The sequence below is a fragment of the Aotus nancymaae genome, unplaced genomic scaffold, assembly GCF_030222135.1.
Source record: "Aotus nancymaae isolate 86718 unplaced genomic scaffold, 86718_ANA_hifiasm-v0.15.2.pri h1tg000033l, whole genome shotgun sequence".
Lineage (NCBI taxonomy): Eukaryota > Metazoa > Chordata > Mammalia > Primates > Aotidae > Aotus > Aotus nancymaae.
In genome coordinates this window covers 65,329,160-65,617,517 of record NW_026988447.1, presented here as the reverse complement: position 1 = coordinate 65,617,517, position 288,358 = coordinate 65,329,160, and the positions used below count along the sequence as shown (strand labels likewise).

The 288,358-nt window shown below is 39.6% G+C and overlaps 1 protein-coding gene, 1 long non-coding RNA gene, 1 other non-coding gene and 2 pseudogenes across 3 annotated transcripts; 2 read left to right on the top strand and 3 right to left on the bottom strand.

Moving 5' to 3' along the window:
- Positions 1 to 85,883: 85,883 nt before the first annotated feature.
- On the top strand, positions 85,884 to 89,783 carry LOC135277758 (nucleolar protein 8-like; annotated as a pseudogene).
- A 16,666-nt stretch (positions 89,784 to 106,449) lies between these two features.
- LOC135277913 (U6 spliceosomal RNA) lies at positions 106,450 to 106,556 on the bottom strand. The gene has a single exon (XR_010345474.1). It is a non-coding gene; the product is annotated as a U6 spliceosomal RNA (small nuclear RNA).
- A 12,356-nt stretch (positions 106,557 to 118,912) lies between these two features.
- LOC135277807 (uncharacterized) lies at positions 118,913 to 123,878 on the bottom strand. Its single transcript, XR_010345409.1, has 2 exons — positions 123,363 to 123,878; positions 118,913 to 122,178 (listed from the first exon to the last, which is right to left on the bottom strand). It is a non-coding gene; the product is annotated as an uncharacterized LOC135277807 (long non-coding RNA).
- Positions 123,879 to 131,262: 7,384 nt separating this feature from the next.
- On the bottom strand, positions 131,263 to 268,104 carry LOC105732468 (carboxypeptidase E). Its single transcript, XM_021674243.2, has 9 exons — positions 267,594 to 268,104; positions 171,871 to 172,067; positions 168,597 to 168,764; positions 146,916 to 147,033; positions 144,680 to 144,862; positions 141,021 to 141,160; positions 136,590 to 136,689; positions 134,221 to 134,339; positions 131,263 to 132,062 (listed from the first exon to the last, which is right to left on the bottom strand). Exons 1-9 carry the CDS (start codon positions 267,898 to 267,900, stop codon positions 131,964 to 131,966), a joined length of 1,431 nt encoding a protein of 476 aa, XP_021529918.2. The 5' UTR covers positions 267,901 to 268,104; the 3' UTR covers positions 131,263 to 131,963.
- LOC105732469 (trifunctional enzyme subunit alpha, mitochondrial-like) lies at positions 235,601 to 240,519 on the top strand (annotated as a pseudogene).
- Positions 268,105 to 288,358: the final 20,254 nt, after the last annotated feature.

Below are 288,358 nucleotides of genomic sequence, written 5' to 3'. Positions count from 1 at the left end.
GAGATTTGCCAATTATTCTCTATTCTCTTACCCATCTTTATTTTTCCTTATAAAACTATTACCTGATGTTATACTCCAGGTCTACTAATTATTATCATGTTAATTATACTATATCATGTCACATCATATCATATTTTTGCCAATCACCTGATACCACAGAGAATATAAACTCAAGCTCTAAGAGCGCAGGAACTGAGTTCTGTCATCATTGTATCTTCAGCCCTCAGAAATGCCTGGTAAATAGGGAATACCAGGAAGATTTGCTGACTGATGGAATGTTGAGCTGAAAGGAGAATCCCTACAACTTTAATCCACTGATCCAAGTTTTGCTTTTTTAGAATCATATAAGAGTGAACATTCTTCCACATAACAACCAACACCCAAATTTTTGCAAACAGCTTTCAAACCCTTTTCTTTCAGAACTATCAATCATACATCAGGCAGTAGAGAACATTTTTCAGGTGTATGATAGTAAAATACAGTTTTTACACATCAAAGCAAACAACCAGAGAAGTGAATGTAGGGATCAAGAGCAGGGACTTACGGATATCAGAAAAAGTACTATGATTTGGGGCTAGAAGATGGAACTGGGCAACAGAGAAGGAATCCAGACTGTTGCTGTTTCTCCTATTTAAAGAATGTTATACAGTGAAAATGAATTGCTAACCCGATACTACAGTTCTTTGAAAAAGTAATATAAATTTCAGCATATTGAAAGAAGAGCCTCAATATTACTTTTTTCTTGACAGTATTTTCCATTTTACATGGGGAATTCCCTAGTTTCTTTATCTGTAAATTGAGGAGATAGACAAGATTATCTTCCAATTTTCTTACAGCTTTCAAATTATCTTTATAACCAACTTCCATCTAGTGAATAAGTGACCCTATAAGGAACATAGTATTCTGCTGAGATTCGAGAAGAGGAGATGGCTGATGACCTGAGGGGCATAAAAGCTCTGGAACTGCATGAGAAACTTGAAAGATAATTTTAAAGAAGAAGAAGATATTAAGCATCCATGGAGAACCTATTTACAGGTACAGAATTAGAGTGCACCAACATTTCAAAGATTGAGATGTTTCTCTACTGACACTATCTGGATCAGGAGGAGGGCAGAGAGTGTATTGTACAAGCGACTCAAATCTGAGGCTGGGCAAAGCAAAGGCCATGAGATACGAATGTAACCATGAGAGTGGTATTCTAGTCAATGGGTACATCTAGAGAGAGAAAGTACAGCCAGAAAGAGATTAATGAATTGGTCAGATTGAGAAAAATGAGACAGGGAGAGTAAATGAACATTTTCTTTCAACAATAAAAGACATGGCAGGAAGCTGGAATATGCCCTGCAACTATTTACACTGCTGGATGCCTGTGATGCATGTCTGTTCTTTACCTCTTTCCTCTTTATAATCAGTGCTGACTCTCAAAGTATCTTAAATACTTGTGTATTATAATTATTTCTAATTTCTCATTCTTCTTTGAGGCATCTTAACTCTTATTCTGTTTTAGAATAATTCTATATTTGGAAAATTTTCTCTATTTTTTATTCAGGTTTCAATAAATGTCATGAAAATGTCTAAAATTGGGTTGTTGCATATTATCCTATATGCTTGGCATGTATTACTCAGCTTTTTAAGTGTTTTTGTATAGCATTTTTTACTAAAGAAGTAAAGCATATTTTCAATAATCAATAGCAATGGAAGAAGAGATTAGTATGAATAAATTAGATACACAAACCTCATTTTTTTTTTTTTTTTTTTTTTTTTGAGACGGAGTTTCGTTCTTGTTACCCAGGCTGGAGTGCAATGGCGCGATCTAGGCTCACCACAACCTCTGCCTCCTGGGTTCAGGCAATTCTCCTGCCTCAGCCTCCTCAGTAGCTGGGATTACAGGCACACACCACCATGCCCACCTAATTTTTTGTATTTTTAGTAGAGACGGGGTTTCACCATGTTGACGAGGATGGTCTCGATCTCTTGACCTCGTGATCCACCCGCCTCGGCCTCCCAAAGTGCTGGGATTACAGGCATGAGCCACCACACCCGGCCACAAACCTCATTTTAGTCAATAGTTTTGAAGGTTCTCTTTGACAGATATTTTTCAGAGTTCCCAGCCGGAGCAAAATTATTGGGTTTTCAGTCTCATTTGGTTCCCGGAAAAGCAGGCAATCAGGGCAAGGTAAGGGCTAAGTGTGGATATTCTGCCACAGAATCTATCCTATGTTCAGTGACGACGTCCCCTGGGCTTTCCTGTGTGCCTCTTTTTTTTCTCCTGAAAAAGCTCCATTCACTTTCTTTTCCTTCAGAATGTCAGCTGGCACTATTAATCAAGCAGCCTTCAGCACACTGATCAAGTTATTTTCATTTACATTCTTAATTTTCTCCTTAAATTAACTCCATCTTCTCTTTGTTTTTTGTTTTGTTTTGTTTGTTGAGATGGGGTTTTGTTCTTTTTGTCCAGGCTGAAGTGAATGGTGCGATCTTGGCTCACTGCAACGTCTGCCTCCCTGTTCTAGTGATACTCTGCCTCAGCCTCCCAAGTAGCTGGGATTACACATTTGCCACCATGCCTGGCTAATGTTGTATTTTTAGTAGAGACTGAGTTTCACCGTGTTGGCCAGGCTGGTATCAAACTCTTGACTGCAGGTAATCTGCCCACTTTGGCCTCCCAAAGTGCAAGGATTACAGGTGTGAGCCACTGCACCCAGCCTCCATCTTCTCTTTGGAAAACTGGTCTGGCACTGGGGTCTCAAATTTATCACAGCACGTTTTTTGCCTGTTTCTAATCCTCGAATACTCTTTGCAGATCTCTATTTGTCATTCTCATTTTTCTTTTTCTAAAACAATGAGCACTTCTCTAATGACGAGGCTGTGGCCCAGACTTAGTTACCTTTCCTTACGAACACCCACAAGAGGCCCCTGTCATCCAAATATTTATGGATGGCAGCCGCAATTTCTTCCTCTTCAAGTTCCCAGTGAGACTTCCTCCCCACTGCCAACACTATGTTCCAACAGATAAAGTCATTGTTACCTGGAGGAAGCTGGTTTCCTGTCTGCAGCTTGCTGAGTCACATCTAGCCATTACTCTGCTATGATCATCCAACTCTTTTTTTCCTTTTTGCCCCACATACAACATATGGTGTGTCTCCTCATGCAGTTCCTTAAGGCTTCCTTAGTCAAAACTGAATCTCGCCTTTTATATCATGGGTCTTTCTTTCAAATTCCCACTGGCCATTTATCTCATCCACATTCTTTCTCCACCTACTCACTCACTCCTTTCCTATTTTCTTCAGGTATCTGGGAGCTACACAAGGAAGCATGATATCCCACACTTGCCAGTTAAAAGGTAGATGCCCTGGGCCAGGCATGATGGCTCGCACCTGTAATCCCAGCACTTTGGGAGACCGAAGTGGGCCTATTACCTGAGTTTAGGAGTTTGAGACCAGCTTGGCCAACATGGTGAAACCCTGTCTCTACTAAAAATACAAAAATTAGCTGGGCATGGTGACAGGTGCCTGTAATTCCAGCTACTTGGGAGGCTGAGGCAGGAGAATTGCTTGAACCTGAGAGGTGGATGTTGCGGTGAACCAAGATTACACCACTGCACTCCAGCTTGGGTGGCAGAGGGAGACTCCACCTAAAAAAAAAAATAGACACTCTGACAAAATAGTTAAATTAACCTAAAATTGTAGACCAGACAAGTGTTAATATACTCCAAGTGGTAGTGACTCTCTGCAGTCAGGTAAGTAACATTGATGTTTTGAAACAAAAACTGCCAATCTCTTGTAAACATGTTTTATTAAGACTTTAGGTGAACAGTGAACACTTGGCTGATTCTCTACTACTTCCGCCCCACCTGAGTTCAGAAGTATGTACAGCATTAGTCCCATTCCAGAAAGTGACCAGAGCATGATAAAAGCACATTTGCTTGGCTCCCTCAGGCCTTCGTCCCTAGAACTCAAACATCCAGCCTGTCCCAAGGTCTTGATGAGTGAGAAGAATCATATTTCTTAGAGCTGCTTGACAGATGCATCTTCCTCATTATTTCATCCTCAACAGGTTTCCTCATCTCAATGTCCAGTTCTCTCTTTTCCAATAAAACAACTTGTAGCAAAGTCAGGAATGAAGCCTAGTATTTCACTTAGAGATATCTCAAATACAGGCATACCTCAGAGATACTGTGTGTTTTGTTCCAGACCTCTGCAATAAAGTATCACAATAAAGTGAGTCATACAAATTTTTTGGTTTCCCAGTGCATATAAAAGCAATGATTACACTATATTGTATTCTATTAAGTGTGCAATAGCATTAGGTCTTAAAAAGTGTGTATGACAATTAAAAATTACATCATTGCTAAAAAATGCTAAGGATGATCTGAGCCTTCAGAGAGTCATAATCTTTTTGCTGGTGGAAGGTCTTGCCTCAATGTCGATGGCTGCTGACTGATGGAGTGGTGGTGGCTGAGGGTCAAGATGGCTGTGGCAATTTCTTAAATTAAGGCAATAATAAAGTTTGCCACATTGATGGACTTTTCCTTTCAGGAAAGACTTATCTTGTAGCAAGTAATGCTGTTTGATAGCATTTTACCTACAGTAGAACTTCTTTCTTTTTTTTTTAATTTAATTTTATTTAATTTTAAGCTCCAGGGTACATGTGCAGGATGTGCAGGTTTGTTACATAGGTAAACATGTGCCATGGTGGTTTGCTGCACCCATCAACCCATCACCTAGGCATTAAGCCCCACATGCCATAGCTATTTATTCTGGTGCTTTCCTTCCTCCATCCCCCCAAAAGGCCCTAGTGTGTGTTGTGCCCCTCCCTGTCTCCATGTGTTCTCATTGTTCAGCTCCCACTTATGAGTGAGAATATTTGGTGTTTGGTTTTCTGTTCCTGTGTTAGATTGCTAAGGATAGTGACTCCCAGCTCCATCCATATCCCAGCAAAGAACATGATCTTGTTCTTTTTTATGGCTGCATAGTATTCCATTGCATATACATACCACATTTTCTTTATCCAGTCTATCACTGATGGACATTTGGGTTGATTCCATGTCTTTGCTATTGTGAATAGTGCTGTAATGAAAATATGTGTGCATGTGTGCATATATTTCTTTGGGTATAACACCAATAATGGGATTGCTGGATCAAATAGTATTTCTGCCAGTAGGTCTTTGAAGAATCACCACCCTGTCTTCTACAATGGTTGAACTAATTTACACTCCCACAAAACTGTAAAAGTGTGCCTTTTTCTCCACAGCCTTGCCAGCATCTGCTGTTTCGTGACTTTTTAATAATGGCCATTTTGACTGGTTCAAGATGGTATTCATTGTTTTGATTTACATTTCTCTAATGATCAGTGATGTTGAGTTTTTTTTTCATACGTTTCTTGGCCACATGAATGTCTTCTTTTGAGAAGTGTCATTCTTGTCCTTTGCCCACTTTTTAATGGGGTTGCTTTTTTTCATGTGAATTTGTTTAAGTTCCTTGTAGATTCTGGATATTAGACCCTTTGTCAAATGGATAGATTGCAAAAATTTTCTCCCATTCTGTACACTGTTTGTTTACTCTGCTGATAGTTCTTTTTGCTGTACAGAAGTTCTTTAGTTTAATTTGATCCCATTGGTCAATTTTCACTTTTGTTACAACTGAATTTGATGTTTTTTTATGAAATCTTTGCCTATGCATATGTGCTGAATGGTATTGCCTAGATTTTCTTCTAGGGTATTTATAGTTTTGGAATTTATACTTAAGTCTTTAATCCGTCTTAATTCTTGTATAAGGTATAAGGAAGAGGTCTGGTTTCAGTTTTCTACATATGGCTAGCCAGTTTTCCCAGCGCCATTTATTAAATAGGGAATCCTTTCCCCATTGCTTGTTTTTGTCGGATTTGTTGGAGATCACATGATTATATATGTGTGGTCCTGTTTCTGAGATCTCTGTTCTGTTCCATCAGTCTACGTGTCTGTTTTTGTCAGATTTGTTGGAGATCAGATGATTATATATGTGTGGTCTTGTTTCTGAGATCTCTGTTCTGTTCCATCAGTCTATGTGCCTGTTTTTGTACTAGTACTATACTGTTTTGGTTGTTGTGTCTTGTGGTATGGTTTGAAGTCAGGTAGCATGATGCTTCCAGCTTTGTTCTTTTTGCTTAGGATTGTCTTGGCTATATGGGCTCTTTTTTGGTTGCATTTGAATTTTGAAGTAGTTTTTTTCTAAGTTTGTGAAGAAGGTCCATGGTAGTTTAGTGGGAATAGCGTTGAATCTGTAAATTACTTTGGGCAGTATGGCCATTTTCATGATATTGATTCTTCCTTTCCACTAGCATGGAATGATTTTCCATTTGTTTGTGTCCTCTCTTATTTCCTTGAGAAGTGGTTTGTAGTTCTCCTTGAAGAGGTCCTTCACTGCTCTTGTTAGCTGAATTCCTATGTATTTTATTCTCTTTGTAGCAATTGTGAGTGAGAGAACAATAGAACTTCTTTCACACTTGAAATCAGTCTTCTCAAACCCTGTCATTGCGCTATTGACTACTTTATATGATATTCTAAGCTTTTTGTTGTCATTTCAGCAATGTTGGCAGCATCTTCAAGAGTGTAGATTCTATCTCAAAAATATACTTTCTTTGTTCACCCATAAAAAGCAACTCTCCCTTCATTTCCTCCACTTCTAATTCTAGCTCTTTTGCTATTAAAACCGCATCCACAGTGACTTCATTTATCAGTCTTGAACTCCAGAAAGTCATCGATAGAGGATGAGATCAACTTCTCCAAATTCCTGTTAATGCTCATATTTTGATCTCCTCTCATGAATCTCAAATGTTTTTAAAGGCATCTAAAATGGTGAATTTTTTCCAGAAGGTCATCAATTTACTTTGCCCAGAGTCAACAAAGGAATCACTATCTATGGCAGCTATAGACTTATAAAATGTATTTCTTAACTAATAAGACATGAAATTTGAAATTACTCCTTGAACTGTGGGCTGCAGAATGGACATCATGTTAGCAAATGTGAAAACAGCATTAATCTTTTTTTATATACCCATAAAAGCTCTTGGGTGGCCAGGTGTATTGTCAATGAGCAGTAATATTTTGAAGATTCTTTTCTTCTAAGCAGTAGGCTTCAACAGTGGGCTTAAAATATTCAGTAACTATGCTGTAAACAGAAGTGCTTTCATCCAGGCTTCGTTATTTACTTTGCAGAGCACAAAGTAGTTTAACATAATTCATTTAACTTGAAGTTATCTGCTGCATTAGCCCCTAACAAGAGAGTTAACCTGTCCTTTGAAGCTTTGAAGCCAGGTTTTGATTTTTTCTCTCTAGCTATGGAAATCCTAGATTGTATCTTCTTCCAATAAAAGGCCATTTTATCTACACTGAAAATCTGTTGTTTAGTGTAGACACCTTCTTCAGTGATCTTCGCTAGATCTTCTAGATAGCTTTCTTCAGCTTCACCATCAGCACATGCTGCTTTACTTCGTACTTTTATGTTATGGAGACAGCTTCTTTCCTTAAAATGCATGAACCAACTTCTGCTAGCTTTTAACTTTACTTCTGCAACTTCCTAACTTCTGTCAGCTTTTATGAAATTGAAAAGTTAGGGACTTGCTCTGGATAAGCTTTAGCTTAACAGAATGTTGTGGCTGGCTTGATCTTTGATGCAGACTCCTAAACTTTTTCCATACCAACAAGAAGCCTGTTTTACTTTCTTACTATTTGTGTGTTCTCTAGAGGTGCACTCTTAATTTCCTTCAAGAACATTTTCTTTGCAATCACAGTTTGGCTAACTATTGGCATAGGAGGTCCAGCTTTCGGTCTATTTCAGCTTTTGACCTTCCTTTCTGATTAATCATTTCTAGCTTTTGATTTAAAGTGGGAAACATGAGACTCTCCCTTTCACTTGAACACAGCGGCCATTGCAGAATTACTATTTGGTGTATTTTACTAATGCTGTGTCTCAGGCAATAGGGAGGCCTGAGTACAGAGAAAGAGATGTCAGAAGGGCTACTTGGTGGAGCAGTGAGAACACACACATTTATCAGTTAGGTTTGCCATCTTACATGGGTATGGTTCATGGTGTCCCAGAACAATTAAATAGTAACTGCAAAGATCACTGATAGTAGATCACCATAACATAAATAATAGTGATAAAAAAGTTTGAAATATTGTGATAATTACCCAAACATGATGCAGACATGAAGTGAGTAACATGCTGATGGAAAAATGGGGCAGCTAGACTTGCTTGACACAGGGTTGCCACAAACCTTCAACCTGTAAAAAACATAGTATCTGTGAAGCACAATAAAGTGAGATGAGCCTGCAGGTAGAGAGAGTTTCAGTGTCCTGCTTTGCAAAGTTATGGGCCATGCCTCTCATTGCTCTGCTTTAGATATTCAACTTCACACTCCTTCAGATAAAATGATGAGTGGCAGCCAATGGCTTGTTTCTTAAACAAGTCTCAGAAATTCTATCTGAAAACGCCCTGTGATGGCCAAATACAACTTGGGCAAGTTTTAGGACCCAGGATAGAAAACAAATTCCTAGGTAAAGAACATGTTGATTAGTTTTCTATTTCTGCCCAACAAATTATCACAAACCTAGCAGCTTAAAACAAGACAAATGTACTGTATTATCACAGATTCTGTGGGTCAGGATTCCAGCACATTTCTGCTGCTTCCTCTACTCACAGTCTCACAAAGCTGCAAAGTGTCAGCCAAGACTGCACTTTTATCTAAGGCTTAAGTTCTTCCAGGCTCTTCAGTTGTTGGTAGAATTTGCTTCCTTTGGTTAAAGGACTTAGGTACTCTCTTTCTTGCTGGCATCACCTGGGACCTGCTTTTGGTTCCCTGGAGGCCACTCATGGTTTCCTGCATGGCCTCTACAGCATGGCTCATTGCCTTTCAAGGCCAGAGGGCAGCAATTCTCTTGCTGTCTCTCCCTCCATCCTGCTAAGACAAGATCTTCTATGCCATAAAGTAATCATAGGACTGACAAGTTCATCAGGTACACAGGTCCCATCAATAATCAAGCAAAGGGGATGGTACAAGACAGGTACACTTAGTAGGAATAGGTAATGCCTCAGAGACCATCTCAGAATTCTACCTACCTCAGTGGTTCGGGCAGAAGTTTCTTCCAGAAGAGACACAAGTCATCCATTTTTCTAAGGTTATCATAGTGGACAATTAATTAAATTAAGCAAATCACAAATGTAGCAATCGCTTTCGTCATTTTTCCAACATGGTGAACTTCATGGGATGTTCAATTGGCTGTGATAGGTCTATGGGAACTGTTGTTCATAAATTGAATGCTATTTTGGAAGTCTACAAGAGAAAGAAAATTCAATAACATATGCATGAGCACTAAGTATTTTTATTTTTAGACTAAACTTGATGAGGATTCAAAAAGCAATGGCCTTAAAGTTTTCTGGGCAAGGGGGATTCTTTGTGCTGTTAGTTCTAGCTAAGCTGTGAGGAGAAAATTCAAAAAATTATCCTTTAAATAGTCTATTACTTTTTTTTTTATTATTGCATTTTAGGTTTTGGGGTACATGTGAAAAACATGCAAGATTGATGCATAGATGCATACGTGGCAGTGTGATTTGCTGCCTTCCTCCCCTTCACCTATATCTGGCATTTCTCCCCATGCTATCTCTCCCCAACTCCCCACCCCCAGCGGTACCCCCACTCCCCCCCAACAGACCCCAGTGTATAGTGCTCCCCTCCCGGTGTCCGTGTGTTCTCATTGTTCAACACCTGTCTATGAGTGCGAACATGCGGTGTTTGATTTTGTGTTCTTGTGTCAGTTTGCTGAGAATGATGGTTTCCAGGTTCATCCATGTCCCTACAAAGGATGTGAACTCATCGTTTTTGATGGCTGCATAATATTCCATGGTGCATATGTGCCACATTTTTCCTATCCAGTCTATCATCGATGGACATTTGGGTTGGTTCCAGGTCTTTGCTATTGTAAACTGTGCTGCAATGAACATTCGTGTGCATGTGTCCTTGTAGTAGAACGATTTATAATCCTTTGGATATATACCCAGTAATGGGACTGCTGGGTCAAACGGAATTTCTATTTCTAGGTCCTTGAGGAATCGCCACACTGTCTTCCACAATGGTTGAACTAATTTACACTCCCACCAACAGTGTCAAAGTGTTCCTATTTCTCTGCATCCTCTCCAGCATCTGTTGTCTCCAGATTTTTTAATGATCACCGTTCTAACAGGCATGAGATTGTATCTCAATGTAGTTTTGATTTGCATTTCTCTAATGACCAGTGATGATGAGCATTTTTTCATATGTTTGTTGGTCTCATGTATGTCTTCTTTTGTAAAGTATCTGTTCATATCCTTCACCCACTTTTGAATGGGCTTGTTTGTTTTTTTCTTGTAAATCTGTTTTAGTTCATTGTAAATTCTGGGTATCAGCCCTTTGTCAGATGGGTAAGCTGCAAAAATTTTTTCCCATTCTGTTGGTTGCTGATTCACTCTAATGACTGTTTCTTTTGCCGTGCAGAAGCTGTGGAGTTTGATTAGGTCCCATTTGTCTATTTTTGGCTTTTGTTGCCAATGCTTTTGGTGTTTTGGTCATGAAGTCCTTGCCTACACCTATGTCCTGAATGGCTTTGCCTAGGTTTTCTTCTAGGGTTTTTATGGTTTTAGGTCTTATGTTTAAGTCTTTAATCCATCTGGAGTTAATTTTAGTGTAAGGTGTCAGGAAGGGGTCGAGTTTCTGCTTTCTGCATATGGCTAGTCAGTTTTCCCAACACCACTTATTAAACAGGGAATCCTTTCCCCATTGCTTGTTTTTATCAAGTTTGTCAAAGATCGGGTGGTTGTAGATATGTTGTGTTGCCTCCGAGGCCTCTGTTCTGTTCCATTGGTCTATATCTCTGTTTTGGTACCAGTACCATGCTGTTTTGATTACTGTAGCCTTGTAGTATAGTTTGATGTCCGGTAGTGTGATGCCTCCCACTTTGTTCTTTTTGCTTAGAATTGACTTGGCTATGTGGGCTCTCTTTTGCTTCCATATGAAGTTTAAGGTGGTTTTTTCCAGTTCTGTGAAGAAGGTCATTGGTAGCTTGATGGGGATAGCGTTGAATCTGTAAATTACTTTGGGCAGTATGGCCATTTTCACGATATTGATTCTTCCTAACCATGAACATGGAATGTTTCTCCATCTGTTTATGTCCTCTCTTATTTCACTGAGCAGTGGTTTGTAGTTCTCCTTGAAGAGGTCCTCTGCATTCCTTGTTAGTTGTATTCCTAGGTATTTTATTCTCTTTGTAGCAGTTGTGAATGGCAGTTCGTTCTTGATTTGGCTCTCTTTAAGTCTGTTATTGGTGTACAGGAATGCTTGTGATTTTTGCACATTGATTTTGTATCCTGAGACTTTGCTGAAGTTGCTTATCAGTTTCAGGAGATTTTGGGCTGAGATGATGGGGTCTTCTAGATATACAATCATGTCATCTGCAAATACAGACAATTTGACTTCCTCCTTTCCTAATTGAATACCCTTTATTTCTTTTTCTTGCCTGATTGCTCTGGCTAGAGCTTCCAGTACTATACTGAATAGGAGTGGTGAGAGAGGGCATCCTTGTCTAGTGCCAGATTTCAAAGGGAATGCTTCCAGTTTTTGCCCATTCAGTATGATATTGGCTGTTGGCTTGCCGTAAATAGAAGGGCTGTTGAATTTTGTCAAAGGCCTTCTCTGCATCAATTGAGATAATCATGTGCTTTTTGTCCTTGGTTCTGTTTATGTGGTGAATTACATTTATAGACTTGCGTATGTTGAACCAGCCTTGCATCCCAAGGATGAAACCTACTTGATCATGGTGGATAAGCTTTTTGATGTGCTGTTGCAATCAGCTTGCCAGTATTTTATTGAAGATTTTCACATCTATGTTCATCATGGATATTGGCCTGTAGTTTTCTTTTCTTGTTGAGTCTCTGCTGGGTTTTGGTATGAGGATGATGTTGGTCTCATAAAATGATTTGGGAAGGATTCCCTCTTTTTGGATTATTTGAATAGTTTCAGTAGGAATGGTACCAGTTCCTCTTTGTATGTCTGGTAGAATTTGGCTCGGAACCCCTCTGGACTTGGGCTTTTTTTGGGTGGTAGGCTCTTAATTGTTGCCTCAACTTCAGACCTTGTTATTGGTCTATTCAGGGTTTCGACTTCTTCCTGGTTTAGGCTTGGGAGGAGGCAACTGTCCAGGAATTTATCCATTTCTTCCAGGTTTTCTAGTTTATGTGCATGAGTTGTTTGTAATTATCTCTGATGATTGTTTGAATTTCTGTGGAATCTGTGGTGATATCCCCTTTATTGTTTTTTATTGCATCTATTTGGTTATTCTCTCTTTTCTTTTTTATTAATCTGGCTAGTAGTCTGTCTATGTTGTTGATCTCTTCAAAAAACTAGCTCCTGGATTTATTGATTTTTTGAAGGGTTTTTCGTGTCTCTATCTCCTTCAGTTCTGCTCTTATCTTAGTTATTTCTTGTCTTCTGCTAGGTTTTGAGTTTTTTTGATCTTGCTCCTCTAGCTCTTTCAGTTTTGATGATAGGGTGTCAACTTTAGATCTCTCCTTGCTTCTCATGTGGGCACTTATTGCTATATATTTTCCTCTAGAGACTGCTTTAAATGTGTCCCAGAGATTCTGGTATGTGGTGTCTTCGTTCTCATTGGTTTTGAAGAACATCTTTATTTCTGCCTTCATTTCATAGTTTATCCAGTCAACATTCAAGAGAAAGTTGTTCAGTTTCCATGAAGTTGGTCGGTTCTGGGTTGGTTTCTGAATTCTGAGTTCTAACTTGATTGCACTGTGGTCTGAGAGACTGTTATGGTTTCCATTCTTTTGCATTTGCTGAGGAGTGATTTACTTCCAATTATGTTGTCAGTTTTAGAGTAGGTGTGATGTGGTGCTGAGAAGAATGTATATTCTGTGGATTTGGGGTGGAGAATTCTGTAAATGTCTATTAGGTTTGCTTGTTCCAGGTCTGAGTTCAAGTCCTGGATATCCTTGTTAATTTTCTGTCTGATTGATCTGTCTAATATTGACAACGGTGTGTTGAAGTCTCCCACTATTATTGTGTGGGACTCTAAGTCTCTTTGTAAGTCTTTAAGAACTTGCCTTATGTATCTGGGTGCTCCTGTATTAGGTGTATATATATTTAGGATTGTTAGCTCTTCTTGTTGCATTGATCCTTTACTATTATGTAATGTCCTTCTTTGTCTTTTTTGATCTTTGTTGCTTTAAAGTCTATTTTATCAGAGATGAGAATTGCAACTCTCGTTTTCTTTTGCTCTCCATTTGCTTGGTAAATCTTCCTCCATCCCTTTATTTTGAGCCTTTGTGTATCCTTGCATGTGAGATGGGTTTCCTGGATACAGCACACTGATGGGTTTTGGCTTTTTATCCAATTTGCCAGTCTGTGTCTTTTGATTGCAGCATTTAGTCCATTTATGTTTAGGGTTAATATTGTTATGTGTGAATTTGATCCTGCCATTTTGATGCTAGCTGGCTGTTTTGCCCGTTGGTTGATGCCGATTCTTCATTGTGTTGATGATCTTTACCATTTGGTATGTTTTCGGAGTGGCTGGTACTGGTTGTTCTTTTCTATGTGTAGTGCCTCTTTCAGGAGCTCTTGTAAAGCAGGCCAGGTGGTGATGAAATCTCTGAGTACTTGCTTGTTCACAAAGGATTTTATTTTTCCTTCACTTATGAAGCTTAGTTTGGCTGAATATGAAATTCTGGGTTGAAAGTTCTTTTCTTTAAGGATGTTGAATATTGGCTCCCACTCTCTTCTGGCTTGTAGGGTTTCTGCTGAGAAATCTGCTGTGAGTCTGATGGGCCTCCCTTTCTGGGTAACCTGACCTTTCTCTCTGGCTGCCCTTAGCATTTTCTCCTTCATTTCATCCCTGGTGAATCTGACGATTATGTGCCTTGGGGTTGCTCTTCTTCAGGAATATTTTTGTGGTGTTTCTGTATTTCCTGGACTTGAATATTGGCCTGCCTTGCTAGGTTGGGGAAGTTTTCCTGGATAATATTCTGAAGAGTATTTTCTAGCTTGGATTCACTCTCTTCGTCACATTCAGGTACACCTATCAAATGTAGATTAGGTCTTTTCACATAGTCCCATATTTCTTGTTGACTTTGTTCATTCCTTTTTACCCTGTTTTCTCTAATCTTGCCTTCTCATTTTATTTCATTGAGTTGATCTTCGACCTCTGATATCCTTTCTTCTGCTTGGTCTATTCAGCAGTTGAAAATGGTGCATGCTTCGCAAAGTTCTCGTGTTGTTCGCAAAGTTCTCATGTTGCATTTTTCAACTCCATCAATTCACTTATATTCCTGTCTAAGTTGTTTATTCTAGTTAGCATTTCAATAAATCTTTTTTTCAAGGTTCTTAATTTCTTTGCATTGGGTTAGAACATGTTCTTTTAGCTCACAGAAGTTTCTTATTACCCACTTTCTGAAGGCTGATTCTGTCATTTCATGACACTCATTCTCCATCCAGTCTTGTTCCCTTGCTGGTAAGGAGTTGTGATCCCTTGTAGGAGGAGAGGTGTTCTGGTTTTGGGTGTTTTCATCCTTTTTGCGCTGGTTTCTTCCCATCTTTGTGGATTTATCCACCTGTCGGCTTTGTAGTTGTTGACTTTCTGATTGGGTCTCTGAGTGGACTTCGTGTTTGTTGTTGATGAAGTTATTTCTGTTTCTTAGTTTTCCTTTTAACTGTCTGGCCTCTCTGCTGTAGGACTGCTGAGGTCCACTCCAGGCCCTGCTTGCCTGGGGATCACTTGCAGCAGCTGCCGAACAGTAAAGGTTGCTACCAGTTTCTTCTTCTGCTTTGTCCCAGAAAGATAGCTGCCAAATGTCAGTCTGAGCTCTCCTTTATGAGGTGACTCTTTGGATATATGGGGGTCAGGGAGCTGCTTGAGGAAACAGTCTGTCCTTTATATTATTTCAGGTGCTGAGCTGTGAGCCCCATTGTTCATTCAGAGCTGCTGGGCTCATAAATTTAAGTCTGCAGCAGCAAAACTCATAAACCCCTTTTTTTCCCCAAGTGTTCTGTCCCAGGGAGTTAGGGCTTTATGAGTTTCCACTGTGCTGCTGCCTTTCTTTTTTCTTCAGGGCTGCCCTGCCCACAAGGAGGCAGCCTAGTCACTCTCAGCCTGCAGAGGCTTTGCTGAGCTGCTGTGGGCTCCGCCCAGCTGCCGTGTGAACTTCCCTGAAGTCCTGTTTATATGGGTGTAGTTAGTACTGCCTCCGCAATGTTGGCCCGCCTCTGTAATGATGGACTCTCTCTGTAATGGTGGATTGCCTTGGCAACTGCAGGCTGCCCCAGGAATGACAGACTGTCTCTTCAGTGGTAGAGTGCCTCTGTAATGGTGGACGCCCCTCTCCCACAGAGCTGGACCATCCCGGGTTCAGCTATGCTTGCTGTGAAACTCTCAACCCAGAGCATTTCCAATTGCTGTTTTTCTGTTTTTGTTTTTGATTTTGTGGGGGTGGGACCAGCTGGGCCTGATCTCCTGGCTCCCTGCCTCAGAGCCTTTTGTTTTCTCATTGAACAGTCGGCTCTTTCCCAGGTGTCCTGGTCACCTGTTGAATAGGCACCGGGATCTGTGTGATTTCCCATGCGGCGACCCACTGCGCAGGCTGAAACCATGGCTCTGAGATTCGTGGTGCTTTTTTGCCTGGGAATCTCCTGGCCTGGCCCCCTGTTTCAGCTCCCCTTGTTGGCTAAATGGGAACACAGTCCCGTTTACTCTGCATCGGGAGCTGCTGCACCGGGGCGCAGGCAAAACAGCCGCGCCGGCCAAAACAACCACCCTGGCGACCCATGGGGCTCCTCCGCCTGGGAATCTCCTGGTCTGTGGGCAATAAAAATCCATCTGGAAATGCGGCATCCACTCACCCTCTGCACTTTCACTTGGAGCTGCAATCCTGAGCTGCACCTAACCGGCCATCTTGGAACTTCCGCCAGTCTATTACTTTTAAGGCTTTGAGTCATGAATTATCAATAGTCTACCATAAATTTTTCTCCACTAAAATTTTAGGCTAAGCCTGAAAAATGGTGTTTGAAAGAGAGCAAAATCCTAATAATCTTCCTCATTGGTATTCTAAAAGTTCAGGCCAGCAAAGCTTACAACTACTCTATGTATGTGTTGCATACATAAAGAAAAGTTGATTAAAATATGTCAGAGAGGCTGGGCGCAGTGTCTCTGGGGTATAGTGGCTCATGCCTGTAATTCCAGCACTTTGGGAGGCCAAGGCAGGTGGATCGCCTGAGGCCAGGAGTTCGAGACCAGCCTGACCAACATGGTGAAATGCTGTCTATACTAAAAATACAAAAATTAGTTGAGTGTGGTGGCGTGCGCCTGTAATTCCAGCTACTTAGGAGGCTGAGGCATAAGAACAGCTTGAACCTGGAAGACGGAGGTTGCAATGGGACAAGATGGTGCCAGTACACTCCATCCTGGGTGACAAAGCAAGACTCTGTCTAAAAAAAAATGCAGAGAAATATATCCGATTTGCAGTGCTAGGGTCACATTAAGTAAAATGCAACCTTTTTTTCTGTTTAATTTTTTTTATGTTATTGGATAAAACTTTCCACAAACTGTACTAGATTAAAAGACATTTTCTTCTTACAGTATACACGTTTTGAGGTTTCAATATCTGTGATTTAAATAGTGCCAGCTAAATCAATTAAGGCAACAAGCTAATACCTCCCTAGGTTATGAGATTGTATACTGTTAAATGGTCATCAGCCTTCCCCAGAGTACTGATGTGAATTATCTTTCTACCAGCTGCCAATCCACGCCTACCATTATTTGCTCAGGGAACTCAGTAGGAATATGACGATTAAACAAAAACCCACAAAGTACTACCAAGAAATGACTCAATACATCTAATCAATAGATACTGCAGCAGTAGCGTTATCTTTGAAAATAAAGGCATCACATTCGTATTTCAACCTTAAGTAAAATGCTGCAGGTTTTTATTAGTATTTTCTAGTTTGTGCAGTTTGTACCAATTCAGTTATAGCTGAGAATTCTGGAAGTTTTTCTCTTTGTCTGCTTAGGTTTGGGAGGCTTTTTTGTACCATGGAATCTTTCACCATCAAGCATCTCATTCCATGTAGTTTGTAGGGACTTGTGAGCCAGAGATGTTGATGGCCACAGCTCCAAGAATGGCTTGGCTTGCTGGCATTGTTCTTGGCTCTTCAGGAACTTCTCAATAGTGTCCGGGCGTCTGCAGCAGCATCCAGCTCTATCCAGGCCTCCTGAGGGTTTATGCAGACAGTTTGACTGCTCTCACTCTCTTCTCAGCATTCTTTAGTATCTGTAGCTCTTTGTGGGGTGGCAGCTCCCAAAATTGTGTTTAGATTGCTACTGCTATTTGGTTCTATGGCAATCCTAAGTACATGTCTTTTATTCTACACCCATACAAATAACAGATTCTGAATCTTTGTCTTGGGATGTGCAATTCATATCCAATGTCAGAGGACATAAAAAATAATGTAAGCATATTTTCCTATGCACAAAACTATTCTGGAAAAATATATAAGAAACTGCAAATAATTGTTGCCTTTGGAGAGGAAGGCCAGATAATTAAAGATGGAAAAATTAATCTTTTTTATATACTCATTCTATTTGAACATGTTCTATTCATTCATTTAATAAACATTTGGACATTCAATTTTTTTACATTAAAATGAAAATGAAACTTAAAAATATTGAATAATCAAAAGGAGTCCAGCGCTGTTTGATTTAAGAGCTAGACAAGTTTGTTGATGTCTATCTATGTCAATTAGGGCTAAAGTGGCAAACAGCCTCTTCTTCAGCAAGGAGTATTTCTTCTTCATTCAAATCAACCCTGCCAAATACTCTTCTGAGTGCTATGAAGATTCAGATGAAATACTATGTTTCCATTTTTGTCCTCCAGGAAGCAGAGATGTGACAGGCACATGAACTAATGAGTTGAACTCAAAGCAGTTAATGGTTAAATGCCAGAGTCTCACTTTGGCGCTGAGTGCAGAATTGTGAGAATCACACTGTTATGGGTTGAATCGTATCTACTCCCTCAAAAGAGGATATGTGAAGTCATAACCCCTGGGACCTCAGATTGTGACTTTAATTGGTGATCGTGGGTCTTTGCAGAGCAATCAAGTTAAAGTGAGGTGATGGAGAAGGGGTCCCTTATCCAAAGTAATTCATGTCTTTATAAAAAGGAAAATGTGGGCACAAGACAGACACACATAGAGAGAAGATGATACGAAGATACGGGAAGAACGTAGTTTACAAGCCCAGGGATGCCTGAAGCCACCGGAAGCTAGGAAAGAAAGCTGGAGCAGATTCTCCCTCGCAGCCTTCAAAGGAACCAACGCTACAAACACCCAGAACTATAAGTCAATAAATTTCTGTTCCTTAAGCCATCCAAATTGTGATATTAACGCATTATTCCAGCAGCCCTAGGAAACTAATACACATACATTTATTTACTACAGTTTAAATGAAAGTGAACCCATCCTTCTCATTCAATCCCTAAACTAGACTAGAAAACAGAAAGTTATGTAGGCAAAACTCAATTATGCTAATTGTAGCTTCCTTTCTCATCAGCGTTTCTCAACCAGAGGAGATACGCCACCCGGGGGATATTGGCAACATCTAAAGACATTATTGTTGTCACAGCAGGGGGAGTTGCTACTAGTAACTTGTGGGTCTAGAGGCCAAGACTGCCGTTACACAACTTACAAGGCACAACTCAGCCCCTCACAGCAAAGTACTCATTGATAAACTTAGTTCCTGATGATTTCAGACTAAATTTTTCTCTGTACATAATGAATTGCTGTTTTCATTCAGCAAGTAGTTGAGTGCCTACTCTATTTCATGTGCACATAAACGGACATTTATTAAAATATATATTCATTTAAATGTCATGAACAAGTGCAGTGTGAGACACCATATGCTACAAAAAGTGATTCTTCCATCAGTGTCATGCCCATTCGCTTACAGTGCCCTGTTTATTTAACTAACGTGAGGGTCATTACTCTGTTTCAGTTTTGCAATTTAAAGTAACATATCACTCCTTCCCTGAAATACCTTCTAAATCCCTTGTAATAAATTAGCATGTGTCTGAAGAAAGTAACTGTTCAGAAGCTGGTTTTAGATTCCTGTTATTGTAAACCTTGTGGGAGGTGACCCAGGCTCAGAGAAAAGAAATTAACACAAGAGCTGCTGCTACGTAATATTGGACTGTATGGAGACTACATATTTGGTGGTTTCTCTCCTGGTCTCCTGTGCAGTCTTCCTAGTGTAGTGTGTCTGCCTTACTAGTTCATAAAGGGATTAAAGCTTTGGGTTTTTCCTTTTGAAATACTCCAAATCCATCTGATATATAATTAAATGTTTTTGTTCTACTGTCAGAGAACGTTAAATACTGAATCTTTCTTTAGATAATGTGCAAAGTGTTAACAGGGTTTTTCTTCTTTCTTTGATGAGTTTGGATTCAAATTTCAAATTGAGATGACTGGTGAAAAGATGTCATGTGGTTTCGTATAAATGCCTGGTGGTCTTTTATCCACATTAGCCATTGTATATTTGAATTTGATGGACAGTTTTTCTTAAAAAGAAAAAAGATCGGGTCCTAAATAACCCACAGATCAGAATAAAATGCACTGGCAGGTTTGCTCCATGCTGTTAGCATTTACTCATTTATTTACCATACAGTTTTATAATATATTTGACTAGGAGGAATCTGTCAACAGCTCCTGCTGCCAATGAAAGGAGACCGTTTTCTTCCACATAAATGTTTTAGAGCTATTGACCTGATTAACAATGACTCTAAGTTGAAGAGTTTAAATATTAAACTCTTCAAGTTTACAGGTTAATGATTTATTGCAGACAGAAGAAGCTGGGTACTTTTTTAAATTAAAGAATAAACACCTATGTTATATACAACAAAACCATTGCATTAACTCAAGATATTACGACCTCGTGACACATTTTTAGTTGAATATTATGCCGTTGGAAGAATGTTATGCGACAAGCCTAAATGGAATCAAGAAAGCTTTCAACTCCCAGAGGTAGGAGGTCCAAGTCTTTTTGTTGTATATGTTTTTATAGTAATTTTTCTGCAGCTTTGAAATGCTGTAAATAAAGGAAAAGGAGAAATGTTAAATCCCACCTAGAAAAAAGTTTGTATGTGTCTGCTGTTTACTAACTTGTTTGCTTGTCTCTTGGGAGCATGAGCTCCTCATGACTCCTGTCAAATACCAGACTTGTTTCCAAAAAACAGTGTTTCCTCAGGGAAAATAAGTAAGTCCTTTCACCATCAGAGTCAGAAGTAAACTGAAGGATGACAGAGCTGCATGGAGTGTGTAAGCTTTCATATAAATGCTGTCAGCACACATTAGGTGTGGTTAGGAATAGAGAAATAGCAGTAGCGCCAGAAACAGTTATGTGCAGGCTTAGAACTGAAAAGGGAATGAGAGAATAAAAAGACAGCAGTACATAGTGTAAAGCTTGGAAAAGGCAGCCTGCAGAGAAAAGAAATGTGCAAAGACTTCATCGTCGTGCAGGACAGAGCATGAACGGACTGCAAGAAAAGGAAAGGTCCAAAGAAGAAAGTCAATCAGAAATAAAAAGTACAGGACAAAGGGCTCGTGAATGTCTGAGGATTCACAGCAAAGGCAGCAAAGCCTCGTTAGAGGAACTGGAATTGAATAGAGATTGAATGAACCTGAAAAGGGGTCTCTCTAACACAGAAAAGACAACAACAATAGGTAAAGATACACAGGTCACAAAAGCAGCTTTGAAATGCTGGCATCAACCACAGGGTTATTCCCTTAATAATAGTAAATAGAGAACTACTATAAACTCCCTGATGTGAAGGGATCAATGATGTAAAACGAAATTGAAACCTCTATAATATACTTCTAATGTATTCTTCTATTTAAGTGATGTTCTTATCAGTTTCATTATTGCAATCAATTTGACTATTGTCAAATTACCCCTTTTCATTAAACTTGCGATCTAAATCTCTAATTCATTTAGCATCTAAAGTAGATGTACTTGAGTGGACTCCTTTGAATGAGTGATACCAGTGATGACAGATAACCGTGCTACTTTGATTAATTCTGTTTACACTCTTAGCTATCAAAAAGGACAGATTAAATATATAACACCCCAAAATGGTTACATGAAATTTTTTTAACTTGATAGCCTCCCTTCTATAGAAGGTGATAGATCCTCAAGCAGTCAGATAAATTAAACTGATTTGCTTATCCCCATATTATCATGCTCCAGATTTTCCTTATCTTGTTGATTAGAGTCAGAAATTGCTTAGGGGTGGCTGACAACGTGTATATTATTTCTGGCACAACACTCAGAACAACATGGAAAAGTTCCACTGAGTTCTTTATGGCCAATGAAAGTATTCTTGGGCAAATACTTTAAACTCATGCAGGGCTGGTTTTACAACAGATATTTATTCAGTCACTCATCTCATATGTATTGAGTTAAAACCTATGATCTGGCAGATACTGAGCAGTTTTTTCTGCCCACCCAGGATCTGGGCTCATATTCTAAGTTTCCTAAAACTACAGATTAACGTAATCTAAATGCTATTGATATGTAGAGGGAGATGTAATCACTACTAAATGGGAAGTCCAGGAAGGCATCATGGAAGAAATAGAGGTGGAATTGGTTGGAAGTGTCGCAAGAGGCATGGGAAGGTAACTAATGTTTGTGTATTACATGCAGAAAGAATGTAATCATTCTTTCTGCATGAGTGTAGAAAGTAAGTGTTTAGGTAGGAGCCATTCAAGGTTGCCTAGAAAGCAGGATACTGTGCGGAATGCATGGAGGTGGAAAGCGGGGAGTGGTTAATAAAAGAGGCCAAGCCTTCCCCAACTGTTTGCATTACATTTAGCAGGCCATGAAGAGCCAGTGAAAGCTCCTGAGCAAAGGAATGACTTTAGTAGGATACTTTTCTAACAGTATTTTGAATGGACTGGTAAGGACCTCTGTAGGTACAAAAGTCAGTTATTGAACTATTCTAACAATTCAGATATCAAGTTTTATTGGACACACGAGAGGCACACAACTAGTTTAAAAGTTGCTGATGGCAAGAGCATTACTCTTTGTATCCAAGGTGCCTGGCATGTTCTGTGAAGACACAGTGTTTTGCTAATTGGTAATCAGAGAGTTAGGAGGTGGATCAGGAGTGCCCACAGGAAAATGAAAGCCAGAGGATAATCAGCGCCAGGTGCTGTGGCATAGCTGAGAAGAACCAAGCTGGTAGATGGCCAGCGGACTTTACAAGAGGATCACTAGAGATGATGAAGAGAAAAGTAAGGAGTTAGTGAGTGGCTAGAAGAAAGAGGACAGACAGTCTTGAGTGCTATTTTAAGAAACTTGAAGGAGAACGGCAAAAAAAAAAAAAAAAAAAAATGACACTCTTAGGTAAAAGGTAAATAATAAATTTTTTAAAAGAGCTTTGAATTTCAAAAGAGAGGTGTACCTGAGAAAGATTTAGATGATGGGAGAAAACCTAGTGTTCAGGGACAATGAAGGATCCAGCAAGAAAGCAATTAACTAGATGAAATTAAGTATAAACAATCCAGTAATGAACGTTTGTTAAGCACTATTATAAACTGGAAAGTATGCTAAGCAATGGAAATATAAAGATGAAAATAAATGGTTTCTGCCCTCACAGAATTTATAATCATAGGGAGAATCAGATAAGATGAACACACAAATATAATGCAATACTGGCTTTATTTAAGGCATGTACCAACTGTAGTAAGAGCAAAGGAAAAGCCAAAGAGTGCCTGGGGGAGTTACAGAAGGTACCCAGAATTCTTTTCTTCCTGTTAATTGAATTATTATATTGTTTTTGGAGAATCATCCCCACTCTACCAAGTCTGCATGGTTTGGTTCAATTGACCATGATCTCCAGCATCAGGATAGGCACCTGGCCCTGGGTCAGCCAATCAAAGTAACATATCCCTCAAGGATGTCCAAGGATGGACATGAGACCCAGACTAGGCCAACTGAAATCCTCCCCGAAACTTGTAACTCTCAACTATCAGGAAAGAGCCACTCTCTCTTTTAAAGATGATATACCGGAGCAAAGCAAGCCTTGGCTGCTGGAGTCCGTTTGCCAACGTAAGGACAGAGCCTGCCTGATAATGAAGTCAAGCAAGAGGAATAAAGAGTAGATAAAAGAAGAAGAAGAAATATAACAAAAAGGACAGACTTCCAATGGCATTTTTAATATTTTTAAGGCCTCCTAAGACTTTGTTCTGCATAATCAGATGCAACCAGCCCATGTCATTATAGTCATTAGTTTGATAAAAATGTGCTAAAGTAGCAAACGTGGTCCCTCAGAACCTTGCCTCTTGTAAATACTTGATTAGCAGTATCCAATGGTATTATTTATGTGGTACTATTGCCACATTATGTCATAGACAATTAGTGCTCTCTTTGCTACTGGAAATAGAGTCATTGGCACCTTTAGATCTAATAAAATTAAAGAACCAATTCCAGAAACCGCAGAACGAATCAAGAAAACTTATCCTTAAGATTCTGTTCTGAATAGAGAACCCAAAAATAAGACTACACACTTGCAGCCATCTGATCTTAGACAAACCTGACAGAAACAAGCAATGGAGAAAGGATTCTCTATTTAACAAATGGTGCAAGAGAACTGGCTAGCCACATGCAGAAAAAGTGAAACTATACCCCTTCCTTATACCATATACAAAAATTAACTCAAGATAGATTAAAGGCATATTTTAAGAAACTTGAAGGAGAAAAGCAAAAAAAAAAAAAAAAAAGACACTCTTAGGTAAAAGGTAAATAATAAATTTTTACAAACAGCTTTGCATTTCAAAAGGAAAAACCAAATCTATAAAACCCTAGAAGAAAATCTAGGCGTTATCATTCAGGACATAGGCATGGGCAAAGATTTCATTACAAAAACACCAAAAGCAATTTCAGCAAAAGCAAAAATTGACCAATGGTATCTAATCAAACTAAAGAGTTTCTACACAGAAAAAAAAAAAAAAAAAAAACAGCTACCATCAGAGTGAACAGACAACCTACAAAATGGGAGAAAATTTTTGCAATCTATCCATCTAACAAAGGTCTAATATCCAGAGTCTACAAGGAACTTGAACAAGTTTACAGGAGAAAAACAACCCCATTAAAAAGTGGGCAACCCCACTTTTTAAGCAAGTGGGGTTCAAGTCCTTAAAAAAGGACTTGAACAAACACTTCACAAAAGAAGATATTCATGCAGCCAATGAACATATGAGAAAAAGCTCAACATCACTGATGATTACAAAAATGTAAATCAAAACCACGATGACATACTTTCTCACACCAATCAGAATGGCTATTATTATAAAGTCCAAAACCAGCAGATGCTGATGAGGTTGTGGAGAAAAAGGAACACTTTTACTCTGTTGGTAGGAATGTAAATTAGTCCAATCATTGTGGAAGACAGTGTGGCCATTCCTCAAAGATCTAGAACCAGAAATACCATTTGACCCAGCAATCCCATCACTGGATATACATCCAAATGATTATAAATTATTCTATTACAAAGATACATGCACATGTGTGTTCATTTCAGCACTATTCAGGATAGCAGAAATATGGAATCAACCCAAATGCCCATCAATGATAGACCAGATAAAGAAAATAGGTACATGCTACCATGGAATACTATGCAGCCATATAAAGGAATGAAATCATGTCTTTGCAAGGACACAGATGAAGTTAGAGCCATTATTCTTAGGAAACTAACACAGGAACAGAAAAACAAACACTGCATGTTCTCAATTATAAGTGGGAGCTGATTGACGAGAACATATGGACACACGGCGGGAAACAACACATCCTGGGCACCTGTTGTGGGGAGAGGATGAACCAGGGGAGAGCATCAGGAAGAATAGCTAACGGGTGCTGGGCTTAATACCTGGGTGATGGGATGACCTGTGCAGTAAACCACCATGGCACGTGTATTTAACAAATCTGCACGTCCTGTATATAAACCCCTGAACTTAAAAGTTAAAAGAAAAAAAAACCAGATTCCATTCCTCTAGAACCACTCTCAGTGCCAAAATCTGTATCAGTCAAGGCTCTCCAGAAAAACAGAACAAACAGAAAAGGAGAGAGAGATGTATTTTAAGAAATTGTCTCACGCAACTGTAGAAGCTGGCAAATCTGCAATCTGCATGGCAGTCTGGCGGGCTGGAAATGCAGGCAAGAGTTGACATTGCAGTCTTCAGTCTGAACTGGGGCAATCTGCTTACACAAAGTCTACTGATTTAAATGGTAATTACATCTAAAGAATACCTTCATGGCAACATCTAGGCTGCTGTTCAAACATAAACTAGCCAGGTTGACACATAAAACTAACCATCACCTCCACACACAGACTTGAACGCAAATGTTTATATCAGCCTTATTCATAATAATGCTAAACTGGAAACATCTCAAATGTCCATCAGCAGGTAAATGGATAAACAAATTATGATAGATCCATACAATGAAATATGTCTCAGTAATAACAAAGACAAGCTATTGATACAAGCAACATAGATGGATCTCAAAATCATTATGCTCAGCGAAAAGCCAAACCGAAAAAAATATGTATTGTATTCTTCTATTTAAATTAAATTTGAGAATATTCAAACACATCTATGGTGACAGAAGTAAGTAGAGTAGTGCTTACCAGGGAGAGGAGGTGGAAGGAGGAATGAATTCTAAAGGAGCATGAGAAATTTTCAGAAAATGATGGTTAATGTCAATTACCTTGATTGTGGCGATGGTGTCATGTACACACGTGTCATAATTCATTGTGGTAGGCAGCCTGTAAAATGACCTCCAGTGATCCTCACCTCTTGGTATTCATGCCCTTGTAGAATGCCCTTTTTTTAATTATTGGCTGCATTTAGTGTCTTGCTTATAGTGACAAGAATGTGGTAGAAGTAATGCTGTCACTTCCAAGATCAGGTTACAGAAATGATGTATGCTTTGACCTTGAATTCATTCTTCTTTTCTCTCTCTTTCTGCCTCCTTCTCTCCTGGACTCTCTTCCTCCTTCTCCCTATTCTCGCTCGCTTTCATGAAAATCTTGGTCTAGGGAAAGCAGACTGTCCTGGAGAGGTTCATATGGCAAGGAGGACCCTCGAGAGTGACCTTGGAAGTGGATCTCAGAAGCCTGCCAACAGCCACGTGAGTGAGTTTTAATGTGGATCCACTTTCGGCTGCACACTGAAATACTGTGATTCTGGCCAGTGCTTTGGTGTCAGTCTTATGAGAGGCCATGAGCCACAGTACTCAGCTAAGCCCAGATTCCCAATTCACAGACATGGTGAGATAGAAAAATGTTTGTTGTTTTAAGCCACCAAATTCCGGACTATTTTTTAAGTGAAGCAATAGATCATATACTTACAAAATTTTCTTTCACATCACTTAAGCATCAATCAGTAAAGCTGTAAAGAAAGAAAGAAAAAATAAAGAAGGGAGGTCAGAAGGAGGAAAAGAGAGAGGGAAGGAGGTGTGAGGGAGAGAGAGAGACGGATAGAGGGAAACAGGGAGACAGAAAAGGAGAATAAAAGAAAGAAGAAACTTTAAGGCTAGTTGTAAGAACAATTATTTATGATGATGAAGTCCCCAAGATCATGGAAAGAATAAGGATGGAAAGGAAGAATATGATATGCTTGCTAATGTTCTTGATAAATTTGTCATTGTCTAGGTTTTGGAAGGGAAGTTAGAAGGTTACCTACTTGGAGACTTAAGTCTTGAAGAGGAGTGGTTTGGAACAAGAGTCAAGCATAATTGCTTAGAAATAGCACCAAGAAAATGCCAGCTCCCACTCCTGACCCATGATGTACTGGAAATGGAGTAGGAGCATCTTCTGTGAAAGTCGGCTTCATACGGAAGCCAGGGGTAGGCATCAGTTAATGCACAGACCTAGACAGAGTGTTGTGAAAAGCATATGAACACGTGTAGGAGCATGAATTCCCACAGACACAGAGGGAAGTGTTAGGTGGAAGAATACCAGCGGAAGATGCATTTAGAGAGACAATTGCATGGCAGTGTTTGAATTCCATTACAGGAAGAACTGTTAACTAGAAAGGCTCACATTTGGAATACAGACAAGGAATGACAGGATAAAATATCCAAATCAAACACAGGCAAAAGCTGTTATGATTAAGAGTAACATGGAGGATTTAGTACTAGGAACACAGGAGAGCTGCATTTTCCTCTAACACAGGAATGGATTGTATATACAACATGGTTTATACGAAAGATGTTATGAATCACTGAGAAGAGACTGAAGACAAGTAGGAATTCTTTTTTTTTTTTTTAAAGAAAGAAAGAAAGAAAAAGAATAAAGAAGAGGAGGAAAAAGGAAGAGAAAGAGAGAGAGAGAATGGGAGTATTGCTTTCTTGCCCAGGCTAGAATGCAGTTTAGTAATGGGTATTGAAAACCTCTTTTATACCAATAATTATACTTGATGTAAACAGGAAGGAATAAGGGAAGAAAATAACAAATGAACAGCCAACCAATATTTCATTTAAACCTATGAAATGCTATGCAATTACTGAGTAGTGATTTACTTCCAATTATGTAGTCACTTATGGAATAGGTGTGAGGTGGTAATGTATGTTTTATGTATTTGAAGTGGAGAGTTCTATAAATGTTTATTAAGTTTACTTGTTCCGGGTCTGAGTTCAAGTCCTGGATGTCCTTGTTAATTTTCTGTCTCGTTGATCTATAAAATTGTTAGCTCTTCTTGTTACATTGATCCTTTTGCCATTATGTAATGTCCTTCTTTGCCTCTTTTGTTCTTTGTTACTTTAAAGTGTACTTTATCAGAGGAGAGAATTGCATCTCCTGCTTTTTATTTGCTTATTTTTACTCTCTGATTGGTTGATAAATCTTCCTCCTTCTCTTTGTTTTGAGTCTTTGTGTATCGTTGCATGTGAGATGGGTCTGGATGCAGCATACCAATGGGTTTTGGCTTTTTATCCGATTAGAATATATATAACTTTAATACTGGCATTTGATGCTGGCTGGCTGTTTTGCCCATTAGTTAGTGTAAATTTTTCGTTGTGTTAATGTTCTTTTCTTTTTGATATATTTTTGGAAAGGCTGATATTGGTTGTTCCTTTATATGTATAGTGCTTCTTTCAGAAGCTCTTGTAAAGCAGGCCTGGTGGTGGTGAACTCTCTAAGTACTTGTTTGTTAGCAAAGGATTTAATTTTTCCTTCGATTATAAAGCTTAGTTTGGCTGGATAGGAAATTCTGGGTTGAAAGTTCTTTTCTTTAAGGATGTTAAATATTGGTCCCCACTCTTTTCTGGCTTGTAGGGTTTCTGCTGAGAGATCTGCTGTAAGTCTGATAGGTTTCCCTGACCTTTCTCTCTGGCTGTCCTTAGTATTTTCTCCTTCATTTCAACCCTAATAAATCTGGCAATTATGTGCCTTGGGGTTGGTCTTCTTGAAGAATATCTTTGTGGTGTTCTCTGTATTACCTGGAGTTGAATATTACCCTGCCTTGCCAGGTTGGGAAAATTTTCCTGAATGATATCCTGAAGAGTATTTTCCAACTTGGATTCATTCTCTTCATCACATTCAGGTACACCTATCAAACGTAAATTAGGTCTTTTCACATAGTCCCATATTTCCTGGAGACTTTGCTCATGCCTTTTCATCCTTTTTTCTCCAATCTTGTCTTCTCGTTTCATTTCACTGAGCTGGTTCTCGACTTCTGATGTCCTTTCTTCTGCTTGATCAATTCGACTGTTTAAACTTGTGCATGCTTCGCGAAGTTCTCGTGTTGTGTTTTTCAGCTCCATCAATTCACTTATATTCCTCTCTAAATTGTCCATTCTCGTTAACATTTCGTCAAACCTTTTTCCAAGGTTCTTAGTTTCTTTGCATTGGGTTAGAACAAGTTCTTTTAATTCACAGAAGTTTCTTATCACCCACGTTTTGAAGCCTGCTTCTGTTATTGGAACACACTCGTAATCTATTAAGCCTTGTTCCGTTACTGATGAGGAATTGCGATCCCCTGTAGAGGGAGAGGCATTCTGATTTTGAGTATTCTCTGCCTTTTTACGCTGATTTCTTCCCTTCATTATATATTTATCCGTCTGTTGTCTTTGTAATTACCTACTTTCTAACTAGGTCTCTGAGCAGACGCCCAACTTGTTAATTCCCAGCGCCGAAATCTGGGCAGTCCACTGCGCCGGCCAAAACCGCGGTGTTAAGATTGATGGTGCTTTTCTGCCCGGGAATATCTGGACTCTGCACCAAAAACTGGCGCGCTAAGGCACCAGCAAAACCGCCGCGCCGGCCACAAGAGTCGCCCTGGCGACACGTGGGGCTTCTCTGCTGGGAATCTCCTGGTCCGTGAGCAACAAATATTCGTCTGAAAGTGTGGCGTCCTCTCGTTCTCTGCGCTTTCACTGGGAGCTAGGAGCCCGAGCAGCTAGTGATCAGCCATCTTGGATCTCTCTCGACAAGTAGGAATTCAAAAGCTGGAATCTGAGTAACTTAATCTTCTACATGATTTTACCCAGTGTCTTCCATGGTCTGGTAGATTCTTTTAATTACCCTCTCAACACCTGTTCTCCCCTTCTTCCTTACAACCAGAACACCCATTTTATTCAGGTTTCCAGCCTCCAGGGAAAGAAACCCTATCCACAAACCACAGGTTAATCCTGGTGAATCTCCACCAATTGTGGTTGTCTTATTATCTTGACAATGGGTGGCTTAGCAACAACGTGCATGTAATCCAGTTTGGGGCAACGAGACGGATGTAAGTGGAATCTCAGGAGTAGGAGAAAGCCTGAGAGACATTTTCTTATTCTTAAACTAGCACTCAAGAATATAGCATTACCTCTTTCTGTTCAGCCTTGTGGTGTCCGGGTGCAATGCCTAGAATGGGGACATCTTATGACTTTGAGAGAGGCTACTCTAAGGACCCAGTTAACTAGGGATGGCAGAATGGAAAACTAGAAATAGCATCTAATTAACCGAACCTATCGACACTTAGCCCACAATATTTCATTATTCAGTTTGTTTGTCTTTTAATTTGTAGCTAGTGACATACTCATTGACTTATTAAAAGTACCAGCTACAAAGCATGTTAAAAAGTGTGACATTAAAAATAGTTCATGGTCAAAAAGTGTGGAATATCATGTGTAATCTATCCTTATACCGTTTGGAATTCTGTTATTGGCAAATAACAGAAATTTAAAAAGGAAATTTACTTACTTTTGTATTACATTTAAGAGAGAGTTCTGGTTTCAGACATGGCTTCATATATAGTCTTTATGTTTCAGCTCTTCTCCATGTTAGCCTCCACCTCAGACTCCATCCACATGGTGTCAAGACAGCTACCAGCAGTTCCAAGTTGACATGTTGAGGAGTTGTTTTCCTTAGTAGCTCTGACATAAATCCCTGAATTCACTTTAAGTGCACATACTTGTGCTTGTTCATTTTTGAACTGTGGCCAGAGGAATGGAATTATAATACAGCTCGCTTATGTCAGGGGTTCCCAGTCCCCAAGCCAGGAACCAGTACCAGTCCATGACCTGTTAGGAACTTGGCCTTACAGCAGGAGGAGGAGAGCAGCGGGTGAGTCAGCATCACCGCCTGAGTTTCAGCTTCCGTCAGATCAGCTGCCGCATTAGATTCTCATAGGAGCGCGAACCTTATTGTCAACTGTGCATGTGAGGGATATAGCTTGCATGCTCGTTATGTGAATCTAATGTCTGATGATCTGAGGTGGAACCATGCTCCCATACCCAAGCCCACAAAGGAAAAATTGTCCTCCACAAAACCAGTCCTTGATGCCAAAAAGGTTGGGGACCACTGTTTTATGTGACCACCGCTGGAGTCAGGACTGGAACCACACCAGAATATAAGGACTAAGATGGAACAGATGGAGGGGCTGCAGGAGTAACTACCTAGAAGAAATGCATGGAACTGTTTACTGAAGAAGGAGAAATGGGTGTCAGGCAGGCAAAAAGATGAAATTTCCCTTTTGGCTACCTAGAAACCCACATGTGCTTCCCAGGAGAAGAGAACCCAAAGGTCATCAAGCCATTACATTCATGGTAACGCCAGGATCTCTGGGTGACAAGCATCTTTCCAAGTTTAGTCTGGACATGGACATGAATCCTTGTGGTCTAGCAACCCATACAACAAGCACAATCACACCGTTTGTTGGATAGTAAGTGTAGGACAGGAAGCTCTTAGGAGGAACAATGAGATAAAGCTATGCTGTCTTCTATTGTATTTCCTGTGTCCTCACCAATACTTGAACTAATCTTTCATTGAAAAGAGAATTCAACTTTTCCAACTCTATGACTCCATGTTGTTGGGCTATCGACTTATTGGATTACAAAAAGCAGAAAGAAATTTGTCTTTCAGTAAAAATACATTATTTTGCAATTTTTATTTTAGCCATGGATTCAGACTATCTTGCCTTTTATAGGGGCTTACTGAGGTATATATGAAATATTTATATAGTAACATAATGTATGTTTTACCTTACATGAGATATAACAAAGATTTCTAATGTCAACCTTGAGTAGAGCAGTCCTCAGGGAGAGTTCACTCAACCCTGGAACTCTACCAATCTCACTATTACTTACTTGTCATCTCTACTCTTGTATTAATTTCTAGATCAATTGGGACTCTTTCTGTTGTGTCAGAAAACCCTACCTAAACTGACCTAGCAAAACCAGAATATATTGACTCAAATAACAGAAAAGTCAAAAGATGTATGGCTTCAGAGGAGTTGACCCAGGAGTTCAAGCAATGATACCAATATTCAGGCCCTCCTCTGCTCTGATTCCCTCCATAATAGCTTCCTTGCTCACTTCCACATGGCTTCAGGATATCAACCAGACACTGAAGCCTAGAGCCTTCTAGATTAAATGTGGAGGAAAAGAGTGGATTCACTCTCCAACCTAGAATTAGATGCCCATGTTTGAACAAAACATTGTCCAGGAGAATGAAATTACAGTACCTGGTCACACTTACATCATGTGACTACCTTGAATCCATCCCTGTGGCTAGGAATATTCACTAAAATTATGTTAAACAGACAAGACAGGAAGTGGTTTACTCAAAGGAAATTTGAGTACTATTACAAAAGGGAGTCACGATTATGGAGAAAAAAATTAAAGATGGCCACTATGATCTCCTTCCTGGATATTTTGATTGCGTTTCAATACATTTATGGCAAAGACATTTGCTTGCCTTTGTTTAGTCCAGCATTTCCCAGTCATATTTGACACCATATTCTATTTACTCTGGGAAACTCAGGGGACTAGTATTTAGTAAACACTCTATCAAATTAAATAGGAGGCAAAGTGATCTCTTGGGAAAAATAGGAGAACGAGTATGACTGAGATTTCAGGCGTATATAAAAGGTGTTAATTTGTTGTCACAGAAAGTATAACATGAGTGACAGGCCCTTTGAAATTAGGCCATCTTACTCAATTATGAGGTTTTTATGACTCATCTATAAATGTTTCACAGCTAGGAGTGACAGAATTGAAGATTGGTATAAAAGGCTGAGAGAGAATTTAAGGGTCTAAACGATTCAGGAGGCTAGAAAGAGGAACATAAAGGTAACTTGTCAGGAAGCCTACATGAATAAAGAGGCAAGTGAAGAAAGCAGACAAAGTGATCTGGTTTAATGGAGACAGTAAAAGCTCTGGACTGTCAATGTGAGAAAATATGGGAGAAACAAAGGCATGGACACATAAGGCAAGCCACAAGCAGAGTAACTGGAGGAGTGACGGTGCAGATGTTCAAAGCGATAATGGACTAAATTGTGGCTGTTCCATGCAGATTACATTTGTAGAAGAAGCTCCAAGATTGAGGTATAACATTGTTTATCAATGTAGACATGAAACCCATCAGTTCAATGAAGAAAAAAATCAATGTGTTAAGAGAATATCTTGAAGGTCAGAAGAAAGGAGTGGAATGACTCACAAAGTATAGACTGTGCAAAAGAGACTTAGTCAAGAAAATATTTGTTGAGTTCTTAATTAGTGTATCAGTTTGCTAGGACGGCCATAACAAAATACCAGATTGGGCGGCTTAAAAAGCAAATTTATTTTCTTACAGTTCTGGAAGCTGGAAGTTCAACATCAAGGTGTTGGCAAGGTTGGTTTATTTTGAAGACTCTCCTTAACTTGCAGATGGGCATCTTCTTCTGGTGCTTACACAGGGTTTTCCCTCTTTGTGCCACATGTTGCTCTTACAAGGAAAATAGTCATGTTGGATTAGTGCTGACCTGTGTGACCTCATTCTACTCAATTACCTTTTTAAAGGCACAAGTCCAGATAGTCACATTTTAAGGTAATAGAGTTTAGGACTGCAAGGTATGGATTTCAGGGGATACATTTCAGTCCATAACGCTTAGTACCTGGCACTGTAAGAGTCACCAGGGATGGATCCCCACTACCATAACACATTCTAGCAGGCAAACAGCAATCGCACCTGAATAGTTACAAGCACAACTTGAAGAATAAAAAGCATGAAGATCATGTAACAGGGGCGCTTAACTCAGTCCAGCGGTTCTCGAGGCTGGAAGTATGTTGCTACAGAAGACAAATGGCAATGACTAAAGACATTTTTTATTGGCACAAATTAAAAGTACTGCCAGCATCCACTAAACATCCTACAATGCACAGGACAGCGATCCACAACAAACAACTCCCTGGTCCAAAATGCCGTAGTGCCACTGTTGAGAACCCTGACCTGCAGAAACTCCGATCTGTGGGGTCATGGAAAGATCCCTTAAACTGACTTCTGAAGCATTCGTACTAATTTACTGGGTGAGGCAGAGCAGAAATGGAATTCTATACAGAGATAACAGCCAGTGTGGAAACCTTGAGTTAGTAAGGAACGTGGCTCACACGAAGGGAAAGAAGGCAGAGTGTGAACCACTGCAAGTGAGGGGGCCAAGCTGAAATACATTCAGGTGCATGAGCCCAGCTCACGCGCACCCTAGAGGCCACATCTACGATGTCAGTCTTTTTTTTTTTTTGATGGTAAAACAAGGGGCAAGGAGGGCCGGGCACCATGGCTCACGCCTGTAATCCCAGCACTTTGGGAGGCTAAGGTGGGCAGATCACGAGGTCAAGAGATCGAGACCATCCTGGCCAACGTGGTGAAACTCCGTTTCTACTAAAACAATACAAAAATTAGCTGGGCATGGTGGCATGCGCCTGCAGTCCCAGCTACTCGGGAGGCTGAGGCAGGAGAATTGCTTGAACCCGGGAGGCAGAGGTTGCAGTGAGCCGAGATCGTGCCACTGCACTCCAGCCTGGAGCCTGGTGACAGAGCAAGAGTCTGTCTCAAAAAAAAAAGAGGAAGAAGAAGCAAGGAGAAGATTAAACCTCCCCCTTTTGTGATTTAGTGATGTTTTTCTAATAAATCTCCAGGAACTGGTGAGAAAAGAGATGTTATTTGTGATTTGCCAAGTTAGTTATAGAAAAGAGAAAAAGAATAATCATGGAAATTTTTGAAGTATAGAAGATCAAGAAATTAGGAAATACTATTTTGCATTTGGAGAATCCAATAATTCTATGGGCCTAGAACAAAGATTGCAAAGAAGGTGCAGTAAAGGATGAAGAAGGCTCATGAAAGGATAAGTGTTAATTCATGCCATGGGCCAACGCTTCTCAAACTCTAGTTTGGATAAGATCGACTAAAGGGCTTTTAAAAGTATAAATTTCTGGGCTTTATGTGAATGTCAATTCTCTTATGAGAATTCTAATTCTCAAATCTGAGTTTAGCTCCAGAAATTTTCACTTAAAAAAAGTCCCAAGTGAGTTTAGTGAAAGTATCAATGCTATACTTGTAGAAACTCAGCAGAAAAGAAACATGACCTAATTTTCACTATAGAAAGTGTCTGGTGGCAATGTAAAGGTTGATCTTAATGGAGAGATGCTGAAATTGGAAGCAGGTAGACCAGGTAAGAGACTGTTATTATAGGTCAGGTGACTGAGAAGAAAATCTGAATTCAACAACAGCAGCAAAGGTAGACAAGCGATGGAAGGAGTCAAGAGAAATTTAAGAGGTATAACTGACAGAGCTGATTATATGGTTGAATGTGGTCATAGGTGACTTACAGGTTTCCAATGTGGATTATGGTATAACAGTGGTACCTTTAATTAGAATGGAAATTCAAGGCAGGAATCAGATTGGAGTGTAGGCAGACAGTGATAAGAAATGCTCTAAGCATGTTGCTTTTAGAGTTGCTTAGTCCACCAGATATTTCTCTAGTCCCATAGATAGAAATAGGGACTAGTGCTTACAGCAGACATCTATACTTTAGATGTAGAATTGCAGTCATTTGTGGGCAGAAGATTATATAAGCCCCAGGAGTGGCAAGATTGCTCAGGGAGAGTATGTAGAATGAGAAAAAGAGAAAGCCAAAATGGAGTACACCAACAATTAGACACTGAGCACAGAAGACATTGGTTGAGGAGACATTGGCCAATGGGAAGGGACAATCAGACAGAGAACAAATGAAGGAAGACAGGGAAACTGGGAGAGGAGGGATTTTCGTGACTGTTGCCATTTCCGATATGCTGATAAATGAGAAGAGGGTAGAAAGTAACCTAGGAAATATTACAATTATAATTTTGTAAATTTTTATATTTACATAATTATAAACAATAGTTATACCTATATAATGCCTGCTATATGCCAGGTACAGTTCTTACATATATCTAATTTAAACTTTACTAAACCCCTATGAAATAAATACTACTAGTATTACTTTTTTATCAGTGAGTACACTGAGACAACAGAGGTTCAACGTCATACACTTGTACCATACAGTCTGACTCCAAAGTCCATGCTCTTAACCTTTATACTATAATCCCTTTCTTTCTCTGTTACAGAACTTACCATACTAAGAAGGATTTGCATTTCTATTTGTTTCCTTCTGTAACAGCACATACACAATACTTAACATATACAGTAAGTGCAAAGCAGTTATTTGTTGAATTGAATTCTCTGTATAGCTAAAATGATGAAATAAAAGCGAACTTCTTATAAAAGAACAGACGAGACAACTTCTATTGAATCCACAAGTAGACGATGTTTCTGGGCAAGTAAGATTTTGGCAAAAACAAAACAAACAAACAAAAAAAAAACGGAGGAAAAAAGGAAGGAAGGAGGGAGGGAGGGACGGGAGGGGAGGGGAAGAGAGAGACGGAGGGAAAAGGAAGGAAGGGAGGAAGGAATAATTTCTCAAAGCAAATAGCTACCATAAATTGCTATTTCTTTTCTATTCCCACGTTTTTAGAAACTACCATTTTTCACTGTCTTTAGCTCTAATTTGGTGTCCTGCAGTGCTTAGTCTCTGTGATTCAGGAGCCCTGAGACTTTTTTTCTTTGTTCTGCATTTAATTTACTTTGGAATATTGCAAAATCCACCTGTTCTCTCAGTATCTCTCTGTTTTACACCAAATAGGGGATCAAATGCTGATTGATTGCTAAAATACTTAGAGATCCTTGGGGTAAAAATATTATCTAACCACAAAAGCATATTTGATTGCTATACTTGCAGGCTATTGCTAAAGAAAGATTAAAAAAATATTTTAAGCTGTAAACTCGCCGTGTAGAAAAGAAGCAACACATTTAAATTAAAAAAATTTAAGTCAAGAAAATATTCTAGACAAGCTGAAGTCTTCATTAATAAAGATTCTTCAATCCTAAATAAAAATTCAAAATTGCGTTAGCATCCTACAGCACTACTTATACATTATTTATATATTATTTACCTCTTTTGATCATCTAACACTTTGACCTTTGTCTTCATGGTTTGACATAGTTGGCCTAAATATTAAACACACCAATATGAGAACTAATGTCTACAGACTCATCAAGTATTAGAATATGTTGGGAGCATTCACTGACGATTCTATTATTAAAACTATGGGGAAAAAACAGGTTCCTTAGTGACTTTGATCAGGGCTTGAGCTGGCTAAGGAGGGTATTACATACAGGGCTCAAGAAGTGTGTAGAAGTAGAAAGGATAGTTTTTTTTCCAGCTGCCCCACATCCAGAAAGGCAGTTTTGTTTTCTCTTCCTGTGGGAATTAAAGGAGAAATCGGCTGTCTTCTCTGAAGAGTCCACTTCAGTGCTTGTTAACTGTGCTTTTTATGTGTTCAGAGGTATTCATTCTTCTTCTTTATGTTCATTCCTGTACTCACTAATGAACATGTGGCATTTTTTCCCTCTTTCTAATCTAACTCCCCAAGTGAGCCCATGCAGACCCACTAACATAAACACCATCCTTTTGCTCAGCCTCGGACGATAGCTCTGCCCTTTCTCTTATGCTCTATGCTTGAATACACAGCATTTGATATTTCCTTTTGGCCATCTAATATGCATCTCAAGCTTACTATCTTCAAAAGAGGTCTCTTGTTTTTCTCCTAAAGGAAATCACAGCTCCTGTTCTGTCACCCAGTGCCTTGACCAAATAATGTAGTAACAATATTCGATTCTCCATTTTTGCTTTTTCCTTACATCCAATTCGTTAGCCAGTTCTGTCAACTTCATTCTAAAATATACCCCAAATCTCTGCAGTTTTCATTACTTCCCACTGTTGCTCTTGCTCCCCAACTCCACTGAAACTCATTCTCCACAGAGAAGAACTCTGTGGAGAATTTTAGAATCTATGTTCTAAAAATACATTCCAAAAATCAGATCTTGCCATTCCCCTCTTTAAAACTTCCAAAAGCCTTCCATCCAATTAAGTATAAAATCTAAACTCCTTATTCTGACCTTCCTAGCAGACACTAAGATCACTTTCACCTCTATTTCTAATTAACCTCTACTTTCCAGCTGGTAATTTTTTGACCCACTGTGGTCTACAATCCATAGATCCTACCATCTCTTACCATCCATCACCTCCTCATTCACTTCCTTGGAGAGTTTGAAATACATATCAATCAGTATAATCAGTTCTATGCATGTATCTTTAAATCTCTTGCTCCTCCCTTACGACTTCATACTTACTTGGCGAACTTCTCATCTTGGTTAAATCCAATTCAACTGTGTAGCATGCCTGCATCTGCATACATGAAAGCAGCCAGAAAAAGACACACACTGATACTGAGAGTTCCTCAGTATTAAGGGTGCCTTAGCGCTGTCTGGGAGGCCTTCTGTGTTTCTCTGGCCCATTCCCTTTCCCGCTATTCTAATCTCTCAACAAAGAGCCAGGCTTCATATTTCTCTGAGAACATAGAAGCAATTAGAAGAGAATCTTCATAAACTTCCACTGTATCTACCAAGCAACCTACCTCTGTGCCCATATGCCCTGCCTTCTCTGGAAACTGAATAAGCTGTCCATTATCCTAGCAAAACCCAAACACTCCATTTTATGCATTAGTTCCTATTTTCCCTCTTCTACTTGAAAGCATTTCTTCATCATTCTTCTATTTCTTCTCTGTATCGTTAATTTTTTCTTCTGTACTAGCTCTTTTCCTATTGCACGTAAATAATATATTATCACTTTTCTCATTTTAAACAGAAAATTTTGCTTGACTTCACATACTACTCTGACTACTGCTCCACTTCTCTCCTTTACTTTTTTTTATTATACTTTTATTTCTGGGGTACATGTGCAAACCTTGCAGGATTGTTACATAGGCATACACATGCCATGGTGGCTTTCTATCTCCATCTTGCCATCACCTACACTAGGCATTTCCCTCAATGTTATCCCTCCCCAATCTCCCCACACCCACTATTTCTCCCCTAGTCCCCATCCCCCAACAGACCCCAGTGTGTGATGTTCCCCTCCCTGTGTCCATGTGTTCTCATTGTTCAACACCCGTTTATGAGTGAGAACATGCGGTGTTTGATTTTCTGTTCTTGTGTGACTTTGCTGAGAATGATGGTTTCCAGATTCACCCATGTCCCTGCAAAGGACATGAACTCATCCTTTTTTATGGCTGTATGGTATTCCATGGTGTATATGTGCCACATTTTCTTTATCCAGTCTATCATTGATGGGCATGTGTTGGTTCCAGGTCTTTGCTATTGCAAACAGTGCCATAATGACCATACATGTGCATGTGTCTTTATAATAGAATGATTTATAATCCTTTGGGTATATAACCAGTAATGTAATTGATGGGTCAAATGGTATTTCTATTTCTAGATCCTTGAGGAATCATCACACTGTCTTCCAAAATCGCTGAACTAATTTACACTCCCACCAACAGTGTAAAAATGTTCCTATTTCTCCACATCCTTTCCAGTATCTATTGTCTCCAGATTTTTTAATGATTGCCATTCTAACTGGCATGAGATCGTATCTCAATGTAGTTTTGACTTGCATTTCTCTAATGACCAGTGATGATGAGCATTCTTTTAATTTTTATTGGCTGCATTAATATCTTCTTTTGAAAAGTGTCTGTTCATATCTTTTGCCCACTTTTTGATGGGGTTGTTTGTTTTTTTCTTGTAAATTTGTTTTAGTTCTTTGTAGATTCTGGATATTAGCCCTTTGTCAGATGAGTAGATTGCAAAAATTTTTCCCATTCTGTTGGTTGGTGGTTCACTCTAATGATTGTTTCTTTTGCTGTACAGAAGCTCTGAGGTTTAATTAGATCCCATTTGTCTATTTTGGCTTTTGTTGCCAATGGTTTTGGTGTTTTGGTCATGAAGTCCTTGCCTATGCCTATGTCCTGAATGGTTTTGCCTAGGGTTTCTTCTAGGGTTTTTATGGTGTTAGGTCTTATGTTTAAATCTTTAATCTATCTGGAGTTAATTTTTGTATAAGGTGTAAGGAATGGGTCCACATTCAGCTTTCTGCACTTGACTAACTGGTTTTCCCAACACCATTTATTAAACATGGAGTCCTTTCCCCATTGCTTGTTTTTGCCAGGTTTGTCAAAGGTCAGATGGTTGTAGATGTGTGCCATTACTTCTGAGGCCTCTGTTCTGTTCCATTGGTCTATGTCTCTGTTTTGGTAACAGTACCATGCTGTTTTGATTACTGTAGCCTAGTAGTATAGCTTGAAGTCAAGTAGCATGATGCCTCTAGCTTTGTTCTTTTTGCTTAGGATTATCTTGGCTATGCGGGCTCTTTTTTGGTTCCACATGAAGTGTAAGGTGTTTTTTTCCAGTTCTGTGAAGAAGGTCAATGGTAGCTTAATGGGGATAGCATTAAATCTATTAATTACTTTGGGCAGTATGGCCATTTTCACAATATTGATTCTTCCTATCCATGAGCATGGAATATTTTTCCATCTGTTTGTGTCTTCTCTTACTTCCTTGAGCAGTACTTTGTAATTCTCCTTTAAGAGGTCCTTCACATCCTTTGTTAGTTGTATTCCTAGGTTCTCTCCTTTTTACAATGACATGACTAAAAAGCATTTATTGTCTTAATATTCCTTTTCATTTCCTTGAGCCCACTTTATCATGCTTTATAACTATCCTTAACACAAAACTACCCCTTCCTAGGTCACAGATTACCTCTACATTATTAAAACAAATGCTCCATTCTCAGCTGTCTTTTACTTGACATCCAGTAGTAGCTGAAACATTTCTTACTCCTTCCTCATTAACATTTTATTCACTTAATGTTCAGCAAACTACACTCTCCTGCTTTTCCTCTTATTTCAGTGGCCGCTCATTTTCAGTCTCCATTACTGGTTCCTCCTCTTCTCTCAACTTACTAATATTGATGTACTCTGGGCTTGAGTCTTCAGACAGTTTCTTTTCTCTTTCTACACTTGTTCCCTTGATGATCTCATTCAGCATTGCAGTTTTATGTATCATCTATATGCTGATAATTCCCAAATGAATGACCCTAGCCTGGACATCTCCCCTGAACTACAAGTTCATGCACCCAAACACCTACTCTATAACTTCATTGGATATCTAATAGGCAATTAAAACTTAACATGTCCAAAACTGAGCTCTTGATTTTCCCTCTCAATCCTTTTTCTCCAAGTCTTCCCTATTTCAGTACATATCAACTCCATCTTTCCAGAGACCTGAGCTGAAATTGCTCTTATCATACCACACATCCAATCTGTCAGCATACCACACTGCTACCTCCCTAGTACAAACTAGGCTTCCTGTTTCTCTACAAATCACCATCACCTGTGGTATTGATTGCTGTAATAGCCTCTTAACAGATCTCCCTATCTTTATATTTGTCTCTTTACAGTCTTTTCTCAATGCAGCAGTCAAAGTAACCCTGTTGAAACATAAATTATCCTATTAAAACCCTCTAATAGTATCACATTTGAGTAATAGAAATAAAAAGCAAAGTCCTTAGAATGACCTGCAAGTCCTTAAATGATCTGGCATCCTCTACTGACCTCATATTCTACTACACCCAATGTCCACCTTGTCCACCCCATTCCAATACGTGGGTCTTATTGATCCTGGAACACGTCAAGCATACACGTATTGTGGGACTTCTATACTTGCAATTCCTCTTCCTACGTCACATTTACCCCAACTATTCATGTGGCTCAATCCTTTGTCTCTTTCAGGAATGTTCTTAAATGCCACTATTTAAAATGATAAACTCTGCCCCACCAAGACTTCCTAATCCTTTTTTCTGCACTGTTTTTCTCCATAGCACTTATCAACTTTGGTCATTTCAAAATTTACTTCTCTCTTCAGCCCGTGTGTGTGTGTGTGTGTGTGTGTGTGTGTGTGTGTGTGTGTTTAAGGGAGCAGATCATATGAGACCTGGGTCTCTAATCTAAATCCAGACAGACTAGAGTAGATCTTCTATGGTTTCCTAGTCAATGTCATAAATTACAATCTGAGATTCTAAGCAATGCCTTGAAAATAATAATTGCTATCACAATTTTTTGCAGATGAGAATGTCTCATAGAGACTTCAGGTGACTTGCCTAAGGTTATGCAATCAGTAAAAAACCCTGAGCCAGAATTTACATCCAGGACTTAATGGCCCCAAAGCTCCTACACATGGTCACTTTTCTAGACTGCGCTACCCTAAAGCCATGTTAAGTGTGTGATAGAGAGTCCACAGAAAGGCACTTTCTTTTGTAATATAGTAATTGCTCAAAAGTAACTTTACCTAACACTTCTTAAATGCAGGTTATGATCTCTTTGTCCTTTTTTCATAATTTGTAATTCTTTGTGATCATAACCTGGAAATTTTATCCATTCTAGAGAGAAAAACTGTTTATATATTCAGTACAACAGATATGTATTTATCTTAACATCCCACATTACTGTTTCTGTTGTTTATTATACAGAGGACTAAGCTCTGATTTTTTTTTAATCTTGCCCAAATTCCTATTTAAGAGGTCAAGGGAGTCACACTCTACAAACCATAAATTCTCATCAGATGGGTTTTATTTAACCCTGTATATAATGACTTACTTTCCAAACTGTCTCTGGCATAACATTATGGGACAAGGAAGAAAATCAAAATATTTTACCCTGAAACATATTTCTTTGCCGTATCTTAAAATGGCCCTGCAAAGCTGTCCTTAGTGGGGGAAAATTTGTATCTGTAAAGAATCTCTATTAGCACAGCTAGATCTTTTTCCTCCAGGTCCTCCCAATCCTAAAGAAATTAAAACCAAACACTGCATGCTGTCACTCACAAGTAGGTTTGAACAATGAGAACACAGGACACAAGGAGGGGAATATCACACACCTAGGTTTGGAGGCTGGGAGCCAGGGGAGGAAGAGCAGCAGGTTGGAGGATTGGGGAGGGATAGCATTAGGAGAAATACCTATTGTGGATGATGGGAGGATGAATGCAGCAAACCACCACCATGGCACATGTATACCTATGTAACAAATCTGCACAATCTGTACATGTATACCAGAACTTAAAGTATAATAAATAATTTTTTTAAAAAATCTTTTATATATAAAAAAGAAATTAACTAAAAGTCCTTTTAAAGATCTGAATACTAAACATTCGTTATCTATTGTCTGTAAGGGCAGCCACTATAAGACTTCAAAAGAATCTTGGTCTCCACAATCTTTTATCTTAACCTGAACATATTTTTTTTCTTTCTATCCATCCCAGAGCTTTAGACAAACTCAACCAATTGTCAACCAGAAAAAGTTTAAATTTATCTATAGCCTGGAAGCCCCCTTCTCCACCTCGCCGCCACTTGGAGTTGTCTTGCCTTTCTGGACCAAACCAATGTATTTCTTAAATGTATTTGATTGATGTCTCATGTCTCCCTAAATTACATAAAATCAAGCTGGACCCTGACCACCTTGAGCACATGTTCTCAAGACCTCCTGAGGGCTGTATCATGGGCCATGGTCACTCATATTTGGCTCAGAATAAGTCTCTTCAAATATTTTAGAGTTTGACTCTTTTCATTGATAATACTCATAATTTCATTATATTAATTTAGGCTTGAATTTATCTTAGACACAGATTTGCACACTATGAGAAATAACTGTGATTCATACCCTCATAAATTTCTCCAGACTTTATCTGGGCAATAGCTAGCAACATCTAAAGATGTGTCCTCAAAATATTTCAATCCTTTCACCTCCCTTTACTCACTGCCAGATTGATGACATTGATGTTTGCTTCTCAGCAGGGAGGCAGCAATAGACAATCTCGCTGACGCCCCATCTGGGATGTACTGCAAACCACCATGGTGAAGATCAGAGCCAGTTCTGTCCCTTCTGATCAGATCCTTTTCTTCCCTGCTTCACATTTGGCACCTGTTCCTTGACAGTTGGCTAACACTGATATACTCCTGAATGCAATTACCCAGACAAATACCTTCCATTTTCTGGAAAGAGAAAACTTTTCAAATAATGGGGATTCCTGTGGTCTGGCATAGATAACAGTAATTTTGTGAGTACTACATTCCCTATCCCAGCAAATGCATATGTGCTGAACTTTGAGAGAAAAACCGCTTCCTAAATTATTTGCTCTATTGACTGGAGAAGCCTGAAAGTCTGCTATTGCCTCCCTTTCTTTGATTTTAGCATTGACCCCTTCCTGGGTTTATGCTAAATGTAAATATATCTGAGGGAAGTAAAATATTGTGAATAACATATTAATGCTGGTTTATCAGTCATTTACATGGGCAGAAGCTATAGAGGCTGTATTAGGATGCCTCAGGGGAAAGGAACTTTATGACTGAAAAGGGAGGGTAATAGTGCTGGCCCAGAAAGGGGAAAAAAGAAATGCAAAAAATAAACCCAGTCTTCCTCCAAAGCCCCCACAATCGGTTAGTTCAAGGAAGAGAGGGAGGAGAGGAGGAATGGAGGGATGGAGGGAACGAACAAAGAGAAGAGAAAGGAAAGAAGGGAAAAAGAGCCAATATAATTTCAACTAAATTCAACCAAATAATTTTATTAGACCTTTTGGTACTTTTCATTGTCTCTTGGGAAAACACACACATTTCTCTCTCTCTCTCTCTCTCACACACACACACACACACACACAAGTAACCAGTATCCTTCAGAGTCTTTGAACACTAGTATCCTCTGGTTTCTCTAGTCTCCACAGCAATATTCTCTGGCACTGTGCCGGCTTTCGGTCACAGCAATCGTGAGAGTCACTCTTTTTGCTGGTGAGATGCTCCGGAAGAGCTGCTACACTAACACTCATCTTGGCTTTCACTGATTTATGAGAGTCTTGCATTCAGACTAGGCAAGCACAGTCTGCTTTACAGCCCTAATTTGGAACTACTTCACCCAAGTAGAGCAACCCCCCTGGAAGGCTCTGTGTCCACACCTTCAGCTACTTCTAAGGACCATATATGTCACTCAGGAATCACAATGTAGGTAGATGGATATCCCACAGGAAGCAGTCTCTTCTTCAGAGTCCTCATGTAAGATGACCACAGCTCTGTGTCCTCACCCAAATCTCATCTTGAATTGTACTCCTATAATTTCCATGTGTTATGGGAGGGACCCGACGGGGGATCATTTGAATCGTGAGGGCAGTTTCCCCATACTGTCTTCATGGTAGTGAACAAGTCTCACAAGATCTAACGGTTTTATCAGGGCTTTTCACTTTTGCCTCTTCCTCATTCTCTCTTTGCCTGTTGCTACCCGTATGAGATGGGACTTGCTCCTCCTTGCCTTCTGCCTTGATCATGAGGCTTCCCAGCCATGTGGAACTCTAAGTCCAGTTAAACCTCTTTCTTTGTAAATTGCCCAATCTTGGGCATGTCTGTATCAGCAGTGTGAAAATGGACTAATACAATACTGTAAACCAAAAATAAAATCTAAGCCCCACAACCAACAGAATGGACCTGCTCTTGGCCAAGAGGGGCCCAAAGAAACCTGAAAACCTGAATTCCCAGCCGTGACGGGAGGGGAGGTTAGGCACACCTCATTATACCCCAGCCTTTTGGAGTTTAGGTACAACTGGTCAGCATTGATGTTAAAATAGAGACTCTAAGACTGACAAAACAGACTCTTTGTGGCAATGAAATACCAAATTACAAACAAGATCTAAAGCTATGCAAGGCAAGGGTTAAGTCACACTCTATGAACCACAAAATCTGGTTAAACAAGTTTTTTTTTTTAACCCAGTATAATGTGTCTTACTTTCTAACCTGACTCTGGTTTAGCATCACATGATAGACAGAAGACCCTGAAAGAAATAAAAATATTTTACCCTACAATATATTTCCCTGACATATTTTGAAATAGTTGCTGCAGGTCAAGGATTGAAATGGCTCTACAAAATCATCTCTTGTGAGGGAAATTTACATCTGTAGAAAACCTCTATCAATGTCACCCAAACCCACCCTATGGGAGAGGTTAATTGAGAGCCTGACATCGTTAAGGTCTTAAGAGACGTTTACCATCTATTATCTCAAAGGACTGCTACCTATAAGGCTTCCTCTTATGTAGTAAGACCTTTGGCTTCCACAACTTCCTTACCTTAACCGAAGCGTTCCTTTCTACTGCCTTCAAGTCTTAAGACAGTAGATAGAAGCTTAACTCTCTCAACCGGTTGGCAACTAAATAATCCCTAAAACTTACCTATGACTCGTAAGCCCCCACTTAGATATGTGGCATGTTTCTGGGTCAATCCAATGTGTACCTTCCATGTATTGGTTTATGTCTTTGCCTGTAACTCCTGTGTCCCTAAGGTATAAAACTAAACCATAACCTCACCAAGTGGGGCGCACTTTCTCAGGACCTCTTGAGACTGTTCCCTGAGCCATGGTCACTCATACTGGCTCAGAATAAACCTTTTAAAAATATTTTCCAGAGTGACTTCTCTATTAATATTGATAAGCATGGGTAGAAAAGTCAAGGAACACAAATCTTAAAACTATATATTGTTCCTTCCTTCCTACCCTCCTAGTTTTATCATGCCTGTGGCCTGGAAGAGATGAACTTTCCCCTTGTTACGTTCTCCTCTTCTTGTTCAACATTTCTTTTTTTCTAATTATAGCTTGAATTCAAAATTTCATTTTAAATTTTTCCTGGCCCTTTCTTACCCATCATGCCAACTTAACAATTATTCTCCCACCTCTAAGAACTACCCAAGCCACCCCATTTCAGATACCTATGACCTGTAAAATATCAGTTGTCAGTTTCATCCCCATCTTAACATTCCCAGAACTAAGCTCTACAGAACTACTGGCTCCTTGCCCGAAGACCTAGGGGGTAGTCTGCATGCTTTCTACTTCTCCACTGTGCAAAGGACACAGCAATGCCTTGAATTCTAGAAACTTAATCTGATTCCCTGACATCGAGGGAATTAACTCAAACGGCTTTGTGGAGGTCACACAAGCCTGATCACTCCTTGTGGAATATTGGAAAGACTTCAACCCATTTTAACCTCTGTTTACCCAGCTCCTATCAACTCTTTTAGTCTTCTTGAAATTGTCTAAGAATTCACAAGCAGTTGGCTGTAAAAAGAAAAGATCCTGTATAAATACTCACGTTGTTTTTTCTATTTCCTTCTTCCAAGTACATTGAAAAGGACAGGATTTTACACAGGAAACACTTAATGATAATATTTGGAGGAAACCTGCTGACTTGGTAAGACACAGTTGGCCAAAATTCAGGTCAGAAATACCCAGGGAAGTCGAAGCCTCCTAGAATTACCGAGATGAGGTTTCTGCAAGCAATGAAGCCCTCTGTAAAGGACAAGGAATACTATTGCTTACAAAGGGAAAAATGGAAACATTAGCAGGGCTGCAAGCAGCCCACGGGTGCTGTGCACAGGTGTGCCAAGAAGTAACTGAAGTGTGACTTTGCAATGAATGGAGGAAATACGGGCTCTCGTATTTAATGATAATAAGAGACAGGAGGGAAAATGGAGATGGAAAAGGGAAAGGAGAAAAAGATGAAGATAATGCCAAGAAGGGATACCTATCTGGGAAGGAATTCAGCAAAATAAGCTTAACACTCCACAGTTACGTGGATAATTCTCTGAGACACCAGTTGAGAGATTTCTAGATGAAAACCCTTTACTAAAGGACTTTTAAAAGCATTCTTTCAGTAGTCATTGGTATCCTTAATAATTATAAACCGTTAATCCCACAGAGTAAAACTATCACTTCCTTTGTGTTCTAAGGGTATAAGTCTTAGCGAGAATGTTCATTTATGTCTTCCTAAAGGATTATGGGGAGTGGTGTATTTTTTGCCTATTCAACCAACTGGAGAACAAGTTCCAACTGGCTGATACCAAAAAATATGAAAGGATGTATTAGAAGCTTAGACTATGAAACCTTTAAAGCCAGATGGTATCTTAAATATTATTGTAGGTTAATAAACGAAGGATAGATGGCAATCCAAGGTCATAGCTAGTTAGGGAGAAAGGGGAAATTTTAATGTCCAGTTGTGAGTTGTGACAGTAGGCCATTTCCAAGGGTGTTAGGGAACGTAAACAGAAGAAAGCCTGTTAACTCCTCGGCCCCATCTGCAAATGGTGCCAAACACTAGGCTGAGGACTGGCGAGCTTGAGCTGGTGGAGAAGACACACTTGAAACAAGCACTTATCAGGAACCAAAATCTATGAAGGCACAGACATGATGCTGTGTGAGCACATAGCTGGGGTCTGTATTCTAGGGATTTCGGAGAATGATTATGAAGGAATGAGATTCTCAAAGGCAAAAAGGGACATGAGGAATAGAAATGCAATATTAAAAGATCAAAACTTTCCTTCAACTAAACAGAAATAGCTTTTGTCTCCTCAGCTCTTCAGGGAAGGCTGAATAGGAGAACCAGAGGGTGGCCTTTGGATCCAGAATGGCCCTGTCTGGGCCCCGCAGATCTGTGATGCAGCATTTTAAACTGGCGCAGAGCCCAGGCTTACAGCTGACAGGTGTGTGTTCAGAAGGGCGAGAGGAAGTCCTGTTCTGCATGAGATTCACACTTCACTCCTGAAATTCATTTCCTAATGCAGCTTTCAGGTGCACAATCACCGTCTCCACTAACTCCTATTGATCACATAGCCAGCATGTGATCGCAGAAGTTTCTGAAAATCAAAGAGAGTCCCTAAAGTCCTCCTTGAACAATTAAAGAGTTTAATTTTTAATAATTTTACTAGTGGGCTTTTGGGCTTTGCCAAGCGATCAGGTCTTGGGCCTATTCTATTTAGTCCCAATAGGCACTGAAGGAGATAAGCCTAAATAAAGAATATTCCTTTATCTTTCCGAAGATGTGTCGAGAGTCTTATGGTTGAGATAGAGGAACTAGAACAGAAATTACCCGTAGACATGAGGCTACTGGACTTCCTTTAGTTTTGTACAGTAGTCCCCACTTGTTTTTGGTTTTGCTTTCTGTGGCGTCAGTTACCCACAGTTAACCAGTCAGCTGTAAGTAGAAAACCATTGCAGTGTTTGGGGAGGGAGAGAGAGCAAGAGATCACATTCACATAACTTTTATTATAATATGTTGTTATAGTTATTTTTATTTTATTAATTATTGTTGCTAATCTTTTATTCTGCCTAATTTATAAATTAAGCTTTATCATATGTATGTATGTATAGGAAAAAACATAGTATTAATATATTGTAGGGTTCGGTACTATCTGTGTTTTCAGGCGTCCACTGGGGATCTTTGGATGTATCCCCTGCAGAGGTATCCCCTTGTCCTACTGTGGACAAGGAAGTCTACTCTTCCAGCAGCTCCATAGTTCTATATATATATGTATTACCAAGCACTATGTATTACATACTGAGTGGGGACTAGAGTAGGGACTAGAATTTGGAGAAAGCAATGATGCAATGATGTGATCAGGAAGTAAAAGTCAATGTTTTCTATGTAGGGGATGGAAAGAAGGCGACAATGTTTTTCACACAGTTCTATCAGTCATACACTGTGAAATATCACCTGATGATTTCACACCTGGTAATTCTTGCTAATACCTATTCTCTCAATAGGGTTGGGTCATCCATCCTATAGGAAGAGGACAGAACCCAGAACCAAAAGAGAAATGTTCATCTTTAGAGTTGCAAGCTCTAAAAGACCAACTGAGAAACTTGGGAGAGTCCGTCTTTGTTCCAAAATGAAAGAATTGATGTAGCCTAAGGAGCCAAGGTGAAGAACTAGAACATAGAGACTATAAAATAGAGCATAACATAGAGCACATGGTATGGTGCCGGATAAGACAAAATGGCATTTCACTACCCAACTGGGAGGAGAAAAGCCCTTCTGGATTGGGGAAAGATGCTGGGGAGGAGCTAGAAAGGATCGAGACATTAGTACAGAGCCTGTTCCCTTCCTTCAATTCAGGATTAAAATTTCAGAGAGTAGACGGAGACTCCCAAATAGGTTTATGAATTTCATGTCAGAAGATTTGAGAGAAAACTGCCCTACATCAACTACCAAGATAGGGGTAGGCCCAGAAAGGAGAGGATGGAGATACTAAGAAAAAGTCCTGGTTGCACCTCCATTTGGACAGAGTTACCTACAGAACACGTATCATCATCACCATCGTCATCATTATCATCATCATCATCATCATCATCATCATCTTGTTCTGTCTTGTCTTCCTCTGACCTGCTCTGAAACGTTGGCCATTTCGGGGGAACATTTGTTCTGGTCTCACTTTTCTGTGAAAAGATACTTCACCTAGAGTAATTGTTCCAGTTTCTCTCCATCTCTTCCTTATTCTTTTCCATGGTAGGAAGTGTGGCTTATTTCACTGATGAGCTTACATTGAATCATTTAAGATTTGATGTTGCTATTTCTTAAAGGGTCTTCATATTCAGAAACAACAGAGTTTCAAAAATGTACATATGGTCAAACACTATTGCTTGTTCATGAGGGCTATTGCATTTGGATTGTATTGACTAGTGAGTGAATGCTTAATGATACCATACACTTAATGGCAAACCAAATGTATCTAATAAAAGCTGAGTGCTCTGTTGTGTTTACTTGGGAGGACAGAGTGGCAGAGATCACATAAAACAAGTGAGCAAGCAGTTTTTAACCTTGGTTTTGTTACCAGATTTTATTACCATCAGCACTTTTTCCAAATACATTTCTGAAAACCTAGATTGTATACTATTGCTAGTTTTCTATGCAGGCAGAAGCATCCACTGTCTGTGAATTAAAATCTTGAAGGTAAAAAATTTCAAAATTTACAGATATTTGTACCAAAGATCTTCAGAGACACAGAATGCTGAAAATTACAAATGCTTGCAAAACTGTTTTTGCTTGTTCTGGGAGACAACAGCCTGCTGTGGTATTCTTCACTTGTCTGTCAAGACATAATTAAGGAGATATATACCACCTTGATATTTCCAACTGAGAATAGCCAAGGCAACTGCAGACAGATGGCCCAGGTGCAGTGCCCTAAAGAGCTGTTTATGCTGCTTTGCAATTGAGGAAAATATTACCTCATGGAGTACCTTTAGGAGCCGTGTTTTTTAATAAGTCAAAAGGTTTAAATATGTTTTCTCTAGCACCCAGTTCAATGTGAAGATTCTCTGTCTTGCACTGAAGTCATGTAATTTAAGCTGCAGGGTTCCTTGAAACAGATATTTCACAAAAGCAATAGGGATGTCTGACTGATTTCCCAATTTTCACAGCAGAAAGATTCTAGAAACCTGATTTCTGTAATGGTGTTTTTCCTGGCATCCACAGCTGACAATGACAGTAAAAATGAAACTCAGAGAGCCTCCGATCCAAGTTCAAAGATTCATGATTGATAGCGTTTTCTAACTATCTCTGTGGGATACTATATGTAGAATATATATGTTTTAGCCCCATTTTGGAAGGAGTGGAATTAGAAAGGTTAATTTTTTAAGGCAAAGGCAATACTCAAATTCCAATCTCTTGATAGCTAAGGCTCAACTCACATTGGTTGTGCAAAGTGCAATGGAAATATTAAGGTTATATCATTAATTTGATCTTTGTAGGCAACTAATACTTTGGTTTTTGCTCATTCAATCTATTTAACGTACCTTATGTTAAATTAATTGAGTGTTAAAGCCTATATCTACAAAACAAAAATCACGGTACTTAAACCCTAATAATAAAAAAACTAAAACATAGAAATTTGATTTATTCATTATCTTAAGATGTTTACCTTAATTTTCCATGAATTAATTTCCATCAACTATTAATTAATTAAAATAATTTCCATTAATTTTGTCTCCATGTTAAAACGTTGGGGTAAACAACTATTTTTTTTTCCTTTATACTTTGTGACTCATAGTGTCAACAGTATAGTAAGTCACGGCGTGGAGCTGGAGATCTGTAGTTACATCTTCATTTGTGCTTCGTGTTGACCGGGTGACTCCTTCCTTTCTCAGTCTCATGCCACCATGCCCTTCTATTTGTTATGCTTCTCCTGCTTCTCTGAATATTATTTCTCAAGAGACCAGTTTCTGAACCACAGCACTTGTATTCAAATCCTGCTTCTGCCACTTTGTTGTGTTACCATTTCCCTACCTATAGCTCCTGCTTGCTGTGAGGATGAAAGAGGTCCATGATTGTCAAGAGCTGGGAAGCACACCTGGCACATGGTAAGTGTTCAGTATGTTAGCAATTTTCATGATAGTCTATATCATCATCGTGTTGCTGCTCTGCATTCTTTTCCTTTGCCCTCCTTTCAAATGTAGGCTATTGGAAAACGATTGATTCTGGCCTCATGTTTCCACGCAAAGGCACTCCACTTAGAGCAACACTCCTAGTTTCTCTTCCCCAGGGAGGGAAGAGTGCTTTATTTCACAGTGAGCTTGGAAGAGAGAACCTCTTTTTTCTAAACTGCATATATGCTAACAGCTTATGCTCTGATTCACTCTCCCTCTAAGCCAGGGGCAAATAAATATGTCTAATTACTGGGTAAAAGGCTAACATTATCTTTTAGCCTCAGAAATAGAGCCATTATCAAGTCATTGTAGAAATCCAAAAAGGAAAAAAAAAAATACAGCCATGATTTCCAATTAGCTTTACCAATAGGAAAAGTTATGTTTTCAATTTGTCTGACTCTTGTGTCTAGTTCCACATTGCTTACAAACTTTGCAGGGGAAGAGGACTGTTTTACACTGAAGTTCTAGGACCTCAGCGTTAACATGCACCCCGATACTACCCTTGCTTCTACATGAGCAATCTGCTTCCTCAAATTCCCTCTCATATTCAATGACACACCTGCATATCCACTCGTGGGACACATCTGTCCTAGTATCTCAAACACTGTTTGAAACTGATCACATATCTTTGTTCCAGCTCTGATCCTCTTTATCTCCAGCCTTAGTGACTCTGCTGTTCATCCTGTCACCAAAGCCAAAACCCAGGAGTTTTTCTTGACATATTTCTTTTGCTCAACCCACATGTTCTGTTATATCTCCCTTATATGCCCTGCATTCTTCCTGTTCTTCCCCGTTTACTTTTCTGTGTCTTTATTTGTGGTCTCTCCTAAGAGCTCAGGCATAGCAACCGCCTATATTTTTGCCCTACCACCAACCTTTCTCCATCTTCTCCATTCTCCAACTGTTATTGGGGTTCTTTTAAAACAACAACATCGAAAACCAATGTCATATTCCTCATGGGTCAAGTCTGAACTCCTAGGACAGCAGCTTCCATTATTTGGCCCTGTCTAACTCTCCAGCCTGAGGGCTATGACCAGTTTCCTCTATCATTAGCCCTACGTCTTGGCCATGCTACACTCTTACGAGAGTGCTGAGATTCATTCACAGGGCTTATTTGGAGGTTGAAGCAAAAGAAATAATTTATGTGATCAAGTAACTTTACCATGACTAAAAAATCCATCTTACCTAATATGAATAAAGACCTTTGAATACTTCAAATACACATTCAAATAATTTGAATAATTTAAAAGGAACCATGGCTAAATCAAATGAGCCTGTTGAGTGATAGTTTCCTTTATAACACATCAATATTAACTTCTCTATTGTCTGTGAAAAGAAGTCCAACAGATCACCTCTCCAGGCTCATGTCACACAATCCTCAGTGTGGGGCTCGCCAGGCTCAAAACAGTGTCTTGGGCCTCTGCTGTTGTATGGCTACTCTTGTCCCATGAAAGCTTCACTCTCATTGTCCTCTTAACCTTCTGGTCTCAAGTTACGCATCACTTCCTTCAAAGAGACTTTTCTCACTCATCCATCCCCCAACACATCTCCCCGCACAGTCTTTATTGGGCTCTTTGAAGACACTTCCTGCACCTTCTCTCCATTGCCTCTTTACCTCACCTGGATGCTCCTTCCAGACTCAGTCAGGCACCGTGCCATGTTGACCAGTAAATACCTATTACTTATCATTAGGCTGGCATGTAGTAGGCATTTAATAACTGCTTATTAAGTAATGGATGAAGTGCTTATGTTTTACCACACATCATTATATAAAAAAGAAAAGAGTGAGATAGGATAGAGAAACACAAAACAAATTAATGGTACTGGCTTTTAGAAGCTTACAATGTACACTGAAGAACAAAATTAAGTGGGAAAGATCAGTTATTTTAATGGTGTTTTTCTTATTCTTAGAATAATAAATGTCAACAATCATTTTTCGAAATACATCTTAATGCAGCAAAAAAATTGAATAGTTACATTTATCTATTATAGAGAATTCAAAGGAAAGTCAATTCTGGTGTTTGCAACAGTTTGCTCTAAAATTGTTTATTGCGTTTAAGACTCCCAAGCAAGAGAAACCGACCACCCCCATTCACAGATGTATTTCTCATTTCTTTAATTAAATGTGAGCTGCACAAGCTTGTTAAAGCTAGTTTATATTCATTGGATTTACATTACATTAACTTGGACAATAACTGTTAATAATTTTTCCTGTGCTCTTAAAATTTCACTGTTACAAATACTCATAAATAATGTCACCTTGTTTTGGAACAGGAGTTTGTGAGACAAGTCATCTTGAAGCTAATCATAGACTATGCTGCTGTCACTGATTCCAGGCCTCGCTTCTTAACAGCTTGATAAAGCCGTGGCTGTGTGTCTACCTCTGGTTCAGTACATTATTAGGGCAATGTCATTGATTTGTTAACACCAAAACGTCAGCTTTGAGTCATTTCACTTTTTTAACAGAACATCGTGAGCATTTTCCACCAAACCTTAATTAATCATATTTTTAATCATTGCCTTGTTTCAACATGCACAGCAGACTATTCTAGGAAAAACAGTAGGTTAGTCAGATGGCTAATAAAACTCAGCTGATATGTTGCTGCATTTACTTGCTGCGTGGGCATTACAGTCAGGCGTTTCTGTGTCTTCAGACATGACTCAGAGGCTGCAAATGTCCAGGCACATTCATAGACAACTCACCAAGGACCATTGAGATGTTTGAAACACAACGAAACAAAACAAAACAAAACTCGTGGGCTCTAAATGAGTTGTAAGAATTGGAGGAAATAGTTGCAAGGCTGTTTTACCTGATGTCAGCATGATCGCCTTGTGCTGGTGGTGAGTCAGGGAAGAGAAGAGCTGCCATATCTACCAAATGTGTGGCCCCTTGAGGTTTATGCCTGGACTCGCAACCAACCCATTACATTAATTCATCATGTCTATTTAAGAGTACTAAACATAACCAACTCAGAAAGTGGAAGTCCAAACAACACCTAAATGTTGCTGACCAATAATTTTTTCTTCATAAGCATGTCTCCAGCTTGTTAGGGTTGACAGCTGATTTTCTGTCTTCTCACAGCTTCGCTTTAGTCAAGGCAGCATATCTTTTACAAAGACAAGACTAACATATAACGTACCATTGTGCTGTGATGCAATAGTAAAGAAAGAAGAGAATAGGAAGATTCTGAATAGTTATTAAACTAACACAATCTATAAACTGAAAAGGTATCTACAGAGCTTATGACAATTAATTCCTTCAAGAACATTATCATAGCGCCTAGAAGGCAAACTATTGTATGACAAACAGGTCCTTTGTTATTTAGTAATAATAGTGTTTCTCAAATGTCTCCAAATGTCTGACTTAAACGGTATCTGTCTTAAATGAGCCTTACAAGCAGTAACTAAAAAAGAACGTATCATGCCCTAACAGAGATAAATAAAGGATGCTATGGGAATTATGGTTAGGAGATGGATAAGTTAGTAAAGGCTATTTAAAGGAAGTGATGTCTAACTCAAGACTAGAAGGTAAAGAGGACTGTCAGGGTGAAAATGTCTGGAAAAAGGCCTATGCCATGCCTAGAGGCCTAAAAGACTGTGTTTTGAGGCTGATATGTCCCAAATTTCTCAAGTAGGGTTGAAAAAGTCCACTAATTATAATGGTCAATTATAGAAGGGACAGGGATGACATGTGTAACTGTTATAATTTGGGTAAAATCAACTGCCGGACAGCTGCAGTTGCTCATGCCTGTAATCCCAGCACTTTGGGAGGCCAAGGTGGGCGGATAATTTGAGGTCAGGAGTTCGAGACCAGCCTGGTCAACATGGTGAAACCCAGAAGAATCATTGCACCTGGGAGGCAGAGGTTGCAGTGAGCCAAGATGACATCACCACACTCCAGCCTGGGTGACAGAGTGAAACTGTGTCTCAAAAAAATAAATAAAATGAAGTCAACTGCCATACACACCCACTCTGGAGCCTTGTTTTGACATTATCCTGATGCACATCCCCTAGGGCTCCATTGAAGAAATGCATCTTTTTAATTATTTCGTGTGTTACATTCCACTGGACAGCAAATAAGGAAACCTTGGTTAAATTGAAATTAAGTTTCTAAAGCAAGGCAGTATTGGCAGACTCCAGGATATTGCCTTCCTCTACCCAAATGCATAACATTTTCCAATATTAAAAAAATTGTTAATCTAGAGCCAAAATCCAGTCATCCTAAAGTTTGACAAAATACTGAACATTTTTTAAAATCCTCCCCCTTAAGATATTATCTTTTATACTGAGTGCTTTTTTCTTTGACATAACTATAAATTGGCATTACAGAACTAGACATCTATCTCATTTTTGTCTAACTTTTCAATTAATATTGATGCACACTCCTTCTATGGCAGATCTATAATTGCTTATAATTTGATGCATTTGTCTCTCTCTGTTAGACCATCAGCTAAGTCTTTACATTTTTCATGTGCATAATAAAATTGCTTAAAAACAAGTAATAAATGAATTATTGTTGATTGAAAAGACATAGGAGATAACCATAATCGGTTTTATTCAGAGCCTAAAGTTGGAAACCAGCTTTCTAGCCAGAAAGGACAGAAAAGCACTGAGAATGACAGATATTTTGCACCTTCATTTTGAATCTTGGCATAAAAAGAAAATGGTTTTTAAACCAGAAGGATGTCGGACTATTTCAAATATTTTAACACTAGACCCCAAGGCAAAACTAAGAAGATTTGTAATGGGTCATAAAGAATTTTGCCTGTGATACAAACACTTAGATCGTAAAAGTAAAAAGTTTGGACATCTGTATTACCTAAGCAAAGATTATTTAAGCCAAGAAAATTACATTATGTTCCTAATAAATACATTCCAGAGTTGTGTGTATGTTTGTGTGAGTACGTGTGATTAGTATTGCTACTTTAAGTATATGCCTATGTTCCGTGTTTTATGAGAGAGCTTACAACATGCCTGGTAGTACTCTAAAACTTTAGATTTATTAACTCAATGTGCTATAAAAACCTTATGAATTAAGTGCCTTTCAAATCTTTACCAATGAAGAAACAAAGGTATAGGAGATAAGGTAGCTTTTCCAAGTCACACAGCTAACGTGTAGCTGTGTGAGAACCTACCTTGCCGGTCTGAGTCCAGTGTTCCCACTGAACCACTATGTTATAATACCCTAAAAGAGAAAGAAGTGATTTTTGGGAAGAGGAATTAATCTCTTTGTCCATTTTTTTATGTAATAATTTTGCAGCATTTCAATAAATGGTTGGATGGATGATGTAATGTTTGATTAATAAGGAGATATATGGGAGAAAGTATTTTAAATGGATCCATTTATTTCATTTAAAATAGTTTAAATTGAAATTTAATTTTAAAATTAAACTTAGGAAGATATTTATTAAAAAGAAACCAATTTGGAAAGAAATTTTTCTTTTCTAATATTTTGATGTTTAGCAAAGTAATAGATAACTATAATTTGAACAATGTTATAAGAAAACAAGATAATTCTCAGAGTTGCCTTCTTCTTTCTCACCTCTGAGACCATCCTCAGGTGACCACTTGAAAATCATTTAATTGCTCTGTTTTTGCACTATTTCTGTGTTTCTAATGCTATTTTACGAATTTTTTTCTATTCCTGACGTTATCTACTGACTTTCTACCATGTGAAACACATCTCATGATTTGTGAGCTTCCAGTGTTGCTGTTGAGAAGTTTAATACCATTCTGACTTCTGAAGTTTCATATTTGACTTTTCTCTCTGTCTCTTTTTTTCTCTCTCTCAATATATCTCTCTCTCTTTCTCTCTCTCTCCCTCTCTTTTGTTCCATGAAAGATTTTTTTGTGATATTCTGTTTTAGCCCAGGATTTTAAAACTTAACAAAGATGTCACCCTGTGTGGGTCTTTTTGAAATGGCACTCCACAGACCATTAAAATGAAAAACGTGTCTGTCCTTCAGTTCTAAGAAGTTTTCTTATAGTATTTCTTTGATTATTTCCTCCTTTCCATCATCTCCATTCTCTCATTTGAAAGTGTTCCCATTTAAACATTCAGGCTTATAGGCATTTTCTAATATTCTTCTCTTCCTCCTCCTGTTTTTCAACACTTTACCTTTATAATCTACATTATAGAAGATTTTCTCAAGTTTTCTTTCAAACTTTCTACTCATTGTTCTGATTCATGAGTGCAATATCTTCTTTTATTACTTTAGAAATCACTTTTTTTGCTTTCACTTTTAGTTTCATTCTGCTACTTGCATTATCTCTCTTTTTCTTAAGTCTCATCTTTCCAATTGTTTTGATTCCCAGTTCTCTAATAAGAGCCTCTCTTCAGATTCCTGGTAGCACTGACTATTCACAATTTAAATTTCATAGTGAGATGCTAAAACTCAACTGGAAGCTCTTTGTCAATAAGTAGATTTCACTAAAGTGTTATCAGATTAAAATCTCACTCTTGGTAGGAGCCCCCAAATATCAGTATCATCAAGTCTTTTTCCTTAGCTTAATCTAACTCTCCAGGGAAATATTACCCTATTTCCTGCCTAAGGGATGGGATTGGAATGGGTAAAGGGTTGGCAGACAGCTCTGTGTATTGTTTCTCTAATTCTTTTTTTTTTTTTCTGCTGGCCCTTTCCACACTTTTGTCCTCAGCTATGCCCAGTGTCTTCACATTTTAGATCCCGTTTTACTCATTAGCTTTCTGGAAAATAAATCTCCATTCTCCTGCCAGAAAAATAAATGTATGTGGAAAGGTCAGGGGGCAAGTGGAGGTTACTTGGGAGCGATAATTGCTGGTTGTGCCAGATATTGGGGAAAATTTTCAGGTTTAGAGCTCATGTACCCCATAGATATATGTACCTACTATGTACCCACAAAATTTAAAAATTAAAAAGTATTTTTAAAAACCCAGATTTACATGTTCTTTATATAGACTCTTAATCTTCTCATTTTCCTTCTTACCTATTAAACCCATGCTTTCAGAGGAATCTGGTTCCTGAAATTCCAGAGCATTTTCTGGGGTCCTGATATGTAAATCATGCAAATGTAATGCAACTGTCCTGATATGTAAATCTTGTTGGCTTCCCCAAGCCATTTACCACATAACTTTCTTGCAGGAGGCAGGGCGAATACAGCACACACACAGAAAATTACGCAGGTAGTAACTGTTATTTTTAAAAAATAAACATGTACCTGCCTTTCAGCCTAATAAACAGAGCATTCCTGATGCTTTTCAAAGTTTTCCTTGGAGCATCCCTTCCCAGTCACATCCTTCTCTTATGCTCTGAGGATAACCATCATTTCAATGGTTTGTGCTTATCATGACATTGCTTCTTCATATACTGTCTCTGCATACATTATATATGTTACTGCTAAATAACACATTTTTTAATTGTACTTGATTTCTAAGTATATATTATATATGAATATATATTATTTATAAACATCACATAGTGTTTATATATATTATTGTGTTTATATATATTATATATATATATATATATTGTGTTTATATATATGTATAGTGTTGGCCAGGCACAGTTGCTCATGCCTGTAATCCCAGCACTTTGGGAGGCTGAGGCGGTAAGATCACTTGACGTGAAGAGTTCGAGACCAGCCTGGCCAACATGGTGAAACCCCACCTCTACTAAAAATACAAACATTAGCCAGATGTGGTGGGGAATGCCTTAATCCCAGCTACTGGGGGTGCTGAGGTGGGAGAATCTCTTGAGCTTAGGAGGCGAAGATTGCAGTGAGCCAAGATGGCACCATTGCGCTCCAGCCTGGATGACAAGAGCAAAACTTCGTCTCCAAAAAAAAAAAAGTATGTTATTTATATATATATATAAATGGAATTATGTTATTTACATATATAAATATGTATAGCTAAATGGAATTAATGTTATTTATATATATAAATGGAATTTTATATTTTTAATATTTTCATTTTGTCGCTTTTAGATCTAGGGTATTCATTTTTTATACTGCTATATAATTTTCCTTATGTAACTATCCCACAATTTTATTTGTTCTTTTGACTGTTGATGCACAATTGAGTTGATCCAGTTTTTGCTGGCATGTCTTCTGGTGCACACTTGCAAGAATTTTTCCAAAGAATTAGACATATTACTGGACCTAGTGACTATGCACCTTCGGCTTTACTAGACAGTTCCAAATTGTCTCCCATGGGTTGTACCAATTTACATTCCCCCAATATACATTCAGTTCACTTCCAGTGTTCTTCATCCTCTCCAATCTTAATGTTGCTGCATCTGCTTTGCAACTTCCCACATTTGGTTGACATCTCCCGTGTGTTGTGTGTGGCTCTTTTTTTCCTCTGACAAATTTCTACTTCACTTATCTTGCTCTGCTGTCATTTTAATGAGATTTCAGAAGGAAGCAAAGGTAAGCGAATACAAATAGCCCATCATATTTAACTGGAAGATCCACATAGGAGTCTTTATTCTTTATTTCAGGCAAGTAAAATAACTTACAGGAAAGGGAAAATAACTTTTTATTTACTTGTTTCTCTCAGACAAAGATAATTTACAACATCAAGCCTTCATGGGAACTATCCAAATTAATAGTTTTTAAGTTATAAACTGATAAAGCCTATCAGGAGTGTTGGTTAGGGATGATAACCGCAAGAAGATAAGAATTACAAAGACTTCTCAGCAGCCCCTTGGAATTGCTGCTGTCCCAAAAATATTGGAAGAAAACCATATGGGTGGGGGGGTTAAGTGAATAAGTAAATAACAGTTCACTTTCCTTATATTTGTGCTGTATTGCTTTCTCCTATTCAGAGTAAGATGTCTCTACAGCTTTTTGCACATTCCTTCCAAATGTTTGAACCACAGTTCTGTATCTTCTCTTTTATTACTAACCAAGCTTTTCCTAATTAACATCTATCTCTCTTTTACATCTAGGCTACTCAATTTTACTGCCATATAATTTTCTTTGTATAAATATCCCACAATTTTATTTGTTCTTTCAACTGTTGATAGACGATTGAGATGGTCCAGTTTTTGCTGGCAAACAACTGAAACAGTAAGCTAGACTGTAGATTTAGGGCCATGATGTTCAAATAATAAGGAAGATTTATTAACTCAAGGAACTAAATACTCCAGATGTAGCTCTGTGTTCAGGTGAGTCCTAATTCAGTAGCAAATCACATCAGTGGGAACACAGATTTTTCTCTCCATTCTTTTTCTGCCACGTTGGTGTCAACCTCAGGTTTATTCAATTGCTTTTTCTTACAGTCACACCTGGCCTGGTTCTTGAGGTAGCACAATAGCTTCCACTTCCAGAGCCTGCATCCTGAAATCAGACAATCCAGGAGAAAATTGGTCTTTTCGGCAAACATCTCCTAGTATCTCTATAGCTTTGAATGTATTACAGGTTTATCTCTAAACCAATAAAATGCTGTGGGCTGAGAATGATGGTTTCCAGGTTCATCCATGTCCCTACAAAGGACACAAACTCATTGTTTTTGATGGCTGCATAGTATTCCATGGTGTATATGTGCCACATTTTCCCTGTCCAGTCTATCATCGATGGGCATTTGTGTTGGTTCCAGGTCTTTGCTATTGTAAACAGTTCTCACTCATAGGTGGGAGTTGAACAATGAGAACACATGGACACGGGGAGGGGAGCATCGCACACTGAAGTCTGTAGGGGGGAAATAGGGTAGGGACAGCAGCGGGTGGGGAGTTGGGGAAAGATAGCATGGGGAGAAATACCAGATATAGGTGATGGGGAGGAAGGCAGCACATCACACTGCCATGTGTGTACCTATGCAACAATCTTGCATGTTCTTCACATGTACCCCAAAACCTAAAATGCAATTTAAAAAAAAAAGAAAAATCACTAACTATACAGCAATTAAAAAAAAATGCTGTGGGCAGGGCTATAGGAAATGCTGATTGAATAAAGCTGGTAAGAACCCATTTGAGCTGGGAATGGGTGTCACCCAAACCACAGGACTGAGAATGAGAAAGGTAATTTTCCCAGAGGATATTCAAAATTCTATTAGGAAGAGAAATTCTGGACCTGAAAAAAGCAACAAATGTCTATTGACTTTAAATCTTCTCATGTGGATACTTGATATGTCAAAATGATGGACCTTTCCTGGATATTTCCTAAATATTATCTTCCGTAAATATGAATATCAGTGGAACCCTAGAAAGCGAGGGCAATGGAAAATTTGAACTCACATAGCTAATTTTGAATGCCATCTGACTGCTTCTTCTTTGAGTATCAAGAGTCAATTTTATAGCCTTATACTCAAATCTCTCTCATCTTTCCAAATAGCATTCATAATCTTCCTTCACACATTTCTAAGATATATGCCAGGGGAGACATTTTTATTAAATAGTTACCCCAATTGGGATATCTTGTCATATTAATTAAATCAATTTTCCCTTCTAGTTTAGTTCACTCCATTAACAGTTTCATTTAAAAAGATATTAGTTATTATTTGTCCTTATAAAGGACATTATGGGCAGGGCACAGTGGCTCACACCTGTAATCCCAGCACTTTGGGAGGCCGAAGAGGGCAGATCACAAGGTCAGGAGTTCAAGACCAGCCTAGCCAATATGGTGAAACCCCATCTCTACTAAAAATACAAAAATTAGCCAGGCATGGTGGCGTGTGCCTGTAGTCCTAGCTACTCATGAGGCTAAGGCGGGAGAATCACTTGAATCTGGGAGGCAGAGATTGCAGTGAGCCAAGATCACGCCATGGCACTCCAGCCTGGGTGACAAGAGCAAAACTCCATCTCAAAAAAAAAAAGGACATTATAATATTATGCTCAGTGAAATAAGCCAGTCATAAAACACAAAAATTGTATGATTCCCTTTATATGAAGTATCTAGAGCAGACAACCATAAAAACAGAAAGTTGAATGGTGGTTGCCAGGAATTTGGGGGAGGGAAACTGCTGAGGTATTTTTTAATGGACGGAGTTTCACTTTTACAAAATGGAAAAGTTCTGGTCATTTATTTCACAACAATGTGAATATACTTAACACTACTCTACTGTACATTTAAGAATGGTTATGTTGGTAAACTTTGTTATGTGTATTTTACTATAATTTATTTTTAAAAAGATTGTTTCATTGTAAAAAAATTTAAGCATTGAGAAATTGTGTCCCAAATTAGATAATAACTATATTCTTAAGAAAGTAAAACAATGATAATTCCTGTCTTTGAGCCACTAGAGCAGTGCGACAGACAAAAAAAAAAACGGACAAGATAGAAGCATCTTTTTTTTTAATATGTGCAGAAAGTGCAGGTTTGTTACATGGGTATACATGTGCCATTGTGGTTTGCTGCATCTATTGACCCATCCTCTAAGTTCCCTCCCCTCACCCCTACTCCCCAGTAGGCCCTGGTGTGTGATGTTCCCCTCTCTGTGTCCGTGTGTTCTCAATGTTCAACTCCCACCTACAAGTGAGAATATACAGTGTTTGGTTCTCTGTTCCTGTGTTAGTTTGCTGAGAATGATGGCTTCCAGCTTCATCCATGTCCCTGCAAAGCACATGAACCCATTCTTTTTTATGGCTGCATAGTATTCCATGGACTATATGTACCACATTTTCTTTATGCAGTCTATCATTGGTGGGCATTTGGGTTGGTTCCAGGTCTTCGCTATTGTAAATAGTGCTGCAATGAACATACGCATGAATGTGTCTTTATAGTAGAATGATTTAGATTCCTTTGGGTATATACCTAGTAATGGGATTGCTGGGTCAAATGGTATTTCTGATTCTAGATCCTTGAGGAATGGCCACACTGTCTCTCACAATGGTTGAACTAATTTACACTCCCACCAACAGTGTAAAAGCATCCCTATTTCTCCACAGCCTTGCCAGCACCTATCATTTCCTGACTTTTCAATAATCGCCATTCTGGCTGGCATGAGATGGGTCTCATTGTGGTTTTGATTTGCATTTCTCTGATGATAAGTGATGTTGAGATTTTTTCCATATGTTTGTTGGCTGCATAAATGTCTTCTTTTGAGAAGTGTCTGTTCATATCCTTGGCCCACTTTTTGATTGGGTTATTTGATGTTGTTTTTTTGTTTTTTTTTTTTTTTTTTTGTAAATATATTTAAGTTCCTTGTAAATTCCCGATAGTAGACCTTTGTCAGATAGTAGATTGCAAAAATTTTCTCCCATTCTGTAGGTTGCCTGTTCAATCTGATGATAGTTTCTTTTGCTGTGCAGAAGCTCTTTAGTTTAATTAGATCCCATTTGTCAGTTTTGGCTTCTGTTGCAATTGTTTTTGGAGTTTTTGTCATGAAGTCTTTGCCCATGCCTGTATTCTGAATGGTATTGCCTGAGTTTTTTTCTAGGGTTTTTGTGGTTTAGGGTTTTACATTTAAGTCTTTAATCCATCTTGAGTTAATTGTTGTATAAGGTGTAAGGAAGGGGTCCAGTTTCAGTTTTCCCAGCACCATTTACTGAATAGGAGATCTTTTCCCCATCGTTTGTTTTTGTCAGGTTTGTTGAAGATCAGATGGTTGTAGATGTGTAGTGGTATTTCTGAGGTCTTTTTTCTGCTCCATCGGTCTATGTATCTGTTTTGGTACCAGTACCATGCTGTTTAGATTACTGTAGCCTTGTAAGATAGCTTGAAGTCAGGTAGCGTGATGCCTCCAGCTTTGTTCTTTTCACTTAGGATTGTCATGGCTATATGGGGTCTTCTCTGATTCCATATGAAATTTAAAATAGTTTTTTTCTAATTCTGTAAAGAATGTTAATGGTAGTTTTATGGGAATAGCATTGAATCTATAAATTACTTTGGGCAATATGGCGATTTGCATTATATTGATTCTTCTTATCCATGAGGATGGAATGTTTTTCTGTTTATATGTGTCCTCTCTTATTTCCTTGAACAGTGGTTTGTAGTTATTTTTGAAGAGGTAGCTGTATTCCTAGGTATTTTATTCTTTTGGTAGCAATTGTGAATGGGAGTTCATTCATGATTTGGCTCTCTGTTTGCCTATTGTTGGTATAAAGGAATGCTTGTGATTTTAATCAACTTCAGCAAAATCTCAGGATACAAAATCAATGTGAAAAGAATCTTGATTTAAAATATCTCAAAATTGCAAATATTGATTTTCAGGCTCTAAGTCTTAGGTGAAGTTAGATTCAGACCAGAATCATATACAGTTTCATTTGTCATTTGTTCATATTTCAGACCTGTTCAGAGAGAACCATGAAGGCCAGTGTGGAGATTTAGCAGCTGATTGCACCCAGCCGAGTGCTGTGCTCCTATTAAGAACAAAGTAGCACCTTTTGAAGAGGTGGGAAAAACGGTGAAGCCAGAATCCAAACACTTTTCACTACTTTCACTGCCACCACCGTGATCCAAGCCCCATCAGGTCTCACCTGGATTATTATAATAATGTGATTGGTCTCCCTGCTTCAGCCTTTGACCCACTAAAGTATACTCTGTACAAGGAACCCACGAAAATCCTGGAAAATGTGAATCAGATCATATCACTCCTCCACACAAAATCCTGCACAGCCTTGCATCTTAGAGTAAAAGCCAGTATCTTATCATGATCTGCAGATTCCTATGGCATTTAGCCCTTACTGCCTCCTCAACATCACCTCCTCCTACAGTTCTCCCCCTTGTTCATCCCATCCAACCACCCTGGCTTTCTCACTATTTCTTGAATATAACACATGGCTCATTCTATAACTTTACCATATATATCATGGTGCCTTGGTTTATAGTTGATTTCAAGACTGCAGTATAATCAGTTAAGGATATTACTAATCTGTGAGATAAGGCATCTATACAGATAACAATTAATTCGTGAAAATGTAATGCTTTATGTTAGAATAATAATGATTTTTAAAATTTACCTTTGTTTTACAAACTAAATAAACAACATAGAGTTATATCTAAAAATGTAAAAATATACCTAGGTTTTCCTTAACAGTTTTAAGTTTTAAACTTCACATCTTGAAAAGTACTGGAGGTAGGGATTGGGAAGGAGGCCTTAATATTTTAGAGGTATACTTCTGTATGGCATGAAGAAGGGAAACTATTAAAGAAATTTTATAACACAATTGAAATGAATTTGACAGGCTGACCTACACACACACTCCTGTATATGCATGCACCCACACATAAACTAAAGTCGCTTACTGAATAAACACAATGCAGATTAGGACAAAAATGGAAAGTCAATTTGAAGTTATCAGAAAAAAACAGACATTTGCAAGGACTTTCCATGGTTAGAGACTGCATGGAAAATTATTTTGATAAAGGTAAAATTGGAGAAATGGTCATTATTTCCATTTTTGGAGATTTACAATGACTCACTCTAAACCACAGCTATTCTCAATCATTGCTTAACTTTCCTCGGCCTAGTTCACCAATCTAAGAAATACTGTGTCTTTCTTCTTAAGGTCAGAAAGGACTATAATCTCTGGCTCAGGAAAACTGCATTTTAGCTTGGTGATGAAAATGTACTGTATCAGCAGGCTTTTCTGCTTCAGCTTATTAGACACCCAAGCAGTATCAAAAGCAATTCTATTTATTTGACCTAACTAAAAATAGACATTTGCTCTTGGCTCTAATTTTTAATTTGCTTTTACCAGGAGGATTAGAGCCTCTATTCTATTGCCCCCTACTGCATGGTTTGAATCATCAATATGAAGTCTACCTGCTCTTCTTTCCAGAAAATTCCACCAATCAAAGTCAGTGCTGTATTTCTTTTCTCTACGGTCTTTCGTCCCAAATCATGGGCATTAGTTTCAGGAATTGTGATTGCCCAGCTCTCCTTCCCTTTTACAGGAAACTGATGTTAAATTATTTTCACAAAGATACAAATGGTATTTGTGTTAGCCATAGAGATCCTCTGCTCTGATCTCCCTACCTGCTATGATGGAGGCACTTGGGCAGGCAGCTTCCAGTCTGCAGGAATGTTCACCTGAGGCCCTGCTCATCACAGGTGGCTGCCAGTCAATGATTGAGCACTGGGGCACCACTCAATTCAAGACTCCTCTGACAAGTTTTGCTCCTCAACAGCCTAGTCAAGACTTTCTCAGAGTCTCACTGCAGTCTGAAACTCCACTCCCCAAGCCTGTTTCCTTCCTTCTCTTCTGCCACAGGTATTGCAGACCAGGCAGCATCATGGTCTGAGGCTTCCTCTCCTCCTCCTCCTCCTCCTCTCTCCTTCATCCTATAGCACTGACGGGCTCATAAGCATTTGGTAAATTGGGAAATGAGGTTGGTTACTTGGACATCATTTCTATGCCATGATTTATACGCCATTTTTTCTGGTAGATTGGATAACCTTCAGTTGAATCCCTCTGCTCTGCTAGTGCTCAAAACCTTTTTCAGTTCTACTTTAAGAAAACTAAAAACAACACAACTATATGCAAAGTTCCTTCTCCAAAGAGGTTCACCCCATCTTTGCCCTCCTCACTTGATACAGGTTCATTCTTCCTCCCGGGTCCACGTGTACAGAAAATCTACTCCCTTGAACCTCACTTCCATCTCTAATATGTTGGCACCCACAGTTCACATTTACACTCCACTGTTTTTTTTGCATTTTGAATATCCCTAAAGCAGTTTCCAACCACACTGAATTGACCCGCTCTGTTCAGGTTATGTTTGAGATACCAAATTTTTTTGTTGTTGTTCTAATGGTGACAAATAGAATAGGTGTGCAGGTTTATTAAGCTATTGTCTTTCAACTTCAAACTGGCCTGTATTGATTTCCTAATGCTACGTAACAAATGACCACAAAATCTGTGGCATGAAATGTCATCCTTTGATTATTTCACATTTTCCATGGCACAGGAGTCTGGACAGAGCTTAGGTGAATTCTCTGCTCAGGGTCTCGCAAGGCTGCAATCTTGGTGTAAGAACACTGTGGTTCTTATTTGGAGCTCAAGAGTCTTCAAAGTTTATTCAGGTTGTTGGCAGGTTGCGGCTGTAGAACTGAGGTCTCTAATTTTTTGCTGGCTGTAGGCAGGGACCACTGGGCTCCTGCAGGCTGCCTGCAGTTCCTTGTTATGTGGCCCCTTTAGGCAGTTCGCAACACGGATGCTCGCTTTCTTCCGGTCCCCTCTCCTGTTGGCTGTGACTGAGTCTTATATAATTGTGACATAACCACTAGAGTGACTATCCCAGCACCATTTGCTGTATCACATAACCTAATCAAGGAAGTGCCTGTCCCATCATACTCACAGGTTCCACCCACACTCAAGGGTAGTAGTTGTCTACAAGGCAGGGAGTGAAAATCTCTAAGGTCGTCTTAGAATTCTATGTACCACACTGCCCTCTTGACTCTGCTTTATGATGTTGGAGCTCAAACTCTCCTAACCATGTTTCTTCTTGACCAGGTGGCTTCCTTGGAGGTTTTGCCAGTGATAGGCATAAAGGAAGATGGAAAGACGGGAGAAGAGAAGGGTCATTCCTTCCTGGTTATGCTGCTCCTATCAGCACTGCCTCAGCAACAGACCTTCTCTCTGGTAACCGTGGTTGGTTTCAATCTTTAGTTCTTCAGCAATCCCAGAAACAACCTTGTTATGTCCCGCCAAAGGTCTGAAACCGTATTGTATGAGATTTTTCCTCCAAGCACTTCATTTGGTCCCTTCTAGTTTCTAAGAACCTCATTTTTGTTCCTTTTTCCCCCAAATCTAGGTTGGGAACAATGTTTTTCTATTACTCCATTTGGATTATCTGTGTTTCTTTTATACTCTTCACTAAAACGTACAAGTACTCTAATGCTTGTTTAATCAATTGCTTATACTAATTTCTTTCTGAAAAATAGCTGACGTATTTTCCATATTCATGACTTGACTCTGGCCACTGCAATACATTTTAAATAGTCTGCCCTACTGCCATTTTTTTCTAAGGTCTCTTATTTTAGTGAAAGATATTGTTGAACATGGGTTCTTTAGAAATGCCTATATTGGGTTATAGCAAAAATGTTTGTAATCATCTAAATTTTTAATGACTAAAGCTTCTTCTATCATATCTATGCACCATAATTTATTTATTCAGTCCCCCATCCTGGTTAGGCTATTTCAAACATTTTGCTATTATATATAATCCCATGATAAATACCCATAGGTGCAAATGTTTGCCCACATCTCAGCTTCTTCCTTAGAATTAATTCTTAGAAGAGAAATTATGAGGCTAAAAGATAAAAGATTTTTTTTAAGTTTTGGATTTCAAATTTTCTTTCTGAAGAGTTATAACAATTTAGACTCCAATAGCCATGAATGAGCGTGTCTACTCCTCTATCCTCTATGTTCTCACCAACACATTACTTTCTTTATCTATTAAAATAATCGACATTTTGATAGATGAAAAATGGCATCTCATTTTAACTCATTTATAATGGTCAAAAATCTTTCCATATGTGTGTTTGACATGTTCATTTCTTCTTTTGTGAATTGACTGTCATTGTGCCTTTTCTAGTCACTCCTACAAAAAGTGATATTATGTTCCTTTCAGGGTCAATAATACTTTATTTGCATTTGGCATTTACTATACTCTGCCACTACTCCACTGCTGGTATGGGAACATTTTTGTCTGCCTTTCTTTCTTTCTTTCTTTCCTTCTTTCTTTCTTTTTCTTTGTTTCTTTCTTTCTGTTTTTTCAGACAGAGTCTCACCCAGGCTGGAGTACAGTGATGCAATCTTGACTCACTGCAACCTTTGCCTCCGGGATTCAAGTAATTCTCCCAAGTAGCTGGGACTACAACACTGTACCACCATGCCTGGCTAACTTTTTGTATTTTTAGTAGAGATGGGGTTTCACCATGTTGGCCAGGCTGGTCTCGAACTCCTGACCTCAAGTGATCCACCTGCCTCTGTTTTTCTGTTTCTCTTAATTATTAACACAATCTATTACTTTTCCCAAAAGCTTATTCTTCACAGTGTTCACTCCATTTTACAACCTGCATAGAAATACAACCTCCTAGCAGAATTTATGCTGTACCAGTAAACCCTTCCTATGTCAGGACAAACTTGAAAACTTACAATAGGAATTAGACTGGAAGATCCCTTGGACTTTTTCCAGCTGTTATATTTTATGTTTCTCTGGTCATATCTCAGGTCCTTCTCTGGTAAGCCATATTCTTCAACCCATTTGATAGTTTCTGAATATAAACTATGCATAACTTTTAGAGATCTTCCCATTCCAATGAACTTGAGTGAGTACCTGTAAAGCTGAGACACTCAGTCTTATAAATTAACTGTTACAAAAGTTTGTTATTTCCGTTAGATGACAATATAAGTCAAATATTTATTAATAACTCTGATATAAGATATATTTAAATATAGTATTCTAGTTTATTGACTTCAGATAAATTATTTAATATCTTCAACGCTCAAGTTTTCTGTATGAGATGGGTATAAAAATAAATAATTTTAATTGAATAAACAAAGCATATTTAAGAAAATTAAGTGATAAAATACATGTCAAGTCTTTAGGACAGTGTCTGACAGAATTCAACAAATATTTAGGTAGTTCCTATTATGTTTCAGGTACTCTTCTAGGTTAGGGGAACATAAAACTCAGTAAATCAGACTTTCTGCTTGACTACTGCCCTCACTGAGCTTAAATTCTAATGAAAGAAATGAGCAATTAACAAACAAATAATAAAATATAGAATGTATTCAATGGGGTAAATAAAACAGAGAAAAGCAAAGGAGGAATAGGGAGTGCAGGCCAATGCAGTAGGGGAGGAGGGGTGATAATTTTACAAGGGATCATCTGGAAAATCCTAATCTAAAGGACACATATGAATAGAAATCTGCAGATATTAGATAGAAAAACAGAGAAATTGGCAAGTACAGTGTCTAGGCAGGGGAGGGGAGAGAAGGGCATGCTAATCATCTGATACAAATGACAGAGACCACAGCAAGTAAGCAAATAAACAATGAAACAGAAAAAGGCAATTAAGACAAATAGAGACCATACAAGGAGAAGAAAATTTCAAAGACAGAAACCTACTATGAATATTCTCTGAGTGCTAACAAAAGAGATATTATAAAAAGCGTCATTCAGAGGTTAAAAAGAGAGCTCTTGGGTAATGTAACATGGTAGACATTTTTAAAAACCAGTAGAAGGTTTGGAAGCTAAAACTGAAGCAATCTTCCAGAAACTAGATGAGGATGAGAGGTATAGGAGATTGCCGGGATAAAAATATGCATGACTCCAGAGGTGATCTGTCCTCATTGACTTCAAAAGACAGAAATGTTGAGGGCTACCATCAACAAGACAAACCTCTTGTTAAACCTTCTTTAAATGGACAATAATCAGGTGAGCTTACCCTATTGTTACCTGCCTATGACTTGCCCGATCCATGTCCTGATGAAAGTATTATGCTCCTCTTTATAGTGAGATGCTGATTCAGCTGACCACACTTATTTTATCCCATAGAAATATTCTACTTTGAGCTGCTTCTGAGAGCAGAAGGTTAACCAAGATGAACTTAAAAGAGAAACTTCAGAGCAGCCCAATTCCTTAACTATGTTCTTGCTAGATGAACAACACCTGACTCATACCACATCCCTACCAAATGCCCCAATTTTGGTGAGCCCTATTCCCAAAGCCTTGTTCACTAATTTCCCCAGGAGACATTTTTACAAGCTCTCCAGGAAACTAAAGTCAATAAATAGTGCAGGAATTTTGTTCCATTAAATCTCTTTGGGGAGTTTTCAATTCACACTAACAGTGTTGACTTTTTCCATAGCTTGGTTGATGCTTACTACTTAATTTTTTATTATTCATTCTTCATATTTGATTATATTTAAAGTCATTGATAAATTATAAAATATTTTAAACAAAATTTTTTGCAAATAATAAAATTGAAGCTTAAAATATATTATCAAGGAGAAACCAGATTCAAAAAATGAACCAATTAGAATTTCTAGAAATGAAGAAGAGAGTAATTATAATTAAAATTGGCAGCTACATTGATTAACTAGCAGAATAGCCACAACCAAAAAAAAAGAACTTTAGGGAGTTCTGCCTCTAGTATAACTGAGTAAACTATTAACAAATTAACCTCCTGCAGATAGCACTTATCACTTACATATCCTGAACAAAATATAATACCCAATGACCCGTCTGGACATGGTGACTCACTTCTGCAATCCCAGCACTTTGGGAGACCGAGGTGGGCAGATCATGTGATACCAGCAGTTGAGACCAGCCTGGCCAACATGGTGAAACCCTGTCTGTACTAAAAATACAAAAATTAGCCCGGTGTGGTGGCACACACCTGTAGTCTCAGCTACTGGGGAGGCTGAGGCACTAGAATTGCTTGAACCCAACAGGCGGAGGCTTCAGTGAGCTGAGATTGCACCACTGCACTATAGCCTGGGCCACAGAGCGACACTGTCAAAAAAACAAAACAAAACAAAACAAAAACCTGTTTTGTTCTCTGTATTTGGAGAACAAACAGAAGCAACAATACTCTGGAGGAGAGAAGGGCTTCATTTAAGTTGCTTCAAAAGACTTTATTTTATTCCTTTTTATTGTTGAGTAGTATTCCATAGTGTATATGTACCACATTTTCCTTATTCACTTGGTTGATGGGCACTTAGGTGGGTTCCATAGTTTTGCAATTGTGAATTGTGCTGCTATAAACATGTGTTTGGGCATCTGTTTTTTTCATATAATAAATTCTCTTCTTCTGCATGGATACCCAGTAGTGAGATTGGGAGACTGAGGCGGGCAGATCATGTGAGGCCAGCAGTTGAGACCACCCTGGCCAACATGGTGAAACTCCGTCTCTACTAAAAATACAAAAAATTAGCTGGGTGTGGTGGCACACACCTGTAGTCCCAGCTACTTGGGAGGCTAAAACACTAGAATTGCTTGAACACAACAGACGGAGGCTTCAGTGAGCTGAGATTGGACCACTGCACTTCAGCCTGGGCTACATTGAGATTGCTGATGATTCTTCTTTCAGCCTGTGGACAGCTGTACTCATTTGGCAGCTAAAATGATGAAATCCTGCATAATATACGACAAGAAGATCCAGGAGAAAGAGTGGAGGGAAACAAAGTCACTGAAAAAATAAGGCAGAAAGACAGAAAAGATGATAGCTAAGGATTAGGAATTCCAAATTCTGTGTATAAACTGTTCTGTTCCAGGATCTGGCTACCCCTTGCACAATGTTATGTGTAGAGAAGACTGTGAACATTCCAGCTAAGAGGAGAAAAAATTAAAATGATATTTTAGCTGCTACCAAAGAACACAGTATGCAATTTTAGTATGAACAAATTAATTGCCTACCAAAAAAGTATATATCAACTCTCTCTTTAATGGAACATGACAAAAGAAAATCAACAATCTTCACTTCATAATATTCAAAATTTCCAGGATATAATCCAATTTTATTCAAAATATTATTTTTAAAACTGTAAAATGCGACTCAGTATCAAGGCAAAAGGCAATCAATGGAGACCAATTCTGAGACATAAGATCCAAGATATAAGATTTAATAAACAAGTGCTTTAAGTAAGTACCATAACTATCTCAATGAGGCAAAAGAAAATGTACTCATAATTACCCAGTTAAACTAAAAAGCTTCTGCACAGCAAATAATAATAATCAGCAAAGTAAACAGACAACCCAAGGATGGGACAAAATATTCACAAACTATTCAACCAACAAAGGACTAATAGCCAGAATCTATAAGAAACTCAAACAAATCAGTAAGAAAAAAGCAAACAAACAAAAAGTGGGTTAAGGACATGAATAGATAATTATCAAAAAAAGATATACAAACAAACAACCAACGTATGGAAAAATGCTGAACATGCTAATGATCAGGGAAATGCAAATCAAAACCACAATGAGATACCACCTTATTCCTGCAGGATAGCCATAATTAAATTCAAAAAACAATAGATGTTAGCGTGGATGTGGTGAAAAGGGAACACTCTCACACTGCTGGTGGGAAGGCAAACTAGTAAAACCGCTATGGAAAGCAGTGTGGAGATTCCTTAAAGAACTAAAAGAAGATCTGACATTCAATCCAGCAGTCTCACTACTGGGTGTCCACCCAGAAGAAGAGAAGTCATTACATGAATAAAGCACATTCACACACATGTTTATAGCACCACAATTCACAATTGCAAAAGTGTGGAACCAACCTAAGTGCCTATCAACCAACAAGTGAATAAAGAAAATGTGGTACATATACACTATGGAACACTACTCAGCCATAAAAAAGGAATGAAATAAAATCTTTTGAAGCAGTTTGAATGGAGCTAGAGGCCATTATTCTAAGTGAAGTTAATTCAGGAATGGAAAACAAAATACAGCATGTTCTTACTTATAAGTGGAAACTAAGCTATAAGGATGCAAAGGCATAAGAGTGATATAAGGGACTTTGGGGACTTGGGGGAGAAAGGTGGGGGTAAGAGATAAAAGACTACATATTTGGGTACAGTGTACACTGCTATGGTGTTGGGTGCCCCAAATGCCAGAAATCACCACTAAAACACTTTCCATGTAACCAACATCACCTATAACCCAAAAACTTTTGAAATAAAAATTTAAAAAATTACTCACAATGAAATAAAATAAAGGAAATCTCAATAAAAAACGAGAAAATATAAAAAGGAAACAAATGGGAATAATACAGCTAAATTAAATTTAAAATATCTAAATTAAAGCATTCACAAAGTTATCCAAACAAAACAATGAAGATGATAAACAGCCAAAGAGAAACAGAGACAAAAAAAATGGAACAAACAAATAGGAATAAATAACAAAATGATCGAGCTAAATCAATAGATGAGGCTTCTTCAGTACATTTTCTCAACATGTAGAGAAGACATTTTCTCAAGTACTTTTTCTCAAGTATAGTTCCTCTGGACCTAAAGACCTGCAAACTACAGGGACCAGTTACTCACCATTCCCATCAACCCTTCTCCTTCAGATTGTTTGTCTTGGCTCTGTCTTCTGAGCTAAGTGCTGGGTTCTGCTATCTGAGTCATCCTTTCTTTTCCGTAAGAAATGGCCTGAGTTTGCAACTGAATAGCCTCTCAGCCTGCTTCCTGCGCATAAAAAGTTGTGGAGCCAAAGGCCTATTTTTACTTTGTAGTATCTCTGTCTCTTCTCTTCTTCTTTGTTAGTTCCATCAATGTAGTCTCCATTAAAAACTTTGTGGATTTTCTATGAGTTTCATTGGGATTCCCTTATTAGATAAAAGAGTACTGATGATCTTTTTGAGACATGCTACTCTCTATCTTGGGTCAATGCTGTCAAGACAATTAACAGAGAGTCTATGAGACACGCCCAAAAAACTTTAGAATATAAACAGTTCATTCTTTGGTTTATCCCCTTTTTCTCCTACTTTGTCAGTGGCAAATAAAAACCAAAGTTGGCACTTTTGATATTTTTCATGCAAACCTCCCCAGAAAGATCTAGGAGTTCTTTGGGAAATCCTTCTACTTCCATCCTGCGGCAGGTAACGTTACCCAACTTTCCACCATTATAAAATAAGATTCCTAGCTTCTCATATTTTTCTCATTGTCCTTCAAGCCCTCACAATAAGCTCTTGATGACTTTCCAGTTTTACCGTTTCATGGAGACTTTTTCCTGCTTTTACTTACCACCTAGATGCAAAAGCCATGTTTTAACTTCTTTTTATGCAGATGCCCCCTTTCCCATTACCAAATTCTCTGCCAGCTTTTTATTGCTGTATAAACTCCCCCAAAAACTGATGGCTTAATAAACAACCACTTTATTACATCTCACATTTTTGTATGTCAGGAATTCAGACAGAACTCAGCTGTACGGTCCTTCTACTCCATGTGCCATTGACTGGAGTCACTCAGTGTTTTCCAGCTGGTGATGCCAGTGAGCAGAGCCAGAGGATACAGGACAGTTTCACTGACTTGGCAGGAATGACATGGAGCCTCTACTCAGCCGGACCTCTCTTCACCCCCATGTGGTCTTTCAAGCAGGATGTTTGTATCTACATGATAGGTCAAAACTCCAAGGGATTTGGGGGAAGTTTCCAGCCCTTTTAAAGGCAAAACCCGGAACCAGCTCTGGGTCACATTTGCTGTGCTCTGTTGATCAAACAGTCACAGACCAACCCAGATACTAGGGTAGGAGAAACAGACCCTGCCTTTTTGTGGGAGGACTGTCAAAGAACTTTCAGCCCTTTTGAATCTGCTATACCAGGATAGAAGAATATTTTCCTAATAAAAACAGCTACAAAAATCCTAAAATCCATGGTGAAAAGCTGAAAACATTTCTTTTAAGGTTAGGTAAAGATAAGGATGCCAGCTCTCACCGTTCCTATTCATCATTTTACTGGAGCATTAACCAGTACAGTAAGGCAAGAAGAAGTAATTAAAAATCTGAACAAAATACTGCCATTATTTGGAGATGGTATAGAAGCAGCCAAAATAATATTTAATAGAGTATTAGAATTTTTGTTTGTTTTTAAAGTGTATCTTACTTTTATTTAATAGTATTCAGCAAACAGAAATGGGAGCCGCAATGAATGCACTTTAAAAATGTAAGCCTATTTCTTTTTTTATAATTATGTTCATAATGTAATGAGTGTTTTATAGAAAGAAAATGAGGAAGGAGAAAAATGGTAAGTACTGATAAAATGTGATCTTTTTTCTTCATAATTATTCTTCACATAGAGGATATAGTAGAATGTGAGACATTCCAAAATGGGCTTATATTTAAAAATAAAAGTATTCCTGAGTGCTTTTTTTTAATTGTACTTTAAGTTCTGGGGTACATGTGCAGATCTTGCAGGATTGTTGCATAGGGACACAAATGCCATGGTGGTTTGCTGTCTCCATCCCCTTATCACCTACATCAGGCATTTCTCCCTCTCTACCCACCACTGTCCCTCCCCTAGCTCCCCACCCCGCTAACAGACCCCAGTGTGTGATGTTCCCCTCCATAGATCCATGTGTTTTCAGTGCCTATGAATGAGAACATGCGGTGTTTGTTTTTCTGTTCTTGTGTCAGTTTCCTGAGAATGATGGTTTCCAGATTCATCCGTGTCCCTACAAAGGACATGAACTCAACGTTTTTCGTGGCTGCATAGTATTCCATGGTGTATATGTGCCACATTTTCTTTGTCCAGTCTATCACTGATGGGCATTTGGGTTGGTTCCAGGTCTTTGCTATTGTAAACAGTGCCACAACGAACATATGTGTGCATGTGTCTTTATAACAGAACAATTTATAATCCTTTGGGTATACACCCAGTAATGGAATTCCTGGGTCAGATGGAATTTCTATTTCTCGGTCCTTGAGGAATCACCACAATGGTTGAACTAATTTACACTCCTACCCACAGTGTAAAAGCATTCCTATTTCTCCACATCCTCTCCAGCATCTGTTATTTCCAGATTTTTTAATGATTGCCATTCTAACTGGAGTGAGATGGTATCTCAATGTGGTTTTGATTTGCATTTCTCTAATGACCAGTGATGATGAGCATTTTTTTATATGTTAGTTGGCCTCATAAATGTCTTCTTTTGAAAAGTGTTTATATCCTTTGCCCTAGAATTTTTTTAAGTTTACCAAGATTTTAAGATAGACAATTGTATTAAAAATATAACTGGTTTTAATATGCTAGCAAAAATTGATTAGAAATATAATTTTAATGATATAATTTACCACTACAAGAAAAAGTATTAAGTACCTGAGAACAAACCTAACAAAGCACGTATATGCCCTTTATAAAGAAAATTAGAAAATGTTGTTGAAAGATATTAAAGAAAACCTAAATACATAGGGAGCAATACAACACTTTTGAATAAGGAGATTCACTATTCTAATAAAGTAAACTTTACCTAAATTTATTTGTAGATTTCATGTGATACTGATCAAAACCTCAAGAGAGTTTTCCAGGGAGTTAAGCAAGCTGATTCTAAAATTTATCTCAAACAGTAAATGAACAGGAGGAGCCAAAACACTTGTTAAATAACAAGAAGGTAGGTGGACTTGACCTGCTAGAGATCAAGTTCTGTTATAAAACTGTAATAATTAAAATAGTCCGAGGATAGGCAAACTGACACGTTAAAGGAATATGGAAAGCAGAAACAGCCCTAAAAAGAGAAATATGCTTAATTTATGGAAGATCATACACTGGAGATTAATGTAGAGAGGATGGAAGTTTCAATGAAGGTTTTATATTAATTGGTTATCACAGAGAAAAGAATATAATTTAGTCTATACTTCCCAACATGTACAAAAGTTATTTTATGGTAGATTAAAATTTTTTATTTGAAAGGTAAAACTGTAAAACTTTTAGAAGGTAATATAGAAAACTGTCTGTAGGACCCTAGGAGAGTAAATGATTTCCTAAAGAAGACCAAACAAAGGCTAACTGTATCAGGATTCTCCAGAGAAACAGAAGTAATAGAATGTATGTATATATGGAAGATGATAAAATATAAGGAATTGGCTTACACAGTTATGGAACTGAAATATCCCAATATCTGCACTCTACACACTGAAGTCTCAGAAGAGCTAATAATGTACTTTCAGTCCAAATTCCACCAGGCTTAAAGACTCAGAAGAGCTCATGTTTCAGTTCAAGTCCAGGGAAGGAAAGAATCAATGTCCCAGCTCAAGGCAGGCAGGGTGGAGTTCTCTCTTATTCAAGGGAGGATTAGACTTTTAGTTCTATTGAGGCTGTCAGCTGACTGGATGAGGCCCATCCACATGAGGGAGGATAATTGTTTTGCTGAGCCCACCAGTTCAAATGCTAACCTCATCCAGAAACATCCTCACAGACACACCCAGAATAATACTTAACCAAATATCTGGGCACTTCATGCCCCTCACGCTGACACGTAAAATTAACCGTGGCATTTGCCATAAATGAAACATTTGATAAGTTCAACCACACTGAAATTAAGAACTTCTGTTCATCCTAAGTTACCACTGCCAATTTAAAAACAAGCCACAAGCAGGAAAGAACAACTGCAACATAAGTTAACTGTCTTAGTCAGTGTGGGCCGCTACAGTAGAATACCACAGAATGAGTGGCCTCACCAGCGACCATTGATTTCACACAGTCCCAGATGCTGAGACGCCCACCAGCAAGTTGCCAGCAGATCCCGTCTCCAGTAAGGGCCCCCATCTTGGTTTCATACGGGCACCTTATTCTTACTCTTGTATTTGCACATGATGAAGAGAATGTGCCCTAGTCCTTTTTTCTTCCTGTAAGGACACTAATCCATCACGCCAGCTTGACTCTCAAGGTCTCACCTAAAGCTAATCACCTCCCAATGGCCCCACTTCCTGATACCATCCCACTGGCAGTTAGGGCTTCAACACATACATTTTAGGGAGACACAAACATGTAGTTTGTAACAGTAACTAAGAAATGATTAATATCTAGATTACATAAACAGTTCCTATAAATCAACTTCGCTTATAATCAAAGAAATACGACTAAAATAAGAAAGAGATCACATTTCACACCCAAAATGATATATGAGTTAAGAAGAAATCACTTAGGCATATAGTAAGGATAAGTCCTTACTTATGAGAGTCTATGGCAATGTTTTTCTCTTTAGTGAAAAACAGCCCCAGATCATTTTCTAACAAAGAGCATCCTATAAAAAGCTGCAGACATAGATAAGCAAGCTGGGAGCCTGCACAGGTGAATGACAACAGGATCTAGGGACTAGACATGTGCAAGATGGCGGCTCCATCTTCCCTTGTCTTTGTCAGCCACGTGTAAAGAGCAGACAAGATGGCCTAATCAACTGGAAAACTCATTTGCATGTAAGTTTAGGGTGGGGCAACCAGCCTTCCCCACGTGCCTTGTAAATGTCATACCTGATTGACATAAATCAGACACTGCCTTCAGCTTGCGTATAAAATCTGCTGTAGTCTGCCACCTCCCCTGTTTTTCCAACGTCTCTCTCTCTCTCTCTCTCTCTCTCTCTCTCTCTCTCACAAGGAGTTGTTCTCCTCTCTCCTTTCTTCTGTCTATTAAACTTTCCACTCTTTAACCCACTCACGTGTCCTTTCTCAACGCAAGACAGTGAACCCCAGGGTATATACCCCAAACAAGGTAGCCATTTCAAAAAGATTAGTAAGACAACACCAAGTGTCGGTAAGACTATGGAGAAACTTTTCTATGTGCCAGTAGGGAAATAAATTCGTATAATTCCTTTAGAAAATTATTTGGCACTACCTAGTAAAGATGAATGTGAACACATGACCCAGAAGGTCTACTCTTGGGAATATAACCTGAAACCTTAGAGCAACTCATCCTTGTGCAACAAGATCTGTACAAAAAATTCTTACGAGTAATATTTATAATAGCCAAATTCTAGAAAGAGTCCAAATGCCCATCAGCATTAAAATGAATACATCAATTGTGGCAAATACGTGTAGTGAAATACCATATGGCAGTGACAAACCATAGCCACATACATCACCATAATATGAGGCAGGAGTCATTGAAGAATGTAATCATAATAGTAATAATAATGATAATAGCAAACATGTAAATTGTTTACTATTACCAAGCTCTAGGCTGAGTGTCACATATATAATTTAATTCCACAAGAATGCTATGAGGTGTATACAGTTACTGTTAGCATTTTATGGCTGAGGAAATTATGATTGAACAGATGAAATAACTTTTCCAAGTTGATACAGCTTCCCACTGAGGTGATGAAGTGGGATCTCAAGTCCAGGAAATTTAAATACAGAGTCCACTGGGTGAAATGAGGCATATTGAAAAACGGGCATAACCAAGCATTGTATTTGAGAATACACACGTACACGTTCATTATGATATGAAGAAAACTATGGGAAAGATTTACATAATATTATTCCTCTGAGTGCAATTGAGGGGGAAGGCAATTTGATAATATTCAAATTACCAGAATTATTGTATTTCTTAGACTGAGTGATGGGCATATGGTTGTTCATTTCATTATAATTATTTAATCTTTATCTATACACTGTGTGTGTGTGTGTATATATATATGGAGTATGTGAACATACTTTATGCTACTGTCACATATGCTTTTCTCTTTATCATCTACTTTGCTCTCAGATTTAAGCAAGATTTGTCCTTAACACAAACGTGTGGTAAAAATAGTAACTAAGAAAGAATTAATAAAATATCTTGACTATGTAAGCAACTCCTGTGAATCAACTTCACTTATAATCAAATAAATAAATTTAAAATTTAAAATATCACATTTCACACCCAAAAGATTGGTAAAACACACCAAATGCTGGTAAGGGTATGCAGCAACTCTTCTGCTCTTTGAACTTCAAAGTCAGAAGGAGACTTCTTTCTTATCACACCCCTCCCTATAGAAGTGATTTGGTGTGATCTTATCCCTAAATTAAGATAGGAAAAAACAAAACAAAACAAAATATGGAGGAAAGATTAGTGAACACTTTATTTTTAATTGACAAATAATAATTGTATATATTTATAGGGTACAATGTGACGTGTTGGTACATGCACACACTGTAGAATGATCACATTCTACATGACCTCACATACTTATAATTTCTTTGTGGTGAGAACATTTAAAATCCACTCTTTTTGAAACACATTATACAATGACAGAGGAAGGAAATATGAGTAAGGAGAAAAAACTGATAAGAGGAAAAGAGTAGAAGTGAAAGAGCTGGAGATAAAGTGACACAGGAAAGAGGTAATGGAAATAAAGAAGGAAAGAAAGATTAGCTTGTGTTTTTCTGAGTACACTACATGGTTTATCTATGAAATGCTGAAAGAACTTCACTTTATGGCCCTAGACTCTTGGGTGCGGTCCACCATCACTGCCTGCTAGGAGAGGTCTAGTATACATCCAACTATCCAGTGGACCCCATAAACACTAAATGATGGATTTCTACCTTAACTTTAGCCATCCCAGTCACTATTTGTAAATAATCAAAGAATATTCATTGGACATCAAATGCAAAAAGAAATTCAAAGACGTTATGGGATGGGTTTAAATAGATGCATTTACATTGGTATTAACTTCAGCATATCAATCAATCTCACCCTGGGAGGGAGATAGGAATCAGTGTACTCCTAGAAAGCATTTACTTGAATGTTCTTAAACTCTACGCACTGAGAAAAGCTATTCCTTGGACACCAGCAAGCAAGCTTATAAATTCTGATACTTCAGGTCCTGATTTATCACTGCATTGGGTATTTTTCAAGATAGAGCAGTAGAAACCTAAAAACCTATTAATAATTCCAAACTTACAATAATCAAATAAATATGAATATAAGCAATGAGATTTCATTTTAATACATCATATTCAAGCAGATTTTTTATCATATTTAATTTTGTAGAGAATGAGAAGAAATATGCATTCTCACATCATAATGCTTCATAACACGTATAACAAGATTTAATGATGTGCCTACTTTTGACATAATAATTCTATATTCAAGATTTTGACCTAAGGAAATTATTATGAATATCTTGAAAGTTTTCACTACAGGAATAGAAGTGAACAATGTAAAGTAATGTCCAACCACACGGGATTAAATAAGGGCACATTTATTGAATGAAATAAAGCTATTTAAATGATAGGGAAAACCAGAAAGTAACATCAAAAAATTAAAATATGTTAAATGGAAAAATAAAGACTTTTTTTAAATCCATACATATAACTCTATTCTTGAATAGTTGGCTTGAAATAAGGGTTTCAAAGGAGGGAGTGAGAAGGAAAAATGGATGTGAAACTTGCTGGCAAAGAAGAGTGAAAGCCTCTACAATTGCCTAAGTCCATCCTTGTCCAAATATCTCAGAATAAAGCCTTACTTCTTGTTCTAAATAATTTTTCATGAAAGATAAACCATATTTCTCTAAAAGGCATACTATTCAGAAAGCAGAAAGAAATGATTAAGAATATTCAAATGACCTTGGGTTACTGATAACAGAAAGAGAACAAATGTAATGAGAATGCATTTTGCATACTGTCCCTGTAAGACTTTCTGTGCATGGCTGATGCAGGAAACTAAAATGATCAATGGTGTCAAATTTCACAAGACAGCAAAATCTTGGGCTAGCCAGAGCACTGTAATCACAGGTGATCGTTCACGAGAATGCCACTAGCCCATCGCTTCAAGTGATGTATTAGCCCTGAATGACTGATCTAGAAGTTTGCAAGGGCAATTCTAAACACTTACACATTTTTATTTAAAGGAAAGTTTTTTTCACATACTTCCTAATGAAAGTTTACAGACTTTTCTCCATGGAAAACAGGGTTAGGGTAAATCCTAATAGTACTCAGGATTGTCCACCCCTCTCACATAAGTTTAAAGAGAAAATGATGATGAAGTAAGAAGGCAAAGATTTTTACATCTGAAAGACAGAATAGTTGAAGAGGTGTGTTTTAAAGGAGACATAAAAATGATGAAGATCATGCATTTGTTGACCATAAACACAGCCACCAAATCCCAAAATACTAAAAATGAGCCAGAAAGGAGATAGTTCTGGAACAACTTTACTAAACATGTGGAACTCATTTTCCCCAATAAATTATGTGAGACAAAATTGGAATAGTCCAGGAAAGGGTTGATCAGGGCTTTCTTGTCTATGGATTCAAAATAGAAAGAGAATAGTAACGTCCATCCAAGAAGACCATCCCAGCAAAAACAGCCAAGCGCCTCCAAACACGTGTTCTTGTGTCATTGATGGTCAACAAATAGATCTGTGAAATGGCCTCTCTTGCATTTCTATCCGCAGTGGCACAACAGCTGGTACATGGCAGATACTCAGGACACATTTCTTCAATGACATTGAATACAATCTGCACATCCCAGCTCCCTCTAGACCATCATTAATCTTCAATCTGCTGTGTCATTCCTCTTAGGAGAAGGAAAACTGGAAGTCAAAGACCCTTACGAGAATTATAGTCCCCTAAATACTTCTTAAACTCAGTAAAAACATAAAAGTCAGATATCTCCCTTTATGGAAACATTAAAAATATTAAGATAGAGTCACTAACGTATTCTTGAGTTTCTTCTTTTTTTTTTTTTTTTTTGCTCTTGTTACCCAGGCTGGAGTGCAATGGCCCGATCTCGGCTCACGGCAACCTCCGTCTCCTGGGTTCAGGCTTGAGTTTCTTAAGGGAAGAAGTTTCTTAATGTCAGGTTATTATATTAAAAGGAAGCACATAGCAGGGATTCAACTAATAAAATCACCTAACATTTGTATCTGTAATTTTAACATAAAATGCTACTTAGCAAAGAATCTTACAGCACCACAACTTTTCCTCTTCATTCAACAACTGTTTAATAAAATTGTTACTTACCAGTCAGTTTTTCGAAATGCATACAGCTACACAGTTATGATTTGAGTTTTATCTTATCTTTGGATAAATACAATTTATGAGAAAAAGATCTCCGCTCCCCCATTTTTTTCTCTCTGACTTTTTTCCTATGTGGAACTTAAGATATCCCATGCAGGTAGTTCAAAATGCATGACTCCCATGCCAAGACTGCCAAAATCTGTCATTGAAAGGAGGCAGACAAAAATGCTATAAAATGCACTGACATGATGGCTTTAACAGACATGCATGTAAAAAGTCTCAAGGTATTTCTCTCCTGCTCATTCCAGGGATCTTTCAAGCCTTCCGCTGAACCATAAGGAATGTACCACGTATTTACCGCATTTCTTCACTGGCCTTCTGAAACCCACTCTTGCAGCTGCAGGGAATAACAAGAACCAAGACTTTCGCAAGGTCCCTTGCTGTCACTTCACATATTAATCAAAGAAGAGTCCCAAAAGAAAATGTGTCCGAGAAATTTAACCTCACTGTCTCTACAACATCCTGATCACCTGCAGAGAAATAGGGTGAGTCCTCAGAACTCAACTCCATACACCAGACAAAACTAACAAATCAAAGCACAGCTTTCATGTCACGAAATAATTACTAGGTGTAGGAGAACAACAGGCATAAAAAGTGGAGGGAAAAATATTTTCTCTCGGTGATTCCCATATATACTATTTTTCTTATTTGGAAAAATTTCAAATCTACGCAAAAATTAAAGAAACATAATGAGTGTTGGTATACCCTTGTCTATACACACCTACTATTATGGTCTTGTTGCCCCTGCTTCATCTCTCTATACAGGTATTGCTGTGGTCCGAATGTTTGTGTCCCCTCAGAATTCATATGTTGAAATCCTAACCCCCAACATGATGACATTAGTAGTTAGGACTTTGGGGAGGTAGAACCCACATCAGTGAAATTATTGCCCTTATAAAAGATGTCTGAAAAAGGCCCCTCATCTCTTTTACCACACAGGGACACAGTAAAAAGGTGGCATCTATAAACTAGAAATTAGGTTCTCACCAGACACTAAATCTCTGGTCTTCCCAGACTCTTGATCTTGGACTTTTGAACTGTGAGAAATAGATTTCTGCTGTTTATAAGCAGTCCAGTCCGTGGTATTTTGTTATAACATCCCAAAAGGACTAAAACAGGAAGCTACACACTTCTTTCTGTCAAGCCAGCCTAAAGTACCCTGGAGACAACATGACAATTTGTCCCTAAATATTTTAGCATATAGCTCTCACAAACAAGGACATTCTCTCACACAACCAAACACCATTACCAGGCCTTTTAAAAAGTGAATTTAGGGGCTGCAGCAGCACTGCGTTAGGTGACAGTGTGGTGAGGAGTGGGTTCGGGGCATAAGAAGTCCAAGGGTCGTTTCCTAACCTCTGTCTTCACTTCTCTGGGTCTTCTCAGAGAAAGAAGGCTGAGAAAATTGTTTTTCCTGTTAAAACTCACCAAGTATATGCCCAGCCTTCATGAAAGTGAACAGAGAAATGAAGTGCCTTTATGTGGGTGGCCTTAGCCAGGACATTTCTGTGGCAGACGTACAAAATCAGTTCAGCGGATTTGGAGAAGTTTCGGATGTGAAGATCATCACACAGAAAGACGACCAAGGAAACCCACAGAAAGTCTTTGCATATATCAACATTAGTGTAGCAGAAGCAGATATGAAAAAATGTATGCCTGCTTTAAATAAAACAACACGGAAAGGTGGAACGTGACAAATTCAACTAGCAAAAGAAAGCTTTTTGCACAGATTGGCCCAAGAGAGAGAAGAAGCAAAAGCTAAGAAAGAAAAATCAACAACTGGTAACACCAACTTGTTAGAAAAGATGGGACGAGTGGACTTCCGTATGAAAGTTGTGCTGGAGATAGAAGTGCCAAGCCATGAGAATTGGACTGTGAGCAAATTTGGAAGAGTCCTACCTGTTCTTCACCTTAAAAATCAACATAAAATGTGATCTCTCAAAATACTGCCACAACCTAAAGAAGACAGGGGAGCATTTCACAAACACCATTGCTATATCCAGCCTGACTTGGGAACTGGAAGGAGGAAATGACCCTGTGAGTAAGAAACGGCGAGGAGAGTTCTCTGACTTTCACGGCCCTCGCAAGAAGATGATAAAAGTGCAGAAGGATGAGAGTTCCACTGGGTCTCTGGCCATGAGTCCAAGGCCCAGGTGGGTAATAGAGAGACCACCCTTGACACCCACAACAGACTGCACAAAAAAGAACCTGTGATCCCATTACTCCTTCTGAACCATCTCCTACCTGTTTCTGATACTAAGAAACTTAAAAATCTACCTTGTAAGACTTGTGGCTTGGAAACTGCCAGGAAGAGAAATACCATTTCTGATGATGATACTGATTCTGAAGATGAATTAAGAATGATGACTACAAAAGAGGAAAACTTACAGAGAACTACACAGCCCCCAATAAATGAATCTGAAAATAATCCCTTTGAAGTTATAAGCGATGATTTCAAATCAGGCATTCACAAACTGCATTCCTTTTTTTTTTTTTAATTGCATTTTAGGTTTTGCGGTACATGTGGAAAAACATGCAAGATTGCTGCATAGGTGCATACATGGCAGTGTGATTTGCTGCCTTCCTCCCCTTCACCTATATGTGGCATTTCTCCCCATGCTATCTCTCCCCAACTCCCCACCCCCCACTGTCCCCCCCACTCCCCCCCAACAGACCCCAGTGTATAGTGCTCCCCTCCCTGTGTCCATGTGTTCCCATTGTTCAACACCCGTCTATGAGTGAGAACATGCGGTGTTTGATTTTGTGTTCTTGACAAACTGCATTCTTTAATAGATTTAGGTATCAAAAATAATGTCTCTTGCCATGATGGTGATGATGATATCATGAGAAATGATTCTGAGTATGACTCAGGAGATACAGATAAAATCATTGCGATAAAAAAAAAATGTTGCTAAGGTCAAAACAGTACAGAATTTTCACAAATGAAAAAATCAACAGACAAGAAAACTTCTTTCAAAAATAGAGAAAACTGTGAGCTTTCTGATCACTGTATTAAAGTAAAAAAAAAGAAAAAGCAATGTAGAGTCAGCCTTTGGTCATAGATTAAAGCCTCTTCATTGAAAATCTTCCTCTCACTCCAGTAGCAGTGAAGATGCTGATTCTGCATGAGGATTAGCTGACTCTGAAGGAGACAAGGAGTATAATGCCGTGATGAAAAACTGTCTTCGTGTGAATCTCGCTTTAACTGATTTGGAACAATTGGCTGGCAGTGATCTGAAGATTCCGAATAAAGATACTGAGAGAGATGGAATAGAAACCACCACCCAATACAAGTTTGACAGAGGCTCCAAGAGCCCCAAGACTCCCACTGGCCTCCACAGAGGCTGACAGTGTATTTGTCCTGAGGAGATTGTAGCTTCCCTGTTAGAAGGAAAGGAGAACACCCCTCACAAACAGAAACCAAAGGAAAACAACTTAAAGCCAAAACTCCAGGCTTTCAAGGGAGTAGGCTGTCTAAATGAAAAGGAGTCAATGAAAAGATCCTTGAAAGACAATGTTGCCTCTAACAATCTTAATAAAGACCAGAATTCCATGAAACATGAGCATCCCAGTATCATATCCATGGAAGATGGGTCCCCATAAGTTAATGGCTCATCAGGTAAACTGACTCCTTGCCAACATGCAAAGAAGGCAAATGGCACCAAAGTATGTTCAGTCTCAAAAAGGACCACTTTTGAGAGTCAGGATCGCAAGGCACTATCCCCTAGCAGTTCTGGAAAGAGAAGTAAGAATCCTATTTATAGTTTATTGCCATTAAAAGATAAGAAGTCCTTAAGTCTTAGTGCAAAGACTCACAACATAGGCTTTGACAAAGGCAGCTGCCATGGCACCACAAAGACAGAAGCTTCAGAGGAAGAGAGGTCTGATTCAGGCAGCCTCACGTCTTTTAAGAAATCACCAAAGGTCTCATCCAGTGGCGCTCAGGAAATCAAACCTGATTTCTCACTCGGTTAGTAATTCGTCAGACCTGCATGCCAAGGATAAGCATGCTGAAGACAAGGAGAAGCATTTGGCAGCCTTGGAAGCCAGGCAAAAAGCAAAAGAAGTGCAGAAGAAGCTGGTGTGTAACACTGGCAAATTTGGATGGCCATCCAGAGGATAAGCTAACGCACATCATCTTTGGTTCTGACAGTGAATGTGAAACAGAGAAGACATCAACTCAGGAGCAGAGCCATCCAGAAGAGGAATGGGTGAAGGAGTCTATGAGTGAAACACCGGGGAAGCTGTTTGATAGCAGTGATGATGAGGAATCTGATTCTGAAGATGACAGTAACAGGTTCGAAATTCAACCTCAGTTTAAGGGCAGAGCTGGACAGAAACTCATGGCTTTACGGTCACACTTTGGCACTGATGACAGATTCCACATGGACTCTCAGTTTCTAGAAAGTTACAGTGAAGAGGAACAAGAAAAGGTAAATGAAAAGCAAACTGCTGAGGAAGAAGAGCTTGCTGAAGAACAAAAGAAAGTCCTGAATGCTGCACAAAGCGTTTTGCAAATCACCATAAACAATTCTACAAACAAAGGATCAGTAGCTGCTAAGAAATTTAAGGACATCATACGTTATTATCCAACAAAGCAAGACCATGCCACTTACAAAAGAAAAAAAGAGAGAGATAATAATCCAAAAGAGAGTAAAGCAAAACAAAAAAGAAAAGCGAGGACGCTGAGAAGCTACCTGAGGTGTCTAAAGAAACATACTATCACATTGCTATGGGTCTGAAAGAAACATTCCAAACTACAAAATATACCAGTGAAAAGGAAGAGACACACCCTGGAATGAGGACTGTGGTAAAGAGAAACCTGAGGAAATCCAGGACCATACGACTCTGACCAGTGAGGCTGAGCAGCCCATCGGGTTCATTTTCTCCTCTTTTGATTCAGACACTAAAGACATAAAGGAAAAGATGTCTAGAGTTGAAACAGAGAAACCTGGAAAGACTGTCTGGCAGGAAGACCCTCATTTCCAAGACAGCAGTTTAGAAGAGGAAGATGTTACTGAAGAAACAGATTACGGAAAGTCCAGTCCTGGAGAAGCGTCATTATCTGAGAAAGAGACCACTAGATTTTTCTTTTTCTGTAAGAATGATGAAAGACTTCAAGTAGGTTCTGACTTAATTCTGGAGAGGAGTAGGAAGTAATATTAGCAGGAACTCTTGGGAGGCCAGAACAGACAACCTGCTTATAGATTGTCAGAAGAAACATAAAGATGCACAAAGGAAAATGAAACCAAAATAATAAATGTCAGCATTGGTTTTGATACTGAATGTGAAGAACAAATTTCTGAGGAAAATGACCCAGAAAATAGTTTTAGCTGACAAAAAAGAAATTTCGGAGTGAAGGAATTTTTAAAATCTGGCTGACAGAATATCATTCTTATTGCCATCTTTTTCTATGGAACTCCTCTGCATTTCTTCCTAAGTAATTACTTCAAAAAATTAAATTCGACTTCTTAAAAAGGAAAAAAAAAATGTGAATTCAATAACATCATTCAGCATCTTAGCCAAACTCAAATTGCCCCACTTGTCCCCAAAATATCTTTTATAGCTGTTTAAATTCAGGATCCAGCCAAGCTCACACATTACGTTTGGATATTGTATTTCTTTAGTCTTCCATTGTGACCCTCTGATCTTCCTGACACTGAATCCCTTGACAAATGCAAGCGGATTTTTTAAAGAATATTCCATCTTCTGAATTTGTTTGACAGTTTCCTCATGATTGGATTTAGACAAGACATTTCTGCCAAGAACTCCACTTAGGTTATGCTGTGTACCTCCCACTCCATCACATCCGGAGGCACCTCACAGCCCAATCCATCGTTGCAATGGAGAGTTTGACGATTTGAGAAATGGTGACTGCCAGGTCTTGCCATTGCAAAGGCATACTTTATCACATCGTAATTAATAAATAATGCAAACTGTATGAATACCCGCTCCCTCAACCGTCTTGCGCCCAACTGTTTTTAGCATTCGGAGATGTTCCTCGCCTAAATAAATTATTATACAGGGAAGTTTGCAAAACAGAGATTTTCTAATTCTATAATTCTTTCTGCACTTATTAGCCAGCATTCTGCTTTAAGGAAAAGTTTTTTTTTTCTCCTTTTCTCTCTCTTCCTCCCTGTCTTTCTTTCTTCCTTATACCACTTTGGAATCAAAAAATGCTTATATTTGTTATATTTCAGTATAATTACTGTTGTTTTTGAAGTTCAAATTGTCCCTAATTAGGCTAATAGGAGTCGTTTTCAGTCAGCTCCTTGGTTTTTGATGATTTCATCATTATTTGAACATTTTCGTAGTTTCCTAGCCAATAAAATATTTCCGGTTAAACTGAGACTTTTCTTCCTCAAAACCTGGAATCAGCCATTTCTCCAAACAAGCCTAATCCATTTGGGTGGTGATGGGCACTTGATGTGTTCACACTTAGGAGGCGTCTAATTTGAATGGAAAACACAAAAGATGATTCTCTCTACCGGCAGGTCATACAATGTCGAAATTCAAAAGAAGGTGATGACTGGTCCAGAGTACTGAAGCAATAAAATTAACAATGAATCCTCCCTTTATTTCCACCATTGATGTATATAATGTGTCCACAACAATGCTCAAGACATGGTATGTGTCCAATAATTGAAAACTCTACATTATTCTTGTTAATAAAGAGAAGCATCCATATCAGTGTAAGTTTTATCAGACAATTCCATAGAGCATGTGGCTTATATTTTGCCACGAACTTTACATCCAAGTTATATTTTGCTTAAGCCCATTATAAGTTAAGCTCCTCCTTGGGATTCACATTGACCAGTAAGAGGCAAATTGTGCCAGGCCCTTATCATGATGTAAGAAAAAACACCTTACTATCTTCTGAAAGTAGTTTACAAATGAGTAATCCACACTTCTCTTGCTTCACCCCCTTCTTCGAATTGCTGCAGCCCTAACTGAGAAACTCATTACCTCTCACCTGGGTGTTGGCATAACGTCCTACACTGTTCTATGTTTAAGATACACATACTGAAGTAAATGGCAGTGACGAATCATGAAGCCTGAACTTTACTCTCAACTGGCTCAGAAGTGGAAAGAAAAATATAAAATAAATATGGCAAAATGTTAACAATCGAATCTAGGTACTGAGTATATAGGTATTGTATTGTTCTTTCAACTATTCTGTGTGTTTGAAATTTTTCACAGTAAAACAAGGCAAAAGAACTGTCTGATGGAGTCAACCAGTTCATCCTCGAAGTTTTTGCAAAGCCATCAACGTTGTCTTTCTTAAGCCTAATGATGGTCACATTACTATTCTGTTCAGAAATAGCATTTAGAGAGCTGTGTATTATATGGATTAAAAAATAGACCTTGCAGTCAGATCACTTGGGTTCAAACCCCAAAGTTATGACTTACTAGCTTGTAACCCTGTACTCAGGGAATTTCTTAGCCCCCTTGCACCTCAGCTTCCACATATGTGAATGAGGATAATAACGGTACCTACTTCTCAAAGTTTGGTAGGGATTAAATAGTCAAATAGGCCAGGCATGGTGGCTCATGCCTGTAATCACAGCAGTTTGGAGGCTTAGGCAGGTGGATCATGAGGTTGGGAGATCAAGACCATCCTGGCTAGCATGGTGAAACACCGTCTCTACTAAAAATACAAAAAATTAGCTGGGCATGGTGGTGCATGCCTGTAATCTCAGCTACTCAGGAGGCTGAGGCAGAAAAATCACTCAAACCCAGGAACGGAGATTGCAGTGAGCTGAGACTGCACCACTGCACTCCAGCCTGGGCGACAGAGTGAGACTCCATCTCAAAATAAATAAATAAATGAGTAAATACACGTAACACACATAAAACTGTGTCTAACACAGTTATGCTACGTAAGCGTTAACTCTATATAGACTCAAAGTACTTTCTTCCACAGGATTATTTTTAAAGAATCCTGTAGTCAGAAGCCTTTAGGAAACGTTGGGTTAAATAAAAGAAGGCAAGAATCTTTACTGTAGGACTGATCAGAGCTTTTAATATTCCAATGTCCGCGATGAATCTTCAAATATGTAGATCTCACATTCAGGTTCTCTCATGGGGCCAGTATTTTGAAGATCAGTCTTAGGGAAATACTGAGCTAGAGAATAAAATCTAAACTCCTTCACTTGGTTTCAAGGGGCTTCTGCTACCCACCCAACAGTCCACAGTCTCCTGCTTTAATTCACTGAAATTTCTCCAGACAAACTCCAAACTCTGCTACCTCCCAGTTTAACCCAAATATTTCCATGAGCTCTGTGCTGTAGCCCCTGCAGGGACTTTCCTCCCCTCCCCGCCCATCAAAACCAGTTCACATGGCACTGCCTCTGTAAAGGCCACCCAGATTCTCCCAGGTATAATTAATTTCCCCATCCTTGCTCCCCTGAGTGCTTTGTTTAAAGTTCTGTGGAAACACACGACATTCTCTCTTGTTATGAGTGTTTACTTCCAGGTTTCAAAAACAATTTACTTGGATTATTTGTAGCTACCTAAGATGAAAAGTACATTCAAATTATAGAGAGAGTCTCTTGTCCACCATTGATCTTAATCTCTTCCCTAAAAGCATTGTTTAATTCCTGTGACACAGAACATCTTTAACATATCTATTTTTCCACAAGACCCGAAATTCCTAGAAGGCGGAATAAAATCTTATCCATTTTTACATCTCTCATCTAACAGAGTTTGATAAACATAGTACATGCTAAATGAATGTGGGGGAAGTAATTAACTATACAAGATCTATGCCCACAGCTACTTTGATTCAAATAAGAGAAAAGAAGAAGAAGAAATTTAAAAATAATAGATATTTTAAAGCTCCAACTGTTTTCTCTTTATTTAAAGATTCCTCCATTTTGAACAGTTTAAATTAAAAGAACTTTGCTACTTCTCTTTTTGAATTACATAAACTAAATGAAGACAAGGATTTATAAACAAACTGAACATTTTTATTTCATTTTTGTAATTGGCAATAGGCAAGATGCAAGAATCAGAAGTAACTAAGGAGGAAGTAGATGTCATTGGGACAGAAGCTCAGCCCCTAGTTGGCATTAATTCCAGTGGGAAATGGTAATTAGATATCTTCAGATTCTGACCATCTGGAACTATAGAGCTTCTAAATTTGATTTGTGTTGGAGGAATTGTGGTCAAGAAAGGAACATGCACACAGTGATTTGGATATATTCCAAAATACGGCCTTTTGGGGCCCCCAAAACCTGTAATTCTACTTGAAAACTGTGAACAGCTAAATAGCATACAGACCACGCTTCACTTCTACGTGGTGGTGACATCAGCAGAGCCCAGCTTAAGGCAGTTTCCAGCCATGCCTGGAAGATGTGGCTTTAGGTGAGTTTCAGATTGGATGCTAAGCCAATTTTTCTGGAACATAAAGGCATTAAAGGGATCTTATTGCCGTTACGCAGTGCCTCGTAGCCTAAAGGTGACTGAGCTGATTGGATACGTGAAGCAGAGAAGGAACAACCAGACTTGGCTTCTCTAGTCGTCGGTGGGATAATCAATGGCTACAGCCAAATTGTTTGTTGTCAGCTAAGCTCACATGTCTTAGAGGTTTGGCCATATTTAGAAGTCCAGGTGGATATTGCCCAAGCTTCAGAATCTTTATAGGATCCAATAGTTATATGAAAATATATCTATGGCATATATATACATATGCCACCAAGGTTCAAGCTGCTACTCTCTTTCTCCTGGCATCTTGGTCTCCTGTTTTCTCTCTTTGGCCCCTAAAATACTTCTTTTTTAATCCCAAGAGTCAGAGTGATTCTGCCATAAATAAAACAGTGTCACATCTCTGCTTAAAACCTTCCATGCTCTGGCTCGGTCTAAGCAGATATTTCAAAGTCCATAAAGTCATATATGATTTGCCTTCCATTACCTTGTGGCCAAGTCCCCTAGACCTGTATTCATTCCCTTCCAATTATGTTAACCTCCTTGTAGTTCCTTGAACTCACCAGACATGTTCCTGCTCTAGGGTCTTTGCATTTGCTACTCTCTGACCAGAGTAGCTCTTCCTCTGATATCCGAATGGCTCTTTCCCTCATTTATTTAAAGCTTTCAGCCATATAACAGTGAGATCTTCTGTGACTACACTAGTCAAAGTCACAGGCTCCTCCTCAATGCCACTTCTCTCACATCTCTTCATTTGTTTCCATAGCACTTACTTTATGGGTGGTCTGCGCCCCCCAACTCAAATATATTTCCACATGGACAGGGATCATTATCAGTTTAGCTCACTGATGAATCCCTAGCAACTAGAATAGTACCCAGCACAGAGTAGACAGTCAATAAGTATTTGTTGAGTGAATCAAATCAGACCACCCATTATAAAATCACTTAACGTACCTCTTTGTAGCCTTTCTCGTCATTGTAATTGATCATTTTTGTTAATTATGAGATTATTTACGTAATGTCTCTCTTCTGCTAAATTATAAGTAACACAAGAACTGAGACTGAGTCTTCATGCCACTGATTCTCTAGCAACTTGCATGGTGCCTGTATTAGTCTGTTTTCACACTGCTATAAAGACATACCCAAGGCTAGGTAATCTATGAAGGAAAAAGGTTTAATTGACTTACAGTTCCACATGGCCTGGGAGGCCTCAGGAAACTTCTAATCATGACAGAAAAGGAAGAGGTACATCTTACACGGCAGCAGGCTGGAAAGACTGTGTGTCAAGAGAATGGGGAAGAGCCCCTTATAAAACCATCAGATCTCGTGAGAACTCACGCTCACAAGAACAGCGTGGGGGAAACTGCCTGCATAATTCAATCCCCTCCCACCAGGTCTCTCCCACAACACCTGGGGATCACAACTCAATAGGAGATTTGGATACACAAAGCCTAACCATATCAGTGCGATTACTTAGAAGATGCTTACCAATATTTGTTGAATGAATAAAGTGCATCAGGAAGTAGTTAGCATTGGATTCTAGTGCAAGCTCCATATTTCTGACAGTATTATAAAGAGATCACCTTCTGGAAGAAGTGCCCTGATAAGACAATAAAAAGTTACTAGATACATTAGACAGAGACAGGAAACCTAAATAAGAACCACATGGGTGACAAGGTACTTAAGACAAATATAGAGATGGTTATGCCTGAGTACAGTTGAGCAGAGTTGTTTATGCGTAGGCGTGAGTTGTTTGGGTTTCGAGGTGTGTTTTTTCTTTTCTTTTTTTTGTTCGTGTGACTACAGTAGTATCATCTTTCTTCACTTACTTGTTTGCATCTGGGAGATATCAAAACTTCTTCAAGGAATAAGAAAGAAAAATGTTGCAAGATTATTTCAGAATGTTCCAAATACATAAACCAAGTTACAAATCTGAATTGTCTGAAGGCTAAAAAAAAAAAAAGACAATTTTTCACTCTTAAGAATAATTTGTTTTTATACTTTTAAAAAATAGGTTTATGTATTTTTTACTCCTAGCATATTCTGGAGATTTCTTTTTAAACTGCCTTAGCATAAAAATACATTAAACTTGCTTTGAAGGTGGGGAAAAATGGGTTTCCTACATTTTTCATTGGTGTTATCCTGCCATCTAGTGACACAAAATGTTTGACTTAACTTGCACAGCTTAAAGACAAACACAGGCTCTCCAAGGCAAAATTCCCAAGTAGCCTATCTAGGCTGTCCAGGTCCCTTTCCATTAGTTGAGAGGGGTACCCTGATAGACGAATGTTTGTTCTTGACATATTTCAGCATGAAAACCTGAATTTTTATGTTTGTCTATCAAACACGCAACTTTTATGCTCAAGTTTTTGCCGATAAATCACTTTAATCAGACTTATGAAGGAAATGCCCTATTGGGGGTTGTAAACCGGTAATCTCTCCACTACTTCTGACTTCACAGCAATCAGGGGATATTTCAGGTCTGATGGACCTCAAAAACTTTCCCATTTACTTCAATCCAGAGGAGCTGTGAGGACATTGTAGTAAAAGGGAGGCATAAAGCAACTTCTTTACATTTAGATGTATGCGAACGCAAATACTTCTGCTTATTTTCTGACACTGACTATAATCATAAAATGCCTGAGTTTCATAAAGTTATTTATCTTCTAATAAATATATATTATTACACTCAACTGAACCTTAAGTCCCTGGAAATGGCTGTTTACCTTTTGTGGATAAGAAAAAGAAATGTCTTCAGGATTACAATATACTCTAGCACACCCAACAAGCCACAGCTTGTTTGCCTCCATTTCTCATCACACTTCATTTGTGTTAAAAAAAAAAAACAAAAAGTGACTTGACTATTAGGCTGGTTTTATCTTTTCCACAATAATTTCCCTATTTATTTCTAAGGATAACAGAGAAAGACAAACACCATATGATACAGAAATTGAAATACATCCCCTTATTTGCCTCTTATATCAACAAAGAGAAATCGGTGGTGTGCACTTGTAAGATCGCCCCGTTTGGCTAACAGCTAAATGGACAGATCTGGAATGTAAGAAGGTCTCCAACTGCCAAAGGAAACCTCTTCAGAAAAACGGATGCACATTTACAAGAGGAAACAGAATGGGCGGGCCTTATCATCTGGAAATCTGTTCCCATGAAAGAAGCAAGCACTTCTCTTCTTCTTTTATTCTAGGGAATAAATAAAATAAGTGCTTGCTTCTCATGAGTAGGATAACCAGAATTATGAGTAGAGCATGTTCATCATATAGTCGTCAAAGAAGGAACAGTAGGCAGGGTGTGCATAGAAATTCCAAAAGCAGAGACTGAACCTTCTCTACTTACATAATTCTTTAGTAAGTAATAAGTAATTAACTAATTTTAATTTACTTTGTAGCAAAATTTTAGAATAAAGTTGATCTTAAATGCTTATTAAGGCGATCATCATTAAATGTATAATTACATACCAATATTTTTTTTTACAGTGTTTGAGGGAAAGATTGTTTTAAAATAGTTTCCTTTGTGTTTCACCCCATTCTATGAATAAAGCAGTAAGGAGATTTCTGAATACCTACAGTAGTTGTGTGCATTTCAGAGCATATTTTCTCCATCCGTTGTGTGTCCTCTAACCATAGATTACCTCCTAAAAGTCATCCTAAGCAGATGGACCTAACACGAGTCTTTTTTTTCCATTTCTGTGTGTAACTTTAAATATTTTACAATAAAGGAGTAGAAGTTCAAAAGCACAAAATGTCAAAAATACATCCTCAAAATAATAAAAAAAAAAAAAGTGGACTGGAATGGAAGACTTGTATTAAGAAGGAAAGACTGATGGAGATTGTGGTGGATTTTGCAAGCCAGGCTGAACAGCTGAGACTTGATGCCCTAAGTGAGTGAAATTCAATCTAACAGCTTAATTGGAGAGAAATATCGTTATTTGTATTTATTTTTCTTATGTCATTTATTTTGAAATTTCAATTTGTAGTAAGGAAGAGATGCAATTTGTATATTCGTCAAAGGGTACATGGTTTTTTAAGTTGGAAAACAGTGCAGACTCAGGAAGAGCCACTTAAATGTTGTAAGGAGGAAGATCTTAGGGAAATTCCTTTGGCAGCGATAGGAAAGACAAGGCTGGAGGCAGGGACTCTAATTAGGGGCCACTGACAAAGTTCAGATACAAAAAGCAGAAGGGCCAGGCCCGAGTGGCGGTAAATAGGAAGAAATAGAAGATGTTTTGGAAGAATTTATTTTTTTAAAGGTGCATTTTCTTGATGAACCCTATGCCATATGAGACATTTACAGAAGCCAGGACATAGGAAGTATCTGTAGTATGTAGATTCCAGAATGACCTCCAGTGACCCCCACCTCCTGGTCATCATGCCTTGTGTAATCCCGTGTGTGTGTGTGTGTGTGTGTGTGTGTGTTAGGATTGGACCTAGTAACTTGCTTCTCATGAACAGAATGCAGAAAGAGTGATGGGGTCTCACCAATAGCCTATCACTGAGACTCTCAACTCAGCTCCTGAGCTGAGAAACTAAATCCTGCTAAGAATTACCTGTGCAAGCTCAGAAGCAGATCCTTCCAACTGTGCATTCAGGAAGACTACAGTCCTGCTGATGCCTTGACTGCAGCCTTGAAACAGTTCCTGAAGCAGAAGACACAGGTAAACCGTGGCAAATTCCTGACCCATAAAGACTATGAGATAGTAAATGTGTGTTGTTTTAAGCCACTAAGTTTGGGGATAGTTTATTATGTCGCAATAGATAACTACTGTAGTATTCAATAATATCTGTTGCTGAATTAAATGCATAATACACAAAAACTAACCATACTCAGTGTGGAAAAATGCACAAATACCTCTTAAAAGAAATAACTTTAGGAACTGGTAAATCTTCAGAGATAAATTTTTTAACCCGAAACTTACCAATAATTTATTAGCTATTTCCATGAATCTTGAATTGAACTGTTTCTCAGGAAGAAGTTTTTCATTTCATAGGAAAATGGAGTCTTCAAGGCTCATTTATCAAAGTGCATATTTAGTTCCTATCACATGTTGGTTCCTGGAATCTTTGGTAAACATGCTGTGGTTTTGCAAAAATGGCCACATGTACATGCCACATGCACATGTGCATACACACAATCACCAGCGTGAATGAGCATGTGTGTACATGTGTATACACACAATCACTACTGTGAATGAGCATGTGTGTCTTGACATGTTTGCACACCTAAATATATAGCCTCTAGCGATAAAAGATTGATGCTTATACCCACATGCACATATCCACTAAAGCAAAGAAGCACACACTAAATCATTTCTCAGTATGTGCGCCTGGATACACATAGACATAGACACACAAAAGAAAGTGTCCCGATCCCAAAGGGAAACGTCAGTTTATTACTCCAGATCAGCACTCCTCAAAAGATCCTGTGGATGTTAACCAGTTAGGCAAAAAATGGGTACAAGACCAAATAAGTTTGGGAAACATTGTCTTAAAGTGTTAAATGTCTGTTTTCAATATGCATCTCCAAAACACTGCTCTACAACTGTTTCCACAGAAAGAAGAGAGGGTTGTAAAAAACAAAAATAGAATCGAAGATTAGGCATTTTACTTTGTTTCTGCAGGTTCACATACAAGGAAGGATTAATCCCATTATTGCACCGAGCACAATATGGTATAGAGCTTTTTTCTTACCATATCTTTATAATAGTGTTAAAGTTCCCATGGGTATAAAAAGCTAGGATAGATGGGAAGAAAGCAGGTGACTAGGTTCCCCACCCATAGAAATGTAATCATTCACCTGATGATGGAGAACTTAATAGGTCTGTCTCCACTTTCAAAACAGCAGTGGAGCCGGAGCATAATTACTTCCTTTAGGGCTCCTGCTATTCCCCAACCTGGTTAACAACGCACTCCTCTGGGCTCCCATAGCACTTTGCACAAATCTAGTCACAGAAACCACTATCTTGTATTGTTTGGGACTAGAGTTTGGAGTCTGTGTGCTCCATAATCTTCTAGAGAGTCTCTCGACTAGCACTGTACCCAGAACTGGGTGAACAGCTAATAAATGTTTCTTGTATAAACTACACAGAAGCAGGAAATCAAATATCTCATGTCCTCACTCACAAGCGGGAGCTAAATAAATGGTACACATGGACAAAAAGATGGAAAAAACAGACTCTGGGAACTCCGCACGGAGGAGAGTGGAAGGGGAGTGAGGGTTGGAAACTTACCTACTCGGTACAATATCCAATATTTGGGGGATGGATGCACTATTATTCATTACTCATGTAATACCCATGTAACAAACAAGCACATATATCCCCGAATCTAAAATTTGAAACAAAAAAGAGAGAGAGACTAAAATCAGCTAAAGTGACTTAGTTTTTACCTAAAGAGGATCATTCCAAAAAAGAAGACTGTTAAAACAGAAATAACGCCAGCCTAGAGAGACTGTGATGCAGGAAGCCTGAATCGTGTACCTGGAAAAGAAACTGATGAAAGACTTCGCAGAATGAACCTGCGAATCAGTGAGCGTTCAAAATAGAATGCATCAGGCCGGGCACAGGGGCTCACGCCTGTAATCCCAGCACTTTGGGAGGCCGAGGCAGGCAGATCACCTGAGGTCAGGAGTTCGAGACAAGCCTAGCCAAAAATGGTGAAACCCCATCTCTGCAAAAAATACAGAAATTAGCCAGGTGTGGTGGCGCATGCTTGTAATGCCAGCTACTCGGGAGGCGGAGATGGGAGAATAGCTTGAACCTGGGAGGCGGAGGTTGCAGTGAACAGAGATCGCGCCACTGCACTCCAGCATGGAGACAGAGTGAGACTCTGTCTCAAAAAAAAAAAAAAAGAAAAGAAAAGTAATAGAATACATCAGAAAGTGTGTATGTAATGTTTCATTTCTTCAGAAGTGACTTCTCTATGTGTATCAAAAATAACAAAAAAGACCTGAGATGCTGTTATTGTGAGACCTTAGAAATAAGGCTTATAGACGCATGATTTAACTTGTAAGTGAGCAATGAGTAATTGTTGGGTCTTTTGCCAGCTGCTAAATGGTAGGATGTGGTAAGGATTCAAGATAACCAGAAGGACACTGGAAATATATATTAAGGATGGAATATTAGATAAAATCAGAGCCATCACTTCCGCCCGCAGCTCAGATCACACCCCTCCCTAGCTCCAAACTCTACCCTCATCTCCTTCTATATCCTTATTCTGCATTATTTTCTTCATATCACCTATCACTACGTGAGAAAGTATATTATATGTTCATTTTTAATTTTTCATTCTGCTCCCTCCAGTATATGGCCTCAAGAGCTTAGAATAGTGTCTGACATACAATAAGCTTGTAATAAATAATAATTGAGCCACTAAATGATGTTGAGGTATAGCTTTGAGCTGTTAAACATTGAGTTACAACTAGCAGCTACCATTGCCAATATAGAATAGATGTATATATGTGTACAGTATAAAGAACCAGCAGTCATTTCAGCCCACACCTATTACCATTGCTACTACTGCTGCAGCTACTACCACCTATACTATTACTACTACTGTCACTAACTAGTGCCCGTAATAATAGCAAACCTTTAAGCACTTCATATGTGCCAGGTATTGTACTAAGTACTTGATATGCATGAAATCAGTCAATCCTCACAAGAATTCCGCTAAGTAGTGAGCGGATACGAAAGGTCCTATTATTGAATCAGAATCATGTGACTCAAAGAACTTACCCAACGTCAAACTTGGTTGATAATTTCAAAGATACAAGCAATCAAGGGGCACAAGCAGCTCAGTGACAGGTCTGAGACATCCCACATGTCCCAGCTCTTTCTTTTTATATGGTGGTCTACACTTTCAGGTCCAGATAATAAGTGAGTTCTCTAATGAAGTCTGCAGGTCACCTCACATAGTGGGGAGAATTTAAGCTATGAAACATCTTCATTTAACCCAGAGTGTTTTTGCAACTTGTGCAACATTATTCAGGAAGCTATGCCTCATAAATTTATAAATCATATGTAAGATTGTCTATCCCAAACCAGAGACTTTCTGCTCAATACGTTTCATAGACAAAAGATCTCCCTCTTAAGAGTATCACTAGTCTATTCGCCTGGTGGTCTGGAGTTACTGAATAAATGTTTGTGGGTTCCCCGAATCGATACATTGAACATCTAAATTTCAATTCGATAGCATTAGGAAGTAGAGTCTTTGGGACAAGGTGTCTAGATGTTTCAGTCAGTCTGGACTGCTGTTAATTGAGAATAATTAAGTCATTAAGGTGGAACCCACATGAATAGGATTAGTGCTTTTATAAAAGACACCCCAGAGAGCTGTCTAGCCCTCTTTCTGCCATGTAAAGACACAGCAGAAAGATAGCCATCTATGAGGCAGAAAATGGGCCCTCACAGACACTGAATCTTCCTATGCCTAAATTGTGGACTTCCTAGCTTCCAAAACTGAAAGATAAAGTCTGTTGCTTAAGCTACCCAGTCTGTGGTAATCTATGACTGAGACATCTAAATACCTTGTTTCTAAGGAGCTGGAACTGGGTGGCCTGCCTTCTCTTGTTTCTTTGGGTGTGTTTCTGTCATAATCGGGAGTAGAAATGGGTCATATGACAACTGCCCTAACTCTGTACTCTGCAGATAACAAATTAGTATTTTACCTATCAGGTTTAGAAAAGTAAACACAGTGAACGAAAGATCTGGAACTGATAGTAGAGTTCCCAAGAAATCTGTGATTTCTGAACTCCTGCACCACTGCCTTCAATAGATAATGCCATCTATATTTGCTTAAGTAAAGCAAACATTTCTCGAGAAACCACTATGCTAGGCTTTGTCAGTAAAAATTCATAGGGCATGGTCTCTGCCATGGAGCTTAGACTAGAGATACAAAAATATACAGAAGTGCGATGCATTCAATGAGACAGTTACAACGTGTGAGAGTACAGAAAATTGGAGTAATTCAGGAAGTAAAGAGGAGGAGAGCAGAGATGGCTTAGAGGTGTGCCATGGCTGTTGGCTACTCATGTGTGTGCCTACCCTTGGAAAATGCACATCCATATAAAGACAAATGATGCAGAGCGAGAAAGAACAACAGAATGCAAGTGCACCATAGGACTCAGTTTGCCTTTCAGAAGGAAATGAAATCCTCCTGACACCAACTGAAAGGCCAAGTTGGACAGCAGTTCCTCTGAAAGCTAGGGGAATTCCACAGTGAAGCTCAAGGCAGTGGACATCTAATGACCATAACTGCATCTATATTAACTTTGAACATTTTCTGAGCATACTCATTTTACTTTTTTACTAAAAAAGCAGGCTGCCTTTTGTTTTTATCATTTCTAGGTCACATTTTGTTAAATGAAGTGTGAAAAAGGTAAATAAAAGCAGCTTGAAATATGATAATCATTTTAAACATTTTTACCATGGATTTACACTGTGTGCAGGGCAGTGCATTTCCAAAAATGTAGACGTGTGTCTTAGTTTGCTCAGGATGCAATTCCATAGACGAGGTGGCCTATAACCAACAGAAATTTACTTCTCTGAGTTCTGAAGGTGGGGAAGTTCAAGATCAAGGTGCCAAAAGATTCAGTGTCTGGAGAGGGCCCACTTTCTGGTTCGTATATGGCCATATTTTTGCTGTATCCTTGCATGGCAGAAGAGGAAAATGACCTCTCTGTAGTCTCTTTCAGGACACTAATCCCATGCATAAAGACTCTGCCCCCATATCCTAACCACGTACCCAAAACTTCATCTCCAAGGGCCATCATATTGGGGGTTAGGAGTTCAGCATATGAATTTGATGGGTAGGGAGGACACAAACGTTCAGTCTATAGCAGCATGAAACTTATAGAAGCCAAATCATGAGTTATGAAGAGATCTCTACTTTAGAAACAGGTTCAACTGGTAAGGGACTCATTATTCATTATTTCTTTAAATTGATACATCCTTATTTCTCACAAAAAAAAAGGAGCGCTATGTTTTTTATTACAAAACCTATATACCCAGAGATGTTATTGAGGAGACACATGACACCATTTCATTAAATCTGAGATTGTGCATCAGCTTTTCATGGCTGCAAACCTGGAACCTAGAAGTATAATCCAGGTTGCAGAAGTAGGTATCTCAGAGGAAAGGTAGGAAACATAGCTGAGGATCATTGTGGAAAAAAAAAAAAAGTTATAACCCACAAGAGATAAAGCACAGACCAGAAGTCAATCTTCTAAGAAATCAGTTAAAAACAGTAGACTGGATAAAGAAAATTTGGTACATATACACCATGGAGTATTATGCAGCCATGAAAAAGAACGAGATTGTGTCCTTTGCAGCAACATGGATGGAGCTGGAGGCCGTTATCCTAAGCACATTCACACAGGAACAGAAAACCAAATACCACATGTTCTCACTTGTAAGTGGGAGCAGAACACTGAGTACACATGGACACAAAGAAGGGAGCAACAGACACCAGGGCCAACTTGAGGGTAGAGGATGGGAGGAGGGTGACGATCAAAAAACTATCTATTGGCTACTATGCTTATTACCTGGGTGATGAAATAATCTGTACACCAAACCCCTGTGACACGCAGTTTACCTAAGTAACAAGCCTGCACGTGTAGTCCTGAACCTAAAACTTTAAAAAGTAAAAATAAAAAAAGAAATTATTTAAAATCTTAAATGATCTTAAAAATCTTAACCTTGATTTCCCCAGAAATCTGCAAACGTGAATCTGTCTGAATCATGTGCAGTTAGGCCTGTGGTGAAGCAACTTTTCATACGTCTTCCTTCATGACCGAAGAACTGCCTTGCCCTTCAAAGGAGCACGGAAGAATATTTTATCCTTATATACCTGACTTCTCCAGAACAACCAAGTACTAAGAAAAATCTCCCATCTTTTCCTATTCCACAAGTCTAATTTTAAAATTACAAAAACTTTAAATCAATTTTTTATAGTAACTTAAATGTACCCAATATATAATCCGACTTTCAGAAGTCCATAAATGAAGAATAATGCCATCCATCCATTCAGATGTCTTTGAGTAATTTTCACCCCTTTTCATTGAAAAGTTGGTTTAGACTCTTTGCACCCAGCAGCATAGGGCAAGATTAAGATAAACCAGGACCGTGAGAACTAGAAATGAAATGAAATAAACTATAACTATTCTACAAAGACAATCTAGTTGTTAAGAACTGTGGGGAAGATTTGGGTGACTTGTTTGCTTTTCAAAAAGTTTAGTCAGCCCCCAAATCTTAGTATTTACTTTGAGGAACTCTTGGGAGGGTACACACAAATTTAACTCCCTTACCCTACATAGGTTACAGGTTAAGGGAGTTAAAGAAGGGGGTAGAGAAGTTAAAGTAGGCAGAGAAGGGGGCAGGAAATACTGTTAAGTATTTTAAGCATTAATGAATACTCCCAAGTACTAGACACCAAATAAATGAGATGTCTTTGCAGCCCTGAGTGTTCTGATATATGAGCCTTCACTCTGATACTTTTCTTACCCTTCCCGACTCCTCGGGCCTTGACTTTAGCCTCCCAGCTAAATTAACTCAACTGGATGTCTATTTGTGCTTTTAGTGGGCTGCCCATACTGCAGCCTACACTGTGAAATCTCATGAATTGATTTCCCATGAGAACCTAGAAATTTGATTCTAGTTCTGGCTTTACTGAATTTTGCACTCTATTCAGGAGATATTCATGTGTGCAAACGGTGGTAGGCATGTGTTTCAGCCGGGACGGGACTTGACTCTCATTTACCCTGCTGTAGCAGCTTGGCAGGTGGGACCCAGGGCCCTGTCCTAAAGTCGCCTGTCACAGAGATTCTTCCTTCACAATGGCTCTTTTTAATTTTTCTTTTTTTTAAGATCGTGTCTCACTCTGTTTCCCAGGCTGGAGTGCAGTGGCACGATGATCTCAGCGCACTACAACCTACACCTCCCATGTTCAAATAACTCTCCTGGCTCAGCCTCGCAAGTAGCTGTGATTACAGGTGCCTGCCACCTTGCCCTGCTAATTTTTTTATTTTTTGTACTTTTAATAGAGATGGGGTTTCACCATGTTGGCCAGGCTGGTCTGGGACTCCTGACCTCAAGTGATCTATCCACCTTGACCTCCCAAAGTGCTGGGATTACAGGCGTGAGCCACCACACTCAGCCCACAATGGCTCTTGATTTTTATTCTCACGGCTATCACCCCAGTACAAATGGTAATCACATTGCACATAACTTTCCATAGAGTCCTAACAAGTCTGCCTGTTTGTGATGTTTCCCTCTTCTTACTTCTCGCTTCCATAAAATCGTTTATCGGCTGGGCATGGTGGCTCACTGCTGTAATCCTAGCACTTGAGGAGGCCAAGGCAGGCAGATAGCTTAAACTCAGGAGTTTGAAATCAGCCTGGGCAACATAGAGAAACCCTGTCTCTACAAAAAATACAAAAATTAGCCAGGCTTGGTGGCACACACCTGTAGTTCCAGCTACTCAGGAGGCTGAGGCAGGAGGATCATCCAGCCTAGACAACTGAGTGAGACTCTGTCTCAAAAAAGAAAATCCTTTTATAAGTCTTTCTTTTTTTTTTAATAGAAAAAATATGGAACACTTCATAAATTTGTGTGTCATCCTTATGCAGGGGCCATGCTAATCTTTTCTGTATCTTTCCAATTTTAGTGTATGTGCTGCCGAAATGAGCACTGTTAAGTCTTTCTTAAACACTGCTTTTTGCACGCCACCTCTTATGCAAGAATCTTTGACAGCTCCAGAAGTTCTACATTCTGATATTTAAGGCATAAATGAAGATAGGCTGATCTGTGCACAGTACCTTAAGACCTAGCAAGATAACTAGCAAGATGGGAAATCAATGCTCAAAACCTCCTCAAGTTTCAAAAAACAGGAAAGAATTGCAAGATTGAGGCCCATGGAGTGACATTCGGAAAGCATTGTGAGATAGAATTCCATCAGCCAGGAGCCAGTCAGAAAGCAGGAAAACTATACTGCATGTTGAAACAGAGATAATTTAACATAAAAAATAGATAGTTAGATATAAAGTTGTTAAATAGATAATGAAAAAAGAAAAAGGAACACCGTGGAAGAAGCAACCGCAGGAAACAGTTACTCCCCCTAAGACTGAGGGAACACAGGGAAGAGCTGAAATTATTCAAACTTAAAGGAGGAGCCCTATGGGTGATGGCCACAATTTCTGTCAGGTCTCCATGTGCAAGCCTGGACCCAGAAAGTCTGAAGTCCTGCCTGCCTCGGCTGATCACCCCCCACACTCCGCCTGCATTCACCATTATCCCTGATGGCCCAGCGAACTTCCCTTAGACATTAAGCTTCTCACCCCACCTGCCACCTTAACTGTTCTTGTTCTGTGAACATCCCTCCGCCCCACCCTATCATCTTAACAACTCTTATGCCTTACCCTACTGTTACAGTTGTAACTGAACTTATGGTAATGTATACTCCCGGCGCCTCCCCCACCACTGTAACTGATCTTACTCCATAACACCCCTGCCCTCTCCCAAAAAAATTTGCCCCAACCTATAAAACCAACTCCTATCCCACCGCCCTTTGCTAACGCCCTTTTCGGCCTTAGCCCACCTGTACCCAGGTGAATAAACAGCCATGTTGCTCACACAAAGCCTGTAGAGGGGGTCTCTTCATTCAAAACGTGCATTTTAACAATTTCCTTCTTCCATTTCTCATTCCATGATTTTTTTGTCTTGACCAGGACCTCGGTTGGTTTGTATCTTCATCCATTTAGGAAGCTATAACAAAATCTCACAGAGTAGCTTATAAACAACAGAAATTTATTTCTCACAGTTCTGGAGGCTGGGGACTCCAAGATCAAGGTGCTGGCAGATTCAGTGTCTGCAGAGGGTCTGTGTATTAGTACATCCCCAACTACTATAAATAGCTGAGACTGGCCAGGTGCAGTGGCTCGCGCCTGTAATCCTAACACTTTGGGAAGTCTCTTTTATAAGATCACGAATCCCATTTATAAGGGTTCCACCCTCATGACCTAATCACCTCCCAAAGGTCCCACATCCTGATACCCTTACCTTTGGAGTTCAAATATCAGCATATGAATTTAGGGGTGACATAAACATTCAACCCTTATCTCTTACACCAAAAGTTTGAGGTAACTGACAGAGTGACCAGACGTCCACGCCTGGAGGATCACAATCTCAGTATTCTGCTGTAGGGGCTGTAGTGATCCATTCACTTTCACAAATGGATATGGACCTACTAAGGGGCACCACAGAGAATCCTTACTGCCCCCACCACATAACATCAACCAATTTCTCCTGCCTTTCCACATATAAAATTCAAAATGTCTTTCTTTTCATACGTATGTTAGCTACGTGTTTTGAGGATGATGAAAACTGTGATTAAGAATCACATGTTGCAAAATATTACCAATCAGACCAAATAGAAACTATGACAGTAATTATAAATACAGTGAATCTTAAAAAATGAGTAAAGAGTGGAAATGAAGTTTGTCTCAGTAAATTAACACAAATTACATTATTTCTAAAAATTGGTAACTAGTAATAATTATTACACAGCTTAATTATATATCACAAACATATTTTAATCATAGGTTTTATTTGATTTTCACACTAAAAGATATAACTGTGTTCAGATCTAATAGCAATGGGTTTATCCAATAAAACCATTAGTTTATGGCACTAAAAAAAAGTAGGGAAGCATGTTGTCAACCCACATGTTACTCAGTGGAAAAGCAGTAATGTGAGTTGCAAATCCTAGTCTGCAGTTGAAATTCTGCCTTGTTTCACCCACAGCCATTTGAAAACCGAGCCAAATTTTCTTCCTCTGAACACCTGTATGAGTAATTCCTGCCTAAGAAATACAGCGTATTTTTCCAAGCTTCTTTTTTCAATTTATAATTGTTTAGGCAAGTTGATTCAGAGTGATCCTCCAACTAAAATACTTAGAAACAGATCATATGATTGATCACGATCTGCTAAAAACATCTGAACTCAGTAAAGGAACAATGAAAGAGTCTAATACCACTTCAGCAAGAGGAAAAATACCTATGCTCACTTAACATGTTCCATTGATTGTGCAAATTTGCCAACAGTAATTTTACAGAGTTTATTTCACTTTTTACTAAGATTAAAGATCAGATACTTACAGAGACAAATAGATAGTAATTTATTGTTGTCCCAAAGGCTTTAACTTTTCTTTGAAATCTTAGAGCTATGCAAAGATTTGTATCTGGAATCATAAGATCTGCATGCCAAGCTATCTGTGGATATCCAAATCAGTAAAAGTAGCAGAGATGGTTTTTATGCGAAATCCTGACAACCAGAAACCAGTCGTTTTCAAAGGGAGCCTTGTCCTGTTCTAAGCAACAACATCAGTCCTGTCTGACTTGCTCTTTGACTTGTGAACTGTTGATACCTAACTGGCAACAAGTATAGAAGGTCTTAATGTCAACCACAGGGATACATTTTAATGTATGTAAACCCCATCAGGTTGTCCCTATTTTAGGCTGACAGTGATATTGAAATCTATCTTTTGTATTCTCCTCTCTTGCCGTTTCAAGTTTCAAGAAAAATAGAACTACATTTCAGGTTTTTATATAAATAGTAATTGCATGCAGAGTTGTGTGGAAAGGCAGCGAGAGTTTAGAGAATTGAATTTAGTTTAAGAATTAAATTAGGTTGGATTTGCATTTCTATTCTCTCACTTGTTGGCTATGAGAACTCGCGCAATTATCTTTATCCCCGTGGTATCCACATGAAACATACACAAATTTTAAAAAGGAAAATGAAAAACATTCTTGAAAATGATCTTTTATTTTAGAATGTACAATATGATCATTTAGCTTTTAATATTCCTATAAAAACTTTCCCCAGAATTCATTATTTATTTATTTTTTATTTTTTTTATTTTTTTTGAGGCGGAGTTTCGCTCTTGTTACCCAGGCTGGAGTGCAATGGCGCGATCTCAGCTCACCGCAACCTCCGCCTCCTGGGTTCAGGCAATTCTCCTGCCTCAGCCTCCTGAGTAGCTGGAATTACAGGCACGCACCACCATGCCCCGCTAACTTTTTGTATTTTTAGTAGAGACGGGGTTTCACCATGTTGACCAGGATGGTCTCGATCTCTTCACCTCGTGATCCACCCGCCTCGGCCTCCCAAAGTGCTGGGATTACAGGCGTGAGCCACCGCGCCCAGCCCCATTATTTATAAGTTAAAAGAATACATCTCACAAGAGGAGATGTGAAATGGATTCTTCCATATCACATCTCAATCAGAAGGATATATAAATTAATGTTTGTTCAAAACAAAAAAACAAAGAGTCCTTATAAATCACTCACATCCAGCCCTGACATACTGTAACGTGATCATCAAATTGCCTCATACCCAGCTAAGATGCTCAAGGGTTGGAATTTTGATAACGAAGGGTGTTGCTAGAACAGAAACTCTCCAAAGACAGGACTTGGGACTGTGTATTCGCTGTTGTATCTTCAGGGCCTGGAGCCCTTGCTGGGGCATGCAATAGTTGGGTGACTGAAGTCTCAATCACTTGAGGGCAGGGCAAAGGATGGCATGAAGGTATTAGGCATTAGGTGCCAATTAGGCAAGAGACAGGATTAGATGAGGTTCAGAAACAGAGATTAAAAGCTAAAATCCAACTTGAGGTCTAAGTCATAGAATTAATTGGTGCCAAATCTAGCATGCCACTGTAGTTGACAATTAATAATACACAACAGCAATATCATATAGCAGAGACCATTTCAAAGTAAAATCTTGAGCATATTATAATATAATGTGTATATATTCCAGAGATAGTACAACACAATTCTGGGTGTAACTATATGAGAGATAAGGGAAATGTGAGTGAACTAATTGATGACTTTCATTGCAGTTTATAAATTGGAATCTTTCCTACAAACAGAAAAATATATTGATTACAAAAACATTGGTTATAAAATCAGTCTTTCCAGGGCAGGTTCAGAGGCTAATACCTGTAATCTCAGTGCTTTGCTCCCAAGGTGAGAGGATGCCTTGAAGCCAAGAGTTTGAGACAAGGCTGGGCACCAGAGTAAGACTCCATCTCCAAAAAAAGTAAATAATAATCACCTTGGCATGGTGGTGTGTGCCTGTAGTTCTGGCTACTCAAGAAGCTGAGGTGAAAGGAGTCCGTAAGCCCAGGAGTAGAAGGGTGCAGTGCGTTGTGACCAGATCATTATACTCCATCCTGGGGGACAGGGTAAGATCCTGTCACATACACACACACACACACACAAATCAATCTTTTCCCATGAAAAGGAGAATGGTTAGACAAACTATGTTTCATGAATATTTGTTAAACCTATTTGAGTCCTAGACGTTTCAACAAGATCAGGGAAAAATTAACTGATCAAATAGAAAAACATATACACACTCCTCACCGTAAATCAGAGCTAAACTGTAGGTCATATCTCAGAATTTTGTACTTAGATTCTTAGGCTAACATTCTCCTAGGATAATGTGATGGTGTGAAGTATTTCTGAATTATATTTCTTTTTTTTTGAAACAGAGTCTCGCTCTGCCACCTAGGCTGGAGTGCGGTGGCACGATCTCAGCTCACTACAACCTCCGTATCCTGGGTTAAAGCAATTCTCCCACCTCAGCCTCCTGTGTAGCTGGGATTATAGGTGCTCGCCACCATGCCCAGCTAATTTTTGCATTTTTAGTAGAGACTGGGTTTCACCATATTGGCCAGGGTGGTGTCAAACTCCAGACCTCAGGTGATCTGCCCACCTTGGCTTCCCAAAGTGCTGGGATTACAGGCATGAGCCGCTGCGCCCAACCTCTGAATTACATTTCTAACAAGGATATAGTGTGGAATACCGGGAAGATCAAGGCTTGGTAGCAGACAAAGCAAAATAAGACAGCACGAGGCTGTCAGTGTGCCTCCTGCTACTCACTCTGGCCTTTTGCTGCTAGGAGGCCAATGCTATGCTCTGTCCAGCCCTTGCTACTGAAATCACAAGCTTCTTAATCACTTAAGATCCTCTGTTCAAGTTACAACTCGCCAATCTTAATGCACCTCTGGAAGCTATTGCTGCCAAGATGGCAGTGAAGAAATGCACAAACAAGATGTTCCTTGGGAACAGACTCTTAATTTTTAAAACTTGGGGAAAATAATGGTGAAATTTAATCTCTGAGGTGTAAAATCTCTTTTATTCTGGTTTCTACTGTCTCTCAGTGATACCCTGATCTTCGCTGCAGAACATAAAGTTTTCCACTTCTTGCTTTAATAAATTATTGCCCTGCAAAAAAGAGACACAGAGAGACTTGGTTGCAGAAAGGTCTGCGTTTCACTGCTGTCTCTGCCATTTTTACCTTGAGAGAATTACTTAATTGCCCTGAGCCTCAGTTTCATTATCTATAAAATGAGGATTATAATATATACTTCAGTATGTTGTGAGATTAACTGAAGTAGAAAAATACCTGGTATATAGTGGGCACCTAATCATCCACTTTCCTCCATGCTTTCCCCAAGCCCCCTAACTACATACACAGCCACTTTGATAGTTTTGAGATGCCCTTGACCTGATAATGTACCCAAATAACTAATTTCAATTGCTTTTCATAGACCCAGTCTGCTGGACTAAATTGACTCTTCGAGTTAGTTGAAACAAACTGACAGTTTTATTTTTAAAGAGTCTTAAAGTCAAACAGAACATTATAGCAGATTTTATGGAAGATTAAGATTGCTTCTGTTGTTATCTTTGAACAGAATGGATGGCGTGACTGAACACAAACCCTCTCGGTGCTCCTGGGCACTTTGCAATATGAAGCGTTCTGGGTGATTGTTTCACTGTGCTATAATACATCTGCCATCCACTTCAAGGTAAGTGCTCTATTATTTTTACAGCTGTACTTCTTTTCCTGGAATTTTGAAATTTCAAGAGGAAAACAACAATTTCGGATCTGTGGAGCAAAGGTAGGTGTGATCCTGTAATCTCCTAGCTCATCCTACTGGGTTGGCATAGGCCAGAAACCTACGGAAATGGGACGGAATCCAAAGCTGAAGTCTCAGACGGCCATACTTCAGCCCAAGAGCTTTTGGATGAAATGCTAGTGAAAGCCTTGGCGCCTGTGTTTTTTTTTTTTTTTTTTGAGACAGAGTTTTGCTCTTGTTACCCAGGCTGGAGTGCAATGGCGTGATCTCGGCTCACCACTACCTCCTCCTCCTGGGTTCAAGCAATTCTCCCTCCTCAGCCTCCCAAGTAGCTGGGACTGCAGGTGTGTGCCACCATGCCCAGCTAATTTTTGTATTTTTAGTAGAGACAGGGTTTCACCATGTTGACCAGGATGGTCTTGATCTCTTGACCTCGTGATCCACCCGCCTCGGCCTCCCAAAGTGCTGGGATTATAGGTGTGAGCCACCGCGCCCGACCGTCACCTATGCTTTTGATGGATGGAAGCGCTACCTCAGTACAGCTGAGGGCTTTCCTGCAGATGTATAAAGGTTACAGATCTCCCTCCTGCCACATACCAACTGATCCAATCCCAAGACCTCCCAATTCTCCCATTTGGTCCTGCTGCTTCATCCAACTGCCAGTCCCCTCCTTATGTCCTCCCACTGAGGACACTCCACTTTCTAGATGCTCTGATTACCACTGTTTCCACTGAGAGATGCTCCAACAGGTTGGAGCACTGGCTGGGACATTCCTGGTGAGAGCATTTTGTGTTACAAATGTACTTGCATGTATTTGTGTTACAGTCATATGAGTTCTATTACTGGCTCAGGCTCTGGTGATTGTGACCACTTGATTGCTTAGAGTTAGCCAAACTGCAAAATTGGACGACATGTTTCTCCAGACTGCCAAGTCGGCTCAAGACTTTCTGACACCAACTGCAAAAAGTTACAGCCCAACTACAAAGCTGAAGAGGAAAGTCAACAGAAGATCTCCCTCACTTCTGACCCCAACTGCAAGGTCAGGGGGTTCCCCCAAATCACCTCACATTTGAAAACTCACTACAAGGATGCTCACTGAAGGCTGCTTGTCATACTCATGGGGTTATGGTTTATTATAAGGCAAGCATACAAAGGGCTGCACGTGTAAAGCTTCTACTGTCCCCAGAACACGTTACCTTCTCAGCATTGGTGTAGGAAAATATACATGGCTTGCTGCCAATCAGAGAAGCTGACCCAAGTCTCCATGGGAAGAGTTTTTACTGGGGCTTCATTAGGTAGGCATGATTAATTGCTTCATGAACTGACTGCTTACATAGTTGACATAGTTGACACTCAGCCTCCAGGTTAACTGCGCCAAAGGCTCAACTCAAAATCACATGGTTGCTCCTTCTGGTATGGCCAGCATCAGACTGTCAGGTATGGCCAGACCCCTCCCCAAAGACTCTCCTTCCTATTAGGTATGACATAATTACATTCCAGACTGAGGGCCAAGTCCAGCCCTCTCTTTGGACAGTGCCAAATTCTTCACTACACATTATTTAATATCTCTGAGCCTCAGGTTTTTCATTGATAAAATAAGGATACTCATACCTGCCCTATGACTCTCAAGCTCATAAAGAGATGCAACCATTCTCTAGATTCAGAAAAGTTCAACTAATAAGAGACACTTGAAGATTTCTGCTAAAATAGGTAATTTCTGTCATTTCTGTGTCAGACTCAAATATTGCCTCAAATATTGTTTGGAGGCTCCTGCCTCCAAACCCCACTTTTCAAAGATAATTCTGATTACATAATGTCCTTAGAAACAGACATGTTTTCAGGGGAAATGGTACACAATGGGGGGAAGTGCGCAGGTCCAACCACTGGCAGAGGAGCTGGCTTCTAGCACTTATTAGTGTGATTCAGAGCAAGTCATTAACTTCCCTAAGCACCAATTTCCTATGGAGATAACATACCTGCCATATACATTATCATAAGGTTGTTGTAAATTCAAATGAATTGTAATGAATCTTACCAAAATGAATATATATATATATTTTTATACTTATATGAAAATGCACATTAATCAAACATTATTGAAGATAATGAAATGGTTAAGCCCCCAGTGCTGGAACTTCTTTTTTTTTTTTTTTTTTTAAGATAGAGTCTCTCTCTGTCACCCAGACTGGGGTACACTGGCTCACTGCGACCTCCACCTCCTGGGTTCAAGTTATTCTTGTGCCTCAGCCTCCTGAGTAGCTGGGATTATAGGTGCATGCCACCACACCCAGCTAATTTTTGTGTATTTTTTTGTATAAAAGGGGTTTCGCCATGTTGGCCAGGCTGGTCTCAAACTCCCGACCTCAAGTAATTCACTGCCTCGACCTCTCAAAGTGCTGGGATTACAGGCATGAGCCACAGCACCTGGCCAGGTGCTGGAACTTCTGTACCCCAGGAGAGTGGATTTCTGTACAGTGCTGAAGAAGGTGGCTGACTTGTCATATGAAGTGTCCTATAGGTCACATTTAAGTAAATGAAACAGTTTCTAAATGAATCCTATGGTCTAAATGTTTTTGTCTTTCTAAAATTCAGGTTTTGAAATCCTAACCCCCAAAGTGATTCTATTAAGAGATGGGGCCTTTGGGCTGGTGATTAGATCATAAAGACAGAGCCCTCACCATTGGGATTAGTGACCTCATAAAAGAGGCCCCAGAAAGATCCTCACCTCTCCACTAAGCGAGGACATAGCAAAGAAGCACTGGCTGTGGGAACACAGGCAGTCACCAGACATTGAGTCCACTGGTGCTTTCATCTTGGGCTTTCAGTGCCTAGAATTCTCAGAAATAAATACCTGCTGTTTATAAACCACCCGGTCCATTGTATTTTGTTTTAGAAACCCAAAAGGACTAAGAGAGTGGATTATTAAATTCTCTCCTTCATCTCCCCACATACTTTCAAGCGTTTTCCATTTTTTGGTTAAGTAGCATTTAAGATATTTTAGTCCTATGATCTTTTTTTTTTTTTTGAGACGGAGTTTCGCTCTTGTTACCCAGGCTGGAGTGCAATGGCACGATCTCGGCTCACCGCAACCTCCGCCTCCTGGGTTCAGGCAATTCTCCTGCCTCAGCCTCCTGAGTAGCTGGGATTACAGGCATGCACCACCATGTCCAGCTAATTTTTTGTATTTTTAGTAGAGACGGGGTTTCACCATGTTGACCAGGATGGTCTCGATCTCTTGACCTCGTGATCCACCCGCCTCAGCCTCCCAAAGTGCTGGGATTACAGGCGTGAGCCACCGCGCCCAGCCATGATCTTTCTTTAGCATTTATTCAGTCATCAACACGTCCAGTTGGGAGGTGGGGGTATCAAGGATATTTTTAGAATACGCAATACCTTGCTAAAGTTGAGGCTCCATCCTCCCATGTGCCCCTCGTACTTTCAGGAACTCAGACACTGTTGTTGATTAAGCCTGATGCTGGCCTCCCCTGCCTTTCCTCACCCACTGAGAGGGACAGCACAGCTCCAGCCAGTGGGCAGCACCTTTGGGTGCAGCTTCCCTTCCTGCACTCATGATCTGGCTTAGCAGAAAAGAAGAAATGATTTTCCCTGAGCCTCACGGCAGCTTCTGCTGCTTTTCCACCAGGCACTAATCACACCTCACTACCTCTACACAGCCAAACAGACATGAGAAGCGAGAGAGAGGGGAAGGGAACACTCAAAGGCACCCAGAACCCAAACACCACCATCAAACCAAAAGATGTCAAAAGTCTACAGCCAAAGGGTCCACGAGCCTTGGCATTTTTTCATGCTTCCCAGTACCTCTCCCTGAGAGGCTCCGGTGAGTGATGCCGGGTGTAGCCTGGCCCTGGTACTCAAGGAGTCCTTTACATTCTCAGAGGGACAGAGGGCGCCTCAGAGCTCCGGCATTAACCTCCAAGACAGCTGCTTCACGGCAACCTAATTTGCTTCAAACTGCTATGGGCCAATCAAGAGATGTAAACGATTTCCATTTTAATGAATGATTTATACGTTCTAAATGGTATGGCTCCAAATTACAAAGAGGTCAATTTTCCTCACCTGTGCTCTGCTACAGAGGAGGGCACATGAGATTTCATAAGCAAGAAAGAGGGGACAGATGCAAACATGAATACTTCCTGAACAGGAAGGCTGTTCTTCCCAAAGGGCAGCGCTGTTTTACCACGATCAATCCAGAAGACTAAACAGGAGGGGACTGCATGTCTTCATCTGATGTGGCCCAGAGCCAACCTGTCGGAAACTTCATCTGCTCATTTAAGAGGTAGGAAAAATACGGCTTTGGAACAGAGCTTGGGTCTGTAATTTAAAGAGGCAGGCACAGACATTATTTCTAAACAAACTATTGCTGTGTTTAGTATTGTAATCAGTCAGGGCTTGGCAGAGAGCAGAGGGCACCCTCCATCTAGCTAATGAGGAGAGGGCCACGAAGGGATGGATAGGCCTGGGGACACCAACAAGCAAGGAGTGGGGCTGAGGCTGGTAACAGCAGAGCCTGGACCTAGGCAATGCAATACAGCCACACAACAAGAACTGATCCATCCCAAACTGTCGATTGGGTCAAGGATAAAAAAATCCTAATCTAAAAGAATACGCCAGCAATGTGGGTTGGGAAAATAATTTGCAACAGTAGAAATAATTAGTAAATTCATATTAATTCTGATAAAGATTGTTCGTAGTAGGCTTACACAGGCACATCTCAGAGACACTAGGTGCCTGCTTCTCACAAGGGACTGCAAACTTAGGCCTCGTGATCTGCCTCTCACTAGTTAATTACCAGCACTTTTAAGCAAGCTTTGGTTTCCCCAACTTTGAAACACGGATTAAAAATGGTACATAGATTTGTTAGGGAGAATAAATGCAAAAATACAGGAAATGGGCCAGGCGTGGTGGCTCATGCCTGTAATCCCAGCACTTTGGGAGGCCGAGGTGGGCAGATCAGTTGAGGTCAGGAGTTCAAGACCAGCCTGGCCAACATGGCAAGATCCCGTCTCTACTAAAAATAGAAAAATTTGTCAGATGTGGTGGCAGGTGCCTGTAATCCCAGCTACTCGGGAGGCTGAGGCAGGAGAATCACTTGAACCTGGATGGTGGAGGATGCAGTGAGCCAAGATTGTGCCAGTATGCTCCATCCTGGGCGACAGAGCAAGACTCAGTCTCAAAAAACAAACGAAGGAAGGAAGGAAGGAGGGAAGGAAGGGGAGAAAGAGAGAGGGAGAGACAGAGAGAGAGAGAGAGAAAAAAAGAAAGAAAGAAAGAAAGAAAGAAAAGAAAAGAGAGGGGGGGGGGAGAGAAAGAGAGAAAGGGAAAGAAAGAGAGAGAGAGAAAGAAAAAGAAAGAGAGAAAGAAAGGAGAGAAAGAGAGAAAGAAAGAAAAACAGAAAGAAGAAATACAGGAAATGTGCTTAACACATTCCCTCTTGCACAGTCACTTCTCCAGTAATGTTAATGTTATTATCCTCACCATTATCATCATAATTACTACTATGATTACTACCAGCTGGGTCTCAGGAGTTGGGGGATGGATTCATCCCACCACTAATTTGCCTCAAAATATTCTTCTCATCTCATTTCTGAGTTTTCTCTGTTTTAACATTACCTGATTCCATGAAATCACTGAAAAAACTAATTGCTGGTCTTGGACAACAATTCTAAATCCTGCCCAAAATCTACTGCTACAAAAATGTGTCAAACTGGAACTAAATGCAAAATGGTAGTGTTATTTTTCTTGAATTACCAAACATTATTACTAGGACGGACAGGCTTCTGTTCTCCATTTCCTAATTTTGTGATGAAAAAGAAAAGAAAAATAACCCTGCCCTATATTTTGTTTTGTCTGGGTTTGGCCAGGACAATTCTGAAGTTTTCAGTATCCAGCTATGTATCTGAGAGATGTTTCTATGCTATGTAAATTAAGCTGGTTACATGGCTCTGTAAACATATTTAAGTCTGTTTAGCTTATCGTAGGTCTTTTTAAAAGGCAAAAGACTGTTTTTCCTAACTCGTGTATTTGTCCAGGAAAAAGGCACTGATTGGTGTCTATCTCTAGAGGTTTTGTGTACCTTATGTCAAAGAATTCTCATAACAACCAGCCAAGGAAGGTGCTTTTATTTTTTGGCTTGGGGCTATAAAACTGAGTTTCTGAGTCATTAACTTGTCAAACACGACACAGATCGTAAGTGGATTTGAAGTCAGTTATGTCCCACCCCAAAGCCCATGACCTTCCATGACCCCTTGCGCCACCAGCCAGCGATCTGCCCTCTGGCACCTCACTCTCAGTGTGGAGAGGAGCATCGAGAAGCCGCTTTAGTGCTCTCTGAAAGGTAACTGTAGTACACCGCGCTGTTCTTGTGCGGGTGATTCTGTCCAGCACTTCTGTAGCTAAAATCCAATGAAGAGCAGTTGCTCCTCTCACACAAAAGTCTCTAACAGCTTTAAAAACAAATTCTGTGATACCCCAATCCTTGCCCTGGTACCAAATCTAAAACTCTTTCGCCCTTGTCTTTCAAACATCATGTGCTTTAATCTTATTACTGTGTCTTAGGACTCAGAGGGGTTAAATGCCTGCTGGGAAAAATGGAGATTCCAAAGAAAAGCAAGCCAACCAAACCGAAGCAGGATGGGGAAGAATAGGAGAATGTTCCTCTTCTTTCTCTCCTCCTCTCAGCTGGCAGCAACCTGAGTTTCTTCTGTCCCGTCTTAATTTCCTCTAACCCTTGGCTATACAGCCACAGTTTATTTTCCTAACGTTCTGTAATACTTTCACAGACAAAGTACTTCACTGCTCAAAGGATGCCAGTGCCTGTAATAAATAAGAGACAGACTTTAACAGGTAGCTTTTGTTGAGCATTTACCGTGACTCAGGCCCTGTGCTAAGTCCTTTCTGTCCATCGGTAAGAGGGACCCAAGGAAGAAAAAGAAGAGTGACAGGAATTCCTTTTGAAATCTGACTCTCAGTAAATGTAAAGAGCCAAAAGCTGCCTAACATCAGCAGAGGCCTGCTGTTGGCTGAGGTCTGTGTTGGCAACCTGGAGTATTTAGTCACTGGCTAGCAAGCACCCCTAGACTGAGTTCTTGTCTCCTAAATGATGATCTTTAAAGAAAAGGGAGAGAAAAGATTTGCAAGGCCAGGACAAAGTCTGACGCTGAAAAGATTATCAGAAGTTCACATAACTGTCAATATTTCAAAACCAAAAGGTTACATGATCTGATTTCTACAAAGGGTGTTTACAATATGAGAAATGTTTGTGGCTACATGTCAGGACACAACAGCCTGAGGCAGGGTGGCTTGTCCTGCTGGGACACTGTTACATACTCACTTTTGGCATTGGGCAAAGCAACCCACTGCAAGAAAATAAAATTCAGGAAAACTTTTTTCCCAAGAAGTAAAGCACAATTTATCCCCAATAGTCTCTGTTTTGTTTTTTGTTGTTTTTTTTTTTTTTTTTTTTGAGACGGAGTTTCACTCTTGTTACCCAGGCTGGAGTGCAATGGCGCGATCTCGGCTCACTGCAACCTCCGCCTCCTGGGTTCAGGCAATTCTCCTGCCTCAGCCTCCTGAATAGCTGGGATTACAGGCACGCGCCACCATGCCCAGCTAATTTTTTGTATTTTTAGTAGAGACGGGGTTTCACCATGTTGACCAGGATGGTCTCGATCTCTTGACGTCGTGATCCACCCTCCTCGGCCTCCCAAAGTGCTGAGATTACACCCAATAGTCTCTTAACTGTGTTGCTATTACTTGTCACACGTAAATATACAAAAATATGCACCCTCATAATCTCATAGATGTCAATGGTGCAGTCGCATTTTCACATACTCTTATTTGTTCTTTGACACTATTCTGACCAGGAAGCAGAAAAACTATTTCAAAATGCCTCCTAAACGGCAGGAAGTTGTTTTAAAGATAGCTTATTTCCACTTACTCTAAGAATCAGACACTCTTAACATGAGGTTCTTAAAAATGAAAAGCAAGTCTGTTCAACATAGATAATTTTAAAAGCAGAGCGGCACCATCTGCCTACCTATCCTCATCTCTCACTCCTCTGATTCCAGAACAGGGTCCCCTCAGAGTTCCAGTATACCCTAGCCCCCAGTCGACATGGCTGCTAATGAGTAATGTGTTGACAGGTCCTGGGTATAGCTGGATAGATGGAGGTGGGGAGGGGGAGAGAGAGAGAGAGAGAGAGAGAGATGGATGTAGATTTCAATTTAGGGCTAGACACAGATGCAGACACAGACATAGACATGATTGATAGATAATGGATGGATGGATGGATGAATAGATAGATAGATAGATAGATAGATAGATAGATAGATAGATAGATAAATTTTGATTTAGGGGCTACACACAGACACAGAAACAGATATAGATATAGATAGATATACATATAGATGTAGATACAGATATAGATATACCTCCTATATCGAAAGGACTCAGTGTGTCACCCCACAGTTTGGATTTGACACCAAGGGCAGCCTGTTTGTCACCTCCTTGCCCCTACTACCTTGCTCCCACCCTCCAATATCAGTGCCAGTTTTCACTGATTCCTCTGTCCATGGCTGTTGTGTCAAACGCAGCAGCTTCTTTGCGTTTCTAAGATCCACTCTACAGGTATGTGGCAGTGGAGGGGACATGTCCAAGGACTTGATTGCTTGTCTTGCTCAAGGAGTCAGCATCACTAATATTTAGGAGTCACAGCTCTTTTATGGGTAGGTTTTGCTGAACAGTACAAAGCTGTTTCTGAGTCATGACACATTTTAACCAAGACATACTCAATATCACAACATAAAGATTTTAGTGTGCCTCCACTTTCGACTGTTTCTTACATTCCATAGGAAATTTCCTTTGTAGACTTATGAGGTTATCAGGAAAACAACTTTAATCAATATCTGAATAGCAGCTTGACTGTCTTCTAGTTAAGGAGACTGAGATTCCAACAGGTGCCAAACTCCTTTGTTAGAGAAACCACAGCCACTGCTCAGATCTTCGGAGCCCAGTTCCAGGTTCTTCAATCCTACGAAGCTTGGAACAGACAAAACGTACCCAAGAGACAGGTGATTAGGAAAACAGAAAGTAGAAATGCAAGCGAAAGGGGCGCCATGCTTTACATCGCGAAAACTCATGAATAATGATACTGGGTTTGAAAGTGAATCCTGGATGGAAAAAAAAATGACTTTCTCCTTTTCCATCTTTTCTTTTAGGAACAATCCTCAGGTATCTGGATGTCAATATTTGGCACGCGATCCATTCACTCAAGTAAGCCATATCCAGCTTGTGCAGATGGGCGGCTCCCTGCTGCCCCAGTTAAGGAGAGCCTTGTGCTGAAATTACCAGGAGCTGTATCCTCACTCTGTGTCTGTGAATAAAAGGAAGGAGATAACATAACCAAGTTTGTGCGGGCACGAGCCTGCAGGACTGTTCACTGCCAAAGGATTCAACTGGAACTCCAGCATCTAACGCTTCTTTTCCCATCTGCCTGGCAGCTCAGCGTATTTGTTGGCCCTCCCAAGGCTGGACAAAGAGCACATGTGGTGATCTGAAGCTCGAGGTGCACACAAAAAGCCGGCACTTTCTTACTTTAATTACATACATACTTGGCTTTGAAATACCTCTGTGTTTTTAATGCACAAGGACGTGTATTTTAGGTTTTAAGCGAAGAATGCTGCACCACCCACCGCTTTAATCTTCCCTAACCAGACCCCAAATCCCACAGCGGTGGTTCCTGTAGCGAGATAAGCCATGGCAACACATTTATGAAGCCCTGGTTAGACTCAATGCTATTTTTCTCCTCATCTTGCTCTTCAATTTTCAGGTCTAAAATAAACACAAGGGAAGCTGCAGTGAAGTTTCTGGAGCAAAGGGTAGGTGAATGACTATGGCCAGCTGCTTTTAGATAGCTCCATTACAAGGCAGAGAACGGAATTGGGCCTGATAGTGGAAGGGCTGATTTTTCAGGAATTTCTAGAATAAATATCAGTGTAAATATGGGTAAGAAGAAAGAGCAGTTTAAGCCAGAGGGTTCACTGGAAAATCGTAAGTCGTGTAATCAGGACTATGCGGACACTGCATTGTGATGACATTCAAATGCAACTTGACAAATTCAGCCACTGATTCAGCTATTCAAAAAAAGCGGGGGTGGATTGGATCATTTTCCCATTGACATACTTTGTACATGTGTTGAGTTTTGGTTTATGATAATCAACCAGTGATTTCTCAATCATTCATTAAATATCCTATTCCTAAGTTTCCCTAAGTTCATGAAAAGGATTTCAGCCATATCAGTTTCAAGACAAAGTGCTAGTAATTCTTTAATTCTGAAAAACGACGTAAAAAAGAAATATGAGGAAAAGACCACATTTCTCCCAGTTTTGTAGCAATTGCAGCAGCGATATTGAAGTGTCTCTAAAGTAAAACGTTATGGCTATTTCATCAGCAAGGGTGTTTTGCCCAGTAAGTGTCCAATTGCACGCTGCTAATGCGGCTCTGATTTTATTTACAGGTGAATGTTGGGCCATCTTTGTTCAGGCATGTGCTGCTCACCTTCTGCTGTGCTCCTTCTCTCAGCGTGCATTCATTCTTTCAGTAAATATCTGTGGATATTCACATTCCAGTTACCCAGAACATCGGGACAGAATTTCTTCATCTTCTATCACTGTCATCTCCACGTGGACCCTTAGGTGATAACATTTCAGAAAGGCCAACTCTTCCAAGCAGCTTCTAACAATGCAGAGTGGACACTAAGCTCACAATTCTGGAAATATAAATGCATTGTGGTTTTATCTCTCTTTTCTCATCGTATCATTCTGGCCTTAATATTAAATAGTTGTCAATTACACAGCAATGAGGAGACTAAATATAAATAATTATTTAAATGATTTTAACTTATTCAAATACTGCTTTGACATTCAAACTATTACTAAACATTAGCTTTGGCCAGGCTCAGTGGCTCACACCTGCAATCCTAGCACTTTGGGAGGCCAAAGCAGGCAGATCACTTGAAGTCAGGAGTTCAAAACCAGTCTGGCCAACATGGTGAAACCCTGTCTCTACTAAAAATACAAAAAAATTACCTGGGTGCGGTGGCGGGTGCCTGTAATCCCAGCTACTTGAGAGGCTGAGGCAGGAAAATTGCTTGAACTCGGGAGGCGGAAGTTACAGTGAGCTGAGATAGTGCCAATGCACTTCAGACTGGGTGACAGAGTGAGACTCCATCTCCAAAAAAAAAAAAAAAAATAGCTTTTCATATAACAGGCAGCCAGTTTTCTTACCTATTTGCTTCTCACTGAATCCCACCAGGAGGCTCCAGCCAACCGCAGGTCCCTAGACCCATCTTGATGTGTAACACAGGGGTGTATAACAGCTCTAGGATTCTTATCTATAACCCAGTATTACACTATCACTCTTCTGATAACTAGACTTTCACCTCTTGTCCAAGCACTGGCCCCACCGCTGGGTCTTTAACCTGGGTTTCTTCCATGATTCTAGTTTTTAAGGACCAAATCTCACAACTTACCTTGTAATAAAAGCAGTAGCACTAAAAGTAAAAACACATTTTGAGCAACAGTAGTGACACATCTTTGAGTAATAATAATAGTAATTGCATTTATTGAGCACTTGCTACATGCCAGGCAGTTTTCTAAGTGCTTTATATATATTAGTTCATTCAGTATGTGCACCACAGGACCCTCCTTGCAGCCTTCCTTCCACACTGTACACTGACAGGAAACCTTTGCCCAGGAGAGGAAGCCCCACTATGCATGCTAAAGGTCTATGTCCCTGTATTTTCAAGCGTTGTCTACATTAATTTTTTCCTGACTTCAGGACTCTTCAAACTAGATGTACACTCCAACTTCACCTCGGCTGCTGCCTGCCTGACTATAACTTCAAAACAGACAGAAAGTCAGCAACCAAAACTTGCGGGTGAGGGGGCATTCCAGGAAACCCCTTCCCTCTCAGGGGAGGTGTGAGACTAGGAGGCAGTAGTGATGCCAGGCGTGTCTCTCCTCAGCTGCCCTGTTCTTCCCCCCACCCTGGCAAATCCTGAAACGTGTCTCTACTGCAGAATGTCAGCACCAAACATATCATCTGTGCCAAACAACACGTCTACGGGGAACTTGACCAAACTAATTGGATTTACAGTAATTCCACATGGCAGGAAGCAATAAACAAGAGCTATTGCATTTACTCGAAAAATGTTTTAAAATCATCTTTAAAGGGCCTTCTTTCAAAATAGGTAATAAATACTTCCCCGAAGCCCAAAGTACAGCAATCAGCATATGTGAAGAGTCAAAAGGATATGAAACAAAGATACGTTTAATGAAGAAGTACACGATTCTTTCCCGGCCGTGCTATAAGAAGTGAGGTAAGGTGGAAACAGGATGGACCAGAAGTAAGGCAGACGTGTGCTGTAATCTTGCTCTGCCACATTCCAGCTGTGTGAAGTAGGGAGTTTAACTTAAATTCTGAATCTCTTTCTTCATCTGCTGAGTAGGAATGCTGCACCACCTCTCAGCTTACAACACTGTAGTCAGGTTTCAAAGCACTGCACTTCAAGTGCCTAGCGCAGAGTGCAGCATACGACACACACTCGGTCATGGTGAGGATGGCAGTGATGGTAATGATGATTACAGCGATGGTGGTGATGATCATAGACCATAGCAAAGTACTACTGGAATTCCTGGTAGAGAACACAGGGTGAGCATTTAGTAATTGCTGAATTAATCTTCAAAAGAAAAGAATGGAGAAAGGAAAAGGAAGGAGGTAGAATACTAAAAGAGCTAAGATCGGATAATCTGTGTAAGAGGTCAAAGAAGCTATGGCAGCCTCCAACAGCTTACAGCCTTGTGGCCCCTGGCATCGTGAAAATTTCCAGTAAGCTTCATCAAGGGGATTTTTCTTTTCTGAGTCATCGTTGCAAACCATAGTCAATATCAGCTTGGGTAACACTGATAACCCAGCTAAGCGAAATCTTTGACCTGTTTTGAAAAACAGTGATCCTCAGGGAATTTTGCAGTGATTTAAATTAAAACTAGAATTACGTACTACCTTAGAAGTTCAAGTCATAACTGAGTTGATTCACAGGCTGATAGTTTAGGAGAAAAAATGAAAAAGTAAAGAATCAGACCATTTATAAATGCCTAGAAAGATGTTTACTTAAGGACAGCAAAACCAGGATGCGGTGTATTTACAAGGTGAGACGTAAAAGCTTAGGTATATTCTATCTTGACATTTTTGAGGTATTTGTCTCAAGTGCCATCTAGTCCTAACCACAGAAGACAGTCATCATGCGAATTTTTAAAAGACAAGTTGAGCAATATGTTGGAACAAATGATGGTTTTTCAGCCTCCCACAACACCAAATCATGGAAAGATTTCAGAAGTTGTCTGTATAAATAAAACATGAATGTCAACGTTCATGCCTCCCTTTCTGCAAGTAATGTTTACCTTTGTTTATGTGAAAAACTGGAAATCAAAATATGAGTTCAGATTAGCTATTTTTCCATAGTAATGTGTCTGATTTTCATTCTCGGTGAGGGGAAAAAAAAACAAAGGTCAAAATAATGTTCATTATTTGTTAAAATCAACTGCTCAGTCCCCTTCTCTTCTTATTTTTCTTACCTAAAGCAATTTCACTTTTTTTTGCAGGTGGGGATGGATTCTTGCTCTATCGCCCAGGCTGTAGTGCAGTGGTGAAATTTTGGCTCACTGAAACCTTCGCTTCCTGGGTTCAAGCAATTCTCCTGCCTCAGCCTCCCAAGTAGCTGGCACTACAGGTGTGCACCACCACATCTGGCTCATTTTTGTATATTTTTTTAGTAGAGACAGGATTTCACCATGTTGCCCAGGGTGGTCTTGAACTCCTAAACTCAGGCAATCCACCCGCCTTGGCCTCCCAAAGTGCTGGGATTACAGGTATGCGCCACCGCACCCAGCCCCACTTTATAAAAAAAAAAAAAAAAAGAGTCACAAATCTAAAATACTACATATTTAATGCCTCTTTAAAAAAATTAGGCATTCAGCATAAGTTGCCCATTTCTTCTACTCCTAAGTTCAGAAGCAATTGAAAAATAAAACACAGGAGATCAATAGACAGACAGAGGTTAAACTGTCAGCTTTATTACTGAAAAACTGATTGGAGAAAATGACATTAGATTTGTGAACCAAAGATCCTGTTAATACTCTGTGACTGCCAACTCTCTCCTCTATCCCAATACACACCCAAAGTCTACCTCTGCACCCAAAAGAAAGTTTGGAACTGCTTCTAGGCAGGAAAATGGAAAGTTGACAGTCCTTTGGTTGAGTTGTTCTACCCAATTAGCACCCCTGTCATCACCTAGCAATCGGGTAACTGATTTCTCTGCTGGAAGAAGTGTGTGAGGGGTGGGGCTACAGGCCATGAGTTTTATTTCAATGGAGGTCCTTCAACACAGAAACATGAGCCCAGGGAAAGAAATTTCCTTCCCAACAGTGTTCAATTCTATGTCCCTCACTCCATTAGATAAAAGCAGAGCATGTTAACAGCATGACCAGGACAGGGAGTTTTGAAGCCCTGTGTCAAGATAAACGGGTAAAGGACAAGACTACATGGAACTAACACCTTCCTTCTAACGTTCAAATGGGTGGTCCATCTGGCCTATGTGGCCCTGTGGTGGAGACATATCCTGCATCCTCCCGTACATTTCCCGCATTCTGTTCAGTTAGGCAAAGCCATGTGACTAGTCCTGGACAACAAAATGTGAGCAGAAGTGACATGTGTCACCTCCAGACTAAGGCAATGAGAAGGTCCACTCCTTAGATCCAGCCTCTCCTCTCTTCTGCAGTGAGTGGGGAGGTCCCGCATTCCAGATGGTACAACTATGCAGGTCAGGATCTCCACCAATCTAGGTCCCAAGGGAACAGAGGGAAGTTGAAGAGAGCAAAGTCAAGGCCACGGAGAACAGTAAAAACAGAAAGCTCTTGCCAAAGTATAGAATGCATTCTGAAACCAGAAACATTTTCCACCCCCAAAATAGGAGGCCCATAAAGTATTTGCTTGGCAAGATTTCTGAGTTGCTGCAGACCTGAATACTGGGCCCCTCTCGTTCCTCACCGCATCGGGTGGACGTGTTTACTCAGATTGTCTTGATCCTGTTCTACCACTGAACACTGGGGGTGAGGGATGCATTTTACCTGTTTTCTGATTTTACTCATCCCTGAAACAGACTGGCCACATACAGACCTGACACAGAGACTGTTGTGAGATCACTCAGAGATCCTGAAATTGACACTCAAAGCCATGATCTGATGTGAGTTTAAGCTGTCTCCCTTGTAAAGCGAGTCCTATATTTGGGAAAAGGAGAGCAAAGTTGTGTTGGCAGCAGAGAGAGGACTACAGGAGTGACAGTGCTTACCAAACACTGTGGTTAGACAAGGCCATGTAACCAGCTCTGACTTGTGAGCTGTGGGCAGATGTGGCCCGTTATCTTCTTCTGCTACCCACACAAGAGACTGAGGAAACCTTTGGCTGAGATGGCAGAGCCACAGGTGGAAGCATTCTACGTAACTGAGTCACAGCAGGCAGCACAAAGTTCCTGGAGAGTTACTCGGACCTACAGACTTTGCATGGAAAATAAATTCCTGTTAAGTTAGAACACTAAGATTTGGAGTTGCTTCTTACAGTAGCATACTGTCTCATCTAAAGCTTGAGAAGCAAAATTTTGAAGCTCTTCAGAGCTCAGTTTCAATCTCATTTTTCTTTTTTTTTTTTTTTTTTTTTTTTTTTTTGAGACGGAGTCTCGCTCTTGTTACCCAGGCTGGAGTGCAATGGCGCGATCTCGGCTCACCGCAACCTCCGCCTCCTGGGTTCAGGCAATTCTCCTGCCTCAGCCTCCTGAGTAGCTGGGATTACAGGCACGCGCCACCGTGCCCAGCTAATTTTTTTGTATTAATAGAGACGGGGTTTCACAATGTTGACCAGGATGGTCTCGATCTCTCGACCTCGTGATCCACCCGCCTCGGCCTCCCAAAGTGCTGGGATTACAGGCTTGAGCCACCGCGCCCGGCCTCAATCTCATTTTTCTTCTCACTCTGTGGGCTTCTCTTAGGCAATTTTATATCTTCTCGTGGCTTTAAAGTTCATCTGTGTGGGGAGTACTCTCTTCCCAAGTTTGCCCCAGATGACTCTGGATCATATCTGCTGTCCTGGCATGATCAATCATGCCCCTTTCATTTTCAAAACTGCCCTGGTTTGGAGGATTAAATTATTTGGCCACCATATGTAAATGGCAATCACAGAGAGTCCTTATTTTATGATGGGATTATGGCACAATAAACCCATTGTAAGTTAAAAATATTATAAGTCAAAAATATATTTAATGCTGGCAACACAGCAGATGGTTCCCAATTTATAATGGTTAGACTTATGATTTTTTAAAATCTATAATGGTGCTAAAGTGATACACATTCAATAGAAGCCAAAACTTTATCATAAGCACAAGAAGTTCAACTTATGATGTGTTTAGGTTTGGATAAACACATTGTAAAGTTCAAAACAATCATAAGTCAATCCATTTTAGGTCTGAAACCATCTGTACACTCAAATCTCCATCTCTAATTCTAGGCCCCTATTTATTTATTTATTTATAGTCTCACTCCGTCTACCAGGCTGGAATGCAGTGGAGCAATCTAGGCTCAATGCAACCTCCGCCTCCCGGGTTCAAACGATTCTCCTGCCTCAGCCTCCCAAGTAACTAGGCTTACAGGCACCACCACATCTGGCTAATTTTTGTATTTTAAGTAGAGATGGGGTTTCATCACGTTGGCCAGGCTGGTCTCCAACTTCTGACCTCAGGTGATCTACCCGCCTCGGCCTCCCAAAGTCCGGGGATTACATGCGTGAGCCACTGCACCCAGCCTAGACCTCTTTTTAGACCTTCATACATAGAATATCCAATCACATACCCAGCTCCTCCACTTGTATCTCTTAAAATTTTCTATATCAAAATCTTTTTCTTCTCACCTTCCCAATTTGCTGCTTCTCCAATAGGCCACATGTTGTGCACCCATTGCTCAACTAGAAACACAGTGCCATCATTGACAGCTCCCTCTCCGTCAAGGCCTGTCAATTCTACCTGTGTAGACACATGTCACAAACCCACCCGCTTCTCATCTCTTGCCACAATCTGATCCAAGTCACCCTTTCTTTAAGCCCCTGCAACACCTTCCACACTGGTCTCTATTCTTGCTTCTAGTCTCTACACAGCAGCCAGATAATCTTTAAAACATAAGTTAGGTCACATCCCTTCCGAGTGTAAGAACATGTAATGATTCTAAGAACAAAAATACTAACTCCTCAATTCTAATCCATAAGGTCCTGCTTGATTTTGTCTCTGTCAAGCTCCTAGGATTTACTTCCCACCTCTCCCATCTTTCTGCTCCTTCATTCTGTCCTTCTTCAGTCTCATTCAAGCCACGTTTTCTACCCCAATGCCTTTGCACCTGCTATTCTGTCTATCCGGCAAAGACTGTTAGATGTTCCCCAAAGTCCACTTCTCCTCACCTACCTGGGCGCCATTCTAGACTACCTTTCCCAGACTCCCTTGCAGTTACTGTGGCCAAAGAATGTACAATCCCAGGCAATATGATGTGAAGAGAAGTAATGCATACCACCCCCAGGCCTGCCACAAGAACCCCTCTACATTCTTCCCATTGCTCTTTCTCCCTTTCCGTTGGCTGCAAGGGAGATGACTGCCGATGCAGCTTTGGTGGACATGTGCAGAAGATGGACGATCTTCTGTCAGAATGAATCCCAGAACGTGGTCTCAGACTGTGTGAAGAAAAATGACCCCATCTTTCTTTCTTCCATTCAGCACAGGTACCTGAGCAAAAAATACACTTCCACTGTGTTTAACCCATGATCTATTTGGGGGCCTATTATGATACCAGCACGATTTTAACCAAAACTTGTACTTGCAGCATTGATCAACCACACCACCCCCACCATGCACACACACACACACACACATACTCCTACCTCAGGCACTCTGCATTGCTCATACCCAGTCAATATTCCAGGGTGTTATATTAAGATGCAATCCCTAGCTCCCCTCATCCAGTCTAACTGAAGTTGCTCTGTCATTCTTTCTCTCTGTACCCTACTCTTTTTTGTCATTTTACTTATCACAATGCATAACTACAAATTAACTTGCGTGTTACTTAGAGTTTGCGTCCAAACATTAATTTGTGTGTCATTTATTTAAAGGTTGTGTCCAAAATCAGAACCTTTTGCCTGCCACAGTAATATACATAGACTTTGCAGTACTCGGCTTACAGCAGTCACTTAACAAATTTTAAAATGTACGGGAGGAATACAGGAGAAGCCACTATGAAGAGGATACATTTTTGTATCACAAGACCACAATGCTAGACCAAACATCTCAGAGAATTAAAATACACACCCTGGGGATTTTTTTAAACCTTTATTCATTCAGAATGCAATTCCGGGCCACTCTACAACCAAGAGAAAACCCTAAGCTTTTAGGCGGTGTTAACAGACTAAATAATATAATAGTGTTGACCCTATATGTACAAGCGAGAAGTCGATTTTTATTCTTTTCATAAAACCTCTTTGTAAATATGTATCTTTTCCTCCCACCAAAAATGCATTAACAAGATCATGCTTATAGTTAGTCAGCACAAGAAAAAAATGACAATTTCTACTGAACTATTTAAGCCTTGCAGTAGAGTGCTCACAACTCCGAGCTGTATCTGTTAACCTTTTCAATAGCCTCCATTATGTGACACTGTCACCAATGTAAAATAACTTCACTAATTTTTAAAAGCTAGAATTACTTAAAAAGTTCTGCATTGTAAATAATACCAGGAATATTGCATTTAAGCCTAGGATGGCAAATTACTTAAATCTTTTCTATACTTTTTGTGTAATATATATATATAGGAAAATGAATACTATGTAAGAGAATGAAATAGATGAAGTTCTTATATTTTTACCTAAGAGCCTATTTAAGTAATGTTGATTAATATTTAAATGATTAAAAAATAAATCAATGTTAAGTATTAACTGCACAAAATCTAAAAAAAATTGACCACATTACATCATACTACATTATATAGGTAGACTTAAAGCAGCTAACTAGAAGCCTTTTTAAAAATTCAAAGTTTCTGACATCATTTTCCACCATTCCATCAGTTCTTCCTTCTCCTCTTCTTTCCTTTCAGAAAATGACTCCAGTTCAAAATCAACCTAAACGAGAAAATCAGGAGCATATTATTTTATCAAACTGCATGTGTTTATTTAAATTGAAATTTTAAAAAATGTAAAAGCAGTTTACACTCAATCTAGTCACCTGAATTAAAGTAAATAATCCAAAAAAAAAAAAAAAAAAGCTCTTGTGATAAACAAAAGATACTTTCAGGGGGAAAAAAATTCAAAAGCCTTATGTTTGAAATGTGCTTTGATTTAATAGCTTTGAAGACAGATATAATTCAACAAAATTCCAGCTCCAGTCTCTTCTTTTCATAAAAAGGTATAACTGGCCAGGTGCAGTGGCTCACGCCTGTAATCCCAGCACTTTAGGAGGCTGATGCAGGCAGATAACCTGAGGCCAGGAGTTTGAGACCAGCCCAACCAACATGGTGAAATCCTGTCTCTACTAAAAATATAAAAATTAGCCAGGCATGGTGGAGCGTGCCTATAATCCGAGCTACTTAGGAGACTGAGGCAGGAGAATCCCTTGAACCCAGGAGGCAGAGGTTGCAGTGAGCCGAGATCGTGCCACTGCACTCCAACCTGGGCAACAGAGTGAGACTCCATCTGAAAAAAGAAAAACCAAAAAGATGTAACTTATAGTTAATTTTCTGCCTTTGGCTATTTAGTGAGCACCTCCTGTCAGCCTTGAATCTTCTCCTAATAGCTGAGGGAATGTGGAAGGATACAATTCAGCGTGCTGGTATCCCAAACTACAAGGTTCTGCTTTACAAAATCTTGAATTTATTAAAGAAACTGACAAAAGCACATATGGGTCCAAGCCACTCCCTTTGTGAATAGTAGTCTTCATCAGGTCTATGGAGAAGCCACACACTCCGTGTAAAAGGCTATTCAAAGTAGGCAATCCCCAACTCCAATCCCCCTCAGGCCCCATTCCAGATGGAACCAAGAGTTTCTTGATTTGGCCACTTAAACGCCTGGTTATCTTGGAACGTGATTACCTTCACTACATCCTTACATAATACATGCCAAAAAGACAAAGGATCAAAATAGTTGATCCTTTACGACTTGCTCCTGGGGCAATTTTTCTAGGTTTCCGTTACCCGAACATACTTCTTGATTTTAATACATATACGGCCCAATGTAGACATGCACAGAATCAAAGCCATATACCAGTCAAAAACTCAAGATATTTTGTTTGCAAAAACCGAGCATTTATACTCCAGGTTTTCGGTGCATAAACAAAAAAATAATAAATTCTTTTCAAGTAAGCCTTGTAGACTTTCAAGAAATCCTACAAGTATTCCCATGGTCCCAGGAATATAATACAAAGACTGTAGTAAATATAATACAAAGATAGTAGTACATTTTGCTCTAAGAGAAATTTTGGTCTTATCACCATCACCTTCCTAACAAACAAATGAGATCTACTTAAATAAGATATGGTTTTTGATAGTACTTAGCACAGAGAGCCTTGCACATAGAATATTCCAAATAAATGTTTGGTTAGCATCTAAAATTTTCTTTTATGGCATCTTTTTTTGGTCAAATATTTATTGAGAAAGGCACTGTGCTAGGTTTTAAAGATAAAAAGATAAATGGAACAGAATCCCATGTAGATTGAAATCAAGGTTAGCAAACAAAAATTTAATTTTTTAAAGTTTTATTTCATTTTCTTGTAAATCTCTTCAAAAACTGAGAAGTAGTAATAAAGCTTGATATTGCCGGGCGCGGTGGCTCACGCCTGTAATCCCAGCACTTTGGGAGGCCGAGACGGGTGGATCACGAGGTCACGAGATCGAGACCATCCTGATCAACATGGTGAAACCCCATCTCTACTAACAATACACAAAATTAGCTGGGCATGGTGGCGCGTGCCTGTAATCCCAGCTACTCAGGAGGCTGAGGCAGGAGAATTGTCTGAACCCAGGAGGCGGAGGTTGCGGTGAGCAGAGATCGCGCCATTGCACTCCAGCCTGGGTAACAAGAGCGAAACTTCGTCTCAAAAAAATAAATAAATAAATAAAGCTTGATATTGACTTTGCTCAGTTTTCTAATCTGTTTAATGGCGATAACAATGTTACCCACCTCATAGGGCTAGTATGAAGATTAAATACAAGTCACTTCAGTATGCCTGACAATGATAAATGCTTAATTCTTGTTATAATGCTTGGCTATTATTCTGATAACTTACCCCAACAGCAGGGCTATAAGGAACTGCCACTTTCTTTGTTATTGCTAGATAACCTGGAGCTGAGGCTGTCAGTTTATAGTTTCCAGGTATAAGCAGTCTCCAGTAATCACCATCCTTTGCTGTAGGAAAGCAGAATATCAAATCACAAAGCACATGAAATAGGCAGAATTATAAAATGCATAATTATATCATCTAAGGAATACCCAGTCTAGCTCAGTTCAACTTTTTTGATTCTCTAATTTTGAAGTAAATATATGGGGAATTTAATGAAATTTTATTGAATAGGGTGTGAAACTCTCTTTGCAGGCTTCATTTCTTATAGCTACTTCACAGATATCAATGTAAAAATGTCTAATAAACCTCAGAAGATCATAGACCTTCTAATCACTTCAGGAGCCACACAGGTGAAAAGACAGATGAAGTCCGCAGGCAGCAGGATCAGAACATACAACCATCATGTTTTGACTCTTGCCAGATGAAGACTTGACGGTCAGAGATTCTTTCACGGTGTGTGGCCCAAAGGTAGTGCCCTCAGGATCTCTGAGGCCACAGTTAGAAATTTAGATTTCTAAAGACTTAGAATACATTGGGTACTCTAGTCCATTGAAATTACCATTTTCTTAAGTCAGTGATTCTCAAACTTGAGCGCAAACCTGGGAAACTTGGTAAAATGCAGTATCTGATTCCAGCTCCTGGGTTCTGCATTCCTGACCAGTCCGAGGGCAATGATAAGGCTGCGAGCAGAGGCCACACTTTGAGGTCCAAGGTCTTCATAGACACTTCACACCTCCTCCTTTTTCCTAACACCACTACACATCCTGTTCATCCTCACTGCCGGTTCATACTTTACATCTTATTTCATTGCAAAAATAGGTACAGTCAGAAAAAATTAAGCCCCATTACCATATCGTCAAATCTACCTCTAAACCCACATCTCCTTCAGCTAGTGCTCAATTGTCTTCTTTGCTTTATAGCAAAATTTCTGGAAAGGTTTGTCCACGTTCTCAATCTCAGAATGGCTCTTCTCTTATTCTTTCTTGAACCCAGTCCAATCAAGCTCCCACCACTCACACCACTGAATAGATTTTGTCAAGATTCTCTGAACTGCTGAATCCAAGGATTCATTCACAAGGTTCATCTTAGTTGGTGCTTTTTCACTCACAACTTCCTGAAGCACTTTAAGGCCTCCAGGACAACACACTTCATTTTCTTTCTACCTTCACTTCTGTTGCTGGTTCCTTCTTATCATCACCTTGCCACTGAAAACCTGGAGTATCCTAGAGCCCCTCTTCTGAGTTCATTTCTTTCCACCCATTTATTCCCTAGGTTAGATTTTCCTAAACGTTTCATATCATGGAATGCAGAGAAAATAAATTATTTGTATGATACTTTAGGACTAACAGATAGGTTTCTTGTGGCAGGGATACTACCGCCGGATTTCACCCTCCCAGCTAAGGGGGTAAGATCTTGGCACAGATTCTGGCATACTGGCTGGCACCTAGTGGGCTGTTGATACATAAAGAATGGAGTTTTAGAGGACAAACTTTTTAAAGACTTTTTTTAAAAACCCAAGCTGTAAATGTGAAGGTTAAGAAAGAGGTGATGATACAGAGTGGTTTGGGACATAAGTTAAAGGTTAATCATCATAAGGTCTAAAAAAAGTCGTAAAGAGTTTATAGCTAAAAAGAAAAAGCTGTCGTTATTGAAAAGATCTCAACAAATGTCAAACTAAAATGACCTGGATCAGTGTTTATGAATGGCAGTGGGTAGATCTGCCAGAAAAATACATCATTTTTCCCACACTGGGAAAACGGAAATGGAGCTCAAAACCTAGAAGTAACTAACATCACACTTCAATCCTATAAATTATTGTTTAACCTTGAATCCCTGCGGATTTATTATATGGATTAAATGTAAAAATGTGTGAGAATTTTTAGGCACACAACCCACAGCAGTTTTCTTCCTTCCCCTTCCCGCTCCTTCCTTCAGTCTCCCCTTTCGCAGCTCATTAGCACTTTTTAACAGAGACGAGAAAGTCACTGGTATTTTAACTCCAGCAGCTCCTTTTCCTTTGCCTGAAGAGCCGCGGAGAATCAGCATGAGTGGCACCACCTCCCTGCTCTGGGACGAGGTAGCTGAGGAGAGGGCGCCATCTGCTGCACTTAGATTTCTAACGCAGCAGCCGTCCTGGGCTCCACTCGGCCTGATTCCACAAGTAAAACTCCACCAGGTCAAAGTTGAGAGATGCCTGTAGTGGTGACTCGGGCTATTTGTTTATCTTAGGAGAATATAAGACTTATAAGTACGATAATTAGTAATTATGCTCGTGTACTTAACGCTAGAGCCTCCAGATTGTGGCAAAGACCCACCGGATGTAACATCGTGGTCTATTCCTTCCACGGAGATGGTGGCATTGGCAATTGGATTACCTTGAAGGTCTCGGACAAATCCTTTAACTCCTCGGTGTATCTGTAAATGTCAAGAACAACCAAAAAATTCATATGACCTGTAAATTTATAGAAATGACCTTAAATATGTTTCATATCAAGAGTTCCTTATTTTCCAGCAAATATTGTAAATCCCCATTGTTTAACAATCAAGACACGCACAAAAGGCCACTAAATTTTTTGTGCATTTTATTCTGCCTTTCCTTAGAGAAATGAAAATTAATATCTTGTCTGAGTCCAAAAAAAAAAAAAAAGACTTTAGTACCTTCCAAATCATAAAAAAAAAGTGTCATATTTGTAAAGTTCTAGTCCTGGCGCATTTCAAAACTCACTCTCTTTTAAATTTGGTCATCTTTGTATCCCTTATAAGGCTACTGTTAATTAACAAGGATATCATAATAAAAGTCCTTTAGACCAGGAGTGGTGGCTCACACCTGTAATCCCAGCACTTTGGGAGGCTGAGGCGCGTGGATCACGAGGTCAAGAGATCGAGACCATTCTGGTCAACATGGTGAAACCCTGTCTCTACTAAAAATACAAAAAATTAGCTGGGCATGGTGGTGCGTGCCTGTAATCCCAGCTACCCAGGAGGCGGAGGTTGCGGTAAGCCAAGATCGCGCCATTGCACTCCAGCCTGGGTAACAAGAGCGAAACTCCATCTCAAAAAAAAAAAAAAAAAGAAAGAAAGTTTCTAATTTCTACCTCACTGTAAAGTAAGTCAGTTATCACTACAAGAACATATTATTTGCCTGTATTAGACACAAATATATTCGGTTAATATTAATGGCTTTGCTTTTTTCTGCCTCTGCAATCCAATGCTTAAATTGCAGTATGCAGTTTAACAAATAGTAAAAGAAGTAAATGTCTGTGATATGTCAACTTTTCTGTTTGAAAAATTCCAGTGTAGAAATAAATCTCAGTAGATGTGTATGGGCTGTGTCAACTCCCCATGAATTCAGACTGGAAAACTCGGATTGTATGGCTTTTGCAAAAGAAATCACAAAAGTCCAAATTTCACTCATGCCTGGAGAAGCCATTTTACTACACTAGTGCTACCTGCAATGATCACTCCCCAGATTCGCAGACATCCCAGTTTCAGTGAAAGCTGAAAAAGCATCCAGAAGATTACCCACTGTTGCTAGAACTGTTTACATCAGTAGTCCCTAAACCCTCGTGTACTTAATGTCACCCAGAGAGCTTGCTGCAAATGAAGATTCTTGGGTTCTGCACTGCAGAGAGTGTGATTTAACGGTAGGAGAGGAAATTCATTTTTAATAAGAACTCTCGATCAGTCTGATGCAGGTGCCCATCAACCATTCTTTAAGAAATTCTTTGAGAATTTTGTGAACTAGACTGTTCCAAAGCTATTGAGTGGAAGGGAGGCTCTTCTCCTTAGCAAACTCTTTAATGAGATTTACAGTTCTAGCACCTGCAAACATCTCTTTAAAACTCTGCAAGGGATTTCCTCTCAAACAATTACAGAAGTAGATCTCCTAATCACCTATTTTCCATGAGTTGTAAACTAGTCCAAGCTTAGATTGTAGGCCCAGGTGTTTAATGACTAATCACCACCATTGTCAAGACAACAATTACAACACAGAACTTCTGGCAGCCCTCACTGATTTTTCATCAGCCTTTGTTTCCCTAAACTGGAGCGTTCTATGATGCAAGCTGGATTAGCTGATTATAAATACCACTCACTGATCCGACACAGCTTGCATCATAATGGCAATGCCATATCAAGGTATAGATCACGTGGATCTGTGGACAGAGCAAATTCTTATTCCAAGTGGCAGAAAACAGGACTGTATAAGTTTATCCCTTTTCTTTTTAGCTTATTTATACATAAATTGATATCACTGTTAGAGGAATTGGATGCATGCCCACCTGCCACCATAAATATGACAAATCTCCTTTTCCTTGATGGTAATAAGATGTGTTTTATTTGTTTTGTATTATATTTTTTCTCAAGAACTAAGAGATGATTTCAACAGCAGCTAAGCCTGTTTCTTTTTTTTTTTTTTTTTTTGAGACGGAGTTTCGCTCTTGTTACCCAGGCTGGAGTGCAGTGGCGCGATCTCGGCTCACCGCAACCTCCGTCTCCCGGGTTCAGGCAATTCTCCTGCCTCAGCCTCTTGAGTAGCTGGGATTACAGGCACGCGCCACCATGCCCAGCTAATTTTTTGTATTTTTAGTAGGGACGGGGTTTCACCATGTTGACCAGGATGGTCTCGATCTCTTGACCTCGTGATCCACCCGCCTCGGCCTCCCAAGGTGCTGGGATTACAGGCTTGAGCCACCGCGCCCGGCTAAGCCTGTTTTTAAATTGTTGATCAGAATGATGATTTTATTGGCATCAACGTTAGTAAGTCTTATGGTACAGCTCCAAGGGGCCTTTTCCAAACTCCCATGATTGGGTTAGGTCCCCTTCTGTGTACTGCCATTGCTCCTTGTAGCTAAGCCTTTTTTTTTTTTTTTTCTGCCAGTTATCCTCCTGTCTTGTGATTAGGTAATCATGTTTCTGACAGCACTAGTGTGAAACCTTCCTGAGGGCGGTCACTAGCCCCAGTGCCTCACAGAATGCCTGGGATGCGAAACTGGTCAATAAATTTTTGTTGCAAAAATATATACATAAAATTAAAAGCACTTTATTAAGGAGGCATTCTTTGATATCTAAGTGGAGAACACCCCAGTCAGTCCCATCTTACTTGCTCTATCTAGAAACGTATTTTTCCATCAACTTCGCTCTTGGAAGATCCATCCAAATACAGCTCTCCTCAAAGGAGACATTCTGTAGGGATTCCCATCAAAGTTGTTCTAGGGTCATTGTGGACTACTTATCCTTAGTTTTAGTTATTGGAAAATATCTTTTTAAGCTAACATGCAGCAGTAATCTATTGATTGTTTACAAATCCTGTGGAATGAGTGTTTTAATCACGGTCTGTCATCAGTGGGTCTATTCCATGATAGTCCCCGGTAAGGTATTACAATATACAAATATTTGGCATGTGTAAAAGAAATCCTATGCTGATTTTGCTTTTGCTTTTCTTTTTTTTTTTTTTCTATTTTTTTGGTAGAGCAGCCTTTCTTCAAGGGAGGCTACAGAAAGACATAGGGACCACTGCAACAGGGCCTTGCAACAGTGGAGAAAGAAACTGGATTCAACTCCTGGTTTTACTTTTAAAAAAGTGTTGATCTTATATGTATATGTTTATAAGTACATATATACATATAAATACATAAGTGTTTCTTTAACGGCATTTGTTTATGCCAAATTAGCTTAACACATTGGTCTGGACTATTCATTGGCACATGAAACTAACATCAGTCTACTTGACTTTGGGTGTAAATGGCCACATTCAGAATAAAATTTGAAGGCTGTCAAAGCCCTGCAGGAATGAACAGACTCTTTTAGGTGCTTCCCCCGCCACTGCCACTGGTGCCAATGTCTACACACTATACAGGGGGTGTAGTTGGCAGGGGACTGGCCAGAGTAGGTGAAGGATTTTATTCTGGCAGATGGTGAGATTCCCCACAATTCTATGTGGATCCCATTGGAATGGCTACATAAATGACTCTCTGGTAAAGATCCAAGCTTCTGTTCCGAAAGGCAGTATAGTATGGTGATTCTGGAAACAGATGCCCTGGATTCAGATTCTAGCTAAGCAATTTCAGGTGAGCTGTCTAACTTCTCTGTATCCCTGATTCCTTATCTTTAATTTAGTGATGATTTGATGACGATGATGATAACTTCCCTTATAAGGTTGTTGTGGCGATTAAATGCACTTATTATTACATAAAAGGCGTTTAGAATAATGCCTGGGAAATAGTAAATAACCAGTAAACATAACTCATTATTATTATTATTGCCCGGGATGCAGCTGAGTCTAGGGTGAGAAAGATGAGGCCTGTAAAGCTCAAAACTTATGGAGACATTCACTCTCAAGTGCTAATCCTGTACTCGCAGGCCCCTGAGAAGAAAATCCTCCTGAAAATTTGCATTCTAGGTGCCTCGCTTGCCTCACTTTGTCCTGGCTCTGCCTGGGATGCCTCAAGTGATCAGGGTGGGAGAGAGTCCTAGGATTGCCCTTGCTTAGAATAATACAAACGAAAACAAGATTCTACATCTTTTCTCTACACCTCTCCAGTTTAGTCAGTTCTTGGTGAATAGTCACGAGCCACAAAACCTACGACAAATAAAAGCCTAACTGAAACACTGCTGACCCCTGCCTTTCAAATGCGGTGTTCTCATTCTGCACCAGATGGATTCCCCTGGACTCTTCTTACAAGACCATTGTGTGGCAGGTTTAAATGCTTCTAACTCTTGCATTTTATGCTAGGGACTGTGTTTACCTGCTCGAGGTAGCTAATAAGGGAGTTTTTGTTATCCTCCCAGTAGGTCTTCAGAGTCTCTTCAGGTGGGAACTTCTCACAGCTAAGCTCCACGGTGATCTCAAAACAGTTGCTGCTAAGGTAATTGAAGTCTTGCATCCCTGCCAAAATGCCAAATGGAAAGTCGAAATATGCATGAGGAGCCTAAAACTCTACATATACGAGTCTTCTGAATCAAGAACCAAGTAAAAAATATGCAAACCAAGACATTTGGGAAGCCTGTGGGAAACCGTAAGGGAAATCATCTGCTGTAAGGGAATGAACAGCATAGGTGGGGGATTGTTTTACCTGAAAAGCACAATCTCTCAAGTTCCTAAGCAAAAGAGTTTGCTGCAACAGAGTGCTATTGCAAACATCACCCAACTTCCACATTGCTGGAATGGGCTTTGAAGAAGACAGCAGGGTAAAAGACGCCATACCTACTGATCTGTTAAAGAAATGCACATCCCTCTAAGTGTACCTTTCTACTGGAGAAGATCGTGGAGCTTCATGTGAGATGATCTGACATATTATATTTCTCCTTAAGCCCAATCAATATCATAGTGTATTCCTGAGGAGTCTTGAAATATACTACTGTCCATCAAGGAAAATGATGAGACAAGTCTCAATTGTTTTAGATTCTTTGCCAAAGCTAAGGATGTACTGTGGAGACAGGTCTATGCCTTTCTCCAAAGATGATTTTGAGGGCTCCAAATTTAAAGGGGAGAAGGTGGGATATTGAGAAGCACACCGTTTTCACATAAGCAAAAGGGGGCAGAGGAAAAATGTGGGGAGTTATGGGGATCACTCCACCAGCATAGAGACCCCTCCGTGTCTCCGCCATTACGGAGTTAGAGCCCGGACATATTCTTCCCCCGCTGAGGGCAGTCGAGCTGAGGAAAAAAGAAGGAAGTGATAGAGGCCTGAGTTTGCAGAAGCCTATTCTTGATCCACTGAGCTAATGGCATGTCTGGGTGAGGCCTGCGTGACTATTTACGAGACTATTGTCTCTTGAAGTTCCCGTTCTGGGCTGGTTTTATGACTCTGTTTACCTGCATTCACTAAATCCCGTGATCGCTCACATGTTACTAGAAAAATGCTACCCCTCAAATTATCACTCGCCTTGATGTTATTTACCGTAACTGTAGTCATTGATAAGAGGATAAGAATCTTTATAGGATAAGAATCTTTTGTTTGTTTTGGGTTCAGCGATCTTTAGATAAACCTGTATGCTACCCCCTCCCCTGCTTACTTTGTAATTTTCTCTTCCCTCCTGATAAAACTATTGTAATGGGACCTACATCTGTCACTGTACGAAAAAACATATATAAGCTCCTGTGCACAAAGAATAAATCGCTGATCTGAGCACAGCTCATTTCAGACCTCCAGACCCATTTTTCTCTATCTCTCTTTTCTTCTGTGCACTCTCTCTTCCAGGTATTGGGACCCTCTTGCTGGTCAAGAGACCCCCAGCAGACATGCCGATCTCACGGACCCCAACAGGGAGTCTGCATTTTACATAAGATAACACAGACAAAAATGGGGCAGGGGAGCAATCAGATATGCATTTGTATCAGGCCTGCTGGGATGACTGTATTTATAAAGATAAGATATCCATTTACATGGCCATGGTGAAGTTTTAACAGCTCACCAGGAATTTCCTTGTGGGCAAAATATGGGGGAGGCATGTAGTCTTTCGTCTTACAGTCATCTTATTTAGGAACCAAAAGGGGAAGGTGGGTGTGCATGACCCAGTTCCCAGCTTGACTTTTCCCTTTAGTTAAATGAGTTTGGGGTCCCAAAATTTAATTTCCTGTCACACTTTATATTAATTCAACCATCACTGAGTATCTACTACATATAAGATATAATGATAACAATACTTCAAATTGCACCAGAGAGAATGTTCTGCATCCAGAACAATTTTAATTTAAATCTGACTCAAATTAGTAGTGGATGCCATTAGTGCCCCTCAGATTGCTTTTATGGAGCCAGGACATCCAGCCTCAAACTGCTACAGGTGTTGGCTGCTAAGAGCTCACAGCTACCCCATCCCCACTCCTTTTCCAGAGAATTGCTGGTGGGAGCCAGAATCTCCCACACGGCTTGGGAGTTACATCCTCTTATCTCTCACTCCCAATTCCTTCTAGCAGCCCACAACCAATGGTTGACCGATATGGAGCCACCAAAGGCTGGTCCCCATCCCTCAAGGGGAGACAAATCTGCCCTGATTTATGCTCCAGGCTTTTTCCAATGGCTTAGACCAAGGCTGGGCTTTACCTGAGACCATACCCCTGTTTAGCTCTATCCTCTTCCTTGACCCACTTCCCTCACTTCCCCACAGGATTTTTCCTAGAAAGTGCTCCCTTAATAAATTACAGCATCCAAATCCCTATCTCAGCCTCTGCTTCTAGAAAATCTGACCTAAGACATGGATGCAATTCACTATATACAGAACTGAAGACTATCAAAGCTTCCTTTAATTACTTAGTTAAGTGAGACATAATCATTGACTAATACTAATTTTATTGTTAATAATGTTTTTATCAGTATTTTACTGATATAGATCACTTTATATTTTGCAGACAATACACTATTTGTTCAAAAAGGTGTTCCAAGAAATCATTAAAGTTTTTATAAAAATTAAAATATAAAATTACTTTCCATCCGATGTACTAGACATGCTCTAAATCCTAAATTTGATATAGATCATATTTCTCAAGCTATTGGGGGAAAGTCTGATCTGGTTAAAATGCAAAATATGAACAAAAACAGAATTAACATGTATCAGAAAGAAAAAATCAGAAAGAATATTTTTCTCAGTACATAATTCAACACAATTAAACATATTAAACAAACCAATACCCTACCCTACAATTAGCTAATGCTGCTACTACCCTAACCAATTTTCCTTTTCCAGGTAACCCATAGAAAATTTTTCTTAAGCAAAGAGAAAAGAAAAAAATATAGAAATATCTTTGCATTTCACTCTTCATCCTCGAGTGTTAGTGAAAATAAGAGCTCTGTAAAGTCCGCCCTGGGACAAGGAAGCCAAGAGAGCTGCCTTTGCTGACTAGGAAGGGCTCCCCAGCTGCCGTCCCACATGGCAACCGCTTCTATTTCAGACTCCATAAAAGGCGGAAAGCTACCTGATCTAATATGGATTATTAGAGTAGTGAACATAAACTAAATATTCCATGTCAAACAGTCCCCATTAGCCCATCATTTAGTAAAAAAGTAGTGTGCACCAGGTTATGCTATAAGCCAAAGCAAGCCCTCTAAAATGTATATTTACCTATAGTGAAAGCATGACTGGCATATACTAAGGATGCCATCTTATTCCTTAAGGCTGGAATTTAAAAGTAGGTAGTTAACAATACTCAATTTATTATTTTCCCAATGAATGTCTTCAGTTCATTTCCTGAATCTCTTTAATTAGCATCTCAATTTTTAAAATCCACAAAAACAAAATTATACACAATAATTATTCATGCAAAAAATTGACTTGAATGGAAGAACCATAGATTCCGTTTACTTTTTAATGATGGAGGACGATTGAAGATTCTCTAAATCTAAATCACTCTCTAATCTACATGGTCATTGTAAAGAAGCTACTATCGGACAGCTCACTGAAAACTCACCTCCAGGTACACTGTACCAAGCACCACCATTGGTGGTTCCGTCTACAAAGCTGCTGTCATCATCATTCTTGCGACATGGTGGCCGACTGGGGTCAGACATGGCTGGGTTGAAAGAAGAGTATGCCCGGGCCAAGCTTTGGAAAATGGCATCATCTGGGGAGGAGCTGTATTCATGAGCACTACCTAGAAGACAAATCCATAATGTTAAAGAAACAAGCACAGACCAAGCAGCACTGCATGTTTTCTAAAGAGCGATTCAGTGTTGAGTAATTGTATTGTTGATGTATTTTTTTACTTATGTAACTATGAGAAAGAGGCAAAAGCTTAAATACTAAATAATTACACTTAGTTTTTAAGTTATAAAATTTCCATTCCCAATACTACAAAGTAGAAAGTGGGTAGAATGTACACTCCACTTATTAATTGAAAGCTTCACAAGAAAAGGTAATAAAGTCATGGTAAACTAGGCCTGAGAGAATAGCAGGGAGATTTTTATCAAAATGCTTAATTTTAAAAAGTACCTATATCAACCTCATACCCACTATCAATCATTCTCATATATACCATTCAATATCTGGTTTTAGATTTTTTAAATCTACTGTATGTATTATAGAAATAAGTAACATTTTGATACACTGTATTCTTATTCAGGCATTATAAATTACGGAGGCCTATAAGTTTCCCAATTATCAGCAAACCACAAAATCTCTAAATTTACTTAACAATATTATTTCACTAAAGATGTTCTTCACCACTCAGTTTTCAATATCTAAAATTATCAACCCAACACCACCATTAAAAAGTGGGCAAAGGACAAGAACAGACATTTCTCAAAAGAAGACATACAAGCAGCCAAAATAATTGGGAAAAAATGCTCAACATCACTAATCATCAGAGAAATGCAAACTAAAACCACAATATCATATTACATCACTCAGAATGGCTATTATTAAAAAGTCGAAAAGCAACAGATATTGTCATGGATTTCCACCACTGTTGGTGGAAACATAAATTAGTACAACTTCTATGGGAGACAGTATGGAGATTTCTCAAAGAACTAAAATCAGAACTATCATTCAACCCAGTAATCCCACTACTATCTATCCAAAGGAAAATAATCATTATATAAAGAAGACACGGGCACTCATATGTTTATGGCAGCACTATTCACAAAAGCAGAGTCACAGAATCAACCTAATTGTCCATCAATGGTTGACTAGATAAAGAAAATGTGGTACATATACACTATGCAATACTATGCAGCCATATAAAAGAATGAAATCATATATTTTGCAACAACATGCATGGAGCTGGAGGCCATTATCCAAAGTGAAATAATTCAGAAACATAAATCAAATGCCACATATTCTTATTTATAAGTGGAAGCTAAACAATGGTGTACATGGACATAAAGCTGGAAATAATAGACCCTGGGGACTCCAAAACGGGTGAGGATGGGAGGAGGTGAGGGGTGAATAATTACCTATTGGGTTCACTCTTCTGGTGATGGGTACACTGGAAACACAAACCTCATTATGTAATATATCCATGTAACAAACCTATACATGTACCCCTGAATCTAAATTTTTAAAAAGAAAATAATCATCCTATGTTTACAAAGAGCTAACTTTCCAAAGGCCTCTGAGAATGGATGCAAAGCAGGAAATTCCCTGGAGCAACAAATATCAAGTTGAAAATATCTATCTGACTGAAGCTTGCTTTGTCTGAAGCTTAACTAAAACTAGTTAGAGAAAGCCAAAGCACCACTTCCCGTCCCTGAACCAACAGAAACAGTTCCAAATGCAAAACTGTGTGAACACAATAAGACACGTGTAGAGATCCACGTGGGCCCTGATCAAGCACCAAGAGGCTGCCGCCATGTTTAAGCCATCTTCTACATGAACCTACACAACTTCTGTAATCTCTCCACTTTATCAGTGTCCAGGAGTGACCCAAGTTTATGCCTTGTATTTTCTCCCTTTCTGTCGGCTAGGTACTCCGTCAAGATCATGTTTCCCTTCACCTAAACTTTGAAAAAGTGAGTCCTTTTCTGCCAAATAGATATGCCAACAACATATGAAATGATGAGGAGAGGTTTCTGTTAAACATATTTATTTCAATAGGCAAAAACATGTAATGACCAGTTTCTTAAAAGAATATTACAGAAATCATCCTATAAACCCTTGTACAGTATTATAAACTTTGAGCCAATTAAAGCAGCAGGAAGAATACCTACCACTCCGCGTCTCATCATATGGATAATTGGCCACAAGGTCTCCTCCATGGAGATTGGCAGAGAGTACAAAAGGGATATCCATAATCCAGTGAATGACAGCCTTGGTCTCAGGAGCAAGCTGTACAGATGAGAGATTAAAAGGATTATAAATTTAACAATCATTGGTATGGTCACGTGACAGAAAAGACACAGGAAATGTAAGGGAATAAACTGAAAGTTGGTCATATTTTAACTACTTTGCGGTTGTCTTCATAGAAAAAATAAAGGTTCCTATAAGAGCAGCATTCCTCATGTCTAACTTTCTCAGATTTATAATGAAAAATATTTCAATAATGTTTAAATTTCTTTCAAAGTTTTATTTTTGTGATCTGCCAGTTTTCCTCCCTTTGTAACTTGAAAACCAGCATGCAACTCACAAATTTTGGGATATGTCTGTCTGATCTGTAGTGGCTCAAACATTATTATTATGAATAGTTATGGATAAGACAAGGAGAAAAGAAAATAGTTGAACCGCAGAACAAGATTTGTCCTCTGTAGTGGTTCAAAAATGTGGTAAAGTTTATTTCCAAATTTTGCTTACTGTTTTCCCAACTCCCCTCAACTACTTCAAAGATTGTTCCTATAAAAGAATATTAGTTTAAGTCTCTTTCTGAGTGGATTGTAAAATATGTTTACTTTGGAATGGTCATCTTAAATTTTAAAATAAAGGCAAGTTTCAAGAATTCATGTTAAGTCTTTAGAATGATTCACTGCCCCTCATATCTTGGAACCAAAACAAAGGAAAATAGAAATGTACACCAAAGAAATAATGTGGACCCAAAAGCTGGATACTTTCATGCAATGAGTTTTTAATAGCAACTAGGAAGACTCTTAAACCCTAAGTAACTCTTTGATGAAAAGAAAAGGTTTTACTGACTATGTAATCCATGCTGTTCTTTGGGACTAAAAGTCTAATGGCATCAGTAGAGTTTGATGGTTATAATAAGATATTGTATTTGTATAGCTCCTCTCAGTTTATGAATAGCTCTCACACGAACTATTTTGTTGCACTTCAAAACATTCGCATTGGCTATGCAAAGATATTCATACTCATTTCACAAAGAGGAATCTGAGAGTTGAGTGTGTTAAATAGCATATCTAAGTTCACACAGCTAAGAGTTCATATCCAGTCTGTGAAGCCATAAGGCTCAAGCTGTTTTTAGTGTATCAGCTTTAGTCTATTAAAATTATCCTATTTTCGAAGATGGCCGCTTAGGAGGAACTCGGGAATGCAGCTCCGAGAGAAAGCACAGAGGGTGAGTGGACGCCGTATTTCCAGACCGATTTTTACTGCCCACAAACCAGGAGATTCACACGCAGAGGAGCCACACGGGTCGCCAGCGCCGCTGGTTTGAACGGCGCAGCCGCTGGGCCGGCACCCTGAGGCAACGCTCACTGTACAGAGTGAGAGAGTCTGAGTCCCCTATAAGCCAGCAAGGGGATCTGAAATGGGGAGCCAGGCCAGCGCCACGAATCTCAGAGCCGCGGCTTTAGCCAACGCAGCGGCTCCGGAGGCAGATCAGATGAGACGGTGTCCCCTCTTACCCAGCAATAAGACCTGAAACAGGGAGTGAAGACAGGAGATTCCCGAGCAAAAAAAAAAAAAAAAAAAAAAAAAAGCGCCACTGCAAACACAACAGAACCCGGGACGGTCCAGCTCTGTGGAGGAGGGGCGTTCTCCATAGGCACCCTGCTGTTCCCAGGGCAATCTACCAAGGCAACCCGCCACTACAGAGACTCCGTCGTCACTACAGGGGCGGGCCAACATAGCGGAAGCAGTTCTAACTACACCCAGAAGTTCACACGGAAGCTGGGTGGAGCCCACAGCAGCTTAGCGAAGCCTCTGCAGCCTGAGTGTGACTAGGCTGCCACCTTGTGGGCAGGGAAAACAGCAACCGCACAGGGGAACATCATAAAACCATAACTCCCTGGGACAGAACACCTGGGGAGAAGAGCAGGGGGGTTATGAGTTCTGCCACAGCAGACTTAAAATTACCAAAATCAGAAAGACAACAACTACAAAGTCAACAGGTGGATAAATCCACAAGATGGGAAGAAACCAGCGCAAAAAGGATGAAAACACCCAAAACCAGAACACTTCTCCTCCTACAAGGGATCACAACTCCTCACCAGCAAGGGAACAAGACTGGATGGAGAATGAGTGTGATGAAATGACAGAATCAGCTTTCAGAAAGTGGATAATAAGAAACTTCCGTGAGCTAAAAGAACATGTTCTAACCCAATGCAAAGAAACTAAGAACCTTGAAAAAAGACTTGACGAAATGCTAACAAGAATGGACAACTTAGAGAGGAATATGAGCGAATTGATGGAGCTGAAAAACACAACACGAGAACGTCGTGAAGCATGCACAAGTTTCAACAGCCGAATTGACCAAGCAGAAGAAAGGATATCAGAGGTCAAAGATCAACTCAATGAAATAAAACGAGAAGGCAAGATTAGAGAAAACAGGGTAAAAAGGAATGAACAAAGTCAACAAGAAATATGGGACTATGTGAAAAGACCTAATCTACGTTTGATAGGTGTACCTGAATGTGACGAAGAGAATGAATCCAAGCTGGAAAATACTCTTCAGGATATTATCCAGGAAAACTTCCCCAACCTAACAAGGCAGGCCAAGATTCAAGTCCAGGAAATACAGAGAACACCACAAAGATATTCCTCTAGAAGAGCAACCCCAAGACACATAATCATCAGATTCACCAGGGTTGAAATAAAGGAGAAAATACTAAGGGCAGCCAGAGAGAAAGGTCGGGTTACCCACAAAGGGAAGCCCATCAGACTCACTGCAGATCTCTCAGCAGAAACCCTACAGGCCAGAAGAGAGTGGGGGCCGATATTCAACATCCTTAAGGAAAAGAACTTTCAACCCAGAATTTCGTATCCAGCCAAACTAAGCTTCATAAGTGAAGGAAAAATAAAATCCTTTGTGAACAAGCAAGAACTCAGAGAGTTCATCACCACCAGACCAGCTCTACAAGAGCTCCTGAAGGAGACACTGCACATAGAAAAGAACAACCAGTACCAGCCACTCCAAAAACACACGAAAAGGTAAAGAGCATCAACACAATGAAGAATCTGCATCAACCAAAGGGCAAAACAGCCACCTAGCACCAAAATGACAGGATCGAATTCACACATAACAATATTAACCCTAAATGTAAACGGACTAAATGCCCCAATCAAAAGACACAGATTGGCAAATTGGATAAAAAGGCAAAACCCATCAGTGTGCTGTATCGAGGATACCCATCTCACATGCAAGGATACACAAAGGCTCAAAATAAAGGGATGGAGGAAGATTTACCAAGCAAATGGAGAGCAAAAAAAAAGCAGGAGTTGCAATTCCCATCTCTGATAAAATAGACTTTAAAGCAACAAAGATCAAAAGAGACAAAGGACATTACATAATGGTAAAAGGATCAATGCAACAAGAAGAGCTAACAATCCTAAATGTATATGCACCTAATACAGGAGCACCCAGATACATAAGGCAAGTTCTTAAAGACTTACAAAGAGACTTAGACTCCCACACAATAATAGTGGGAGACTTCAACACACCATTGTCAATATTAGACAGATCAACGAGACAGAAAATTAACAAGGATATCCAGGACTTAAACTCAGACCTGGAACAAGCAAACCTAATAGACATTTACAGAACTCTCCACCCCAAATCCACAGAATATACATTCTTCTCAGCACCACATCACACCTACTCTAAAATTGACCACATAATTGGAAGTAAATCACTCCTCAGCAAATGCAAAAGAACGGAAACCATAACAAACAGTCTCTCAGACCACAGTGCAATCAAGTTAGAACTCAGAATTCAGAAACCAACCCAGAACCGCACAGCCTCATGGAAAATGAACAACTTTCTCCTGAATGTTGACTGGATAAACAATGAAATGAAGGCAGAAATAAAGACGTTCTTCGAAACCAACGAGAATGAAGACACCACACACCAGAATCTCTGGGACACATTTAAAGCAGTCTCTAGAGGAAAATATATAGCAATAAGTGCCCACATGAGAAGAAAGGAGAGATCTAAAATTGACACCCTATCGTCAAAATTGAAAGAGCTAGAGGAGCAAGATCAAAAAAACTCAAAACCTAGCAGAAGACAAGAAATAACTAAGATCAAAGCAGAATTGAAGGAGATAGAGACACGAAAAACCCTTCAAATAATCAATAAATCCAGGAGCTGGTTTTTTGAAAAGATCAACAAAATAGACAGACCACTAGCCAGACTAATAAAAAAGAAAAGAGAGAATAACCAAATAGATGCAATAAAAAATGACAAAGGGGATATCACCACAGATGCCACAGAAATTCAAACCATCATCAGAGATTATTACAAACAACTCTATGCACATAAACTAGAAAACCTGGAGGAAATGGATAAATTCCTGGACAGCTGCTTCCTCCCAAGCCTAAACCAGGAAGAAGTCAAAACCCTGAATAGACCAATAATGAGGTCTGAAGTCGAGGCAGCAATTAAGAGCCTACCACCCAAAAAAAGCCCAGGTCCAGATGGGTTCACAGCAGAATTCTACCAGACATACAAAGAGGAACTGATACCATTCCTACTGAAACTATTCCAAATAATCCAAAAAGAGGGAATCCTTCCCAAATCATTTTATGAGACCAACATCATCCTAATACCAAAACCTGGCAGAGACTCAACAAGAAAAGAAAACTACAGGCCAATATCCATGATGAACATAGATGCAAAAATCTTCAATAAAATACTGGCAAGCCGATTACAACAGCACATCAAAAAGCTTATCCACCATGATCAAGTAGGATTCATCCCGGGGATGCAAGGCTGGTTCAATATATGCAAGTCTATAAATGTAATTCACCACATAAACAGAACCAAAGACAAAAACCACATGATTATCTCAATTGATGCAGAGAAGGCCTTCGACAAAATTCAACAGCCCTTTATACTAAAAACCCTCAATAAACTAGGTATCGACAGAACGTATCTCAAAATAATAAAAGCTATTTACGACAAACCGACAGCCAATATCATACTGAACGGGCAAAAACTGGAAGCATTTCCTTTGAAATCTGGCACTAGACAAGGATGCCCTCTCTCACCACTCCTATTCAATACAGTACTGGAAGTTCTAGCCAGAGCAATCAGGCAAGAAAAAGAAATAAAGGGTATTCAATTAGGAAAGGAGGAAGTCAAATTGTCTCTATTTGCAGACGACATGATTGTATATCTAGAAGACCCCATCATCTCAGCCCAAAATCTCCTGAAACTGATAAGCAACTTCAGCAAAGTCTCAGGATACAAAATCAACGTGCAAAAATCACAAGCATTCCTATACACCAATAACAGACTTAAAGAGAGCCAAATCAAGAACGAACTGCCATTCACAATTGCTACAAAGAGAATAAAATACCTAGGAATACAACTAACAGGGAATGTAAAGGACCTCTTCAAGGAGAACTACAAACCACTACTCAACGAAATAAGAGAGGACACAAACAGATGGAGAAACATTCCATGTTCATGGTTAGGAAGAATTAATATCGTGAAAATGGCCATACTGCCCAAAGTAATATACAGATTCAATGCTATCCCCATCAAGCTACCAATGACCTTCTTCACAGAACTGGAAAAAACCACCTTAAACTTCATATGGAACCAAAAGAGAGCCCGCATAGCCAAGTCAATTCTAAGCAAAAAGAACAAAGCGGGAGGCATCACACTACCAGACATCAAACTCTACTACAAGGCTACAGTAATCAAAACAGCATGGTACTGATACCAAAACAGAGATATAGACCAATGGAACAGAACAGAGGCGTCGGAGGCGACACAACATATCTACAACCATCCAATCTTTGACAAACCTGATAAAAACAAGCAATGGGGAAAGGATTCCCTGTTCAATAAGTGGTGTTGGGAAAACTGGCTAGCCATATGCAGAAAGCAGAAACTCAACCCCTTCCTGACACCTTACACTAAAATTGACTCCAGATGGATTAAAGACTTAAACATAAGACCTAACACCATAAAATCACTAGAAGGAAACCTAGGCAAAACCATTCAGGACATAGGCGTAGGCAAGGACTTCATGACCAAAACACCAAAAGCATTGGCAATAAAAGCCAAAATAGACAAATGGGACCTAATCAAACTCCACAGCTTCTGCACAGCAGAAGAAACAGTCAATAGAGTGAATCGGCAACCAACAGAATGGGAAAAAATTTTTGCAGCCTACCCATCTGACAAAGGGCTGATATCCAGAATTTACAACGAGCTAAAAAAGATTTACAAGAAAAAAACAAACAAGCCCATTCAAAAGTGGGCGAAGGATATGAACAGATACTTTACAAAAGAAGACATACATGAGGCCAACAAGCATATGAAAAAATGCTTATCATCACTGGCCATTAGAGAAATACAAATCAAAACTACATTGAGATACCATCTCACACCAGTTAGAATGGCGATCATTAAAAAATCTGGAGACAACAGATGCTGGAGAGGATGTGGAGAAATAGGAACACTTTGACACTGTTGGTGGGAGTGTAAATTAGTTCAACCATTGTGGAAAACAGTGTGGCGATTCCTCAAGGACCTAGAAATAGAAATTCCATTTGACCCAGCAATCCCATTACTCGGCATATATCCAAAGGATTATAAATCGTTCTACTATAAGGACACATGCACACGAATGTTCATAGCAGCACAGTTTACAATAGCAAAGACCTGGAACCAACCTAAATGCCCATCGATGATAGACTGGACAGGAAAAATGTGGCACATATACACCATGGAATATTATGCAGCCATTAAAAACGAGGAGTTCACGTCCTTTGTAGGGACATGGATGAACCTGGAAACCATCATTCTCAGCAAACTGACACAAGAACACAAAATCAAACACCACATGTTCTCACTCATAGGCGGGTGTTGAGCAAGGAGAACACATGGACACAGGGAGGGGAGCACTATACACGGGGGTCTGTTGTGGGGGAGTGGGGGGGACAGCGGGGGGGTGGGGAGTTGGGGAGGGATAGCATGGGGAGAAATGCCAGATATGGGTGAAGGGGAGGAAGGCAGCAAATCACACTGCCACGTATGCACCTATGCAACAACCTTGCATGTTTTTCACATGTACCCCAAAACCTAAAATGCAATTAAAAAAAAAAAAATTATCCTATTTTCACATAAGCTACTCTTAACTGTGGAAAAGCGTGATTTAGAGTAGGAAGTTGTTTTTGTTATTTTTCATTTGGTTGGTATATCTTATTTTTGCTAAAAAAAAAAAAAGTTCATTGTAGAAAATGTAGAGCAGATGGACAAGAACAAAGAAGAAAATTTAAATTACCCATAATTTTACCACCTAAAGATACCCACTACTAACATTTGTATAGATCTCTTTTTCAGTCTTTTCACAATGTATTCATATAATTTTTAAATGTGATCATTTATATACCATTTTAGATACTGCTTTTTTTGCTTGACAACAGATAATGAACACCTTTTCATGTTATTAAATACCCTTCTAAAATAATAGTATAATGGTTGAGTGCTAGCAATGTTCGGATACACCATTCTTAAATACTAATAAAATGATAGCTAATACTTATTAAACACCTTCTGTGCGAGGCATTGAATTCTCCCATTCACTCTGTGAAATAGGGACTACATTTTCCCCCATCTTACAGATGAGTAAACTGAGATATAGAGAAGTTAGGGAACAGCATGAAGCCCTTCAGTTGGGAGTGGCAGAGCCTGGACTCAAGCCCAGCCAGTCTGGCTCCACAGCCACTACACTAGGACTAGTAATCTCCAAGTGGTGATACTGTGTTATTTATATTTTAAAAAATAAGGCCGGGCGTGGTGGCTCACGCCTATAATCCCAGCACTTTGGGATGCCAAGGCGGGTGGATCATGAGGTCAAGAGATCGAGACCATCCTGGTCAACATGGTGAAACTCCGTCTCTACTAAAAATACAAAAAAATTAGCTGGGCATGGTGGCGCGCGCCTGTAGTCCCAGCTACTCAGGATGCTGATGCAGGAGAATCGCTTGAACCCAGGAGGCGGAGGTTGCGGTGAGCCGAGATCGCGCCATTGCACTCCAGCCTGGGTAACAAGAGCAAAACTCCATCTCAAAATAAATAAATAAATAAATAAAAATACTGTGAACGCCTTTGTAGCTACCATTTGTGCAAATTCCTTAGAGAAATCCCCAGAAATTGAATGACTTAACCAAAAGCTAAACACATTTTTAGCTAAAAAATGTTTAGGTTAAAATTTATATTATCTAAAGTTGTTTACATTTAAAAATGTATTCCAAACTGTATTCCTATAAGGTACAGAAATATAACCAGCAACAGTACAATAAACCTTCTTTGGCTAATCTTTTTAAAAACAATGGAATTATTATGTGTTTTAAAGTGTGTCACTTTGACTAATGACAAATAGAATTTTTAAAGTTTGCATTATTTTAATTAACTAATAAAACTAGAACAGTTTTTTAATATTTAGTGATCTCTTATATTTATTCTTTTGTGACATATTTATACAGTTTAATTTTTCTATTGAAATGCATAACTTTTCCTACTGACTTGCAAAAGTTGTTTAGTTAAAAAAAATTAGCTCTCTACTACACACTATAAATATTTTCCAAGTGTGTCATGTGCCTTTCAAATTTCGTAATTAAAACACAGAAAATTAAAACATTTACGTTAAGCACATAATGTCAAACCTATTGATCTTTTATGGTCTCTTTGCTTTTCCATTTCGTGCCTTTGTTCAATAAATATTAAGTGACCCCCATGTGCTAGTGTCTATACAAGAAATTTAGAAAGTTCTATCCCCCTCTAGATATTATATACTTAACAAATTTTCTAGTTTCATGCTATTTAAACTTAAATTGTAGTGTCTAGAATTTATTTTGATCTATGCTGATATTTATGAGATGGATTTGTCTCAATTCCATGTATTCAATAATGCATTCTTTCCACAAGGATCTGAAATACACTTTTACTATATTTTGATTTCAGTCAACCTAAAATAACTAACATGGAAGATGAAATCAAAATATTCTTTAATGCACATGCTTTTTTAAGTGAATTTATGTTTTTATGCCCAATTGCTAACATGACATTGAGATGAGTTTAACACACTCTTCTATAATATTCTGTTCAAAAGTTTTTCTTTTACTACTAAATTTATTTTCAGTCCTTCCCTTTCTTGTACATCTCTCATTCCCTTTATTTTCTCTAACCCAATGACAGATATTGACGGATATTAATATTTCAATAAGTTTAGAAGAGGTAAAAATCACCACGGTTTGGAGAATCATTGAGAACTTAAGGAGGTGGAATTCACCAAGTCTAGGGATGAATTGGGACAGGAGAAGAAGAGAGAAAAGAGTAGTAAAAATAGAGAAGTTGGGAGTACCTGTGGTCCATCTGTTGCGGGTAAGGAAAATACTCTCTGGGAGAAAGGACTGGTTTTAGTGGAAGTTAGGAGGCAAAACCTTACCAAGGCAGACTGTGTCCCTGTGTTTATTATCCACCTAAGAGTGCTCAAATGGCTTGCACAGTATGCACCATATATTTATAACTTGATACAGCCATAAAAAGTAATTCTGAAAGATACCTACCAAAATGTGAATGGTGCTCACTGAAGCTTGTAAGGTAATGGATAATTCTTTCTCCTTGCTTGTATTTGTTTTAATTTTTATAGTAAAATATTAATTTTGCCATAAGAAAACTTTTAAAATAAACTGTTTTTGAAACAAATTGAAAGATGCAGTCCTAAATACACAAAGTGGTGTGAAGCTATCAGGTTTAGCCTACTGCTAGTTCTTATCTCATACACTATTGCTTATATGCATGTTACCAGTATGTTGAAAAGCAAGCAAGTAACTTCTAAAATTTGATAAATTAAACTGTTTCCTTTTGACTATTAATAGAATCTTTTAGGCTGACTAAATGCTGAACCCCCGTGTATTGTAATTATATATTTAACTGACCCACAGAGAAGACTTTGGAGTACCCCTAAAATTGAGCCTTTAACAGAAACTAGAAAAAACCGTGGCCTTTCTTTAAACTCTCCTTTTAAAGATTACAAATACAGCTCAAATATGATGCTCTATAATTAGATGTCTTTGGTTCTTCAATTATGTTGAAGCGGTATTTATTCAGTTTTCTTCACAACTCTAGCTATTAAAGGCAGGGTAAACTTAATAAATGACAGGGTACATTTTAATTGACTCTGCTTTCAGGCCAAGACTCATGTACTGAGCCCAGATAACAGTGGAGGTGACTTCTTGAGGAAGAGCTGAAGAGCAGATGACAAACGACTTAGAGAAAGAACCCTGGGAGAGCAAGAGAGAACTTTTATTCAGAGACGTTCAGAAGAACGAGGAGAGCATGGATCTCAAGCCAGTGGATGTGTCTCAGGTACCTCCAGCAACTGGAGGGCTTTGTAAAAACGAAGTTCCTTCCCACCACCCGCTCCTGCAGCACACACACCCCAGGCCTCTTGGATCAGCTTACATGGGAATATGAATTTTTTTTTCACCACTATACCAAGGAGGAATCTGCATTTCTAAGCCCTGATTCTCCAGTCCACGAAACAGAAGAACAAACCTTGACATTTAAGAATATCTGTAAGGGATATACATACAGATATTAGGCTGAGAAGGGGGAGAGGGAAGAGGAATGTATAATAACATTAATGAAATGCCTACTTTACCTTTTGTACCAGGCTGGGTCAAAACACTGTCTCACACTTACTGACAAAAATGGAAAAAGGTGACGAACCAGACCCAGGCAATATCACCCCGTGATTATGAAGTAGGTTTATTAAAGATTTAGTGTAAAGTAAACAAATCTTGCTTATGTTCCAAAAAGGAACCAGTCTTTAATTTTCATGTATTTTTCTTTAATTTACCTTTATGAAGTCACATTGAGTTTTTTAAATAAAAGCTCTTATTTAAAAATAGTACCATGAACATACCTCTTTTAAATAAGTGTTGCCTAAGCTAGAAATACAAAAACATCTAATACAGAAATTATGCAAATATTCAGGTTCCGCTGGGGAAGGAGAAGGGAGTGCTGCTGGCTAGTAATAATGGCACTTGCACAAAGTTGACAGTCCAATACCTGTCAGTGCGAGTTTATTTCACCATTTTTCTAGGATAGGTGGAAGGAATTATTTTCTTCATTTCTCAGATTTAACAAAGACAGCACAGGCAAGTCAATGCCAGCAATGGGGAAAGCTTGTAGGTTAATCTGAAGACTCAGCTTCCAGAAGTTTTCCATTTCTGTCTCATCCGTCACAGTTCATCACACAGGACTGCCTTCTTTCACCTGGGGTTACCCAGCCTGCCGCCTTCCGTCTCTCCCTCTCCCATGAAAGATAATTTTCAGGCTGAGACAGTGACGTGTATCCATGACTCAGAAGCAGGAAAGCTTAAGTCACTCGCTTATCAGATTCTGCCAGTATCCTCAGCCTTTGGTAGCCTTTGTCTCAGACTGTTGCAGTAGGTGGATAGTCAGCCATGAGCAGGGCAGGAAAGGGTCCTCCCCCAACACCAGGAATGTCAGGCAACCATTAGGTGATAGGCAAGCGGTTGTTAAACTGCCTCTCTAAAATAATAATTAGTTGCAGCAGGCACCAGGCTGTCTCCGAATAGATTAAAAAACTTGAAGCTGGTGATCAGCAGCTTCTCAATAAGATCTCAGGAGTTGGGTGAGTGGGCTCAAGCATGGACACTAAGAGGCAAAATGGCGGAGTCTAACTGGTATACGACCTTCCTCTGGCAACATTGGACCGGTAAGGAAAGAACGCCTCAGTAAGCATGCGCACAACGTCAGTTAAACACACTGCGCATGCTCCCCTTTCAAGCGTTGCCAAGCCACTGCACATGGAGGCGGCGTCAGTAAACACACTGCGCATGCTCCCCTTTCAAGCCTTGCCAAGCCACTGCACGTGGAGGCAGCCACCCCAAGGGAAGAATCAGGGGAAAAGAAAGACAATCCACCAGAAGCATACCAAGCTATAAAACCCCAAGTCGAAAGGTCAAACTGGGCACTTGATCTCTCAATTTGCCCTCTTGGCCCCCTTCCAATGGATTTTACTTTCTTTTATTCCTGCTCCAAAGCATTTTAATAAACTTTCACTCCTGCTTTAAAACCTGCCTCAGTCTCTCACGTGGCCTTATGTCTCTCAGTTTAATTCTTTCTTCTAAGGAAGCAAGAATTGAGGTTGCTGCCAACCCATATGGATTCGTCACTGGTAACATACTTCGGTGCCACAGGACTTGGATACGTTTCCCCGTGGTAAAGGACCTCTATCTCTCACCTTCTTCGGCTGGAGGGATTCAACCCCTGTATGTGCTTTCCTTCTCTCTTTTTGCTCTCCTGCTTACTGGCCAACACCTAGAACAATTCTTCTCAGACACAGTGGCTCTGCTCCCCACAGAGGATCTCTCAGTTCACCCCAATGGGTGGCTTATAGGGGTGGAAGGAACGTGGAGTTCACACTGAGTAAAACTGAGAGACACTAATGGCTCTCCTGGACAGGAGGCTCACAAGAGTGGCAGAACTAAAGCCTAACACTGTGCCATGTCTGGGCTTTCCTCTGCTTCTTCAATGAAAGTCAGCTCTTTCCCCAAAACCTGCAGTGCTATTCGCCTTTTTTCTCTACCTATTCACCTCCTATTCTCCTTTGTATTCTCCAATGGCCTTGTGCACCAGCTACACCCTCTGCCTCAGGGACAAGTCTGTCGCTTGTTTGCTTTCACTTCCCAAGCCATGTTACTTCTTAACACACACTCCTTTGTATTCGTGTGCCCATGGCTCTGGCTGCATTTGTGCAGGGGATACCCTCGCAGATATCCCCTGAGATTTACACCTGTTCTTACCCTACCAGCTCAGATGACCTCCAACTCTTCCCCTGTCTGGTGGCACATTGCCAGAACAGATACAAATTCGAATCTCAGCCCTCATGACTTACCGTATACTTTTTGTCCCTGTTACACTCCAGGGTTAAGTTTTCCAGTGGCTTTTGAAGCACTTTGTCTGCCGGCGTAGGGCCTCAGTGTGGCCCTTTAAGGATCTCACTTACTTGCTTTTTTTGAGTTAGCATCCCTTTGAAAGGAGGGAAAATTCTCCTTTGCCATTCGTGAGCTCTTACCTCAAGCCGCAAGTCCTCCAGAGGTTTCTACTTTATGTCGAGAGGGCAAATAAACGTTGCCATTTCAGTAGCATATGCAGGATTTTCATGAGTCTTTATCTCACTTCCTCCCATGGCCTCCATTTCTCTAATCATTTCCATGCCCTTCTTAACATGCACCAAGACCTTCAAGGTCGTATTTGAAGGGGGAGGAAATCCAGCCCCCTTGTGGCAGTTAGCTGAAAAACAGGCTTCTCATCTACTTAAAGAACATGGGAAGGAAATCTGAGAAAAGAGATAATCATTTTGTTGCCACAATCTTCTAAGCGAGAGTCACCATAAGGTTATGGAGACAAGGACATAGGCCAGCGCAAGTCTTCAGTCACAAAAGACCCATAGGACAGAGATGAAGGTTGGTTCCAGGCTAACAGATTACCATTAGAACAGAGATGAAGAAAAGGTTAGGGGTACACAGTAAGAATGGTTGTTCCAGAGCCCCAAAGACGAACAGGAGGCCCACTCTTTACTCCAGTATCTCTTCTGTTCTCAAGTGGGTAATTGTGATGAGATGGGATCAAGGTTACGGGTACATGGTAAGACTGGCTCATTCCAGAACACTAAGGATGAATGGGAGATGCCTATTAAGGATAATAGGAAAGCAAGAGACGACGCCTGTTTTCCTTTTTCCTTTTTTTTTCTCCTCTGTTCCCTCTTTGCAGATGGGTAACCATGTCTCTATACTACAGGACATGCCTCTCACATGCATCTCAAAACTGGGGGAAGTCTGACTTCCCCAAACCTTAAAACAAAGCAAACAAATAAACAAAAATACTGTTTGGCCTAAAAATGAACTGGGAGAGAATACAAAAGTCAGCCTTGGAACCCCATGCCCTTATGCAGAAAATCCTCAAATCAGCCTCCTCAGCCTTTTATAACAGAGCAGAATAAGGAGGATAGAGCTAAGGAGAAGGAAAAAATGCAGAAACAAGAGGCACACTCGACTATTGGCTGCTTTCTTAGCTCTCCAGCCCCCATTCAGATTACCCTAAAAACACTCCTTCAGGTAACTGCCATTGATGTGGGAAGCCAGGCCACTGGAAGGCAAACTGCCCCAATGGGACAAATGAGAGGAAGCCTAGCAGAGCTTGCCCCCTCTGCCACCAGCTCAGCTACTGGAAATGGGATGCCCTGAGGGCCAAAGGGCCCTGCGACAGAATCCCAACCCCTAATGGCCTTGAGTTGAAGGGGCTCTCTGCTCTGGCTGGCTTCCAAATCAGACTTCGTCATCAACAAGACAAAGCCGAGAGAAACTCCTGGAGGAGTGAAACTGATCATTTTATTTGCCACCTCCAAGAGGTTACTGCCACCTCTTGGAGGTGGTAAGTAAAATTATCAAGTTCCCTTTGGGGTTTAAAAGCACCCTAGTCTGTACTAATCTCCTTCTCTGAGCAACTTTTCTCCAAATTCTGCCAGGTAATTGGGGCAAATGGCACCTCCCCACTCCAAAAGAAAAGATTCACACTCTTTTAGGCAAAAATACGCTTTCCAAGATGGGTGCCTGATTAATATTTACCCAACCTCTAAATTCATCTTTCCCTCTAATAGCTCTATTTCTCCTGGCAAGTTACCCAAATCTTTAACCAATAACTTCAACCTAGTCAGTCCTACCTGAGTGGTATAGAAATAGCCCACATTTATTTAGACAATCCCCAGCAAAAATCTAACTGAGCAATCTCTTGAGGGGAGATAACTTCTACAGTATGCAGATAACCTCCTTCTTCTCTGCTCCCCCTTCACAATCCTCACACAGCAACATGCAGTACAAACCTTAACTTCCTAACAAAAAGAAAATGACTTTAGTCTATTTCAAAGATTATAAAGAGAAAGAGGTATTTTTGGTGAGGAAAGTTATAAAAAACAGAAGTTTTATATGAGAAAGGATCTTGTATGATAAATTCCTGTCCTAAAGTAAAATGACTGGATGTTTAAAAAAAGAGATGTTTACGACAAATTAGAAAGTCCAACCATGTCACAGATGGTCTGTTAGTTGTGAAAAGATTTGTGAAATGGAATTTATTTAAAAAAAAAAAGTTACACAGTTTTAAAGGTTATTAGTCCACTAAATGCTTCACAAACTGCCACTCTGACTCTTAACTGTACAACTTCCTGCCTTCAAAGCTACGTAAGGCCTGGGGACATACCATGTTATACATAGTTAGCCGTGACCCCTATATCTTGGAAAGAGTCAAACCTTATCTGCATTTCTGTCTGATATCCTAAGCTCCAAACCTAGTGTATAAACAGAATCACTTACTTAGCAAGTTTTTCACCAAAAGTAAAAGTTTCTAAGAGTTAACAGTGTAACATGTTCTTAAGACTACTAGGGGCCGGGCGCGGTGGCTCAAGCCTGTAATCCCAGCATTTTGGGAGGCCGAGGCGGGTGGATCACAAGGTCAAGAGATCGAGACCATCCTGGTCAACATGGTGAAACCCCGTCTCTACTAAAAATACAAAAAAATTAGCTGGGCATGGTGGCACGTGCCTGTAATCCCAGCTACTCAGGAGGCTGAGGCAGGAGAATTGCCTGAACCCAGGAGGCGGAGGTTGCGGTGAGCCGAGATCGCGCCATTGCACTCCAGCCTGGGTAACAAGAGCGAAACTCCGTCTCAAAAAAAAAAAAAAAAAAAAAAGACTACTAGAAAAACAATTTTACATGCAAGGCATGTAAGGAAAGTACAATGTGCTTTTAGTAAAAGATTAAAGAAGGCATGGAAATGTGGATTTTTTTGGCCTAGTTTACAGAGTTAAAGGATTTTTTTTTTTAATTAGGAAAAAGCTGAAGGTTTGGGCAAGTCGTGGAATGTTTGTGAAAGATTAATCATGTAAAAAAATTCTGTGCATCACGAATATTCATTGCAGCACAGTTTACAATAGCAAAGACCTGGAACCAACCCAAATGCCCATCGATGATAGACTGGACAGGAAAAATGTGGCACATATACACCATGGAATATTATGCAGCCATTAAAAACGAGGAGTTCACGTCCTTTGTAGGGACATGGATGAACCTGGAAACCATCATTCTCAGCAAACTGACACAAGAACACAAAATCAAACACCACATGTTCTCACTCATATGCGGGTGTTGAACAAGGAGAACACATGGACACAGGGAGGGGAGCACTATACACGGGGGTCTGTTGGCGGGGAGGGGGGACAGCGGGGGCGGGTGGGGAGTTGGGCAGGGATAGCATGGGGAGAAATGCCAGATATAGGTGAAGGGGAGGGAGGCAGCAAATCACATTGCCACGTATGCACCTATGCAACAACCTTGCATGTTTTTCACATGTACCCCAAAACCTAAAATGCAATTAAAAAAAAAAAATAAATTCTGTGCATAATCATATTGGCTAAAGTTAAAGGAGTACTATTCAATTTTTACATAAATTGAAATGTACAACAGAGTTTTAGTAAAGCACTGATCTGCTCTTCATAAGTGTATTATTTGTATGTGTTCCAAATTATGCAAAACTCCTATAATTCTGATATAACTTATCAGTAATAATTATAATTGTTATGCTATATAATTGTGTGCAACAGAGATAAAAATTTTTTTGCCAACTCTGTCTTTGACCGTGGCTGCCCTAAGACTTTTTCTCATTCACAGACAATTGTTGTCTTGTTTTAATTCTCTTTAAAAGGTGGTTTTATAATCAGCTATAAGAGTCTGACAGGCACTCTTGAATGCAGGTTGCTGATAACTTTAAAGATTGTAACATTAGAATAGAGAAAGAACTTTCAGGAATCTCATGGACAGCTGAAATGTTCATGAATATCAGGCAGAACAGAAGTTTACTGCATGGACTGAACTAAAAGAAGAGTAAAATAATTCTTTTATGAGTTTTTGCTTAAAACTATTAATGATCCTTTGTTTTTCAAAGTCAAGAAAACTTTCTTTGGAGCTATTTACAGCTTTTAAAACTAAGTACTATTGTAAACAAAATTTGGAGCATATTTCTCTCAACCTGATTTCTCCAGAATTTGTAAACTATTTGTGAGTATTCTTAACTTATGGCAATATAGTTATTTGCGTAAGTGCAGTAATAATCTGTTTTCTTTTGCAACAGGACACAATTGGAGAAACTGGTTATTTTACCAAGGGTTTGACTGGAATGGCGTTCTTTCCATTAAAGAATCAAATTTGACTTGTACAGCCAATAAAAACCCCTTGGGAAAACTGTCCTCATACCTTGTCTACACAGTCCCTGTACAGCGTTCCTGACCCATGGGGAGTAAAGAATGTCACTTTCTGACAGGCCTAGGAGCCCCAGCTTGTCTTGGGACCTCAAGAGGAAAGGAATTTACCCAACTCATAAAGGTATTTGATGGTACAAACCCATGGCTGGGTTCAAGGCATTTTAAAAGTCTTATCTGAGATTCCTTATGGAATGAAGTTTCATCAAAGCCAATTTAAAAAGAGGCCTATATGGCAAATAATTATTCTTGCTGTGCTTTATGCAAATAATCAGGCCAAGTATAATAGGACTAAAGCTTATTTTGCAAACAAATCAGTCCTATCATGATTTGTTTTTAATAAAAATGAGGACGGGAGAGAGAAAAGTTATGTTTCAAGAACATACTGGATTACAATTCAATAACTTTATATTATATTCTATTCTTATCACTTGTTTTTGAGTTTTTGTCTACAATTTAGACTAACCCTGTTTATTCCTGTGACCCAACCAGTGATCTCTGGCTGCAGCTCAGAAGAAACAAAAGGAATGGGTAATGTAAAAATCTGGATCAATATTCAAATTCTGGGAACGTATTGGAATTGGCTGGCAAGCCCATCCACCGAAGTCTTAACAGGCATGATGACAGCCACCAGTTACCTGAGTGTCTTGGCAGCCTTGGGATTTTTTGGAGCTGTCATCACCCCCTTATTTCATTTTGACATTCTTCTAAATCTAATAAACTAATGTGTCTCCTCTTGCCTTCAGGCCGTCAAGCTCCAGATGATCTTAAGTGAGAGATACCATCCTCTCAGTATTCAAGAGTCACCCTTCCACAGAGGACCCTTAGACTTCCCATCAATGAGACATGACAGAGGCAAAATCCCACACTTGTCTCCAGTAGGCCTGACTGGATACTGTTTTCAGCCAACCCATGGAACCATCCTACCCTGACAGCTAGTAAGAGGTGATGACCCAGAAAACCACCACCACCCCTCTGTCAGCAGGAAGCAGTAACAGAAGAATTACCTTTATCCATTTTCCCCAAAGAATTGGGGTCTTGGACTCTTGAGAGGGGAAATGTTATGGTAGGTAGCTAGTCAGACATGAGCAAGGCAAGAGAAGGCCCTCCGACCACCAGGAATGTCAAGCAATCTTCAGGTGATGGTCAGGCAGTTGCTAAACTGCCTCTCTAACATAATCACTGGTTGCAGTGGATGCCAGGGAAAGGCACTCTCCCAATAAATAGAAAGGTCTAAAACTGGTGATCAGCGTCCTGATAAGACTGCAGGAATTGGGCAAGTGGGCTCAAGCATACTAAGAGGCAAAATGGCAGGGATTAACTGATATGTGACTTTGTAGGAACAGCAAACTCAAGTGAGCATGCATACAACTTCAATAAACACACTGTGAATACAGTGCCTCCCAAGTGCTGGAAGGCCACTGTGCATGTGGACAGCCCACCCCAAGGGAAGAATCAGGGGAAAAGAGACACAAGCCCCTGCTCCCTTGGAAGCATGCCAATCTATAAAACCCCAAGTCAAAGGTCAAACAGTGCACTTGATCTCTCAAGTTGCCTGCCTGGCCCTCTTCCAAGTGTACTTTACTTCCTTTCATTCATGTTCTAAACTTTTTAATAAACTTTCACTCCTGCTGTAAAGCCTGCTTCAGTCTCTCACTCTGCCTATGCCTCTTGGTCGAATTCTTTCTTCTGAGGAGGCAAGAATTGAGGTTGCTGCAGACTTGTATGGATTTGCCACTGCTAACAAGACCAGCAACCACCTGTAGGCTCACCCCATGTTTCTAGAATGAATCCTATATATAGGCAGGAGAGTTTTTTGTTTGTTTTTTTTTCAGACAGAGTCTTGCTCTGTCACCAGGCTGGAGGGCAGTGTCCTGATCTCTGCTCACTGCAACCTCCGCCTCCCAGAGTCAAGTGATTCTCCTGCCTCCGCCTCCTGAGTAGCTGGGACTACAGGTGTGCACCACCACACCTGGCTAATTTTTATATTTTTAGTAGAGATGGAGTTTCACCATATTGGCCAGGCTGGTCTTGAACTCCTGATCTCATGATCCACCCACCTTGGCCTCATGGAGTGCTGGGATTATAGGTGTCAGCCACCACACCCAGCCCGCAGGAAAGTTTTTAAAAGTTTAGACCAATAATCTAAGACTCCGTGTCTCCTGGATCCTTTATCCAGCATCCCAATCCCATGATGAACACCTGTCTGGATCCCTGGCATGGCTCTACTTTTCAGATATTGTGATTTGCTGCTGAGCTGGAATGTGTTTATGCATAAAAAGCCCTCAGCCTACTGTGGGTCATACTCAAACATTAATCATAATTCCTACAATCAAGGGATCAAAATCTAGAATCAAAGAGGAAAACAGCTATACAAACAAATAATATAAATAAAGCTGGATGTAACAATAAGCCCATTCTGGAAGTATAGATGAAGAACACATTAAAAAAAATCTGTCTTGAAGAGTAGAGGATGACTTCACAGAGGGAGTGGCATGGAAGGAAAGAGAAGAGAATTCTAGACAGTTAGAGCAGCAACTCATCTGAAGACATAAAATTGTTAGAAGATGGTATGTTTGGGAGCACAAAGGAGTTGGTATGACTGGAGTCTACAGGGTATCAAAGCCAGGTTAAGGAATAAACCAGCTGGCAGCTTCCAGGGCCCAAGGGACACTGGAATGACCCTGAAACTAGAATAAAATGGAGAAATTGTACTTTGTGAGCTCTGATTTAGGAAAGATACTAGATGTAGTGGACACACAAGAGCAGAAATGGCCAGAACAATAGAGAAGGAACAGAGGGCTTCTAACATCAGTTCTTCACCTTTCCTCCAAGATGGGCTCAATCTCTCCTCCAAGTAATTGAGGACAATATTGGTTCAAAGACGCACCAAATGTTCAGTGGATATGTAAATGTGTCTGCCTAGCCCTGAGCTACACAACAGAGTGTACCAAAAAATTATAATGAAATGGTAATAGAAGTTCCAGGCCCTGGCCTCAAATACTTTATATGTATTAACTTATTCAAACCTTATCCTATGAGGTAGATATTATCACTTCCATATGACAGATAAAGAAGCTGAAACACAGAGAGGTCAAATAACTTTACAAAGTTCACACAGCAAGTATGAAGCCATGAGTTACACGAAGGTAAATCTCTCCCTTTAGAGTCTCCATGCTTAACCATCACACTGAATTTTCACTTTATCCTCTGGACAGTGGACAGCTGGTAAGGTTTTCTAAGCAAAAGGGCAATAATTTGTGTGTGACGATCACTCGCAGATTGAGAATTTGTGAAGATAGAGTTGGGAGAATCTGGACATGAAGCACAAATAGGAGGCCACTGCACCAGTCACAGCAGGAGACCATGGGGGCCCGAGCTGAGGCAGGGGAATGCGTTTGCAGAGGAAGGGAAATGGAAGAGGTATCAGAGAGCTCAGACCACTGAAAGGTGGTAACTGGTGAGCAGTGACAGAGATGGAAAAATCAAAAGCCTTCATGACTGGGGTAAATGAAAGAATAGTGGTTCTAAGGGAAAATATTTGTCTCTGAACAACCTGAGCTTGAGGTCTTGAGTTTCACCAGTTAAAAGGATCCAAGTTAGCTAGTAAAACAGACAAATAAAGCTCTGTGGAAGTTCTGGAGTTAGAGGTACGGATCTGGGAGACCTTTCATAACAGAAGACTCTGAAAGTACAGGTAAGGAGGGAAGCCCAGGGAAGCTCTCCAGGTATCAGGTGAGATTCTGGAGAAGGCCAGCATTTAAGCCCAGGTAGAAGAAACTGGGACAAAAACCGAGTAGTGATTTGAAAGGCAATAGAAGAGGTAGGAGAAAGTAGAGTTTTGTAAAGCAAAGGAGGAGAAAGTTCTGGAAAAGAGAAAAAGAGCAACAGTGTAAATTCAGCAGGAGGAGCGGATCAGATGAGCTAATAAAGGGTCTCTGAGAAGGCCATGGTGACTTTCTATGAAATCTACATCTGGGTTTCTCCCTATATCTGCACCTCCAATCCTCTCCACCTCCAGCCCAATTCTAGGGCAGGACTAATTTCACAGCACCCGCCCTTCCAGTCTTGACTTTCAAAGCCGGAGTTAACCACCCCGTATAAGCTGTACTGTTACTCCTCTGTCCTTCATGATGATGAAGATATTGGAACATATTTCCTTAGGCTAGAGATGAACCCAAGAAGACTATCCACGGTCTCTACCTTTGTATTTTGATCCACAATTTTCTTCATATTTTTCAACAGATGATTATTTGGACCACCTTCTTTCTCATTCACGTACACTATCCTATCCAGGTCTGGAAAGTTCCGGTTCAGATCTATTCCCTGGGCATTGCTTCGACCCACAAACCAGTCCTTGAGCTCACCAGGCTAAAAAAAAAAAAAAATCAAAGAGAAAAATCATCAGTTGCTTATTATTATTGTCACTTTCTATTTAAGGTCTCTATCAATGTTCTTAAAAATAACATACTAACATTATTTATTTCAACAATGCCCTCACATAGCAGCATTTTTACTACTGTACTGATATAAACATGAAAGCATCAGATTTAAAGTACAGTCATGAGCCACATAATGACATTTCTGACCACGACTGACAGACGATACAACAGTGATCCCATAAGATTACAACGGAGGTGAAAAAATCCTATTGCCTAGTGACATCTTGATGGTCCTGACCCTGTGTAGGCCTAAGCTAATACGTATGTTTGTGTCTTAGTTGATTTCTTTTTTTTTTTCCTAAGAGACATGGTCTTACTCTGTTGCCCAGGCTGGGGTACAGTGGCATAATCACAGCTAACTGTAAGCTCAAACTCCTGGGCTCAGGTGATCCTCCCTCCTTGGCCTCCCAAAGCACTAGGACAACCACGGTTGTCTAAATCTTTTATTATTTTGTTTTTGATAGAGACAAGATCTCGCTATGTTGCTCAGGCTGGTCTCAACCTCCTAGCCTCAAGCAATTCTCTCCTCTGAGCCTCCCAAAGCACTGGGATTACAGATATGAGCCACTGCACACAGCCTATGTCTTATTTTTAACGAAACAGTTCAAAAACTAAGAAACCACTAAAAACTTTAAAAATAGAAAAAAGCTTGTAAAATAAGGATATAAAGACAGAAAAGATTTTTGGACGGCTGTACAATGTATTATGTGTTTCAAGCTAAGTGTTATTTAAAAAGAGTCCAAACAGTTTTTAAAGTTTAAACGCTCATAAAGTAAAAACGTTACGGTAAGGTAAGGTTAGTTTATTATTGAAGAAAGAAAAATATTTTGTAGACATTTAGTGTAGCCTGAGTGCACGTTGTTTATAAATTCTATATTAGTGTACAGTAATGTCCTAGGCCTTCACATTCACTCACCACTCACTCACTGACTCACCCAGAGCAACTCCAGTCCCGTGCCTCCATTCATTGTAAGAGCCCTATCCAAGGGTACTGTTTTGTCTTTTATGCTGTTTTCACTGAACCTTTTCTATGTTTAGATACACAGATAGTTACTAGTGTGCTACGGTTGCCTACAGTGTTCAGTACGGCAACATGCTATACAGACTTGCAGCCTAGGAGCAATAGGCTATACCATATAACTTAGGTGTGTAGTAAGCTACAGCATGCAGGTTTATGTAGGTGCACTCTAGGATGTTCATACGATGACAAAATCACCTAACATCGCATTTCCCAAAATGCTTCCCCATGACTTTTTTTTTTTTTTTTTTTGAGATGGAGTTTCACTTTTCTTGCCCAGGTTGGAGTGCAATGGTGTGATCTCAGCTCATTGCAACCTCTGCCTCCCAGGTACAAGCGATTCACCTGCCTCAGCCTCCTGAGTAGCTGGGATTACAGGCACCTGACACCACACTGGGATAATTTTTTCATAATTTTAGTAGAAACAGGGTTTCACCATGTTGGCCAGGCTGGTCTCAAACTCCTGACCTCAAGTGATCCACCCACCTCGGCCTCCCAAAGTGCTGGGATTACAGATGTGAGCCACTGTGCCTGGCCCAGTTCCCCATTATTCAGTGAGGCATGACTGTACTTGGTTATAGGTATTTTGAAAATATGTTCAATAAATAATATTTTAAATGTTAACAATAATACTTAAGAGATATTTATCATCAAATTGCACAGTCAATATATATTCACTAGTAATAAATGACCTATTTCAAAGTACATCATTCTATAATCAGATTTAAGTAAAATATTCATTGCCTCTGTAAATCACAGCAACCTATTTTTTAAATATTCAGAAGAATAAATAACTAAAGATTAGAAGCTTAAAATGAATTTACCATACGTTATAGACTAATAACATGTCTCCCTCTTATGGTCTTCATGAAAAAATATGAGTCTAGAACAAAAGTTCTAGGGTTATATGATTTAAGGAATTTCTAGTTTAAACTCTTCATTTAACTAATGGTGCAGTCTGGAAAATTAGTAGATTTCCAAGGTATTTGTTTTATTTTATAATGTGTTTTCTCTTGTTTTACTGTTAAATTATATCACATGATATAGACATATTTCCCACATTTTTTAAGTCATGGAAGCTTAGATACCTTAGACTTGAGGGATAAAAATCAGTAAGACAGAAAAGAGCAATGATAATCTGTTGCCCATGTGCCTTAAAATTCTGAATATTACCTTAAATATTAAATAATTTAATTTATATATTACTAGAATTTTTCTCTCATAACTTTAGAAATCATATCAATTTTATATTTATTTACAGAAATTCTCTGGGTTTCTTAAGTGTCAAACTATGTCATTGGATCTTTTTAACTGTAGATAAACATACTAAATATTAATTTGAATGTGTTCCCATAGACTAAGAAAATTATTTTAAACTAGAAAAAAACAAATACAATGTTCCCCACCCCTGCCCAATAAAATAGGAACACACACCATATATCTTCCCTTAAAAAGGCATTACTTCCCAGCTTATCTAACAGCAAGGATATATTAAATTATTTTTAGTTAAGAGGTAGGGTTTTTGCTTGTTTTTTAACTTTACTCAGCACATGTAAAAACCAAGAAAACATCAGTAAAACATTGCTCTGGCCAGAAGTATTTCTTCCTTGAATTCAGTAGAGGGCGCTGTGACACTGGCTCACCCAGATCCACTCACGGCGTTACTCTTCAACAAATAGCAGTAGATATTTTTCATATTTGTAGATTTTTAAAAGAAAACTTACCTAGTCACAAAAGTGGATGAATAACTTATTGAAAAACAAAACAAAACACTATTAGAACATCAACTTCTTAAGACAATTTTTCATTCCCAGTCTTTGCTAGAGAAACTTGCCCATCATCCCTTTCATTCCGTATTGTTTTCTTACCAGTCAGTTGAATAACAAATGCATCACTTATGCACTCCACTGCACCATCTGTACTCTTTGTTAGAGGGCATAATTTTTAGATAAACATGTATGTACAAACATACAGAAAATGAAGAAAGCACACCTGATCTGAGCTGCCTGGCACTCACCTGAGATGCTGCCTTCTCAAAGCCATCTGGGTTCAGGGAAGGCATGATGTGAATGCGGGTACTGTGGATCAGGTTGACAATTGTCTCGTTCCCCTTCTGGTATTCATTGCATAGGTACTGGGCCAAGAAAATGAGCAGTTCCCGTCCCACAGCCTCATTCCCATGCATATTCCCAATGTATTTAAATTCCGGCTCACCTGAAAGATCAACGATAGATAGTATGGAGATGTTTTCTGTGACATACAGTGCCAAATATATTGTATACCTACAAATGTGTCATGAATACCTGATGGTTTCTTTTTCCTCCAGCAGTGATGCCTCAAAAAAAATCTACCTTAGACATTAAAATACCCCTTCTATTCCTCACTTCCCAGCTACTCACCCATGATGGACTGAATTGTATTCACCCAAAATTTATATGTTGAAGGTCTAACATCCAACGTGACTGTATGAAGGAGGTAATTAAGGTTACATTAAGTTGTAAGGGTGGAGCTCTAATTCAACAGGACTGTGGTCTTTATAAAGAGATGAAAAGACACCAGAGCCCTCTTTCTCCTCTGCCCAGAGGAAAGACCGTGAGAGAACACAGTGAGAAGGCTGCCACCTGTAAGCCAGGAAGAGAGGCCTCACCAGAAACCAACCTTGCTGGCACCTTGATCTTGAACTTGTAGCCTCCAGAACTGTGAGAAAACAAATTTCTATTGTTTAAGCCAGCTAGTCTGTGGGTATTTTGCTATGGCAGTCTGACAAGACTAATACACCATTTTACCCACAGTAACTCATAATAATAATACACTATGTGCCTCCTATTAAACACTGTGCTTTGCATGTTTTCTTATTTAATCCTGACCAAACATCTATCAATAAATATTATTATCCAACTTCATTTTGCAGATGAACAAACTGAAGTTCAGGCTGCTTAAGAAGACTGCCCATAGTCATACGGCCTGTGAAGCCAGGATTCAAATGCTGGTCTTCTGGTTTACTTAAAAGTCGATGTTTTTATTTTTTGTTTATCATAGTGATTAAGAGGAGCCAGACTGCATGGGTTCAAATCCTAGCACCAATTCTTACTGTCTGGGCTTGGGCAAGTTACTTGAGTTCTCTGTGGCTCCGTTTTTCCATCTAAAAAATAGAGATAACAATAGTTTCTAGCCCATAAGGAAGGTTACTATAAGAATGAAATAAAATAATGAATGTGAATGCTTAGAACAGTGCCTGGCAAATATCAAGTGCTATGTGTTTCCTATAATTATCTTTAATATTATTATTACATCACATTAGCTTGTCATTGTGAAGTTCCTTGCCATACACAATCTAATTTTCTCTTCACAACGGCCCACTAAAATGTGTAAGGCATGGATTTTTTATTATCCTTATGGTATAAATGCAGTCCAAAGATGATATATTTTGCCGACGGTCTCAGAATACTAACAAAAGTCACGTTGCCCGTTTGTGAGACTCTCCTTGCGTTTTAGGAGGAGTAATGAAATTGCAGAACATAGCAGTAAAGTGATCTTAATTAACCCTGTTCTGCTTGTTTCAGCTGCATCCATCCCATGGGCCCAATTTCTGCAGTAGAAAGGAGTCTCCCATTTACAAAACCACTAACACTGCTGGTTCCTGGTATAAGAAAGGAAGTTAGAATTATTTTTCTCCTGGAAATATGTTAACTAAACATTCTTTGCGTGAGATTCCTGAGTGTCTGATTTAAGTGACTATTCACCCCAGAAAACTATGTCCCTGTGGTGACCTCTCAGCCTGAGCTTATGCTAATCTTAATCTAAGGATCAGGTGGGAGCAGGATCAGGGCTATTTATACCCCCCTCAGTTTTCACTTTGAAGGAGAGTCGCTAATAAAACCATCCACAGGGACTTGCCCAGAAAGTACGAGAAGAGATGAGGAGGCGCGAGAAGGGACATTCTCCTGACTTCTGATTTCAAAGGTCCTAATAACCTTCTTCCTTTCTGTAAACTCATGCTGTTTATACCTTCATTTAGTGGATGTATTCATTCGGTTGAGGCACAGGAGAGACTGCAGCAGCCCATTAGAGAGAGTGAACAGGTAGCCAGGGGAAGACTAGAAGCCGGCTTCACAAGGTTTTCTGAGAAGATTGCACCAAGGAGGCATTCTGAGCTTGCTCTCTTCCCCAACACAACTTCGAAGCTCCACATCACTCAGTAAAGCTTGGCCCACCACCCCTAATTACACTGAAAATGTTTATGACTTATCAGGGTTTAAATCTTTTTTGAAATCACTTAAAGAGGAAACAACAAACCCTTAGTCACCAAGCCAACTATGCCCCAGCGTCCGGTGTAGCTAGCACAGTATATTTTGTATTCGAGTTTGAATGCTTTGGGATAGAGCATGCTCCCCCCACTTCTGCCGCAGGCTGCACCATTCCCTATCACCGCTTTACTCTATGTTTGCAACCCCTGATTTTCAGACTCAGAACATGTACCACATGGTTTCTCTCCAAATCTGCAGATTTCTCTCAGGCAAAATCTCCCCCAGTATATAATGGCAATAACAATGCTTTAAGTTGAAGTGAAGACAGGACCACAAAGGTCATTGTATTGAAGATATGAAAGTATGGGGAGGGAAATGCAAGCCACAGATGACAGCAAAAGAAAAGGCAAGTGTATCTCTAACTCCTTCTGTCCTCAGGAATAAATTAGATCACTATGTAATGTTATACGGAATACAGAAGAGCAATGTTCCTTTAAGCCAACCGATATGACTTGTGAGATGGGGAAGAGCCGCATTGCTTAAATATAGCATTTCTTGGACATACATGTGAATCCCAGGGTCAGACACTATGTCAGATGCAAAAGCAAATATGTCAGCATTCCTAAACTGAAGGAATGTAGAGTCTGGAAGAAGACTCAGACATGCAATGGACGATGTTCAGGAGTGAGGCAACAGTGAAGGAATGTTATTCCCTCCAACCCTCTGGCCTCTCTCCGGCTCTTTTCCCTCCCAAAACCACAGTTTTCTTTCTTTTTTTTTTTTTTTGAGACGGAGTTTCGCTCTTGTTACCCAGGCTGGAGTGCAATGGCACCATCTCGGCTCACCGCAACCTCCGCCTCCTGGGTTCAGGCAATTCTCCTGCCTCAGCCTCCTGAGTAGCTGGGATTACAGGCACGCGCCACCATGCCCAGCTAATTTTTTGTATTTTTAGTAGAGGCGGGGTTTCACCATGTTGACCAGGATGGTCTCGATCTCGTGACCTCGTGATCCACCAGCCTCGGCCTCCCAAAGTGCTAGGATTACAGGCGTGAGCCACCGCGCCCGGCCAGCCACAGTTTCCTTTTTAAAACACAACCCTCCTCAGGTTACCTCCACCTAAGAACCCATCAGTAACTTCCCCTTTGCTTTCATGATAAAGACCAAAATTCTCTGCGTGACCTTTAACCTCCACGTGGTTCGGCCTGGTGCTTCTCGCCTCCCGAGGCACAGCCGTTCCCTCCCGTATTTCAGCCGTGCTTCCTTCAGCCACCGGGCTCGTGCCTACAATGCTCTCTGCTTCACACATTCACACATTTTATCCGCACATCCTTCTCAGTGTGGCTAACACAGCTTCCTCGAAGTATCTTCAGTCTAGGTCCGGTTCCTTTGTTATTTTTATTTTCGTTTATTTTTATTTACTTAATTTTTTTTGTTTTTTTAGGCAGAGGCTCACTCTGTCACCCAGTCTAGAGTGTAGTGGCACAATCATGGCTCACTGCAGCCTCAACCTCCTGGGCTCAGGTGATCCTCCCACATCAGCCTCCTGAGTAGCTATGACTGTCGGTGCGCACCACCATGCCCATCTGATTTTTTTGTAGAGGTGAGGTTTTGTCATGTTGCCCAGGCTGGGTTTGTTATTACTACTACCTCAGTCTGAAAATACACATTCATAAATGTAGTTGTTTGATTAACCCCTGTCTCGCTCAGACTGTAAAGTCTATTAGTCCCGGGATGGGATCTATTTTAGCTCACTACTGTGTCACCTGTGCCCCCACGTAGAGTCTGGAACATAGTAGAGGCAGGATAAATACCAATTCAATACATTTCTGGGCAAATGAGCAAACGAATGGCCTTGCTGTTCAATCCCATCCTTGCAGCAGCGTGGCTGAGAGTAGTGAGGTGCAGCTGCACACGCTTGAAACCACTTCTGGAACTATGAAGGGAATAAAGGCGTAACTGAAGGGGGCTTGAGGCAGCTTCGAGGAGGCTGCACCCCAGGTGGAATATCAGGAGGTCTCAATGGCTCACTGCTCTATCCAGCAACCCCAGGTAGGAATGGAAACTCTTCTTTGGGAAGGAAGGCAGCAGTGTTGCGAACAGCCCATTTCCCAAATCTCCACAAAACCTCTCCAGGCGAGCAGCTCCCCGAAGCTATTTTTAATGTAAAGCCTTAACAACAGATTCTGAAGAAACTTTGCCTTCAGAATCCTTCGTACAGAAATAGCAATAAAATTGAAGACTTTAGATTTTGAATGGCCCTCTCTGAGTCAATACATTCTTTACCTTACACTTTTTTTTAAGCAAAGCAGTGACAGCTTTTCATCATCAATTTTCCTTTCTGCGTAAATGGATGACGTTTGCCTTCCTGTTTATGGTGTTTACATAGAAGAACAAGCCCCAAGTTTAACAGGCTGCAGCTGCCAGGTATGAGGATCCGGCTGGTAATGTACACGTCCCTGTGCGTTAGCTCATCTCTCTCCTAGCAACGGGGCAAAGGCAGCATGAAGCACTGCCCTGAGGACACTGGGGATGGTTGTTTTTACATTCATCGTATTTTCTTTACTAATTTATTTTCCTTTTTACACAGTAATCCTGAGTTCCTGATCTTGCGATTGAGGAATCATCATATTTGCACAGGTTTGCACTTTATAGGCTCAGCAAAGCACCTTTTCCCCATTGCATCAGTTTTCCCACAATTTCATGTAAAAATGAGCATTCCAGTTACTTCACATGGCACACGATCATCAATCAAGCCATTATTAAAAGACGATCACTTCATAAACCAAATAATCCAGCGCGGCTGGGCCGAGTTTCTATCTTTTTCCATCTATATCACAGAACAACTAATGTACCTAGTTGGATTTGCAGTCTCATCAGAATAAGATAAGAATAAAGTCTAAGCTTTAAAAATATCCACAGTTTTAATTAAGGCAGAAATAGCTGCATAAATTCCAAACCAGAGCAAAAAAGTGATTTTAAGTCCAGACTTGTAACTCTTATTTTGCCCTAATTTGTATTAATATGATTTGAAATAACTAAATCAGTAAAAAGCAGCTTTAAAGAAGTTTCTTGCCTAAAAAATAAAATATTACTCTTTTACAGTCCAGAAACCCACATCCACGTGGGTGAAATTTGAAAATGGAGGCAAGTTAGCAACGTTCCCAAATGGTAAAAGAAATTTATGCCTTAAAGTGACCAGAGAGCACTAAAGCAGAAGTCCACAGGTCAGAGGGGAGGCATGAGAGAAATGATCAAGGCTGGCGTGGTGGCTCACGCCTGTAATCCCAGCACTTTGGGAGGCCGAGGTGGGTGGATCACCTGAGGTCAGGAGTTCGAGACCAGCCTGGCTAACATAGTGAAACCCTGTTTCTACTAAAAAATACAAAAAAATCAGCTGGGCATGGTGGTGCGTGCCTGTAGCACCTGTAATCCCAGCTACTTGGGAGGCTAAGGCAGGAGAATCACTTGAACCCAGGAGGTGGAGGTTGCAGTGAGCTGTGATTGTGCCATTACACTCCAGCTTGGGCAACAAGAGCAAAACTCTGTCTCAAAATAAAAGAGAAATGGAAGGAGGGTGGAAGGAAGGAAGGACGGAGGGAAAAAGGGAAGAAAGGAAGGAAGAGAGGAAGAAAGGAAGGGATCGAATAAAAAGACAAAAGTCAAAAATAATATTGTCTTCTATTCCCATGAAAAGAAAATTTACTTTCACTCTGTTACTTGGCCCCATGATCAATCTGTCTAACTATCTAGTATTTTCTTCTCTTTTTGGAAATAACAGACAGGCTGATCACTAGGTACAGTAATTGAAGAGATAATTTGAAGACCACTTTCAAATCTTAGAGCCAATTATACAGTGGCCTTCATAAAGGAAGAAAACAGCAGAGGGAAAATATCCAATGGGAAATGAAATAACAAATGTGAATGTGGGTTGTAAATTGTGAAATTCTATGTAAGAAGTGGAGCATCATTATTTAGAAGGAAAAAAAAGTAGGTTAAGGGTATTTTAAGAAAGAACTTGATTATAGTAACAGAATTCTCTCATCTTTTATCCTGAAAATAGAGAAGAAACTCACACTGGGATGAATCTATTCTTCCTCCAACATCAAATTTTTTCCAAATATAGGTCCACTAATTCATTTGGAAGTTATATATTTAACTCACTGATTACATAATTCTTGGAGCCGGTGACAATTTGAAAATACGTGTTCTAGGTACATGTAATAAACATACTGCTGAATAACAATAGCGTAATATCCACAGATAAAACCCCATTTTTCAAAGATACCATAATAAAATGTGCACATAAGCAGTGATTTTGAAAAACAAACAAATGGCTATATAAGCCTCACAATCACTGCACTGATTTGATTTACAAACTGCTATGCAAGCAAGTTGGAAACATCTTTGGAACAGATGGGCCTTTCCATCAATGATCCTCCCTCAGTGGTAAAACTGGGGTTAAAACATTAGTGCCACTAATTGTTTCCCCTTGTTTGACATTCTAACCTATTATAGCCCATAAATCATTCTTGCAGAAACTGAACCCTGCAAGTTTCCTAGACCTCATCAATAAGAACATCATTAATTGGCTCATGTTTTGGCACATTTTAGCAGCCTAAAAATGCTGGGCATATTCCTAAAGGAAATGCAAGCCTCCAGAGGTCCAGTAGACAACACGAGGGGGTAATACAGTTATAAAAATAGATTCCTGGGCCGGGCGCGGTGGCTCACGCCTGTAATCCCAGCACTTTGGGAGGCCGAGGCGGGTGGATCACGAGGTCAAGAGATCGAGACCATCCTGGTCAACATGGTGAAACCCCGTATCTACTAAAAATACAAAAAATTAGCTGGGCATGGTGGCGCGTGCCTGTAATCCCAGCTACTCAGGAGGCTGAGGCAGGAGAATTGCCTGAACCCAGGAGGCGGAGGTTGCGGTGAGCCAAGATCGCGCCATAGCACTCCAGCCTGGGTAACAAGAGCGAAACTCCGTCTCAAAAAAAAAAAGAAGAATAGATTCCTCATTTACAGAAGAAATGAGGGAAAGTAAAGAAAGAAGCGAGAAAAGGAAACCAAGAAAAGGCAAAGGAACTAAAAATGATTGCAAAAGAAATGACAGCGTATAGAAGCATCATATTCTCTCCTCTTGCTTCTTCCTTCCTTCAGAGTGAAATTTAGAAAATAACCAAATCAACATATCTTAAAAGTGAAATCTCACTTCATCTGATTTTTAATGGGCAGTCAAGATGGAATATATTATAGAATTATTCTAGCCGGGCCCGGTGGCTTACGCCTGTAATCCTAGCACTTTGGGAGCCCGAAGTGGGTGGATCACCTGAGGTCAGGAGTTCAAGACCAGCCTGGCCATCATGGTGAAACCCCATCTTATAAAAAAAAAAAGAATTATTCTGCAGAGACATATTACAGAATCATTTTGTGATATTAATCATGCATTTGCTATTAATCTTACATTTTAAAGTTATCTTACATATGACATCTAGAATATTTCTAGTAAAATTATAATGGAAGAAAGAGCGGTGAGCAAAAGAGTAGAAGGTATTTCCAGCTTCACAATTTTATAAAATAATGTCAGAGTTCCAGTATTAACAGAAATCCCTTCACTTTCTGAAATCAAAGTATTTGATGCCTTCACAAAAGAAAGCTGGAAACTTTTTACAAATATCCCATACACAGTGGTGTGCTGGTAAATGTTTCACACTCAGCTCTGATTTGTAGCATTGCCTATTTCCATGGTGTAAATACTGTCACCCTGGCCAATCTGAAGCTATCAATATTGGTCACTTGGCTCACAAATTTCCTGAAAATTAAAAAAGCTCTCATAAGCCAGTAAAAGCCTAATCCAATCTACTACTCCATGTGGACAGCAATTATTTGGGATAGATGGCTTCTGGTTTCTCCAAAGGTTCTCCAAAAGGGGAAACTGAGGTCTAAAAATCTGAAGAATTTTGAAACACATTATAAGAAATATAATGAGGCTATAAGCTGGGCACAGTGGGTACAGTGGCTCATGCCTATAATCCCAGTGCTTTGGGAGGCCAAGGCAGGCAGATCACCTGAGGTCAGAGTTTGAGACCAGCCTGGCCAACCTGGTGAAACCCAGTCTCTACTAAAAAAAAAAAAAAAAAAAAAAAAATTTGTAAAAAATTAGCTGGGCATAGAGGTGCACACCTGTAGTCCCAGCTACTCAAGAGGCTGAGACAAGAGAATTGCTTGAACCTGGGAGGTGGAGGTTGCAGTGAGCTGAGATCACACCACTGCACTCCAGGCTGTGCAACAGAGCAAGACTCCATCTCAAAAAAAAGAAAGAAAGAAAGAAAGAAAGAAATATAACAAAATTAGCCTTTACTCTGTTATTTTTGTTTGTTTGTTTCATTTCATGCTAGGGTAATTAAAAGAAGCCTTTATTTTGTGCGGGCTTTTTCGCCTTATATTAATATAGAGCTGTTTCCAAAGCACTGCATCATTATCAATTCAACTTAGGGGGAAGGCAAAGTAAGGAGGCCAAGGGACGTTGTTTTGCCTGAATCAGTTATCCTAGCAATTACTGACTCACAAGATTATATCACTCTTTGCCCAAAATATTAGCCATAATAAATCAATGAAGAAAATTTACTTTAACCTATTAAATAATTTTTCTAAAATATATGTCAGCAATAATATCAGATATGCAAAATTCCTTCTGCTCTCTCTATCGTCCTGTCCTACAAGACTATCCTCACAATAAAAAAGACAATATAATCTCTGTTCCTATTCATAGAAATTCATCATTCAAAATTCACAGAGAAAAATTAGTTGTTTAAAATTAATAACACAAAACACCTTATTATTACCACCCAAGAAGAAGCTACCTATGAAAGCCTACAGAATCAGAAACACCTTTGACTTGTGGCTAGACACGATGGTTCATGTCTGTAATCCCAGCACTATGGGAGGCCGAGGCGGATCACCTGAGGTCAGGAGCTCAAGACCAGCCTGGCCAACATGGCGAAACCCCATCTCTACTACAAATACAAAAAATAGCTGGGTGTGGTAGCAGGTGCCCGTAATCCCAGCTACTCCAGAGGCTGAGGCAGGAGAATTGCTTGAATCCAGGAGGCGGACCTTGCAGTGAGCCGAGATCACACCACTGTACCTCCAACCTGGGCAACAGAGCAAGGCTCTGTCTCAAAAAATAAAATAAATAAGAAAAGGAAAAACCTTTGACTTCTTTAAGAACATTGTTAAGTGAGCACAGAGAAATTTTAATATACAAATCAGAGAGGCAGAGATTGTTTTAATGATTTCGTTTCATGATTTGAAATCTTTCTGTAGATATTCATCACCAAAAAGACCAGGAATTTTTTTAATGCTATAATAGTTATTGGCTACAGCAAATGCTTATAAAATGCCTTTGTGCACTTATTCACTGAAGAGGGTTTTTGGACCTTAAAGCATCTTTTAAAATGATTAACTTCTACTTACCTTAGATAACTCTCTTAGAAGATTCTGCTGTTTTTCACTAATATTCTTATCAGATAAAATAAGATAAATTGGAAAGATAAATTTGTCTAAGAAGTTAAGCACAAAACAGAGGTAACCGAAGTGACACTAGAAGCAATGGAAAGAAACATGAATGCACCTGACTTATGGCAATGACTGTGATTCAAGTGAATCAATTTTGCTGATTCTCTCATTAACATATTTTATTGTGATTTTATATCTATTTTGGAAAATAATTTCCATGAGGAGTTCATTTCATAGGTTGAGAAGAAAAGTTAGGGGGCAGCATCAAGTTTCCAAAGGTTGAAATTTCTCCAACTTTTCCAAGGTTGTTTGTGAGGAAGGATTTGGTTTGTTCTACAAAACTCCAGAGGAAAAATCTACAGTCAGTAACTAGAAGGTACAGAGAGAGCGCGCAGCTGAAGAACAAATTTGCTTTCAGTAGAGCTATTGAAAGATAGAATGGTTGGGAAGTCATTAATTCGCATAGAAGCAGAAAGGTATCTAAGAGACAATCTGTGGAGGCTGGACTAGATAATCTCTTAAAACAGCTGCTGAAAACCGGGCGCGGTGGCTCACGCCTGTAATCCCAGCACTTTGGGAGGCCGAGGCAGGTGGATCACGAAGTCAAGAGATCGAGACCATCCTGGTCAACATGGTGAAACCCCGTCTCTACTAAAAATACAAAATAAAATTAGCTGGGCATGGTGGTGCGCGCCTGTAATCCCAGCTACTCAGGAGGCTGAGGCAGGAGAATTGCCTGAACCCAGGAGGCGGAGGTTGCGGTGAGCAGAGATCGCGCCATTGCACTCCAGCCTGGGTAACAAGAGCGAAACTACGTCTCAAAAAAAAAAAAAAAAAAAAAAAAAACAGCTGCTGATTCTAGAGAAGCAGGGCTGTACCTTTTGCTTGACAAACTACTGGTATTCAAGTTTCTAAAACTGTCCTGTACAAATCATGGTTGTCAATAAATGTCAATGACAATTTTGATAGTTCTCTAGAACAAAAAGAAAACTGTAGATCATCATAGTGAACTAAGACAGTATTATAAAAATTAATGGAAAAACACCAGTCCATTTCCTCAGTCATTGCTCTTTATGCCCATGAATGAACAGCTCATCCTTTCAAATAGACGATGAATAAAAGTAAAGTCATCAGAACCTGTGTGGGTGGAGAATGTCAAACACTTCTAGCAGACGCAGATAAATGAAGGAGAAAAACGTCAATTTACTAATGCGCAGGTATAAAGGTAGTAGCATTAACTACCTAAAACAAAATCAAGAATATAAAAACTTACTTGAACGATCTCTTCCCAGAAGATCTTTGGAACATTTTTTTATTCTCTCAAAAGGAAAATAACTCAAAAGTCAAGTAAATTTGTCAAAACATCTTCAGGATGTTATTTTTTTCAATATCATCATGAAAGACTTTCGATGTTGAACGGGCACTAGTTGCGGAAGGAGTAGGCCACACAATAGAATCCTTTGAAGGAGAATAAAGGAGCAAATGGAGCTTTCGGAGTCATTCTGCATGCCTGCGCCTATGGAGAAACTGGAAGCCATCTATCCCAAATAATCGCTCTACGTATGCAGTGGGATGGGGTAGGCTTGTAATGGCTCATGAAAGCCTTTTTTAATTTTCAGGGAATTTGTGAGTCAAGTGACCTCATGTTGGTAGCTTCAGATTGGCCAAGGTGGGAGTATTTACACCATGGAAATAGGCAGTGCTACAAATCAGAGCTCATTCTAAAACATTTACCAGCACACCACTGTGTGGGGGGTATTCGCAAAAGGTTTCTAGCTTACTTTTGTGAAGGCATCGATTACTTGCATTTCAAAAAATGAGGACAATTCTGTTAATATTGAAATGCTGGCATTATTTTTTATAAACTTGTGAAGGTGGAAATACCTTCTTTTCCTTTGCTCACGTCTCTTTCTTTACTTAGGATCTTACCAGGAAAGCCAGTATCTAGATGGTGATGAGTCTCTTGTGAAAGGACTGGGCTACTCTGGGTCTCCCTCCAGGAGATCATTCTACAAGAAGACATTCATGAAATGTCTCCTTTTGCTGAAAATTTGTAAAGAAAATTGAGGCTGGCTGTGGTGGCTTATGCCTGTAATCCTAGTACTTTGGGAAACCAAGGTGGGAAGATCACTTGAGCCTAGGAGTTTGAGACCAACTTGGGAAACATGGTGAAACTCGGTCTCTACAAAATTTTTAAAAATTAGCTGGGCAGGGTGGTACACGCCTGTGGTCCCAGCTATTCAGGAGCCTGAGGTGGGAGGATCTCTTGAGCCTGGGAGGTTGAGACTGCAGTTAGCCATGATCATGCCACTGCAGTCAGCCTGGGTGACAGAGTGAGACCTTGTCAAGAATGAAGAGAAAGAAAGAAGAAAGAGGAAAGAAAGAAAGAAAGAAAGAAAGAAAGAAAGAAAGAAAGAAAGAAAGGAAGGAAGGAAGGAAGGAAGGAAGGAAGGAAGGAAGGAAGGAAGGGAAAGGAAAGGAAAGAAGAAAGAGAGAGAGAAAGAAGGAAAGAAAGAAAGGAAGAAAGGATGAAAAAAAGAAAGAAAAAGAGACAGAGGGAGGGAAGGAAGGGAGGGAGGAAGGGAGGGAGAGGAAGGAAAGAAATTGTGCTGACTTACAGCAGTCTAGATCAGAATCATTTGTGGAGCTTCTTAAACCTACAGCTTTCTCAGCCCTATGGGGCCTGAGCAGCTGTGTTCTGAACAGGGTCTAGAGGTGCCAGGGCAAGATTGAGAAGGAATGATTTGGGAAGAAGGCATTGGGAAAAGTCTAGTAATTGGAGGGATGCAATGATGCCAGCAGACTGGTGGGAATTTCAACAGCTGAGGGCCATGGAGGTAGTAGCTGAGTGGGGTGATGTTTCTTAACAATTTGTTAAGAAAAATCACAAAAATGTACAAAGATTTTACAAATTTAAGGAATCTTATTCTAGACATTTATTTTTTATTTTATTTATTTATTTATTTATTTTTGAGACGGAGTTTCGCTCTTGTTACCCAGACTGGAGCGCAATGGTGCAATCTCGGCTCACCGCAACCTCCGCCTCCTGGGTTCAGGCAATTCTCCTGCCTCAGCCTCCTGAGTAGCTGGGATTACAGGCACGCACCCCATGCCCAGCTAATTTTTTGTATTAGTAGAGACGGGGTTTCACCATGTTGACCAGGATGGTCTCGATCTCTTGACCTCGTGATCCACCCGCCTCAGCCTCCCAAAGTGCTGGGATTACAGGCGTGAGCCACCGCGCCCGGCCTTATTCTAGACATTTATAAGTCAGAATCAGAAAATGGAAATAGCCACAATAAACATCAACGTATGCCTATACACAGGTTCATTTTCTTTTTTATTGGTCTATCATAGTTGTACATAGGTACATAATTATACATACATGTGATATTTTGATACATGTATACAATATGCAATGATCGAATCTGGGTAATTAGGATATCCATCACCTCAAACATTTATCTTTTCTTTGTACTAGAAACATTGCGATTCTTCTCTTCTAGCTATTTTGAATTGCACAATCAATTATTAACAATTTACCTATGGTAGTGTTGAATTCTAAAACTTATTTCTTCTAGCTAAGTGTGCCCATTAACTAACTTCTCCTCATCCCCACCTTCCCTTCCCAACCTCTGGTATCCATCATTCTGCTCTCTCTTTCCAGTTTAGCTCTTACATACGTGTGAGGACATGCCATATTTGTCTCTCTGGGCCTACACAGGTTTGTTTTCTGATCCCAGACAAATAGGAGAATTTTATATGCCCTTCCTTACTTCAGGAAGACCAAACTGGAATGGTGGTAATACAGTATTATTTAAAAAAACAAAAACAAGGGTTTGGGGGCGGTTTGTGGCTTAGGTGAGACAAACTTGGGTTTGATTTCAGAATTAACATTGTATATTTAGCCTTGAACAAATAATCCCTAGCCTTGGTTTTCTTTTCTGTAAAGTGTCTTATTAAAACCTCTTCTGTTCAGTTGTTGAGAGGATTATATGTGAAATACACAGATGAGACATTTTGCATCATGCCCAACTAGTGGGTAGCTGATCAATGGAAATCATATTGCCCATTATTGTTACCCATATTGGTAACAATAAAGTAGATGATCTTCCCTTTTGGAGACTTAGAAACTTCCAACAGGAATATTAGGAGCCCCTGGGATCGTTCAAAAAGCAACGGAAGCTAAACAGGTTTGGAAAATTAAGCAATCCCTCCAGGAATATAGACAATAATATCGGCCTGATTCAAACCTATCTCCTCTGGCAGGGCTCCTCAAACTTGGATGCCATGTGAAACAACTGGAGATCCTATTAAAATGCAGATTCCAATTCAGCAGATCTGGAATGGGGCCTGAGAGCCTGTAGCTCTAAGAAGCTCCCCTGGAATGCCATGCAGCTGGTCAGTGGACCACGCTATGCTGCAGGTCTAGGAACCACTCTTTGAGTGGAGAAAGGCCATTTGGAACCTCCAAAATCAAGAGTAGGGGAAAGAAAGCGAGTGCAAATGACTTTTAAAATAGTTAAAACAACAACAAAAACTTGAGTGCTTTTCCTTACCCCAGCCTACTTGAGTGCTCACCCATTCAAAGGCATACAGCATAATTTTCAAGGCTGCTATGTGGCTTCAGCTCTAAGATTCATTATAAGTGCTTAACTGTATGATCAAAAAGTATCTACTTGGCTGGGAGCAGTGGCTCACTCATGTAATCCCAATACTTTGGGAGGCCGAGGCGGGCGGATCACGAGGTCAAGAGATCGAGACCATCCTGGCCAACATGGTGAAACCCCGTCTCTACTAAAAAATACAAAAATTAGCTGGACGTGGTGGCACATGCCTGTAGTCCCAGCTACTCAGGAGGCTGAAGCAGGAGAATTGCTTGAACCCAGGAAGCAGAGATTGCAGTGAGCCGAGATCGTGTCACTGCACTCCAGAGTGGCGCCTGGTGATAGAGCAAGACTCTGTCTTAAAAAAAAAAAAGGAGTATCTACTCTGTGTATTAAATCTGATGTTAGATGCAGGAAGGTGGTGGAATATTGTCAGACGTGAAATAATCCTATGATACTCCAGAACTGTTCAGATGGCAGGAAACTGTATTGCTTGTCCCAGTTTTAAATTCAATATTTAAATTTTAATTATACATTAAATAATGATGCATAGTTTTACATTTTTAATGTACTTGTGAATAAATTATGAGTAATCATGGATCTTATATGATATGCGCTATCATATGGTTCTCTCACTAAAGTACTTTTAAGATTTTTACTGATTGCAACTATCCTAATTTTACCTCCCACTCAATCTCATCCATCTTCGCTACTCTTCTTGATTTATTTCTTCAGGGACTGAGATAGGGCCTTTAGATAATCTTTTCTTCCCAGTGAAGAAGAGTAATAAAATGAAAGACAAAATCACATATAAGATAAAGTAGATAATTAAACAGATACACACTAGCCCCCCCCCAAAATCTTGATATTTCTGATTTTGTAACAGTTCTTGTTAGTATTATTATTTCACCTGTCCTTTCCCTTAGGAATTTTTTAATGTTAATTTAAAAGTTCTACGAACATTTGAAAGTAAAAATAGTATTTATTAAGATGTTTTGCTAAATAAAATATAAAACATCTGGTTTAAATGAAGAAATAAAGACAGTTACTAAATGTTAATGAATCAACTTTAATTTCATGTGTGTCCTAAGTAAACATTATCTACAATGTCAAAATGTCAACGTAAATGTTATACTGAACTTCATTCTTTTTGCAAATAAGTTCATGATTTTTTTTTTTTTTTTTTTTTTTTTGAGACGGAGTTTCTCTCTTGTTACCCAGGCTGGAGTGCAATGGCGCGATCTCAGCTCACTGCAACCTCCGCCTCCTGGGTTCAGGCAATTCTCCTGCCTCAGCCTCCTGAGTAGCTGGGATTACAGGCACGCACCACCATGCCCAGCTAATTTTTTGTATTTTTAGTAGAGACGGGGTTTCACCATGTTGACCAGGATGGTCTCGATCCCTTGACCTCCTGATCCACCCGCCTCGGCCTCCCAAAGTGCTGGGATTACAGGCGTGAGCCACCACACCTGGCAAGTTCATGATTCTTTTAACGCTATTTAAGATTCTCTATTCAGATGGTTTGAGATATCTTGTCAAAAGCATTCTTATTAAAATTTTCTTTGTGAATAAAATAAACAGCTGACTTTTCAAGTACTGATAAAAATCATCATGTATATCAAAAAATGTCCATTTAAAATGATTTTCTAACTGCTTAACAGCTCAGAAAAAGATAAATAAATGTGCCCCAAACCCAGAAAAAAGAAAAGAATTTCTTTTCTGGGAAGAAAATTAAATAACAAAAAATTACCAGAAAAATTTTACATGAAATTGCATGAAACCCAAACAAATAAACAAAAACCTAAACAGCTGTGTCAACAGATAAATATATTCGTCATATATCTCAGTGTTGAGGGTAGGAAATATTGTAATTTTCTTTATGGATCTGTTACTCTCTTTTCAGCACTCACCAACCACATTTCTGCCTTCACACTCACCTCTCTCATTTACACATTGCTCATGTCCGCAACATCCAAGATTAGAAAAGACCCAGCCCTAGAGCAACAAGGACAGTCATGAAAATTAACAGGAGTCACAAAAAAAATTAGGCTTCTCCTAAAATAAACCCATATTCATGAAATCAAACGACAATTTAATATTTTTGGTGTCACCCGTGAACATTATTGTGTCACAAGCACGTCAGAATTTAAATGTTTATTAACCTTGATTTTATCTTATCGTTCTTTAAACTCATGATATAAATGTAGGCATTGTCATTATGACTTTGGTAATAATAGGCTAATCACATCAAAAGTAAACTATCTTATTAGACCTAGAATCTGAGGATTAGTCTTAATAGTAATCATAATGGCCTGCATGTATTTTGGGCTTACTCTGTGGTGGGAACTTTTCCAAGGGCTTTCTGTGTATTAATTCATTTAGTACACACTCATGTACACACACATGCACACTAAGTAGGAACTATTTTCACCTACGTTTTACAGATGAGAAAATCAAGGGCACTGGGAGTTTAAGTATCTTCCCCTACACCACAGAGCTTACTCACAGCAGGACTGGAACTCAGCGACCCATGATGTAGCACCACAACCAAAGAGCATCACTACTCTCTGACTCCGTCTCCCTAATCAAGTTTCAGGTACTTACCTGTCCCATGCTGGTCTTCCCTGACTGTCCACATTCTAACTTATGAATATGCAATAATTCATTGCATAGTGGACTGACGATCAAAAATGACTCAGTAAGGCAGCCCATTGCTATGGGAATGGTGGAGAGCAGCAGTCAGTAAGGCAGCCCATTGCTACGGGAATGGTGGAGAGCAGCAGTCAGTAAGGCAGCCCATTGCTACGGGTATGGTGGAGAGCAGCAGTCAGTAAGGCAGCCCATTGCTACGGGAATGGTGGAGAGCAGCAGTCAGTAAGGCAGCCCATTGCTACGGGGATGGTGGAGAGCAGCAGTCAGTAAGGCAGCCCATTGCTACGGGGATGGTGGAGAGCAGCAGTCAGTAAGGCAGCCCATTGCTACGGGGATGGTGGAGAGCAGCAGTCAGTAAGGCAGCCCATTGCTACGGGGATGGTGGAGAGCAGCAGTCAGTAAGGCAGCCCATTGCTACGGGAATGGTGGAGAGCAGCAGTCAGTAAGGCAGCCCATTGCTACGGGTATGGTGGAGAGCAGCAGTCAGTAAGGCAGCCCATTGCTACGGGAATGGTGGAGAGCAGCAGTCAGTTAGGACTGGTGACGGTGCACTCAATGATAAAGGAAGGATTTTTTTTTTTTTTTTTTTGCTTTATTCTTTATTATTTCTTTCCAGGACCAAAATCAGCCATGGTTGTACACACTAGGGACCTCCTTCTTATGGCTCCCTTGTCCAGAGAGAAGTAGGGCATTTCCTGCTCCCTTTTAGGGGCTACACACAAGACCGTGCAGCCATGGTAGGAACTGAAAGAAAAAGCAAAAACTTTCTCAGCAGCTGGGCCAGGGGCTGAATCCTGGCTCCACCACTTGACATCCGATCTGAGCTTCAATTCTCCATAGGCAACTGAAGACATTGTTTTTGCATGTTCTTGTGAGAATTATAAATATGTAAATTCCTGCTATACTTGGTACATAGTAAGGGTCAATAAGTGGTAATCATTATTATAATTAAAATCAAAAGTAATTAATCTAAGCCTACACAGGGTCAGGAACACCAAAACATAGGCACTAGGCAATGGGAAATTTTCAGATTCATTATAATCTTATGGGATTGCAGTCATATGTGGGTTTAATCATTGACCAAAAAGTCATTATATGGCATACGACTATATATTCATTTTATGAAATATATGTATGTATATATTCCTGTATATATATACGCAGGATGTTTATTGCCTTTTCAGAATGTTCATCAATAGGAGAGAGGTAAAAATTATTGTATATTTATAAAAGAAATTATTACCCACTATAATAAAGAATAAGATCTAAACATCTTGACCTGTAGAGGAGTAGAGAGAGGAAAGAAGATTATTAACTTTTCAAAAATAAAACTTCAGATCATTTTATTTGTCACAAGAAACATCCTTGTGCATATGTATTTATGAATATATACATATATTTCATAAAATGAATATACAGTCATACACCATATAATGACATTTTGGTCAATGATTAACCCCATGTATGACTGCAGTCCAATAAGATTATAATGGATCTGAAAATTTTTCATTGCCTAGTGCCTATGTTTTGATATTCCTGACTCTGTGTCAGCCTAGGCTAATGTGTGTTTGTGTTCTTGTTTTTTTAAAAAAGGTTTAAAAAGTAGAAAAACATAAAAATTTTTAAAATACAAAAAGGCTTATAGAATAGGATATAAGAGAAAGAAAAGATTTTTGTACAGCTATTAAATGGTTCTGTGTTTTAAGCTGTGTTATTACAAGAGTCAAAAAGTTTTTTTTTTTTTAATTTTAAGTTTATCATGTAAAAAAAAGTTACTCTAAACTAAGGTTAATTTGTTACTGAAGAAATAAAAATCTCTGTCGCCCTGGCTGGAGTGCAGTGGCACAATCTCTGCTCACTGCAACCTCCACTTCCCGAGTTCAAGAAATTTTCCTGCCTCAGCCTCCCAAATAGCTAGGATTACAGGCACAGGCCACCGCGTCTGGCTAATTTTTGTATTTTCAGTAGAGATGGGGTTTCACCGTGTTGGCCAGGCTGGTCTCGAACTCCTGACCTCAGGTGATCCACCCACGTCTGCCTCCCAAAGTACTGGGATTACAGGCACAAGACACCACTCCTGGCCATAAAAATATTTCTTAATAAATTTTGTGTAGCCCAAGTATACAGTGTTAATTAACCTTACAGCATTACATGGTCATGTCCTAGGCCATCACATTCATTCAGCACACACTGACTCACCCAGAGCAACTTTCAGTCCTGTAGTTCCATTCATGGTAAGTTCCCTATACAGGTGTATTTTTATTGAACATTTTCCACATTGAGATATACAAATCCTTACCAATGTGTTACCGTGTTCAATACAGTAACATACCATACAGGTTTGTAGCCTAGGAGCAACAAGCTATACCATATAACTTAGGTGTATAGTAGCCTCTACCATTCTCTTTGATGTTCATTCAATGGCAAAATCATCTAAAAACTAACTTCTCAAAACATATCTCCATTGTTAAGTGTTGCATAATTTGTTTATCAATACATACTTGTGCTTTCACTTCAGTAGGTAAGATTTCTAACAGCAATGTTGTTGATTTGAGGAGGATATGCATTTTATATTTCAATAGCTTCCCCCAAAAGAATTGTGGCAATTCACACCTCCGTTAGTAATGTGTGAAAGGGTTTGTTTGTTCATTCTAAGGCCAGCAATAAAGATTATTATTTTTTCCAAACTAATTGAGTGGAAAATAACTCTAGCCGGGCATGGTGGCTCATGCCTGTAATCCCAGCACTTTGGGAGGCCAAGGCAGGTGGATGGCTTGAGCTCAGGAGTTCCAGACCAGCCTGGACAACATGGCGAAACCTCATCTCTACAAAAAAATACAAAATTAGCCAGGTTTGGTGGCAAGTGCCTATAGTCCCAGCTACCTGGGAGGCTGAGGGGAGGATCACCTGAGCCCATGAGGGCAAGGCTGCAGTTAAGTCGTGATCACGCCACTGCACTCCAGCCTGGTGACAAAGAAAGCCGCTGTTTCAAAACAAACAAACAAAACAAAACATAAACCTCTAATTTGTATTTCTTTTATTTAAAAAGTTCAACATTTTCTCATACATTTATTGGCCATCTGCATTCCATCCAATGTACCTTGCCAAATCTTACGCTCTCCTTATTGTTTTTATTTTCCTAATGCTTTATTAAGTCTCATTATATACGTACATTACACTTTAGCTTATAATGCAGTATTGAAATATTTTCTCAAAGCTTTTATTTCTTACTTTTTGTTGTGCATTTTTCCACACAGAAACTTATAATTTTGTTAGTGAAAACTATCCAACTCTTTTCTTAAATAGCTTATGGACTTTTCCCGTTTTTAAAGAAAAGCTAAATATAATCAAAATTTTTCTTCTATTATTTTATATTCTGATTTTTACATTTCAGTATGTATTCCACTTCAGATGTATATTTTATATATACATAGTATGAAGTTGTGATTCCATTTTACCTTTTTCTAGCTAGAAGCCCTCTGAATTTAAATTCTACCTTGATTATAAATTAGGTTTCCATCTACACTTTAATCTATTGCTGGACCTTATTCTATTATAATAGATGCTTTTTTCCAGACTTTATATCAAGCTGTTTTTCTAAAAGAATCAAAGAATCATGTGTTAATAGCCAGTAGAACTTGCACTCCAAAATGTCTCTTTTCTAAATTTTTTTCTAGAATTCTAATACATTTATTATTTCAAATGAACCTGAAAATAGTTTTTTGCTTAGAAAACCATAAAATTCTGGTTGGAATTTTATTAAATCTAATATTAATTTTAGAAGAACTGTTATTTTGATGATTTTGCATCTTCCTGTGAATTCAATTTGTATTCATTCAAGTCCTGTCAATAAGTACATCTTTCTTCATGTGAGAGTTTCACCTGTTTGTTAAATCTATTCTTGGCTACACAATTGTGAAATGAACACTTTTCTACTTCTGTATCTAACTTCTTATTGCCATTATTTTTAAAAGCTATTAACTTTCTTTGTTGTTTCTTTCATTTTTTCAAATCCAAACAAAATACCAAAACCGGTCAAAAGAAGGAAGTACTTCCTTAATAAATCCAGGAGCTGGTTTTTCAAAAAGATGAACAAAACAGACAGACCACTAGCCAGATTAATAAAAAAGAAAAGGGAGAAGAATTGAATAGATGCAATAAAAAATGATCATGGGGATATCACCACCGATTCCACAGAAATAAAAACTACCATCAGAGATTACTACAAACAACTCTATGCACATAAACCAGTAAATCTGGAAGAAATGGATAAATTCCTGGACACTAACACCCTCCCAAGACCAAACCAAGAAGTTGAATCCCTGAATGGACCAATAACAAGGCCTGGAGTTGAGGCAGCAATTAATAGCCTACCACCCAAAAAAAGCCAGGTCCAGACGAGTTTACAGCCGAATTCTACCAGATGTACAAAGAGGAGCTGGTACCATTCCTTCTGAAACTATTCCAAACAATCCAAAAAGAGGGAATCCTCCCCAAATCATTTTATGATACCAACATCATCCTAATACCAAAACCTGGCAGAGACACAACTAAAAAAGAAAACTTCAGGCCAATATCCATGATGAACATAGATGCAAAAATCTTCAATAAAATACTGGCAAATCAAAAGCAACAGCACAACAAAAAGCTTATCCATCACAATCAAGTAAGGCTTCATCCCTGGGATGCAAGGCTGGTTCAACATACACAGGTCTATAAACGTAAACTATCACATAAACAGAACCAAAGACAAAAACTGCATGATCATCTCAATAGATGCAGAGAAGACCTTCGACAAAATTCAACAGCTCTTTATGCTAAAAGCTCTCAATAAACTAGGTATTGATGGAAAGTATCTCAAAATAATAAAAGCTATTTATGACAAACCCACAGCCAATATCATACTGAATGGGCAAAAACTAGAAGCATTCCCTTCGAAAATTAGCACTAGACAAGGATATCCTCTCTCACCACTCCTATTCAATATAGTATTGGAAGTTCTAACCAGAGCAATCAGGCAAGAAAAAGAAATAAAGGGTATTCAGATAGGAAAAGAGAAAGGCAAATTATCTCCGTTGCAGATGACAATTATATATTTAGAAGACCCCATCGTCTCAGCCCAAAATCTCCTTAAGCTGATAAGCAACTTCAGCAAAGTCTCACGATACAATATCAATATGCGGAAATCACAAGCATTCCTATACACCAATAACAGACTTAAAGAGAGCCAAATCAAGAATGAACTGCCATTCACAATTGCTACAAAGAGAATAAAATACCTAGGAATAAAACTAACAAAGGATGTTAAGGACCTCTTCAAGGAGAACTACAAACCACTGCTCAACGAAATAAGAGAGGACACAAACAGATGGAAAAACATTCCATACTTATGGTTAGGAAGAATGAATATCATGAAAATGGCCCTACTGCCCAAAGTAATTTATAGATTCAATGCTATCCCCATGAAGCTTCCAATGACCTTCTTCACAGAACTGGAAAAAAACACCTTAAACTTCATATGGAACCAAAAGAGAGCCTGCATAGCCAAGACAATTCTAAGCAAAAAGAATAAAGCTGGAGTCATCACACTAACCGACTTCAAACTATACTACAAGGCTACAGTAATCAAAACAGCATGGTACTGGTATCAAAACAGACATATAGACCAATGGAACAGAACAGAGGCCTCAGAAGTAATGGCACACATCTACAACTATCTGATCTTTGACAAATCTGATGAAAACAAGCAATGGGGAAAGGATTCCCTGTTTAATAAATGGTGTTGGGAAAACTGACTAGTTATGTGCCAAAAGCTGAAACTGGACCCCTTCCTTACACCTTACACTAAAATTAACTCCAGGTCGATTAAGGATTTAATCATAAGACCTAACACCATAAAAACCCTAGAAGAAAACCTCAGCAAAACCATTCAGGACATAGGCACAGGCAAGGACTTCATGACTAAAACACCAAAAGCAATGGCAACAAAAGCCAAAATAGACAAATGGGATCTAATTAAACTTAAGAGTTTCTGCACAGCAAAAGAAACAATCATTAGAGTAAACTGGCCACCAACAGAATGAGAAAAAAATCTTTGCAAGTTACCCATCTGACAAAGGGCTAATATCCAGAATCTACAAAAAACTAAAGCAGATTTACAAAAAAGAAACAAACAAACCCATTCAAAAGTGGGTGAAAGATATGAACAGACACTTTACAAAAGAAGACATTTATGCAGCCAACAAACATATGAAAAAATGCTCATCACTGGTCATTAAGAGAAATGCAAATCAAAACCACATTGAGATACCATCTCGCACCGGTTAGAATGGCGATCATTAAAAAATCTGGAGACAACAGATGCTGGAGAGGATGTGGAGAAATAGGAACACTTTTACACTGCTGGTGGGAGTGTAAATTAGTTCAACCATTATGGAAGCCAGTGTGGCGATTCCTCAAGAACCTAGAAATAGAAATTCCATTTGACCCAGCAATCCCATTACTGGGTATATACCCAAAGGATTATAAATCATTCTATTATAAAGACACATACACACGTATGTTCACTGTGGCACTGTTTACAATAGCAAAGACCTGGAACCAACCCAAATGCCCATCAAGCATAGACTGGACAAAGAAAATGTGGCACATACACACTATGGAATACTATGCAGCCATAATAAAGGATGAGTTCATGTTCTTTGCAGGGACATAGATGAATCTGGAAACCATCATTCTCAGCAAACTGACACAAGAACAGAGAACCAAACGCTGCATGTACTAGCTCATAGGTGGGTGTTGAACAATGAGAACACATGGACACAGGGAGGAGAACATCGAACACTGGGGTCTGTCTGGGGTGGGGGGCTAGAGGAGGGCCAGCAGGGGGTGGGGAGGGGAGGTTTGGGAGGGATAACACTGGGAGAAATGCCTGATGTAGATGATGGGGGATGGAGACAGCAAACCACCATGGCAAGTGTGTACTTATGCAACAATCCTGCAAGATCTGCACACGTACCCCAGAACTAAAGTACAATTTAAAAAAGGAAGGTAGGAGTAGAGATTTTAAAAGCTAAAAGCAAAATTATTTTTTTTAAAAAGTTGAAAATGCAATATAAAGGTTAAATAACACCAACAAAACAAAACATACCAATAAAGAATAAGTTCTGCTGTGTCTAAGGGGAAAAAAAATTTACATACTCTTAGAAGAAAAAGAATAGCTCACACATGTACACCTGGCACTTTGGGAGGCTGAGGCGGGCAGATCACTTAAGGTCAGGAGTTTGAGACCAGCCTGGCCAACATGGCGAAACCTCATCTCTACTAAAAACACAAAAATCAGTTGAGCGTGGTGGTGCATGCCTATAATCCCAGCTACCTGGGAGGCTGAGGCAGGAGAATTGCTTGAACCCAGGAGGTGGAGGTTGCAGTGAGCCGAGATTGTGCCACTGCACTCCAGCTTGGATGACAGAGAAAGACGTCATCTCAAAAAAAAAAAAAAAAGAAAGAGAATAGAACCATACCTATGGAAGAAGTTAAAATAATTTTTATTCTTACTAGTATTAACAAAGTAACTAGAGAGAAAGCTGTCCAATTTGCAGTCACTAGGGATCTGGCCCTTCAGTTGCTCCAGCTGTCCTGTGATTCATGTGGTTCGTGCAACTGAAGATTACCACGGCCCATAATGAATCTCTCCACTCACCACAAGTTTCCCTCCCAGATAAAACTGGGGAAGACGCAATGAGGGCAGCGAGGAAGAATATGGCGGATGTGGTAGGAACTCTGGGGACACTGCAATTGACAAGCATATGAAGAACAGCAGAAGCTGGGGGCAGCAATGGCTGTACCCCGTCTCCCCACCTGGGGAGGTAGGTCACCTCCAATGCTCCCATGATCTATCTCTCCATGGTGATATCTTTCTCTTTTTTCTTTTTTAATTTTTTTTCAGTAGAGATGGGGTTACATCATGTTGCCCAGGCTGGGCTCAAACGCCTGAGCTCAGGCAATTCGCCTGCCTTGAACTCCCAAAGTGCTAGGATTACAGGTGTGAGCCACTGCACCTGGTCGATGATATCTTTTTCTAATTAGTTTCAAACCCAAATGTGTTCCAAATTTAAGAAAATGCAGTACCCCTTCTAGTGGTTAAAAATGCAAGCTTTGAAGTCAGACTGGTGAGATGTCTATCTGTGTTCCATCGTTTACCAGCTGTTAAACCTTGGGCACGTTACTCTGTGCCTCAGTTTCCTCTACTATAATATGGGACTAACAATAATACCTACTTTATAGGTGTTATGGGCTAAATTGTTCCCCCTCAAAATTCACATGTTGACACCTATCTTGGTCCGTTCAGGCTGCTATAACAAACACCATAAACTGGGTAGCTCATAAATAAGATAAATTAATTTCTCACAGTTCAGAAATGCTAGGATGTCCCGGCAGAGCCGGTGTTTGCTAAAGTCCCTCTTCGTGGTTCGTAGATGGTGCCTTTTGGCTGTGTCTTCACGTGACGGAAAAGGCAACTCTCTGGGGTCTCATTGTAAGGGCACACTAATCCCATTCATGAGGATTCTGCCTTCATGAGCCAATCACCTCCCAAAGGCCCTTCTCCTCATTCCATCACATTGGCAATTAGGTTTTCAACAAATTACTTTTGGGAGAACACAAACATTCAGACCATAGCAAAGCTCTACCCTCCAGTACCTCAGAATGTGACTGTATTTGAAGATAAGACCTTTAAATGGGCGGTTAAGTTAAAATGAGGCATGAGGCTATTGAGATGCCTCCTAATCCAACCTGACTGGTGTCCTTATAAGAAGAGAAAATTGGACACAGAAAGAGACACTAGTGATGAATGTGCACAGAGAAAAGGCCATGTGAGGACACGGCGAAGAGGCGGCCATCTGCAAGCCGAGGAGAGAGAGGCTTCAGGAGAAAACAAACCTGCCTGCCTTTGATCTCGGACTTCCAGTCTCCAGAACTGTGAAAAAATTGATTTTTGTGGTGAAGCTACCCAGTCTGTGGTATTTTGTTATGGTAGCCTTAGCAAAGTAATACAACAGAATCATTGGGAAGATGACATAGTCTGTTAAAAGAACTTAGCATAGTGGCTGGCATTTAATAAATGCTCAACTTAATGAGCAATTTGACATGATGTTGGAATGGGGAGAAGAGAAGGAGAGGAGACAGAGAAGGAAGAAAAGAAAAAGGAGAAGCCATTCAGCGAATGTCATTTGCCCTATGCTGTGTTGTGGCTTCCACATAGGCGACATCTCCAATGGCTACTGCCTGCTCCTTCTCATGATTCCCAGGGAACCCCCAAAAAAGAACCAAACCCCAAGAGATGCCCATGGTTTTGTAGTTAGGCCCTTTTCACTGGTCCTTGCTGGGTTCCCTCAACTATTCATTACACAAGTGTTTATTGAATGTCTACTACATGTGCCAGACCCAGGGATTGCAATGAAAAACAAAGTAGCCTTAGACCTTACCTTCATGAAACCTAGTCTCCTAGATCATGGTTTCTGAATTCTGGGACAGCTGCACCACTTTAAATTTTCACTGTTTTTCCCCAAGGTAATATAGGGATTCTCATAGTGTTCTGACTTACTGGCACAGAATCAGAACTAAGAACGCATGAAAGGTGGCTCAGTTGCATTTTCACCAGAAAATAAGAAGATTGTGTTTTACAAGGTCTGCCTGTTTCCACACACCGCCACTCTCCAATGGAACGTTCTGCAGTGGTGGCATTTTTCTCTCTCTGTGCTGTCCAGGGAAGTAACATTTGAGCACTTGAAATGCGGCTAGTGCAACTGAGGAACTGGATTTTTTACTTAAACTTAATTTTAATTAATTTAAATGTAAATAGCTATATGTGACTACCATATTGAACAGTACAGATCAACGCCTGATGTTTTGATGTTTATGGGGCTTTGTTACAATCTGGAAACTGAATTTCCCACTTTTGTATGAATTCCCTGTATGTTGAGTTTATTTCCATCTCAAGAAGACAAGTTTGAGGAATATCAGAAGGAAATCTGTAAGTAGTACTGTGGATACACTAGCACAAGCTGCTGTATATTTTTGGTATAAAAATTCAATGTTTTGGTAGGCTGGGTGCGATGGTTCATAACTGTAATCCCAACACTTTGAGAGGCTGAGGCAGGAGGATCACTTGAGCTGAGGAGTTCAAGACTAGCCTGGGGAACATCAACAGACTCTGTCTCTACAAAACAATTAAAAAATTAGCTGGGCATGGTAGCATCCACCTGTAGTCCCAGCTACTCAGGAGGCCAAGGTGGGAGGACTGCTTGAGCCCAGAAGTTTGAGGCTGCACTGAGCCATGATCACACTCCTGCTCTCCAGCCTGGGTGACAGAGCAAGACCCAGTCTCAAAAAAAAACAAACAAACAAACAAACAAAAACCAAACTCATTATCTTGCTGTGGGAAGAAACTTTAATTGGAAAAATCTGAAAAGGTTTTGACAAAGCAGAAAAGCTATTTAAATAGCAAGAATTTAACAAAAGAGTGCTATCTTTCATACAAAATATTAATGCATTCCTACTTCCCCTACCAGCGAAAAAGATGATCAATCATGATTAGAAGCATTTACAATAGTCACTTTGACTATATCTGCATTCACAGCCTAGAGTAGCAGCAATTGGGCTGGAGCAACAGTGGTCATTTGGATTTAGTCAAAATATGCATATGTCCTTAACCATAATTCATGCCCTCTAGCTTGCTTGGGATGAAATTCAACTCAACATTTTGACTCAACTTAGAGCCAAAGGAAAATTTTTAAAAGATCTGTAAAAAGAAAACCCAAATAGGATGTAACAAATAATTAGGAGTAATTGGAACCAGTGTCTCATTGAAAATGCCCACCCTGAAAGTTTTAATTACTGATTCTAGAATGCTGCTTGGAAAATAAGATTAGTGAGTCCATGAAGCTGACTTGAGACAGCCCCAAAATCTCTAGTACCACAGTGTTCTGCTCCAGAGACAGGCTGTGACGGAAATTCAAATGATGGCTCTATCTGTAGCAAATTGAGTCACTGGGACGTACTGTGCCCACCACGTGCTGCCAGTCTGGCCTGTTAAGGAGCTCAGGACCTATAGGAGCCACTTCCTGAAATTGCTTCAATTCTCCAGATACTCTGGGTTTCTTTATGCTATTTGAGAAACTGAAAACACTTTCTCTGTTCATCAGATTACCAATCAAATCAGGATTCTTGAGAGTGAATGGGGGTCTCGATTATTACTTATTCCAGGGAAACAGTCATAAATGGGGCCATCCTGCGCAAACCCAGAGACATGTGGTCGCCCCCTGGCGATACTGCTGTAAAGATCCAGGTGTGCAGTCAGGAGCTATCTCAGCACCTCTGCCCCCACACTTGGCTTTTGCCAAGCACTTTGGATGTGCTTTCGTAATGATGCATTTGCTGTCCAGTGACGTCTGCATTTCCACTGATGCAACAGCATTTTTATACTTTTATTATTGAGATTAGATTGTCAGAGCTAAATTTTTTTTTTTTTTTTTTTTGTTTTTTTTTTTTGGAGACGGAGTTTCGCTCTTGTTACCCAGGCTGGAGTGCAATGGCGCCATCTCGGCTCACCGCAACCTCCGCCTCCTGGGTTCAGGCAATTCTCCTGCCTCAGCCTCCTGAGTAGCTGGGATTACAGGCACGCGCCACCATGCCCAGCTAATTTTTTGTATTTTTAGTAGAGACGGGGTTTCACCATGTTGACCAGGATGGTCTTGATCTCTTGATCTCGTGATCCACCCGCCTCGGCCTCCCAAAGTGCTGGGATTACAGGCGTGAGCCACTGCGCCCGGCTCAGAGCTAAATTTTTGAGACTTATACCATGCTGGCATTTGCTAATGCAGCACATGAAAGAAGTCGCACACCAGCCTCTCTGATAACCAAGTTCCAGGTCTCGGAGGCAATTTTCAGGTGCTAATTAGCTAGTGTCTATCAAGGACTCAGAAGTCGCTGAGAACAACCCCATAAAGCAAATATTTCCAAATCAGAGACATAGGGGCAGAGGTGATATTTTCTGGCTCACTCCTTGGAATTCTCCCAGCATGGATGCTAATATTTATTAAGGGCTACAGGAACTCAGTTGGGAGGGTACGAGGAGGAAATCCCACAAAGTGGTTAAAGCTTAAAGTACGTAAATTATTATAGAACTTTGCTCTTGTTTATTTCTATGGTGTGCATATGAATCATGAAATCAGTGGCGTATTTCCAAATCCTGCAAACCAGAACACTGTTCCAGAAACCATAGCTTTGGAGGGGTTGTGACAACAGCTGAGGGGATTCTGAAACCTATCTTTGATTAATATCTGCCGCAAATGAATACCTTGGTACACTTCCAAATTGCCAACATCTATATTACAAGGGGCTCAGTTTAAACTGATCTGACTTCTAGGTAAATAAAGAGGCAAAGTTATGCTCTATAATAATGAAGATTAAAACCACCATTCTTCCTGCCTCCCACTGATTTATCCCTGGCAGAAGAACACCAGGAGTTTTTCTGGTTAAAGCCTTCACAGCAGGAGTGGCATGTTGGGAACCTGGAAAGGATACACAGGGAGTAAAAACAGAAAGACACACACGTGTCCACAACATTCATAGCAGGAAAAACTAAAGAAGACAAGAAAGGCTGATGTGGACATCTAATGCAAAGCTATGTAACAATATAATTGCATTATGCAAATGATGGTCTTTGAGCTAAGGTATTAAAAGCTAAACAAAAAAATCATAGAAAGCAAAGAAATAAACTTCATAAACAAGGGAATTACATTTTGTTCATTTAATGGGCTCATGAGCTGATCTGGGGAATGTTTTAGCTCTCATCATGCCATCAGTTCCTTGATTGCCTCAAGACTATTTTATCCAGAACATTGACATTTGCTGTATTTGACGTAAACGCTCCCCTCTTCCAATCAGACTGCTGCCCCTATCTTTTTATGTATAGAAATATCTAGCAGCAACTGTAAATATATATTCTCTCGTTAGTATCAATATCCTTCTTTGATTACAAGTCTCTCTGGATTTTTGGTAAGAGTAAGAAATGTGGCATGAACCTGCGGTCACACTGAGAACTGAGATTAAGTCTGAAAGTAAAGTAAATCTTGAAAGTGACGTGAGTCAGGAGGCTGAGGCAGGAGAATTGCCTGAACCCAGGAGGCAGAGGTTGCGGTGAGCCGAGATCGCGCCATTGCACTCCAGCCTGGGTAACAAGAGCGAAACTCCGTCTCAAAAAAAAAAGAAAAGAAAGTGACATGAGTCACATTTAAAAAAAAAAAACCAGCTTCAGCAGACTTCTGCTGCAACACATTGTTCCTTTTATTTGGAGAAATTGGCAATAGAGAACACAGATGGCTCTCCATGAATAATTTATTTCTAACAATTTAACCAGGAAATGAATTCCTATTGACTTACAAATCAGAATGACAAACAGCAAAGACACAGTCTACTCTCCTTTCCCAGTTAATTCTACTCCCACCCCCACCCCATCTTCTTTGACCTTACCCATTTCTCTTTCACATGACCTTTTTGTTCCCTTGCTAAATTTTAAAGTTGGCTCAACCCAAGGCCACCTTTTGGGAATTATTAGACAACTCTTTTTTACGTTGTTACTCTTGTTTTGCTATTGTCCTTGTTAATGTTGAGTTGGTTGGTTGGCCGGTTTTTCAAACGTGAGGCTAGATTATGTATCCAAAAGCATCTTCAATGAACAAGGCAAACGAAGTGTTTCTCATTATTTTTCTGAGTCAGAATTATAAGACGCAGATTCTCTGAAGGTCTCAGCTTCCTCTTGACTACAAATCGGACACCTCTGGAAACCCTCTTTTAAAAAACCAGGACAGATGTGGAGCTTTGCACCAAATCTGCATTTCTACTGGCCTATCCGACATTTAAAGGGGCCAGTCTTCGAACGAGAGGCGAGCTATGCATCTCTACCTCTGATTTTCACCATCCATGCACATCCTTTGAGCAAGCCCTCTTGAAACTCTACCACAAACGCTACAGTCCATGAGTGCCAAGAAATCCGAATCAGTCCACATAAGGTATTGCCCCACTCAAAGCAGCTGGCATTAGCCTTTACAATCCTTACTACATACTAGCCTGGAAGTCACAATTAACTCTTCCACTGCATTCAACCTATGTCATCTTCTTAAAACCATGTTAATTTTAGTGACTTGGTAACACTCGTCGTGTTTGAAACGACCCGTTCAAATTATCCATTTGTCTTCCCCACTAACCTGTAGGATCCAGGAGCACGGGTTATGACTGCTTTGTTCATAGGTCTCAGCACAGTGACAATCATATAGACAATTCTCAATGAATGCATGTTGATAAAATACACCAATGGAAGGGAAAATTGTGCCTCAAATAAAGAAGGATAGATGGCCAATTGTTTCGCCTACTCCTTCCTCAAAGGCTTTTTTGTACTACTAAATATACCTGTCACTTTGTCTAGACCAAAATGGCCTTCCTAACCTGAGGACTAATCTAGGAAAGTTCTGTGCTGCAAAACAACTCCCTCGCATAACTCCATTTATCAAACTTTGCCCATATTTCACATACTCATTCCCTTCTGAACATTCTCCCATCCACTACCCTCATCATCTCCCACTGTGTCTGTTAAAATAGTCTCCTAAAATAAATAAATAAATAAATAAAAATAAAATAGTCTCCTAAAACATCTGCACTCCCACCTCCAGAAGTGATCTGCCACCTCCACACAACTGCTAGAATTATTTTTCTAAAATATTCATCTGTAGACATCTTTCCCATAAGTAAGCCCCTTCAAGATCTCCTTACTTTTTACAGGATAAAGTCTAAATTCATTTATATCTGAACTTAATCTAAACACTAGGCAGCTTATGTTGAGTGCCAACATCTAGTCTCATCCACCCCTCCAGCCACTTTCTGATTCACACCTCACCCTCAAGGAATGTTAAATTATCAGCGGCTCGTCACACACACCATGCTGTCTCCTCTCCATATGCGCACTCATTCTGTTCCTCCTGCCTAGATGCCTCCCCTTCTACATCCAGAAACTCTTACTCATACTTCAAGATTCAGCTCAGATGTTAGCTCCTCCAGAACAGTTTCCTGAATTCTCTCCACACCCCACTCTCTGCGTCCAGATTGGCTGTCTTTCCTCCCATGATACCCAATGTATGAGGATATCATAGCAAATATTATATTGTCCTGAATTTGCATATTTATATGTCCTCTATTTCATTATATCTAATCGAGGTCATTAGCTGCAATGATCTCAAGAGACACAACTCTGCCTTCCCTCTTCATCTTTATATCTTCAGGATCTGGCAGACTGCCGGAGTTGCTGTTTATTAAGTGTTTGATCCAAAGGGTTTCACTTTAATTCCCTTTCAACTTCCATTCCCTTAGAAAACAAGAAACTCAGGTGCAGATACAGAATCTGGGACAATGGCAAAACAGAGCTGATTTATATTAAAGGCAGGCTCTATAAAAAGATGCTGAAATATTACTTAAATGGTGTCCAGAGGGCACACATAAGCTTTTGCTAGACCAGAATTAATTTCCCCTTGTGCTAAGGCACAACACCATGATTTTCTTCACTCTCAATCCATCTGACCCAGGGCTCAGCCAATCACTATTCTTCATCTCTGACCTCAGCAACTCTTTCAAATACGAGCATGTGACCTCAGATAGACCAATCAATTAAGGACTTTTGTGGGAATTTATCCTTCTGACAGAAGGACCTGCCTGAGAAAGGAGACGACATAGAGAACCGCAGTCCTCCTGACCAAGTCCCCAGGATCTCACTTTCACACTTCCCTGTGAAGAAGGATATATAAGCACCGGACTTCACTGGGTAATCATCCTCCTCCAAGTCCCCTGTGCTTATGCACATTAAATTAACTTTGCATGCCTTTTTTTCTTAGTAATCTGCCTTTTGTTAGGTGATTTTCAGTAAACCTTTAGGGGGCAAAGTAGAAGCATTTCCTCTTCAACTCAATTAAGTAAAAGCTTTTTCCTTAATGCAAAGATTTATTTTAAAATTATTTTTTCTCAGTTAGGCATGTTGGTACATGCCTGTAGTCCCAGCTGAGGCAGGAAGATCACTTGAGCCCAGGAATTTCAGACAAATCTGGGCAATATATAGCAAGATCCCATCTCTAAACAAATAAATAAGATTTTTCTGTCTAAGGTGATCCAGAAATGATTCTTCCAAAAAGTCTTTGGGATAGTCTAGATCATGGTTCATCACACTGCAGGGCACGGGCTGGCCACCTGTTTTTTTGTAAATAAAGTTTTATTTAGACTTTATCCTGTAAAAAGTAAATATAGTGTATAGTATGAGTTTTTAATATTTTTTCTAGTTGTAAAGATCAAAAAAAAATCATAACTTTACCCACTGATTACACAGATCATTCTGCATTATTTCCATGCAATGCATAGTCATTTTTGTAATCCCACGCCGTCATGCCTATATATTTAGGTATCATCATCATAAATGTGGCATCTAAAACCATGAGATTATACAAGATCACCTAGAAAAATGTTTTTTCAACTGGAAGTCATGACCCACTAAGTGGGTTGTAAAATCAATTTAGTGGGGTATAAAGATAATTTTTTAATGATACAGAAAAGAGAAGGAAGAGAAGGGAAAGAAGGAGGAGGGGAGGGGAGGTCAGGGGAAGGGAGGGGAGGGGTCATAATGCAATGCTTTGTGAGAACTTGGATTCTGTGCACACATGCATGTGCGTGTGTGTTTGTGTGTGCTTGTGTGTTTGTGTCTGTGTGTATGGGTGCTGGGAAATGCTGCAAAATACATTTTTTACGTGTAGGGATCAAAATGTTTGAAAGTCATAAACCTAATAAATGTAGGCAAAGAAGAGAGGAAGGTCAAGAACAGAGTGCTAGGGTCTCTAAATATTTGAGTTTGGGAAGTTGAGGAGAAACTATCAAAGACGGCAAAGAAGAATCAGCCCAGAGGTAGGAAGAGAATCAAAAAACCAAGCCCTGGCAACCAGGTTAAAAAGTGTTCTATGAAGGAAAGCATGATCAGCAAGGTCAACTGTTTGTTCTGTTACTATTGTATTTAGCAAGAAGATGGCCACTGGTGATCTAAACAGTGATGAAGATTATAGTCTTTAACGGAGTGATAGGGTAAAGCCTTCTTGGAATTGACTCACAACAGGAAGGAAAGTGAAGAATCAAAGACAAAGATTGTCCTGTAAAATGGCATGGATTGATATTTAAAATGCATAAGAAACATAAAGTGAATAAATGTCAGCACACATATTATATATGGTATACAAAACATGTTCAAATTTATATGTAACATTATTTTTTGCTTCTCTTCTACATCTTTTATGGAGTCACAGAACTACCAAAGTGCGTAAGAGGTCATAGTCCTCATATCCCGGCTAAGAATTATACTGTCATTATACAGAAAAAAATTTTATTTCACTTTTGAAAACTTTCAGGGATTAATATTTTACATCATATTTATAATTCTTTTCCTATGATACAATAACCCATAATATGTTCCACTAATAAATTAGTTACATATATGCTCTTATAAACACAAACTCAAGCGTTCATCTTTTCTTCTTTTGCTTCTCTGAATTCTTTTCCAAGATCAGTTTTTCTTTTTCTGTAGCCTGAAAGGTATCAGCATTTCAACTTTCTCAGAAAGCCATTATATGCAAAGTCAGGGTCCTTTTTCACTTCATTGAGGCTGTATAAATTATTTGAGACTCTCACTTTTCCATCCTTTCTCCTATAGCTTTAGCAAACTAGCTTCAAAGATGGTGTCTTAGTCCATTTGTATTGCTATGAAGGAATACTTGAGGCTGGATAATTCATAAAGACAAGAGGTTTATTTGCTCGTGGTTTTGGAGGCCGTATAAGAAGCAGGGCACCAGCATCTGCTTCTGGTGAGAGCTTCAGGCTGCTTCCACTCATAGCAGAAGGTGAGGGCAGCCAGCCTGTGCAGCAATCATATGGTGAGAGAGAGAGCAAGAGCAATAGCAAAGACCGGGAACCAACCCAAATGCCCATCGATGATAGGCTGGACGGGGAAAAGGTGGCACATATACACCACGGAATACTATGCAGCTATAAAAAACGATGAGTTCACGTCCTTTGTAGGGACATGGATGAACCTGGAAACCACCATTCTCAGCAAACTGACACAAGAACACAAAATCAAACACCACATGTTCTCACTCATAGGCGGGTGCTGAACAATGAGAACACATGGACACAGGGAGGGGAGCACTATACACTAGGGTCTGTTGGGGGGGAATAGGGGAGGGACAGGAGGGGGTGGGGAGTTGGGGAGAGATAGCATGGGGAGAAATGCCACATACAGGTGAAGGGGAGGAAGGCAGCAAATCACACTGCCACGTATGCACCTATGCAACAATCTTGCATGTTCTTCACATGTATCCCAAAACCTAAAACGCAATAAAATATATAAATAATAAAAAATAAATTAATAAATAAAAAAGAAAGCAAGAGCAAGAGGGAAGGTGCCAGGCTTTCTTTTAAACAACCAGTTTTGAGGGGACTGACAGAGCAAAACTCACTCATTACAGTGAAGATGGCACCAAGATATTCATGAGGAATTTGCCCCCATGACACGAATACCTCCCATCAGGCCCCATCTCCAACACTGAGGATCAAATTTCGACATGAGATTTGAAGGGGTCAAAGAAACCAACTAGCTATGGCAGATGTTGTGTTACCATGCACTCAACTACCAGGTATGTGGTAGCTCCTCTTCCTGCATATACCCTTCCCACTGACAGGTTCCCTCTTTCTTAATTCCAGAACCTCATGTCCATCAGAAGCTTATTAAAGGTAGTGTTCAATCCAACATGTGCCAGGTGCCGTGTTAGTTCTCATCATTCCATTGAGTTCTTTAGTTGCCGAAAGTAAGATTCCAAAAGAAAGAGAGTATGTGATATTTAGTATTACATTAAGGCACCTGAAACAACCTTTTCTGTAGGTCAAGAGTTGTCAAATATAGGTAGTTTCATATGGTTCAACCTAAAAGCTTTTTTTTTTTTTTTTTTTGAGACGGAGTTTCGCTCTTGTTACCCAGGCTGGAGTGCAAGGGCGCGATCTCGGCTCACCACAACCTCCGCCTCCTGGGTTCAGGCAATTCTCCTGCGTCAGCCTCCTCAGTAGCTGGGATTACAGGCACACACCACCATGCCCAGCTAATTTTTTGTATTTTTAGTAGAGACGGGGTTTCACCATGTTGACCAGGATGGTCTCGATCTCTTGACCTCGTGATCCACCCGCCTTGGCCTCCCAAAGTGCTGGGATTACAGGCTTGAGCCACTGCGCCCAGCCCTAAAAGCTTTTCTTGCAAAATCTGTGCGCTCGCTATAGCTGCTGGGTGAACACTATGACATCTTCATTTCACCTTGGCTTGCCAACTTGCAGCCATTTCTCCAATATCAATGTTCACACTGTAGGTGAAAATTAGAGATTCAAATGTCTTTATTTAGCAAATATTTGCTAAGTGCCCACTATACAAAGCACTAGACAAAATGTTGAGAATTCGGAGTTGAAAATTTGCCCATGTTCCCTGACCCTGAGAGATGACAGTTTAGCAAGGAGCTAAATGTTAGTCACACAAATTTTTTATTTAATTTTAGAAATTTGAGATAAATGTTATGAAAAAAACGTATGGATCTAGTAGAAAAGAAACTAAATTATTCTGGAAAGACAAGGAAGGTTTCCCTGAGGAGGTAACGTTTAAGCTAATGACAGAGGGTTGAGCAGGGGTTAGGAAAGTAGAGATTTTCAGGGAGCAGTAAAACAGCCTGTGAAAGGTCCTAGCTCAGGAAGAAGCTTTCAAGAATCTGAATGAAAGAAAGCCAACGAGCAAGAAGGAAGGGACTCAAAGGAAGCAAGGTTAAGAAGCGAGACGTTGGTTCATGTGTATCCTTGAGCAGCGGCAAGTCAATTAGATAACATTAGGCAGGGGCCTGGCAGGATAGCCTTTGCATTTAAGAAGGATCCCTGGCTTCAGTGTAGAACAAGGACCCTCAGCAGACTGTGATGAGAACACCAAATCCAGCCGTGGTCTGCTGTGTAAACGAGGTTTTACTGGCAGGCTGCCACGCCTCTTTGTTTACGTACTGGCTATGGCTGCTTTCTCCTACAAATGGCAGCATTGAATAGTTGACACAGAGGCTGTACGCCCGGCAAGGCCGAAAATATTTATTTTCTGTCTCTTTGTAGAAAAAGTTTGCCCACATCTGGTGTGGAGAATGGATTGGAGGAGCTGAGACGATAATAAGGAAAAGAAGTCAGAGGATATTGTTCTTGTCTGTTCATTATAGGAGGCTATTATTTTGGACTAAGTTCCTGCATTAAGCCCCAAGAGACCAAGCTAAAAATCTAAATGGAGTCACTTGTTCTGAGTTCCAGGTCACCAGACTAAAACTAAGTCATCTGACCTTCTGAGAAATCAGGAGAAAGAGAACAGCCAATTTTCCAAACAGGCCAGTAAGCATGAAAATCAAGTTCCCTAACTTTTAATCCTTAACCAACCCATTATCTTTCTATTCCTCTGTCTCCCTGTCCCTGACTAACAAGGAAAGTAACTTGGAAATAACCAAGCCACTTTTGTTCTAATTTAGCCCTTTTTCTGTCTCTAGAGCCAACCTCCTCTGCTTGACTCATTGAAACACCTATTCTGTTTTATGGGATGAAGTTTCAGCTGGTTCTAGAATTGCAATAAAGCCAGTTGAGAGCTTTAAACTAAACTTGTTGTAATGTCGACTTTGGATAAATCCAGACGTGAGAGGCTGTTGGCTTGGACTAGGTCGGTGGTGGAGGTCATGGAGAGCAGTGGACAGATTTGAGAACAATGAAGATGTGAGATTCACAGTGCTTGGCGGGGGCTGGAGGGAGGGATAAGGAGGCACATGAATAACTCCCAGGTCTCTGGTAGGAGCAGCTGGGGGTGAGTGGTGCCACTTAGGCAGCACGGAAACAAAGATGAACAGGGCGAGTTGGGGCAGATCAGGAATGGGCCCTGAACTCTGAGATAAATATGAATAATCCATCTGAAACATACAAATTCCTGGGGGAAAGAGGAGGATACTCACATTCTTATCCTACTCTCTGAAGTTATTCTGACTATTGAAAAGTTTTATTAAAAATTCTTCAATTAGCAAGGCATGGTGACTCAGGCCTATAATCCTAGCACTTTGGGAGGCCAAGGCAGGAGGACTGCTTAAGCCCAGGAGTTCAAGACCAGCCTGGGCAATATAGCCAATCTCTACAAAAAAAAAATTTAAAACCTTACCCAGGCATGGTGGCACATACCTGTAGTCCCAGCTACTTGGGAGGCTTAGGTGGGAGGATCACTTGAGCCTAGAAGGTGGAAGCTTCAGTGAACTGAGATTGCGTCACTGCACTCCAGCCCGGGCAACAGAGCAAGACCCTATCTCACCAAAAAAAAAAAAAAAAAAATTATTTAAAAATTCAGCAATTCTTTTCAGCGCTTTGTGTGGTGCCTTCTTGCCTGGCACATCTACCATCAGTGCCAAGCACAATGGCTAGACTGTAGCTATGCTCACAAAACATGGTATGAAAAGACAGAAAGAAGGGCAAATTCCGATTGCTTCACCAATCAGCTTTTCATTTTTCGAGTACTTGAAATATGTTTTGGGAGTGTATTTGCCTTCCCCGACCTTCTTTTTCTCTGGCATCATTCTGATAGCCTTAATGTTGCTTGTCTTACCTGGATTGTTTCATTTGGTGTTGGGTTTTTGTTTTGTTTTGTTTTTTTATTGGGGCGTGGGGTGAGGTTAAAAGGAAAGGAAAGAGATGTTTTTGTTTTCCTACCTACTAGACTCATCTCTCTTGTCTTGTTACCTATGTTCTCTATTAGCACACAGAGGAACGTCTGCTTTATTCTGTAAAGCCTTTAATATTGTTCCCTCCCTTCATATCTTCTCTCATACGTTTAGCTATTTCTATTACTCTGTGGCTCCTTCTCACACTTTACCATATTTTACTGTCTTCATACTCCAACAAAAATCGAATCAGCTCTCAGATATCTCTGCCAAAAAGTTCCAAAAGAAGGCCAGGCGTGGTGGCTCATGCCTATAATCCCAGCACTTTGGGAGGCCGAGGCGGGTGGATCACGAGGTCAAGAGATCGAGACCATCCTGGTCAACATGGTGAAACCCCATCTCTACTAAAAACAAAATACAAAAATTATCTGGGCATGGTGGTGCGTGCCTATAATCCCAGCTACTGAGGAGGCTGAGGCAGGAGAATTGCCTGAACCCAGGAGGCGGAGGTTGCGGTGAGCCGAGATCGTGCCATTGCGCTCCAGCCTGGGTAACAAGAGCGAAACTCCGTCTCAAAAAAAAAAAAAAAAAAGACATCAGCTCTTCGGGTCCTTTCACCTTTTTTGCAAGGTCGATTTCGTAGTACTAACACACCTAACCTAGAGCTGTAGTGGGAGAAGGCAAATGTGAAAGCAAATGCCAGGCTAACCCAGGTGGCATCACGTATGTGTGGATAGTGGAAAACGGAGGTATCACATTAAGACAGGAAGCCTTACCAGCACAGGAAGTGATAGGTGTGAAGGTAACTCAAACTACACAGCTCCTGAACTTTGGTAAAATGCAGCTTCTAGGTCAGTATCAGGAGATCTACTATAAGAAAGGCAAAAGGCAGAGGACACATTGGAAAGTCCTAGGAATAGGGCTCAGGCTGCTGAAGAACTATCTTCAGAGTGATCACAAAGTCTCCATCCAGGTGAGACGAGTTTATTGGAAAAGGCAAGAGCAGAAGTCTGGTCATGAGCCATCGCTGAGATCAGAGCTTCTCCTGGAAAGGTAAGGTCAGTAATACTAAGATGGTGACACAGGCCTTGTCCATAGTCCCATTCCATCGTGAATTTCCTATGGACTGTGCCAGCATTCTTCAACCTTGGTGTCTTCAGACTAAATCCAAACATTTAACTTAAATCATTTTCTCATTTTTTTCTTTTTCTGAAATACAGCTTTGTCACCCTAAATTTCACTCTCTTTTACTAGGTCTGAAATGTATATCCTTAAATAATTTTCTTTTTGCATTTCTTTTATGAGGCATATATTAAGTATAATAAAAATCACTTTCGGCCGGTCGCAGTGGCTCACGCCTGTAATCCCAGCACTCTGGGAGGCCAAGGCGGGTGGATCACGAGGTCAAGAGATCGAGACCATCCTGGCCAACACAGTGAAACCTCGTCTCTACTAAAAATACAAAAAAAAATTAGCCGGACGTGGTGGCACGCACCTGTGGTCCCAGCTACTCAGGAGGCTGAGGCGGAAGAATCACTTGAACCCAGGAGGCAGAGGTTGCAGTGAGCCGAGATTGCGCCACTGCACCCCAGCCTAGAGACAGAGCAAGACTCCGTCTCAAAAAAAAAAGTCATTTTCATATTGATTTATATTTTTTCAAACTCCAACATTAAGTGCAAACTATATTTTACCACCACACAGTTTTAACAATTATATTGTAAATTTTTGAACGTCCTTATTACCTTCTTTTTGGGATTCATGTTAGATATGATGAAGCTCAAATTTTAATTGATAAAACTTTTCATCTCTTACCTTCAAAATGTCAGGGAAATAGGACCTTGCAGAATACGTAGATAAACATCATTCTGAAATCCCACACAAGCACTTACATTTGGAAACTCAACCCAAGAAAAATATTTTTATGATATTTTGGCACATGTTCTTTTGCACTACTTTGAAAATTTTTTGTGCAAATTTCCCAAAGTGACATTTTCCTCAGAGAACAAGAAGGTCTTGTAGTATGTATGACTAACATTACTTCTTCCAAAAATTGAGTCAACACATGCGATCAATTTGGCCACATATGGTTACTTGCAAGCAATAATTTTTAAAAAAGGACAACTGCCTCTAGGTTGTATGATTTCTGCAGCTACTAAAAACTGATTTTTTTAAAAAGAATATAATCAATTTGTTTTAAAGAGCACAATAATAAAGGCATCATATTTATTTTTATTTTTATTTTTTGATATTTCCATTCAGCTTTCAAATAATCAGAAATTCTCTAGGTACATGAAAATTACCTGCAGAATTTCTCCCAACACAATTATGGCTGGCCTCATGCCAACTGAGGTTATGATTTCCTTAGGGTTTAGGTGTTAAGCGTAAGGTGTTTCTTACCTAACTGTTAGTCATCTCTACAGCACTTTTAAAAACCCAAAAGCACAAGCACAGCATAAACAATGACATAATTTATTATAATCAGTCTTGGTTATTATTATTTTACATTGTATACATGTGTATTTCATCTTTCCTATAAACTTGAAGTGTTTGTAACATGACAGAAGCTTAATAATTTTTTATTTTTTTGAAGCGGGGTCTCTGTCACCCAAGCTGGAGTGCAGTGGCATGATCTTGACTCATTGCAACCTCCACCTCCCAGGCTCAAGCAAGTCTCCCACTTCAGCCTCTGGAGTCACTGGGACTACATGAGCCCGCCATCATGCCCGGCTAATTTTTGTATTTTATAGAGACAAGGTTTCGCCATGTTGCCCAGGCTGGTCTTGAACTCCTGGGCTCAAGCCATCTACTCATGTTGGCCTCCCAAAGTGCTGGGATTACAGGTACGAGCCACCAAACCCAGCAATAGTTTTTAAAGTATGTTTTTTCAAAAAACAAGAATTTTTCCAATAAATGGGAATGCTTTTGTATAAACTTGGATTTCCAAAATTATTAAAAATAGACGACACAGAAAATTGTTAAATTAATTGCCCCAAAGAATCATAATTCCCTTAGTCCACATGGCCTAGCTGACAACAAGCACCAACAGTCAGAAACAAGTGAAGCTCCTGCTTGAACCAGACAGCTTCTAAGTGAACTCAGAAAAGATTAGCCAAAGAACTTTCCAGCTGAGCCCAACCCAAATTGCTGACCAACAGAATTATGAAAACAATCAAATAATGATTGCTTTTAAGCCACTGAGTTGCAGGGGTCGTTAAATATGTAGCAATAGATAGGTAACACAGGAAAGAAGAGTGACTGAATTGATTAAGAGAAAGAGTAAAGATGAGTGTGGTAGGCTGAAAAAACGGCCTCTCTTTTTTTTCTTTTTCTTTTCTTTTTTTTGAGACGGAGTTTCGCTCTTGTTACCCAGGCTGGAGTGCAATGGCGCGATCTCGGCTCACCGCAACCTCCGCCTCCTGGGTTCAGGCAATTCTCCTGCCTCAGCCTCCTGAGTAGCTGGGATTACAGGCACGCACCACCATGCCCAGCTAATTTTTTGTATTTTTAGTAGAGACGGGGTTTCACCATGTTGACCGGGATGGTCTCGATCTCTTGACCTCGTGATCCACCCGCCTCGGCCTCCCAAAGTGCTGGGATTACAGGCGTGAGCCATCGCGCCCGGCCAAAAACGGCCTCTCAACAGATACCCATGCCCTAATCCCTGAAACCTGTGAATGTTACGTGATCCGGCAAAAAAACAATAGAATCTTCACAGATGTGATTAAATGAACGATTTTGAGATTCTGGATTATCTTTGTATGAGCTCTAAATGCAATCACATCTATCCTCATAAGAGGGAGATTACATGCACAGAAGAAGAGAATACAATGTGTCCACAAAGACAGAAACTGGAGTGATGTAGCCACAAGTCAAGGAATGCTGGCACCCACCAGAAGCTGGAAGAGGAAAGGAAGGAATTCTCCCTTAGAGACTGATGGAACAGCAGCCCTCACAACTCCTTTATTTCAGTCCAGTGATACTAATTTCAAACTTCTGACCTCTATCATTGCAGAGAACAAATTTCTGTTGTTTTAAACAACAAAATTTGTGGTAATTTGTTACAGAATCCACAGGAAACTAATACAATGGATAATACGTGTATATGGGAGACCAAGTTGTCTTTATGCTGTGATGTCAAAAGGAAAATTATCTTCCATTACAATAAGTCATTTTTTGTTGAGCGATAATTCAGTTCTTTCGGTACTTTTACATTGGAGTACTTAAACTTGACAAGGAGTTTAAGAAAATACAGGACAGCCAGGCACAATGGCACATGCCTATAATCCCAACACTTTGGGATGCTGAGGATTGCTTCAGTTCAGGAGTGTGAGACCAGTCAACAAAGTGAGATCCCTCCAAAAAAGAAAAAAAAATTTAAAATTAAAATTAGCCAGGCACAGCAGCATGTGCCTATAGTCCCAGCTACTCAGGAGGCGAAGGCAGAGGATGCTTTGAGCCTAGGAGTTTGAGGCTGCAGTGAACTATGCTCTCACCACTGCACTCCAGACTGGGTGACAGAGCGAAACCCTGTCTATAAAAAAAAAAAAAAAAAAAAAAAAAAAAAAAGAAAGAAAGAAGAAAGAAAGAGAGAGATAGAGAAGAGAAAATGTTTTTAAAAAGTTGGACAAAACTATAATTTATACATAGACATATGCACAGGAATAAACAAAAAGGTAGTTGCCAAAGTGAGAGAAGAGAAAGGAAGAAACTGGTCAGGCAGGCAATTAGGGTGGGTCCTCAGCTGAACTCTTTCAAACAAAAGAACGGCCTGAGAAATCAATCTTCAAGCACAGATAAAGGAACTTGCACAGGGGGGCTTGCCTAAGACATGCCCTCAGCCACACAGATAAGAAAGGCTACACAGGTGACTTCCCAGACATGCCTGCAATGGAAAATTCCATCCCCTGACACATGCACAATAAAGGGAACAAAGCAGCATGAAGTAACTCAAGCTAAGGGCCTGCATGCACACTGGAATGATGGTGCGGAGCTACCAGAAATTTGTACTTTATGTAAATGAGACTCCCAGCCCTCACTGGTTTCCTATAAAAGCCTGTTGGAAATAGATGCTCAGTGCCGCAAGAAAAATCAGCACTGAGACAAAGGATCTTTTAGCAATGCAAATTTTACTTCCTGGACTACAGGAAGGGTACCCTCACTAGCCATCATGCCACAAGAGTACAATGAACAAAGGAAAACACACAAATTTATTCCTTACACATTTGGGGTCATCCTTACTGCTGTGTCTGATCTCTGCTGGCTGGAGCCAGACCTCACAATCTAAATTAAAACCCAATTGGCTAATAACTTAAAGCTTTTCTAAACAGGTAAAAGCAATGGAGAGTTGGGACATGCCTGTGAGCACGTCCAGCACAGATATCTTGGTTAAAGTACAAGGATACAGAATGTACTATGTGCCTGCAAGCACGGCATGTCTAACAGCTACATTGGATAGGGCTTAACAAAGAGTTATTAGCACACTTATTCTTTAACAAGAAAGGAAACTTTAAAAAGGAACTTTCCTATTTCCCATAGCATTTGCATTCAACTATAAAAACAGCAGCTCTCATTCAGGCCCCATCTCTGCCTTGGAGAGCTTTCTTCTTTCGCTTATTAAACTTTTGCTCCAAGCTCACCCTTTGTGTCTATGCTCTTTAATTCTCTTGGTGGTGACACAGAGAACCTCACTGCTACATCGTACTGCATTAGTGAGACTGTAACAAAAGATTAACTGTGTTAAATTATTTCTACTTTTCTGAATTTTCCCTAACCCGTGAGTGTGTGTGTGTATGTGTGTGTGTGTGTGTGTGTGTGTGTGCGTGCGTGCGCATGCGCGCGCTTCTGTGTGTATTTCCTTAATAAATCCAGAACTGGCCACTTCAGACAGATGCAAAAGATATTTGCCTTTTCCTGGCCGGGCGCGGTGGCTCAAGCCTGTAATCCCAGCACTTTGGGAGGCCGAGGCGGGTGGATCACGAGGTCGAGAGATCGAGACCATCCTGGTCAACATTGTGAAACCCCGTCTCTACTAATACAAAAAAATTAGCTGGGCACGGTGGCGCGTGTCTGTAATCCCAGCTACTCAGGAGGCTGAGGCAGGAGAATTGCCTGAACCCAGGAGGTGGAGGTTGCGGTGAGCCGAGATCGCGCCATTGCACTCCAGCCTGGGTAACAAGAGCGAGACTCCGTCTCAAAAAAAAAAAAAAAAAAAAAAAAAAAGATATTTGCCTTTTCCTATTCTAAAAGAATTTGAGGCAGCCTACACTATTTTACATTACATAAACTAGGCCATTGAAACTGAAAGTAAAGTCAATGCTAAAAGAGATGCATTTCAAACTTTAATGTGCATATGAATTGCCTGGGGCCTTGTTAACAGCAGATTCTGATGTGATACTGCTCCTAGCAAACAGGTGGGGCACCACACTTTAAGTATTAAATAGCAAGGAGAGAAACAAGAAGTAGATGTCACACAGCAACCGAGATGACTTAATCACCATAGCTGGAGACTGGACTTAACATTTTTCCTTTTAAAACAGAATAAATCAGTATACATAACAAAGGCTAACCTTAAACTAGAATTCAGTAAAAACAATGATCTAACCTTCAATTTTACTTTTTACAAATACGGAAATAAAGTTTGCTTCATATCCTTCTTGAAAGAACAGTATTTATAGATACGAAACCACTAGAAATAGAACTTAAAATTCTAGAGTTGAAAGACATTCCCCTAGAGAATTTTTTTCAGTGTGGGAATATGATCCATTATTTTAATTTGGCTGAAGACTCTTGATCATAGCTTGTGAGAGCCCTGAAATCCAAAATAGGGAGAACAATATAGAAAAGTGTATTGCTGAAGTCTTTAAGTAAGTAATTCTTCATGCACCAATAGGTATCACCTAAGCTACACAGGTATAATCACAGCACAATTGACATTTGGGATCAGATAATTCTTTGTTGTGAGAGGCTGCCTGGGGCATTATAGGATATTTGGCAGCATCTATGGCCTCCACCCGCTAGATGTCAGGAGCACTCACCTCCTCCCTGCCCTTCCATCCCTACTCACCCCAGAGTTGTGACAACCAAAAATGTCACCAGACAAGCCAAATGTCCCCTAGCTAGCAAGACCTCCTCAATTTGAGAACTACTTCCAAAACTTTTTCTCGGACTCTATTGGATTTAAGTGTTTTTCTGAGGAAATATTTGCTTTTAAAACATTTGATTTTAATCAATCTTTCGATGATTTGACTTTATTGTCAATATCTAGTAACTCTGGCGAACTATTTCTTACTTCTTGCCCTTTTATCCAACTAAAAACTGGGCAGGTATAATTTTCTGTGTTCCTAAACAGGACGCAGGCAAAGCTGGTTTCAACCTGTCTTCTCTCTGTAAGCACATAAAGGGCATATTGGCCCAAAACATTGCTTGAACAAAGTTCTATAAATTCATTTGACTCAGGAAATTAATTCAAGAGACTAGAAGATGCAGTGAGGAAGGGTAGTGTTTTCCTATCAAGATAAAAATATCCTAGCTTAAAAGTCAGAGTACAAACTTCTAAGTTAGATACCAAAAAAACAACAAATGTTAAAAGAAGATTTACATTTTCATAATAATAAAGAGGTTATGAGTCTATATTATCTTTATAGTAAGCAACAGTGGAATTAAAAAGAAATTTCAGCCTGACACAGGCTCACGCCTGTAATCTCAGCACTTCGGGAGGCCAAGGCAGGCAGATCACTTGAGGTCAGGAGTTCCAGACCACCCTGGCCAACATGATAAAACCCCATCTCTACTAAAAATAAAAAAGTTAGTCGGGTATGGTGGCGCAGATCTGTAATCCCTCTGGGATTAATCTCTCCTGAGGCAGGAGAATCACTTGAACCCAGGAGGTGGAGGTTGCAGGGAGCCAAGATCGCACCACTGCACTCTAGCCCGGGTGACGGAGCTGTGCTCGTCTCAAAAAAATAAAATAAAAGTTCCTACTTTGTAAATCATTACAGAAACCCAGAGTAAAAAACATGGATTTTATTGCAAAATAGAGAACAGAAAGCAAACAGTAATGAAAAATAAAGGCACAAAGATAATGATAAGATCAAACATGGTAATTATGGCAATCAGTAATTTATATTTTCCTATCAAAAGAAAAAAGCCTAAGACATTATGAGAAAACAACTAATTTTTCAACTTCTGATAAATATACCTAAAATAAAATGACATGGAAAGACTTTAAAAAAAAAAATCAGAGTATGTACATGCATATCAAACCACCCGAAAATAAAAAACAAGCTAATTATGCAAAATTGGCTTTAATATTTTTTAGAGCAATAATTAGGTGAAAGGACCACTTCATATTTTGAAAAGGTAAAGTATCTAGTCAGTAAATAACTCAGAAAAATGCAGCAAGAAAATATATAGGGCAAAAACCTTTGGAAGTCTAAGCAAAAAATAATCAAATACAACTGTAGAAGAGAACAACCCATCTCCACCTGCTTACAACAGGTCAAGTGGACAAAATATGGATAATAGAGGTTTTTAGAAAAAAATAAAATTAATCAAAATATATTCATCTTGATAGTCTAGCAACAGGGAATTCACCTTCTGGCATACACATGAAATACAATGGCTAATTATGTAATTTGTCATAGGGAAATTTTAATAAACTTTATAAACAAAATTGGTAAATTTTATAAATTTATAAATAAGAAAGATTATAGATCACATTCTCTAATAAACATATGATGAAGCTTGGAATTAATAAAACTTTGAAAAGAGGCATAAAACTTATTCTTTAAAAAAATGAGATCAAAGAAGAAAATTAAAAATAGTTTATTTATAAAATAATGTTAAACAACCCCAAATCACTAAGCTAAAAGGAAAAGTCAACTTGGGAACTGCTTAGGGCAAACCTACCTCCCATTTTATTCCTAAAAATGACAGCTACTAAGATAAAAAACTACATACCTCCCTCACAATTTGTCCACAAGAACATTTCCTGTGGACAAAGGACAAACAGAACTCAGTCTTCCCTCTACTCACTGAAATAAATGCATACCTGATTGCTTCCTTTGGAAAGGCTTATCAGGAACTCCAAAGAATATTTGTTTATCTCTTACCCGGAACACCCCTCCCTTCTTCGAGGTGTCCCACCTTGATGGACCAATCCAATGTACATCTTATACATATTGATTGAAGTCTCATTTCTTCCTAAAACGTATAAAACCAAGCTGTGCCCTGACCACCTTATGCTCATGTCATCAGGACCTCCTAAGGCTGTGTCACAGGTCCATCCTTAACCTTGGCAAAATAAACTTTCCTAAATTGACTGAGACATATCTCAGATACTCTTTGGTTTACAACAGCAATAATGAGATTGCTAAATATAAAAACCTTTAGGATTGTTCAAAAGCATACTCAGAGACAATGCCATAACTTTAATTCTTTTCCTGCTTTCCTGCTTAAGTACAAAAATAAATGAACTAAACAATTTTTTTGTAAAGAGAAGAAAAGATTCCTTTAAACAGATAAAAAATAATTAAAATATATGTAGAAAATAATAAATGGGATGAAAGAAAGACAATAAATTGAGTAAGTAAATTCCAAAACTCCTTATTTAAAGTAATAATGATAATGATGAAATACACTAGCACTTCTTAAATTGATGCTTAAAAACAATCAAAATCTAGTCCAGAGAATTTTAGTAACTGTGCCAAGAAAAAGCCTTCCTCTACACAAATAAGTTCCTTATTTTTAAGTTCTTTTAATCATTGAATAAACTTCAAAAGTTTTCCTTGTTACTTTAAAACTTCTCTGATCTTTTCTTATGTTAATATGTACTTTGAATCCTCAAGAAGAGTATTTAGTACAATTTCCCAAGCTTATTTGCCCTTTTTTAATATTCTGAGAACAGCTTGCAAAATGCTGACCTAGACTAACTTCTTACGAAACTTTTTTTTTTAAAAAAGAAATAATTAATTAGATTAGAAACAATAAAATGGAAACAACAGAAGAAAAGGCTAAGGCACCATTATTAGTTAAAAATGGAAGAACATCATAGAAGATCACGAGCTATCCAGATACGCCTTTCTGTTTATGTAATCTGTGTTCTAAATCAGGATGTGATATTAAGTAGCACTATAAGATGAATGAAAATGTGAGCACAATGTTTAGCCTAAATTAAACTTTAAGTAAGCAATCTGTAACTACAATTCCAATTGTCCTCTCCTGGGTGAAAAGGTGTACTATATGAAGATGGCAAGGAAACTTCAAGGGTCCCTACTGTAAGAGCAGCAAGGATGTGGGGTCGTGAGGCCAATGTGAAAGATTTTTTGGACAAACCTGGGGAGAACAAGCAATTCATCACTCTGGGAATGAGCCCTATCTCTGTCAATAAGACACAGAAGACGAAAGTTACGAATGTCAAGTCTAGGAGGTGGAATAGAGGCAGAGGTTATTTGCTGACCAAACATACAAGAGATATCGACTAAGATTTGGCCCCTTCTCTGCCCACCGAAGGGCCAGGAGCTATGGCCAGGCTATAGCCAGGCATGTAGGTCTTAAAAGTATACTTTTCAATACATGCTTTGTTTTTAACCTATAGAGCACAGCAACAAAGACTCCAAATCCTACTACAGGAGATGAGAAATTTACTACTGCACACTCAGTAAGTTTGTGCCTTGCTAATTGGATCAGTCTTAGGCAGCTAAGAGGAAGTAACTAATAATCAGGCAGAGGCTTAGGAAGTCTAATTTTCCTCTATAATGCAGATTCAAATTGAGCTGTTTCCCACTACATTAACCAATATGTAGATCTTAATGAAATGACTTTCAGAAAATAAATTAGAACTCTAATTCTAAGTGTGACAAAAATTATATAAAATAGAGAAATACAGGCCAATTTTCCTTGTGAATATACATATGAAAACCTAAATAAAATATCAGAAAATAGAAATATATTTTTAAAAAATCTGCTCCAAAGTTTACTTTTAGTATACTATAAATAAAAATTTATCTTGGCCGGGCGCGGTGGCTCAAGCCTGTAATCCCAGCACTTTGGGAGGCCGAGGCGGGTGGATCACGAGGTCAAGAGATCGAGACCATCCTGGTCAACATGGTGAAACCCCGTCTCTACTAAAAATACAAAAAATTAGCTGGGCATGGTGGCGCGTGCCTGTAATCCCAGCTACTCAGGAGGCTGAGGCAGGAGAATTGCCTGAACCCAGGAGGCGGAGGTTGCGGTGAGCCGAGATCGCGCCATTGCACTCCAGCCTGGGTAACAAGAGCGAAACTCCGTCTCAAAAAAAAAAAAAAAAAAATTTATCTTAAAATGACATTTAACAAAAACTAATTATTCCGAATGCTTAAATTATCTAACCTGCAACTTCAGAAGAATGGTTATTTGCATGCTTGAGTACGTACGTGGGCACAGAACTGCTATTCCCATTAAAATCAGGGGAAAAGACATACTATGTTACAGTGTACTAGAAATTCTGGACTATTCAATTATGCATATTAATAAATTATAATATATAAACTTAAAAATATAAAGTGCTGACACCGTATACAAATTATACAGTATACTCAGAAAAAACAGAAAAAGTCAACTAGACATCTTCTGTAAAATGTTGATAAAAATAAGCAAACAAACTGGACAGCCATTAGAATTCAGAGTTCAACAGAAAGGTCAAAAACAAAATGATTATATGAAAAGTCAGTTATTTTACTCCAACAAGAAGTTAAAAATATAATGAAATAATTTATCCAGAGTAGCAATAAAAATATTGTTTGCATAGGAATGACTATAATGAGAAGTATTATCACCAATATTAACTGCTGTAATTTTCAGAGAAACAAAAGATACAAAATGTTCACTTTTTTTCAGATTTATGCTTTGGTGCATTTTCACTCAAAATAAAAAAGAGAATGTTTATTAAGTGATAATATGATATGAAGACCTTCTAGAAGACTAACTGGTGGGAATAACAAAGCAAAGAAAATCATTAAAGAGATAAAATCTAAGAAAAAGCGTGAGGATAGCACTAGGCCTTTGAGATATTAAGACACAGTCATACACATAAGACTACAAATGCGAAAAAAATAAAGTGGGAAACAACTATGTATGCGTAAATCCCAGAAATAAGCTATTATATTTTTTATTTTCATATTTGATAAAAAAATTATAAATCTCTGTTTAAAAATATTATCCAATGAAGAAGTTTGGTTCAATTGACTAGGAACTCGCAGAAAAATAGTGTTTAGATTTTTTTTTTTTTTTTTTTTTTTGAGACGGAGTTTCGCTCTTGTTTCCCAGGCTGGAGTGCAATGGCACCATCTCGGCTCACCGCAACCTCCTCCTCCTGGGTTCAGGCAATTCTCCTGCCTCAGCCTCCTGAGTAGCTGGGATTACAGGCACGCGCCACCATGCCCAGCTAATTTTTTGTGTTAGTAGAGATGGGGTTTCACCATGTGGAACAGGATGATCTCGATCTCTTGACCTTGTGATCCACCCGCCTCGGCCTCCCAAAGTGCTGGGATTACAGGCTTGAGCCACCGCGCCCGGCCAGTGTTTAGATTTTTAACTACCACCACACAATAAAGACTGTGTTGGTTGGTTGGTTGGCTGATTTTTGAAATTTTTAATGGGGTAGTTCCCAACTGGAGATTTGAGTCAGATTCTCCTCTGGAGCTTTCTTCACATGCATGTATGTGCCTGGGGACCACCCTTAGACAAATCCAAAGGACAAGGAGTCTCATGGACAATGGGCTTATGTAATCTAATGTGCAAAACCCCTTCTGCCATTAAGAAGCACTGTCCTATCAGGAAGAGTTGAAAGACACAGAACTGAATTCAAATTCTGACTCTGCTATTAGGTATGTGACGTTAGGAAACTGACTTGGTTTTTGTGATCTTACATTTCCCCAATTATAAAATGAGAATGAAAATAATAACTATTTTAAAATGTTATTTTGAGAATTAAATAAAATGACTTATGTAAAGTACCTAGATTTCATGATTCTAATTCATTAAAAAACACACTGATACATGAGTTTGTTTCTCTATCTGGAAAACCACATCTTTAAAAGTAAAACAAATTTTTATAATAAATTTCATTTTTTTGCCTTCAGTTCTCAAGAGAAAAGGAAGAAGCATCACCACACACTCAGCTCCCAGCCTTTTACTTTACTCAGTTAAACTTAAAATACAAAACTTAGTCTTGAGCAAGTGTGGCTAAAAATCTAAGAGAGAAACAACAAAATAGAGAAGAATCCAACATATCCTATTACTATTTCTTCTAAAGAAGGAGAATGGAGCATCTACAATTTCTTACGCATGAAATCAAAGACATATTCAGGTACGTAGCAGAAATGCTTAAATGACCCAGAAAAGGGTTGTAAGAACCCTGGCTTATTTGATTACTTAAGTTGCACACCACCAGAACACCATGGAGTATGTAGTTCTGAATTAAAATGTAATCACAGAAAACTAGGTCCCAAACTATCAAAAAATGATTCCCAATTCTAAATGTTCAGCCACATATATCTTACAACATTTACAATAATTTTTTTTCAAATTCTCCCATACCACTCCAAATGATCAGTTTTCCCTGCTATAATTCTTCTCTCAACTTTCAAATTCAAATTCTTTGCTTTAAAGCTAGCATTGTGATTTGTCATTTTCTATATCCCCTTCCAAAAAAACTCTCTAATGGAAAAAAATGTTTAGTACATTCTTTTAGTTAGAAAATTCTCATTGCTACCTTAGCAGCCTACTAATATTCTTGGGAGAATCCTTTCTTACATCAAAAATGTGGAAAAAACAGATTTAATAAAAATTCAACAGATTTTACGCAAAACAAAACACTTTTTATAATTTTGGTCACAGTCTCTAAGTAAACAAAACTTCTATTCTAATGGAATAACGCACCTCTCATTTTTATTATCCTGACACAAATACACACTTACTTAATATTCTGTTTCTGTCCTATCACTGTTCCCTGTAACACTAGCAAATAGTTTTAATTTTCCCCAAAAACCTCAAACTACAGATGGATAATTTTATAAACGTTGTGATTTTTAGCACAATCACTCCTCACTGAACACTTCCTGTCACCATCTGCCTCTTTTAAGGCCAAATAGGACTTTTCTTGGCTTGTTTATTTTTCTCCACAATCTGTTGTCTGACATTTTTCTCACCACCTTCTGGCCTTCTGTATTTTTGGATAGCTGCTCCAATCTGCACTCTTCCCACTCTTGTGTCTCCTGATTTTTCCAATGGGTCTTGAATGTCAATCAGTGGGCTGTTCTCATTCACACAGAATGTGTTTGCTTTACCACTGGCTGGTGATATTTGTGTTCTAAACAACACTCTTATTAAATCCCCGAGTCCATTATTCTTGATAACTACCTACATGGGTGTCATAAAATCTCAGTTTGCCTGTCAGAACTCAATTCCAAGAATACGACATGGATTTGATCTTGAAGTCGTTCATAAGTTGCACTTAGTGAAATGCGCCCACACAGAACATAAAAAAAAAAAAAAGTAAGGTAGACTTTGTTAATACTGAACAGAAGATGACTAATGGTTCTCAATTTTCACATCCACTATAAATTATTTATTAAGTGCCCACCATGTTCCAGGCACGATTTCAAGAGCTGGAGACTTAATGGTTTTTTTTTAAAAAAAGACAGACAAAATATTAAAGTTGTAATAAAAGAAACTGAACTTATGGTCGTAGACACTTTGGGATGAGTGAAATGGTGAGGCTTCACAGTTACACTCATAGGACCTAGTTAACTGAGTGCTCTTTTCTACATTGCTTTCTCTGGGTTAAAATCATGATTCTAAGTGAAATGCATTCTTTACCATCAAAAAAGACAAAGCTAATGATAAAAAAAAATTTATTGCCAATAAATATTTGTGGAATAAATGAATGAATGAAGGGCTGCCAGTTCTACTGTTTGTAGTTTTACAATCCTAAAGTCAATTAAACTCTCTGAGCCTGCTTCCTTATCTGTAAAATAGAAGTATAATTCCTACTTCATTACATTGTTGAATGAAAAGAGATAATCTCTACGAAGGCCTGACTCTTAGAAGCTGCTCTATAATGAATAGCTCTGTCTCCAAGTCAAAGGCAATTCAGTAATACCCAGGGAATTATATTTAACTTAGTCCAAATATTTTTATATGGCTACATTTGACTTCTAGGAAATTTACTCATTTTTTTAAAAGTTTAAACTAAGGAGAATTGGACACTTTCCCAATTTTTATAACCATCAACATCCTATCTGCTGGCATTCCTCCACCCCACTCACCCATTCCCTCTTCCCCCCACAATCCATTCCGTATTATTTTCTAGTCTAAGAAAATGGCTCGCTCTTTCTGTCTCCTAAGCCCAGTGGTTTATTTGCACCTTTTGTAAATAAACCTGACAACTTTCTAAATAAAACCTAACCCCACTCCTGCAAGATTACAGTGAAGAAAACATCTCATATGATAAAGAGAAGCTGGATGTCAGAATACTTTTTTTTTAAATTCCATTCATTTGTGGACTCATTCACACATTCAAACATATTTTCTGAGTCCCCACTGTGTGCCAGGCACTGTTCAAGCTGCTGAGAATACAGTGCTGAGAGAGAGACAGAGAAGGTCCCTGGTGCCACTGAGCTTATAGCCTAACAGGATAAACGACTGCAAAACAGGGTGATGAGGAGGCATATGTGGTACCACCACACCATCTAGGACAAACCTATATAACCCAGGCCAGGGGAATCAAGAAGCCAGAAGCCCTACTGCAAAATCTAGTGATTGAGAAAACAGCTATGCAATGATGGGGAAGACCAGTCCAAGCAGAGGAAATGGCAGGTGCAAAGCCTGGCATTAGCAGAGTTTGGGGGCTCTGGAGATCAACAAGTTATGTGGAGGAGCCTACGCTGTCTACTGCATATTCTCCCCTTGCTGGTTTCTACTGTGTTACCCTAAAGCCCTCCAGCACTCTTTTGTGTAAGTGCCTCAGCCTGCCATGAGCTACACTACTGGAAATTTAAAACAATATTTTGTGTCTCCCCTAGGGGCTAGAGCATTAAGGGGAGCAGCGCCCCTACCCCCAGCTAGCCCAATAGTGACAGTGGTCATCTCAGAGAACCCCCGGAGTGGTAGGTGAATGAATGAAGAGTGGGCAGAGTCAGGGCCAGAGGCTCGGTAAAGCCCCCTCTCACGTGCCTTCTCCCTCCATTGCCAAGCTTAGAAGATCGGGCTTAGCTTGATTAAGGAGGCCAGAAAGCTTCTCTACGCTTTACTTCTGGGCAATGACTTCATATCAGTTATTGTTACGGTTGAGGTGGCACAGGAATATGGAAGCAGCTGAGCTGGCAGGGGAGTGCAGGTGGGAAGATCCCTTGTGTAGTCCGGGCCTTAAGTTTGAAAAAAAAAAAACATTAATGCCATGCCTAGAACTGCAGAACCCAAGGCCAGCTTCTAATACCCTATTTTATACTTAGTGTTTACCTCTGGGGGATCTAGATCCTAAAGAAAACTAAACTAAACAAACCAACAAAAATCTGTGTCATTCTTGGACTGAACAAAAAAACATGCATCCCTTCTCTCGTATTACCCAAAAAGAAGACACGGGACTTCTAAACATGTGACAAATATATATATGCACTATACCTGTGTATCACACAAATATGTACTATATGTATGCATGTAATATATGTGTATTGCATATACTATATCTGTACTAGACAAACATAAATACATGCTAATATATGACAAATATAACATGTAATATATCACTATATAAATGTATTTGCATTAACTTGGATCTCTATATTTCTATGTCATTTAAATTATACACTTGAGCTATGAAATAATTAGGTGAATAGGAGAAATAATTAGAGAATAAGAGAGACACATGGAATATATAATAAATGTTTACCAAGGCCGGGCGCGGTGGCTCACGCCTGTAATCCCAGCACTTTGGGAGGCCGAGGCGGGTGGATCACGAGGTCAGGAGATCGAGACCATCCTGGTCAACATGGTGAAACCCCGCCTCTACTAAAAATACAAAAGATTAGCTGGGCATGGTGGCGCGTGCCTGTAATCCCAGCGACTCAGGAGGCTGAGGCAGGAGAATTGCCTGAACCCAGGAGGCGGAGGTTGCAGTGAGCCGAGATCGCGCCATTGCACTCCAGCCTGGGTAACAAGAGCGAAACTCCGTCTCAAAAAAAAAAAAAAAAAAAAAAAAAAAGTTTACCAAAAAGATTTTACTCATGGTGAAAATCTAAGTATTAGTCATTATTAATTGTCCCAAAACACATATTAAAGGAAAATAATACTGAGAAAATATTAAAGATTGTGGTGACAGCTCCTCTGAGCAAAAGGAGCTGCTTTCATTTTGCTGTATTTAATCCAAATGATAAAGGAATTTATTACAATTACCCTCTAGGTAGCAGTAGTTTTAAAAAATAACCCAAATCTGTTCTGACACAATAGCTCTCTAGAGAATAATAGCAGATCCGACAAAGTGACAGAGGAAGAAACCCACCTCATCTGCTGCCCCTATATAGAGAGAAATAGATTAACTCATTGCCATGGAATCCTGTAAAGATCATTCTCCAAAGGTTTTTCCAACAATTAGAAGGTCAATGATCTAGAAATATTTTTGGGATCGACACTATTAACATTTTCACTAATTATATCTATTTATGACTTGTCAGCAGCAAGGCTGAGGATGGGATAAATTCAAGATTCAAAACCAATGTCTTGTTCAAACACATTCATTTGGAATTAATTTGGAGTAATGGGGTGATTATGAGAAAACTCATTCTTCTAGTGCTAATTATATTTTGTTTTTCTAAAAAAATAATGGCTGTTTTTCCAATCTGGCATTTTGCAATATCACTGAAGTTCACTTCGAAATGCAAATATATCCTAAGACAATAACCAGCTGCCCCTGCAGTGAGGTGGTGCTTTTTAAGCTTGATCTGGTTTCTGGATGTATTTCTCTAAATTATTTTATATATACACTGTAAATAAGTATATATGTGTATATATGTAAATATATATGTATGCATGTGTATATACATATATATATATAAAAACCCTTATCTCTGTATTTTTCTCATCCAGGATGATCTGCTTTAAAGAAGGGTGAGTTTATATAGTCTGAGTGTACTTGTTAAGATCATCCTATTCATCATAAGATTATTAAAAATGTATGCCTTTGTTTTTATTTGCCATGAAAAGAAAGATCCCTTTGGGATAAAATAGATTTTTATCTAAAGAGGCAGAGCTGTCTTCAAGATAAATTTAATCTGATCAATTCAACAGATTAAGATCCTTTTCAAATAGTAATTCCTCAAATTATTTACATAATTTATGAAACAGTGAAAGCTTAAAATATAAATTGCATAGCCTTAAAATTTCTAGATCTTTCATGTATTCTATTTTTGGTATATTATTGCAGGAAAATACATATAAATCTTTTGAAAAAATAACAAAACCAAGACCTTTTTTCCCCAGTATGCTATGAGAGCTCAGTAAATGTTTCAAACTGAACATTTTTCTTGTCCATTTTAAAATAGAATACTTCTCAAATGCTATTAATAATTTAACTTAGAATAGAATCATAAATATGCATGAATGGAAGATCACTTCCTCTATCCCCATGCTCAAAGACCTTAGACTAAGCATTTCCAGAAAGATAAACAGCTGCCCAGTTTTCAGGTATCTCCCGGCACGTCGATGCCAGAAGCTCTGAGAAAAAGAAAAGGCTTACATGACATCTGTGACCTCTTGAGCTGTGTTGGTCGTCCGCCCCTCTGTATTCCTGTTCATGCCTATAACATAACTCCTGGCATGTACCTTAATTATCTGTTTACACATGAATTTCTCACTCAAAAGTTTCCAAAGCATTTTAGTGATCCTTGCTTTTTATTTGAGGAAGCTCAGAAAAGTTAAGTACCTGTCTTAAAGTCTCAAAGGTAGTACATGAGAAAGCCAGAATTCAACTAAGAGCTATCTCAGTCCAAAGCCCCTTGAATTCTCCATCTCATTATGTTTCTGCCCCAAACACAGCATCACTCCTAATGAAGCTGGTGTTCAAAGCACTCCTGCTAATTGATTACATGTATGAATGCCTTACATTCTGGGATACCATGCTGGGTCCTGGAGAGAACTGTGTGAACAAGATTCCCATTCTCTATTCCCAGTTCTTCACTTCGGACCCAGCATCACCTGATATGCAGGGCCGTGGTCTCAGGGAAAGTGTCGGTGGACAGGCGATTACAACACATTGTAGAGACGTGGCATTAAGGTAGAGATAAAAAGAAGGGACAAGAATAGCCACTTAAGAAAGAGTCAGAGGGAAGAAGGGAAGAAAAGAATGTTGAGGCAGGGGAAATGGTATATACATGTAAGAGGCAAGAGAGTCTGTTTTGTTAAAATCAGAAAAGTCCTGTAGGGCTAGGGCTCAGAGATTGCACGTGTGATGCTGCAGAGGTGTGCAGGGATCCAGCCAGAAGAATCTCAAGCGCATGCTAAAAAGTCTGGGTTTGATCCTAAGTGAAACAGTGAGCAACTGCAGGGGGTTAAGCAGAGGAACAATACAGATTTTGTGTTTGAGAAAATCACTGGTTTATAACGGTGGGAAAAGAAATGGAGTACATGGCTGATTAGAGGCTGGGAAGCCAATGACTGAGGCCTTGAAGGAGTGAAGATGATGACTCTAGAACGTCTCTCCAGCATGCAAATTTAAATAGATCACCATTTGATTTTTAAGCATGTTCATATTTTTTAAATATGAAGAAGCATGCCTTTCTCATCTCCCTCTCAGGGTTGTTTTTAAGATCTTTTTTTTTTTTTTTTTTTTAAAAAAGATGAGGTTTCACCCTGATGGCCAGGCTGGTCTTGAACTCCCGACCTCAGGTGATCCACCCACCTTGGCCTCCCAAAGTGCTAGGGTTACAGGCGTGAGCCACCACACCCGGCCTGTTTTTAAGATCTTATAAGATGAAGTGCACAATGCTGCCTGCCTAAGACAGGACATGAAAACTCTGTGCAAGTGACACAACTCCTCTGTGTCTGCCTCAGTTTCCTAACTTGTAAAATAGAGATAATAATGGTAACTGATTCATAGGCTTCATTGGGAGGATTTAATGAAATAATGCCTGTTTTATTTATTGTCTTTTTTCCAGCATCTAGAATTTTTCCTGGTATGTAGTAAGTGCTTACTAACATTAGTATTTATTTGAAAATTATAGAGGATTATGTAGTTGTAAGGTGTCAACATAACTAAAAAAGATATTTAATGTCTACAATTTGCTCACCACCAAAAAAAAATCATATTTTAAAAAATCCACAATCTCTCAAGAATGTATGTTCTTATAAACATAAAGGTAAGTTTACAACTTTCTCTTCTGTTTCTTCCTCAACTTTTCCATGATGTGCTTTATCCTTTCAAACAAAACCTCTCCTGTTTAACGCATTGTAAACCCCAACATTCAGGCTGGCTGGGGCCCAAATGCCTTCTAAAATCACTGAAACCTGCTCTGCCTGTAGACAGAGAGTGTTCCAGTGTACAAGTTGTGGCTTGGGTACAGCTTGACGCATCTGAAAGACATTAACTCAGCCAATGGTAGCTGCTAATTGTACCAAAATAGTTACCAATGATTACAAAAATTATGGTTCTCTTGTGGAAGGAAAGTGCTGTCATTTTAAAGAGATGGTTTCATCCTCCTGGAGGAATGTAGAGACTCTCCGGCCCCCACCACCCTTCTTCCCATTCCTTCCAGGTAAAAGTTTTCTCCTTTATCACCAGCCACAGGTGCAGTGCTTCACTGGGCAGAACCAGAATCCACTCAACTACTTACCATACACAGTAACAAGAGCACACTTTTCACTTTGAATTTTTGTAATTTTTATTGCATTAATCATTTGATCAGACAAACCAGATCTGCTTGCCATGTGCCCTACATTCTTACAGGTATTGAGGTCTCCATGAGAAAACCCCCTCAAGCATGTCACAAGGATTCCATGTGAGCTATGACAAATTAGAAATCAAGTGGCCATACTAAAAGAGGAGGCAAAGCTGGTTTCCATCTTTATTCGATGGAGAGTGAAAAGGAGAAGATGCATTCATTGATAAAGTCTATTCCTGGCTAATTATTTAGCAACTGGTATGACACTGATTTATCAACTGTGTAGAACGTCAAGTGTACCAACCAGGTGGTGACTGTGAGCTCTGTAGAATGACACAAACTAAATAAAACAAGGGATCAGGAAAGAAGGAAGGTCAAAGAGTAGGAGGGAGAAAGAAAGGAAGAGGAACGGAGAGAAGGAAGATTGAAAAAAGAAGTTGACAAAAAGTCCATTTATAAATAAACAAGTACTGATAGCACCTCTCTTATTCGACTAAAAAACTCCCTTTCCAACAATGTCTTTTTGTTTTAATGATTTGTTTTCACAGAGGAGAAAAAAAAAATTCCCTCTGGAGAGGAGAAGAAGGCCAACTCTTAGAAATAATGAGTCAGATTTTTTTTTTTTTTTTTTTGAGACGGAGTTTCGCTCTTGTTACCCAGGCTGGAGTGCAATGGCGCGATCTTGGCTCACCGCAACCTCCGCCTCCCGGATTTAGGCAATTCTCCTGCCTCAGCCTCCTGAGTAGCTGGGATTACAGGCACGCGCCACCATGCTCAGCTAATTTTGTGTATTGTTAGTAGAGATGGGGTTTCACCATGTTGACCAGGATGGTCTCGATCTCTTGACCTCGTGATCCACCCGCCTCGGCCTCCCAAAGTGCTGGGATTACAGGCGTGAGCCACCGCACCCGGCCATGAGCAGGATTTTTATCTTAAGTAATACTGTGCTCAAGATTCTCTAGGTAATTTTGAAATAATCACTTCCCTATGTCCCTTAGCATTGGAAAGACTATGTAAATATCCTCCATTCGCCCTGCTCTCTGGTCTTGGATTTATCTACTAATATAGCCAAGAAATTACCTTTGACGTCCCCTGAAATCTGGCTTTCTGCTAGACTGTCAATCCTTTATCCTCAGATCCTGAAACATCCATAGAAAGGGAACCCCAAAATGCAAGTGTGTGTGTGTGCGCGCGCGCGCGCACACACACACAGCCTTTCTGCCTTCCTAAATCGGAAAGGCATAGTAGCACCATAAATTACAAGAAAAGAAAATTAATTTTGAGCTAAGTTTTCTCATTCTCTAATATCAGGTTTCGGTTAGATATTAATATTTAAAATATCTTCTAATACATTATTCTACCTTCCATTTGAGGAAAGGAACAAATGTAAACACAAATATGGTCCCCTTCTCTTTGTAACTTTTCTTTTCTTTCCATTTTTTAATAGCTGCAAACTTACAGGACTTCTGCCTCTTAAATCAAATATTACTTAAATTCTATTTCAGCACCTTCTGGGATGACAACATTCCAAATACGTAATAAAAATAAATTGCCATTAATAGCTAGGTCTTTGGCAGAGTTACCGGCCTGTTTTATTTACTTACCCAGTGCCGGTGTGATTTTCTACTTTGAGCACAGCTGTGAACAAGACTATTAATAATCAGGCTGCAAGAAAAAGGAGTCAGTTCATAGCTCTGTAATTCAATGATCTTTCTAACGTTTTATAAATTATAGCTGTTCTGAGTGAGTCATTCGCATAGTTCGATTGACCCATTAAGACCTCTGATTTTTTTTAATGGAGTCTCCCTCTGTCACGCAGGTTACAGGGCAGTGGCCTGATCTCAGCTCACTGCAAACTCTGCCTCCCAGATTTAAGCAATTCTCCTGCCTCAGCCTCCCGAGTAGCTGGGACTACAGGTGCCTGCCACCACCCCCAGCTGATTTTTGTGTTTTTAGTAGAGAAAGGGGTTTCATCATGTTGGCCAGGTTGGTCTCAAACTCCTAACCTTACGTGATCCCCCTGCCTTGGCTTCCCAAAGTGCTGGGATTACAGGCGTGAGCCACTGTACCTGGCCTCTGGTTTTTGTGGGGTTTTTTTAGGGGAAAAAAAAAAAACAAAAAAAAACTGTGTGGTTCATAAATAAAACTACTGGCCGGGCACAGTGGCTCACGCCTGTAATCCCAGCACTTTGGGAGGCCGAGGTGGGTGGATCACGAGGTCAAGAGATCGAGGCCATCCTGGTCAACATGGTGAAACCCCGTCTCCACTAAAAATACACAAAATTAGCTGGGCATGGTGGCACGTGCCTGTAATCCCAGCTACTCAGGAGGCTGAGGCAGGAGAATTGCCTGAACCCAGGAGGCGGAGGTTGCGGTGAGCCGAGATGGTGCCATTGCACTCCAGCCTGGGTAACAAGAGCGAAACTCCGTCTCAAAAATAAATAAATAAATAAATAAATAAATAAAACTACTTTGGAAAGAGGGCAACTGGCACACAATCCTGAGAGCCTGTAAGCCCCATTAACCCAAGGCCTGCAAGGAAATTCTACAGAATTCAACAACATGAAGGGGCCTCCTGAGTGAGCACAAAGTAAGTATAAATAAACTACAGTATAAAATAATTCAATAAAGACTGGCTCATCCTAGTTTGTTCCAGGATAAGATCACCACAGTATTTCACAGTTTCTTAGAAAAGCATTGCTATGCTGCTATTATTGATAGTTTCTTTATCAAGATTTCATCAGTACGCTGAAAGACTCAGAAAGAAAAGTCATCACATTAAGTCCATTATTTATTTTAGTCTCTCACACAAGTGGCACCGATTCACTGAACCTGACTGTGGATATAAGCATGGGTGGAGAACAGGCGCATGGTGGCTCATGCCTGTAATCCCAGCACTTTGAGAGGTTGAGGTGGGTGGATCACCTGAGGTCAGGAGTTTGAGACCATCCTGGCCAACATGGCAAAACCCTGTCTCTACTGAAAATACAAAAATCAGCCAGACATGGTGGTGCAAACCTGTAATCCTAGCTACTGAGGAGGCTGAGACACGAGAATCACTTGAACCCAGGAGGCGGAGGATGCAGTGAACCGAAATCACATCATTGCACTCCAGCCTGGGTGACACACAGAGACTGAGTGAAAAATTTTAACCCACCTCACTCCTATTACTTTCCCGTATTCAGTGTCATAATCTGACATTTAAGTTCTCTCTCTGCATTTCCCACATCAGCCATTCCAGAGCCACCACCCACTCCACCACAGACATACTTGCTTATGTGCTCAAGAGCTTAGCTGCTCTAGGCATACTTGTGACCGAACAGATCTAAGAAGTGACAGTTGCTGTCTGATTTCACCAGGTGAAGGTAAACACTTGAGATTATCCATTAACCAATCCATTCCATAATGTCTCCTGCAGAAACTTTTTTCAGTATTCTAATCAGAATTACTGTTTTCTCCCTCTATGCACACTTAGCCTTTTGTGACTATTACTGACTTTATATTATTTTCTCTGTGTCTCCCTCTACCCCAACTGAAGGCTTTTCAGGTATCGGGATACATGGGGGAACCATCACAGTGCACTACAATGGCTCTCAAAGTGTGTCCCTGAACCAGTGGCATCAGAATCCCTGGGAACTTGTCAGAAAAGCAAAATTTCATGCCTACCTCAGACCTACTGAATCGGGGTAGGTCTGGGGATGGGACCCCAGCAGTCAGAGTTTTAACAAGCCCTCCAGGTGATTCTGATGCAGGCTCAAAATTGAGAACCCCCGGTATATCAGAGTAAGTATGGGTTTTGGAAGCAGAAAATGTAAGGCTTTTAAATTCCTACTGCACCCCTTATTAGCTGATGACATTAATCAAGTTGTTTGCTATTTCCGAGTTACCTCTACTCACCTATGAAATTCATGACCTAAAAATATTGCTGAGGGGTGGATGTTTTTAAAAATAGCAGTCTTTTCAAAAAGTCGTGCTGGGACAATGGGATACCTACCTGCAAAAGACGGAAGGTGGACCCTCTACCTAGCCCTTAAAAAAATTAACTCAAAATGGATCCAAGATTTAAATGCGAGAGTTAAAGTGTTGTACTGGATCGAGCACAGAAAGTCAACAGCAAGACTAAAGTGTGCCAAATTGCAGGGTCTTTATTGCCGATGGCCACAGAGGACTCGCATCTCTCCAACCTGTGGCCCCAAAAGGAGGGTGTCAAGACCTTTTATGCCCGTAAACCATCTCGGGGGTGAGGGTGGGGGCGGGGGTGGGGGTGAGGGGCTTCAGAAATTCCGAAGGCCCGAGGACTTTGGACATTCCGTTAATCACCTCCTGGGCGGAGATGAGGGTGAGGGGCTTCGGACATCCCAATTGTTACATAAGTGGTTCACAGAAGTCAAGATAAGCGTTAGTTTGCACAGTGCCTGGGTAGGGTGGAAATTACAGACCTTAGTTACTTATTACAAGTCGCAGGGGCCAAGATGGCGTGGGTTTGGACTGCTTGCCTGTCACATTAAGGTTACAGAGAGCAGTTTCAACAGAAAGCCGAGGTATGGTTGAGGTATGCAGTTTTATGGGGCTTTTACCATGTCTCAAAAGCTGTAACACTCTTAGAAAAAAACATAGGTGTAAATCTTTGTGACCTTAGATTAGGCAATGGTTTTTTTAGATATGACACAAAGAGCACAAGAAACACAAGAAAAAATACATAAATCGGACCACATCAAAATGTAAAATGTCTATACTGGAAAGGACACTACCAAGAAAGAAGACAACCCACAGAATGGGAGATACACGATTTTTGCAAATCATGTATCTGATAAGGAACTTGGTTCTAGAATACATAGGGAGCTCTTACAACTCAACAATAATAAGACAAATTGCCCAATTGAAAATGAATAGACAGCCCCAGGTGCAATGGCACATGCCTGTTGTCTCAGCTACTTGGGAGGGTGAGGCAAGAGGATCCCCGGAGCCAGGAGTTTGAAACACAGAGGAACTCCGTCTCTAAAAAAAAAAAAAAAAAAAAAAAAAAAAACTGGGCTGGGCGTGGTGCACTTTGGGAGGCCAAGGTGGGCAGATCACCCGTGGCCAGGAATTGAAGACCAGCCTGGCCAACATAGCAAAATCCCGTCTCTACTAAAAAAAGAAAATAAATAAAAATTGGCCAGGCGTGGTGGCAGGTGCCTGTAATCCCAGCTACCCAGGAGGCTGAGGCAAGAGAATTGCTTGAACCTGGTAGACGGAGGTTGCAGTGAGCCAAGATCATGACGCCACTGCACTCCAGTCTGGGAGATAGAGCAAGACTCCATCTCAAAAAAAAAAAAAAAAAAAAAAAAATGGAGCCTGGCATGATGCTTGTAATCCCAGCAACCCACTTGGGTTACTTGGGAGGCTGAAGTGGCAGAATCCCTTGAGCCTAGGAATTTGAGACCAGTCTGAGCAACATAGCCAGATCCAATCTTAAAAAAAAAAAAAAAGGAATGGAAATTTCTCCAAAACAGATATATATGGTCAATAAGCACATGAAAAGATGTTTAATGTCATTAGTTATCAGGAAAATGCAAATCAAAACAATATTAAAATATCACTCCACACCCAATAGAATGGCTATAATCTCAAAATGACAGCAAAAAACAAGTTGGCGAGGATATAGAGAAATTGGGAACTTTGTACACTGCCGATGGGAATGTAAATGGTGCAGCCATTTTGGAAAACAGTCTGGCAGTTCCTGAAAATCTTAAACAAAGAATTGCAATACGACCCAGCAATTCCACTGCTAGGTACATACCCAAAAGAAATAAAAACACATATCTACAAAAACTTGTCCATGAATGCTCATAGCAGACTTGTTCATAATAGACAAAAAATGGAAACAACCCAGATCTCTAGCAACTGATGAAAGGAAAAATAAAATATGGTAAATCCACACAATGGAGTACTAATACATGCTACAGCATGGGTGAGCCTTGAAAACGTCATGCTGAGTTAAAGGAGCCAGCCACAAAAGACCACAGATTGCATGATTTGATTTATACGAAATGTCTAGGATAAGCAAATCTATAGAAACAAAAAGCAGATTAGTCTGGCTGCCTAGAGTTGTTGGAGCAGGATTGGGAGGAAATGGGAAAATGAGGAGTGATTGCTAATGGGCATGGGGTTTCTTTTTCAAGTGATGATATAATTGTTCTAAAATTGTAGCAATGGCTGCACAACACTGTGAATATACTATAAGCCATTGAATTTTACTTTTAATTGTTTGATCTATTTGGTATGTGAATCCTATCTCAATAAAGCTGCAACAAAATAACAATGACCACAGAGCTTTTCAGCCATTAAAATATTGAATCAAAGAGGCAGGGAGGGAGCTTAAGAATAGTTCAACTCTGAAGTCTGAGGAAGAGACTGTGAAGTCAGTTCATTTGTATTCTCTTTGGTTATGATAAATCAAAAAAGCTAATACAAAAGAGAAGAATGAAATTAAAGAGACACGCTCTCCACTGCTGTCCTCTTCAGCTCAACATGGGGGCCTACCGGGTGACTGGCAACCGCAGCTGCTTCTCTGCCTTCAGGGTCCTCCGCTCCAGAGGTTACATATGCCGCAATTTTACAGGGTCTTCTGCTTTGCTGACCAGAACCCATATCAACTATGGATCAAAGGGCATGTGGCAGCGATTCAAATTAACTCTCCCAATTCAAAGGTAATACACTGAATAAAGAGCTGCATTCAGAGTTCATAGATGTTATGAATGAAATCTGGGCTAATGATCAAATCAGAAGTGCCGTCCTTATCTCATCAAAGCCAGGCTGCTTTATTGCAGATGCTGATATCAACCTGTTAGCTGCTGCAAGACCCCTCAGGAAGTAATACAGACATCACAAGAAGCACAGAGAACATTTGAGAAAGGAAAAGTCCACAAAGCCTGTAGTGGCTGCCATCAGTGGATCCTGCCTGGGAGGAGGACTTGAGCTTGCCATTTCCTGCCAAAACACAATAGCAACGAAAGACAGAAAAGCAGTATTTGGTGCCCCTGAAGTCTTGCTGGGGATCTTACCAGGAGCAAGAGGCACACAAAGGCTGCCCAAAATGGTGGATGTGCCTGTTGCTTTTGACATGATGCTGACTGGTAGAAACTTTCATGCAGACAAGGCAAAGAGAATGGGACTGGTTGACTAATAGATGGAACCCAGGGCCAGGACTAAAACCTCTAGAGGAACGGACAATCGAATACCTAGAAGTTGCAATTACTTTCGCCAAAGGACTGGCTGATAAGATCTCTGCAAAGAGAGATAACGAGTTGGAGATTGGTAGAAAAACTGACAGCGTACACCATAACTATTCCGTTTGTCAGGCAACAGATTTACAAAAAAGTGGAAGAAAAAGTGCAAAAGGCCTTTAGCCTGCACCTCTGAAAATAATTGATGTGGTCAAGACTGGAATTGAGCAAGGGAGCGATACCGGTTATCTCTCTGAATCTCAGAAATCTGGAGAGATCGCAATGACCAAAGAATCAAAGGCCTTGATGGGACTCTACCGTGGTCAGGTCCTGTGCAAGAAGGACAAATTTGGAGTTCCACAGAAGGATGTTAAGCATCTGGCTATTGTTGGTGCAGGGCTGATGGGAGCAGGCATCATCACCCAAGTCTCCATGGAAAAGGGGCTAAAGACTATACTTAAAGATGCCATACTCACGGGGCTAGGCCGAGGACAGCAACAAGTGTTCAAAGGATTGAATGATAAAGTGAAGAAGAAAGCCCTAATATCATCTGAGAGAGATTCCATCTTCAGCAACTTGACTGGCCAACTTGATTACCAAGGTTTTGAAAAGGCCGACATGGTGACTGAAGCTGTGTTTGAGGACCTTAGTCTTAAGCACAGAGTGCTAAAGGAAATAGAAGCGGTGATTCCAGGTCACTGAGTTTTTGCCAGTAACACATCTGCTCTCCCAATCATGAAATGCTGCTGTGAGTAAAAGACCTGAGAAGGTGATTGGCATGCACTACTTCTCTCCCTTAGACAAGACGCAGCTGCTGGAGATTATCACAATCGATAAAACCTCCAAAGACACCAGCGCTTCAGCTGTAGCAGTCAGTGTCAAGCAGGGCAAGGTCATCATTGTGGCTAAGGATGGACCTGGCTTCTATACCACCAGGTTTAATGTCATTAGTTATCTTGCACCCATGATGTCTGGAGTCATCCAAATCCTCCAGGAAGGAGTTGACCTGAAGAAGCTGCATTCCCTGACCACAAGCTTTGGCTTTCCTGTGTGTGCCGCCGCAGTGGCGGATGATGTTGGTGTGGATTTAGCACAACATGTGGCTGAAGATCTGGGCAAAGCCTTTGGGGAGCAGTTTGGAGGTGGAAACCCAGAACTGCTGACACAGATGGTGTCCAAGGGCTTCCTAGGTCGTAAGTCTGGGAAGGGCTTTTACATCTATCAGGAGAGTGGAAGAGTAAGAATTTGAATTCTGACATGGATAGTATTTTAGTGAGTCTGAAGATGCCTCCTAAGTCTGAAGTCTCCTTAGATGAAAACATCCAGTTCCGCCTGATGACAAGATATGTCAATGAGGCAGTCATGTGCCTACAAGAGGGGATGTTGGCCAGACATGCAGAGGGAGACATCAGACCCGTCTCTGGGCTCAGCTTCCTGCCTTGTCGTGGAGGGCCTTTCCGCTTTGTGGATCTGCATGGCACCCAGTAGATAGCGGACCGGCTCAAGAAGTATGAGGCTGCCTGTGGAAAACAGTTCACCCCATGCCAGCGGCTAGCCGGCCACACTAACAGCCCTATCAAGAAGTTCTCCCAGTGGGCAGGTCTCATGCCTCGCTCGGTCAGTGCACTAACCCCAGCTACCGGCTGTGCTGGTTCTCCAACAGAGTGGCGTCTAGATTTATCAAAGCAATGAAAAGGAAGACAAACTCTGGCATTGGGATTGCTTCCTGATTTAAGTGCCTTTAGCCGCCGGGCGCGGTGGCTCATGCCTGTAATCCCAGCGCTTTGGGAGGCCGAGGCAGGTGGATCGCGAGGTCAAGAGATCGAGACCATCCTGGTCAACATGGTGAAACCCCGTCTCTACTAAAAATACAAAAAATTAGCTGGGCACGGTGGCACGTGCCTGTAATCCCAGCTACTCAGGAGGCTGAGGCAGGAGAATTGCCTGAACCCAGGAGGCGGAGGTTGCGGTGAGCCGAGATCGCGCCATTGCACTCCAGCCTGGGTAACAAGAGCGAAACTCCGTCTCAAAAAACAAAAATAAACAAATAAAAATAAAGTGCCTTCAGCCAAGACCACCTCTCCCTCCTGGTGAAGTTTGACTGTGAATTAGAGTTTGCACTTCCTATTGGAAGGTGGAATCCACTATGCTCACTGTGTAAGCCCCGAGGCCTAGAGTGGCAGCTAAGAACCATCTGGAGCCATCTCTGCCTGTTCCTCCCAGGAGGCCAGGGTGGCCAAGGGTGGTGAGGGCAATTCTGCACCCAGCCAAACACATAACAATAAAAACCAAACTCTGTTAAAAAAAAAAAAAAAATTAAATTAAAAACATGAATTACAAGAGGCTTTCAACATCCTCTTTTTTATGTTGTCAGCAAGCCAGAAAACACATTCCCCATGGCATATGTTACCATTTAAATTTTGTTCAACAATTAAATCATTGTCACATTAATAGTGGAAGTAGGATTTTAGAGCTGGGGCCCCAATGATTATCTATTCCAACTTCCAGATTTTAAAAATACAGACCTCTGTAACATTTTTCATACCACTCCACACTGCTTCCCCATTTCAGTGTGCAGACATTTTTATTTAATGCAATTCTAAAAAACTGTTTTCTGGAACATGTGTTTCATGGCCTCAAGAATATGATTTTTAAAAATTTTTTACATTGTTGTCTTTTCACATTTGGTGACAATGAGCCTTTCTTTGTTTCAATGACAGGTGGTGATGGTTTCCTTTGTGATACACACATCATGAAACAGTCGCCTTCGGTTTTTGCTTTTTAATAGCTTGCTTACATTAAGTTGTGCAGAGCTACGAAAGGATCAGATAGCAATCAAACAAAATACTCTTCCTAATCATCGTTAATATCTAGTTGATTCCCAGTGGTGACTTTTTCAATCTGAGTTCAAATTTGGTGTGCCTGCATTTTAGTTCAGGACCAGATATTTCCCAGTGTTCGATTATTTCAACTCCAGAAAAGGGGAAGAAGAGTCTGGCATTTTACATTCCAGATTTCAAAACGACAATCTATTTCCAAAGAAAAAATATCTTAAAAATATTTTTTAAAAACAAGGGTAGTTTTCTCATTTCTGTTTTTCTACTTGCCACATTCCTCAGGTTTTCATATTGACTCCTCTTCAGGGGAGAGTGAATCTTTCTGTGACATATTTACAGGTTTATATTTTAATTTACATAGTGCATTAGGCCATTCTTGCATTACTATAAAGAAATACCAGAGACTGAGTAACTTATTCAGAAAAGATGTTTAATTGGCTCGCGGTTACACAGGCTGTACAAGCATGGTGCTGGCATCTACTCGCCTTCTGAGGAGGCCTCAGGGAGCTCTTACTCATGATAGAAGTGGGAGCATGCATGTCACATGGAGAGAAAGAGACCAAGGCAGGGGAGGTGTCACACACTTAATCAGATCTTATGAGAATTCACTCTTCACCGGGGGATGGCGTCAAACCATTCATGAGGAATCTGCCACCATGATCCAAACACCTCCCAACAGGCCCCACCTCCAACACTGGCCATTATATTTTAACATGAGATTGGGCAGGGACAAATATCCAAACTATAGGTGTCATGTAACAGGCCAGAATCACCAGAAACACCAACATCCTTTAAGACTGAATTATGCATCTCAGTAATTCTATGTAACTATGAGAATCATAAAGGTTATAAATGGGACCAGTCATTTATAAAATTCATTCAAAGATCTGAAGAGGTGAGTAAGCGTCTAAGCAAGTACTGAGAGAATCAGGCTGAAAATGTTGGCACCATTACTATTAGCACATTTTACTTCTCTTTCACAAATAAATGGGTACAAAACAGTGGTGGCCTCTGGATCCATAAGGAAGTTTTATGGCATCTTTATTAAATACATCTTTTTGATGTAAATATTTTACAACCTTCTGAAGAAAGAACTGATATAAAAATAAAATAATCTGTTCATTTATCACGTTTCCCTAGTTACCCTTTCCTCTTCATTCCATTGTCTCCACACCCTTCCAAGTCCTCCTCAAATTATGCCAGTATTACTTTAACAACCTTTTGCCCAGCCTTCTCGCCTACTTCTAACACATTTGGTTTAATGTTAAAATAACAAATTTTACTACAACACCACTTTCCACAGAATCATTCCATGCTTACAAGACTGCAGAAGCCCCTGTTACCCACCATAGTATCTAAATTCCTCTGTCCGGCTTTCAGGGTCTCATATATTGTGGTATCACCCAATTTTTCCAGAAGTATTTCATGTTCCCCCATACGTGAACTCTCCCCCACTCAGGAAGACGGATGTTCTACAAGACAAGAAATAACAGGAGGAGAATAAGGTTTGGGAAATAATAATAATTTCTACTATTCATGAAGCGTATGTTGTGTGCCATGAATTGTGCTCAGCACATTACACGTGCTACTTCATTTTACCCGCACATAAACCTTATGTGACAGGTGTCATGATTTTACAGAGTGGAAGCTGAGCCACAGAGACTTTCTTCTTTAAGATCATTTAGCTATTAAATGGCAGAGCTGGTAGGCTTCTGTCTCACTCCAATGCTCAAGTTTTTGTCCAAGTTAAGTTTCACTTACAGTAAAGGTGTACTAGGCAGGTGGATATGCCAATCTGAAGCTCGGGGGGCGAGAAACAAGGGTTATATTTTTCCATCGCTGGCTTCTAGTTAACTGCATCTGTTGTAATGAGTGAGCTTGTCTATGGAAAATGTGTGTAATGAGGAGAAGAAACCAAGAGCAGAACTCTAAGCAACGGCACCACTTACATAGTGGACAGAAGAGAAGGCCTCAGGAAAGACTGAGAGGGTGTCAGGAGAACCAGAAGAATTATCCAGCACAAATCAGAGAACTGGAGTTTCAAGACACACTAAAGAAGAAGAATTAGCTCTATAAAGAAAAAAATATCAAATAGGGTCAAGTAAGATAAAGATTGAAAACCACTCATTAGAATTAGTGGTTAAGAGCTGGGGTAACTCATAAGTTATCATCCAGACCAGGGCAGTTTTGAGGATGAAAGAGGGCTCTATTAACAAATACCCCAGAAACAGTGAATATGGTGCAAACTGAGACATAAGGCCACCCTATTAAGAAGTCACTAGCGCCCTCTGTGAAAACCATTTGAAAAGAGTAATACAGTGACCGCCACAAGGATGTGAGTTCAGGAATGAATGTGTGTTGAAAATAGTATGTAATCTTTCAAAAAGCTTATTTTATTCCTTCTTTACTCCCACTGCTTCACTTGACTAGGCTTTAAAAAAGAAAGGCTTAGTTTGATGAATGGATGAGAAAAATGGTGAGTATCGAGGGTGAAACCGCCCTTCACGTACTCCTTATCCATTTGCTTGACATCTTCCTCTTGACTACTGAAACTACTTCCCCAAATGTCCCCAATGACTTCCAATCAGTGCTGGAGTGAATGACCTTTCCTGTATCCTCAACTTCCACAGTATTTGACATCGTCATATGCCCCCAGTCCTATCTTGAGACTGCAGCTCTGAATCACACCTACTAGCTCTCTTTCCCTGACTACATCTCTCTTCTTGCTCATTTAATCTTAAAAAGGTTGGCGTGTTCTAAGTCTCTGCCTGATACACTTTCTCTCCTTTGTCTATTCTCCCTCCCTCAGTGGTCTTATGCTCATCACCATTTTCGCCCTCACCACTCAAACAAATGACCCCTAAATCTTTTCCTCTGTCCTCAAACTCTGCCATGAAATGATTTTCATTTTAAACTGATGGCTGTATATCTCTCTCCAGGTGGTGGATCCACACCACCTCCCTAAATATGTCAAAAGCATACAATATCTTTTTCTTAAATTAGCAACTCACAAGTGGTCTATTTCTATTAACTCCCGAACAAATGAAGTCTAAATCCTCAGCCTAGCATTTAAGGATATTCATGATATGGCCAAAAACTACTTGTAAAGATTTTGCTTCCTCTACATGCACAGCAAGCTCTAAGCACAAAATGCTCTGTTACTATCCTCTGAACATCACCTTGGAACCCAATCTTGAGAAGCTGGGATTATAACACCAATGAATGCTACTGTTGCTCCTAGAATTCTCTTCTCTCTTCTACACTGGACAAGATTAAGCCAATCAGAAGTCTCGGTGAGTATCCTTATTAAATGTGTCCTCCATTCTTCAGTCTCAGACTTCACCTTGTATTACTCTTAAGGTACTTGTCATTTTCTGTCTTTTCACAATGTGTGCATGTGTCTTATCCTCCCTACTATATTGGAAACTCCTTAATAAGAGGGTTTGCGGCCAGGCACGGTGGCTCATGCCTGTAATCTCAGCACTTTGGGAGACCAAGGCATGTGGATCACATGAGGTCAGGAGTTCGAGACAAGCCTGGCCAACCTGGTGAAACTCCATCTCTACTAAAAATACAAAAATTAGCCAGTGTGGTGGTGCCTGTAATCCCAGCTACTTGGGAGGTTGAGGCAAGAGAATCGCTTGAACCTGGAAGGTGGAGGTTGCAGTGAGCCAAGATAGCACCACTGCACTCCATCCTGGGTGACACAGTGAGACTGCATCAAAAAAAAAAAAAAAAGAGGGTATGTGTTTTCACAGATGTACAACAGGTATTTATTGTTTAGAATCAACAGTTATAATTAGTAGAATAGATGCCTTTGACATCTTAATACATGTTACTTGAAAATCCATTATTTTAATCACCCTTAAAAGTAAAAGAAAAACTGATAGCTATTTATGCTCTGATATATTAAACATCTTCAGTAATCATTATTTAAAAACTATATCTCTGGTTTGTCAACATATAATGTGAAAGAACAGTTTATCAAGTAGATTAATTTTTAGGTCCATCAAGATTAATATGATCATTTAGTAGAGTATATTTAGGCAATTAAATTTTTAGAATATAAGTAAGTACAACAGCAAAATCTTTTAATGCCTAGTGTCAAAGTCTTGATTCGTGAATTAACTGATTATAATAGGTTGTGATTTGAAGCAGAACTTCCTGCAAAACCTATTTTTAACACCTCAGTGTATATCACCTGGTATTCTTTGTCTAACAGAACTGTACCTTTAAATACAGCTAATGCCAGATGGTCTCCTCAATAAAAAACAGCAGGAGGCAACATATTAATGCCACTCAACAAGCAAGTCTGCAGACAGCCAGCCAATGAAATCAGTCTTCAGTTGCTAAGCCGTTCTGTCACCATGGCAACACTTACTTCAGAAAAAATATTGGATTTTCAAGTCAAATGAGCCACCCACCTTAAAATTCCAGATCCTCCAAACTATGATCACCAGATACTTTAGTTAAAATAACTGCTTAGATTTTTCCATTGACCTAAAATCAGGGCTATCTTGAAAAGCCATTTGCCTTTCCATTTTTAAATATTTATTTACTCTCAGTTTCTACTGTCTTGATTTTCTAGATAAACATACTCCATTTAAATGCATGTGTATGCATATGTATACACACATTTGCATATATGTACATAAATGTATATATATTTATACATATATATGTACATGTGTGTGTATATGTATATATACATATGTATATGCATGTGTATATGTGTGTGTGTAGACACATACACATACACACATATGCACTGGTAGGCTAATAGTCCTAAATATTAAAAAAATCTTAATGTCTCAGAAAATTGTCACTGGTACATGCTCTTATCAATCTTTTGCTAATATTATATCTGATTTAAATAAGCAATTAATAAAATGTTAATTAATTAGAATAATTAATTGATTGAAATCAGAATATTATTTTTGTTACCAGTCTCTAAATTATCTAATATGAATGTTCAAAATAACATTAAAACTTTGGTTGGGGGGGTTGGAACTTTTTTTTTAGAAACGGGGACTTGCTCTGTCACTCAGGCTATGTACAGTGGTGCAATCATAGCTCATTGCAGCCTCCAATACCTGGGTTCAAGCAATCCTCCCACCTTAGCCTCTGGAGTAGCCAGGACTATAGGCACACATCACTATGCCAGGCTAATTTTTTTTTTTTTTTTTTAAGTAGAGACCAGGTCTTGTTATGTCACCCAAACTGGTCTCAAACTTCTGGCCTCAAGCAATCCTCCCGTGTTGGCCTCCCAAAGTGCTGAAATTACAAGCATAAGCCACTACGCCTGGCCAAAATTTTGTTTTTAATGCAGTTCCATTTTTAAGTGGAAATGAGTATTTGTTTTATAAAAGGAAGATAATCCTCTTTTATCTGATGCAAATGCAGAGACTCTAAAATAATATTTGGAAATACATTGTGTAATCAAGAAAAGATGGTAGAACGGATGCTTACTTTGAAAACACGGAAAGAGAGTGTCAAAGAACACGGCAGCAGCTTCCACTCAAGTCACATGGTAAGAAGGAACAGTTCCCCAAAAAGGGAAGAGAGGTGCTAATCTCAGAAAGGATGAAGACACAATATATAGTGTCTAACATACTGAATTGTGTAGTTGCTTAAGAATGTAGCTATATATACATATATATCCTAATCTTAGTTTTGCCACTTACAAACCTGTGATGTTAAATAAATCATTTAATCTCTCTGGGTCTCAGTTTCCTAATTTATAGAATGTGGATAATGATAGCTTAAATCCCAAAAGGTTTGTAAGTTGTGCCTTTAAACATCACTTGGCATATATCAAGCATCATATAAGTGTGAGCAATAATATGAAATAAGTTCATATGCTTTCCATAACATATAAACATTTTTCCTTGGCATTTCTATTTCATCTTTAAACTTTATTTTCTAACTTTCTCTGTGTTTTCAGTTGGCTTCACTTTCTTCTTTTGATTTTATTTTAATTTTTATTATTTGTTGAAACAAGGTCTCATTCCATCGACCAGGCTGGAGTTCAGTTGTGCGATCCCAGCTCACTGCAGCCTCCACCTCCTGGGCTGAAGCCATCCTCCCACGTCAACCTCCTGTGTAGCTGGGACTACAGGTACATACCACCACACCTGGATAATATTTTGTAATTTTTGTGTGTGTGGAGACAGGGTTTCGCTATGTCGCTCAGGCTGGTCTCAAACTCCCTGGCTCAAGTGATTGTCCTGCCTCAGCCTCCCAAAGTGCTGGGATAACAGGCATGAGAAACCACACCCGGCCTTCTTCTTTATTCTTAAATATTCTATTTCCGCCTATCTTATTCTTTTCAATAATCTCCATTATCTTTTTTTTTTTTTTTTTTTTTTTGAGGTAGAGTCTGGCTCTGTTGCCCAGGCTGGAGTGCAGTGGCACAATCTCATCTCACTGCAACCTCCACCTCCCAGGTTCAAGCTGTTCTCCTGCTTCAGCCTCCAGAGTAGCTGGGATTACAGGTGTTTGCCACCATACCCTGCTAATTTTTGTATTTATGTAAAGATGGAGCTTCACCATGTTGGCCAGGCTGGTCTCGAACTCCTGATCTCAAGTGATCTGCCTGCCTTGGCCTCCCAAAGTTCTGGGATTACAGGCAGGAGTCACCATGGCCAGCCTATTTTAATTTCTTACCTGGTATTTCCAATATTTGATGGTTCACTTTTTTAGATCTATCTCAAAGTCAAGTTGTAGGAATTACACAGAGAGACCCCAGAGCACAAAGCATGGTGGGTCATACCAGCAGTTCATAAGCCACACAATGGATTCCCTAGCCCCATTAAAGATGACTCCAGAAACGAATTCAGTAATATAGCATATCTCCCAGGGACCAAAGATCTCACTGTGCAAAGAGCAAGTCTGATTATCTAAAAAGTATTTTTAAATGAAATCTTTGCTATTTCAACACAAGCGTATCTTTTTTCCTTTAGAGGGGGGAGAAAAGAAAGAGGACAAAGCAAATGGAACTTCTTTAGGGCAACTCCTTTTTTCGAGAGAAAAAAGTTGCAGTGATCTTAGAATAACTGATTGGATAAAAGCCAATTTTAGTTATTATTTACTTAAGAGAAGGAAGAACTCCTCTTCATATCAGAATTAGCCCTGCCCACACAGGTGAGATTGGGTTCACAAACCATTCACAAGTGTTTTGTTTTGGGGGTTTTTCTGTAATTCTAATTCTGAACTGCTTTGGGCATCTACATGTTATGCGTGTGCCCAGTGGACATTCTCTGAGGGTTAAAAAACATTTCCCAACTATCCTGTACAATTCTCTATTTGTGAATTATCATGTAATACCTTTGAACTACAAAGAATGTACAGAATTTATGATTTCAAGTTTTATCCTGTGCTATTTAGTTTCTAAGCTGAATATATATTTAACAGAAGGCAAGAAAGAAGATGAAATGTGGTTCACACTTTTTTCATCATAATCCATTTATATAAGATAACTTGGAAAAGAATCTTTAAAAGTCATTTTTATTAGTCTGTCAAAGAAATGGCTGCTAATAAAAGTTCCCAATCAAATCATTCCCATTACTATGCACTGACCCTTGGCCTAGGTAGAACTTTCTTTCCATCTCTTGCTTCCTAATCTCTTACTTGACTAGGCTCTGGACTCCCACTCTCATTAATACCCAAAGGTTAGCTCTGTGCACAGGTCAGATGTCAAATGGAGAATTAAAGCAATTGTCTGAATAATTCAGACTTAATACTTTCACCAGATATAATATTATAATCAAAATAAACTTTACCCCAAATTAACTGTGAAGTTATCTCCAGTCTTTTCATTGCATTATTATCCATTCCTGCTCATATGAGACCACATCCTTTCACACAAACATCAGCCAGAAGACTTTGGAATATTTTGCTTGCTAATATCCTGACTATAAATGACCAACAGAATTCATCAACTAATCATCTTGGTGGAGTTTCTCATAGGACAAAACTCAAAAGAAAAAAACTTCATTCACATGTATATCATATACTCTTAAATTCCTGCAATAATGCATACCACTATTTTCTGTCCAATAATGGAGGCGCTTCATTCCAGATATAGTTCCTTTACATATTTCTTCATTTTAATAAAGGCTGTTCATTAAACATGCAATATGTTATCAATGATTCTTATAACATTTTAACATGTTTCATAAAACTTTCACAAATATGGAAATAAAGTCCTTTGACAAACTGTGTGATGATTGTTGGTTTGGAAAACATTCTCAAAAAATATGTGATTCCCCACAAATAACATTTTACACATTAAAAGAAATGTTTAATAGGGACAGAGTCTTGCTATTTTGCCCAAGCTGGTCTCAAACTACTGGGCCCAAGCAATCCTCTCCACTCAGTCACATTAAAATTTAATGCAGACACATGAACAGATCAACACAAATATGATTTTTTAAAAGGAAACCTTACCCAATTTCAGTTATTTATATTATTCACCCCTAACTTCCAGCGACACAACACGATTCATTCTGCATGGCACATATAACCAAGGGTTGCCCTTGCACACCACAGCACCCTTCCCAGAGGCCCACTCCCAATGGTCACGTTCTCTTAGGACCAGGATTCCCAAATGGTCAGTCATGTGGGAGATGCCACACCCTGTGGTGTAGTGCGTATCTGATCTCTGCTAACAAGTTTTCACAATTGTATTAACTTACATGGAACTGTCCTTCCTCGGGCAATCTTGGATTTTACCAGTCTCTATCTTGAAGCAAGATAAAGCACTTCATCCCATCTCCCAAAGTAACTTACTCCACCAATCATTATGGAGCACTGTAGATCTGCTGATGTCCCCATCCTTTATTTCTGTTTCCTCAAAGTTTCTCTTGAGCCACCAGCCCTTAAGTTTTTCTCTTCTCCCTCTCTGACTCTCTACACAGCCTCCAAATAAGTCTCTCTCCTTTTATCCAATTTAGCTCCTCAGCCTTCCTGAAGGCCCAGCCCTCCAAAAAGTTCATCAGAGCAGTCTTCCAACAAAAGCTTGTTTCTTCCTAGAGAGTGGATTTTACTGCCAAGAAAAATAACATTCTCTGTATGTACTTAAAGTTACTGGAGTGATTTATTTAAATGCTTCCCTGATTTTTTGCCACCCTAGGCCCTGTCCATCCACCTCCAACACACCCATACCCATTTACAGCACACAGGTCAAGAAGCTCTGCTCTAAGGATTTGAAAACATACTGATAAGTTACATTCCAGTAACTCCCTCACAGACTTCATGAGCTAACAGCTCATGACCCTCTATGACCAATAAGAAAGAGGTTCCTTTCTCCATCTGCGTACATTGTTACAGGAATTCTCTACGAAGAGTGTCCAACTGTATATCAGAAAACGAGTTCCAAGGCTCCTGGGCTTCAAAACCTTGGGCAGCTTGTTTAATCTCTCTCTGAAGCTCAACTTAATCATCTATAAAATGAGAGTGCTCCTTCTAGCTGGGAAAAAGACTTCTATAATCCTAATGTTTCACAATTCTGTGGAACACTAATGAAGATTGGGTTTAACATCAGGAGTAATTCAAAATAAATTTACCCTAATCAAAAACCTATAATTGGAAAAATTAGTTAAATACTAAATATTTCTGCATAGTGAATTTCTCTCCCAAAAGCCTCTGACAAACTGCATGATCATTATTCAAGTGTTAGACAAATGCAGCTGGATGAATGCCCCGAAACAGCTGCCAAAGCGTGGAGAAAAGCTATGGGCTGAATTCTCCTTCAATAACTCAAACGACATTGCTTTTCTTGTTCTTGTTCTTATTTTTCTGGGTTTTTACAAAACATAGTTTTTGAATTACATAGTCGAAACAGAACACTAATTGAGCTATACTTAACTGCTGGAAATTAGCCTAACAAAATCAAAATTACATAACGTCTTTTTACTCCATGGCTTACTAGAGAGTGTTCAATAATAGCTAACCAGGGAGGAAATGTGTTAGTAATCAATTGTTGCTAATCACAATGCAATCTAGTATGTGCTTAATATATTTATAATTATATACTATATAATATAACCATATTATAAGTTTATATATATATTATTTATATACATGATATATTATAACAGATGATATATGTACCAGATAATTATGTTCCATTAACATGCGAAATTTTCATCTACAGAAAATTCTCATTTTAGAGAATGCAGTTTGAGGGTGTTGTCTTTTGAGGATGATTTCCCTCATCAACACAATAAAACCATTTGGGATGGAGCTTATACTAGGATAAGCTCCATTATGATATTTATAATGGTATTATAATAGCACACTATGTATGCTTTATGGAATGATATAAATATAATATATATTAATATAAGCATCATTATAATATATTTATATATCATACATTATAGTATATATAAATATATACTAATATATGTAAACTTAATATATAATCATATTATATATTATATACTAACATATATACTATATATCTTTATATTTAGCTCCATCCCAAATAGTTTTACTGTCTTGACGAGGGAAATCAGCCCCAAAGGACAACACCCCCAAAACTGCATTATCTAAAATGAAAATTTTCTGTAGATGAAAATTTCCCATGCTAATGGAACATAATTATGTGGCACAATGTTTATTGAATGCTTATATATCATCACATTCAGAACAATGAAGAAAAAGACGCAAGAAGTGTGAATGAATTTTTTTTATTTTTTTTTATTGCATTTTAGGTTTTGGGGTACATGTGAAGAACATGCAAGATTGTTGCATAGGTACACACATGGCAGTGTGATTTGCTGCCTTCCTCCCCATCATCTATATCTGGCATTTCTCCCCATGCTCTCTCTCCAACTCTCTATCCCCGGCTGTCCCTCCCCCATTTCCCCTGGACAGACCCCAGTGTGTGATGCTCCCCTGCCTGTGCCCATGTGTTCTCATTGTTCAACACCCACCTATGAGTGAGAACATGTGGTGTTTGATTTTCTGTTCTTGTGTCAGTTTGCTGAGAATTATGGTTTCCACGTTCATCCATGTGCCTACAAAGGACATGAACTCATTGTTTTTAATGGCTGCATAATATTCCATGGTGTATATGTGCCACATTTTCTCTGTCCAGTCTATCATCAATGGGCATTTGGGTTGGTTCTAGGTCTTTGCTATTGTAAACAGTGCTGCAATGAACATTCGTGTGCATGTGTCCTTATAGTAGAATGATTTATAATCCTTTGGATATATACCCAGTAATGGGATTGCTGGGTCAAATGGAATTTCTATTTCTAGGTCCTTGAGGAATCGCCACACTGTCTTCCACAATGGTTGAACTAATTTACACTCCCACCAACAGTGTAAAAGTGTTCCTATTTCTCCACATCCTCTCCAGCATCTATTGTCTCCAGATTTTTTAATGATGGCCATTCTAACTGGCATGAGATGGTATCTCAATGTGTTTTTGATTTGCATTTCCCTAATGACCAGTGATGATGAGCATTTTTTCATATGTTTGTTGGCCTCATAGATGATTTCTTTTGTAAGGTGTCTGTTCATATCTTTTGCCCACGTTTGAATAGGCTTGTTTGAATGATTTTTTACTAGCTTAGAATAAAGTCCTCTCTTTGACTTTCCATATCTTATACATCTTTTAAGTCCTGCTCAAGTCTCCAACTCCTTCTGAAGGGTTTACCTTGCACACCTCTCTTACAACTCCCTGAAGAATTAGAGTGAATACCTTCGTACCAAGTACTTGGTAAAACACTGTTGTTTCTTGCTCCCTTTTGAAATATCTCTTCAATTTCCAGAATGTCACTCATATAGGAGGCACTTAGCTATTACTGTTAAATAAGTACATTAGGGCCACAAAAAACAAACACAGAAATGAAAGATGCAGTATTGCATTTATGGCCGTCTACTACTCAGAGTTTTATTTCCAAGTGTGACCTGGTTTGAAAGCATTTCTACCTGGAATTTCCAAATGCCTGGTGAATGAATGTCTTTATTTTTTCTCGGTGATCTGTCCAATTAGGATGATTTATACTGCAAGTTGTTAGTAGGGCCTTTTTGATAATAAAGCATTCTTATGACCTTGATTTGATGGTTGAGAACACTATGGAAAATGTAACGTGTTCCACAAATGAGAGCCTTGTTGGCCTTTCAAAAATGTTGGCAGAGGTATGAATGTTTTCCTTATACTACCGTCTTTACGGAGTCCATGAATGCAACACCTTTGTCCACTGAATTTTTTAGAAAATATTAACAAGTCTCACTCTTTTATACATTCATTTAAGAAACACATTCTCATTGATTTACTTTCCCTGTACACAGAGGTTGCAGAATTATAGCATCTAATGAGTTCAGCTTCAATGTTAAAATAATAACAGCAACAAGAATAAGAGTTTTAAAACTATTCAGGAAAAATACCTCACACTGAATTGATGTCCCTGAAAATTAGATGTAATTTTTAAAGGAACACTTCGTGCAAATTGAAATAGACTCAAAGGAGAAGGGGAAATGTTTGTTAAAATAGCATAAGGTGCCCTCACTCCCATCTATCCAGTAATCTGAATTAACTATAAAAACCGCATACTCGGCAGCCTAGAAATAATAGAAAAGGGTCTCAAAAATATTAAAAATATCACATAGTTCATGTTTTTCATTGCCGGAGAGAAACCAAGAGTTGTCCTCAACATAGAACCCAACAATTTAGACACATGAGTAAAATGAATATACCCTTTTAGTGAATTTTCTCAGGTTCACTCCATAGTTAACTAGTGGAGAGGAAATTAGAAATTGAAATTGTGTGTTACTCATGCATATGAAAATATAAAAACACTACTAACATCCCCAATGCTACGCTGACCAGTGGAATACTGAAATCAACCCATTATGAACATTGAAGAGACCATTCTAAATATTTAATAACATTCACCCCAGAGGTTATTCTAATTTGAAGAAGACTAATTTGAGGAAAGCTTATAGAATTCTTCCCATGCATTCACACATAGAGAGAAGCATTTTTATCAGGTATTCTGTGCACGTTCAACAGTTCTAAAGTTTTCTGCATGCATTTGCAATCAAGAAATGGTAGCAAAAATTCTTCCAGAAGAGGAAGCCTCCCTACTTTAAGTACTGAGTCTGACCCATCATATGGAGAAACTAATGTTAAATGCAAGATTTTGGATGCCCTGGAGGGTGATTTGTGTGACTAGAAAAGAGCTGTAAATGATTGGTTTCCAAAATCTTTTTCATTGTACATTCAATTTATTGGAGTTATAAATTATAAATTCAAAATCATAGTCTTCCACAAACATTTAAGTTCAGTTTACCAGTCTTATTTATCTACTTGTAAATATAACCGATTCGATACTCACTTTTAAGGGAGATTTGACCCTTAATTAATTAAGTAAATTATCATAAACATTTCAAGGTGTATATACAAAACAACATATTCAATTACCTTTTTAGTTTCCTTGTTTGACAAATATTCCCAACTTCCTACATAACATGGCAAATCTAATAGATTAAATTGTATGGTGATTCTTAAGTTCGCTTAAATATCCCAATATCATTTATAAACTTGCTAAAATTTCAAGTTAAATATCACGGAACTGAAATAATTACTCAATTATAAATTTTTTATTGTAATTACAAAGTTAATCTTTAGACATTACAATCTACGAAATCTATTTAACATTATAAAGTTTAAAAGAACTTAAAAATTCAACTATATACATATTACTCCTAAATCTCTTTGGAGTGGAAGATTCTTACCCAAAAAGAAAACAAGGTGGGTGGATCACGAGGTCAAGAGATCAAGACCATCCTGGTTAACATGGTGAAACCCCGTCTCTACTAAAAATACAAAAAATTAGCTGGGCATGGTGGCGCACACCTGTAGTCTCAGCTACTCAGGAGGCTGAAGCAGGAGAATTGCCTGAACCCAGGAGGCAGAGGTTGCGGTGAGCCGAGATGGCACCATTGCACTCCAGCCTGGGTAACAAGAGCGAAACTCTGTCTCAAAAAAAAAAAGAAAACAATGTTTCAAGCCACACAGTTTGAGAGTCACCTTTTCAAAGGTATGTGGGAGGCTGTGATGAGGGGAAGAAAGAGAGTACCATCTTAACTGAGGTTCTGGCCAAATAGGACATCTGAAATTGCAGACATTCGGGGCAATTTTTCTCACTACCTGTCACGTAGAGTCCCTTTTTATAGTTTCTATTTTCCATACTTTAAAACTTCAAAAGGACAATGGTGATGACTTGGCTCACATCCCCAGGTTTATGTTCTATAATTACTTAAATTTCAAGATAAATTGGAATTAGTAATTTCCTCCCAGATGACCATCACTAATTTGACTTTCATGGCTCTTAAAATAGTATTTTCCATCTTGTTCCAAACACTTTCCCTTCTTTCATTATTATCCTGTTTTATAAGACCACATAACTTTTATAGATATTGACATAATATTCAATTAAATGCTAACTGTCGCTTGCGACTTTATCTGATCCTTTGTTCACAACTCCCAAGGCTGTCCTCCTGAGGACTACAAGCCTTTTAGTACGTTGGTTCTGGTACAAGAAAGCAGCCAGAATGATGTTCCTCAGCACAGAATGAGGACCTGCATCTCAGTGAGTAGATTGGAGGCAACATAGAACCAGGGCTCAATATAGAAAGGACCAGAACAAGAAACATGACCAGCCTAGGATGGAGCACTAACATAAGCCCCAGTTGGTGACAAAATATACATTCCAAGCACTGTGGATACAGTCATTAATCTGCCAAAGATAGCCACCTCTCCTCAAGGTCACGGTTCTAGAAGGAAGGCAGAACTGTGTATTGACATAATTATTTGCCTTACACGTGGAGAAGCGGGTATACTTCCACGCATGTTAATGGTTTGGCAAAGTGTGTATCACTAGATCTAATATGTGTGTCATTCATTCTGAAGTGTTCACTCGATCATCACTTTCAACATGCATTGAGAACCTACTATAAACCTGAAGATGCACCGGATGGTCCACACTGAAATGTGCAGTCACTATCTTGATTCCAGGAAAAGTTTGAAAATGTCTCCTTAAGAAATGAGAAGACATTTCACTTTAAAATTTGGCAACTGTGAAAATTAAGCACTGACATTATAAAATATGTCCTAAATCTAATTGAAATTATAATTTTCACTAGATGTTTGGATGTGTTCATTTATTATGTTAATGGCATTTAATAATGTTTTTTTGCCAAATAATTTTACAGAGTTTGATTTATAAGTGGCCGTAAGTCACTTCAACCTTCTAACAGTTTTAGCATGCTTGGCTATCAAATTAGTTCTCAAGGAGAGCTCTCCAGAGAGAAAGAACAACTCCAGCAGAAACAATACTTTAAGTCGTTAAGTTAAGGTAACCGGTTAGCATTCTGTTGAAAGTAAAGGCAAAATTAGCCCGACTGTTTAAAAATCCAGAAAACAATAACAACCCAAGAAAACTTCCTGGAAAAAAGACTTTTGTAAAATAGTTTTTAGGCCTGGCACGGTGGCTCACGCCTGTAATCCCAGCACTTTGGGAGGCCGAGGCGGGCAGACCACGAGGTCAAGAGATCAAGAGATCGAGACCATCCTGGCCAACGTAGTGAAACCCCGTCTCTAAATAAAAAGATAAAAATAAAAATAAATGATATTTTTCACAAGTACCAACCACTCAGGTTAAACAAAAAACTCCCATTTTTCTTTAGCTATGAATAGAAGTAAAAACAAGAAAAATAAGGGCTATTTTATAGATAGGAGTGAAATCTATAAATATAAATAGTTAAACTAATCTGAAATTTAAAACAAAGGTGACTTCTGCATTCACAATTATCTTGCCATTATCAAAACCTACATAAAACCTATAGTCTAGATAGTATTTTAGTCTATTTAGCTACATGGTATCATTCATTATATATCTATGTAATAGTATTCACCTGAGAATTATGTATCTATGTATTTTTATGGCTTTAGCATTTTCCAAAAACTGACTCTTGAGAAAATACATGTAGCAGCTGACTTTTCTTTGTGTGAGCGCTATAAAGGTCTTGTTGATTTTGTGGAGTTAATGCAGTTTCCAAAAGTGCATTAACTTAATTCCCCTGATGCTGGTTATGTGGAAAATCTGCCTTAGCATCTACTGAGTTAATGAATAAGAATGAATAAGACTGGTTTCCTCTAGTGAACTTAAAATAAAAAATCTGTGCTGAACAATGTCGAGATTTGAGACAAACGAAAATGTTTGAATAGGACTGTTGTACTTTAAAATCAGATATCCAGCACTGCACCTAAAACACAAAAAGGACAAAAACTATTTCATTTTGCAAATGTCTTTAACATTTTCAGTAGTTTCCCCTGCAGACATTGCCTTTGTGTTTGCTACATTAAAAATAGGATAGAGAAGCCTTCAACTCCCTCATCATATGCAGCAGGCATTTTGCAGAATCAAGTAATGTATCCACTGATCATAGAGGATGCAATACAAGCTCAATGTGTGTGAAAAAGTGAATGCAAAGTGAAAAATGAAGTAACACATTTCAAGAAGTGCAATGGCATTCATTGCCTCAAAGGATGACCAGCAGATAAAGTAAAATGGTATGGACCTAGTAGGTGTTCATTAAATATTCCCTAAAATAAATTGAAATTATTAGTTCTATTAACAAAGGCCTACCTTTTCATCTTGGAAAGTTGATTTCAGTGTGGAATCCTACACAGTAATATTTTATAATAGTTATGAAGAAAGGTTGTTTTAGAAATTACCACTTGGCTGAAAAAGGAAAAGGAAAAAAGGTATTCAGGATATGGGTCAGGGAGGTGACAATCCAACCTTTACATTGAAGTTTCTCTACCCTAAACTCATGGCCAAAGGTTATGATTTGTGCAAGTTTTTAAGCAGAGTTCTAGAAATAAGCTATTTCTTATGGAAAACATTACATAATGGCAGTGAATAGCAGCTGCATCATGAAGAAAAGATTTTATGATTTTAAATACTTTCACCTATATATGAAGAGAAAATTGGATAGGTCCAATCAGACGGCATCACTTTGGGATCTGAACATATGAGGAGTTGCTTGCATTGAGCAAATAAATGCGATAATTATTGTTCCTTCCAATTACCTTGACATGCATAACTACAGCAAGAGGTTTTTTAGCAACCTGAATTTAAGTTAAAAGTTATATTTAGGCTTATTTAGAAAATAAACAACTTGCATCCATTTTTAAAATAATCAGCCTTTGTTTGAAATGAAATGTCTTCCGATGAGGAGGTAGTTATTATTATTATTATAGAACTATGATGCTTAGCAATTATTTGATAGTAAACAGGTTTCTGTAAAAAACAAAATATTTACCAGTAGTGGAAACTTGTTCCATGGTGTATTATCATAAGTAATTCATTTATCTTTAAGAGTCATCTCTTTAATACTCCACATGTGCCACCCTACCCTTCAAAGATAACTCATCTGGGGACAGTTAAAGAAGTGGGTAAATCACCTGAAAATCATAAAAGACACTAGTAACACAAACAGCCTCTTCTCTTAGGCCACGTTTCATTAGGAAGAACTGGCTGTTAGATCACTTTTACAAAACACCATATCCTGAATGTTCAAAGAAAGGAAAACCTTCACAGAGCAACAGACTCTCGGCAATCCAGTAATTAAAGAGAAGGAAAGAAAAGGGCAAATTTAAACACGTTTCAAATTTAAGTTCATTCGACTCATCATCTAGCTCAGATAAACCTCCTCCTCTGTGGCATTTCAAAGTGCACAATTTGAATACCATTTCACGAGAAAAAGGAAAATGAAAACCCGGAGATGCATATCTTCTGTGTTAAAAACAAGCACACATAGGGCCGGGCGCGGTGGCTCACGCCTGTAATCCCAGCACTTTGGGAAGCCGAGACGGGTGGATCACGAGGTCAAGAGATCGAGACCATCCTGGTCAACATGGTGAAACCCCGTCTCTACTAAAAATACAAAAAATTAGCTGGGCATGGTGGCGCGTGCCTGTAATCCCAGCTACTCAGGAGGCTGAGGCAGGAGAATTGCCTGAACCCAGGAGGCGGAGGTTGCGGTGAGCCGAGATTGCGCCATTGCACTCCAGCCCGGGTAACAAGAGCGAAACTCCCTCTCAAAAAAAAAAAAAAAAAACCAAGCACACAGTTCTTAGTTTGCAACACTCAGGTCTTACGCCGAATTTTTAAAGGTCAAAATTTTACTAAATCAGTTTTTACCCATTATCTTTAAAATGTTTACTTAACACTTAAAAAGCAGCTTAACTTTCTAAAATGTTTGAAGACTCTTCTCTTCCAAAGGAAACTTACTAGTCCAGTTACGTGAGACAACAAACAGAGCATGCTCAGCACCGAAACTTGAAAAGACATGTAGTTGGTGTATTTCTCCATTATGCAAAACTGGATTCAGCGCACGCAAAAAATAAGCATACACAAAAGAAAAGTACCATCTCCATCCTTTCTTGTTATCACACTTCTGGCATGCTAATACGCATGGTGTCAACATCGACCAACATGGCTTTGTTTTATGATATGCATTTTTGCCTAATTGAGAAACTTCATTTATTCAAAACTATTCATTGAGTGGCTGCTATGCCCCAAGCATAATACTAGACATTTAGGATAAAAACATAGAAACAGAATACAATTCCAGAGCACAAGAAGCTACAGGAGCTACAGGAGCTTCTTGCACTCCAGGATTGTATTTTCTTTTTATTTTTTTTTTGAGACGGAGTTTCGCTCTTGTTACCCAGGCTGGAGTGCAATGGCGCGATCTCGGCTCACCGCAACCTCCGCCTCCTGGGTTCAGGCAATTCTCCTGCCTCAGCCTCCTGAGTAGCTGGGATTACAGGCACGCGCCACCATGCCCAGCTAATTTTTTGTATTTTTAGTAGAGACGGGGTTTCACCTTGTTGACCAGGATGGTCTCGATCTCTTGACCTCGTAATCCACCCGCCTCGGCCTCCCAAAGTGCTGGGATTACAGGCGTGAGCCACCGCGCCCGGCCAGGATTGTATTTTTTCTATATATTTATCCCATGTAGACCAACAACGAAAAATGCCATAATGAGGTAATAATAATTGTTGCCACATATTGAATTAAGAACTTTATATTTACCACCTCATTTAATCATCACATTATTGTCATTTCATAGGTGATGAATTGGGGAGGTAGAAGTTAATTGACTTGCCCAGGGACACTTAGCTAAAAATAAGAAGCCTCAGGATTTGAGCTCAAGCCCCCTGACATTAAAGTCCACACTGTAATTATTTACAGAGATACAGAGAGCTGTAGCTCTCCAAAGAAATATGGAAGCATAAAGAAAGAGCACCTGTAGGGTTAAGAAAGTTAGGGAGAGGGAAGAAAGTAGGTTTCAAAGAGATTTTGCTTCTGCTGAGACTGTAAAAGAGTAAGTTAGTCGTCCAGCGCGGGGGCTCACACCTATAATCCCAGCACTTTGGGAGGTCGAGGCGGGCAGATCACGAGGTCAAGAGATCGAGACCATCCTGGCCAACATGGTGAAACCCCGTCTCTACTAAAAATACAAAAATTAGCTGGGCATGGTGGCACGCACCTGTGGTCCCAGCTATTCGGGAAGCTGAGGTGGAAGAATCTCTTGAACCCAGGAGGTGGAGGTTGCAGTGAGCCGAGATTGTGCCACTGCACCCCAGCCTGGCGACAGAGCAAGACTCCATCTCAAAAAAAAAAAAGAGTAAGTTAGTCAGGAGCTGAGCAGTTTCACCATAAATTCTTTAGGAAAATAAGTCAGATTGCCAATGAAAATGTCGATGTTGCCCTAGACTTATTTAGCTCCCTAAAGAAACAACCACAAAGACATTCTCAAATATTGACGCACACTTTGTTCTTGAGTGAAGCTTGCTTGATGATTATTGTTCATTGTCAAACTGAAGAAAAGCAAGAACGTCCCACAGTTTAAAATCGATAAAGGGCAAACAGGCAAGGTGCGGTGGCTCACACCTGTAGTCCCAGCTATTCAGGACGCTGAGGAGGGAGATACCTTGAGCTCAAGAGTTCAAGGCTGCAATGAGCCATGATCATGCCCCTTCACGCCAGCCTGAGTGACACAGCAAGACCCTATCTCAAAAAAAAGCAAACAGAAAATAGTGAGAAGAGGGAAAAAGTCCTTCAGGAGTATCAACTAGGCCTGTGCAACAGCCTTCTAAGAGGAAGGCATTGGGCAGGCTTGGTGGAAGCAGATCTCACATGACAATGTAGCCAGGAGTGCTTACTCTAACTGACTGTAAAGGCCATAGAGGACAGTTTCCAGAACACTGAGAGTAAAAAAAAGAATATTTACAAATTAGCCCTTCTTCTTAATAACGAGAATGTAAGCAACTTCATTAAATGCGTTTCTATATATTACACCATTTTGGCCTCACAGCAGTCCTGTGAGTTCTGAGTTCTTAAAAGTATTCCCATTTTATACACAAGGAAAACAGGCGAACCAAAGTTAAAAGGATGAAACTATTTAACAATAAAAGAATTGTGATGTATTTGTCTAATTTTAATCATTGTAATCAAAATTATTTTGTCTTTTTCAGCTCCATAAGACAGGGGGAGAAAAAAGCAAACAAATGAAATTATTTCTCCTCTGCCTCATTGCTGCAGAATCATGCTCTGATTCTAAGCATAACTTAAAATCTTACTCTACATAAACCACTATACTAGCTGTTTATGGAGGAAAAAAATGGAAAACATATGCTCCCTATCCCTGAAGAGCTCCCTGTATGAGGCCCTCTGCTGGAGAATTACCAAATGAATCATTTTTTTTCTTTGCTGTACATCCAGTCTCATGTGCCAAATGAATCTTTAATACTATGATAAGGAATGATAATGGGCTAATGCTGTGTTTCTCCAGCTAGTGAAGCACTAGTTCCAAGATAAGCTCCATTTTTTATTGTTGTTATTGTTATTTTGTTTCTGCGCCAGTGTATCGGTCTGTCACCCAGGCTAGAGTGCAGTGGTATGATCGTGGCTCACTACAGCCTCAAATTCCTGGGCTCAGGCAACCCTCCCACCTTGGCCTCCCAAGTAGCTGGGACTACAGGCACATGCTACCATGCCCAGCTAATTTTATTTTTTTGTAGAGACAGGATCTCATGAAGTTGCCTAGGCAGATCTCAAACTCCTAGCCTTAAGCATGCCTCTCACCTCAACCAGGTGTGAGCCCACCATGTTCAGCCACCTTTTTTTACAAAAAAAAATAAAAAATAAAAAAAGGAAGGTGGAGAGCAGAAAATCCCATGGTGAGAGGCTGGGAAATCTTATATAGTATGCATCTAACTTGAAGATTTGAAATATACATTAGCCTATTATGAGCTCTGTTAAACCTTTCAATATACAAACCTATTTATCTTTGTTTGCATAATACTTATCAAACCATGCTCAATGTATGTTCTGTGGAATACACTTTGAGAAAAGGTGGGTTAATGTGTCACCCCCTACAAGAGCTATTTTATATTTCTTAATGATATTTAGAAATAGGATCTCGGCCCTATGGTAAGCCAGTAAGGGAGTTACTAGCAAATGAGTCATCTGCCACCTCTCAAATCAGTTGTCATGGAAAGCTGCCTCTTTCGTCTGAGCAAAGGCTTTCATGTAGGAGCAAGCCCAACTTGCCTTCTCTTCCATTAACCAATCACAAATCAATCAAGAACACCACTTCTGGCAAACGCTGCATTGACTCATTCAGGTCTAAAAATAAGTCTTGACCATGTGTGGTAGGTCTAGACTCTGCTCTAGGATCTAACACCTATCTTCACCTATCTTTCCGTTGTAATCATTTGCCACTAATCCATACTAATCTGTTATAAAAAGAGGCCTTACAAATAATAATCAAAATCCCCACTTCTTTTTTTCAAGTTGTGTGGAAACATGCCAGTATTAAACGTTCCATCACAATATTTGGCAAGTGCATATTGGCATTTATACACTTTGAATTTTAACAGACTCAGAGAAGATTAAGTCCAAAATAATCATTCCAGGCTTTGAGAAAGAAAAACCCTGCTCTAAAGAATGTTTTTGAGATAGCATTTTAGCTATAAATCAGATTTACTTCTCAAAAGCAATCAAAAGCAATCTTGAACTGCATGTAAAAAAAATAGTGTTTTAAGCAAACTAATATTAACTCATATTTAACTCTGGATGGAGTGGTCTGGGAACACAGAATCCATTACTTAGACATAAATTAATAAAGGTTTCTTTTATGAGTTCTGTATTTCAATGATGGATATACATGCCTAGGAAGGCATATGTTTGGGTTTGAACACATGAGTCCCTAAGCATGAAAATAAGAAAAAAGTGTAAAATAAAAGGAAAGAAAAACAGGAAAAATGATCATGCCTAGCAAGTATGATATCTAACGGAGCACTTATAATCAGCCCCTAGCCCAGTCTAAGCTCATTCTTCATCCCAGTTACAAAAAGGCCACAAACACTAACTCCCAGTGCAAAGGGAACCCATCTGGGGTCCAGACTTAACAATGTCCTAAGTGATGAGACCAATGTCAGGACCATTTGTGGTCCTGCTAAATGAAATTGGCCGATACTTGCAACCCTCTTTCAAGAGATTTTTGCAGATCTCAGAAGCAATGCAAAATGATGACTGAGACCCAACATTCAGCTGGTCAAAAATCAAACTGATTCCTCAGGTGTTATCACAAAATAGGTTTGGCTATTCCTCGATGACCAGTTCAGAATCTAATTTTCTTTGCCTTTTGATGAATTCAAATGTTTAACATCTTGCAAACAGAATCATTTTCAAGAGACAAGCTCAACTGCACCCCATGTCCTGTACCAAACATGTATAAAGATCGCTTGTTTCTGCTCAGGAAGAGAGCTAATTGTATCAACAAACATCTGTCCATAAACTGCTAGTCTAACCAAGTAAAGCTCTAGCTTGACGATTCTACCGCAAGAAATGGCTTTATGGGGATATGTTGTTTTATTTTGCTGGAGTTCTTCTGTTATGACAACTAAATCCTTAGAAATCTGCTATTTTTATTTAATGTTCAGGAAAAGAATCTAGATTAAGAAAACTAACAAATCTGACATCTCTCTTGCTGGAAAACAAATGTGAGCAACTTCGCCTCAAAATTTCAGTCAAGTAAAGGCATTTGTTAAGTTCAAAAGTATTTCCTCAATCTGAATCAGAAATGTTATTTCAACCCAAAAAATAAAGTACTTAAAAGGTGAAAATAGTTAAGACAGTTGCCCTTTTTCAAAAGCAGGGGTCCTAGTGAAGACAGATACCTATACCAGCTATTTTGGAATTCGTAAATGTCAACAAACTGTACATTTCCTGTCTTTTGTCATCCATTCTTCAATAATGCAGTCTCCCTGACCTGCTGACCCTAGTGTCCTTTTCTCCAGTCCTCCCAAAACCTTTCTTGCAGACTCACATACCTTTATGCTGCTCTTTAAACTCCCAATTCTCTATTCCCCTGAGGGCAAGGGACAATCTTCTGTGTTATCTTCTACGGGTTGTTCAGAGGCACAACTCATAGAAGCCTGGTCTACCTTGAGTATACAGGTGCTCAAAAAAACACTGAATGAGCCCACTTGTACCTGAGGATAAATATTCATTTTTATTTCTTAAGGTGGTTTAAAAAGAACTGAAAGGCCTTTTAAGAATGATGAACATTTTCTTTTACCCAAAACTTTCTTAAAGTTAATTCATACAAGCACCACCAAACTTATATACTGATCAAATCTCTACATTTACTGGTTTCCTGAAGATTTCTAATCTACTTGGCCTCAGAAAGGTGATGGGAGGATACCACCCTTGTAGTTTTGTTAGTGTGGTTTATAATAGTTTATTTATACTTTTAAAAATACAAGGGACACAGACATTTTGTAGTCTATTAGTAATACCATAGACTTAAAGTCTCCTTCATTTAACAAGGAATTTGTAAAGTGCATATTGTACAACACTTCTGAGTTTGTCTCTGTAAGAGGAATTAAATCAATGTATTTTGTGTGTATGAGGAATAAAACATTTTATTTTAATACACTGTGTTATGCATCTATTGATGGAATCATTTTCTCCATATTGTATAGTCAGTATTTTTCCATAATATAGGTTATTTCATAATGTATATTCAAGCCTGCCATGTGCCAAACATGAGCTGGGGGCTGGAGACAGGGTCCCCACTTCATAGACTTGCAATCTAAAAGAAAAATTTGCAAATCTTGATGAACTATATATTCCAGATAGGTAAGCAAAAGAATCATTGTTTCATTTTCTAAAGCATATCACATTCTAACAGTAATATCACTTTAAAACTTTATTTCCAAATTTGAAACAACAAAAAGTTAATCATCAGCTTTCATATAATCTCTCTGAAGTAACAACGCAAAAAAACTCTGCGAAGAAATCTACAAAATAGAGCAACGAAGAGTTCTCATTAAGTAAGCAGCAGGAAAGTCACAAATGCTTCCATTAGCTTTAACTGTGCCTAGAATGGCTTGGCTTTGGTCATTGGATTTAGCTGAAAATCAGTTATCACATTTTAAATTTTTTCCTATCTTCAGATAATAGTATGAAACTAAGTTTCAAAATGTCCAATTCTACATGCTGAATCCTGCCAGGTAGAGTAGTTAATATTAAATGTTTCCTTGGATCTGATCTTAGAGTTTTGACAGCAAACTTACACAAACCTTTTTTTCTTACATTATTTGAAGGTAAGAAATATTTCCTGAAGACTTATTCTTGATCAACCCATATACCATACATTCGAAGATCAAAATGTCTGTTGATCACCTATTTTAATACCTTCTCAGTTTGGTTCTCATTATCATTATAAAACCATTCTGGCCCTGCATTGAGAATTTTTAGCCTACTTTTTTGCTTGCTTTGTCATTAAAGAAAAATTAAGCATCCCACGCTGATGTTATTAGCACCGATAACTTTAGCAGTACCTTGAGTATCAGAAGACCAGGCCCAAATCATTTCCTAAGCAGAAACATAATGAAAAAAGTCCCAAGAACATTTTTAAATACCTCTTTATTAATACTAAATGCATCACAATTTCACATAAATCAGAACGTGCTTTAACATGCTTCTAAGAAAGGTGAATACGGATGGTTATTTGGGAACATCAGTTGGAATACAGACCCCATCACAAACTATTCATCTCCCATGGTTATAGCAGAGAAAATGGAATACTCCTTTTTCCTTGGAAAGGCCTTGTGCTGTTTCAAAATCTGAACGTCAGTCAGAAGCCACTTTCACCCTGGTAGGAGGACCTACATGTCTGCATACACCACCACCCCAGAATGGCAATATCCGTAAGATTCCCCGAGCATCCAAAGCAGCGAGTGTACCTAACACGTACGTACACACAGGTAGAGATGGATACCCAGAGCCGATAAACTGGTCCTCTGGAAAATATGCGTAAAACGATAAATGACTTGTTCTCCTTTCCTCTAAAGCACTGCCTTCTGCACCGTATCTTTCTACTTCTGTCCGCAAGGAAGAGCAACCCCCGTCCCCTTGCTGGGGACTCGCAATCATTCCTTCGGGTTTTCCGCACAGCAAAGTGAGAGTGACCGCTGGGGTTGCGTGCGCCAGGATTTGCTTTTTCTGTATTGCTCTCCTCCCCCACCCCTCCCCGCCACTCCAGCCTCCCTAGCCTATACTCGCTAAAGGGTGGCCTCAGGTCTGGGGAGATGGGCTTGGGGCTGGGGGGATGGGACGGGAAAGCAGAAATTGGGCCCCTGGCACTCTGAGTCGGGTTATTCCCCATTTCCATCCCTCCCTCCACTTCCCACCTTCCAACTTACATCCTTTTACCAAGAGGCGCCCCTGGGCCCATCCTTCCTTCCTTCCCCCACGGCCCCCAGTCACACCATTTGCCGCCCTCCGGGATGCCCCCATGGCTGTCGGGGGACAGCGCCCTTACCAGGCTCGTGGACGCCAGGGTGGTCGGACAGCTCGATGACCAGGAGCTCCCGGCCCTCGAAGCTGCGCCCCACCGTGTAAATCCTGCTGATGGCGGTGCACTGCAGCCACACGGACACGAGCGCCTCGCGCAGCTCGGGGTAGCGGTGGTACTCGAAGGAGATGCCGTCCTCCTGCTGCAGCCGCCGGCGCCGCCTCATGCCCGCCGCTGGCGCCCCGGGCTCCTGGGCTTCGGCGCCCAGGAGCCACCCGCAGGCGGCCAGTGCCCCGCACAGAGCCAGCAGCGCGCGGCCCCCTCGCCCGGCCATCGCTGCGCTCGCCGCCGCTGGCGGTGCCTTCCTACGCGGGCGGCCTCTTTTGTCTGCCCGGCCCTGGGCTCAGCCGGCCGGCGCTGCTGGGGGCGGCAAGTTCCGCACCAGCCTCCACTCGCCTCACCTTCCCGGGCTGAATGAGTGTCAGCCCGCGCACTGGGGCCACCCAGAGGCGAGGGGCGAAGCTGGGCTGCACTACTGGCCGCGGAGCCCAGGGGAGCTGCAGGAGAAACCACTGCGAGGAGGGGGTCGGCCGAGAGCGAGACAGGCCGGCGTGGATCTGAGAGGGCTGCTGGCGTTATTTGTTGGCTCAGAACCACGTCAATAGCCAAATGGCGTCCGGGACGACGCAGGTGAAATGACAGCTAAGGTCTGGGGCTCGGGAACGTTGCTGTCATTGAGACACCCATGACCCACCCACGTCACTGCGTATGGAAAAAATATTCTTGTATTGTTAGCGGAGACTTTTAAAGGGACATCTAGTCCAAGCCTACCAGTTTCCATCTTGATGCACCAAGAATTAGAGAATATTCCAGAAAAAAAAAAAGGAAATATTGGCAGCCACTTGGCTTCTCCTGATGGGTCTTTCCTAACTGTTTCAAGAATCCAAACACAAACCCAAGGGTTAGGTTTTCATTTATTGAAAGGTCTTGCTGGAAATCAGAACATTAAGTGCTTTGATGTAGAGGTTTAAGAGAATAGAAATGCTTTCTTCCAATTTGTAGATACTGTCCTTAATTGTATTTATGCACATTCCTAGATTCTTCCAAAAAACTAACAAAACAGGTAAGTCAATGTCATGTGGCTGTGCCTGCACCAGCCCACTTCTGTAACACTATGGGGAAAATAAAGTACAACTCTGCTGATGCTTTAGACAAAGGACTTAGTTTGGCATTAAGATTAAATCCTGTTATAGAAAGAAAACTGATGATAATATCACACCTCCATTCTTTTTGCAAAGCTCTTGTAAAAATATAAACTCATTTACAGCTTTAAATACCCACCCCTTAGTCGGGATTTATATTCCTGGAGCAATGTCTGGAGCAGATGTTACTCTAAAGAGGTTGCTGTTTGGATTCAGGAACGGCACAAATCTAAATAAATAAATAATCCATTGGGTATTGCAACCAAGCAGGAAAAGTGGATACCATGGCAGGTAATTTTTCATGTTAGGCTTTTTTTATTCTAAACCTGTTCATTCTTCACCTGTTTAATAGTGCATTGCACATAATTAAAACTTTTACCTGGAAAAGGAGTTAGATATTTAAGTCATTTTATTAGATAAAAAGTAAAAGCACAGACATGATTAGTAAGGTGCTGCTAGAGAGGCTGGCTTCAAACACCCCTGTCTACACTTACCACAGTGGCATGGATCTCTGTTTTTGCATTTTGGGGGAGAAACTGTCACTATAAACCCATGGCACTCAAGTTGAATTGATGTGCATCCAGCATTTTTTTTTTTTTTGTCAATGTAAGCAGAGCTAAAAATTGTGTATTTTCCACTTTGACCAGTCTGTGTTTGATTACGTGGTCCAGAAGTTTGAAGTCAGACTTATAATTATATTTCAAAAATCATGCCCTAAACAGCAACCTTGGAAACCTAGAAAAAAAAAAATTGAGTAGCTAAAACCAAATAACTTCAGAAGTAGGAGGTTAACAGATTTTCATGTTAGCAATTTAGAGTAACCACACAAATTTGTGGTTAGGCGGGGCATACTGACTAGTAACTACACACACAAACAACATATTTTTCATTGAAGTCCTGTGTTGCTCCTTACCTGTCTCTTTGAACAAAGGATATGCTATTTTCTCCAAAAAAAATTTTTATTTTGGAGAAAAAAATTTTTTTTTAATGTGCAAAATCATACCTACTGTGTGGTTTCACTTGTTGGAGAGGGGTCTCTTTTACAGTTTAGCTGTTTCCCTAATCCATAAAATGAAAGGTATGGATTAGATTATTCACTCTCTAATGTTTGCTTGCAACATAATCATGTGAAGAGTTTATAAAATGTGCAGATTCTTAAGCCCCCGCCAATTCATCAGGTCGGGGGTGGGTTCCAGATATTAACAAGCTTCTAGGTTTTAAAAAGAAGGCCAGTCATTTATGATTTTGATGTTTGATTGACAAAGACATTCTGAGAAATAATGTAGTGTAGGTTTCCTAAGGTCCCTTTCAGAACTAAAATGCTATGATTCCGGAAGTTTTCTTTTTGAAGTAAATTACTGCTCATTTGATACATGGTAGTACTCCTCACATATTATTGGTCATACTACAAACACCAAGGCATCAGTTCAAAGAAACTAAAACTTGGTCTCTGAATTTCTGGGCTATTTTAGGTGTAGGTCAGCTGTACCAAATTTGCTGGCATGTGTATTATTTGTTTGTGACTTCATAGGCAATTATACAAAAGATTATATAACCATCCTGATTACCAGATTTACAAAAATCTTGTATGCAAAGACTTTAATGTGTTTGTGTACATATAGTTAAATTTAGTATCCGATCTCCATTTCAAATTGTGTGCACACATGCACACACAAGAAAAACAGAAAGAGCTGCTTTTTTTTCATGTCACTTACAGGCATCCCTAAGGGCATATTTAAACTCCCCAAGTCTCCTTCCACTTCCTGCCTTACCTCTATTATCTTTAAATTAAGAAACTATCTCTTTCTGTATCAATAATCTTTTATTTCCTTCTTTCAAAGCCCTTCCTAAAATTCATCTACTCAGTTAAAAATTCTGTGAACACATAGCTGTATATCCATCCAGTTGTGTGCTGGCAAATGTTAACTGTCTGGGGCGGAGGGGGAGAGGAACCCTGATTTAGAATGTTTGCTGATTTCCATGGTTTAAATATTCCTACCATGGCTGATTTCAAACTACCAATGTTGCATAACTGAACACAACAGTGTTAGGAAGAGATATGCCATAGCATGACATCATATAGTGTTGTGATGGGATAAATTCTTTATATTCTTCCTTTTCAAGTGATGAAACTTAATTTTTTCCATCTGAGTGTAAGAAGGACTTAGTGGTTTTCTCATGAACATAACATAGCAAAAGTAATGAGATGAATCTTCCAAAGTTACGTTATTAAAAAGACTGCAGCTTCCATCTTAACTGCTCTCTCATGCTTGCGTGTGTGCTCTCTCCCCCATCACCCCTTCTCCCTCTCTCTGTCCCTCTTTTCCTTCCACCAGTCCCCTATCACTCCATCACTGGTCTTGGGGAAGTTGTCTGCCATATTGTGGGGAGGCTCATATAGCAAGGAACTGAGGCATCTGGCAAACAGTGTGAGAGAAACTGACATGCTCACTCTAGTAGTCAGTTAAGAACTGAGGTCTGTCAACAACTGTGTGGGTGGGTGGGGGTAGATCTCAGCCCCACCCAAGCCTCAAGAAGACTCCACCTTTGACATCTGACATCTCTGAGGTTTACTACAGCCTCATTAGAGACTCTGAGCCAGAACCACCACTAATACATACATCTCCCCTGTACAGATACAATAGACATAAATAACCATAAGAACATCAAGGATAGGTAATGTCAGCAAGATAGCAGAATAAGAAGTTCCAGCCTTCATTCCCCAACAGAAACAAAGATTTAACCATGATATAAGTAACAAATTAGCTTTTTTTTTTTTTTTTTTTTTTTTTTTTTTTTTTTTTTTTTTGAGACGGAGTTTCGCTCTCGTTACCCAGGCTGGAGTGCAATGGCGCGATCTCGGCTCACCGCAACCTCCGCCTCCCGGGTTCAGGCAATTCTCCTGCCTCAGCCTCCTGAGTAGCTGGGATTACAGGCACGCGCCACCATGCCCAGCTAATTTTTTTTTTTTGTATTAGTAGAGACGGGGTTTCACAATGTTGACCAGGATGGTCTCGATCTCTTGACCTCGTGATCCGCCCGCCTCGGCCTCCCAAAGTGCTGGGATTACAGGCTTGAGCCACCGCGCCCGGCCACAAATTAGCTTTATAAGAAGTTCAGGATTAAGTTAAGAAATTTCAGTACCCCAGACAAACAAAAAATCAAGATTAGTCACACTGAAACAGATAAGAAAAGCTATTTCACTTTACCTACTGGCACAAATCAGCACCAGAGAGATTTCAATCCCTTGCTGGGGTGGGGAAGGCAGGGGATAGAGAGTAGGGTGAGCGTCCAACATTTCTGGCCTTTCAGTACACCCCGCAAGGAGCTGGTTTCTATTGTGCCTCTTACAGAGTGCTTAAAGACATGGCATAGTCCAGATGCCTGGAAAAGCTAGGAGAACGGGCACCTTCCTGTGTCTGGCAAGGCTCTAAGAGACCTGTAGAAGGCATAGAACTGAGTCCTCTCCTTCAAGAAAGAAGGAGGAGTAGATCATGACTTTAATGTCCTGAGCCTCTCAATGAGCTCCCTGAAGAGCTAGTTTCTATCTCACCTCATGTGGAGCACAGATGAGACTGACAAGAGATTGCTAGTGCAGGAAAGAAAAAAAGAAAAGGAAAGAAAGAAAAGAAAGGAAAAAGGAAGGGAGGGGAGGGGAGGGAAGAAGAAGACAAGACAAAAGACTGAACGCCTGGATCTGGACCTGGGAATAAGACCCAGAAACTCTACCTGGGCTATGTTTCACAATCAAACCCAGTTTATTAAGACTGGAGAAGGAGCTATTTCTGTTCATGTAAAAACATCAATGCAAAGCTACAAGCAACATAAAGAATCAGGAAAATAAAACACACTTAAAAAAACAAAATAAATATCCAGTAACTGACCCTAAAGAAATGGAGATCTATGAACTGTCTGACAAAGAATTCAAAATAAACATCTTAAAGTAGCTCAGCAAGTTACAAGAGAACCCAGATAAACAACTAAACAAAATGAGGAAAACAATACATTAAATAAATAGGAACATTATGAAGAAATAGAAATTATAAAGAACCAAATGGAAATTCTGGAGTGAAAGAATGCAATAACTGAAATAAGTTCATCATAAGGATTTAACAGCAGATTTGATGAAACAGAAGAACTAGTGAACTCAAAGACAGGTCATTTGAGATTATCCAGTCAGAGAAACAAAAAGAAAAGAAAGTCAAAAAGAGTGAAGAGAGAGTTTAAGGAAATTATCAGACACTACCAAGTGAACAAATATATTGATTATGGGTGTCCAGAAGGAGAAGAGAGAGAGGAAGAGATATGGCAACCATAAAGAAAATGCATATAATAAATAAAAGAAAGAAATAAAAAAAGAAATACATACATACAAAAGAAAAATAATGGAATTAGCATATCACTACAAAGAAATCAAAACATGAAGACAGCAAGAGAGGAAAAGAGAGACAAAAAAACTACAAAACAGAAAATGACAAAATATCAATAGTAAATCCTTACCTATCAATAGTTTAAAAGTAAATGGATTAGATGCTCCAATAAAAATACACAGAGTAGCTGAATGGATAAAAAAAAAAAATCTGCCGGGCACGGTGGCTCAAGCCTGTAATCCCAGCACTTTGGGAGGCCGAGGCGGGTGGATCACGAGGTCAAGAAATCGAGACCATCCTGGTCAACATGGTGAAACCCCGTCTCTACTAATACAAAAAAAAAAAAATTAGCTGGGCATGGTGGCGCATGCCTGTAATCCCAGCTACTCAGGAGGCTGAGGCAGGAGAATTGCCTGAACCCAGGAGGCAGAGGTTGCGGTGAGCCGAGATTGCGCCATTGCACTCCAGCCTGGGTAACAAGAGCAAAACTCCATCTCGAAAAAAAAAAAAAAAAAATCTAACTTATGCTGTGAGCAGAAGGCATACTTTAGAATCAAAGACACACATAGGCTAAAAGTAAAGAGATGGAAAAAGATATTACACATAAATGATAACCAAAAGAGATCGAGAATGTCTATAAGCATATCAAATAAAACAGAATTTAAGTCAGAAACTGTCACAGAAGGTCCTCATTATTTAATGATGAAAGGGACAAATCATCAAGAAGATGTAACAATTAAAAATACATATGCTCTCAATATTAGAGCACCAAAATATATAAAGCAAACATTGACAGACTTGAAGGTAAAATACAGAGCAACACAATAAAATAGGAGATTTCATACCCTACTTTTAATAATCAATAGAACATTCAGACACAAAATCAATGAGGAAAGAGCAGACTTGAACAATACTATAGACCAAATGGACCTAAAAGACATATACAGAATATTCCACTCAATAGCAGCAAAATATATTCTTCTCAAATGCATACAAAACCTTCTCAAGTTCACATGCAATCACGTTAGACTATAAAGTCTCAACAAATTTAAGATGGAAATCATAGCAAATATCTTTTCTGACCACAATGAAATTAAACTAGAAATCAAAAACAAAAGGAAAACTAGAAAAGTCATAAATATGTGGAAGTTAAACAACATACTTTTAAATAACTGTTGGGTTGAAGAAGAAATCAGAAAATGAATTAGAAGATATTTCAAGGGATGGGCATGGTGGCTCATGCCTGTAATCCCAGCACTTTTAGAGGTCGAAGTGGGTGGATCACCTGAGGTCAGGAGTTCAAGACCAGCCTGACCAACATCTCTACTAAAAATACAAAATTAGCCAGGCGAGGTGTTGCATGCCTGTAATCCCAGCTACGTGGGAGACTGAGGCAGGATAATCACTTGAACCTGGGAGGAAGAGGTTGCAGTGAGCAGAGATAGTACCATTGCACTCCAGCCTGGGCAACAAGAGCAAAACTCTGTCTCAAAAAAAAGAGAGAAGATATTTCAAGACAAGTTGTCGGGGGCCGGTGAGAGCGGCATGTCTGCCGGGGTCTCTTGGCCTGCAAGAGGGTCCCAATACCTGGAAGAGAGAGTGCGCAGAAGAAAACAAAAGACAGGACAGCTGGAGTCTGGAGGGCTGGCCAGGCAGTTCCCAATTAGCAATGCCTAAAACCAGCAACTTTATTGTACACTGAGTTGGTATATATATATCTTTTCCTACCTCATTTTACAGGAACATTCTTTGCCCCACCTCATTTACATAAGCATTCTTAGTCCCATCTCAATTATCAGAACAGATGCCATTATCTTAATAAAGGGAAGAGAGAGCCATCCGGCTACAAGCTTAGGCAGCGGAAAACACACAATGGGTACAATCAAGTCACACAATGGGTACAATCAAGTCACGCAGGTGGGTCTCATTATCAGGGTGAGGAAACCTATAGTTAAAATGTTAATGATCTATGCAAGTCATCAGAGAGGCGATAGACCCATTAACTTTGCAAATAGCAGTCACAGGAACAAGCATGGGACCCATCAATAGAGGGTAAACAAAGTCATAAAACTAGCCCAGAGCAGGTACTTCAAGAAACAATGCCTAGTAAAACCACACAGCCTTCACCCAGCCTTTAGGTCAGTGGACCAGAAATAGGCTTCTGCAAACTCAAACTTCTATTAAATCTCTCTTTCACTGGTCTCGACTGCCTCCAGGGGGTGGGAAACGTGTCTGGGCTCAAGCTCCATTATGGCGGGGACACTGAGTGGTCTCAACGCTGGAGCGATCCCCACAACAAGTGAATGCACAATACACAAAACCTTATGGGATGCAGCAGAAGCAGTACTAAGAGAAAAGTTTATAGTGATGAACACATACATTAAAAAAGATAAAAGCTCAAATAAACAACCTAACACGACATTTCATGAAACTAGAGAAAGAATAACAAACTAAGTCCAAAGCTAGCATAAGGAAAGAAGTAATAAAGATTAGAGCAAATATAAATAAAATAGAATATAGAAAAAATACAAAAAAATCAACAACATTGAGTTTCTAAGATAAACAAAATAGACAAATCTTTAGCTAAAAATAACTAAGAAAAATGAGGAGAAAATACTCAAATAAATAAAATCATAAATGGAAGCAGAGATGTTAAAACCAATGCCATAGAAATAAAGAGTATCATGAGACTATTATAAACAACCATATGTCAACAAATTGGGATAACCCAGAAGAAATGGATAAAGTCTTAAAAACATATAACGTGCCAAGGCTTAATCAAGAAGAGACAGAAAGTGTAAACAGACAAATAAAAATGAGGGTCAATAATTTAAAACCTCTCTATATTGAAACAGACAAAATGACGATCAGTAATTTAAAACATTTCAACAATGAAAAGTAAAGAGCTTCACCAGTGAATTATATGAAACATTTAAAGAAGAATTAAATAAATCTTTTCCAAACTGTTCAAAATAATTAATAAAAGAGATATTTCAAATTTTATTTTGTAAGGCTAGCAATACCTTGATACCAAAGCCAGACAAAAAATATCACAAGAAAGAAAACTACAGATCAATATTCCTGATGAACATATATGGAAAAATTCTCAATGTAATACTATCAGACCAAATTCAACAGTACATTTAAAAAAATTCTACACCATGATTAAGTGTGCTTATCCCTGGGATACAAGGCTCAATGTATGGAAATATTAATATGATACATGGTATTAACAGACAGAAGGATTAAAAGCACATGATTATCTCAATAGAGGCAATAGAAAGCTTTGACAAAATTCAACACCAATTCATAATTTTAAAAAATCTTCTAATGCACTAGATATAGAAGGAATTTACCTCAACATTAATAAAGGTCAAATATGAAAAGTCCACAGCTAACATAATATTCAATGGTGAAAATCTGAAAGATTTTCTTCAAAAATCAGGAAGAAAGCAAGGATACATACTCTTATCACTTGTATTCAACATAGTACTGGAAGTCTTAGCCAGAGCAATTAGATAAATGAGAGAAATGAAAGCCATCCAAATTGGAAAGGAAGAAATCAAATTGTCTCTGGGTGCAGATGACATTATCTTACATGTAGAAAATTCTAGATTCACAAAAGAGTGTTCGAACCATAAACAAACATAATAAAGTTGCAGAATACAAAAATCAACTTACAAAAAAATCAGTTGCATACTAACAATGGACTACCCGAAAAGGAAATTAAGAAAACAGTCCCATTTACAATGGGAATAAAAATAATAATAACATATTTAGGACTAAAGTCAACCAAGAAGATGAAAAACTTGTTCTTCTAGTACAGTGAAACTAATGAACGCACAGACAAATGCAGAGATATCCTGTGTTCATAAATTGGAAGACAATATTTTTAAATGTCTACACTACCAAAAACAATGTAGAAATTCAATGTAATCTCTATCAATATCTCAACGGCATTTTTAAAGAAATAGAAAAAAAAATCATGTGAAACCACAAAATACCTCAAATAACCAAAGTAGTCTTGAGCAAGAACAAAGCTGGAATATTCATTGTAAGGCCGGTTGCCTCGCCGGGGGCTCGGACACACCCCCTCCCCTCGCGGGGCGTTCGGACACGCCCCCTTCCCTTGCTGGGAGCTTGGAAACACCCCCCTCCCTTGCCGGGAGCTCAGACACGCCTCCTTCCCCCCCGGGAGCCCGGGAAAAAAGCCCCATCAGGACCTACCTGATACTATTTTGTCCTATCTGGGCCCCACTCCTTTCCATCCGGGTCCCACTCCCCTCCATTTTGTTTCATCCGGGTCCCACTCCCCTCCATTTTGTCCCACTCACCTTGGGCACAGCCAATCGAACGCCTCCACTCCCTATAAAACCCCATGCCTGAGAGGAGTCCGTGCGACTTCTCCGGCCCCTCCTGTCTGGAACGCAGAACCTCACCCGGGAGCCTGAATAAATTCCCTTGCATTGAATTGTTTTCCTGCTGGCCTCACTTTCTTCATTTTAAACGCGGCAAGAACCCAAAAACAAGCCTTACATTCATACTTCCTGATTTCAAAATATAAAGCTGCAGTAATTAATGCAGTATGGTACTGTCATTAAAACACACCCACAGATCAACAGATGGAGAGCCCAGAAATAAACCCAGGTATATACAGTCAACTAATCAACAAGAATGCCAAGAATACACGGTGGAGAAAAGATAGTCTCTTCAACAAATAATGCTAAGAAAACTAGATATCTACATGCAAAAGAATAAAATTGGACACTTGTCTTACACTATACACAAAAGTCAACACAAAATGAATTGTGTTGTGAACTGCAACATTCCTAGAAAAAAACACAGGGAAAAATCTTCATGGCATTGGTCCGGGCAATGATTTTTCAGATATGACAACAAAAGCACCAGCAAAAAAGAAAAATTAGAGAAGTGGGACTACATCAGACTAAAAAGCTTCTGCACATCAGAGGATATAATCAACAGAGTGAAATGGCAACCTTCAGAATGGAAGAAAATATTTGCAAATCGTATGTCTGGTAAAATATTCATATCTAAAATATACAAGGAACTCATACAAATCAATAGCAAAAAATAAATAATCTGATTTACAATGGGTAAGGGAATTGAATGGACATTTCTTCCAAGAAGACATGCAAATAGCCATCAGGTATATTAAAAAGTGCTTGATATCATTAATCATCAGAGAAATGCAAATCAAAACCATGATGAGTTATCATCTCAGACCTGTTATGATGGCTATTATAAAAAAGATTACAATGTTGGCAAAGATGTGGAGAAATTGGAATCCTTGTACACTGTTGTGGGAATGTGAGATGATGCAGCTGCTAAGGAAAACAGCATGGTGGTTCCTCAAAAAATGTAAAAATGAGGCCAGGCGCAGTGGCTCACGCCTGTAATCCCAGCACTTTGGGAGGCCGAGGCGGGTGGATCACGAGGTCAAGAGATCGAGACCATCCTGGTCAACATGGTGAAACCCCGTCTCTACTAAAAATACAAAAAAATTAGCTGGGCATGGTGGCGCGTGCCTGTAATCCCAGCTACTCAGGAGGCTGAGGCAGGAGAATTGCCTGAACCCAGGAGGCGGAGGTTGCGGTGAGCCGAGATCGCGCCATTGCACTCCAGCCTGGGTAACAAGAGCGAAACTCCGTCTCAAAAAAAAAAAAAAATGTAAAAATGGAATTAACATATGATACAGTAATCCCACTTCTGGGTATGTATCCAAAAGAATTTAAAGCAGAATCTCAAAGAGATACATGAACTCTTATATTCACTGCAGTATTATCTACAGTAACCGAGATAAGGAAACAACTTCATATGTCCATGGACAGATGAACGGATAAAACTAATGTGGTATATGTATACAACAGCATATTATTCATCCATTAAAAAAGAAAATTTGCCGGGCGCGATGGCTCACGCCTGTAATCCCAGCACTTTGGGAGGCCGAGGCGGGTGGATCATGAGGTCAAGAGATCGAGACCATCCTGGTCAACATGGTGAAACCCCGTCTCTACTAAAAATACAAAAAATTAGCTGGGCATGGTGGCATGTGCTTGTAATCCCAGCTACTCAGGAGGCTGAGGCAGGAGAATTGCCTGAACCCACGAGGCGGAGGTTGCAGTGAGCCGAGATCGCGCCATTGCACTGCAGCCTGGGTAACAACAGCAAAACTCCATCTCTAAATAAATAAATTAATTAATAAATTAATAAATAAAAAAGAAAAAAGAAAATTTTGCAATACATGACATGAATGATCCTAGAAAATCACAGAAGAACATACACTGCCCGATCACACTTCTATGAGATATCTAAAATAGGCAAACTCATAGGAGCAGAGAGTAGAATGTTTGCCAGTGGCTGGAACAAGGAGGAAACCTGGTGTTACTATTCAATGGCATAAAGTTTCAATCATGCAAGATGAGTGAGCTCTAGAGATCTGCTGTCCAACATTGTGCCTGTGGTTAACAAAACTGTGCCATGCACTAAAAATTTTAAAAGAGTAGGTTCCAGCCGGGCACGGTGGCTCATGCCTGTAATCCCAACACTTCGGAAGGCCGAGGTGGGCAGATCATTTGAGGTCAGGAGTTCAAGACCAGCCTGACCATCATAGTGAAAATCCGTCTCTACTAAAAAGTACAAAAATTAGCTGGGTGTGGTGGCGAGTGCCTGTAGCTCCAGCTACTTGGGAGGCTGAGGCAGGAGAATCACTTGAACCATGGAGGTGGAGGTTGCAGTGAACTGAGACGGCATCACTGCACTCCAGCCTGGGGGACGCAGCAAGACTCCGTCTCAAAAAAAAAAAAAAATAGACCTCATGTTAAGTGCTTATACATTAGTTAATTAATAAAAATGATTCTAATAATAATACTAGGTTGTCACTAGCCTCTTTGACTGTAAAGCTCCTTGTTCCTTAGCACAAATCAAATCCGGGCATTAACTTGCATCAGTAGTTACTGTTTTCTCCATGGCTATGCCACTAAAAAAAAAAAAAGGCAGTTTCACTTGAAACTGTTCTTGATGAAACAGTAAAAATTATTAATTTTATTGAGTCTCTACCCTTGGAGGAAAAGAGAATTTAGAAGATAAATGTGGCAACATGGAAGTGATACATTTGTGTGTTTATGACATTTGTTTTTAACATAATTGATTCAATTGCATGTTTATATCATTTATATAATTTTTAAATAATGGCTCTGTTCAACAAGCGATGCACAAAATTCCTTTAATTTTAACATTTGGCTCTTGCAAGTGGTATGAGGTGGCTTCAGCAGACCACTGTATATCCATCTCTAGTCTTTATTACTCACTGATTGGCACTCCCTTCCTCTCTGGCTGGCCCTCCTCTGTAGTACCTTGTAAAAGTAGTCTTGTGTCGTCACTCAGTTTTCACGAACCGTCTGCTTTAGGATCACCTGGAGAGCAGGATCATATTCCAGATCAATTCAATCCATTTTGCAGGGAATGGGGACTTGGAAATCTGCATTGGAGTACGTGGTTGAGTTGCCCCAAGCATACACACTTCTGGTGGTGATTCTCATGCACAACAAGATTGCAGGTACACTGGTTCAAGAGTTTGACAGAACAGCATTTTTTATTTTTGACTAGAATTTTTAAATACCAGGTCTACTTGTTTTGGAAGATTGCTAAATGACTTCATCTAAACAGGAGGCTACGCTGTGAGCATTCCATGAAATGTTTATTCATAAAATAATGCCTGTCAGTGGGTGGGCACAGCAATTAACACAGGAGACGTGCTCACTAAATGGAAACCTTCTGTGCCCCTTCACCCCTTGCTGGGGCAGACTCTCCAATTACACAGCCTCTTACTGGCCACTGCAGTGTCCCTGTCCAGGCTTTGCTGTTCCAGAATTCTTTATTCTATTTTCTGAACTCCAAACACAAATGTCTGCCACTCTCTGTTAAGCACAGTAGAAATTCTCTTAGCAGCCTACACTGAAGCAGCTCCTTATCCACATTCTGAAGCATACTGATGGATGTCTAGGTCCCCTGACCATTTCTGGCCAGTGCTCCAGTGGCGATCATGATTCTGTCACTGCTGGGTTCTACACATATGGAGAATCAGGCAAGTATGTCACCAAATATTTATGCCACTTTTACTCATGCTTGTGTAATTAATTAAAAATTTAGTGAATTGAATATTTGAGAGTAGGAAAAAAGTTAAATGCTCAGGAAACACTTGAAGCTTAAAAATGGAATCAGCTATGGATGAGGAAACTGTAGTAGACTAAGGAAAACAAAAATCTCTAAGGAGTCTGCCCTTAGATTTGTTCAAAACCTTATTACTTCACTTTTAAGAAGCTAAAACTAGAAATGGTAGAAAATGAATTATGAACATGATATTTTCAAGAAAAATGAAAGAAACTTCAAATCGATGGTCCCATATGCACAGAAAAGGCCTGGATCCTATATCCAACAATCAACAGATGAATCACTATTGCTTACATTTTAAGTTAAAATAAATTATCAAAATTGTTCTTGTGCGCTTCATTTTTTTAAACAATTATCTTCTTTGACTGATTTTTTTTTCCCATTAATCAACCCACTATACATTCCAGTCACATCAACCAAGAGGGCAGATAGGTACCAGAGCAGACAGGTAACGCAAGTGACATTCTGAACAAGTCACTTGAATCAGCAGGACAGCACTCCACCTACAAGGTATGACAACCTGAATATTTAATTACCAATTCAAATGTAGTCCAAAGGGCTTATTGTTGCTTTCTAGGACTATTTTTTATTTTTACTGGTTTGAGAGACGGGGTCCCGCTATGCTGCATAGGCTGGCCTTGAACTGCTGGCCTCATACGATCCTCTTTCATCAGCTACTGCTGTGACCGCAGGCATGTGTCATCACACCCGGCATTGTTTTTCTACAACTCTACCCTGAACCAATTTCTCTGTACCCCGTATCAGCAACCTTCCAGTAGCACTGCCCAACAAAAATACAATATGAACCACATACATAATTTTAAATTTTATATTAAATAGTAGTCATGTTAAAAAAAAAAGTAAAAAGAAACAGGTGAAAATAATTTTAATAATAAATTTAGTTTCATCCAATATATTTCAATTATTATCATTTCTACTTGTAATCAATATAAAATATCTTAATAAGGCTTTTTTTTACACTGTCTTGAAAATCCATTGTGTAATTTACATCACAGCACATCACAGATAGACGAGCCACTGTATTGAACACCTGACAAACCTTGCTATTGTTAAAGTCCCATCTTTTATAATGCTTTTGCTTTGTCTTCACAGGCAATACCTTGGTGCAGCCTTTGGTTATTTCTTGCCTGGACCATGGTAACATCTTCCCCTTGAGATTACTCATCTCCATCACTGGTTAATCTCAGTTTTTAATCTTGCTGCCAAAATCATTCTCCACTATTCACCTTGACTGCACGATCTAGGATTCTGTCATGTCCATCTCACTGGATTAAAACAAAGCCATGATCTCCTTCCTCGAAGAATTTTATTAGAGAACCCTAGGCAATCCTACTTTCTGTATTTCCTTCTGCTTCTTTCACAACCTCATTTTATCTCTCAAGCTATTATTTCAAATTTCTGGAACCACCACACCCCCTCCAAACTACAAGACTTAGGAAATCACCGCGTAACACGACATAATGTATCAGAGCACTCAGGCTTGGAGATCAAACTGCCCAGGTTCAAAGCTTGCATCTGTTGCTTCCTACCTCTGTGACTACAGCTAAGTTATTTACATCTTCATGAGGAACCAGGTGGGCTCCAGGGAAACAGATTCTGAAATAGAGGTTTTCATGCAGGAGGTTTACTGGGGAGTGCCCATGAGGTCAGCCCCCGTGGAGAGGAAGGGAAGGAAGCTGGATTGGGCAGAAGGAGAAGTTCAGCTGCAATGCAGTCCCAGGAAAGGCCTCAGTCAAACGCGTGCTTGTATCTACACCATCCTTACCTCTTAAGCTGGCTTTCTTCCTCCCCAAGCCAACTCTATCCCTGAGACTCTGTTTCTCTCTTCTGCTTCTCCATCAGGAAGTCTTCCTCTCGCCTATACTTTCAGGTCCTCTTTCTCTCCTTGAACTTCCTCATTACACAAATCTCTCCTATCTTTTTAAAACAGTGAAATCCTCACTTGAGTTCACTTTTCTCAGTAGCCAAACACCTCAGCTTTCTCACGTCTCATTCACTCTTCTATTCAACATCTACCTGTGGGTTCTAGCCATCTAATAAAACTTCATATTCACTGGTTATTTACTGCCTGTGAGGTGTTACACTAAGCACTCTACGTGTAATATCTTACTAAATACACACGTACATATTAGAAAGAGATTGTCCAGATCCCCCTTCAGGAATTATGGGCTGTTCCTTCAGCAGATGGGTGTGTTCTCATCAGAGAGCCTCAGCTGTCTGCCTCTTTGGGGGATGGCCTTAGAGGAGAAAAGTCCAAGACCACACCACGCCACCTTCCCAAACAGCCCACATCCCACAATTGTTCATTTTACAGAATATGTACATTACGTGCAGCAGTATAAAGGCCGGGTGTCCTCACCCGTGCTCAGAACGACTCTCAAAGGTCACCCAGCTTCAGCGCACCCTATGGGTTCAACTGAGGCCTTTCTTGAGACTGCCTTGCAGCTCAACTTCTCCCGCTGCCAAATCCTGCTTCCTTTCCTTCCTTTCCACTGGTGTTGATCTCATAAGCACTCCCTAGTAAACCTCCTGCATGGTAAACTCCATCTCAGAATCTGTTTTCCTGGAGCCCGGCTGGCTCCTTATGATGACATAAATAACTGCCATAGTCACAGAGGTAGGAAGCAACAGATGCCCGTTTTGAACCTGGGCCGTATGACCCCCACTCCAAGCCTGAGTGCTCTGATCCATTATGCTGTGTTAGCAAGTGATTTCCTAACTGGCCACCTATTGAAAGCTTTAAATTCTAATTTTACTGGAGCACTCTGCTGCATTTAATTCTAAGGAGTGCTTCTTCCTCTTGAAACCTTCTCTTCCCTTGCTCTGGTGTCTGTACAACTTGCTAGCAGGAACTTTAGGACCCTCCTGGACTTCCTCAGGGCTCCGCGCTTGGCCGATTGTTTTCCTCCCTCTTCACATGCCCAGGGTGACCTCATTCATTCTCATAGTCCCAATTATCACCTCTCTCCTCCCATGTTTATAGCTCCCAGCATTCAGACTCATTCAGAGTCCTGTGTCTTCTACTTACACAGAGACAGCTTTTCTTATTAGGGTTTATGGCACCACAGCCCAGCACAGTGAGAATCACAGTCATAGGTGGTCAGGATATGTTTACAAATGAATGAATGAATTAGAAAATTCACTACCAACTTCCTGCTAGCTATGGCGTTCAGACTTCCCCTGTTGTTGTGAATGGTCTTGCTCAGAAAGCTCCTAGTCTCCCTCTCTTACACTCCCCACGAGATCCCTTCCTAAGTGTGATGCAATCACTACAGTTTCCTTTTCACTCATCAACCACATTTACCAAGTTGCTTGCATGAAACATACATCATTTACCAATTTCTTATTCTGTCTGTGTAATTATTCAGTGTAATTCCTATTTCTGTCTACATTATTATTATGTCCATCATAAAATTTTAAGTCTACCACACTACAAATGCAATATTCAGAAGAGAATAGTAGAATTTCTACTGTGTTCTCACCTTTGGAAATCAAATGACTGAAATGAAAATCAAGTAGCCAACTTCCATCAGCAAACAACTCAAAGAATGATTGGTTTTTCCTTCAGCTGCTGGAAGCTGACCAACACAAACAATGCACACCAACTTTATGATGTAGATAAACTTGCTCAGGAGTGTTAAATATCATCTCAGTGCATAAAAATGTACTGGGATATTTCATTATCAACCACAGCCATACCTTATCTCTTATGTTACTTTTCCATCCATAATGTTGCTTATTCCTTTTTTAATCTCAAGAGTCCAAAACAGGAAACCTTTTGTTTTACATAACATACACGATGTCAGGCTGAAATGGTCTCTTAATTAATAAAAGCCATTCACTCCTCTGCCAGGCTACAACATAATAAACATATATAAATATATGCAGTGACCACACATATGTATTATATTGTCTTCTCCTTTGACCAACATTTTGGTAGCTTCTTTGATTCTGGATGGACTGACTATGGTGCTGAGATCAAAATTGAGGTTGATCAATGATTCCTGCACACAGAGAGAAAAACAAACCTCTTACTCATTCCCAGAACTGCACCCTTAATTTCAAGACTCTGTGGATGACAACAAATTCGCCTCACTGACGAAATGACAGCTGAAAGCAGATGCCTGTGGGTGAGTGAGTGTTCAGTCACATCAGCATCATTCGCCACAAAATCATTTAAAAGTAAGTGAAACAGCACGTTTATTAAGTAGATGATCAAAGAATATTCACCAGTAACAATGACTTAGTTTTACATAATTATTGCTATTGTGCACCTCACTGTAGATTCATCAAAGTCCTTGAAGTTAAATTAGGATTTTCCTACACCCCAACCACAATATTTCTATTGCCCCTTTTGTTGAAAAGTAACTCATATCTGGAGTCTTGCTCCAAGTAAATGAAAAAGGCAGCTTAGTTTGCCTTTTTCCCTACTTGGTTGCCTGGTTTACTGCAGCAACACACATCCTGAATCGGTAACCTGGGAGAGGACAGAATCCAACATGCTGGGTAGACTAGGGCCAAGAGGTATGGAGTGGTAGCAGCCCAGCCAAGTTCTACTGATGGCTTCGCCTATGTCTTGAGGCTAGATGTGCTCTGTCATGAGTGACTTAATAGATGATCTCTTTCAGAGGGAAACCTGTGCTCACATGAATAGAGTTTTGCTGAGGATCTATATGGGATTTGTATAAAAGAAGAGTGAGGGCTGGGAGAAAAGGAGAGGGGTAGGAAAGAGGGAGACAGAGAGAGTGAAGGAGAGAGACAGGGAGAGGGAGAGGTAATGGGAGAAGAAAAGAAGGAAGAAGTAAGAAACTAAAATGGATAGAGAAAGCAAAAGTAAAGCAGTTGAAAAATAAAATCTCATCGAGACCATCCTGGCCAACATGGTGAAACCCCGTCTCTACTAAAAATATAAAAATTAGCTGGGCATGGTGGCATGTGCCTGTAGTCCCAGCTACTCAGGAGGCTGAGGCAGGAGAATTGCTTGAACCCGGAAGGCGGAGGTTGCGGTGAGCCAAGATCGCGCCATTGCACTCCAGCCTGGCACCTGGTGACAGAAAGAGACTCTATCTCAAAAAAAAGAAGAAAAGAAAAATGAAATCGCTAATATCTATATATTCAGGGGTCTTAGAAACTTTATGCATTTCACCTATTTCAATGTGGTAAGTGGGAAATTTACCTTCCTTATGATTAGTCCTAAATCAAACTGAGACATCTCTGCAACTTACTGAAGATACACAATAGTATAATTTTAAAAATCATGTTACAGAGTACTTTAGTGTTCACAGAGTGTTTCATCTGCATTTTCTCACTTGATTCTCACAGTGACCTCATTTTATTATCTACATTGACAGAGAAACCACTAAAATTTATAAAGAATACATTTCAGGCCGAGTGTGGTGGCTCACACCTGTAATCCAAGCAGTTTGGAGGCCAAGGCGGGTGGATCACCTGAGGTTGGGAGTTCAAGAACAGCCTGACCAACATGGTGAAGCCCCATCTTAAAAAAAAAGAAAAGAAAAGAAAGAAAAGAATACATTTCAAAGCAAGCATAAGCTGGGTCAAAATATATATTATAGGACAATACTCAACTCCAGCTAATCCAGAGAACACCACAAAGATATTCCTCAAGTAGAGCAACCCCAAGACACATAATTGCTAGATTCACTAGGGTTGAAATAAAGGAGAAAATTCTAAGGGCAGCTAGAGAGAAAGGTCACGTTACCCATAAAGGGAAGCCTATCAGACTCACAGCAGACCTCTCACCAGAAACCCTACAAACTAGAAGAGAGTGGGGGTCAATATTCAATATCCTCAAAGAAAAGAATTTTCAACCTAGAATCTCATATCCCGCCAAACTAAGCTTCACAAGCGAAGGAAAAATAAAATTTTTCATGAACAAGCAAGCACTCAGAGATTTCATCACCACCAGGCCTGCTTTACAAGAGCTTCTGAAAGAAGCACTACAAACAGAAAGGAACAACCAGTATCAGTCATCCCAAAAACTTACCAAAACGTAGAGTATCTCTATAATGAAGAATCTACATCAACTAATGGGCAAAATAGCCAGCTAGCATTAAATGACAATATTGAACTCACAAATATTAATATTAATTCTAAATTTAAATGGATTAAATGCCCCAATCAAAGACACAGACAGGTAAATTGAATAAAAAGTCAAAACCCATAGGTACGCTGTATCCAGATATATTTCACAAGCAACGACATACAAAGACTCAAAACAAAGGGATGGAGGAAGATTCACCAATTAAATGGAGAGCCAAAAAAAAAACAGGGGTTGTAACTTTCGTCTCTCACAAAATAGACTTTAATAGTAACAAAGACTAAAAGAAACAAAGAAGGACATTATATAATGGTAAAAGGATCAATGCAACAACAGGAGTTAATGATTATAAATATATATGCACCCAGTACAGGAGCACCCAGATACATAAGACAAGTTCTTAATGACTTATAAAGAGACCTGGACCCCCGCACAATAATAGCGGGAGATTTTGACACCACATTGTCAATATTCGACAGATCAACAACATAGAAAATTAATAGGGACATCTATGATTTGAACTTAGACCTGGAATAAGTAAACTTAGTGAATATTTACAGAATTCTCCACCCCAGGTCCACAGAACATACATTTTTCTCAGTATCACATTACACCTATTTTGAAAGTGACTACAGAATTGGAAGTAAATCACTTTTCAGCATTTGCATAGCATTTCATAGGTTTAAATGAAATATTGGTTGGCTGTTTGTTATTTTCTTCCCTTATTCCTTCCTGTTTCCGTTGTTAAGCACAACTATCGGCATAAAAGAGGTTTTTAATACCTATTTTTAGATTGCATTCCAGCCCAGGCAATAGAGCAAGAATCCTGTTCTCTCTCCTCCTTTTTCTTTCTCTTTCTTTCTTTCTCTCATTAAAATATATATACATATATATATATATATTATTGGCTCAAAAATATACTCTAGAATTACCTTCTATTTAAGTTTT

Excerpts from the sequence above, each read along its gene's own strand:
- LOC105732468 (XM_021674243.2), bottom strand. The coding sequence starts at position 267,900 with ATGGCCGGGCGAGGGGGCCGCGCGCTGCTGGCTCTGTGCGGGGCACTG. Across the intron at positions 136,690-141,020 it reads TTATTAGCTACCTCGAGCAG|ATACACCGAGGAGTTAAAGG; the intron begins GTAAACACAGTC and ends TGACATTTACAG. Across the intron at positions 132,063-134,220 it reads CTTATAGCCCTGCTGTTGGG|GTTGATTTTGAACTGGAGTC; the intron begins GTAAGTTATCAG and ends TTTCTCGTTTAG.